The sequence below is a fragment of the Bombyx mori genome, chromosome 22 (genome assembly GCF_030269925.1).
Source record: "Bombyx mori chromosome 22, ASM3026992v2".
In the NCBI taxonomy this organism is placed as follows: domain Eukaryota; kingdom Metazoa; phylum Arthropoda; class Insecta; order Lepidoptera; family Bombycidae; genus Bombyx; species Bombyx mori.
The window spans coordinates 10,774,412-11,062,769 of NC_085128.1; the positions used below are offsets into that span (position 1 = coordinate 10,774,412).

A 288,358-nucleotide genomic window follows, 5' to 3' on the forward strand; every position below is an offset into this window, starting at 1 on the left:
AACAGGTATTACAACTGTGAAGCGTTGTGGTCGATCCGTGTCATAGCGAACATTACAACCAGCCCTGTGTCCGAATTAATTGCGTTATAATTCAAACTACTTTTACAGTGGTTACAAAAACTATAAAGTATTCGAATCCTCGAAAATAATATACGTTGGAGGGGTAGGGGTAGTCGTTTGGTGGGTAGGACCCTAAAAACATCCTTGGGCCCGAGGTCTGCTCCCAACATTTGCGGACCGTCAAGACCCACATTCCCCGTACGCTTCTTAGGTGTGGAAACCTCGTGAACGAAGTTCGGCCTCGTACACGAAAAAAAACAAAATAAAAAAAGAGTGCGTGTACTTATGTACGCGCCTAAGAAGTTATACTTTATTTTTATTAAATTTATTTCTTTCTTTTTTTAATATTAAATAATTAATAATAAATATTTAACGTTAATAATTTAATAATATTTAGTATGAATTATATTAAATAATAATTTTGTCATTTATATTACTAAAAAATGAATGCTAATAACACTTTTTTTTACGAGTGTACATGCGCGATAGTTCACCTGCGGCTATTTTTTTACGAGTGTACATGCGCGATAGTTCACCGGCGGCTATATTCAGACTCGCCAAGTTACGTCGGTCGTATTGTAATGAGCGATTTAGTGGGAAACTTCATATCTGTTAATTTTGTGTCACGGTGCGCGCATTGTAAAATCATCTCAAAATCACTCTCATCAATATTTCATAACGCGCCTAAAGAAGTATAACTTCAAAAACTGTTAAACTACACAACTGAGACTTCTTAGAACCTCAAAGTGGTCGCCGCCCACTTAGTTTCAAGGTTTTGACATCATGATGTCTACGATGTTTGATTGACATCATGAGGTTTTACGATAACCGCTATAGTACAGTAGGTGGACCGCGAATTTTTTCACCAGTTGCGGCAAAAAGAAGTCCTTAGTAGATTAGGGCGTACAAATAGTCTTCTTTACTTCATGCTGGGCGGGCGGTGCCGTATCCTTAGGGTATTAAGGTATAAGACCCGCTCTAGTAAAATAAATTACCAAGACTACATTTTTAGGTAAAAGCTGATGGCACCGTGATCGATTGTCTCACTACAATGAAGAAAGACAACACAGGATACCATTTAAAACATTTGTTTATCGGATCTGAGGGTACTCTAGGAATCGTCACTAAAGTTTCCATTAATTGCCCGGTTTTACCTAAAGCGGTCACGGTGGGATTCTTCGGTAAGTATGAGAGAACTTTTGAAAGAATAACCCAGTAAGCGGTTTCCAGCAAGCATTCTAAACCACAACGGTCACCCATACTAGCTCAATCAATATTAGTGAAACCATATTTGAAACAGAGTTTGCTTTGTACATTATATAAGTATCATCAGTGTAAAATAAATATTTGATTGCATATCTCGACCTACAAATCGTCGACTTTAGTTAAGATTCAATAACTGTTTTCAGGGGTTAAAGATTTTCAAAGCGTCCTCAAACTGTACAAAAGCGCAAAACTTTCTTTAGGCGAAATATTGTCAGCATTTGAGATGGCCGATTTCAATGCGATCAATTCATCAGTTACGAATCTCAATTTACCGTGAGTTGCACTGCAAAATATTTGAAACAAGCGAAATTGCGTAACGTTTAAAATGGATATCTTGAAAGCATTTTTTGATCAAATAACGTGAAATAAAATACAGGAACCCCATAGACGAATATCCCTTCTACGTGCTGGTCGAAACTCACGGTAGCGATGAAGGTCACGACGCCGAAAAATTAAATCGATTCCTTGATAAAGAAATGGAAAGTGGACTAATTATCGACGGTACTGTAACATCCGAACCCGCCAAAATGCAGGTTAGTATTTTTAATTACGAAATGTAGATTTATGTTATATATGCTTACAAGATAATTTGCATATCAAATGTACACAAACAAATACTAATAAGATTAGGAAGTAGGTACTAAAGAATTACTTCTCTATCAATTATATAAATTATCAGTTATAGACATTAATTCCTGCCTCAAGATCTAGCTTCGACATTATCATAAGATCATGAGTTTACCGACTTTCATAACTACATATTTCGACTTCTATGCCCGGCATCGGCTCCGGTAACCGGTACTTACTGACAAGTTCAATCGTCATCAATTGAGACCATCAGCGCAAAAGTGGCCTAACCCACATTTTTTTAAATTCAAGCATAGAAAATATGATGTATATCGGTATTCATTTAAAATATAATAAATTTTGATGCAAAACCGGCCTACCCATAGTTTCACCCACAGATAACAGATAGCATTATTTTTGCGCGTATTGTTCTTTTGCTTACTCAAATTAAAATTCATGAAAATTCAAAACGAATTGCCTCCATACTAACTATGTTAAGCTTAGGCCGCTTTCGCGCTGGCAGTCTCAATTAAAAAGAGGTTTCTAGCACGGATATCGGAAACACACTACACATTAGATAAGTAGGTAATAACGGGTGGGCTCCACAACAAAAAAAATTAGAAAAAAACATCAGGATTACATCGAGTCGTCTTGAAATAAAATCGTAGGATGCGCCAGGCTACAGGTATGATAAATACCGGATTGTCGGAGATTACAATTTGTCAAACTTTCGACAGACCATCTGGAACCTTCGAGAGAGTATAGCCGGCTCGAGTCTAACCCGAGGCTACGTTTTTAAATACGACGTGTCTATACCACTCGGAAATTATTATGATTTAGTTCCAATGCTACGAAAGAAACTGGGCAATAAGGCCCTCGATGTATACGGATATGGACATATAGGTTAGTTAAGCTGTTTCTTCATTTACTATAGATTTTATAGATCGTATTTCTGCTCATGTAACGGCAGCTTACACTGAATAAATTATTTTAGACAACATAGTGATACAATATGTACACAAAAGAACTTTGAACACGTGTTCGAAGATGAGTCCGTCACTCACTCGAAGATGAGTGGCGGGATTTATGTTATGATGTACGAGTGCCGGTAACTATGTAACAACGTAACCCAAGTGGGCCGAGAGCTAGTCGGCATACATGTTCTTCCTCTTCCTGCGTTTACCCCACAAAGTGGGATCCGTGCAGCATCTCCTCTTATTCTAACTGCTTAGGGATTTGGTATGAGTTTTACGACCGCCGATTACCCGACGTCAACCCTCCTTGGGCTATATCTCATCCATTGCAACGCGACATACGGTGTGGCTTTTTCTGTTCCTTATTTTAGCGATTCGTTTACTTCATCCGTTTTTGGTTTTATGATTTGTGTTTATCATTATGAATTAGTTCCAAATGGGTTAAAAAACCATTCAACAATAATTCATGCTTCCTAGACGTCCTATCCAAGGCGGATGGATGCATCCGTCTTTCCCGCCCGCTACGGAGTAATATCTGATTTTTTTTGGCCGCAGATTTATCGATGGGTATAGTCGCTTTATATGGATAACGTTGTGTAATGTAGCAAAAAACAACTCCGATATCCACATTGTACATTATCTTTATCGGTTCGTTCATTTGATGGGGTCGGTTGTTAGCACAACAGATTCAGAGGTCAGAGGTCTTTGTCAGATATCTTGTATTTGGATTTAATAACTTTCGCCTACTTCATCTCATGCTTAACCCTAATTATGCTGTTATATCTAAATGTACAAACAACGTTAAAAAACATAAATAAGGTTATTTGTGTACAAAATTTCTATTGATGTGGATTTAAAAACATCTATTGTCAAATTCCTATTATCCAATTCCAGAGATACCTTTTAATTAATACTTTGGGAATTACCTACACTTCACCGAGCAACTATTGTCTAAAAAGTATTCGAAAAGTCGGAAATAATACAATGACAATAAAAAACCCGAGATTAACCGTGAAAGTAATTTTAATTAAAGTGTACTCTGTTTCAGGGGATAGCAATATTCATATAAACATCGTAGTACCGGAATATACGAAAGAAATAGGCTCTCAAATAGAACCTTATGTGTTTGAAGAAGTGAGCAAATTGAACGGGTCGATTAGCGCAGAGCACGGCGTCGGTTTTCGCAAGCCACAGTACATTCATTACAGTAAAAATGAATCTGCCCTTGATCTCATGAGGGAACTGAAGACGCTTATGGACCCGAAGGGAATATTGAACCCATATAAAGTTCTACCTGAGAAATAACTGAATGCAATCCTTATTTATTTGTGTAAATATATACATACGTATTTGTTTTAAAAATATTTCAATTTTTTCTTTTCTTACCCAGCTGAGAGCCTTGAGAGGCTATTTCAGCGTAACGTTAACTAGTAGGTGAGCTCACGGGGCTCAAACCTGACGACGTTGCGAACACGAACCCTAGCAAAAGCCGTGCTTCGTAGAATCTACCACCGGATCGGAAACGCGACCCACTAAGAAGATCCGGCGAGAAACTCAGTGGGCTGTGTCTGAGGGTTAATTTACTCGTCGAGCCCATCGTGACAAGCGACGGGTTCGACGAGAACGATGACCGGTATTTGAGGTGCCTAAAAGCACCGTTAGTGGATCGGGAGGATCCGAAATGACGTGTTTGGGGCGACGTCGACCGCTTTCCATTCTGTAATTAGTTGCGTTAAATTATCCAACTAAAAAAATCAGCTTTATTATACTATCGCATCACTCGCCGCCGGAGACGAGTTCATCCAGATTTCGCACTATCCAACTCAGGAATGAGATCCCTCGACGTTGCTTCCAGAGGGCTTTGACAAGTTCTTCTCCGAATTAGTGACGTCTAAGATCATCATAACCACTCACCATCGGAAAGACCGTATGCGAACAACATCATTATCGCCATCGATCCCTCATGACTGGCGGTTGTGACTTATATGTTATTTATATCCATGTTTAAGAAAAATGAACAATATACCTCTCCCTTTTTCTATATAATTAATTGAATATACAATTTCGAAAAGGGCACATCTCTGAAAATGTAAAATGTTCAGGAAATGAAAAAAAACTGATTATTTTCTAAAGCAGTATAAAATTTTAAATATTAACTTTTGAGATATATTTGAGTATTAATTAGCAATTGAAAATTACTGGAATTATTATAAAATGGGTGTAGGTAAGCCTCAAAACTACATGTATATGAAAAAACGTATTTGACAAAATATGCGACATGTGCCTTGTTCGAAATTGCATATTCAATTAAGTTTGAACATTCGTGATTGAGATATGCTAGGTGTTAATGAATTTCTATACTATTTAAATTATATCTCCAAGCAATACATAATTTATTCTAATAAAACGTCTTAGAAACAATATGAATAAGAATATATTAATCTTAAATGCTTTTGAAAAAAAACATCCAAGGTTGAATAAAACAATTAGTTTGAAATGACTTTTATTAAAATATCCATTTAATCTTATAACATTCATAATATCACTGCAACAAAAATACAATGGAATATTACAAACATTTCTCCTAATTGCTTTTTTTAATAAATAAATTCATTAATTTACTATTATGCTTTCCCGTTTCACTGTAAAATTCACCTAACATCATAACAATTCATTGAATGTTTAGTTTAAAACTATATCATTTCAAATTAACTAGCAATTAGGTCATCCACAAAAATACATCTCACACAAGGCAACGATCATTCCGTTCGCTTAAGGCGAATACGTTTTATCGAATCCAATCCAACATATATTAGTCAGTTTCAAGTTTAATGAAACTAAAATAAGACACGAGAATAGATTTGTGCCGAGACAATTAAAATCGAGGGACAAATTGATAAAATATAAAACACAATAATTAGTATCCTGAAACGTTTTCAATAAAAGTCAATAATTAAATTCAATAAAACCATTAAAATTCATCAGCCTTTCAACTAATGGAAAATACAAAACTAAATATTACTCGGGTCTCTCTTAAGGAACGGACCATTGCATTGTAACCGCACCCATTCGACACGTCAACTACGATTATTTATTGTTGACAGTATTCGTGAAAATGCTTTTTTGTCATTAACATGCATAAAGAAGAAAACTTAGAGATCACTAAATTAACTCGAGAGACGAAATGTAAACAAGACATTTATAAAATATGGCCTTCACAAAGGTGGGAATTAAAAAAAAATAGGACTTATACGTATTACAAAAGTTATTGCATTTATTTTTTTCTCCTACCTACGCCAAAAGTTCGGTTTTCCTCCCGCTGTACAGGGAAGAAAGTCTAACTTTTCCTCCCGCTGTACAGGAAAGAAAGTCTTACTTTTCCTCCCGCTGTACAGGGAAGAAAGTGTAACTTTTCCTCCCTGGGTACTGACAAGTGCGCATGCGCGTTAGTGTCTACGTCTGCTCTCACGCACCTAAAATTCTCCGCCATTGTTGTGCTTGGGTAATTTTCAATATTGTGTTTAGTGTAAAAGTGAAATAAACAAAAGGCAATAAAATTTAATAGTGAAGTATTAAACAAAAATGACTTCATCAGACAGTTCTTATTCAATTTGTGGTAGTTTATTTAAAAAATTAAAAAAGATACATTGTTTACTTATGAGTATGGGGGGCTCCGCCCCCCCTACCCCCTGCCAGGGCTTCGCCCCTGTACCCCGGCTCGGTACTCCACGAACTTTCGGCCTGGTAGGAGAAAAAATAGTAGTAGAACATCTCATCCCGCGTGTTTGCATTTTACACGTGGGAGGAAATGTCCAACTTTTCTCCCTTGGTGCACAATGTACTATTGAAAGTATTTTTTTTATTAATTTCACATAACGAGGAAGTGATACAAGAGTTCGTTTTAACCAAAAGCACAGTTGAGTTTGAATTGTTGTAATAAGTATCTTTGTCCACTAGTAAGAGATTGAATCGACAATTTTACAATAGGTTTTTTTCGAGGTAATTTCGTAAACACTAAGCGCTTGTTTACATTTAGTCTTTACAATCGCATACGGACGTGTTTACGTATAAATCTCTTTTAAAAAAATATCTCTCTAACATTTCTCAGCTTACATTATTTTCGTCAAATGATCAAAATATAAAAATCTTGAACATTATACATTAGTTATACGTAAACACTTATGCGGGTTCGAAGACAGACCAAAACGCGTTTTCTAACAATCTAACACAAAAATAAGGACAATAAAATCTTTACTGACAAGTAACCTACGCTACACTATGTTGATCGTAATAAAAAAGCGTAATTAATATGAATAAGCTTTTATTAAACTATTTCTTAGTAACTATTGGAGCACCTAAATGTTTATGTTGTATTGTGAAAGCTACACGTGACGAGCGCAAAGCGTGAGTACATGTCTTTATTCGATCATAGATGGCGTTCGTTTCGTTTTTAATTTAAGTAGTAGTTTAATTTAAGAGACTGGGCAACGGGCATGCAATGCTATGACAACCTCAACTTCCTGACTCCTTTGACTTTTTAGGATTTTTAAAAGTTTTTATTAATTTTTTTTTTTTGATTTTATTATAATATTTCGACCATTGTCTAATCGTAAAGTAAGATTGGTCTGTCTCCCGCGTTGTGAGGGTTCCGTTGTCCGGGGCGGTTATCGCTTTATCTGATTCGATATCTTGAGAAACTCGAGGAAGCTCTCCTGCATTTCAGGATCCATTCCAGTCTCCCACGAGTCGTTCTCAAGCTCCTCCCTGTGAAATTAAATTTTTTAGGCGATTTGATACATGATACGAAAATAAAAATATTTCAAGATTCCTTTACATTGATGCTTATTTCTATACACAAAATTACACGTTATTGTTAAACAATTTAAACATAATAGTAATAATATAAATTCAGAATAGGTTATTTTGATTTTCGCTCAAAGCGATTTGTTAAAGACAACTGAACAAAACAAGATAATAATACGTTGTCCAATCTTAGTAGATTAATGTAATAAAAAACAATGGCCGACGAGTAACCAAAGACAAAGTATAGTGTTGGACATAGTATGACCAAATGAATGGCTATGATAGCTCGTGAATGTAATGAACTAGTTCCCATAAAATTATTATAAAAATAATGATATGAGCTTTTGGTTGTTTGTAATATTATTTAGTTTATGTTTAAAAAGTTGAATACATTCACACATAGTACATTTCAATATTTCATTTACTAAGCGTTTTTATGGTGTGGCATTGCCTATACTAACCTTTTTAATAGAAACGTTTTATAACACTTCCAAAAACACAGTAAAAAGGTTTTAATAAAGCATACACTAGTTAAAACTTGTCATGAAAAGATCATTTGTTTTATTTTCTAGAATGATTCATTCACTAAAGGTGCATCTCTATGTTTCATAAAGGCGATAGATTTACGAAATGTCAAATTGCCATGTCGTTGTTTAGTCTGTGGCCTCAATTTTTAGGAATTTATTTATATACCTATTGTGTTTAAATGATTAGTTTAAAACAATTTCAGCATTAATATGTACTTTAGATACAGGTTTATGAATTAAATGTTTAAATGTTTTAATAATTTTGCTAATTTTAATTTTAATTTTATATTTACCAACATAGTTATATGTATTACTCTACTTACAACATATGAACTTAAGATGGTCTGAATTAAATGATCTTTTATATATTTATTTTCTTAGGTGTTTCTTAAGTGGTTTAACACATGATTAAATAGTGTGTTTGAGTGCAAAAATCGTGATATTGTAAATAATGTTGTTTGTTTACTTTTTACCACATTGATCCACTAGCCTTGGATACAGCATAAAGGAGTGAGAGCAATGAGTATCATACGTACAGTATATCGTCGTCTATGGGCTGGTGCTTGTGCGGCGGCAGGTTGCTCTGCAGGAAGGCGCGCTCCTCGGCGGTCAGCGAGTGACCGTCCGCCAGGAAACCGCCCTCTACGTAATCCGACCCGCCGTTCATGCCGCCAACTGTTTCACTCATATTAATTACTAACTGTACCCGTCCGCTTTGCCGGGCATTAAAATTAACATAATTATTTCTCACCCGAACAAAGATTCTCATCATTAACGCCCCGCAACTGGTGTAGGGAGTCCAGCACTCATATAAATATTAGCCTACATGGATACCAAGTTTAAAGTCAATCGGATGCATGATTTAGTAGTTATAACAGAACATCCTTACAAACCACTGTAGATTTATATATTAGTATAGATAGGGCGTGTGCACGACCCACTTACCCGATAAAGGACTAACGTCACGTTATAAAAAGTAAGTAAGTAAGTAACGAAGAGATTATGCGTTCTGGTTTGAAGTGTTGGAAGGGACAGTGTACGTTATACAAAACAATTGAGTTCGACCTCATGTCTCGAGGTGGATGTCGTGTCGGCGTTACCGTGTTGGTGCGAGGTGTCGGCGAGCCCCCAGCGGGCCGCGCGCAGGTCGAGCACGGCGCGCACGAGCGGCAGCGACCCGCGCCGCCGGAGCCGCTCGAACGTCGCGTGCATCCCCGTCGGGCAGTCCGCGTCGAGGGCCAGACCCGACAACTGACACAAACAATTCATATAGTATACTAGTGATCCCCTTGGTAGTCGAAATTCGACTATAATTAATTGAAATTATAAATTTGTATACTATTATTATTCTATTGTCACAGATACTTCTATAAGATATTCAAGGTTCACCCATATAGTACTTAAACGGAGCACAGATGGCGCTACGCTCTTCGTTAGCCGACCACTTAGCGGCAACGAATTAGCAAAATAAAGTTTATTCTTTCTATCACGTTCACTCATTCGTCACTACCCGCTCGCTCTCACTTTTCACAGACCAAATGATATTTAGGTATAAATAGTCATTTACTAAAGTAAAAAGTGAAAAGAATATTTTATGCATATTTTAAGATTGTTTTATAATGGTATTTACAACGTTTAAATGTGTAAATAATTAAAAATTTTGGAAAGTGCAATTTGGTTGGTACGGTAGTGGGTTTGGAGTTAATGTTTTCTATTCACATTAGGTTAAGTCTTTTTTTATGATTGAATGATTCTGGTGGCCCGGAGGTCTTTCCAGTATCACCAGGGCAGGTGTGCGAGCACGGGCTCAGCCAGGAGGGGTGGCATTTGCTAACAGCTACCCGAGCACCTCCAAAAGGGACCTAACAACTCAAGAGTAGCTGCTTCGCGAATGAATCTACTACCGGATCGGAATCGCGACCCACTGAGAAGATCTGGCAAGAAGCTCAGCGAGCTAATGTTTAGTTTAGATTGCACGTCGTACTCTTTGCCGGGTTCGACGAGTATGATTACTGGGATCCCTAAGCCTGTTCCTAGTGTTAGAGCTGAAGGCGTTGACTTATTGTCTAACGACAGTGGGTCTCTTTACCCCGGAAGTATAAAATAGAGTCAAGGGCCATCGATCATTTGTGTCACAGTGACGTTATTCATTAACCGCTTAGTCACCAGCTGTTTCTTAGGTTATCGACCCCCATCTACGTAAATAAACATGTGGAAAAAAGAGCCAAACACACGAAATCTTTAAAATATTATATAAGATAACCGATTTAAGAAAAATGGGCATGTAAAATAAGCTATTATATGGCCTTATATGACCGGATTCGTCATTAGCAGCGTGTTTAGTTATACTGAACTTCTTTTGAGGTAAGAATGAAACTCCAATATTTTCTAGGGATAGTAATTAAAAATACTGTGAGAAGTAGACTGAAATTGGCCAAAATAAAGTCACATTTGACTGCCAAGGGCCCTTTTATTGCCACATGCTATTAAGTAGCTCGAGTTAATTTTGCATTCTATCACGAAAATTGGAATACGATAGTTTGATCGAAGTTATATGAGAGCGAAGTTATATGAGGTCACATATGAGACCATTTTATCTGAAGCCAGATGATAGAAAAGGTAGAGACGCCCAGGAAAGTTTAACATCTTTGAATAAGAATATAGTGTAAGGATATTTTTTTGGGTGCACGTAAAAGCAACACGATATGTAAAAAAATGAGAAAGCTAATGTAGTAATAAAATGCATACACTCATATATCGGCGTAATGTCGAATGTCTTCGAGACGTTAAAATTATTGGTTATGATTAGTTTTCTCGCATAACTTAAGGCTCTATAGACCTTGTATAGAAGGCTAATTAAGAAAATATATCTTGTCCCTACTAATTTTATATAATAAAAATATATTACAGGAAAAATGGAATGTACTCTCACAATATTATTGATAACTTATTTATGGGTATGCAAAATAGATTGGAAGAACGAAGAGCTAAAAAGGATGTTACTAAGTTCTTAATATATGCAACATTATGCAACCTTTAGTAAGTAAAATATTAAGATAAAATTGATAATTTTCTGTATTATTATTTTTTCATATTCTCTTAACTTGTTTAAAATTAATGATTCGCTTTTGCATTTAGCAAAAAATTGCGAAATCTATTTTAATGAACTTAATTGTCACAAAACAATGAAATTTTATTGATACTTTTTTTGCATTCCTCTATAATTGTAAATATATTTTACATCAAACTAAATAGTAACGAATTTTAGAGAATTATAGCTAAGTTCCCAAAAACATGCTTTTCATCAGAATTATAATTTATAATTTGATTTTGTCATTATTTTGTTTTGTTATTTTATTTGTGTTTTTGTTGGCACCTTTAATTGAGAGGACGTTTATCATGCATTTTAATGTTCTGAATTGGTGCTCTCATATTGTTGATACTATTAAGTAAATAAATAAATTTAAAATATTATTGACATAATCTGTGTATGAAATAAAGTAAGTAAATAAATAAATTTAAAATATTATTGACATAATCTGTGTATGAAATAAAGTCATCAGATAAACTACTTTTAGACACATCAAAAACAATAATGCTGTTTAAACTCAAATATAAAAAGCGATTTCGAAATGCAGGTTACCTTGAGCAGTTGACAAACAGCTTTGATGTTTGACTCCTTATCAGTGTCCAATAGATGCAGAAAAACTTTGCAGAGACTTTCACCGAGAGTCTTTATTCTTCCTCCCTGAAAGTAGCGCAGATCAAAGTGAATTACCACAAACTAATATGAGATAAGTTGAAAAAAAAAAAATTATATTTATGAAAAAATATAGAGAAGAAAGTAATATGTAAATATTGATGTTTACTTGACTATCCTCAAGCTGAGTATAAATCTCGGCAAGGAACATAGCAAATCCACGCATATTCTCCTCTGAAGTTTCCAAGCCGCTGATAATCTTGTTTTCCTCAACGGAACAGCGCTCGAGCAGGCACTCGCGGAATACAGACTCCTCAGGTTGCGCCACTGAATCGTACATTGAACACAAACGAGCTCCATTGTACCGGAAATTAGCTTCGCCGATTGACTGTCAATACACAATTGACTGTATTATTACAGTTTACAGCATGAAAGTTTTAAAATGAAAGAAAAAAAAAAGTATGGATAGTCATGTATAAGTTTGGTGTATATTTATGGTTACCTGATTAACAATGGCATCCACCAAGGGTCTGGTATAGCTTTCATCATTAAGTGTTGAAGCAAATGAATCCACCAAGGGACCACACAAGGTGTCAAACTTGCCCGGGTCAAAGGTTATCTCACACATAACAGTTATCAAGTTTGCTATGTTCTCCTGCAAAAAAAGAGCAAATTAAACATTTTCATTTAATTTTAATATTATTAAACAGAATTGTACCAGTGAATTCTAGCTTTCCTAATGGTAAGGTGTAGTGTGAAGTTGCATAGAAAGGCAACACTATCCTGGGTATTTTTGCTACAGTCCTGTGTTGTGCAGCCTTTTTTTTTATTGCTTAGATGGATGGACGAGCTCACAGCTCACCTGGTGTTAAGCGGTTACTGGAGCCCATAGACATGCACAACGTAAATGCGCCACCCGCCTTGAGATATAAGTTCTATGGGTCTCAAGTATAGTTACAACGGTTGCCCCACCTTTCAAACCGAAACGCATTACTGCTTCACGGCAGAAATAGGCAGGGTGGTGGTACCCACCCGCGCGGACTCACAAGAAGTCCTACCACCAGTAAGACTTCGTAGTGCCTCAATCGATAAATAAAAGACCTAAGCTTTTGTATAAAATAAACTTAAAACAAACAAAAGGAATCGGTCAAAGAAAAAATAAAAAAAATATTTTTATATAATTCCGCTACATTTTCATATTTATCTACCTTTTAAACCTTCTCTGGACTTCCAGAAATAATTCAAGACCAAAATTAGCCAAAACGGTCCAGCCATTCTAGAGTTTTAGTGAGATTAATGAACAGCAATTCATTTTTATATATATAGATTAGGTTTCTTTTTAATCTATAATATGAAATAAAATATAAATAATAAATTGTGTTTTATATAATTTATAATATTTTATAATATGTTTACTGATATAAATATACATAATCATTTTGTACTGTAGCATAGTTAATGTAATTTGTTTTTTTTTATAGCCATTGTAGGCACACAAGCAAACTGTCCACCTGATTCATGACCTAATCAATTCCAGGTGCACAGCCAGGCTACTTCCCACTACTAAAAGTAGTAGTTACATTTATTTATTTATTTAGCACAGACATAACTGCACTTAATAATTCCTTTTGTATACACAAAAAAAATACTGAACAGTTTTTTTCTTCTTAATGATTTAAGCATGTTTACAGGACTTGATGGACTCGAAAAGTAATGTTATAGCAATTTAAAGTGATTAGTCATAGTTATTAATTGGTTTTTGTAAATAACCAGTAATCTGAATGTGAAGCTGCAAGCGAATACTTAATTTCCAAAGCAGAAATTTTAGTAGTACTGGTGATAGTGAGCAATGCTTTATGAAAATAATTTTATTTAAGTTTAGACTGCTCAAAAATAGTGTTTCAGTTAGTTATATGATACATAGGGCCCATAGACAAACAGGTGTGACCCACCTCTATAGGAACAGCTACTGCTTGATATAGCAAATTAATTTAAAAACTTTTAATTTACAAAATTAGTCATTATAAAAATAATTCAGTAGGAACATATAATGAGAATACTATAATAGTCATTTGATATGAGCAGGAGATCAAGAGATCTATGAAGATATTGTGTGTTATGCCTTGGGGAAAAGTGAGGACTGTTATCATGTAAGATATAACAAGAACTTGTCTTTGAAATATGTATTTTAGTCATTGACATTAAGTAAGTATTGAACCGATATTCTTTGCAGTTTATATTTTAAGGAAAATATAAGATTAGTTTGTTTAATAAACTAACCCGTAGATCCATGTTTTCAGCTTCTTCAAGTGAATAAGACATGTCATCCAAATTGTATGGATTTTGATCTTGAGCTTGACGAAGTCTACCTTGTACAGAGGGGCGAGATGGTCTATATGGGGCAGGTTCAGTGTTGTAAGCGGGTAGCGCTTGAGAAGTGTAATTTGCAGGGTACCATTCTTTAGCATCTGCTGATAACTTCGATTTAGAAGTATCCACTGAAAAACAAAAGGTCAGTGAATTATTTATATGAAATTTAAAAAAAAAACCTGGATTAGCCATACCAATTTCGTAATTTACTATTACGAAAATTATAACCAGCACATAATAAATCGAACTAATGTACGATGGTTATGTCTCGATATAAAAATTCGTTTGCCTGGATTAAACGACGATTTAAAAATGAAAATCTAACTTTCACCTGAAGTAGGTATTGTAATTATGAAGAACGCAATACGTGCGGGCCAGTGTGCGACGTCACAAGTTGCCGGAATTGGATTATTGGATTGAGAAAGTCTACTGTATTCGTAATGTGAACAATGCATACCCTTTGGTTCGTCTGAAACTGCCTTAGGCCGCCGGAGCTCGCGTGCCTGGTTGTTCATTTGCCACCCCCGGCCTCGTCCTTTTGGAGCACTAATATCACCGTTATTCATTTTAACAATTAGTCCACGGCAGCAGTTTTACAATGCAGCTTTGATACAATTCCATAAACGACTTTGATAGATATATTTATTTTCGTAGGCATGTATTTCGTTCGCAAGGATCGACACGTAAACAAAGAAATCTATGCAATAGTAATTTAGTAGCAGGTAGGTACTATTTATTACAATTCTCAAATCTCAGTGGTAGATAGGTACGTAGATATATATAAACTCTATACTATAGTATAGTAAAGTGTTACTAGGTTCATGACAATTATTCAAACTTGTTCACGTCTCCATATACTCGTATACATACCTGTTGCTATACCCTATTTTTGTAATCTGTACATTATACTCTATGGCGACAGCACCGTGTGTAATCGAGAGGTGAATAAAGTTAGCCCCGCAAAAAATTTTTTTTTCATATTTTCTACTTATTTTCTATTAATTCGTTTGTTCATCATTTGTTCATGATTGTTCACTGTTAATAATTGTTTGTTCTGCATTTATTTATTTAAAAATATACATACAAGTTAGCCCCCTTCTTGCAATTTTTAATATTTTTTCATCTTTAATGACTCGTAAATATTCATTTTCGATTGTTCTTATATAAAACACGTTTGTTCTCTTTCGAAATTACTCATTTTTTGTTTAATTAACTATTTGTATTAGTTGAATAAATGTATTATGTATGCAAAATATGTGTACTGCGCATGCGTCAACTATAATGCCTAAACTTTCTACGCGGTTTTATTCGTGAAAAAAAAAACAAATATAAATCCTGAAGGAGCAATTAATTGGTATACAGTTTAATTAAAAAAATTAAAAAATAAATAAATGAAATAATGTGCATTAGCGTAAAGTTAGATCAAATACATTTTTTCCATCCTCCTACCTATCGTTATGAAGGTATAAAAAAGATAGGTTATGAATTCACATAGGTAATATAAACAAATAAGTAAATATGTTCATTATTTATCTTTCAAAATTTATTTATTTACTAAATTATTTAAGAATGATAGGCATATAAATTATCCTGTTTTTGTGTTGTCCAGCTGGAGCACTGGGTATGAATACTCCAGAGGGTCCCACAAACAAGTTCGAAAAGGAATGGTAGCGAGCGAGGTGCGGACGTATTCTCGTGTGTATGCTTCGGTGGTTGCGGGTGAACCAGGGGGGTGCAACTCCCATACAAAGGAAAAGAACATTCAACTAGCGTCATCTTTAGGAACCGGCGAGGTCATTTTTGAAACGTTTTGGCCTTAATGAACTAATAAACTCACTAGATGGCAGATACGAGTTCTGACTCAATAAAAAAGGTTAGCGTACTTTGAAGCAGTGCTTCCACTTTTAGGGAATTCTCTCTTTTTTAGGGAAAAATAGCTGATATTTTGGATGATAAAGACAATTTAAAAATTCCAGGATTTAGGATATTTCTGGGTAAAAAGCAAAGCCTATACTAGTAACTCTTGTGAATTTTAAAATAAACGATAATTAAAGTAAAACAATGAACATTTTATTTTATGGAGAGAATGACATTAAGTCGAGTTGACAAGTAAAAGAATAAAACAGAGTTGTGTATAAAAACTATAAAGAAGGTTTGATTCAACAGTAACCCCCTAGTAAAGTAAATCATAGATTAAGCCACTGCTTTTTTCTTATGGATTCCCCAGAATCCCAATAAGTATAATCCGCCAAATTTTTATTTACCTGTTTTCGTTGATGTCACCAGAACTTACTTGTATTATAATATACAGGTACTTCATGTACCATGAAAGATTATCATGGTAATTTCATTTACGAAAACCTTGTAATTGTCATTTCACTTTTGCTAGCAGTTCCTTCTTCAAAGACTGAGGTGGAAAGATTATTCAGTGTTCTCAAATGTAAAAACTGACAAAAGAAACAGGCTTTCTAATGAAACCCTGAACGGCTTGCTTCATAGAAAGTTCCCAACTTTGCCAGCAAACAATTGCTCAATTTTAGAACCGAACAGTGTTAGGTTGCGTGCAGCAAAAGAATATAAAAGCAATGCGTCGACTTTCTTGAAAATTCTAATCCTATAGATCTATGATCTTCTGGGGGCGTTTATATTATATATACCTACATTAAATAATATGCTGTGGTTTATTTTCTGTATTTTATTTATGCTTTCTATATAAAGGATTTATGAAAGTTGTTTAAGAAATTTTAGGGATAAATTCAAAAGAAACTAGGGTAAAATGTGGTAAAAAAAACGTAAGTGGAAACACTGCTTTGAAGTTTTCAAAATTCCAGGGCCGTAAAACAATCTCAAAAAAAAAAAAGTTTTCAAAATGTCGTAACGCTTTAATTTTTTAAATCGTTTTTTTTTTATCTTGGTGTGAGTTATTTTACGTTGTAGTATTAATTTAGAGCAACTTTTAGCTTTATGAGAATATTAGACGATTAGACATTGAGAAACTCTGTTTTGAATTCTCTTTAGACATAACTTGGCTCCAATACTTTTTTCTTCGTTAGCGTTTCGTAAGCCTGTGTAACTATTTTCATTTCTTACAGAAAGTTTATTATTAAAAATCAGCATGCCTCGAAGATCGAAAATGAAATGCTATTTCGGATGCCTTAATAACGGTGAGTTTACACTATTTTCCCGGTATATTATTTGCTAACAGAATTATTATTCATAATATAATTAAATGAATTAGCACCAACTAATGGTCCTTCCTATTTCTGCTGCCTAGCTATCACATATGTTAAGTTTTGATCAAAACAGTCGGTATTAAGTCTCGTACTATCACACACACACCTCAGATAATAAAATTGTCTCAAGTGGGTGGAAGTATTTATGTTTTGCAACTCGGCGTATTATATGCTTATTGTCAAGTGGGTCCGAACTAGTTTTTTGGAATGATCAATCAGTCATGCTTTCCTGTTTAAATAAAATACAGCACAATTGATCTCACATCCAAAGTTAGATGATGGCATTCACGTTTTGTTTCCTGGTGTTTGATAACCAAGTTACACCAAGTGGCCTGTGACCACGTTCATCCTTCTACCCAATATAAAATAATGATTTAATTTTTGTAGACAAAGGTTTGATAATGACAAAATTTTATGGAAAAATTATAAGGAGCACTAAAATGTCTGAAATATGAAAAGATTGATGCACTATATTTGAACCAGAACGTGTTATGTAATATATTAATTTGTAAGTATGATTACATTAACACTAAATTTTTCATGGTCGTATTTTTTCAATATTTGTTACATACTTAAGATACTTTGTTTCTCCGTTTCAGAAGAGAAACTGATTCAGCAAGGAACGTGAACTCTCAAGGATCTTAATTTTTTTTATATAATTTATAAATTAATAATTGAAATAGTTCATAAGAACTAAATTGATGCCAATTTTGTTTTAAAATAGGTTGCTTAGTTCTTATAGTTATAGTATTACGTTTGAATAGTTGTAATTAGTAAGTTAGTAATATATGAAAATACTGATATAAATTTTTGTAAATAACCTTTTGTAAATTCTACGTGAAGATGATTTTAATTAATGATCAAAAGTCAACGGTCTTCAAAAGCATTATTTGCAATTATTTAGATTAACTGTGGAATATATTTGCTAAGTTGTGTTTTCTGTATGAGCAGATATAAATGAAAATGCCAAACATGATTATGTTTCTTACATTTTCATTATGTGAAATCAATATGCTTGTGACTGAGTATATTAATAATTTATTAAAACTTAAGTGATAGACAGCAACCCCTATGGCACTGCTGAAGTTTATAAGCACTGGTGACCACTTATCATGAGCCGGGTTGCGTGCTCGTCTGCTGTTGAGTGCAATAAAAATTTTCGAAACCCTTTCTATTATTTAGATGTAATATTAATGTACATTTAATTTGGATTAAAAGATAAATTTACATTTTATGTTTGTATGTGTATGTTTATAATTCATTTGCATGTAACGAACATCAGTTTCTTTTGTAATAAAATGCAAACTAATGGTTTGTAATGAATGTAATTAACTTTAAGATGATTTTCTTTCAATCTGCTGTTTGTTTCATCTAGTATTACCAAAGCTAAAGCATCAGAAACGTCAGAATAGAAATAATTTAGATAGGGAATAAAAGTATAACTATTGTAATCATGTCTAAGATTACTATAAGCGTCATTAAGTACAAACTATCAATATTTAAGAGTACTTTAAATCATCATTACATTTTTTAAACATTTTTTGATTTTTTTTTGTTTTTCAAATTATGTAACAAAACGTTTGTGCAGAACAAAATGTCACATGATAACATGATTGTGGGTTAATCGTTTCTTAAATTTCTAAATGTTTATAAGAATGCTAAGAATAATTTAGTATTCACTTTAGTGTGTGTATTATCTCTACAATGCTAGTTTAAATGACAATTATTGTATGACGAAGCATAGGTAGTGTTTATAGATGTAATATTTTCATACAAGGTCATGATCTGTCACGATCAACTTTAAGCAAGAACTGCTATCGTTAAGAAACAAATTTATTAAATTTAATTCAAATTGTCTACTATGTTTGTAATGGAAAGCTGACATGTTTATATTTCGCACAAATGACTTAATTGACATTGAATGATTTGATTATCCAGACTTAATTAACTTTTAGATAACTATCGATTTAATGTTAATAAGTACGCTAGTAGGATTAATCTAGAGGAGTTATTGTTATTCGAAATTTTATACAATTGTACATTCATACAATCTTTTAACAGAAAATTGTTTGTAATATAGGGAAATTAAATAGCTTACAGAGAATTACAGCTTTTTATTTTAAAAAACTGTTTTCTCTCTGTATAAAAAGATCTTATCGATTAGAATGCTGAACACAATGAAACATTCCTTAATATCTCATAAGTACTACCGGGAATTTCAGCGATTCTAAACGATAAGATTTTTTCATAAAGAGAGTTATTAAAAATATTAAAATTACTAAAAAAGCCGCCTGGTGGGGGGTAGGGAGACTAATAATCGACCGTAGCGACGCCTGCTGGACCGGGCTTTAACTAAAGCAAAAATAAAAATGAGAGTTGCGCATCTATCTCGAATATATTAAGTGTATAATCTATGGGGTGAACTGTTGGCGCTCGAAAAGGGGCGCACGCGGCTTGCCAAAGGAAAAGCCGTTCGGTCGCTACTCTTTGAGTCGCGCCGGGAGCCGACAACTAGAGTCCCTGATTGTTCGCGGCGCGCGATCAGACGCGGCTGCCGACGCGGCAGGCGTTAGGGTTGCTATACTGTTTAATTATCCTAACCAAAAAATATGTTTATGCTTAAAGTCACGTGTTTATGTTATTCGAAAATATTAAAATCCAAGCAGCATTTAGCTCCAACTAAATTCATTAAGAACCAATTTTTCAATCGAAGATTAAAACAACATTAATACTGAGAATGAATATTTATTTATAAAATACACTTAGATGTTTTGACCACAAAATTCGCACGATAATTTAAATTAATATTCATTAATATTAATTTCAATAAATGAAGTGCACAAGTCTTTGATGGAGTGGAGATATAGAGAGATAACTCTCAACAGCTGATCCTTCTGCATTTGACTGATCACTGTCAAATTTGTCCTCAGGAACAACAGTTTTCTTTTTGCTGGTTCTGATTGTTTACTTGTACTTGCTTCAGATATATTAAGGGGTGATGTGGCAATACACACTTGCCTTGCCTTTGTGTTCCTGCGCTGGAGCTACTTGGATAGCTTTGTCGTTACTACACCTATTTTCAAGTGGCTGGACATCTGGAAATATGAAATAATGTTATCAATTTCTAGGTACCCAACAAACTTATAGTTTGTAAATATATAGGATTATATGTGTACTGTAGTAGTAGTAGTAGTAATATGTAGCTTCCTAGTCATCATCATCAGCCCATATAAATCTCCCCTTGCTGGACACTGGCCTCCACTATCATTGAGAGGGTTTTTAGGCCTTAGTCCACCACGCTGGCCTAGTGCTGGTTGGTGGATTACACACCTAAGAAAATCCTAATAACATTTAGGTGTCCAGGTTTCATCACAATGTTTTCCTTCACTGTTAAAGTAAGTAAGTGATATTACATTGTGATAAATTTTCACTATCGCAAACTTCCTAGGACCTTATGTAATAGGAACTGAGGTCCACTTGCCCATTCTGGCTACTTCCACTAACTAACAAACTATTCTCCTTTTTTCTGAATTGTTATTTGATTATAAGATCTGTGAGTGTAACTAATTATTGACAGTTACACCTTGACTACAAGATGGCAAAGGTATATGACACATCTCATTTTTAGTCCTCTCTTCAATCTTCTTGATAATAGTGAGTATTAGTGAGTCTTTGCCGTTTCACAAATGCAGGCCGAGGTTCGCTTTGAGTGAATTTTCGTTTTCTATCTGCCCGACAATCAAATGTGGATGGTAAACAGTTTGGTTTGCACATTATTTCATTTATTTATTTTTTAATTTTTTTAATTAAACTGTATACCAATTAATTGATCCTTCAGGATTTATAATTGTTTTTTTTTTGACGATTAAAAACGCGTAGAAAGTTTAGGCATTATAGTTGATGCATGCGCAGTACATATATTTTGCATACATTTATTCAACTAATACAAATAGTTCATTAAACAAAAAATGAGTAATTTCGAAAGAGAACAAACGTGTTTTATATAAGAACAATCGAAAATGAATATTTACGAGTCATTAAAGATGAAAAAATATTAAAAATTGCAAGAAGGGGGCTAACTTGTAGGTATATTTTTAAATATTATTTTTTAATAAATAAATGCAGAACAAACAATTATTAATAGTGAACAATCATGAACAAATGATGAACAAACGAATTAAGAGAAAATAAGTAGAAAATATGAAAAAAAAAATTTTTGAGGGGCTAACTTCAGTCACCTGTTTAACAGAGAGTGGGCTTACTGAATTTGGCCCCCTTTTTTTTCAGATTTTATTTATTTTTAATTATTTGTTCGTCGTTTGTTCGTTAATTTTCAAAAGTAAAAGTTGTTTGTTCGTCTTTTATTTATTTATAATTAATTAAACAAATAATCACAATTAAGTTAGCCCCTTTTACTTGATATATTTAATTTTATCGCTCAGATTAATTAATTTTGATCAATTATCGTTTGTTCGACGACTGTTAGTGATTGTTCGATCATAAAAACAATTAAATTCCCAATTTTTAATTATTTTATATCTATTATGCAAACCATCACCTCACGCCTACATTGCGCATGCGCTGGTTTTGTCAGTCAGCTGGCAATGGCCGTATTTACTAGCGTTTTGTTAACAAGTGCGTTTATAATGTCTATTTATTTCTTATGTAGATCAAAAAAATATTGTAAGCTTCAACAATACTTCAACAAAAAAATGTCAGTGAAGACGGCCAATTAGTCCTTAAAGTACGATTAGCGCGGTTTTAATAAATTCAGTTATTTTTAATGATATTGAATATTAACAAGCACATAGAAGTTTCAGTGATTTCTAATTATTTTAAGAATATTTTAGGAGTACAACTTTCGTGTTAAAATGATACTATTCATTACCATGCAATAGGAGATAGTTATGATCTTGTATTTTATAATAAAATTAATAATTACTAAATTCATTACGTAGTTCAAAAAATGTTAATGTAATGCACACAAAATCTGTTTTTGTTGAAATGATACTTATTTATAAGTTAAAGAAATATATTGCAGGGACATTTAGTAGAAATTCATTTAATATGAAAGAATAAACTTGGTATATATATATACTCTATAAACAAGATTTTATTTAAAAAATATATTTATTTATGTCTATATTAACTTAATTATTATTATCGAGAAGTATCTTGATTGATATACATTACAAGGCTTCGTTTTTTTTCATTTAATTGTTTTTAAGATCGATCAATCACCAATAGTCGTCAAACGATAATTGATCAAAATTAATTAATCTAAGCGATAAAAATAAAGATATCTAGTAAGGAGGGGCAACTTAAGGGTGATCATTTGTTTAATTAATTATAAATAAATAAAAGACGAACAAATGACGAACATTAACGAACAAATGACGAACAAATGATTAAAAATAAAAATAACCCGAAAATAAAAAAGGTGGCGTGATGTGATAGTTTGCTTATTAGATATAAAATAATTAATAATTGGGAATTTAATTGTTTTTATGATCGAACAATCACCAATAGTCGTCGAACAAACGATAATTGATAATTGATCATCAATTAATCTGAGCGATAAAAATAAAGATATCTATTGGTCATGACACTAATCATAAATACCTCTTATTAAAATGTATCATCAAAACATATTTAGACATTCTGCTTAGATATTTCGGGAAAAAGGTTACCGACAAAATCTCTCTTCGGAACTATTTAAATAAAATAGTTTTGTTTCGTAGCGAGTAAAAAACTATTGTAAATTCGTTAAATTTGTAATAATTAAGTGATTTTAGAGAGGAAGTCGCAAGGAATGACGTTTGTAATTAAATAAATGTTCTGAAGGTGTTTTTTTTTATCACGCGGTCCCTTGATAAGTCTAAAATTTGAATTACTCTCAACTGAGAGTGAGGTAGCAAGTAGTAGTAGTAGTAGAGATAGTAGGTACGCCATATGTAAAAAATCAGTGTAGCAACTTTAAAAAATCGTCATATCGCTTACTTGGCAAATTTGAAGCACGACCTGTCTTAGATTTCACACATCTAAATCACATCATCTTTGCACATAACAATATACTTACTTCCTATTAAAGTATAAATTCTACAAATAATTAATAATAATAATAATAATAAAGCCTGTTTATTTCCAATCCATAATGATAATATATTACATGCGATTTAATATCTAAATATACTAGGGTAGAATTTCTTTAATTTTCTTTTATTCGCTAACGTTGCTTTCTCCTGTATTAATGATCGGAACCCCTTCTCGGGTAAAGGCCTCCTCCAGCTTCTTCCAAATCACTTTGTCCATGGCTTTCCTTATCCAATCGCTTCCTGCTATCGCTTTTATATCTTCTATCCATCTTTTTCTAGGGCGCCCTCTTCTTCTTTTTCCTCTTGGTCCTTTCCACATAGTTGTCTGTAATGTCCATCTTTTGTCTGTGCGTCTTGCTATATGTCCTGCCCACTGCCATTTCTGTTTTAAAGCATATTGTAAGGCATCTATAACTTTAGTTTTTTGTCTAATTTTTTCGCTTTTTACTTTTTGTATTTTTCTTATTTTTAGAACGCTTCTTTCCATTGATTTTTGACATGTTATTAGTTTATTTTTTGTTTTGGTGCTGAATGTCCACGTTTGGCATCCGTATGTAAGAGTAGGTAGGACACAGGTATCCAACGCAATTTTCTTTAGGTAAAGGGGGGAATTTCCCTTTCAAGATTTCCTTCAGGGACCAAAACTTTTTCCAACTCATGTTGATACGCCGCTCCACCTCTAGTTCTTCATTTTTGTCATCGAATGATAGTTGTTTTCCCAGGTATATGTAATTGCTCACATATTCAAGTGGCTTTCCGTTCAAGTATATGGCGTTAATATAATCATTAGTAACTATTTTTGTTTAATTTTCGTTCATTTTGAGGCCCACCTTTTCGCTTTCTTCATTTAAACTTGTTATCATTCTTTCTAATCCTTTGCTTGTTTCAGAAAATAAGACAATATCGTCTGCGAATCTGAGGTGTGTAAGCCGATCTTTGTTAATTCTAATCCCTTCCGCCTGCCAGTTAAGATTATCAAAAACGTGTTGCAGTACCATTATGAACAGCTTAGGTGAGAGAGGGTCTCCTTGTCTTACGCCTCTACGGATCGGTATATCAGGACCTCGAAATAATTAATAGTCAAAAATATTTAAAATAAAATGAGCCAAGAACGTTTATCGATAAAACCTAATAACATTAAAATCTTCTGGGCAGCACTAGAACCGCCATGTTTAGCGGCCAGGTGTCGTCACAGTGGCACGCATTTTTTTGTTGACGTTTCACTTCCATAGGTTTCATACATAGAATTAGTGTTGTAGGTACCTACTTAATAAACTCCATGGTTTCTTAACTTCAATCAACGAGCCACGAAACCATGGCGAAGGAAGTGACACCAGTTTTTGACAGCCAGTGACAGCTATTCTCAATAAATTTGACACTATGTAAGTCTTATGCCTTTTAGCTTAAACAGCCAATTTATACTTATAATGGAATGAATAGAATAAATAATATTTCTATCACAGGTAACATAGGGGAACCGTTGGCTGTGTTCGTTAATCGACCGCCCAAGTGCGGCGCGTGTAACGCTTTGAAAGGTACCGTCTCCGGATACCACCGCCGATTGCATTGTGATGTTTGTATTTCGCCGTCAACCACCGCTAGTGATAAGCAGCTCGTTCCCTGTGGATGCGTCGGCATGGCCTTAAGCTGTTAGGCATCCTTCTAAATAGGTTGTTATTGCCATGGTCCGGCTCCTGACCGACTTACAGCTGCACGGCAAAAATTGGCAACGTGGTACCTATATGTGTGAGTTCACAACGCGCCGTGTGAATAGTAATTAAGCAAATTATAATTTATGCAGTTAGGATTTTTTTACGATGTTTTTCCTCCATTTTGGAAGTCATTTGTGAACCTGTATAAAGTATGTATTAGATCAGAAAAAATATATATTTACTTGCGGTATTTGAAAACCGGCCTCAACATCAACCTACACTGTACGTCAAGATTTGAAAAAAATACTCGTTTTGCATGTAAAAAAATAGGTAAAGTTTACTTTGCGATCAAAACATGTATTCTGCGTACCTACTTTTTATGTTACGATGGATGCTTTACCTGCAAACACAAAAGTACACGAAAATTAAATAGTTTTTATACAGAAATGTATTTAACTATACATGTAAATGTATATTCGTTATAGATCCAAATATTCTATTTTAAGACTTTTCTTCACATAAACCTTGCCCCTTGCCAAATTCCATTATTCTAGGTCAACAGGAAGTGATCTACAGGTGTTTCTGAGTGATGAAATATTGCTACATTTTTCACTTATTTGAGAATTTTATTAAGTCCTTCTGCCGTGGAGTATTTGGAACTAATTTTAAATTGATTGCTGGGTATTCTTCCCACAGAAACGTTCTTATATGTCAGACAGCTGTTTTAATTTTAAAAGGTAACAAATTTAACAGATATTGAAGTCAAAGGGTGATATTCTTGTGTAATTTGGATTTTTTTTACAAAATATACTGTCACTATGTCTTCAGTAGAACATTAAAAATGAATTGAAGCATCAATTTAGCAATAGCTTCCAATTTTTTAATTTTATAGTATTTGCTGTTACTTTTGAAATAATGTTCAAAATGAAAAATTTGATTCATCGATATCAGCTATGAATTTCTATTGGAAAGCTTCATTTTATTGGATATCTAAATACTGCTCAGTATACTTTGCAGAATACAAGTCTAGTTTATTTGCAATTACAGACAAAAGTTCATTTGAAGATTTTATTTAATTAACAAAACAATTTAAAGCACTAATACTATATCACTATGGAATATCTTTTCAAGATTGTTTATATAAAAATGTTATTAAGAATGTTGTTAAATACTCTCTCTATAAATGTTTAGAATCATGTTTAACAATTAAATCCCTAATTGAATGAACAAATCACTTCATCTGTTCCAATTGGTAATTTGTACAGAAATGTATTCTTCTAAATTATGGTGATTTGAAAATTTCCCATTAGTGATAGATGTTGTAACATGATTGATAAAATTGCACTGCATTCTGTTATTTATCTATCTATCATTTTACTGCCCCCTTGATGTTAAGTAATTAGATGCCAACATAAATGTCATGACTGCTACTTTCAGAAATGAAATTAAGGCCTCAATGGCATTGGAAGTCATGTTAATCTTATTCATGAATCTTAAAGCATAATTGTTCACAACTAAAACGGTGACATAATAATATGGTAAGGAAATTTTATTATCAGTGTAGTTCAGATCCATTTTTCCCAAATTTATTAGATTTGGTAATAAATTCCACTACTATGTAATCCTTCATAGATCTACATAATTTAAAATCATCACAAGACAAATTTGATTAATATATTTTATGATGTACAAATTACTGTGTGCTCTTTAAATAAATATTACCTTTATAAAATAATATAGTAATTTAAAAGTTCATTTTAATATATTACTCACTAAACATATCCACAAACTACACAATTTTGCTATGAAACTTTAAGCTTCAAAATATATACAAATAGTATTACTAAATAGATCCATGAGATTAATTATATACTAAATGATTCTCCACAGCCACAAGTGCCTTTGATATTGGGATTATTGAATACAAACTCTGCAGATAGCTTGTCTTCCACATAATCCATTTCTGTGCCTGAAATGAATTTATTTCATAATTTAATTCAATTTCATACGTAAATACAATATTGCGAAGTGTATCCAATTACATAGTATTATCACAGATGTTTTAAAGTTGTTTATTGATCATTTACATTACCATTTTAATGTATTATTAACATCTTACTGACCTAATAAAGTAAGCTGTGCCTTTTTGTCTATTATGATTGTAACACCGTCTTGTTTTACTTCTTCGTCTAATTTTTCTTTGGTCTTCGCGTAATCTAACGTATATGATAAACCATTGCAACCTCTTTGTCGTACTCCAACTTTTAAACCGACATAACCTTTTGCCTCTTCTTTCTGCATTATTTCTTTAACCTTTTTCACAGCTGACGGTGTTAGTACCAAAGCAGCTCTCGAAGGCAATATTCGTTTCTTTACAGCCCGTACCGTTGCACTAGCTATAATTTTTGTGGTCATCTGAAATTATTAAAATTATTTTCTTACTATTTGTACTATTGGCTTAATTATAATAATAAATTTTATTTTTAATTAAGTTAATTATAGAAGGAACCTTGTACTTACGCTTTAATAAGTATAGTTTGGATCTTGACTATTCTTGACTATATTATTTTCATTGAAATTATTTCATAACTGTTTGACATAACTTTGACTTTGACACATGTCATAACAATTATTATTATTTGTTTAATTTTTTCACTGGGTAGGCAAAGGGGAGTAGAGTCTACAAGATCAAATCTTTTGTGACAAAGACCACGTCAGTTGAATTAAATGTGAAACGCACTCACAACGAACAATTTGTGCTCTTTAGCAGAAATGAGAAGAACGAAGTTGTGTTAATTGTTTTATTTTGTTAATTTAGTGTTTCTTCGGCCTTAAGCACTTTAGAATTATGTTGGCTTATTAAGTGTTTAGCATATTGGAAAGTCCACCAATCTGGGAAAATTTTACTATTTTTGTTATTTCATCTTACCTGTTGGTCTTCATGATACTTGGGAACATCCATTAATTATCTATCTCATAAAAAAATTTAAATAAATTTTACTGGCTTGGAAACAAAGTCTTTTAAGCCATCTATCTCATAATTTAACTTTCAAAGTCCACAGATTAAACCTAATATTTGCGTGTGACTCTTTGTTCTCGTCTCTATTGACTGAAATATTAGAAGTGTATTATTATCTATGTTAAATATAGAACAGATAAGGCTGTATGAGCTTAGATCCCCTTGCCATTCCTAATAAGGAAAAATTGTACCAAAAAAAATATCTATGTTAAATGACACGTCTTCTGTCGGTCAACTTACTTGATATAAATTAATTTTGATAAGTTGTCGGGTTTTAAGTTTTACCCATTGGTGTATTTAATGTTACTTAAATCCGAATGATTTGATACTTACAATGGGCGGTCAAAAATTCGAATATGACGAAAGTGGATCTACATTCTTTTATTTTGTTTTATCATTTCTTGCATTAATATTAGTACCAGCTACATTTTATTATTGGCCTAAAAAACGAAAAGAAGGTATGGATACAAATGTTAAATTCTATTGTTGTATTAATAGATTGATTTGATGTATTAATTTGTTTCAATAATAACAACTTTTAACTAAAATGGGAATTGAAAATGTCTCATGAATTTGTCGAAGGTATCACATAATGCTTTACCGTTAGTATCGAATGCCTAATTGATGACTGTACATCACTGCTTTTTACTAATGCCGGAATTTTTTTAGTCTCACGCTTAACTGATTTAAAAATTACAACCTTTTTAGATCCTGCAAAATTAGCCGAAAGATGTCAGTGTCCAAATTGTGTTAGCAAACAACTAATCATAGAACAATCGCAGCCTTACAAAAGCGTGAAAAATTTCTTTGTGAAACTTGCTATAGTATCTGGATGGGTGCTACTTGGATTTCTGGCATACAAGGTCTCACAGTTTGATTATGAGATGTCAAACTTTGATCCGTATGAAATTTTGGGCCTACCTCCTGGTGCAACTCAGGCTGAAATAAAGAAATCATATCGTAAACAGTCTCTAGTTTTGCATCCTGACAAAGAAACTGGTGACGAGAAGGCTTTCATGAGGCTCACAAAGGCATACCAGGTAAACATAATTAATATTTCATGGATGTTTTTTCTAGGACCTAAATTGATTGTTAATATAAAAAAAAAACTTAACATATTTATTTGATACATAAAGTCAAAAAGCTCCAGTCCACAGTAAAATATAGCATATCTTAGTATCATCACCTTGAAGCAAAAGATCAAATACCCACTTGCAAAGGACTGATGTCTGATTATTCAAACTAATGCTTGTAAGCCTATTGGCAGAAATCTTTTTTTTTATGTTCCACATTGAACATTGTCTGAACAATTTTAGATTACGAACTGCAAATTCTTTAATTGAAAATTTGTAATCAATACCTTCAGCTCACTTTGAATAGGAACAGAATATGTGGTCAGTAGAGTTCATAGAAAAATACAGTAATAATGAACTGTATTCAGGATAGAGAGGCCTTTGCTCTGCAGTGGGGTACCACATATGGTATATAATAATGATAATTTATTTTATTTAGGCTCTTACAGATGATGAAGCGAGACGTAATTGGGAAAAATATGGTAACCCTGATGGACCTGGAGCAATGAGCTTTGGCATCGCTTTACCTAGTTGGATTGTCGAAAAGGAGAACAGTGTTTGGGTATTAGGCTTATATGCCTTAGTATTTATGGTTGCACTTCCAACAGCTGTTAGTATACTTTTAGTTTTACTTTTATTATTATAATCAAATCTTGTAAAGTTTTTACAGTAAACACACATACAAGAGCACAAATGCCCGATATACTATACTGTTATCGAGTGATACAAGTATGCAGATATATATATTCCAGAGATCGGTAGAAATTTTCTCAAGAAATATGCATGTACCTGTTGTACTATGTACATGTTTATGAAAACAAAGTGGTATAATAAAGTCGCAAACATTCAAAATTAATAAACCTGTGTAATTATTCATGGTTTGCTCAAGCTTTGATAACATATTCCAAAATCTATTGACCTCATGTCTCGAGATGGGTGGTTACATTTACTTTGTAATGCTTATGGACTCCAGTAATCACTTAATACCAGATGGAATAAGTCAGGCAATCTGTTCACTTATTGAGTGCAAAAAAATGTTATTTGATTTCCCAGCCCTACTGTTTGAAATTTTGAAGCCAGTCATGAGACTTATGACCTGATGCAACAAACTTTTTCATTTATGGCATTCAACAATTGCTTAAAAGAAACGAAGCATATGCTTGTGACATATTATCAAATGTTTAATATTTTGAAAAACAAATATTTTTTTTAGATTCTTGTATTGATCATGTTTTAAATTTCTTTTCAGGTTGGCACTTGGTGGTATCGTTCAATTAGATTCTCTGGGGAACAAGTATTGTTGGATACAACACAAATGTACTTTTATTTTTGTCATAAGACTCCTTCCATGCCCCTTAAGAGAGCACTTATGATATTAGCTGCTTCATGTGAATTTGATAAAAGACACAATTCTGAAATTATCGAGAGGATTACTGACAATGAAGAAGTCCCTAGTGTGAGTATCAAATGAATAAATTTACATTTATAACAATGACAAAGTTAAATTAAAATATATTTTGTAAATTTAGATTACTAAATTTAAGACCTGCTATAATTAAAGACGAAACAGAGCATATACCACATATCTAGCTGAATGTGGCCATTGACATCTCAAGCGATATAAACGTTAAGGTCTGAGCAAACTTACAGTTCAATCAATTGAATCACATAATTAGGTAGAATATGGTGAATTCATGCTTAGTCATTCATGATTTAAGTCAATGAAAGACTTAATTATGTTATGTATTTGTTAGTATAAAATGCCACAAGTCCATGTGATGCCTATAACATTTACAAAGACCGTAAAAATGACAACTTGAATACTGCTGGTACCCATCTAAATAAAAATAAGATTGGATTAGAAGTTATGCAAGAATATCAGTGCCATTTTTTTCTCTTTGTCTTCTAGTTTCTAGCAGCAGGGCACATGTTAAATTCTTCTAACCTAACAACAGTCATTTGACTAACTATTTGATGTAATGTGAATTGTACTACTTTCAAAAGCTTTTAATGTTACATAATTTATCGAATAGAAAAAATAAAAATGGCACGAGTAAAGAAAAAAATTACTAGCCTATGATAATTCTAAATCTTCATTCGCCAAAATTTAATGAGTACTTAGTCTTATGATTATAATTCAATAATTTTAAACGTATTCAAATAGCTTCTTCGGGAGTTACCGAATCTTGGCGAGAAAAACAAAGAGCAGCCTCTTTGTCGTCCTTACAGCATCAAGGCTCGTGCGATACTGCACGCTCACCTGTCCCGCATGCGCCTTCCACCTACTACCCTGGAAGTCGATCGTCGCTACATAGTATCCCGTTGCCCTGACCTCATCGTAGAATTGGTGAACTGCGTCAATCAACTTATTGCTCTCGCTTATGCACGAAGAAGTAAGTCCTTTTCATACGTCTTCACTAAAATTGTACTATATTCTAAAAAGCCGATTAGGGATTACGGTTGTTGAAACAAGGAAATCACTAGAGGACATAAAAATATATACATATGTATATTTACTGATTCACTAGTCGTAGTGCAAATATACATATCCTGTGGATATCGTTTTATTACACTGTATTTCTTTAACCCAAAAGTAGCTATAGGTAAATAATTATTTTTAAAAATTGACACACCCCGGATTCCCACAACATTGTGCCACCGCATGACTTTCCACCTCACCTGTTAGGCATATTGGTTTTTTTTCAATAGAGGTTCCTAGAGGAATAATGTTAACAATTTAATTTACTATAAACATAATACATATTGGCACAATTGTTATTTTTAATAACAGCTTTCTCAGCATTGTTTTTTTTTTTGTTGTTATTTTATGTGCAGCTGCACCAAAGTAAATATAATTGTGTTAGTGTTGAAATTATTTAAGTCAATCGTTTCATTATTAAAAAGCAAATAAGACGTGCATAGGCACGTCTTATTTGATGAAAATAATTAAGATTGATGATCATTTAAAAAAATCTTTCGCAGTACCTCGTCTACCAACTATCGAAACTATCGAAAACTGCATGAAGCTATCCCCGATGATAGTCCAGGGTCTGTGGGAGTATAAATCGCCTTTACTCCAACTACCTTACATAACCGAAGATCATCTCAAGTACTTTACGAATCGCAAGAAACACATCAAGTCCCTGTTACAATTGGCACAGCTCCCTGGAGAAGAAAGACGACAGTTACTCCGGTTCCTGAATGACAAACAATACGATGACCTCATCAAAGTATTGGGAAATACTCCTTATATACATTTCCAAGTAAATACAGAAGGTGATTAAAATTTCATTTACAGAACTTTCGTTGGAGTAGATTATTTTTTTTATCAACATTTGTACGTCATGTCTATTATACTATATAATTAACACTTCAATATCTCATGAATGATGTATATATGGAATATGATAACAATAGTTAATATTAGAATACGTTATTTTCACTGAACTGTACTCCAGTCCTGTTTTTTTTCTAATATTAGATTTGTATTTTTACAGTGATTGACGATGAAAATTCAACAGTTGTGACTGCTGGTGCTATAGTGACCGTCACAGTTTTCTTAAGGCGTACAAATATGAAGGAACTCTTTGGGGATACTACTATTAAAGAAAAAGAAAATATTAAGTAAGTAATGTCACGTCAGTATGTGACACGTGTGCGGTTTCTCCTCAATTCAGCTGAAACTTTGTACAGTTGTACTTACCTAAAATCTCATTCTCATCTCATTCTAATTTAATCTGTCTATTTATATATACAAAATATACAGATATACAAAAATAATATATTTATAAAACAGAATAAATTGTAACCTTTTGGAAGTCGTTTAAAAATAGGATTATTTATAACTATAATACGAGCGAAGCCACGGGAAAAAATACTAACACGTTTTTAAATATCAAATTGAATGAAGTTAATTTAATTATAAAAAATATATTAAATACATGAGTGAAATGTTGACCTTATATGTATGTAGGATGCGCAGACGGCCCCCACACTTTTGTCGAGAGCTCAAAACTCGTACCTATTACTATACACTTGTTTTTACACTTTCGAGAAAGTTTTTGTCAACAACGTACAAATGGGTTTATCAAATTGAGGTTTTCCGATAGTCACAGTTGAGCGTAGTCTGGTTTCAATAATAACTAATTAGTTTACGAGAACAATAAAGTCGTATCATGACGTACTTCTTATCATATTATGTTCAAAGTCAAAATTGTTTGCTATTTTAAATGTACATATATAGGTCAGGTCAGTTGTACTGGATTCTGAGTTAGAAAACTAAATGAAACTTGGCTTTACTTATATTTTATCTCACTTATATTCACCACTCACCATTAGGTGGGCTGTCGGCTCGTCTGCCTATAAGGACAATTAAAAAAAAACTTGGAAAATTCAGTGGCAGTATCGTCATTGAATCTATCATTCGTCAATAATTACCTTTAGCAGTTATAAATAAGGCCTAAAACTTTTAGTATAAAACAATAGATCTATAATTTTTAGCGTACAGCTTTAGTGTACAAGTAAGTCACGAACGAGCCATAAAATCGTATTTGCAAATAATAAACTAAATTTATAGGGAAGAAGAAGAAGGGGCAGGTGAAAACGCAGAAAAAGGGGAGAACGGTAAAACCGAGAAGAAGGAAACTTTCAAGAGGCCGGTGTGGATGAAACAGGCTAAGAAACAAGCACCGAAAAAGGCTAAGAAGGCGGTCGCGAGCAAACAGCAGGCTAAACAGCAGGCGCAACCCGCCGCCCCCGCCGCCGCCGCCACCCCCGCCGCACCCGCGCCCCCCGCCGACGAGAAGAGCCAGAAGAAAGTTAAGGAACCAAAGAAAAAGGATGATGACGGTCTGTTTCACTTGTCGTATTTGTTTTCTAATATTGTATGAAATATTATATCAAAATACAATGTTAAAAAACCATAAAACCCCTGTGATCTAATGTGTAAAATATCCAGTACATTCGGATTAATGAATTTCTCCAAAAAAAAAACGACCAGTCTCCGCGATGTATGAATGATGTCGTGTAATAAAATGAGGCCTACATCTAAGCAATAAAAAAAATTAAGGTCAGAACGGATCGTCGTTAAATTTGTTAAACACAACAAGCACCCTAAATTGTATTTCGGAATAAAGAAAAGAAATCTCGTTATATATTAAATCAACCAACAATTAGAAGCGAGCCAATAAATTAGTTATGTGTAAAGAAATGTATAAATATATTTGCCATTGCATTTGGTCAATCCAAATAAATAGGATTGTCATTGTGTGTAGAAGATTAAGGTTAAAGGTTAAACTACACATTAAGGTAGAACTATTTCAATATATTGACAAATCGAGCAAGCAAGTTACCATCTGGCAACCAAGAGACGGCAAACGAAGTAGGGGTCGTCAAGTCAGGAGATGGGAAGATGACTTGAAACAGACAGCGCGATCATTCTGGCTGAGAGTAGCAAGGGACAGGATCCATTGGAAGTAATCGGAGGAGGCCTATGCAAAAAGGCACACCTAACTTAGGAACCTCTTGTAACCCTATATTTAGGAATAAAAAGGCTATTATTATTATTATTATTATTTCAATGTATGAGTTCAAACATTGAGCGGTGGTCATGACCTGTGCTGCTATGTAGCCGTATAAGTAATATAGACTGGTGGTAGGACCTCTTGGGAGTCCGCACGGGTAGGTACCGCCACCCCGCCTATTTCCGCCGTGAAGCAGTGATGCGCTTCGGCTCGAAGGATGGGGTAGCCGTTGTAACACTACTGAGACCTTAGAACTTATGTCTCGAGGTGGGTGGCGCATTTGCGTTGTAGATGTCTATGGGCTCCAGTAACCACTTAACATCAGGTGGGCTGTGAGCTCGTCCATCCATATAAGCAATAAAAAAAAAAAAAAAAAAATTATATATATATATATATAAATATTAACAGGCGAGGACTCTGACGTGGGTAGTTCGGACGAGCTGGGGTCGCACAGCTCGTCAGAGGACGAGTCCCGCGACAAGTCGACGGGCGGCGATGAAGATGACGACGACCAGTGGGAGAAGTTCCAGAAGAGACTGCAGAAACGGGAACGACTCGAGGGACGATCGAAGAGCTCGCACCCGGTACACTGTCCGTACTTCCCGCAGGTGACTAATATATTTAATTTAATTTAATTTTAGCGGTAGGCAGCGGCTTGGCTCTGCCCCTGGCATTGCTGAAGTCCATGGGCGACGGTAATCACTCACCATCAGGTGGGCCGTAAGCTCGTCTGCCTACAAGGGCAATAAAAAAAAATTAAAATATTTAAATAAATAATAACAATAAAATTTATTTAAATAATTTAAATTTAATTATGGTCACAGGTACGACCAGATTCCATTTCGTACATACACTTTATACTACGTTTTACTTAGTACGAATAAATAGTACAGTACATTGGCCGAAGTGAAAATGCAAAATAAAATCAAAATCAATCAAGTTTCCCACATTAGTTAATCGCAGAAAAAAATGTTAGTTGCATTAAATAAATATTATATAAATATAGCAGTTCTTTACAGTTACTCAGATTTACTGTGTGCTTAGTGAGATTTTTTTAACGTTCTCGATATCGTAAAAGTTAACTCAAATTTGTATGCAGTTGGAACAGCGCCCCTAGCGGCAAACGTTCCAACTCCATACAAACTTTGAATTCACTTTTACGTTATCGAGAACATTAAAAAACTCACACTAAGCACAATGTAGTACAGTTCTATTAAAATTCGGCTTTTCCCTCTAACTCATCGGTGAGTCACGAATTATTTATCATGTTCGTAAATATGACGTAATGGAACTTAGCTGAAGTGATGACGTAGTGCCACGTGCTTCGACTAGAATTCTCTCACTAAAGGCACAAAAGAGAAAGTTGAAAGTGTTTTAAATTAATACTGTTCACTTGAGACACTTTATAGACTTTGGAAATGAAGGGTTCGCTTTAAGCTAATTTATTTAATACATACTTATTATAATTATAATACTTTAGACATCACGATTCTTCAGTTGTGTGATGAAAATAAATAATTTGATTGCTCTTATCGAAGGTTTAAACGACATTCTTACAACTTTACAGGAGAGCCATTTAAAGTAGGCATGATGACAGTAGTCAAGTATCGCTAAAATATTTAACCGACCTAATGAAACAGGATTCCAGGATTTTGAAAATTTATTTTCATATTAATGACGAGATTTATGATTTATTTGTCAAAATAAATCTACCTTTCCTTTAATGTCTCCCCCCAAAAGTTTAGGCCTTTTATTTATCGATTGAGGCACTACGAAGTCTGCCGGGTCAGTAAGCTAGTAAAAAATAAAAAAAGTTATACAGCTGTGTGTGTGTGCGTGTGTTCTACCAGGAGAAGCAGGAGTACTGGTGGTGCTACATCTGCGACCGCAAGTCGCACACGCTGCTGACGGCGCCCGCGCACGTGACTGCGCTGGTGGACACGCACGAGTTGCAGCTGCGCTTCACGGCGCCGCGCTGGCCCGGCCTCTACACGCTCGCCTGCTGTCTGCGCTCCGGTACGTACGCGACACGACACGACCAGAAGCATCGGTCACCGTCCTGCGAATTAACCCATAGACACAGCCCACTGAGTTTCTCGCCGGTTCTTCTCAGCGGGTCGCGTTTCCGATCCAGTGGTAGATTCTGCGAAGCACTGCTCTTACTAGGGTCAGTGTTAGCAACACTCCCGGTTTGAGCCCCGTGAGCTCACCTACACACGTTAGGGTGAAGCTGAAATAGCCTCTCAAGGCTATCAGCATAGGTAGGGAAAAAAAATCACGACACGCGATACGTCAACTGCGGGCTCTATACAGGGCCGCACCGCCTCTATGTGCGAAGCGTGCGGTACACACAGGCGCCAAGACATTAAGGAAGCTGCCGCCGAAATTATTTATGTTACACAAAAATAAATTCTTTGTAGTGGAATATCGATAACTAAGTTGGTAGGTACAATAAGCGCAACATATGTCTTGTAAATAAAACAAAACATTAAATGCATTTCTTCAAATACAGGTTTCCAAAGATTTCAAAACAATATAAATACAATACAGTCGAAACAATAAGTTAAAATTAACAAATAATAAAAAAAGGATTGTGTGATTTTATGAAACCACGGTAAAAGTGAAACTTTTTTCACATTGTATACATTTAACCCTGACAAACAACGTTTATTACCTGTCCTGGTGAAACTGGAAAGGCCTCCGGGCCACCAGTAATCCTTCAATCATAAAAAAAAAACAACGTTTATATTAAACACTGACAAAAATAAACAAAATAGCGTGGAGCACTGGCTCAAATGAGTAATAGTCTATACACTATACGGTCAGCTGCTGCGAACTATAGGCGCCGCCATATTGGCCTTGGCTGCTCTGACGAGCGCCTTTCACTATATCCCTACTCCGCGGCCGACCGTCACGCGACATGCAACACACAGACGAAAAAGTTTGAGTCTATGTAATAAAAGTTTCACTTTAAAATACATTAGCACATGAAGATTCGTAAAAATAGAGGGAACATCATGGGTTTCGCACACAGGCGTTGCCGAGGGTCGGTGCGGCCCTGGCTACATACACGCGAGCCTGAAATCTCGGCTGTATACGGCCCTTCGTCTTTTATCTGCGGTAACACATTATTTGAGTCTGCATAGTGCGAGTTTCACTTGGTTTGCCGCTAGGGGCGCTGTTCTTGCGATCGAGAAGTTAAAAAACTCGCATTAAGCACATAGTTACAAGTTATGACGTGTTGAGTTCATGGAAGTGCGACATTGTTCCTGATGTCGGGAATATTGAATATTAAAATTTTCGACCTTTTTTTATTATTACCGCGGCTGTCTGACATACAATTAAGACTGTAACTGCGGTAGGTAGCGGCTTGGCTCTGCTTCTGGTATTGCTGAAGTCAATCGGCGACGGTAACCACTCACCATCAGACGGGCCGTATTTCGTCTGCCTACAATAGCAATAAAAATGTCTCAAAATATGTGGTGGCAAGTTGTAAATGTCTATGGGTAACCATTTAAAAGACAGCGAGATCGTTCACCTGTCTATAATATTTAAAAAAATACTTAAAACAGATACAAATTCATTAAAGCATAATCTCAAAGAATCGTGGCTAGTACAGAGATGGTACTGCCTCTTATATGAAATGCTAAATGAGCCAAGTGAGCATAATGGGCCACTCCATGAGCACCTGAGGCAATAGAGACCTCAACATGAGGTTGAACGTTTAAAATTAAACACGACTAAACTCTATTCTCCTGAAGATAAAACTATTAAATTTTATACTAGATAAGTTATCAGTTATTTCTAACTTTAATTAACTTTTTGTCTTTATCTACAAATTTATTGCATACATTTCCTCATCCCATAATTTACGATAAAAACTAAAATAAATTTAATCTAAAATAGATCTTTTTAATTTGTCTTAATAAAGATACGAATAGAAGACATGCTAATATCAAATTGTTTTAAATCTTTCGCAGACACATTTCGAAAATGGTAAAAATTTAAATTAAAATTTAAAAATATCCTGTTCTGATGCGATTAATGTAGATTTAAGTAATATTCGTGGATTATATAAAGTAACACCGGTGAGTAATATGTTACATCACGTGCTTGTGTGATTAACGAAAAAAAAAACCGTAAGCGGAATTTAAATGTTTATTTTAACGAGTGATATAACTCAGGACTTGTTTTCGCGGGTCAATTTGTATGCGACACGGAGCACGCAGATGTTATTCTTTCTCCTGTTCAATTTTAAATAGGAATTTTTTTTAAGAGATTTTATGACCTGGTAACTAAGACCTTTAAGTCATGTCTTATTTTACTTTATATTCTTAATTTTATGAAAAATTATAATATGGAGTGAAATGAAATGAAGATGATTAATTTGAGACATTAATGAACTGGGATGAATTTAATGAAATGAGATGATATGGGATAAAATATAATCGCAGTAAAATGGTGGTCATTTACTGAGATTTTTTCAGTGGACTTTTTGGAGGATCGCGAGAAGTTACGTCCAGCAGCTTTGTTTTATTTTCCCACATTTGTGCACTTTCACAGATATTAAACAGTTAATAAACCACCATTATAACACATTTAAACCTGAAGAAACACTAAATAGACAAAATAAAACAAATCACACAACTTCACTCCTCGCGTTCCCGACAAAAAGTCCTTTAAATAGGGAACCAATTTTTTTTTACTACCGTCTAGTATTTGTACCTAGTAACTGTTGTATCTGTGGTATCTGGTGTGAGGCCCAGGGCCCTGAAACTGCGATACTTTAAGACAATTATTTTTGTATAGAAACTAGCGAAATCTTGCAGCGGATGCCCCCTAAACTTGTATGTTGTTAAAGTTAAGGCACTTCATTATTGTATAACTAAACACAGAAAGTAAAATAAAATAAAAATCATAAAACTATTTATTTGTTATAGACCAAATGATTTTTGTGGTTTCTGAAAATTACAAAATTTTTCATTAAAAATAAAATATAGGATAGTTAATTTGTTACTGCCATCTACAGGAGCAATGAGAAACTAATCGAAGCGAAGCCATCTAGTGGCCGACGCCCGTAAACATTTTTGTTGAGTGCTTGAGTTGCTTATCTATAACTAACTTATGTTTTTTTTTTTATTGCTTAGATGGGTGGACGAGCTCACAGCCCACCTGGTGGTTACTGGAGCCCATAGACATCTACAACGTAAATGCGCCACCCACCTTGAGATATAAGTTCTAAGGTCTCAAGTATAGTTATAACGGCTAGCCTCTTGCTAAGAAGAGCAGTACTTCGCGGAATCTACCATCGGAATCGTGACCTACTGAGAAGATCCGGCGAGAAACATATTAAGTTTACATGAGTCGCCGGAATATGCATAATAAAATATAAAACAACATAACGCGATTTGAAACTTGTAAACGCTAAAAACATATTTATTACTAAACGATCATAAATAGTAGCCACGGCTTTGGACAGAATTTTGTGATGTCTAAGTTTTATCCTGAAAGTCACTGCTTATTGCTAGCCTTAAATCACAACAAATGCATCTAAGGTCCGCTCTCACTAAGTCAACAGTGAGTTAATTATGAGAGTCATAAATGATTTGGACTTGATACCTTTGCCAGTTCCTTAGAAAACCGATTTTAAGTATCGGACAGACAGGCGACTAATAACAAAGTGATAACAATTGGCGAGTATCTTTCACACCTCCGATTTGCGGACGATATCGTTATAATGGCAGAGTCGCTGGAGGATCTCAGCTGTATGCTAGGTGAGCTCAATGCCGCGTCACGACGTGTTGGCCTGGGAATGAATCTGGACAAAACTAAGGTCATGTTCAACGACCATATCATTCCTGGACCGGTAATAGTCGAATCTGCGGTACTCGAAGTTGTGTCTGAATACACCTATCTAGGCCAAATTATTCAGCTGGGCAGGGCCAACTTTGAGAAGGAAGCTGATAGGCGCATACAGTTGGGCTGGGCTGCGTATGGAAAACTCCGTCACATCTTGAACTCAGCAATCCCGCAATGCTTAAAGACAAAAGTTTTCAACGCTTGTGTGCTGCCGGTCATGACATATGGCGCTGAAACGTGGACATTAACCGTAGGTTTGGTCCGTAAGCTCAAAGTCGCTCAGCGTGCTATGGAAAGGTGTATGCTCGGAGTTTCTTTGATGGATCGAGTCAGAAATGATGAAATTCGTCAAAGAACCAAAGTAACCGACATAGTCCTAAAGGTTAGCAAGCTGAAGTGGCAATGGGCCGGACATACGTGTCGCAGAACCGATGGCCGATGGAGCAGACGTGTTCTGGACTGGAGACCGCGTACCGGTAAACGCAGCGTTGGGCGTCCCCCTGCCCGTTGGACCGATGACTTGCGGCGATATGCTGGGAGAGATTGGATGCGGAAGGCGGAGGATCGTTCATTGTGGCGGACTATGGGAGAGGCCTACATCCAGCAGTGGAGAGACACAGGCTGATGATGAACAATTATTAACTAAAAAGTTTTTCTTTTTTAAATTGTGGGCCGGAACCCTAGAAAAAAAGCTATACTATACAATCTAGATACTATATTATCTATACTCTCAGCTCACGTCGTAAAATATTCACGTGATTTTGAAATAGTGTGATTTCATTATTTTATTCACGACAGATGTCATTGTACTCGGATACAATGAATAATTTATGTAAATACCATTATTTATGGACTAATCAAATTTGTTTATTCCGGTGATTATGCAAAAATTTTCATCAACTTTTTGTATTCGAAAGAAAACCACTTTCATCTTTTACTAAAATAAAATTTTATTAGTGATCGAAGTTATTAATTTAAATGAACTTCGAGACCAACTGGTTCAACATTTAAATGGAAATTCGATACGTTATTATGTAGCATCATTAAAATTTATTCTTAACGCGTTTTTTTTTCATTGTCCAATTTAATAAATTAAATAACCGAGCGGTTTGTTTTCGCTGCACCTGGTAGAAAAATACATAATATGCTCCTGTTTACATTATGTACATATATTGTGTATTGTATTGTAGCGTAGTATTATTTTATTAAGTATTTTATCCTCAACACAAAATATAAATTTATTTTTAATTAAGTTTAACAAAATGCATAATATATATAATGCAAAAGGCATATTATTTTAGAAAAGTTTTGATTTTTTTAAAGCAATTTTTATTTACTTTAAATCAGTACAAATATTTGAATAAATTATTCTAACTTCGGCTATAAATCTTAGTGAGATCCCGTCATTTAATAATACTGAACTAACCATACCGATACTACATAACTAATGTCGCCCAAAGAATACTATTTTTATTTATATTTTGTATATAATTTATTTTTAAGTAAATTAGTTTTTTGACCATACTTTTTTATTTAATTTATTCATACTTTAGTAAAAGCATTCGTACTATATCTCGCATTCTTCAAGAACTCTGCGTTAAGCAGTGTCTTTCGGCGCTCGCATGGGCGTATACTATATTTTTTTAACATATCTCCCAGCGAGGAAATGATTTCATAGAGCGCCTTGTCGTTCAGGGCAAAGTAGAGGGCACCAGACCGCGTCCAAAGTTGCCCATACGAAGGACCGACCAAGTCAAGTCGGCAGTTGACGTGTTTGCATGAGTGTACCAAACTCACCACAAACCGGGAGAAGTGGTGATTGCTCGCGAGGCGCATTACATCTGCCCACAGCAATGATACTGAATGACGACTACGACCGCTCTGACAAGAGTGATACGACAAAGAATAAAAAGCATTCCACTAATGTATCCAATGTTGGTTTGAATTGTAGAAACTGTTTATTTTAACAGCCGTTTCTGATTACATATTATGTTTTTATTGGAATTGCAGACTTATTGTATGCAATATTTTTGTTTTTTTCCCTGCCTACTCGCTGTTATCCTAAGGGACTATTACAGGCATGAACGGTTTGGTAGGTGAGCTCACGGGGCTCAACCTGGTATGCGGTGCGTATCAACATGAATACATAAATCGATGACTTTGCTGTGTGTCCTTGTATGTCTTAAACAGACTTCCTTTTTTTTTCTATATAAGCGTCATTCTAATTCCACCGAGCCTACCAAATTTTTAGTTGGGTTATTGACATTTAGAATGTGACAATCATCGTTCCAACGAACAGAAAAAAAGAGCCTCGAACTTGTGTAAACTTGTAAGTTTTGATATGCAGATTCGTACATCGGTATGGATCAACAGCAAGACATGAAGCTGGACGTTAAGGAGGCAGCCGCAGTGCCCGCCGAGCATCCGCAGTGGGACCTGAGCGATTCCGACACCGACAACAACGACCAGGTTTGTAGTTCCTCTCATCGCCTATGCGGCCTCTGGTCATCTGTAGACTCTGTCAGTGGGCGTAATAAGCATGCTGTGTATTCATTAAAAAAAGGCATAGATAAGTTAAGACGTGAATGCCGCCATCTTTCTTGAGTAAGTCGTAACTCATTTGACATTGACATGACTTGACAAATACACTCCATACAAAGCGGAACGCATGATTGATTCTCACTCAATCACTCACTGTTACTCAAAAAAATGCTATAACCGTATATATAAATGTCAATCGTCAGATTTTGCCTACAACCGGACATAAGATTGTGCAAATTTCTGCAAAACTATAAACTATGTATTTATTTTTGTTTATTTACTTATGTAGTTTATTATACATCGTTTATTAATATATATATTTAATTTATTTACCAAATTATATTTGAAATTTAATATTGTAAAATGTTTTATTATATAAGTAAGTCTTATTAAAACATGATATATCTTATTTTTCACAGGGAGGCAACGAAAGTGAATTTACAACAGATGACGAGGTCGAGGAAGATTAAACATTGAAAATTAAGTTATTTTTATAGAGTTTATTACTGTCGGGTAAATAATTAATTATTATCATCGTTTGTGGAAAATGTCTGTATCGTTAAAGAGCGAATGAAATAAAACATTTTAATATACAGTCGTTTTTCTTCTACTCGACTTGTTTTATTTCGTCCTTGTCATTTACAATATCTAAACGTGTACGTATCGGGGGAATATGAAATTGAAACAATTTTCTATATTATTTTATTTCGTTTTTTTTTAGCTTTTATCGCGGGCTTTGGCGCGACGACCGAATCAAGAAATTCCGTAACGAAAATAAAACCTAACACCCCGCTCCGCCTACCATATACCCCACTGCATGTGCATCATAAAAGTCTGCCCATCTCTCTCTCGCGCGGTCTAGCTTATGAGTGTGAAGGGGCCAGTTAATGTTTTGCTTTTTTTAATGTTTATAAATATAGCGCGGTCTTATTTTATTATTGTCTAATTGTAATTGCATAAGTTGATAAAAAATGCTATGCAATAGCTTAACCGCGGCAGTCCCCGAGTGCCACACGTGTTTTTTTTATTTTTTTATTTATTTATTGGGTACCAGCATGCTATACATCAGCACAGAATATTACAAGTAACATATACATACAACAATCTCATACTAAATGCTAACACAATTACATTTACAGTTGCCCACTGCATGTATCGGTAAAAACAATCGGTTCATTGTATGATAGTAGAAAAAAAAATATATCATCACATGAAAATTTAACATTATTACACACACTTACAGTCTTTGTAAATAAAAATGAATGTTTGTTAGTTATGTTATTCTTAGTCGTTACGCTTTTAACAGGGTGGTCATGATCACGTTTGCCCGTAATCTCCCTGTTCATGGCCATCCTACTGCACTAATATAAGAGCCCTCTAAACAGAATTGGGTTGGTTTGGCTGACACGAGAACCCTCTCATCATGGCCGCCGGTAACTACATTCCCGATCCTGCGGAAAGAATGGAAAGCAGTTGACGTCGCCCCAAACACGTCATTTCGGATCCTCCCGATCCTCTAACGGTGCTTTTAGGTAACTCAAGCACCGGTCACCGGTCACCGTAAATTAGCCCTCAGACACAGCCCACTGAGTTTCTCGCCGGATCTTCTCAATGGGTCGCGTTTCCGATCCGGTGGTAGATTCTGCGAAGCACGGCTCTTGCTAGGGTTCGTTTTAGCAACGTCGTCAGGTTTGAGCCCCGTGAGCTCACCTACTAGTTAAGGTTCCGCTGAAATAGCCTCACAAGGCTATCAGCTAAGATAGGAAAAACAAAAAAAAAGTTGGTTTGGTCATCACAGAGAACGTTCATGTTATACCTGAACGAGTTCCTAAATTATCTGATTGTAATGAATCTTGGTGCAGTTACTGTAGTTCCTTGAAGGTTTCTGTCATAGTACCATCAACGTGGGATGATTAGAGTGGGAGCAGCGTCGATTAATCGATGTTTTTAAATATCTATAAGTATATTTTATTGTAATAGTCTCGAAGTTCAAGACTTCGGCTTAACTTGACGATTTGCGAATTCATCAATGAACGATGACAATAAATTACTAGTTTAGTTTAATATCGTGACCAGAATAAATAAATTAATTCGGTTTAGTACGTCTTATTGTTATGTAACGATGTGTTTTGATATTTTAAAGTACATTTATATCATACTTGCAATTAACGATTCACCGGTTTATCTAGTCCGGTATAAAATAGAAAGAAATCGCAAAACCAACTTGATATTACTATAACCTTAAATTAAATTAAATTACATAATTCAATTATTTAAATATCCATTTCTCATCATGGTCAGTGTAGATTTTCATATACAATTGATTTAATTTACTATATTCTTGTAGACATATGTACGAATTGCATTTAATGGACAATCACGTTATTATTAAATTAAAATATTAATTTTACTGGCTGTTTACCCGCGGCTTCGTCCGCGTGCTCAAGAAAAAGTATCAGTGTTATTTCCGGTGGGAATAAGATATTTTTTTTGGAGATAAAACGTAGCCTATGTCACTCTCCTAACCCACGACTATCACTAAAAAAATCAATCCCTTACTTCGTTTCGAAGTGAAAGAGACATAAACAAACAAACGTACTTAAAATATTATATGGTTTAGATCGGATTTAAGTAAGGTTCAGACTACTCTCAATAAACACAGTAAAGAAAAAATATTTTGTAAATCATGTAATATTTCAGTTCCTTTTTTAAATATACTACATTTTTACTCCTATTGTTCGAAATCAGGCCTGGTTTGAAGAGTGTTACAGCGGTAATACTATATATTTGAGATTAGGTCTCGTGTCTTAAGGCGGTCTGGTCTCTACGAACCACTCAAAACCAGATGGGACTTTCACCTGTTTCCAATACAAAATTCATAGAGCAAGAGCCCGCGACAGCCAGACCTTCGTTATTTTATAAAAGCTGAAAGTTTCTCTGTGTATGTCTCCCAACACAGGTAAGAACGACCCGCCATTATAGAGTTCCGATTGTGGTTACTTGGGCAGGTAACAGGCAGTAAAGGTATATAAAATAGTACCTTAAATTCGTTAAAGTATAAAGGTTGTTTTTTTAATATTTAGTCCAGAATATCTTTAGAAATCATGATATCCGTTGCCGGACACTTTTTCCAGTTGTTACCCCCTGCCAGACACCCTTAAACTTTAATAAATTTTAATTATACTTTCGTTATACTATAAAAGCTAAATTTTATATATTATGTTACTTAGGGACTTATAAAAATATGTTACCCCAAGAGCCGGACAGTTTTAATGGTTCTTACATCTTGCCAGACACATTGAGAGCCCGCTGTAGGTGCGAGCGCGAGGTAGCAACTGTTCAAGCGGGTGTGAGCGAGATAGAGTGCTTAGTCTATTGTGATCTTTTACTGCACATCAGCTGACGTTTATAGGATTTATCCGTTCTAAGTAGTGATATCGAGGCGCCACTCGGCATGGGAAGCTCTGTCATTCTGGCGGGCGACCTAAATTGTAAACACATCAGGTGGAACTCACACACCACAACCCCTAATGGCAGGCGGCTCGACGCGTTAGTCGATGATCTCGCCTTCGATATCATCGCTCCGCTAACCCCGACTCACTACCCGCTAAATATCGCGCATCGCCCGGATATACTCGACATAGCGTTATTAAAAAACGTAACTCTGCGCTTACACTCGATCGAAGTAGTTTTAGAGTTAGATTCAGACCACCGCCCCGTCATTATGAAGCTCGGTCGCGCTCCCGATTCCGTTCCCGTCACGAGGACTGTGGTGGATTGGCACACGCTGGGCATTAGCCTGGCTGAATCTGATCCACCATCGCTCCCGTTTAGCCCGGACTCTACCCCGTCTCCTCAGGATACCGCTGAAGCCATAGACATCGTAACGTCACACATCACCTCGACATTAGATAGGTCATCGAAGCAAGTTGTGGCGGAGGACTTCCTTCACCGCTTCAAATTGCCCGACGATATTAGGGAACTCCTTAGAGCTAAGAACGCTTCGATCCGTGCCTACGATAGGTATCCTACAGTGGAAAATCGTACTCGAATGCGTGCCCTACAACGCGACGTAAAGTCTCGCATCGCCGAAGTCCGAGATGCCAGATGGTCTGATTTCTTAGGACTCGCGCCCTCTCAAAGGTCTTACTACCGCTTAGCTCGTACTCTCAAATCGGATACGGTAGTAGCTATGCCCCCCCTCGTGGCCCCTCAGGCCGACTCGATAGTTCAATATCGACAACAATGAGGAAAATTATAAGAACGATTAAATATTTTTCTTTGACATGTAATATTTTGTTTGTACTTTATAATATTAAAATAACCTTTTATTTTCTATAATATTGCTATGAACGTAATAAAATAATTTTTTTATTGGATATCTTAAAAGATCACAATAGACTAAGCACTCTATCTCGCTCACACCCGCTTGAACAGTTGCTACCTCGCGCTCGCACCTACAGCGGGCTCTCAATGTGTCTGGCAAGATGTAAGAACCATTAAAACTGTCCGGCTCTTGGGGTAACATATTTTTATAAGTCCCTAAGTAACATAATATATAAAATTTAGCTTTTATAGTATAACGAAAGTATAATTAAAATTTATTAAAGTTTAAGGGTGTCTGGCAGGGGGTAACAACTGGAAAAAGTGTCCGGCAACGGATATCATGATTTCTAAAGATATTCTGGACTAAATATAAAAAAAACAACCTTTATACTTTAACGAATTTAAGGTACTATTTTATATACCTTTACTGCCTGTTACCTGCCCAAGTAACCACAATCGGAACTCTATAATCGCGGGTCGTTCTTACCTGTGTTGGAGACATACACAGAGAAACTTTCAGCTTTTATAAAATAACGAAGGTCTGGCTGTCGCGGGCTCTTGGGATATCATATTGACATGACTTCATTTCATCGTGTTTTCTACATAATTCCGCTTTTTTCCAATCACGCAGCAGTCAGAATTAAAATTACTTTTATGGTTCTCGCGTCTAGGATCTGGATAATTTACATTTCAACTAGGTATAGTTACATTTTTGTTCTTCAGAAAGACATGTTGTTTTTACGACTTTACCACCCTTCCTTTCTGTGGAAATATCAGCTAACTTGTATTCAAATCGTTATTTTTAGTTTAATTGAATATAAAACGTAATTATTAAGGGGTGTTCAGTTTTGGTAACCACTTAACACCAGGTGGGCTGCGAGCTCGTTCACCCATCAACGCAATAAATAAAAAGTTTGCAAAATTCAAGAACGTGCGGATACATTATTCTAGATGAAAATATAGCTCATACTGTTTTCTGATTGCAAGGACCAGTTTAAAAAATGAAGTTGATTTCGAGTCGTGTTGACCTTCGTTGAGTTTGAGGTCGGTGCAGGCTGTGGCGCTGCACAAAGGGATGATGTTGCGATCGCGAGGGTATCGTCCTCGGGAGGCTGCGCGGGTCGGTGCGAGGCGGGGTGGGACGCACAGGGTGCGGGGTGCGGGGGTCAGGCGGGGAGGTCTGGCGGCTCGACTCTCAGCCGCACACTCGCGCGCCACAACTCGCTGCTTCCCCACGATCGAACGACCGACGCCCGCGCCCGGTGTCGTATTACAGCTCTAAATTTATCTCGTGAGCGCGATCGCCAATTTGGAAACGGTCGCGCGCCGTGTTTTGAACTGGTGATTGACAGTGCCGAGTGAGGAGTGATCCCCCGAGCGACGTATTATCGCCTGCCGACGTGAGTATCCTTGCATCCTTACCGGTGCCCGGGGCCGACTGACCGCGCGGGATGTTACCGCATCGCGGTTTTAAAATAAACAGCTGTTCTTGGAACCTATACCGTTGGTAACGTGCTAATTCGGGACGTGCTGCAATAGTGGGTGTCAAAGAAATTTGAGATGAATTGAACTAGTAACATTGTTGTATGCTGTAACATACAATTGTTATTAACTAGAGTAAATACTAAATTGAAAACCTTTAGAATTCGAGGTAATCTAGAGTATTTATGAAGTGAGGCATAGCGTACTTTTTCAAAGCTTAAAAACGTCGGGTGTACAGCACGCGAGCTTAAGATTCCAAGTAGGATTAAAATCGAGTAACTTATTTACTTTTTTATTGTATTGCTTCAATAATAACGTCATGTGTTGTTATAGAATTATCGATTATTATCTGTCTGATTTATAGATACACAGTGCTTAAATGATTTTATTTCAGAAAATCTAAATGCTTACAAAAAAAGCAATGTTACTGATTTTAATTAGTGGCCCCGTTGTTGGATCCTGGTCAAAGCTGTAATTGCATAAGCGATGAGGGCTGGCGAATGAATCAGTTTTGTTGTTTGCGACCATCTTTATGAACCAACAAACACTCGTTGGCAAAGCTCACAAAACTAATTGGCAGTGACACAACTTTGCCTGTTGAAATTTAGTGCTTTTCCTGTTAATTGTCTTCATCGAACCCCACCGAGAAGCGATTTTCCAATTTTATACAATTATTAATAAATGGGCAGCTAATATTATTAAAATTTCGTCATTAAGATATTGTTTTATACCTACGAACCTCATGAATATCCTAACAAAAAAGTTCCATAACTGAAATCGTTTTATGCTAACTTTTTATTTCACATCTGTTTTGTGTCTATGTTAACAATATCTTTAATAAAATTGTGGTCGGCCTTTTCAATCGTTTGAACAATTAGATACTGCAAAAATGGCCACCGAAGAGGAGGTCAACGGTGTGATTCGTGTTGCACGATTTAACCTTAGGAAAGATTTTCATTTAAACAAGCTTTGGAAATTATAGTTTTGCCTTAAGCACGTTCGCTTTATTATATCGGTCCAAAGATTTTTAAATTTCAACGATTATTATGATAGGCTAAAACAATTTCCCAGAGTTCTGCCCAGAAGCTAGAACATCTTTATCGAACGTCAATTTTTCAGGATGGTTTTTGTCTAAAGTGACATGACGAGATTTAAAAAAAAAAAATGCCTTAAATCAGGCTTGTCCTAAATTATTGGACGGGACTATTCATATTCATTTCGGGTACTTAAAATTATTATAAGGTTGTTCGATTCGAACCCAGCGACCTCGTGGCAGCCTAGGGCTACGGAAACCAGCACGAGGTGCGCGTCGAACATGTGCCGCGATTCGCGGCGCCGTGTGTACTATTTTAACAAAATATCATGCAATCACTCACCGGAACCGATGCCTTCGTCTTCTCACGCCGTATCACTTAGGGAGAAGGGTATGGGGCAGGAATGGATAAGGATTAGCGATGATACACAACTTTAGCGTAGACCGTCAATATACAGGTACCGTCCCGTTCGAGAAGCAAGAAAAAGTGACAGATGTCAAATCGCGACGGCACCGTCAAATCGCGACCCGTGTTGCCGTGGTAAAAATTCAAAAACTAACGGATTGGTTTCGAACAGTCACCCGCCCGGACAGGTCCCCTACCTGTCCCTAATCAACTGGCAGCCGGGACAACGTTGTGACCGCTCGTTTGAGAACCGAGTCCCCGACCAGAACCTCTGCAGACCGAGGGGTCCCATCCTTACCGGGAAACAGATTAACAATGCGCCCCCTACGCCAACGCAGTGGCGGCAGGTTAGCATCCTTAACCAACACAAGGTCACCGACGTGAGGGGGACAGGTTCTATCCGTCCACTTAAAGCGCTGCTGGAGCAGATGTAAATACTCAAGGGACCAACGTTTCCAAAAATCTTGGGACATCTGCTGCAACATCTGGTATCGCCTCAACCGTCCAGGCTTGATATCCGAGAGGGGATACTCCGGCAACGCATTGAGTGGCTGTCCTATCAAGAAATGGCCTGGAGTTAACGACTCCAAGTCATTCGGGTCTGAACTGAGCGGGCACAACGGCCGTGAATTAAGTACCGCTTCAATTTTACAAAATACCGTAGTTAACTCCTCAAAGGTGAGCGAGGTTTGCCCTATCACGCGCATTAAGTGAGTCTTAGCCGATTTTACTACTGCCTCGAAAATTCCACCCCAGTGGGGGCATCCTGGAGGACTGAAGGTCCACCGAATACCGCGACGAGAGAGGGCCGTTTCAATATCCACCTGGTTATTGTTCAAGAAATTTACTACATCCCGCAAGTAACGGTCCGCACCTACAAAATTCGTTCCGTTATCGGAGCGTATCAATTCGGGTAAACCTCGACGGGACACAAATCTATCCAAGCTCGCAATAAAGGCTTCAGTTGTAAGGTCGGCAACAACTTCAAGATGTACAGCTTTGGTTGAAAGACAGACAAAGACGCACAGATAAGCCTTAATTAACCTAACATTCCGCAAACGTGAAGCCTTGATCATGAAGGGCCCAGCGAAGTCCGTACCAACTCCAGAAAACGGCCTGATCTTCTTCACTCTGTCTGGGGGCAGATCTCCCATCTGAGGCTGCATCGTAGAAGCCTTAAGCCGATAACAGGGTAAACACCGGAACAGGACGCTCCGAACCGTACGACGCCCCGACAGAATCCAAAATTCCCTCTGGAGGGATGCCAACAGCGCATTGCAACCGGAATGCGAATTTGCGATGTGGCGATCCATCACCAACAGGTCAACTAACTGGCTCTTCTTGGGAAGTAAAAGAGGATGGCGCGCCGAATAAGGTAAATTTGAGTTACTTAATCTACCTCCCACTCGAATCAACCCCTGGCCGTCTACAAAGGGGCTAAGACGAGCGATAGCTCCACGAAGCTTAGGGCGCTCAGTCCTTAGCGCCTTCAATTCTGAATGAAAGCTGGTGGCTTGCACAACTTCAATTAATTTCAGCAGCGCCTTCTTCCGCTCGATGGGACACACAACAGGTGTCATATTGCGTAGAGACACCGACAAACGACAATTCCGAATAAACCTCAAAATCCAGGCGGTAACCTTAACCAGCTTGTCCAAGGAGCTATAACGGTTGATGAGCAGATCCAAATCCAACCCCTGAATCACTCCTCGATCCTCGAACTGCGCCGGTGCAGCCACGAGACCTGGAGGAACTTCTATGCGAGAGGGAGGCCACTGAGAAGCTTTCTTGGTGAGCCACTGGGGACCCCACCATAACTGCTGATCAACTATTTCCGATGCTAAGCATCCCCGAGAAGCGCAGTCCGCCGGATTGAGCTCACCAGGCACGTGTCTCCATGTTAGAGGGACCTCAGAACCTTGAATCTGGGAGACACGGTTAGCCACGAAAACTTCAAGTGTATGAACCGAAGCCTTCAACCAGCACAACACTATCTGGCTGTCTGTCCAAGCATAGACAGTGTTTTCTAAATCAATAACCGACCGTAAACTAGTAGCTGTATGGTTTAACAACCTAGTCAACAGAGCGGCACCAGACAACTCGAGCTTCGGAATCGTCATGCGACTCCGAAGCGGAGCGACCTTACTCTTAGCTAACACCAACCGTATATCAACCCTTCCAGTTGAAGAAACCGTTCGCAAGTATACCGCAGCTGCGAATCCGCGTTCCGAGGCATCCGAAAACCCGTGGAGAGACGCCTTGTATTTGCCCGCAGGAACCAGCTTCCGAGGTATTGACACGTGGTTAATATCAGGGAGAGACGAGAAAAAGTTCAACCAATCCTTCAATAGGTCACCAGCAATCCCCTCGTCCCATGACAGGTTAGCAGACCACAGTCGCTGCATGAAGCACTTTAAGAGAAAGGTGACAGGAGCGATCCAACCGTTTGGATCGAAGGTTCGAGCAATTGTGGAAAGCACCGTTCGCTTAGACCATACCTTTGGATTTTCCAACTCCACCCGATAGGTAAATTCGTCTTGAATCGGACGATATTGAATCCCTAGGACCGACAGCATGTTAGGGTTATCGACATTCTCGAAAAGATGGGGATCCTGTTGATACTCCGTTGGCAAATCAGTCAACAACTCAGGACAGTTAGACAGCCATTTTCTCAACTCGTACCCGCCCCTGCTCAAAAGGCGGATCAGTTCATCCTTGCGTGATAAGGCCTCTTCGACACTGTCGGCGCCCGTACATACGTCATCGACATATAGGTCCCGTTCCAAAATGTCCGCAGCACGAGGGTAGTGCAACCGTTCCCTCACTGCCAGCTCCCGCAAAGAACGAACCGCCAAATATGGACTCGACCGCAACCCGTAAGTGTTCGTGTTCAGTTCATAAATTTTTATGGGCTCATCTGAGCTTTCACGCCAGAGAATGAGTTGATACCGCCTATCCTCCGGATGAATCACCGTTTGCCTGAACATCATACGGATGTCTGCCACGAAAACGATCTGGTGCCGGCGGAAGCTCGTCAGTATGTCTGAAATGTCCCGGTTCAGCTTTGGACCCGAATGGAGACACTGATTTAACGATACGCCGGAGGAGGTCGTGACCGAACCGTCAAACACGACCCTAATTTTCCCGTTAGGAGTTTTCAAAACCGCATGATGAGGCAGGAAACAGTGCTCTGTAGCACTCCAATCTACCTTGGAAACCGACATGTGACCTAAGGATTCATACTCCCGCATAAACTCTACATATTTCTGCCGGAACACCGCGTCGCGCCTCATGCGTCTCTCCATTGACAAAAGTCTAGTCTCTGCTGCCTTCCTCGAACTGCCTAGCAGTGGGCGATTCGCCCGAAAAGGAAGTCTTAACAAGAACCGGCCCGAATAGAGACGACCCGTATTATTCTGGTAAAACAGCTCACATTCCTCCTCATCCGGGTTAACTCGATAAGCTGTAGGAGGTTCCTCTAGTTCCCAAAACCGTTGGACTACTTCCGAAAGCGTAGACCCGACCAGAAAATTGTCCGATTTCCTCGCAGCGACCGGCCGGAACGCAGGACCCAACAATACATGCCCTAATTTTGTGTCCATTGCAACCAAACCCTCCGCATGAAGAACGCGCTTCCCAGTCAGGAGCAGCTTCCCTAGTACATCCGCCCCAAGTAGTACGTCTACTGGCCCCGGGGTGTCAAACTTGGGGTCCGCTAGCCGTAAGTCTGAAGTCAATGACCGTATGTAACTGTTTACCTTCACCGGAGGGTGACGACCTATCACCTCAGGCATCACCAAAGCTGAGACTCTAAACTGTAAGCGAGGGTTGGGATTCGATGAGAAAATAAATGAAGTGTGACCGATCACGTCCGAAATTCTAACATTGCCCACTCCACGAATAGAATAAGAAGACTTGTAAATAGGATTGCCCAACCGTACTGCAATGTTGCTCGACATAATACTGCCCTGTGCGCCGGAATCCAACAGAGCTCGAGCAAACACAGTGTTGCCATCCGAATCCAACACCCGAACAGAAGCGGTAGGAAGTAAAACAGCTTCTGGGGCTGGGGCAACACTGCAGTGAGCGGCAATTTCCTAGCGGGGGCCCGGGTCCCCGCTATCCCGGTCGGCGCGCGACGGAAGGTCGTAGCGTGCCAGCGGATCCCACGCTCCCACATAAGGCCCTCGTTTCCCGTCCCGCCTCATATACCTCCGCGTACGATGGCCAAACGGGCCAAACACTGGAGGGAGTCGCTCCAGCGTCGGCCGCTCCCTCAGCGGAGGGGAAAACCGTACTTCTGAGGGAGGGGGAGACGAGTGAGCAGGGCTACTCGATCCAGCAGGCGAACACGGCCCCGCACGGGGGGACAACGTGGCCACCCCGGCGTAGCTAGTGGGCATCCGCTGGCACCCGCCCGCAGTACCTAACCCGGCGCCTCCCTGCGAAGCCTCTTCCCGAGGGTCCACGCCGCCGAATTGGCGAGGGCTACGACCGGTGCGCTCACCGGTCGGCGAGGCTGGATGACTGCGTCCGGATGACCTCGGAGTGGCGGCAGACTCCAGACACAGGAGGGCATGGTGCCGACCGTCGCAATTAGGGCACAATTGTGGCTGTGGACAGACGCTCGCCGTGTGCGGCCCAAAACAAAAAAAGCACCATCGCCGCTGGGCAACGATGTTGCGTCTACCCCTGATGCGCGTCGACCGGAACCTCGGACAGGCGGCTACGTCGTGCCCGCTCTCATGACAGAAGGCACACCGTGGGCCTCCCACCGCTGCCATGAGCGCAGTCAGTCGTTGAGACGGCCCCCTCTTATCCCCTCCCCCTCCCCTCTGAGCAACCGAAACGGCGTGGCCGGAAGCCGGCACACGCGACCCAGAGGAGGAGGGCGGTGGCATAATCTCGTGTCTGCGACTTTCGGCTTCTAAAAACGCAAGCAGACTGGCCAGGGTAGGCAGTTCGTCCCTACCTGCGTTGTCCTGCTGCTCGAATCGAGTGAGCACCTCAACCGGCAGCCTACCTGCAACAATATAAAAGAGCAGATATGACCATTGGTCTACTGCTAGACCCAAATTGCCCAAGGCCTTAGTGGCCACCGTAACTGGATTCAGTACCTCGGCTCTGATATCGGAAGCCCGAGAAAGTTTGGGTATCGCAAACAGCCTGGCCAGCTGAGCGTCCACCAACCGTCGTTGATTTTGATATCGGTCGAACAGGATCTGGCGTGCGACCGCATAATTGTCGTTGGTGATAGGCAAGTGTGCCACCAATTCACCAGGTTCACCTCGCAGAGCACCCCGAAGCTGAGCCATCTTATAAGAGGCAGTCAAGTCCGACCGACCATGGACCAGGCTGTCAAACAAATTTATAAAGCCGACCCACTCGTTCAGATCACCGTGGAAGATCGGCAGGTCAATGGAGGGGAGGCGTGATATGACGCCTGACGAAGTTCCCGAACCTCCATTACCACCGGAAGACGACTGCTTCTTAATATCGGCCACCCGTTGCAGAATGGCATCAGCGTACTCCTGACACTGGTCCACGTCAAGACCGATGGCATGGATCACCTCCTTCTCCACTTCGGACCCCAAAGCAACGAGGTCAGACAACCGATCGTACACTACCTCCAACCGTTCGTGCACCTGAGACGCCCTATCGAGCAATGCTGCATCCCTATCCGTTCTGTCAACCAAAGCATGAGCTGATGCGAACCATCGGAGCTCACTAGTCACCTTCCCGCGAATGTAGGACACCGACATGTTACTTGCAGTTTACAACCAGAACAAAAAAAAATCAAAAAAAATTTCAAAAAAAATTCAAAAAAATGTCAAAAAAATAAAAAAAAATAAAAAAAATTCAAAATCAAAATTTAAAAAAAATCAAAGGAATTATTTAAAGGAGTGTACGAGTGAGCCCACCAAAATATTCCTACTCCTAAGTATTTAGGTAACCTAGACCTCACCACTGTACCAAGGACACCCCAACAAATAAGAACAAACTTAAAATTAAAAGTTATAAGATAGAAAATTGCTGATACCAGGTTTTGAGTTGCAAACTAAACTCAAGCACACCTGGCCTCTAGACTATAACTAGAAGCTAGTCACCAAGCAGGACCCAATCAACAATTTACTATCACAAAGTATTCACACCGTTCAACGGGTAAGTCAAATAACAAAATTAAAATTAAAAATTAATTATATGATAGCAAATTGCTGATAAAAATTTGTGAATTAATTTTCAAACACTGATGGCCTCAGGACTATACCAAAGCCAGTCACCAAGCAGGGCCCACAGTCAGCAATCCACTACCACAAATTCAAACAAGTAATTTAAATTTAGAACAAATTAAAACAAATAACAAAAAATATATATAATAGCAAATTGCTGGTATAAGTTTTGAAATGACACTCATACACCGTTGGCCTCTGGACTATAACTAAGCTAGTCTCCAAACAGGGCCCAACCAGCAATCTACTACTACAAGTTCAACAAGTACTCCAGTTATATTCAATTACAAATGTGTTGCAGCTCAATTATACTAAAATATAAGTAGGAAGTGAGCTACAATCATACACAAATTAATAATAAATTATAAACCCAAACTGTAATAACATTCAGATTGTTACACACAACTATGCTTAAATAGATGTGGTAATCTACTGCTATGATGAGCAGAATTAACATAAATCTGTAGTAATAGTATGAAAATAGCTGACCACTGTAGCAGCTGTGTGCTAGGTCATAAACTCAGCCAGCACAGCTGTCCAACTCACGTACAATTAGTCAGCTATGCGCAGTGGAAGCTAATAAATCAGTCTTACTATTACTAACTATTACTACTCACTAATTTTCTTAACCAGGTGGATAGAAACACACTAAACGACCTGACCTAGGTCAGCAGAATGATAGTTTAAACAGACCCGAACCCTATGCCTACACTACTTCTGCTGACTAGTAACAAAATTAAGTGAGGTTAGACGTAAAAAATTTTACAATTCGTGGTAATTACTATAGATTTCACAAATCTAACCACGCTCTGCTACCAGAAATTGTTCGATTCGAACCCAGCGACCTCGTGGCAGCCTAGGGCTACGGAAACCAGCACGAGGTGCGCGTCGAACATGTGCCGCGATTCGCGGCGCCGTGTGTACTATTTTAACAAAATATCATGCAATCACTCACCGGAACCGATGCCTTCGTCTTCTCACGCCGTATCACTTAGGGAGAAGGGTATGGGGCAGGAATGGATAAGGATTAGCGATGATACACAACTTTAGCGTAGACCGTCAATATACAGGTACCGTCCCGTTCGAGAAGCAAGAAAAAGTGACAGATGTCAAATCGCGACGGCACCGTCAAATCGCGACCCGTGTTGCCGTGGTAAAAATTCAAAAACTAACGGATTGGTTTCGAACAAAGGTAATTATTATAAGACAGAGGTAGCAGGCAACAATCTCAGTTTCGGATTTTAAACATTGAGTAGGTATGTCAAAAACATACATAGGTACATTACACATTATACAAAATAAAAATCGAAATCGTGTTGTTCACAACAAGTATTCCTGAAATGAATTTCGATTTTCGCCCAAAAAATAAACAACGCAATAAAGATGCTAGATTATATGTTTGAATCAAATATACACAGACATTATACGTCAATACTTTGTATTTTTACTTTGTTTGCTTCAAAACAGCTCTATAGGAGGCGGAATCGCATGCGCAATGAACACTAAATTGCGGCTACTTGGCTTGATATTCTGTTACAATGTAAGTGCTATCGTATTACAAAGAACGTAAGCGATGGTCATTGGTCATGTTTAAAACCGCAAAACGTAGAGCTGTTATTGTAAATTTTTAATCCGCACAGTGGCTGCATAGTGATGGAACCGATAACCTTGAGTGTTAAATTAAACTACCACTAGTTTAATTCCCCCGGTAGTCGAAATTCGACTATAATTAATAGAAATTATAAGTTTGTACACTAGATTCTATTGTCAAAGACTATAATCACCAAAATGATTTCGTGAAATTACACTTTGGATAAAAATATTAATAAAGACAAACAATATTTAATCTATTCTCAATTTGATCACAGTCTTTAAGCAATAAGAAAAGTTTGACAATAAACAAACAGTATGCGTGTGTTGTCAAATACACGGTAATGTGTTTAATGTTTTTTTTAAATGATTTAATGTATTTTTTATGCTTAATTTAAAAAAAAATTTATCATTGTGCACTCCTTCTCTATATTTTTTATAAGTGTGGGAAATTTCATACTCCTCCGTCCGCGCAATTTTCGTAAAAAGGGGTACAAAGGTTTTTGCTTCACGTATTAATATAAAGATATTGCTTCAAATAAAGATTGGTCATATTCCGGAGGCACATTGGGCACGGGCGGACTTGCGATGAATCGAACCGCGGACTGATAGCGGTCCGGTTAGACGAGTCGTGCTGTAAGCGAGTGCAACGGCCCAAAAGGGAATTTTAAAACGCTGACTGGCGAGCCCTTTTATTTCCTACCACCATGCTCACAGATTATTGCATATGGCGCCGACGTAAAATTATCAAAGAACAATGTATTGTAAACTTCCGTCCTATCTTCTTATTTAAACAACCGCGCATTAGTTATGTAGATGTATGATATCAATATAAGGAAATTACAAACACATTAGGTATAGTATAGTTCCTTAAGTTGAAAGCAAACTGAAGATTTGTTACATAAGTAAACTTTAACAAAAAAAGATATGTAATGAGACTTTTATATTGTCGACAAATCGCTCATCTGAATAGTAACCGTAGCTCGTGACCATTGACAATTCTAGAGCCTAACCATAAATATGGTTGAGACTGCTCCCGTTTTGGGTGGTGCTATAGCAAAACAGATGGTGTATTATTGAAATAATCGAACACGCTTAAGCATAGGGCACAAAACACAGAACTACTGACGTGTAAGTGGGTCATAAAGCAATTAAACAAATAAACGGTAAAGGTAAAGTCGCTCGTCAAATTAATACAAAAAAAAACAAGGAAAATTGTACCTTTATGCAAATTTTAAGGTATCTTTGTAAATTCTCGACGTTAATGACGATACTTCATTGTTGGCGTCCTAGGTAGCTATCAGTTTTATTCCATCGAATGAAGGTTGCGCCAACTCAAGAGATAATTATTTAAAAAAATTGCATATGTCATTATTTTCATCTATACTTAACTTAAATATTTATTTGCCTATTAGAGTATGTTTCGTTTTCAGAAACTTTGTCGTGAACTTGAAGTCGTCGTGGCCTAAAGGATAAGACGTCTGGTGCATTCGTGTTGAGCGATGCACTGGTGTTCGAATCCCAGGCGGGTACCAATTTTTCTAATAAAATACGTAATCAAAAAATATTCACGATTGACTTCCACGGTGAAGGAATAACATCGTGTAATAAAAATCAAACCCGCAAAATTATAATTTGCGTAATTACTAGTGGTAGGACCTCTTGTGAGTCCGCGCGGGTAGGTATCACCTCCCTGCCTATATCTGCCGTGAAGTAGTAATGCGTTTCGGTTTGAAGGGTGAGGCAGCCGTTGTAACTACATATACTTGAGACCATAGAACTTATATCTCAAGGTGGGTGGCGCATACGCATTTACGTTGTAAATGTCTATGGGCTCCAGAACCCACTTAACACCAGATGAGCTGTGAGCTCTAATCTAAGCAATAAAAATATAAATAAAAAAACTTTACTTGATCAAAAGAAAATTTAAATCTGAAGTCTCGAAAATTTATACAATTAATTAATATTCATACAAAAGCGTGTTAATGTACATTTAATGCCCTAATTAGTGCCATGATCACTAACTGCGCATTTAAAACAAGCTGTTTATTTATAAAGGTTACAATAAATAGATGTTTTTCCTCGGTGGAAATACAGCAAGCTATGAAATCATCGCCTGAAACGGTTACATTACATGATAATACGCAGCTGGTTATTGAACAAATCTTTTGCAAATTTCCTGACTAATATATATTGTTTTATTATAATGAACATCGAGGTCTCTTCACAATACAACCTTCAGTCGCGATGGTTGTGTTTTTCTGTACTAGAAGGAAGTTAAAATTTCTGATATTTCATGGGAAAAAACAAATCATGAAGGCAATGCAAAGAATTGTTACAATTGCGTATTTGTATGTAATTATACGGTAGTCCTTTATCGGATTACACGATAGTATTTTTCAAAAAACTCCAGGCTAGAGAGCGCAGTTGTCTATAATCCGACAAATTTTTCAAAACCTTTCTCGGATGACCGTGGATCATCACTGTACATATACAGATAAGGCTAAATGAATAATTTTTTTATTCGGCAAAGCTGAACATGGGTTTTCTCTTTGTATTATCGACATCGGAAAAACATTCGAGGCTGGCTAGTTGTAAATATCAAAATTTCTCAAATATCGATACGAACTCTGACGGGCAATTGAATTTAGACAGTACATAAGTCAAGGTATCACTAGACCAAGTCGTCATCTTGTGTTCTCATTTCGAATAATTTTGCCTTTCTCACGTCGCAGGATCGTGTCATAGATAACCGTAATCGCCTCTACTTATACTGCCGCGTTTACTTTAATTAATAATAAAAAACCCTATAAAGTGCACGCAAAGTAACGTCCTCGCCAAGAAGTTTCATAATTTCCTTTGTCATGAGTCATCTTACCTTGTGCTCACTGTGTTCATCAATTTGCATTCGATTGGCATATTCATTGATCGACGAAGAAAAATCAACTTCCGGAAAATTCTTGGTTCTCACATGAACTTTAATTGAAATTGTAATTAAAGGTCCTTATAAATGGGATGTAATAAATCAGAAGAGAGGTGGTAGCAATTATTCAAATTAAATATAACACATGTTCAGGAATGACTTCCATGATGAGACAAGAACTGGGTAATTATTGGTGGTAGGACGTTTTTTATGTCCTGTGTATTTAGTGCGAGTTTTTTAACTTCTCGATCACGTAAAAGTTAACTTAAATTTGTATGAAGTTGGAACAGCGCCCCTATCGGCAAACACACAGGTCGTAGTAACTTCCCCTTTTTATGCTGGGAAACAGTCATGCGTTCTGGTTTGAATGGCGAGACAGCCGTTACACTATTTAAGACTTAGATTCCATGTTTCAAAGTGGGTGGCGACATTTGCGGTATCAACGGGCTCCATAACCATTTAACACTAGGTGGTCCGTGAGCTCGTTCATGCGTCCATGCAGTAAATAAAGTTCGTACATCCTCTTATGAAGCCCAATCGACGTATTAAACGCTGCTTTAAAAAAGGAAATTGTCTGAAACCAATAAAAGTAAAAAAAAAAACAATTTTATAATCTTTGTTTATAAATTAAGTTTATCAATCCTCACGTCACGTCTTTTAGATGCAATTATGCAAAATATTTTGTTTCCGTGTTTAGCGTTTCTTTTTTCCTTCTAAATTATGTTATGATGAGTCAGCAGTCCGCTGTCTGGCGAGGTTTGGTCACGGTTCATATTACTCACATGATTAAGCAATTTGACCCTACATTTTAGTATTAGGACGCGATTAACATTTTAAGATTTAACTCGTGACTCATTTTTCAATTTATGTTACCATATTATTATAAATAATACATTAATTAACTTCTAAGTATTTTCATAGTACTGTTGATCGAAGGTATTTTCAGTGAATTTGTTTGAAAACAATTAAATTAGATTCTTCGCACTATAATAAGCGTTACAATAGCAACTTTATAAAAAGCACACCTTGTATGTACGTTACAGTAATTAGAAGCACTATATACACTACAGGGTAGCAAAAAAATGATCTATATCTTCATTTGCCTACAGTTTTATGACCGACGATAGTATGGTGCACCTAGCATCGCTAGGACATGTGCTTTGGCTAGACATAAAATAACGGTTCGTCTACTTGAACCCCAACCAAAAGCAAAAGAATTTAGATATCCTGGTATATTGTTTTGTAGTGTGTAATTATTTAGACCGTAAAATAATGAAAAATAAATAAAAGACTTCTCGTTGTTTCAAAAGCGTCAACTTTTGCGCATTTTAGCAAACGACGCATCTAGCAATATAATATCTTTCATCTCTCTGTTCTCTCTATTGTCCACTATCCTTATTTAGATTGAATCTCTTATCTTTAGTATATTATTCCCAAGTCATGATTTACTTTTTTTGCCACGAAGTCGTTTTCATCATAACTATTTCAAACGTTTTGTTTTTTAAGATAAAATGAGTATTTTATCGTCTATTTAGTCGTCGTATTAATGAAAATTTGCAATTTTATGCTAGTTTTTCATTGATCCTCTTAGATTTCCTCCAAATTTCCAGCAATATTTCAGCGAATTTACCCAAAATGTAAACTAATTAAATGTTTGAAATAGCACGATACGAGACTACGAGTATTTTATAGTTGAGCACAGAACCAGAATACGATCAAATGTTTTTTTAAAACATTATCCAAAACCTAATTGATATATTTCATTTCCATTACATAAGTATCGAATGTATTCGAATACAATGTTTCTTAAACAAAACTGGCAGAAAAGGCATTCAAAGAGAATAATTCGCAACCGTCCTCGCCATTATGTTCATATAGGAATTTAATATTTCAAGTTTATTTTAAAGAAGGCTTGACTTAAATTAAAATTTGCATATTTAGTATACCTAATAATGTAAAGTAATTACTGGCATACTATAAAGGAACGTTGCCTTGCCACAGCAAGACATATTATAAAATTAAAACTAAATGTATAATGCTTTTAGTTTAACACTGTGCTTATATTTATAACTAGCGACCCGCCCTCGCTTCGCTTCGGAAACATTAAAACACACTTGAAACAAAAAAAAAAAAAAAAAAAAAAAAGTAGCCTATGTTCATCAGGGACAATGTCGTCTTCTAATGGAAAAAGAATTTTTCAAATCGGTCAAGTAGTTTCGGAGCCTATTCGAAACAAACAAACAAACAAATCTTTCCTCTTTATAATATTATTACTAGCGATACGCCCTCGCTTCGCTTCGGAAACATTAAAACACACAAGAAACAAAACAAAAAAAAAAAAATTAAAAAAAGTAGCCTATGTTCATCAGGGACAATGTCGGCTTCTAATGGAAAAAGAATTTTTCAAATCGGTCCAGTAGTTTCGGAGCCTATTCGAAACAAACAAACAAACAAATCTTTCCTCTTTATAATATTATTATATTATATATTATATTATATATTATATTATATATTAGTATAGATGTTTCAAAATGTATTGTTGTTTATATTGTACTTTATAGAAATCTAGTTTTGATAGAAAGGCATTCATGCGTTCACACTGTCCTACTAATTCTTAATTATCCATTCATTGTGCCTTATGTTAGTTTGTTAATTAAACTGTAAATTTATGCCTGTTTTAATTTTCCTATCCAAGACTTGGAATTTAAACCGTTGAGGATTGACGTTCTAAAATGAAACCGTTATAAGGGTTATAGTTTCGCTGACACCACTTAGTAGTCTTAAGAAAAAGAGAGAAAATGATGAGAGATACTAATAGATAATAATACAGAACCACTTTTACGATTGAATCTCGCGGTCATTTGCATTTTATTATAATAATAAGCTTTTACTTAAGAACTTGCCGTTTTACAATACAGGCCATTTAAAACGTAATTTATGTAATAGTTAATAAATTCTAAATTCAAATTATTATAATACATAAACATGGAATTATATTTTCGAAGTCAGTCAGTTGATTATTGATTATTGTTTTCAGTATATTTTTCACCAATATCGACACGTTAAAAATTGAGTTTTTTTTTATTGCTATTGTAGGCAGACGAGCATACGGCCCACCTGATGGTGAGTGGCTACCGTCGCCCATGGACTTCAGCAATGCCAAGCCGCTGCCTACCGAATTATTGAATACGAGTTCCGTCGTGGCAGCGCAGTAATAAACGGCTCAAAACATTAATGACTTGTATGGAGTGAACACTATAAACGAATGCACAGCTGGTTTTTTATTTGAACGTAAAAAAGACCGATACCGTTGCTGTATATTTTCATAAATAGGAAATAATATATTGAAAAAAAATTGCTGATTTTCTAAACTAAACGGCAATTTTGTAATACCTAATATTTTCGACGTCTCGAAGACTATAGTTTTCGTGGTCACGGATGACTAAGGTTAAGGAATTTTTAGATATTTTTATACTGTGCTAACTACCGTGTAATTTTAAATAATAAAGTTTCTTAGTAATTTCTATAAATATCTCTAAAATATATAATAATCACTATAAAAGTAGTTTAAATTATGTTTGCGATTCGCGGAAATCAATGAAAATACTATTGGGTAATAATAGTAATAAAAAAATACACAATTAATGGTTACTCAACGAATGACCTATTTACACTTTGGTGTTACTATCTACACTACATAATAAATACGCTAGCGTAACAGTGTTGAATCTATCTATAGCAGAGATATAAAATTAAACTTCGTTTTACATGTAAGAGTACTGATATGAAAAAAAAGTCTTGATTAATAATTTTATTTTTTCTTAATTTAATTTTATTTTAGGTCTCTGTTATATAATTTCTTGCGATTCACGGGGTTTCGTTTGATTTTTGCATTATGCTACGTTTAGCTGTCCGCCTTTTGTTTTCCGAGTACATTGAATTCCGGTTCACCTTGAATTATCTACGGAACATCTTTTTTCCAATTAGAATGAAAGCAAGAATATATTTACGAGAATTGACCTTTGTTTAATGAATAAATACTCATTACCACGTAAATTTTAAAACTTCATAATTTAAAAAAGTAATGTTATAAAAAATAAAATACCTTATTTTATTAACAGTACAGTACAATGTAAGAAGAATTTCAAAGACACGACAATGTAACACACTTTTCAACAATGGATGTGGGTATTTATTATCTTGAAGTATCTGGATTGATCAAGCCCAACTGCTCTGCCTACACTGGCGTGTCATGTCATGTCAATCTGAATCGAACAATGTACCTAGATATTCAGCAAGGATACTGAATGACTCGCTGAGTTAAGAGCTTCAACAATCATGACGTCATGTGGAATACGAATACATAAATATGCAATGTCTGGAAACGACCAAATGACAATGAGCGTTGGTAGTTAAGCTTCATCGCATATCCGGTAACATTATCTACTGTTTATTTAAACGAAAGAAATGGGTTATAGATTCCTCGTATATTCCGTTTTATGTGTCGTTCCAATGAAGAATATATTCTTCTTTTATACTCGTGCACGGATGCAAACAGGGATGTTTACATCAGTAATGAGGTTAAAACGACTTTAAATTAAATTTGTATATAGACCTATGCATAACATGATATAAGTATGTTTATGTTTTCTTTCGACTAAGAAAAGTCGTAACTGTTTTTGTTGATTTGAATCAAGTCTTCTAGATAATAATTTAGCAATTTGAAAAAATGAACGATTTATCATATTCTGCATAATCTACAATTGCGCCCATCAGCGGAGCATCGTCCATCCTCATATTATAGTACTTCTAGCCATTGCAAACGATGCGCTTTCAAAGGTCATTTTGTCCACTTACAATCAGACTCTGTAAGCTCCCCTTGCCGGTGCTTCATATTTATGTTTAAAAAGGGCAACTGCTTTGTTGTGCCCCGATGTGTAGAAATCTATGCTTACTTGCCTTTGATGACAACAAAGTTATATGTCATTTGAAGGGTTCGACAACGGTTTACTCAAGGGTATTTTTTTAATTAGTGTAGATAAATAGATTCGTTGGAAGAATCCACAGATTTGACTAGTATTTCAGCTAAAATGCTACCATTGATTTTGATCTAATCAAATACTTGATTGTATGCTAATAAACATCTGTCCTACCTTTCAAAACAAATATATGACTTCTTCACGGCAAAAGTAAACAGAATGTGCAGTCTTACAGTAAGCATAACCATAAATGGTTTTCGAAAATATCTAGTGTTGAATTTTTGATAGGAGAATCATGATAAATCACGTATTTATCTACATAATACTTGGATAAAGAATACACACGCACACGCGCAATAACATGTACTATATAATATTTTTATTTAAACTTATGTATATAATAAATATTAAGTTTTTAACTAACAATTTGCCGTTTAGTATACAGATTAAAGTAATTTTTTATAAATATTTTTATATTTCTATCAGTCAAAATTTATGCACCCTTAGTATCGATGCATGTTTGCCAGCGCATTCGTATTTAGAAGTTTGATTACGGTCGTGTGCCCCTACGTCGTTATCAGTTACCTATGAGTTATTAACTTGTATGACCTTATCTACCTGATAAGCAAATAAAAATATCAGCGCGATACATCACGCATCGGTGGATTTTTGAGCGGTACGTTATCAGCGCGCAAACGACGCCGTGGCTGGTCGCCAAATCTTTCGCAACCGATCTATATTTAGCAGCCAAGGTTCCTACATTACGGCTCGGGAGGGTTATTGACATTAATTCGAAATTATACAATTTGTTATCTAATATTTCGCTGAAGAAACGCAAGACCCTGGATAAGTGTTCTACACGATTTCTCCAAGGAGTGCCAAGTTTACGCACTGCCGCAGCACGCGACGCGTTCATCTCTACTAACAGAAATAATACAAGGTCGAATATTATTCACTACAAATGAAAACCCTGACGAAAACTTGTTTTAAGGAAAATATCATATATTTAATATCTTTGTCGTTACTCAGAAATTTCGATTGCGGACGTCAAAACCACCAAACTCGAATTATGTGAATTCTGTTTACAAGTAGTACTTACTATTTTAAGAACAGAAAATACAAAATACGTGAAGTTTCTTCTTCGTTTTTGAGGTCGATAAAACACACAGTATATACGCATTCCCTAAAATGTTACATTTCTTTCTAGAACCTTCACACAATGTGCATAATATTATTACCTTCGATTGCCGTAGCATTTTACCGTAACATATTATTATAATGTACATATCGTAATCTAAATAGTCTGTATCAGAGCGTATAGCTATAGTGCAGCATTGTATATTGTCGGATGGCGCCATATCGCCGTCAGCTGCTTTGAATGCTTTAATGCAGTAGACGGCGTTGCTTGCGACACACAGTTCATGAGTTGCCCGCCGGACCCGACTGTCCGGACCGGCCATGCAATACACATTATCTCACACGTAACGACCGTTCGATATCAACAACTCTGTTAGTAAGCACATTCGACTTTTGTGGTATCGTCATCGGTTCGACCTTAGAAGGCCGCAGCTGTGTAAACTTACCTGCATGTCGGCAATCATGTCGGTATGTATTTTGTAATTATATATTTGCATGACGTCATTAAATATTTTACTTGTCAATTTTAAAGAATTTTACTTAAAAACACTGGGTACAAACGCTTTATTCCTCCTACAAACTATATAAACCTTTACAAATTTTATTCAAGTTTGATTATGAAGTGCGAATCCTATATTGTTAAATTAAAGACAAAAACTTCTTACTAAACTAAAAGCAGAACACTATAAATGAAATTAAACATACATATATGTACTTCCTACAAATATCGTTCTCGCAACTGGCTTCTTTGTTTCATACAAATATCATCTCTAAGTTATATCAATATGTTATATCGTACATAACGGTATACTTTTGTAGTTATACTCCTATACATTTATATTGTGAACTGACTCCCACGCACTCCACATTAGCTCCAGTAATGTGTATTCCTGTACAAAGGTGTATATTATTTGATTTTCCATCTGTGCACACGTACACGCTACTGGCAACCATTGAACTTATTACAATGCATTAAATACAAAAGTTCTCCTTTTATTGTCTGTTTTTCATTTACTTTCCTTTATTTTTCAGTTACTGTTTGTACAATAACTCGATAAGTAACTGCAGCGTTTATTTAAAATGAATAGGTATAATTTAATGAATGTTTGAGCGTAATAGATTATTACAATAAATGTACTACAACATTATTGCTTTCGTTGGATGAGTTGTAAGTAAATATCTCCCAAAACATGATTTATGCGATTTCTGGTTTATGTACGTTTGCCTGGCACAAACGTAGGCAGTAATTGTTAAACCGGTCCAGTGGAATGGTCAAATAATTAATAACATGATAACAATTCGGCCACTAGGTACCCCACTTTCTTCGATTGAAGATACAGCTTTTAGATATAATTAAAATTTATTGATAGCCTATAAAATGTCCATAAAAATCCGATGGACGGCAATTTATTGTTTTAAAAACAAAGACAAAATGATATTCGTGACAGCGATTGGATTTTTTTTCCAGCGAAATAACGACGAGATAATAAGGAAACCTTGTTTCGGCCAGATACCAATTTATGTGCATACGCGTATGTACCGAACCGGATCGCTTTTGTGACGGATGCTCCGGACGCGGTGCGGTCTCGGGGTGTTACTCATATAGTGACGTCACCGATTAACGCATGACTAACAATGCAATAAAAAAATCGAATTGGACTTACGAGAATGCGATATGTAAACAACGCATACGATTTTCTCGGTACTGTGAAAAGTGTGAAGATTCTCGTTTCCAGCGAAACCGATTCGTTGTGTTTTTTATTGACTATTCGCGATTCGACATCGCGATAAGCATGTGCGGACGTAGGGCATGTCGGGACGTCGTTTTGCGCCGACTTCTTTTATTGTTTTCGTCTAGACACTCGAATGTTTTAAAAGGTGGGGCTCACCAACCGTAACAACACTAACAACACTGTATGCACTCAAGCATTTCATTACATTGTAAACAAAGGATAGTTCAATATTGTTTATCGAACGTAGTTAGAGAATGCACATTCGTTTGCACACATATGTGTATTATAAAGGCATACTAGAATGTTTAAACATAGATGAAAAACATATTAGTAGTTTGGTGGCGAGACGCTACAAATATTATCGCACACAACATTCCAGAGATAACATGGTTGATGTAAAACTATTCATGTGATGGCGTTCAATCACGAACAAAGACTCCGAGGAGACACTACGGACAGTATCGCAACCCAGACGTTTTAAATCAATAGAATTAGTGCTCCACAAAATCTCTGCGAAATGTGTTACATTGAAGATAAAAATTTTGGGTCTTATTTAAACATTTATGATTTAAAATTAATATTGAACTGAGATAATGTAAACGAAGAATGTAAGTATATAACTAAGTTTATAAGTTTAGAGACACGACCAAATAAACACAAAGCAAAAAACAAAATAATAATCTAATATGTAGCTAATCGATTTGCACCGAGCTGAAGAGAACACGTGTTTAATGTACGATCGGCAGAATATTTTCTGTTATTGAAGAGCCCCAAGGGCACTTAAAAATAAGTCTGTTTTCTACTGATGTTTCATTTAAATTCATTTGTTTTTAGAAATGTAATGAGATATGACCATTTATTTATTTTCTAAATGTAATTCGCAAAACAGCTGGCCCGTGTGACTTGTTAGTCGATAATAACGAAAGACGTCTTGTTTAGTTCGTTACGGGATTTATTTTTGTATTGAATTGAATTGACGAAGATGTGAAGTGTCAGCTGAAGAACGCGGCGACCTTCTTGATTGCCGATCACGATGTCGCTTTGTTACAAATCTAATATTTTGCACTAGATGTGTAGTTTTATTTCAAAATGAGGTTTTTCAGAATCTAATGTAAATATTTGTTTTTTTAATGTTCTAAATGGGCAGACAAAGTTACTTTGAGACATGAGGTCGAAGTCTCAAAGTGTATTGTATAACGGCTGTGTCACCCTTGAAACCGGAATGCATAACTGTTCCACGTCAGAAATAGGCAAGAACATTTGGACACTAAAATATATTCAGTACGTATACAAATATACTTGGAGCTATGAAGATTTTTCTGGTCATTAGGTTTAGTACTTGTGAATCATCAATATAGCGGTCCATGGAGAAACTATCAAGAAAGTAACAGTAAATTGTAATCTAATTGAAACGTACAAGTGTATCTCGGAGTCAAATCGGAGACCTTTAAAAACGGTAAATGATTTGATTATTGTTAGTTCCCTGTATAAATAAACGAGTTGCTCTGAGCCTCCTTTCACTGATGCCTTTCGGGTCTCGTGCTGATCTTAATCAGAGATAAAATAGATCGCAAGATGTCTGTACTTCTGAACTGATGAGAGCGGTCAATCGTACGAGAGAAAATAAATCTCCAATTAGGTCAATCAAATGCCAAGCCTCTAAAACGTTTGTGAAAATTAAATGAAAGTAGCGATTTGTAATATTTGGTTGCCATAAATGACCACTAAGCATAGTTTTTAATTTTTAAACTTCATAAACTGATTTTCCTTTGTGTTTGTTCTCAGATGGCACAGTTAATAACTGTGCGGCTTAACAAATCAGATCATCAACCCTTGGGCTTCAGGCTGCAAGGAGGCAAGGACTTCGGCACCCCACTAGTCGTTCAAAAGGTTTGTGTCTTTTCTTATTATTTGCTTGCATTAAAGTACGTAGGCTCAAACCCGAGTTTCGATAAATTTTGAGGTTCAAGGCCATAAAGATCTGCTTTCGCCACGTCCCACGTTTCTCTAACTACCAACCTAAGAAAGCGGGATTGTAAAATTTGGTGGGAGTTCCTGTTAACCACACTCGAATCTGTCCATAAGATGTCTGCAAGTTTTATAAAGTGTCACCTTAGTACAGGGAGATAATTTAATCCGTACGAAGACCATGGGGTAAAGCCAAACACGAAAGTGCTCCAAAATGTCTCCCAGATACTTAACCCTCCCGACTCTGGGCTACTATCTGGCCCGAGAGGGCATTGATAGGAGTTTTCATGGGAGTGTCACTGTGTCAACCATAAGTAAAACGATTTGTCAAGTAATGATTGTTTTAAATCCATCCAATTATAAATAAAACGGACCACGGTCAATAAACAGAAACTGTGTTGAATAACGTAGAGTTCAACAGCTCGTTCAAGTCCTAAATCAATATTTACTTGTAATTCACTTTTGTGGTATGTATTGACATATTCAAACGATAAATTTTCTTGGAAGCTTTTACCAAGTCATTAACTGTTAGTCAACCTCATTAGTCTGTTCTATCACTAATGTTTTTCAACGTTATTTAAACAAGGAGATTTATTTTCATCGACACCTTGTCGCACCCATATACGATCTGTTTCATTTTAGACATGTCAAGGCGTTTAAAAAAAAATCAATTTTAAACAGAGATAATTCTAATTTATTCTATTAATCCTGCTTGTAAGATTAAAATGAATAAATACTTAATTTTTTGGATTCGTTTTGTGCGTTTTCTATGCGTTCGCGCCTTTTTTTATTCTCTCGAGTAAAGTAAGTAGTCTTTGGCACGGCTTGGAAGATTTTTAGGATACTATACGACATTCAAATCATTACTTGTGATGCGCATAGTTTCAACATACATAAAGTTTCTTAAAGTAATAATTCGAAATACTCAGACACATAGAAGTTAGAGTTTCGATAATAATAAAAAAAAAACTGAAAAAATTCGATCATATATTTAGTCTGTGCCTGTGTACACAACCGAATTTAGAATAATGGTCAGCAAAATAAAACCTACAACAGCGACTAGATAAGAGACAAAGATAAAAATTAGCCTAACCCAGTTGCAAATATAGAAGTTAATGAACCCGCACATGCTCTCGTGCCATACAAATATGATCGTGTAGGCGGGGTTGTGCTTTAACTGCCCTGAATTACAATACTAAACAAAGTAATGTAATGCACGAAATAAAATTTGACCCGAAATTAAAGCCGTGTAATGGCACTTCACATAATTACTTAGAATATTTTTTTCACTCATCAGTTGCCGAATCGTGTATTTGAATATCGTATATGATGTTTAACAATGTCAATAGCAAATGGCAGAACATAATGATAATGACCTCCTCAATAAGCAACGGTACTCTTGAAATTATTATTAATGGCTTACTAGTTGGAGGATTCGTGATCTTACTATTTAGGTTCAGATAAGTTAAATGTTGCGTTCATTGAACCGATAAACATAGAGCTTCGCGTTAGTAAAATTTGCAAACAATTGTACGATTGCAAATTCATTGAGTATTTTTGCGTGTGTTGAAGAAGTACACATTAAAATTATTATACACGACTTTTGACGGTTCGAAGCAAGTATACAAATAAATACAGCACAATTTACTGTCAAATTGGCTTCCAGAAAATGAATAAAACATAGCCAGAAACGAAATATAAACACTGCCTACTCTCGAAACAGGTCGAATCCGACTGCATTCCCGACAGCGCACGTCACGATGACCCTTTTACGTTTTATATTTTTTGCGAATATTATATCTAAATATGTAATTAATGATTTCTATTCACATCAGTTTCTGAGATAGAAAGTGTCTTAACTATTTTGCGTGTCGAATTGTTGAGCACGTAGTGCCTATGATCACTTATTTATCGTTTGCGGCCAACGACGCGGCTAGAAGAAGCGCATGCAAGGGATATTTTCGATTACGCGGCTAACCGCGCGCTTTTCATGCGCGTTTAAGAGCCGCAATCGCGTCAATGGATATTGAAAAAATGATTAACGTGAATAGGTAGAGGCGCGCGCGACTAGCCGCTTAGTGGAAAATGGCCCTACCCATTTAACAAAAATAGATCGCTGCCGGTTTCCATTTCACACGTACGCCACGGATTGCGTTTTGCAGTTGTTTACACGAGGTCTATTCCGGGATTTTTTGCTTGGATCGAACACGATAGGTTGGTACGTACGTACGGTCTGAGCGGTCGCTACCAGTTTCACTCTTGTTAACCGGATCTTCGGCAAGCTCGCCCGGCAATGGATAAATTACGCAACCTCCTATTCGGGTTTTGTCTTTTATGTGGAACATAATCTGAGTCACGTACAACTGCAGGGATTTGTTTTGAAATTCGACCGTTAAAAGCAACAGCAAAGCCTTCTGGGAATTATCTCGATTTGTTTACTTTAACAGAAAACCTATTATCGCAATACGCAGTAGGTACCAACTTTACAATAGGTTTTTGAAGCTGTTCTTAGATAACCTAGTGTTTCTCAATATTATAAACGAAAACATTTTACGAATTCAAAGCGCTACTTTAATCTGAATAAAAACGACGTAGAAATCCTTAATCCAATACCATGTTGTGCATTCGAAATGTCTTCTACAAGTTCGGAAGAAGAATAGTGAAATAATAAAGAAAACACGATATGGCTGGCCTTGGCAACACGGCCGGGACTGCATTTAATTCTTGCTCTTGTGGTTCTCTTACCTTATATGGTATACACGTGCGATCTGACTCGGTTATTTCATAGTAAATTTACAATGTAAGGAACCTTATGTGTAGACTGCATTTAAATTTTAAACACATACATTATAATCGACAGATTCTCTAGCTTAGGTACTAGAGTGATTTGTAAATTAGCACGTAGTTTTATATGTTCATTAAAATCCGTTATGGCATCGCAACGATACGGCATTAGCTGCATATGCGCCAGAACCTAACCATCGACAATTGAGGCCTATAAAATCAAAGGCAGCTAAACGCCTTAATGTCGTAAAATGGATTAACAATGGCTCTATCTTGTTTAGTTAGTTGGACACGCTTTAGTGTTTTCACGTTATAACAAATGCAGCTAAATCTCTAACAAATTGAGATCAAAAAATTTATTTTGTACTCTGTACTAAGTACTAATAAACGAAGTTTTATCATTTAAAATTCAGATTTTTAGTAATATTCTCATTCTTTATAAATCTGCTTTAAAATAAAGAATATCGTAGCTATCGGAACAGTTATTTCAGCTTCTCAAACCGGGAGTGTTGCTAACACTCGCTCTAGCAAGAGCAGTACTTCGATGGATCGGGAGGATCCGTAATGACGTGTTTAGGGCCGATTTTCGTAGTTTACCTGAATATTTGACAGACTTGGATTTAGCTGGCTTGGATTTTATAGGCCTCAATTGCGAAAATCACTTTTTATTACTAAAATATATATTTTTAATTTTTAGGATAATTTTAAAAACAAAAGTATAAGTTTTAATTTCATCATACTCGCATATGCGTACTAATATAATTTCATTCGGTGTTAATATTTAATTATAAAATGCCATGTAGTAGTACATATATGTATATAGGTGGTTTTACAATAAATCGAGGTCGGGCATCCATTACGGAAAAACGCTACGCCAAACATCTGTCGACGTTTCCGTATAAAACAAGAAAGGAATCTTGCATTAAAACATTTATAAAAAACACTGACAGTTTATATATACTTGTTAAATTTCGATAAACCTTCGATCGAACGATCAAATAAAGAAATTAAACAAGATATTAATGGTATTAGTGTTTATGCGATGAGATCGCAGGCTACTACGAGTATACTTAAATGTAATCACTAAAAATTGGAACATTTTTTTAATAAGACGGACGATAGATAATAGCATTGTATGGTCGCAAGGGTGGGCCAAGCCACTGCCTACCATTGAAGACTTTATTCAAACCTCGTTTGAAGTAGAATATGAACACCATGGTAGTGAATTCGTTTCAAAGCAGGATATGGTATATGGCAAAAGTGATGACTAAAAATGCACTGCCGATGAAAGTGGCGGTTCTAGGTGTTGTATTGTACGTACCTTGCTACGCGGCTGGTAGTGCCATGATAAAATGAAGATAGTAGGATTATTTCAAACATTTCCTCCGAACACTTCCCGTGGAAAATACAAAGACTAAAGTCTCTTCGTGAACCCAGAGTTCCAAAACGGTCCTTGAAAGCGGGGTTATCGACAACAGATTGCTTTATTATTATTTTTACATTATTTTATTGTATTTATTATTACCTATCAGAAGGGGTAAATGCAGTGGCCTAAAATAGGCACCCGGTATACCAATCTATGTTTTAAAGCAATAGGTTTTGTTTACTATAAATACATTTTTGGTGACATAATGCACAGCTTAACAACCCTATCAAAGTTTCAATAACTTTAACAGATTTTGACTTCATACGCATGTACGTGTAGTGTGAATTGTGTCTTTAGTTGTATTTGCAATTGTAATTATTGTGTTAAGCCTACTACAGAGCAAATTGCAAATGCATTTTTCAAAATTTTAAAAGAACAATAAATATTTAAAAACGAACACCTTCCAAACATTCGAATACATTACGTGGCATAAAGTTATTCGGTCAGACACACGATTTAAATTTCGGAATACGTATTTATCTTCATTAATTGACAATCTTGTTCTTGGTGCATTGAAAATACCTACACGACACTTATGCAAGAGAAGCGGTCGAGGTAACGTCGTGTGCCAAGTTCATTAGAAAAGCGTTGTTTTGCAAATTGCAGACATAAAGATATTTTTAAATGCGTTAATTTTAGTAGCTTTTGAATGTACACTTTGAGTGACTGATGACAGGTAAATACGGGAAGCTATGAAACTAGTCTCCAGACTCGTAAGACTCTCGCCAACGATAATAATAATAAGATTTAGTTTGAATACAATAATCACCTTTATCGTTTATTGTTGACATATTTTTTATCGGAGATGTCCGATTTCCACTCCGCTGTACTCGTTAAGACACAAAGGTGAAGATTCAATTTATCAATTTATTTAGAGTGACGTCTGTCGTATCCTTCAAATCGGAACATAAATAAGCCGAATGGTTGGAGCTTCCCGTGCGCCCTACTTATATCACGACCAAAGTCTGGACTTTATAATTCTGCTTCGTCTGCCTTTATTAGGGAATTATATTTCCACTTTGAATAACTTGTATAGTGTATATTTTTTAGAAATCCCGCAAATCCCGCCACCCAACTTGAGACATAATTTATAAGTATCAGTGTAATAGTACAACAGCTACACCCCACTATTGAAACTGAAACGTATTACTGTTTCACGGTAGAAATAGGTGGTGCCTATCCGTGCAGGATCACAATACTTCCTACCATCAGTAATTTAAATTGTTGTTATTAAATGAATATCGGTGTCAACTTTCATAGAATTATTATTAGCCTTAAACAGCAAGGATATATATCGTTTTGAAACTACTTCATTTTATATACATTCATATTTTGTACACAAATTGCTCATCTGTATAAACCACTGGTTTGAAATAGTAATAGACATTGACGTAGTTATTCCCTTGACCTAATGTCTGAATTGAAATCTCGAAAAACTGGTTAGATTTGTAAATAAATTTACTCAGTTCTAAAATTAAATTTTATTTTTAAAGGTGAATGGCGGCAGTGCGGCAGAGCGGGCTGGCTTGCAGGCCGGCGACGCTCTGATTCGCGTCAACAACACAGACGTGTTCACCCTGCGTCACCAAGACGCGCAGGACACCATCCGCGCTGCTGGTGCTAATTTAGAACTAACCGTTCAACGGTAATACCCTCTAATATTACTCTAACAACACATTTGCGCTTTCCATTTCAAAATACGTTCCCCTTTCTTTAAAAAAAAATAAAAACGAGGTTCCATGCGAACTATCATCGCGTCAGTGTGCTTAGTGAGAGCTTTTTAACGTTCTCGATAGCGTGAAAGTTAACTCGAATTTGTATGGAGTTGGAATGTCTGCCTACGTTTGCCGCTAGGGGTGCTGTTCCCTGATTCGCGTCAACAACACAGAAGTGTTCACCCTGCTTGAGCAAGACGCGCAAGACACCATCCGCGCGGCTGGTGCTAATTTAGAACTAACCGTTCAACGGTAATACCCTCTAATATTACTCTAACAACACATTTGCGCTTTCCATTTCAATAATTCGTTTCCCCTTTTTTTTTTAATAAATTTTAATAAATTTGAATTAAAAATAGTGTAAGAAAAAATATTTTATTGTAAAAAAAGCGTGGAGTGCATGGTATTAGTAGTTATAAATATTTTATGAACAGATATGAGGGTTATTTTGATAATATCCACCCCACGCTTTTTTACAATAAAATAATTTTTTCTTACACTATTTTTAATTCAAATTTATTAAAATTTATTGTCTATTTTTTAGTTGGGTTTTCTATAAAAGCGTATTTTGTTAGTTTTTTTAAACTATTATTTATTTTTTAGTTGAATTTAAATTTTGTTCAATATTTTTTTTAATATTGAATTGTCATCGGTCCTTAATAAGTATACTAAATTTCGAGCTAATCCGACGTTTTGAAGGGGGTCAAAATCATGTTCAAAGATTCCGTTACAAACATACATAACTACATACATACGTCTGAAGCTAATAAAATTGTATTAAAATAAAAAATCGCGTCAGTGTGCTTAATGCGAGTTTTTTTAAATGTTCTCGATAGCGTGAAAGTTAACTCGAATTTGTATGGAGTTGGAATATCTGCCTATGTTTGCCGCTAGGGGTGTTCCAACTGAATACAAATTTTAGTTAACTATTACACGATCGAGAACGTTAACAAACTCGCACTAAGCACACAGGAACAGCAGCACCGTCTTGCCCATTTCTGTCATAAAGCAATCACGTCTTACATATTATACCATTGAATAGCTGTTATTCCAATGAAATTGTTACCTCGATCTCGTATCTGAAGGTGGACGCGTCGTGGCGTCCATTGGTTCTGATGCACAAACAGATGCAATTTATTTTAAAACAGTTGATAAGTTAAAAATCAAATGTGTAGATAATATTATGTCTAAATAAAGAACCATTTAAAGAATTCATTATAATGTTTATTTTTGTATCGCATATAGTCAGATTTATTTTAAAAAGAATGGTTGAGATAGCAAATACCCGCATTTTTAATTTATTGTGTGTGGTGTGCATTGTTAAAAAGAAATTTGTTTTAGCGAGGTTATTAAATATGACCCCTTATAATATTTCTAAAGAAATTGGTATAAAACCATATCCTACTTCTAAATTTATTAAGATTCTTGATCTGAAAACGTTCTCAGAATACATTGTAATTACAACCAATAAATCAGATATCAAATGCGGTACAAAGCGTTTGAACAACAGTTTGAGCACTAAGCAACATTACAGTTAATTTTTTTTTTAAATGAAAATGATAAATCTTGAAGCCGTTTTTCTTTTAACAAAATTAGTTTCGTGACTCTACATTTTGCTAGTACAATGCGTTGATGTGAAATTTATTTTTATCGTTGTCAGCGGGGGAGGTACATGGCGTCCATCAGTGACCCCGACCGGCAGCTTGCCGAGACCCGGCTCTCGTCCTCTGGGAGGTACTCCGACTCCGGTGACGAACACATCCTTGAAGGCGAACCCACAACCGTCGCGCAATTTCGGCTCCGGGCACAACAATGTCGCTAAGCCTTTCGGTTATGTAAGTTCTCGTAATACTTATTACCGCATATGGGATTTATCGAAACTAATAGACAACAAAGTTACTCATTGAAAATAAGGTAATCGTTTCTATGAAATTCAATAAATTTGCTTTGGGACAGATTTATTGTTTTACATCAAATGAACGAAAATCTAATTTTATGGTCCAGAAGTGAAATATTGTTAAAAAAATAACAGCTACCTCAAAGGCGATCTTAAGTAACAATCTTTAACCAGATCTTATGCTCTAAGTACGACTTTATAACAATTAAAGTAAAACTCAAGGAACCAATCATACAGTAAAATGGAACGGACTTATAATTCACACCGAGCCAAACCGATAGAGCTTCCGTACACTATCGCGTCACAAAATGTAATCGAGTCGAACTTTTTTTTTCCTTACTTATGCTTATAGCCTTGAGAGGCTATTTCAGCTTCTCCTTGACGTTTAGGTGAGCTTACGGAGCTCAAATCAGAAGTGTTGCTAACACTGGCCTTAGCGAGAGCAGTGCTTCGCAGAATCTACCACCGGATCGGAAACGCGACCCACTGAGAAGATCCGGCGAGAAACTCAGTGGGCTTGACCGCCCCGAACCTTTTCCGTACTACCTTTTATAGGCAGCGGCAACCTACCCTCAAATAAGTATGTCAAAAAAAAGTTAAAAGTCTAATACCTTAATAATCTATCTTTTCTGTATTGTCAGATGAACGGTAACGACACCGTCAAGAGTGTCGTGAACAAACAATACAACACTCCTGTCAATATATACAGCGACAAGACAATTGCGGAGACCCTGTCGGCCCAAACCGAAGTACTGGCTGGTGGAGTACTCGGGTAAGTTGCGAACAGGTCACAAATTTATGCAACAAACCGATACTTTTATTTTATTTGTATATGTTTCCTTCTTTCTTTCTTCTTTTTCACGACATCATTACTTCATATATGTATGTACTAACTAATACACTGTACATAAAAATAAACAAAACCAGAGTTTTTAAATCACATAAACTATAATTTTATTATCTTACTAAAACCAAAATAACCCTTAAATAAGTTTTATCTGTACCCATGTTTATTCGTTTGTCTGAAATAATTCGACACCTGTCAAAGACTATTACCCTGGCCCAATAGGTCATATTATATTTTTATGTAAGTGTAAAATAAAATAAGTCAGCAATCTACATGGAACTGAAATTAGTATAGGATGGACTTGACAAGTAGACGACTTGTTTAGGCGACGCTTTATTCCGAAATAATGGAAGATTTCTACGTCCTCGTTAATTAGGAAGTAATTCTTTGTCTTTTTGAATACAACAGACATTTCATTTATTAATAAAATGGTCATAATTGTAAAAAAGATTCGTACGCTAACCACGTAGTTTTATAAATTAACAACATTAAGACCGTAATGATACCTAAGATTATTTCATGATTGTATTATTTTTAACATGTGCAGGCATGAATGAATCTCTTCATAGTTATGATATGATTTGAATAGATTAACGTGATTGTATTGTTTAATTTATAAATTATTTTTGATAAATACGAAATAATTAAGATTTTAATGGCGTAACTAATTCAACTAACATGTTTAGTATGTATATGACATGCTTTATGTTTCTTAATTTATTACTACACTAGCCTAGAAGGATGCCTAATGATTTTGTAGTGCATAATGTGATGTATTACATTATATCTATAGTATGTATTACTTTAGCAAGTTCTGTATCCCCAACGGAAAGAAGAAATGATTTATTTAGAAAGATGATGATTACTTAATAAGACCGTTGAGACAACTTCATTCAGAGGTTTTTATAGCATCCATACATTAATACAAAAAAACATAACTAGAGTAGAAAATTACAAATAAATTTGATCTTTGACAAGAGTTCTTGCTCCCTTTCAAATTGTTCATTTTGTTAAAGAAAATGTTACCATTGATGTTCAAATATATTCATTTAGCAATTTTGACATTTTCTGTTTAAATGTATTGTAGTATGTAGTAGTCATATCAAAATACTATAGTAGGTTCATTATCCCAGTTTCAGATTTAGAGACGATTCCCTAGCACTGTAATGTACTATAGCGTATGGCAGGACCTCTTATGAGTCCGCACGGGTAGGTACCATCGCCCCATTTATTTCTACCGTGAAGCAGCAATGCGTTTGGTTTGAAGAGTGGGGTAACCGTTGTAACTATACTTAGACCTTAGAACTATATCTCAAGGTGGGTGGCGCATTTACGTTGTAACCACTTAACACCAGGTGGGCTGTGAGCTCGTCCACCCATCTAAGCCATAAAAAGAAATCAGGTTAACACGAATTAAAAACTACGGTTGACACACGCAACTAGATTTGCTTGTGTTTAATGATAGACATTGATTTTCGCAGAGTTAATTTCAAGAAGAATGAGAAGACGTACGATGCTGAAAAAAGCGCTGTTTTCAAAGTACTTCAGGAGGAGCAAAACGACCCTGAACCAGGTATAATTTCTTTTCGTGTCGTATCAATAACGGAGCGAACGCTTCCCAAACTATTGATTACATCATTTCATATTTATCCTGCCCTTTACATTTCACATATCAACATAATTATGAATATTTGATGGTTTACGTCAATAATAATATTTTTACTAAGTATCTTAGTATCGATAACAATAATTGTGACTGTCACGCCACGACGTGAAGTTGTCGTGCAACGTAGTAACAACTGTAATAAATCGGTAGTTTTAAAACACAGATTTTTTTGGTGCCATAATAATATCAGAAATTATTACAGAACATACAATTAGGAACCTCAATTTAAAATCTTATATACTTATTTAATTATTGATTGGTTGATAAACTTTTATCTGATAACAATTCCATAACGTGTAGTACGGTTTCGTACAATAACTATTTAATAAATTGAATAACGGTGGACAGCGGCTTGGTTCTGCCCTTGTCATTGCTGACGTCCATGAGCGACGATAACCACTCATTATAAGGTGGGCTGTATGCTCGTCTGCCTACAAGGGCAATAAAAAAATAATGATGTATGGAATGTTCATATCGTTCTTTTATCTGTAATTGGCATATAAATACATAGAAGTGTCGACTCCGACCACCGGCTCAGTGCCCCCGGTGAGCGGACTCCGGCACGTGCAGGCGCCCGTCACGCGACCCGACGCGCCCGTCAACAACACGGGCGGCCTGCCTCCCGGACAGAACATTTGCGAGGAGTGCGAACGATTAATTACGTAAGTCGGACGACGAGCGCGGACCGACACGGTGGCAACGTCGCGACCGAGGCACTCCGGCGCGTTCGAGCAAAAACCCGCGTTTCCTCACCCCCCCCCCCTCACGCATTTTTCATCAAATTCATATTGACCGCGACGTTTCTTAGTAAGGCGCGATCGACGACGGCGAGTACATTTGAAATAACAGTATGTTGCGGGCCGGCAGAGCCTTCTCACTTTTATTCGCGGGCGAGCGTGGCGCGCGCTGGGTCGCCCGGCAGCCTGGCGCGCTCGCACCGCTCCCGGTCCCGGACGCCGCGTGTCATGGTGACTCCGGCGCCGGACCGCGCCAGCACGGGCACGCAGACGGCGACGGAGCAACATGCGCCCCCCAAGGTGGTACTGCCGGAAGGTGTGCTGGAAGCGCTGCCGGACGGGCGAGTGGCGTTGGCTCCTCCGCCTGCCCCGCGCCCCGCCACCGGCTCGCTGCCCATCCTCAACGACACGCCATATTGCTCCGATTGTAATCGATACATTGTGTAAGCGGCGTCTCCCGAAATGCCTGCCGTGTTTGCTACCGTGTCGACCTGTTGCACTAGTTGTAATAATTGAGAAGTAGATTAATCAAAGTAATGAGATATTTCCTCACGTTGCGGATCCCCTCTCTGAGTTTTCATTTCTGCTCGGAGAGGACCCTCAATCTATTCAATTCGGTACGAGTATGGCGATGTGAGCTCGGCCTAGCGAGCGTAATTTAATTATTTTTACACATTGATTAAATTCGCGATATTGGTGCTGAATTTTCATTACTCTTCATAATCATCTTCCACTATTTACTTTCACTATTAGTTAATGTGTAGAATACTATAAGAATATCATTTATTTTATCGAACAAAACACTCATTGAGCATGTCACGATTCACCATTTATTATATTTAAAAAGCACATCTGTTACGTTGCTTGATCCATTTTAGCACGATCAGTAAGATAAGCATGTTTGTTGACAGTATCAATAGTGCATCAAATAGATATTCGAATGTTATAAATAGTAGTTTGAATTCCTTACTTACATTGTACAGGGTTGCCAACAATGATATAGTTTATAAGGATATAAACGACGTTTCCTTTTAAGTTTTATTTATTTATTAAAACTTGTTTTGGTTATTATTATTATAGAATTAAAACGTGTGCAATAATTATTCAGCTATCAATATATTTTTCCTTTTAAAATGTATGTGCAACTTAAATTCGTTTATTTTCAAATCAAATCGTTAAATAATATTCAAGCTTGACAGTGAAGACGTGTGTCAAAGTATTCTGATTGGATGATTACTTAGATTAATAACGATGATGATGACAATTAAATAAATGCGCGGGAAAACCGAAATGACGGATTCGGCTCGTAACTTTGTGAGCGTTCTTTCATCGAAGGCTTCAAATGTATAAAGATAGAATCATCAACATCACAGCGCTGCTAGGAATATATTCAATACATGTTATTTATAGAAACCAGACGTCTATGTCTTATTTGGTCACGTCTTCCACGGCCTTCAACTATGCAGTTAGTCCAGTACTACTTATAGTGTAAATAAAATTTAATAATACGTTGTATATATGTTATTGAAACTAGTATATTTTTCTTTAATGCGTTAGAAATAAACAGTTGGCAATCCTTAATGTAAATACAACTGATAATATTATCAAAATGTATACTTATACTATGTACTTAGTCAGGTTTATATTTATATAATATTATAAAAATATATTTTCATCAATCTTCGTCATGCGAAAATGGATTTTTACATTCACAAAAATTATTCGTATACATGGTCGCCATTTACTCGCACTAGTTTTGTATGAATTCAACAGTTATCTTTGAAGTGGGACTTATTGAATGGTTTTACGCAGGGGAGTGTTTGTGCGCATCAAGGACAAGAATCTTCACGTGGAATGCTTCAAGTGTTCGACTTGCGGGAGCTCTTTGAAGAATCAGGGCTATTACAACATAAACGGTAAACTGTACTGCGACATCCACGCCAAGCTGGTCGCACGTCAGAATCCACCAGCGCCGAACTTGGACCCTGTAACCGTGCCACCGTAAGCACTACCCTTATTTTAAATTGTCTAGCTAATCAAAAAGGCTTTAAGATTCAATTTTGAATCTATTTCTAAATACATATTCATCTATCTATGTATCTTTTAAATTAATTACCTACGTGAATATCTAATAACTAATAACTGTATATATAACTGTTAGAGCCCACTGAGTTTCTCGCCGGATCTTCTCAGTGGGTCGCGTTTCCGATCCGGTGGTAGATTCTGCGAAGCACGGCTCTTGCTAGGGTTCGTGTTAGCAACATTGTCAGGTTTGAGCCCCGTGAGCTCACCTACTAGCTCGGTGAAGCTAATATGGTCTCTCTAGACCATCAGCTTGGGTAGGAAAAAAACCACTTTTAATTCTATGTATAATATAATTTTTGGGTGAAAATCTTTGTGATATTAATTTATCAAAAATTCGCTGTAATTTATTAAATTTTGCGTGTTTGGCAACTGTTTAGTTGTCAAGTTGTCAATCAATAGATTTCAAGAATTACCATTAGAAATCAAACCCATGGTAGCTTCATGGGGATATTCGGTATTTTAATTAAGTCACGTTTTCCTCAGACTTGTTCTGTTTGATCTATATATTAATATTATTACACAGCGGTGGCCGAGTTCCTACCAACACATACTCTACGCCTTTGCCGCCACTGTCTACCAATAACTACAGCAATGGATCGTCTTCGCTGTTCAGCGTGAGTATCAGCTTTGAAACAGCTTGAAAATATTCAAAAACGTGTCATAAATTTTATATCATAATAATTAACCGCTCAAATTACGGGAGATGCGGTCTAATTAATATTTATCACACCGTAAATTTTGAATGAAAACTATACAAAAGTAACGCAGTAGTTTTTATGAGTCATATTGTACTATTGTAATTGGCAATTTTAATTGAATGCCTAGAGTGGCCCTATGGTGTGACAAAAAAATTCGTACCTATTGCCTTATGCGTTGAATGCCTCCGTTTTGTCCTTTTTTTTATTATTATTGCTTAGATGGACGAGCAGTCCACCTGGTGTTAAGTGGTTACTGGAGCCCATAGATATCTACAACGTAAATGCGCCACCTACTTTGAGATATAAGCTCTAAGATCTCAATATAGTTAGGTTGTCCTGTTTAGGTTATGTAAAATTATGAAAGGGTTGTATGTTGGACAGCCTTCAAGCAACCTGTCTGGCCCGAAGCCGTTCGGGTCGTCGGTGGGGTCCGCGTACTCTCCGTCGCTGTCCCCCCGCTCGGCGCCGCTGTCCCCCGCGCGGCCCCTCACCGCGCCCGCCCCGCCCCCCGCCGCACCCTTCGCCCCCAGTAAGAGAGTCACGTTTGCCGTATAGATCTAAGATATAAATCCCATTTCGGAAAATTATTAATTTTTCACATTTTCATTTTTGTCTAACAACTAGTCTCAATTTCTCATTAATTTCCCGAAATATAACGTACTTTTAAAGCCCAGTGTCTCAATTTATTGAAGAAAACTAATAATTTCCCGAAATAAAAAGTAATTGTAAAGTCTAGTGTACTATCTGAAACTGTTGATTTTTGTAATAATCAAGTTTCCTCATGACAACAGTTTTAGATGGCATTCTGTCATTGGTTCTTAAACTAGCTAATTAGAATTATAGAATATGTTCAGTGAATTTGGTGCAATTTATGAAATGTCTATTAATACTTCATGTCGGTAAACATTTAATAATCAATATAACAATAGGTAGAGTATGTTGGAAAGCAATGAATCGCAACAGGATATATGAATTGTAAACTATAAGTTACTAATTTATTTTCAACAGAACGGCCAGTTTCCGTTTTTAAAGGTAATTTAATTTAAAAAAAATATCCACAGCTCTGCTTCGAATGGCTACATTTAATTGTAATTATTTGATATTTGTAAATATTATACAGAATTAGTGTGAATGCGCTACGCGGGCAGTCAATGTCACTCGCAATTCTAAAATAACTATCTCCTGGCACCAAATATCTTTTAAATCATACGTAACTCATAACTGCCAAGAAAACCTGAGGCTGTCAGTCAGATTCTTAACATTCTTGCTTCATTAAAATAGTTTGCAGTCAGTACTATAGCTCACGTATTTATGTTCAAAAAGCTTTCAGTTTCATTAATATTGTTTTCATCTATTTTTCCTTTCCCGTATCTATCACCTACCTTATAATGCTAACAGCACAAAATGTTAAAAGTATTGTGTGGCCACCTCCTCCAAATGCTCCAGAAGATGAACCACCCAAATATGAAGCGCTCAATAGGAGTCCTATGCAAAGAGAATTGAAAACACGCCAAGTTATAACACCCGATATGTCTAATGAAGACGACAAGGTTCAAAAAACCTCAAACATTCAAAGAGAAATATTATCTGCCGAACAAAAACGGGAAATTTCATCGAGTGTCTCCTACACTGCTGCGGTTTCTTCTGCATCTTCGTCTTCTCACACTAAATCCGAATCTATTTTGAATAATTCGCAGGCCCAGATTGTTCAAGAAACAACTAGTTGTGCTATACAATCCTTTTCACAGGAATCCTCTTGTGTGAGCCAAAACCTTGTGTATCAAACATCTACAGGTTCTCAACAACCTCCTAAGATTTATGAAAGCAACGAAAATATTCAAAAAGCTGAAATGTCTGTCAGTAAAGAAACCAGTGCAATGGCAATAAAATCGTCAAATGATCAAAATATAAATCTTTGTCAAGTGAAAGATGCACTTTTCAAGCCGAACGCAGAAAACTCTGTAAATCAAACTTCTAATACTCAAGAAGACCAGAAAATGTTTCTTAATGAAGATAATTTGTTAAAAACCGTGTCAAACCAATTTATCCATGAAAAACAAATCGCTGAAAAATATAATAGTAATACTGAAGTTATGAATTCAACAAGAAATGAAACTGGTTCGTTTGTTGAGACACAGAATCCTATGCAGATCTCGTCAAGTGATAAAAACAGACAATTACAAGAAACTGTTAAGGAAACTATGACAGAAGCATTGACCATCGCACCGAACAGGCCTTACTCGCCATTGCCTGTACCTCAGCCACTAAACGTAAAAACAGAACTTTATCATCAGGAAAAAAATGAACATCTATCAAATAAAACAATTCAGTACACATCGGTTCAACAAAATCAGAATCTTCCGAATCAACCATCTCCTATATTTACTCAACAACCCAAACGTGCTATTACACCCATTCCACCTATTAAAACATATAATCCACCTGAGAAGGTTGAAACACCAATTGCGATGCCTCCCGAAACCACCCCATATATTCCTGAAGATTTCAAAATAACCGTGGAACCGAGAGTAGAGCGTGAGGCAACATCTTCTCCATTTGTGGAAGCCTTAACTACTGCTCCTGAACGTCCGTACACACCTGTTAATATAAATGCTGCATCTATTGAAAGAGGTTCTCTAAGAGATGCCCTTACAATCGCTCCAGATCGACCCTATAGTCCTCTTCCCGTAAATATAGCAAATCAATTTAATCACACATCCACATCAAGTCTACACGTACAAACTGCAGCTTCTGAAATTGTCAAACCCGTTGCAACACAATCTTTCAATAATCAAGTAGTATCAGATCAAATGAACACTGAACTTTCGAATATGCAAAATACATATAATTTACAATCTTCGTCGGAGATGTCGGCATTTAAGCCTGTCAGCAAGCAAATTTTGATGCCTCCCCAAACACAAGACACTTCTCACTATTCTAATGTAATATCAGAAAGAAACATACACGAAACAACAATGTCTGAATCAACAATAATGCAACAATCAGCTTTTAAAACTAGCAGTGGGTTTTCTTCTGTAAAATCTGCACAAAATTACTTTGAACATCTAGATAAAAAAGAAACACTGTCATCGTCGGCAGTGAGGTCTATATCTGGTTTACATAAACCAGATAACATACCGTTATATCAAAAGAATTTTGAAAAACTTCCATCTCAAAGAGGTATATCACCAGATATGTACAAAGAAAAGCCAGTTTTGCAAAGGCCAGTAACACCATCAACTGATCCACCAAATAAGCAAAGAGATAAATCTAAGGAGCCTAAAGATTCATCTCAGAAGTATCCAGAAGTTTCCACTGCTAAGATTCCACAAAACCAAACACCTATATATCAAATACAACCACAGACCCCACTGCAGTTCCACAAAGATACTCCTATTACTATGACATTTCAACCTGTTACTGATGATAATTTCATGAGAAATTCACCTATTCGCAGTCGGCCTTCAACACCAAGTTTGATTAATAAACCGGCACCAATTATTCCTCACTATCAAATGAATTTGGTTACTGTAGAACATTTGGCACCAGAAAGTCATTTATATGATCCTTCTAGTCCTGAAGCAAGCCGCTCACCTACTCCTAAACCTAGGTCTCGATCTCCAGCACCAGGCCCTCCTCCAAATCCTTTAAAAGCTCAAGCACCTCGTATCAGAGAACCTGCACACTCGCATTCATTACTGACTCAAGCGACGGCAAATTTGCGAAAAGAACACGAATCTCAACAAAAACAAAGTCTTAATGTTGAATTCCAAGATAGATCTTGCGAAAAGAAGTTTGTGTCTGATCCATCGAGTATGATAAAAGAACAAACTCAATCAAATTTCGGGTACAAAAGTGAAAATTACGCAAAAGGAGACATTTCTATTAAAGAAGATTCAATGATGGCTCAAAATTTTGGACAACGGCAGATGCAGTCACAAAATGTTTCTGAATTCGGGCACACTACTGTTCAGACAACAAGAAAAACTTTTGAAGAATTCGAACGGACACAGTCAGCTAAGACGATTGAAATTCGTAAAGGGGGTTCATCTTTTGGCGATCAACAATTTTTAAACTCTAATATCCACCCCTCAGCAATAAACGCTAAACCTGTGTTTCCACCTCCCTCTATGACTTTACCTACCCAAGAAATGTTATCTGTCAATTCATCTAATTATCTTAATAACGAAAATAATGCAACTGCTAGTAGAAACACAGGCATTTATAAGCCAAAACCTTTGAATTCTGGTGCTAACCAAGGTCCAGTGTGTGATCCTACCCCGTCAACAGGTTCCAGTGTAGGAGCTGCCACACGTGGTAAAACTTTTGGGGTATCATCGGCACCAAAACGAGGAAGGGGAATATTGAATAAGCCTGCCCTGCCCGGCTCTCGTGTGCCACTTTGCGCATCTTGTAATGGAAACATTAGGTGATTCAGTGTGGAAAATTGACGCAATTGATTGTTGTGTGATGCATGAATATTATCGAGACAAGATAACTTTAGCGAGTATATAATGTCATGCATAAAATATTTCTCTAACCATAACCATAGCAACTTTTCCTACGTTATTTGCGTTAGTCTTACTTATTAAATATCGCACGTATTAAAACTAAAATGCTTATGTGTTTTTGATTGTTTTCCTAACAGCTAACGATGTGCAGACCACAAGCAGTTCTCAGAAACCAGAGTTTAAAAGTCAAGCTGAAGAACGTCTCATACGAAAAATGGCTAAAATGGCATTAAATGGATATGAAATTGGCATTCAACGTAAAATAAAGCCAGCCGACCACATCCAATCTATGGCTGATAAAATACAAGACACTGTCGTTACTAAGCATCCTCTGAATACAGATGGTTCGTCGGAGGAAAACATTCGTGAGAATAGTACTCTAAGAAAAATCTCCACTAACGACAACGTGTACAAAAATACAGAATTCGGTAGTATGAATGACAGAGTTAAAGAGAGCAATTTCTTAAATTCAATCATTTTCAATGGAAGTACTCCAGTACCTCCGCCATTACCTACATCTCCTATACCCACTTTCAATATTCATAGTACACCTCTTGGAGAACCAATAGTTACGGGTAATATGAAAAAACAATCTGATTTACCTAAAAATTTCAATATCGATTACGGCCTAGATTTCCAGAATGAAACTTTGAACGGATCCTTAAATGACAATGATTTTAAAATAATTGATGACCATAAAAACACAACTAACACTCTCAAAAAGACGAATGGTTTTCAAAATTCTTTCCTGAATGGAATGAATTCAACCAAATCCGAAAAGAAACCAGATCAAAAGTTTGAAAATAACATTTACTCTAATACATTGAATAAACGAAAATTATTTGAAAACAAAGATGATACTAACAATTTCAAACACTCGCCATGTGACTTAAAGAATGAAAAGAAAATCATTGACGTATATTCAAAAGCAAATAATTCCAATCAATCTTTCAAGTTAGACGGTCACGACTTATCTAACACAACGGAAGAGACAAAGCCGGCAGTTCTGCCGAGTTCCGTTAAAGACAATTCATTAGTATATGACGCACATGATTCAACAACTGTCACCGATGACCCTCCATCTAAAGTTTATGATACCGATAATGACACATTCACCGAATCAAATACTTTAGAAAAAATAGTTAATAATACTGAGGAGGTTGTTAGACGACGACAGAAAAAGAACATTAGGAATGATGACGGTAGAAGGGATTCTCATATCATCGCCAGACCGCTTAGTACTATGACTTCTGTAGATGTTGAAGAGGGAATGTATCCTGTATGTCACATATGCGACAAGGCTATTACAAGGTAAGGTTTTTCAAATTAATACGCGTCGGGAATACATCAAGTAAGTTTCAAAATTGCATGAGTGTTGAATTGATAGTGTTGGTTTTTCATTGTAACGGTAACACAATTAATGATCGATATTATAATGTATGAAATTAGTTCTTTTTATCATCAATCAACGTTTATTTACCATTTTATTTCAATGTTCAGAGGTCCATTCATCACGGCTCTTGGACGCATATGGTGCCCCGAGCACTTCATCTGCGTGAATGCAACATGCAGACGTCCTCTGCAGGATATCGGATTCGTCGAAGAGAACGGACAGCTCTACTGTGAATTCTGTTTTGAGCAATACATAGCACCCGCCTGTGACAAATGTCATGCTAAAATTAAAGGCGTAAGTATAATAAACTGAATTATCACCACCGTGACAGTAAAAATAATTAAAATAAATTTAAATAGGCTTCATTTAAAATTCAAAATAAAAACAGATTAAGAAGATACAGTGCTACCGACCAGGGCCTGCTTTTATAGTACGCCTTTTACCACAAAAATCACGAATTATTAAATATTTATATAAATATAAAATATAAAGATAAATATTTAGGAAATTTAATATAATTTTCACTGCGTCAGTGCTTCATCTGTCAAGGTTAGCCACAGGATTCACATATGAACATCTCTGATAGAGAACTATTATGTTTTTGGGATAGGAAAAAAAATAGACATTCCCAAAAGAAGCCATCAACATCATCTCTGTCCTCTATTTGTTGAATGTGCATTTATAAGGTTCACTTTTAGGAGTCACGCTATATTCTGAACTCAAATTTGTATGGAGTTGGAACGTTCGCCGCTAGGGGCGTTGTTCCAACTGCATACAAATTTGAGTTAACTTTTGCGCGATCGAGAACGTTAAAAAATTCGCACTGAGCACACAGAACGGCAGTCGTGCGCAAATTTAGTGTGACGGAGAAGTCACAATTCACTAACGGTGCTTTTAGGTACCCCAAGCACCGGTTATCGTTCTCGTCGAACCTGTCGCTTGCGACGAAGGGCTAGTAAATTAACCCACAGACACAGCCTACTGAGCTTTTTGCCGGATCTTCTCAGTGGGTCGTGTTTCCGATCCGATGGTAGATTCTGCGAAGCACGGCTCTTGCTAGGATTCGTTTGAGCCCCGTTAGCTCACCTACTCGCCCAGTGATGCTGAAATGGTCTCTCAAGATCTTCAGCTGAGGTAGGAAAAAAAACGGAGAAAAACGATTCAGGTATTGTGTCGTCCATAGACAACATTCGATTCAGCAGAATATACTTTATGTATTCTTATTATATATATTTTATTGATATTATTTTATTAGTTATTATATTATTTATCTATTTTTTTTATATTAGATATTATATTGATTCATTATGATTCTCCTCGTCCTTGCGTCGGTTTCCTCATTACTGAGGGTCGTGGTCATGGCCTTGAAACAGTTAGTTTTTTATAATGCACCGCCATCTGTTCCTATCTGCAGCTGAGTGCAGAGCATCGTGCACTGTGGTATCAAGGGCTGCACGAATCTGGTCCGTCCAACGGGTCGGGTTCCTGCCTTTTGGTCGCTTGCCCTCGACCTATGATTATTATGTATTTAATCATGATTATTTCGCTTATAGGACTGTTTAAACGCCATCGGTAAACACTTCCATCCAGAGTGCTTCAACTGCGTCTATTGCGGAAAGTTGTTCGGAAACAACCCGTTCTTCTTAGAAGACGGACTGCCATACTGCGAAGCAGGTAATTTATTGAATTTCATCATTTTAGTGCACAATGATACCATTGAGCAAATAGTGCAAATATTCCTTGTATTAAGTACGGGTTTGAATACCGGCGAGTCGCATCATTTGATACGAGTACACCGGGCGTCCTATCCTTTAGGATACGGCGACTTTAAATACATATTTATGTAGGATTAGTAAGAATGGAACGTATGAAAAGTGTGAAACGGAGCGTTAGGATGTGAGTGAGAGAAAACGGTAAGAAAGGGAAAAGAGAATGACAGAGAAAAGGAAGATGGTGAAGACGGGTAAGGCGTAAAAAAGGTGTTAGATATTTTTTTATTACATTATAATATAATAACAAAAGATTTTGGATAATGGAAGTTTTATTTTATACTATTCTACATTTATATCGTTTTAGTTCTCCATTTGAAGTACAATGACGTTCCAACACAAATATACTTACATATAATGAAAATACATTTTTTTATATGAATTATTATGTTTTTTATGTTATTTATATACTATGGCTTTAAAATATGCTGGAAAAATTCATTTATGATGGTGCCACATCATGATCCGGCTACGCCTACGACCGGTACAACGTTGCTCTGTGGCACCGGAGATTCTGACTATTGATACGCGTCATTTTTCAGATTGGAATGAGCTCTTTACAACAAAATGTTTCGCTTGCGGATTCCCCGTGGAGGCGGGCGACAGGTGGGTCGAGGCGCTCAACAATAACTACCACAGTCAGTGCTTCAACTGCACGGTGCGTATGATGAGTTCCCTACTAAATACACAACACACCCACACACAAGACACCCACATACAACACACTCACACACGCGTACTACCCGTGCGCGATAAATTGAGATTCGCCTGAAATACAACCCTCCGCCCGCTACCCCTGTAACTTCTCAAGCTCCCGTGTTGTACTGTAGGCAACGCCATTTTTTTTAACATCTTAGTTTCGTACTTACTGGCTTACGTCACGCAACGACGATTTTATAATCTTTTTTGATACTATTTTGTTAATAGTTATTAGAGTTACTGCTATATTTTATTGTTATAAGTTTATTGTTATAATGAAGGGTAAAACTTTTGAGGTCTGATAAAAAATATTTATGACTCAGTTTGCCGCTCAAGTATCTATACTAATATTATAAAGAGGAAAGATTTGTTTGTTTGTTTGTTTCGAATAGGCTCCGAAACTACTGCACCGATTTGAAAAATTCTTTTTCCATTATAAGCCGACATTGTCCCTAATGAACATAGGCTACTTTTTAAACAAAAAAAAAAAAATATTTTTTTGGTTTCATGTGTGTTTTAATGTTTCCGAAGCGAAGCGAGGGCGGGTCGCTAGTAATAAATATAAGGCAGCGTTGATCCGAGTACAATACTCTTTACATTAAAAAAAATATCAGAGACGAAGTCGCGGATGGAAACTTGTTGTGATATTTTTTTGTGCACAGTATAACCATGCGTCTGTTGCGTCACCGCCCCAGGTCTCAACTTATTGCACACGGGTAGTATACATAAACACACACATATACAATAATGGTAGTAGAAACGTGCCTGTCTGCCCGCGCACTTTGGTAACACAGTCCTTCTGCCGTGAAAAAACTCCTCTTTGAGGGGAGAATTGAGATTTCAACCTCATATATAATCAAGTAGACTCAATTGTCACTTATGAACGCATAACAACAGGTAAACAGTGAGCACATCTGCCTCTCTACCGCTGTATAAAAGAAGTGCTAATTTTCCTAGCGTAATAAAATAGTCAAAACTATCTAAGCCTTTATGAATTTCACATTCGATTTTATAACCAATTAATGAACGCCTGACCCTCAAATTCAGACCTACCCAAGAAATTAACTCTCTATATATATACATATCTATAGATTTCTACATAACTTTCTGTATATCTCTTACACTTTCTCGAATGTACAGCATACATTAAAATTTAATTAATTCAATTATTATTTTAGTCACACACTTTTATGTTACCGCACTCATCCAATGTTAGTTACAGATACACAAACCTCCGTAACTGGGTTTTGAAAACAAGCTCGTCATACGCTCCCATAGTATTTGTTCATTATCCTTAAATTAACAAACCATAGCGTGTGCGTCCCACAGAGTGTTACAGTTGTAATCATTAAACTTGTATTTGACAGATAGATTATACTCTAATATGACATATTATATTGTATATATTAGACTTCCTAAAGTTCAGGAAGTTGTGTGGTAGATGATTTTTCTTTTTGTTAAATGCTTTTAAAAAAAAAAACGCTTTGTTGAATTAAAGTGTTTATGTAGTTTTGGCTATGTCATGTTAAAAATGCGCATTATCAGTTGAATATATAAAATTGGTGTTTATTTTTTTTTCTCCCTACCTAATCGTTGATAGATAGGAACCCAATGAAGGTTCTAAAACTGTATTCAGATGTGTGGATTCAGTTTTTCGTTACATTTACAAATTTTCAATTCCAAATTTTCGTTAGTCATTGTCGATGTCATAATGACGGTAATTATAAAAAAAAACACGATTTTCCAGTCGTCTGTTTAAAAAAGAAGGATATACTGAGGTAGACTAGCTTTCACTAGTATATGAACTTTTGAAATGTGAATAACAAACTATGTATACTCAATGAATGAAGTTGTTCAGAATCTATTTACAGCAAAAACGCCCTTATATATAACTTTTCAGTCCTACAAAAACGTAATTACTCCGTCTTTTCGACCAAGACCAAAGGCGTTTTGTAAATCTTCAATTATGTGTGCATGTACCAGCTTGTAAATTGTAATAAAATAATTACTTCAAAAACGACTTCTTCTCGAAGGAACTAAACGACGTTAATGTTTTATTTACAGGTGTGTAAAAAGAACCTTGAAGGACAGAGCTTCTTCGCCAAGGGAGGTCGGCCTTTCTGTAAAACACACGCCCGTTAAAAGTCCAATAAAAATAATCTACAACTCGGACACTGTTTACTCGACTACTACTTTTCGTCCGGTTTCGCCGTTGCCAATCACGCCGCCGGCGGTCGGTACGCCGTCGCCACAGAGAACTAGGAAGTTGGAAACACCCCTCCACTTCGATGGAGGACTGTTTTCCGACATAAGAAGTACAGATGGAAAGTTACTTAGCAAAGTAACGGTCGATAGGGTGCAGCGTTCCACACACCATGACGTCATCGACTCCCCGAGTACTGTTGAGGTGCACGACAAAAATTACGTCGACGATATAATAAAATCCGAAACTATAATAAATCAAGACATAATAACGGTCAAATTCACTCCGGTCCCACCGGAATTCGATTCCCAAATGATAAGTCCGCAACTGGCCAAACGGTCCAAAACACCAATTCAATATCTCAAGGATGACTTTGTTGATTTGCAAAGTTACAAAATTGTGAATTCTTTATGTAAAGAAAAACTATTAGAAGCTAATGCTTTACGGACACAATCTGCACAAGATTTGATCACATTAGAACCAACTGAAGTCGAAAGTAGTACTCTAGCCAAGTTTGTAAGATCTGTGAGTCAACAAAAGCAAATTAGCTGCAGTGACAGTGATCCAATGGGCCAAGAAATTAATTCGATACCAATTAAAATGGAGTCGGATTCTTTAACAAGTTTAGTTGAGAAATCGATCAAAACTGCAACTGTGAGTGAAAATCGAGAGCTCGATCACTTTTTGAATACGGACTTGTCAAAAATCGAGAGGAGCCTTAGTCCTTTGCCAAATTTCTTGATCACCGAACATTTGACAAAAATTAACAGTTACTTGCAGGAGAGCCTTGACGTCTGCAGTGGTAACGATAGCAATAATCGGTGCACTCCGTCCATTATACACGATAATGTGGAAACGAAACATGAATACTTTAGTGAGGCATTTGATTGCGTAAATGTGCAGCAGAATATTCCTGCAAATAGTGTTTTGGACAGTTCTCAAACGGAAGAGAATTCTGTTGATTCTCAGAACAATCGATCACTTACCGCACGCGAGAATTCTGAATATACAGACCCTAAGAAAAGTAAGTCCACATTAAACAGTGTCCGCCGGGGACGCCCTTCGATTTTGAACGCTATATCAAACATGCCGATACATTATCTCGCAACGATTTTGTGTATTTTCTTAATTGTATATAACCTTATATACCAATATATTAAATTAAATTGTCCAGGTAATAAAATATAATATAGATTTTAAGATTGTTCAACGGAATTGTATGCGTTAAACTAGTCATTGCAAAACTATTCATACGTGTTATATCTATTAGCAAATGTATTAATTTTAGATCAGGATGTAAATAGTCACATAACACAGCTCCCGCGTTATAATTTAACTAAATTTATCTAAAATTAACATTATGGCGCTTTTCTCACAATTGTGACGATTGACAATCCCTTCATATAAGCTTTGTAAACAGCTTCGGAATGTTTAAAAAAAATATACTAACTTTAACATCTGTAAGTTTATTACATTTTTTTATAATTCATAATTTATTTATTGGTGCACCAATCTCATTTTGAAATTCATATTATCTTCAATGGAATTGTTCTATCGAAATTTATGGCTAAGATGCCTACTTGTAACGAATTTTAAGAATTAAATTAAATTTATCAAACAACTGTTGTCCGACAGTTACTGTCCTAGAGTACCTAATCCTAAGTACATTATATACTTTTTATATGAATTTAGATATACAAACTTTACAGCATTATCTATCACATTTTATGATTATGTGAGCTTAATAAAGTATTTAATTTTATAATTAATCTTTTATTTAATGGTCACATTCATAGGAACAAATTCAAAAAAACTGCCATCACGTAATCGTGCGAAAACAAAGGAAATAAATAAATAAGGAAACTAATTCTAAACGAAGACTAGAGCTCAAATGATTTTTTTTATGCGACATAAAATTTTCTCTGTTGATACTATCTCTCCGAGATACCTCAGTCCTTCATTTGCGTACTACGCAATGCGTAGGCTTTGTAAAAGGAAGTTAAGCCCGTCGCCCCCAAGTGAGTGATGACAGCAATACATAAAATGACACCGATACCGCGACGTCAAATAAGCCCAACTCGATTAACTGTCAAGTGTCAACTAGATTTCAAATAAATCAATGGTACAATTTAACACGTTGACTGCAGGATTATTTTTGAGGGACTTTCAGCCAGTGCGTATGAGTTCTTTTCGTGGCAAGATTGGACTTCTTCACAGTGCGTATGAGATGTGATAGGCCTCACAAAGGATCGTTATTGAATATGCACATACTGTTAGAAATGTGGATATAGTCGCCTTTCGCACCGAGCGAAAGGATGAGCTTTTGACTGCAGCACTAGTAGACAGTCGCGCATGGGGCTTTTTAAGCAGCATAACGCAGTCAACGTGTTAAAACAGTCGTGTTGTTATGGGTTCGGGTAACTAGCATTGGTGTTCAGGGATCCGCATTTAAAAAAAAAACAGGCTTCCTGCGATGAAGGAACCTTTAAATGAAATGCGAACAACGCGAAATTTAAATTAAACGAAAAACTAAACCTTTATCATAATAAGGTTTATTCATCTCAATTCAAAGACAACTCTTATGATGAGCCAGTAAAAAAAAACCATGTTCTACACATTGTAGTACGCCAGTACCAAACATTTTATTGAAAAACTAAAATCTCTGGAACGAATTTTTTCGCTATTGTGACTAGAGTTTTGAATTGTTTGGAGCAGGCGTGCTCTTTAAGAGGTTGCCCTCCCATTACCACTGCCAGTATTTCGTCTCCAATTAGGTGCGGCAGCTCCATTCCCGCCATCAAAATCTTTGACTAGGCCATAACGTGGGTCTCGAAGGCCACGTACCTAGGCGTCAGAGGGATGACATTCAGTTCCAGCATTAAGACAGTACGGGACAGAGCAGCGTTCTTATTCAGTCGGCTCTACTCCATGATCTGTAAGCGAAGTAAATTGTCCCTTAATAATAAAGATGATACATCCCTCAAACACCGGTGACTGTTCTCGTTGAACTCGTCGATAAGGACGAAGAGTTTGACGAATGAACTAACCCATAGACACAGTCCACTGAGCCCACGGATATTCTCAGTGGGTCACGATTCAGATCGGGTGGTAGATTCTACGAAGCACTGCTCTGGCTAGGGCTAGTAAGTTAGTGTTTGCAAATTCACTCAGGTTTAGCTGTGCTCGTGAGCTCACCTACCCGTCCGAACGTAGTTGGAATAGTCCCATAAGCTACCACCAAATAGGCAGGAATAAAAGCAGGACGGGACAGCTATTATGTCGTGCAATGAAGTTTCACCGTCATAAAATAGGTATGGAATCGAATAAAAATAATACACTTAAATTTCTAAGGTTCAAACAATATTCGAAGTTATGCAATTTCAGAATATAAAAAATAACACAACTCTACAAAAAAAAATTCGTTCTTTGTCCTAACGTCTATACTAGGTTTTTCCGGTTAATTATTCACAAAAACGAAAATAAAATACCTTTTTTTGGTATAAAGTTTGCTTTTGTGTTAGTTATAGTAATAATACTCATTTTTCTAAGTTTTTATAAATTTTAATTAATTTTAATACTTTCAAAAAAACTGCGCTATGAGAGTGGAGTGTTTACGTTTACACAGCGGGACAGGATGGCACTCGAGTCATAAACAACGATCAGGTGTTTTGTACAAGCCCAGAAAAACTTAAAATGTCACGAAAGAGTAAATACGCTAATTGAGACCTTAGAACTTATATCTCAAGGTGGGTGGCGCATTTACGTCGTGGATGTCTATGGGCTCCAGTAACCACTTAACACCAGGTGGGCTGTGAGCTCGTCCACCCAACTAAGCAATAAAAAATAAAAAAAAATACGATGCTGATGCATTTTGTTTCATAAGTGTCAATTTATTAAAGTTCAAAAGCAAACTGTTTCATGCCATGTTTTTTTTTTTCCTCTAATTACGATCTATAATATCGAAATTTTATGCTTTGCAATCAGTCAAATTTGGTGTTGATCCGTGTAATCTTAAGAACCCACTCTTACAAAACTATCCAACCACTAAAACAAGCTACGAAACTAGAAAAACAAAAGTTTATTTACATAAATATTTAATAAACATTCTATCCACAAAATTTTCTAAGATACAATTTTTTTACATTAGACAACTAAATCTGGCAAGTATTATTGTATATTCAGGTACCGGAATCGTCATGTTCCTTCTTGTTAAATATAAATGATCCAATTCTGAAAACAATGATGTTACGTAAGTTCTTCGTAATAATTTATGGCTTTATCATTTTTAAAACACGACAAAATTTATATTGTTAATAATGAATCTACATAATTTTCTCAATAAACACTATTGTTGACTGACCAACATAGCCGTTGTGTTCTGTGTGTTTAGTGCGAATTTTTTAACGTTCTCGATAGCGTAAAAAATAACTCAAGTTTGTATGGAGTTGGAACGTTCGCCTACGTTTGTCGCTAGGGGCGCTGTTCCAACTGCATACAAATTTGAGTTAACTTTTACGCTATCGAGAACGTTAAAAAACTCGCACTAAGCACGCTGGTCGTAGAGGTCGAAACACCGACTTGTCGCTTCCCCGAGTTCAAGACAGCGGCGCCAGAGAAAGCAAATTTTGGCCCGCCTATACGTCATGGTACACGGTAACGGCACAGCTGCGGCACGGCTCTATATTGAATTTTGATTACCGCTAGCTGCCGCTGTTGCCTTTTTATACTAACGTTATGAAACATATTATGCGACATACGATTTAAGGGTCAAATTCTAATGACAAGCTAATGGCTGGTTTGGAACGGTGCAGTTGCCGTGCTTGCATAGTGTGCCGTGACCCTTAATGTTTCGTTCCGTGTGCCGTAACCAACCAGGGCCTTAACAAGACTACATGAAAACTGCTTTACACATATGTTGCTATAGAAGGTCACATTCATATATTCGTTTGCTCTGTCATCTCTAAACCGAGGTCAAAAGGGCCCCTTTAAGGGGTCAAGAGCCCGACTGGACTGAGCAAATAGTCTCCTCCTCATCTCGGCTTAGAATCAGCGGCATATGGTCCTTCCCATAAAAGTTAAAAAAAGTTAACATATATCGTATCGTGTTCAGAAGCTCATTCAATCCACTGAAGTGCAAGTATCTACTGAGTAAGTTGCGCTCGGTTTATTTCTACCTCAGTAGGAAAGTGTGGCGTCTTGGGTTACCTTAACGCCAGAATTTACGAGGATAGTTTCAATTGTCTTAGTAGTCTGAAGGCTAGAACTACTACTAGGATAAACCAAAATTTCAGTACAGCTTATTCAGTCTGAACTGGGCTTTCAAAGTCTTAACAATGTTAAGAACGTAAAGTTATGAATATTATTTATTTATTACTTAATTAGGACTTAATGCCTAAGGTATTCTCTACCGCTCAACTGAGGGTGGTGTATAGTTCTGTTCCAGATGTATTCCTTTTTCATAAAAAAACATAAGTAATAATATTATAGTAAGATTATGTCAAAATTAAAAGAGTATACTTTAGCTATTTAAAATCAGTAAATATTTAAAGACATTTAAATAATTTCATTTAAACAGAAAATAAATACCTTTTCCAATCGAGACACAATCCCATGAATGTGAAGGTGAGGAATCCATGCCACAAAAAAGTAACTGTAGGGATTGGCTCTTTCTTATGACCAAAATTTTTAAAAGTCCTAATGTTGTTTAGTTGTAGTATTCTTGACTGGTGCCACAGTTTCATGATCAGCTAACTTAACTTGATTGATTGTTTGTAACAATTAATTGCAAATTATAGTCTTTATGCAAAGTATTTCCCTGCAAATTAGTCATATTATTATACTTTGGTGACTGAGTTGAACTGTTATTCGACAAGTAAATGGGAGAGTGGTATTAAAAACAGAAGAAACTATGCAGATATAGGGGACCCAAATTCAAAGGGTTTAGGGTCAACATACTTTTTCAGAGCACCATTGGGATAAATTTGAACCAACTGGTTTTTTTTGCCAGACAATTGATATAAAGGTCTACTAAATCATCTAGATTGTACATTCAAATGTTACTTTAATATTACTTTTAGAAAAAGATAACACCTAATATTTTACTATAACTTAGGTAAAAAAGGGCATATCTATCTCTCTATTAATTTAAACATAAGCAGTCTTATTAAGAATTTTCGTAACGGTACGGTTACACATTTCATGCAATGATAAATTGTAACAAACATTTGACATGAAAGTAGCGTAGTATTATTTAGTAGCTTTAAATTAACAAGATTAAGCTATTTATATTGGCAAGAATTGTATCGATATACCTACAGTATTTCGTAAGACGATATTTTAAATTATTTTCTTTGTTTATATAGGCAAATTAAGTTCAGGTCTAGGTAAGTACTACGCGTTGTACCAAATATTTAGTGTATTATGAATTATGATATTATCTATGCGTTGTAAAATAGCACAGGTTAATATATTAGTTACTACATAACAATACTAATAATACTATTATACTATTATAACAATAGTATCATAAATAATACACTTAATATTTGAAAAATATTATTATTAAGTACCGTACCTATCTATCTATCTCTTAGGTTTATGGCGTTTCCTTTTAGATTTCGCCAATGTCAAGTGTATATAATACTCTGCTTTCTATAATTCTAATTATAATTTCTACCTACTATAATTGTTTTTTTACACCTGTCACCTGTTTTAAGTCTGTCACTTTTTTGGCACTGCTAGTTTGTCAGATTTTTCTTGAAGATTGTACTGCAAAGGCAAAGATGTTACCCCATACGGCCTAATCTTTTATATGTAACATAATATGAAGTGAAATGAAATGAAACTGATTAATATGAAACATGACATGAAATGAAATATAATCTCAGTAAAATAGTGCTCATTTACTGTGATTTTGTCAGTGGACTTTTTGGAGGATCCCGAGAAGCCACGTCTAGCGGCCTTGTTTTTTTTCCCCACATTTGTGCACTTTCACAGATACTAAGCAGTAAATAAACTACCATTATTACGCATCTAAACATGAAGAAACACTAAATAGACAAAATAAAACAAATCATACAATACCACTCCTCGCATTCCCGCCAAAATGTCCCCGAAGATTTTATGGCCTGAGAATTAAGAAGTTGACAGAAGGACAATGACGCATAATTCTCTCTAATCGATTCAGAACGATTTTTCTTTTTTGTGAAATAAATAATATTTGCGCATAGAACTAGTCGTATGAGGCTCTCGAGCCGCAGGTTGCCAACCGCGGTAGTGAGATAAATTCTGGTACATTTTTTTTATTTAGTCTGAGGCTTTATTATTTCACAATATAACATGCGTTTACGAACGGTGTATGTTTATTTCTTTACCATCAATTCAAGATCTATATTTTTTTGTCTTACTCTGTTTGTTTTCTAATTAAAAGAGATAGCCTTTCACCCGTCGATGTGATATTTGTGGGCTCCGGTAAGGGGCCGTGACTGGTGGTATTGTAATAAGTATCTGAATGTTATTTTTACTTAACAAGCAACGGGCACGGAGTCGTCTTTGGAGCTTTTTAAAACGGTTTCCGGCACCTACCTCAAACTTAATTCGACGCGGCGAACGAGTTCAACTTAGTTTTTTTTTCAGCTTTCAATGTAGAATTTGTTAATGTTTAACTCGTAATGCAGTTGTAGTAGTTACTTCTAGAATATACACGATCAAATTTTAGATTAAGAGGATAGCAGTTAACGTTATTTAGCATTTAATTACATACGTAATTAAACAACCAAATAGTATCTCAACATTATATTCAAAGGCGGGACTTTAACAGTAATGCAAAATTACATTTATTTCTTAAACCTATAATTATAAATCATTTGTACATTAATTAGTACTACAATACGTGACACTTAAAACGAGAACACTATTTACAAATACTTAACAACTAGCACTCAAAATAATAATCTTTTTTCAAATGTCAAGTAAAGTTTTAGAACATCCGAATTTAACTAGGTACCTAAAAATAGAACTGAAAATGCTTATTAAATAGTAGTCCGTGGCTGAAGCGAATATAGCAAGTATAACTTAAACAATAAAAATATTCTTTAACTTCAAACTTCCCTCACACTAATAACAATAGTCGATAAAAAAATAAGCATACACTGAATTTGAAAACTAGATAGAACACGCATTTGATCTATACAAGAAAAATATATAATTTACCATCAAGATTTTATTAAAACACGAACGCTCAGTAGCCACGCGAGCTGAACGTAGTCAGTGCTCAAAAAAGGTCGCCCCGTAAACTACATTAAATTCTAAATATGCGTTATCATCTGCAAGTTTATTTACAAAGAATTTTGATAGTCATTGGTCAAGGACGGAAAATTTAATTTTTTTTATGTGTGTTGCTGTGGTTACGAATGGAACGACGTTTGAATAAATTAAAGTAATTGGTTTTTTTATTATTTTGTTATGCCAACTACAGCACTGACGCATTCCCCTCGCCCGTCTATATTAATATTAAAAGATAACGTTGTATACACAATGAAGTGTCAGAACTAAAACAATGTTATCATGAATGAAATCTTCTAGCTTTTAAATTAGTTACAATACCATCAAAGGTAGTTCAAGTGTAATTATAAACTTAATCTTCAAATTTGATAGAGTGGACGCCTGTATCGATTGCACCACCACGATAAGAACCACGCTTTTTCTTTGTCTTCTCATGTTTGAATGACTTCCCTCGTGTATGTTTCAAATCTTGATTTGCTCGTTCACCCCAAGAGCCACGAGCTCCACCCTTTCAAATACAAATATTATAATTAAGTGAAAAATAAAAATACGAAATAATACTTTCATTTTTTTAAGACTTTTGTGGTAATTAATATTGTTTTTAAATAAGTCTCACCTATTATTAATCAAACACAATTTTTTTATTTTGAGAATTGTTATCTCCTCCTTCAAAACTTTTCCTGTCGTTATAGCCCCCTTTATTGAAACCTCCACGGTCCCCACCCCAGGAATGTCTGTTGCCTCCTCTGTCCCCACCGCCCCGGCCACCGCGGTCTCCTCCTCGTCCTCCTCTATTAAAGCCTCCGCGTCCACCCCTGTCACCGAAACCACCACGCCCACCCCTATCTCCGAATCCACCACGGCCCCCTCTGCCGCCGCGACCTCCTCTATCCCCGAATCCTCCGCGACCTCCTCTATCCCCAAATCCTCCGCGACCTCTGTTTCCCCCTCTTCCCCGGTCATTAAAGCCTCTTCCGCGATTAAATCCACCTCGCCCCCCTCTGTCATTCCAATTGCCTGATTTATTGCCCTCTGATGCGTCACCATCTTCTTCGTCTTCTTGACTCTCGCCCTCCTGATGGGAAGTACTTATATTTTAATACCAAGACAACCCTATGTGATTACCATTTATGACGAAAGTAAATGCCCGAAATTTTGAGCCATAGGACTTTTAGCCTTAGCCCTAAATAGGTAAGTTCCATATTTTGGTGACACATGGAGTTGCCTCGGCTTTTCAATCTTTAGGGCATTTACCTTTGCTTCAAAAGAGTTATCCTTAAGTCTAGGGTCCACTTCCACAACCTCGCTAACGATGCGTCGAAACGGAACCGGTTTATTGTTTGCCCCTTCTTTTTCTTTAGGTGTTGAAACATGATTAGTACCCTAAAAGTTAGCAGTAGTTCATTAGCAATAATATTTTACATTATGTTAGAGAATCTTTTTTATTTTTATTGTACACAGATAGATTTAATGATTGATGGACTATCTTGTATATAGTATATACAAAAGGTTGTACAGTGGTACCTCGATATAGGAGTGCCCTAACATACGATTGTTTTGAGATACAAGGCGCTGAGAGAGCGATATTTTGCTTTGAGATGAGAGCAAGATTTGAGATACGAGTAATCGCACACTACACCCCCGACCCCAACACGCGCCTCGGACGTTGGGATCGTGTGCAGCGTCTACCAATTTCTCCCACCTCAGACTAGACCTTGCTTGTTTCCCTAGTTTTCGAAGCATTTTTGAAAAGCTGGCTGGCGTTTTTGGCCTTTTGTACAAAACATTATCTTATTTTTTTTTTTAACCATGATTTTGAAGAAGATGATTTCTATGGAATTAAAGCCTGAAATCATAGAAAAGCTTGAGCAAAGTGTGCGAGTAGTTGGCTTGGTCAATGACAGGTACTGATAAATACATTTTTCTTATTCAAAAATCCTTAACACAAACAACTGAGGTGATTTTTTTTAAGAGCTGGAACAGATTAATGGCATTTCAATCCATTCCGAAAGGAGCCCTCTTCTTCGATATAGCGAAGGCGTTCGACAAAGTCTGGCACAACGGTTTGATATACAAACTGTATAACATGTGAGTGCCAGACAGACTCGTGCTCATCATACGAGACTACTTGTCGAACCGTTCGTTCCGATATCGAGTCGAGGGAACGCATTCCCGGCCCCGTCACGTCACAGCCGGAGTCCCGCAAGGCTCCGCCCTCTCCCCGTTACTATTTAGTTTGTATATCAATGATATACCCCGGTCTCCGGAGACCCATCTGGCGCTCTTCGCCGATGACACCGCCATCTACTACTCGTGTAGGAAGAAGGCGTTGCTTCATCGACGACTTCAGACCGCAGCTACCACCATGGGACAGTGGTTCCGGAAGTGGCGCATCGACATCAACCCCACGGAAAGCACAGCGGTGATCTTCAAAAGGGGTCGCCCTCCGAACACCACGCTGAGCATCCCTCTCCCGACTAGGCGCGTCAACACCTCCGCCTCCGCCATTCGCCCAATCACGATGTTCGACCAGCCCATACCGTGGGCCCCGAAGGTCAAATATTTAGGCGTCACTCTCGACAGTAGGATGACATTCCGCCCTCACATCAAGACGGTACGCGACCGTGCCGCCTTCATTCTAGGACGTCTCTACCCGATGATATGTAGGCGAAGTAAAATGTCCCTTAGAAATAAGGTGACACTCTACAAAACTTGCATACGCCCCGTCATGACCTATGCAAGTGTAGTGTTCGCTCACGCGGCCCGCACTCACTTAAAATCCTTCCAAATTATTCAATCCCGTTTTTGCAGGATAGCTGTCGGAGCCCCGTGGTTCGTCAGGAACGTCGACCTCCATGACGACCTGGACTTAGAGTCCATCAGTAAGTATCTACAGTCGGCGTCGATGCGCCACTTCGATAAAGCGGCACGACACGAGAACCCTCTCATTGTGGCCGCCGGTAACTACATTCCCAATCCTGCGGACAGAATGGAAAGCAGTCGACGTCGCCAAAAACACGTCATCTCGGATCCTCCCGATCCACTAACGGTGCTTCTAGGTACTTCAAGCACCGGTCACCGTTCTCGTCGAACCCGTCGCTTGCGACGAAGGGCTCGATGAGTAAATTAACTCTCAGACACAGCCCACTGAGTTTCTCGCCGGATCTTCTCAGTGGGTCGCGTTTCCGATCCGGTGGTAGATTCTGCGAAGCACGGTTCTTGCTAGGGTTCGTGTTAGCAACGTCATCAGGTTTGAGCCCCGTGAGCTCACCTACAAACGTTAGGGTTACGCTGAAATAGCAGCCTCTCAAGGCTCTCAGCTTAGGTAGGAAAAAAAAAAAAAAAGGCATATCAATTAATTTCAATGGGGAAAATTGCTTTCGGATACGAGCAAGGTTACAGAATGAATTAAACTGGTATGTTGAGGTACCACTGTATAATGTTTTTATTTCTCCAGCAGAATAGAGTTATGCTGGAAAAATGCCAAGAAATTATGGAAAAAGATAAAAACAGATTAATTATTATTATAAAAAATGTAGCAATGATTGGTTAAGTACTCAAATCTTGTTAAGCACAATAGACTAGTCTGATAGTAAATTAATTATTATTATAAAAAATGTAGCAATGATTGGTTAAGTACTCAAATCTTGTTAAGCACAATAGACTAGTCTGATAGTAAATCGTGCAATTTTATTTGAGTTCTTTACAAAAACCTAAAAACAATATTTTTGCTTTATGTTAATTTGCTATCAGTTCTAAGAGGATGAGCAGATTCATTACGTGTGTCAGGTGGATATTTGGAGAGCTTTCTAGTGAAAGCATTTTCCTATTGTGTTAATTTCCCATGAAAACACATAATTTTCTTAAGTTTTTTTTTTATTACAGGCTGCTAATTTTATTTCCAGAAATAAATGTGATTTCCCTGATAAAAATGGAACCCTTTCTATAAACAGAGCATCAGTGCTTATGTCACATACAACAATTAGACTATCTTAAAAAATCCTGAAATAATTTAATTTTATTATTGAACCCCAAAAATTTTATTTTATTTCTGGTTTTTGATCTATGAAGTATTTTCAGTTGAACGCTTAAGCGAGTGACCTAATTTAAATTTAGTCTATAAAGTTCCCTAGTCATACAACCTTTCATTATGTCAGATTCAGATATGTCCTTGTCTGGTCTTCCTAAATTAGTATATCATGCTTATTTCATTGATTATACTGTTACCTTCACAAAGTTATTGTATGGTTTTTTTGCAGGTGCAGTTTCACCTCCGGAGGCTTTCCGTTTTTTCCCAGTTTGAATAGTGTTTTCTGTTTCCTGTTAAAAATAATGCAATAATAATGAATTTGAATACTTAGTATGTGCATTTAACGATTAAGATAAGATAATTTATTACTTGTTCAGGTTTTGCTTTCTTTTTGCTTGGTGGGCCATCATCATCACTGTCATCACTATCATCTGATGCTTCTCCTTTTTTAGAAAGCTTCGCCTTAGATTTTTGCTGTGGTTTTTGTTCTTCATCACTAGATTCATCATCTTCTGACGATTCCTTCTTTGGAGTTAGTTTTGATTTTACTTGAGGAGTCTTTTGAACAGGTTTGGTCTTTTCATCATCACTAGTGTCGCTGTCATCAGATGATTCCTGTTTAGCTTTGGCTTTTACAGGTATAGGTGTAGGTTTGGCTTGAAGTTTAGTAGGAGCTTTTTGACTCTTTTCATTTTCATCTTCACTACTATCATCACTATCTTCAGATGAAGATTCTTTCTTGTTAGATGGTTTTGCAACTGGTTTGACAGGTGTTGCTTGAGGTTTCTGTACTAGTTTTTGAGGTTTTTTCTTTTCATCATCACTACTATCATCACTGTCTTCTGATGACTCTTGTTTTTTTACAGGTTTTGCAGGAGTACTTTTAACCACAGCTTTTGGTTTAGGTTTTTCATCTTCACTGCTATCATCGCTATCTTCTGAAGATTCCTTCTTCTTTGTTACAATGGCAGCTTTAACAGGGGTTGGTTTAGGGGCTGGTTTTGTTTTAGCCTTTTCATCTTCACTGCTATCATCACTGTCTTCTGAGGTTTCTTGTTTCTTTGTAGGAGGAACTTTGGCAACTACAGGTTTAGCTGGAGTTGCTTTTGGAGCCGGTTTCTTTTTTGATTTGTTATCATCACTGCTATCATCACTGTCATCTGAGGACTCCTGTTTTTTTGTCTGTGCCTTTAATGTAGGTTTTGACACAGGGGGTTTCTTTTTATCATCTTCACTATCATCACTGTCATCATCAGAAGATTCTTCTTTCTGTTTAATAGGTGTTTTAGAATTAGTTTGTTTGACTGGAAGTTTGGCAGGTGTAACAACTGATTTTTGTGGAACCTTTTTCTCAGATTCATCATCACTACTATCGTCATCTGATGATTCCTCTTTTTTTTGTGGTGGACGTACTGGATTTGTTTTTATTGGTTTAACAGGCTGCTTTTTAGGTTTTGACGTAACATCATCATCACTGTCGCTGTCATCTGATGATTCTTGTTTCTTAGCTGGTGTAATGTTAAGTTTTTTAACTGCTTGGTTGGGCTTAGATGCCTAAAAGTGCAATAAAAATCACATATAGTTGATATCTTTATCAAGGTAAATAAATAAATAAATATTGTATTCTCAGAGGTAGTGACGAATATTGTTATAAAATCACATTTGTTCATTGAAACTTGTTTACATCATTGAAGTTTATCTAAGAAGAAGTACTAGCAGTGTACATTATTTATGATTTTCCACGCTGAAAATTTACTAAATTGTTACCTGTTTTGGTGGCTCATCATCGGAGCTACCAGAATCTGAACTTTCAGCTTTTTTCTTAGTTGCTGGAACTTTCCCATTTGTTTGAATTGTTGGTTTCTTAGGGGCATCTTCTTCGCTCGAGTCACTGGAACTATATTAGCCACAGATTTTGTATATCGAATCTGAATTCTGAGTTTTCTTTATTTTAAAAGGAAACTCATATGCTGATCAGTGCTTTAAAACTTATAATATATTGAATTTTTTGTTGGATACCCAAGATATTGGTAAAAAAAAAGATATTTAAAAATCATTAATCTTCGAGTCAAAAATTAAATAATTTTCAGTTTACCTTAAAAATACTTGTACTAACTTATAAATTGAAGGATAAAATATTTACTTAACTTTTGAGAATTGAAGCCAAAAATACAATACTACTATCTAGAATATTCCAAAACTCATAGATTCTTAGCAAGCACTACTTTATCAATACATTCTAACAAGACTAAAACAAAATACTAAAATAATATGAATCATGTCCAATATTTTTATTGCTTAGATCGTTGGATAATCTTACAGTCCATCTGGTATGAAACAGTTACTGGAACCTATAGAAATCAACAATTTAAATTCCACCACCCACCTTGACAGTTCTAAGGTCTCAGTTTTTACAATACAATGGCTGCTGCATCCTTTATTCCGAAACACATTATTGCTTCATCATGGGAGTAATTCATGAGCATATGTTAAATACATATTTCATTAGAAAATATAGTACCTGTTTATGGAATCAAACACCGGCACACTTGCATTGCTTGATACAAATGCACCAGGCGTCTTATCCTTTAGACCATGATGAATTCTAAATTTAAACAAGATTATTATTCAATTTACACAAGATTAAATGACAGTCTAATAACTGCAATATGATAAAGTAACAATGGAAATAGGCTTACCTTTCAGCTTTTGCTTTATTTCCTTGATTAAACTTGGCAATGATGTCTAAGAGGGTCTGTTGGTTTTTGGCACGTGGTTTCTAAAAAAAAAATTTTACAAGCTACTTAGTAAATTGTAGTTATTTATACCTTTTAATACTCTGAAATAATTAGATATTTTATTGTAGCGTCCCACCTTAACATTAGACATTGTATTCTCAAATACAACACAGCAGTACCTAGTCCACATTAATTAAATGGCTGCTTTAATACAGAAATGGGCAGATCAGTGCTCACTATCAGCAACCATGAAAGTTTAGAATTGTGTGACTATATATGTTGGATCCTGGTAATGTTGTTAACAATGAATTAAAAAAGGGTCAACATCTGTTATTATAAAAACCAGTACCAGACCCACCACGAAATCTTCTGAGGCAAACAGGTGTCTACCAATGTCGTCGGCATGTTTAAAAATGAATTGCTCTATAGTTTTATTCGGTGGCATTTTATACATGTTAGTATAATAATTTAGGATCCAACAGAGGACCGATGTCTGCGGAATAAATGACGTTCAGCAAGAGACCAATTAAGCCGGCTGCCGCATGTGGGGCGCTGATACAATGTAGCGTGCAACCAAGAAAAACTGCGATGCTTAGCGCGAAGTTAATGTTTTATTAGGGTATCTTCTAAACAGAATCGCAAACGATCAATACAGCATGTTAACTCCCGAATTACACACAAAATTTAAAAAAAACACGTGTGGAGGCCCCACGTGGTTTATATACTAACCGCTTTAGTTTTCTTCATGAAGGTCTGGGCCAGCGATTTGTCAATTTTTTCTAAATACTGGTGAACTAAGGAATTCACATCCGCTTGAATTTCTGTAGTTAAATTCATTTTGAAGTTTTTGTCTAATATTTAGTGAATCTCCTTATTTCCGGCTTCAACAGTGTAAACCACGCCGCCACCGTCAACTATCTTGAAATGTCATATGCACTCGCGTCAGTCAGAGTTACTATTGGTCAGAGTACCTACCGTATCCATAGACCTACTTCAGTGACCGTACCGTAGTCGTCACATGTCAGAGAGTTTCCATTTTTCCAACAGGAAAGGCGAAGGTATCACGCTTTTACATATATGCTTGTTTTTTTAAAAATTTAAATAAGGGGCTATGTTATGAATAAAATTAAGCGATCTGGGTGAAATCTGAGACTGTAATGAATTGGGATAAAATAAAGATTCAGTAAAATGATGATTAGTTACACATTTATACGCTTTGATAGAAGTTAAACACTTAACAAGCCACCGCTATTCCACGTTTAAATATTAAGAAACACTAAATTAACAAAATAAAACATTTCATACAACTGGTCGCATACCCACCAAACATTTTGTCAGCGATGTTAAACCAAACTGTTTCTTTTGCTAATCCAATAGTGCGAGAAAAATGTATGAGAATTTAGTTTTCTTAATCTAATCTTTCTGTTTATAGGAGAAGTGAAAAGAATGATCTTAAATGAAATCCTGAGATGAAAAACTCACTTAAACTCAAATTACATGTTTTGGAATTGACCAATATTTTTAATTAGTGCATCATTCTTAAGGTAATTTAAACATTATGATCATCGCGCCGTTATCATACAACTACTGCCATGACTTATTATCATTTTGGTATTGTTTAATACTATATAACTTTCATTATTTATTACATAGTATTCGATAATAGATTGTTATTGAAAAGCCGATACTGTAGCTTAAGTAAGGAAAATAAGGAAAACTATTTACGCTTTAGGGTTTTTAATAAGATCCAGAAGACCAGGTTTTAATAAGAATTAGGTGTTGAGGTATAGCACTAGCTGCGTGTCGCCGTACTACTAATGTTAACTCGTTACCATGGTTACATTTTCTTCTTATGAGATGTGTCGTGTGAATAAAATATAATTTGTAATAAAAAAAACAGAGTCTGCTTAATCTTCCACATAAAATCTTAACACTAAGTATTGTCAATTTAGCGTTTCTTCTCGTTTAAATATGTAATATGTATTTGGTTGACAGACGTTTGGTTTCTAGGATTATACAAGTGGGAGAAAATGAAAAGAAATCGCTGAAAATTGTTTCAAAGGCTCTCTCAAAAAATCTATTAATCTCTGAATAACTTTTACGATTTTACTATATCAAGATAATATTTCATTTCATCTTATCTAACACCTAAGGTGTCCTGTGATCTACCTTATTTAATTTAATTTCGTAATTATTAATGATACGGCATCGGTCTTTTGCTCTATGGGTCTCGTTCATTTTACCTTCCATTAGGAACAATAGGATCATAGCGACCGTCTCAAAGCTGTAGACGTTGTAGCATTGTATACATAGGTACTTAAGTTGTAGTGTTGGATTGTTTTTGGCCAATAGGTCTGTTACCAATGCCAGTAAAAAAAATAAGGCTGTTTTATGTCAATAAAAAATTTCTACATTTGTATATTGTGTAGATGGTGTAGATACATAACTACGTTTTGTGCTGGCAGTGTTATTTTTGGAATTAATTTTAGAATTGTAATTGTTTTCGCGTGTCGTGCGCTTAGTAAATAACAAATGAGAAAATGTTGCTCGTGAAGGATGGTTTCGTGAAATCTAGGCTGCTATGTTCATATTCAGCACGAATGCCACTTTAGTTTTCAAGTAAATAGAAAATGTATTTTAACTTATTGTAACTTTTGTGTGAATACTTTTTTCAATAATGCCCGTTCAACAAATAAGTGTGAAGAATTCATCGGAAATTGAAAGTTGGGAATGGGGCGGTGGTTGTGGTAGAGAAACTGTACGGACTGGGTCTGGGAGCAGTCAAACATCATGCAGCAACTGCAGCGGAGATATTTGTCGTATATGCCATTGTGAGAGTGAACCACAGAACCCATTGTTGGCCCCATGTTATTGTTCAGGTAATACTATGTGACATACTGATTTTCTTATGTTCAGATATTAATAATGAAATATTTTGGAAATTTAAATTAATAAATTAAATTCATTCAATATAAAATATTTGTAGTAAGCTGTAGTAAGAAATTGTGGTGTCCAGATACTTAGATTTGCGAGTTTTCAAAACCATCAGTAAATATTCTAAGTATAGTTATTTATTGTCAAGAACTTTGATAAAATTATATTGTTGAATTACATGATAAATTGGTAATTTAATATTTTGTCATTCCAAATAAGCTATTTGCTACTTACAAATCTATTGAAACTTCATTTTTGTACAATTTTTTTTCTTTGATGTGGTGTTCAGATACAAATTATATAAAATAAAATATAAAAAAAAGATAACTATGGCAGTAATAATTAATATATTTCAATAAATAATAATTAAAAATAATTTAAATTTTACTTGTTTTAAAAAAAAAATGTAACAAAGTTATTAATGTTCAGATTTAAACTAATAATGTATGGTTGATAATTTATGCACAAATAAAACTATCATTAAAATATATCATAAATAACCAATGCAATGTTTTTAAACTCTCAAAAATATTTAGTTCCAAACCACATACACATTGACATCTCGGTTCCTTCTGATAAGCTTTATTGAACTACAGCTTTGCCTTGTAAAAGCAAAATTCCTATGTGAACTATAAAAATTCCTGAAATATTTTGTAATTTAACAAATTAAATATTGTCTTAAAAATAATGAAGATTGTTGTTATTTTTGTTTGATCGAAAGTGAGTATCATCACTCTTATGCTTCAATAATTCTGTATTAGACATTGAAAATTAAATTAATTGACATTATAAAATGATCCCATATCATGCCCCAGTGATATGGTAAGTAATGTAATGTAATGTACATATGATAATTAGCCTGCCAATTAGTAAATAAGCACTAGACACCAGCCATGAGTCATTGATGACACAATTGTTGCAGTTATTATTTTATCCTTTTATCAATACTGAAAGTTTAGTGGCCTGCAATTAATAATATTTTTGATTGCAGGTCAATGCAATGGCTGTTGTGATGGAATTTTTTCTGTCTGGTAACATTGCCATCTATTTGTTTACAAAATTCCTTTTTTAATTACTTAAATTAGTGATTTATCATCTTTTGGCTCATTATGTGGTCTCACATTATCCTAAAATGTATGATGTTATATTTCTGATGATGATAAAAAAATCATATAAGTAGATGGGGATCCAATGTTTTTATTTAAGGTTGTGTCACATAAATTGAGTAATTGAACACTTAAAGTGTGTGAAATTTTACATAAACTGTGATATTTTGAAACCTATTGTTTACTATTGATTGTTTAATGTTTGTCATTCCATCATAATCTCGGATGCCCCTAGATTGAGATTAAATTTTTGTATTAAAATTTTTCTGTTGTACTGTTATTGACGATTTGAAATCAAAACTTATCAATCAATAGCTAGTGGTATCAAAAAATATTCGATTGGAGTCCATGCTTGTCCATTTTCTACCGTAATCGAAATAGTCATAAAACCTTTTTAATCATATAAAGTCATTATTATTTATGTAACTCAGCCGTGTACATTAATTACATTCAAAATGTAGGAGAAACTTTTGGGTACATAAGTATCCTGTAACAAAAATGAAGTCTGATAAATTGTGTAAGGCTGTGTTCAGGTATCTTGCTCTTATTTGTCAACATTTCAAAAATCGCAAAAATATCCAAAGAGCCTTAAAACAATGCAAGGGGAATTACTAGTAACAAATGAATGCTGGAACTTATGTACTAGTATAAAATACGTATTTGATATGTTTAACTTGATGTGCTATTTTTTTACAGGAAGCCTTAAATACGTACACCAGAGTTGCTTGCAGCAGTGGTTGACGGCATCCGAGACAAGATCTTGTGAGCTATGCAAATTTAACTTCATCATGCACACTAAAATCAAACCGTTCAATGAGGTACGCAACTTATAACACATTCCTATTATATTTTATGATCTTTTGATAATTGCTTTTGGTCATTCACATTGCGAAAAATTTATTCAAATTTAGGGTATAGTAAAGTAGGGTATCGTCGCCGTCAAACCAAAATCTGCTATGTGCAAAATTCTATTTTGAATTTAAAGTGTGAAACATTTTCGTATAAAATTTTATATGAAAGTGAACTTTTAAAAACTATGTCAAATGAAAGCTATAGATAAATATGAAAGCTATAGACACAACAGTTTTTTTATACGGTAGATAGGGCTGTTAACTATACGAAAAGGTCAAAAAGTAAAAATCTCAAAAAGTGCACATAGCAGATTTTCGTTTGACAACGACGGTATGCTGTATTGTATACCAAAATGAATACAATGCAAAAAATTAAATAGAAAAGTACAATGGGCGGTTTTATTCCTAAGACCAATCTCTTCCATATAACCTATCAGGTGGACAAAGATCAGTTCAGTAAATTCACCGCGGTATTAAACTTATTTATGAAAAAACAATTACTGCTTTACACATAAACATTAATAAACAATTTACATATAAATATCACTTTTTACAATACTTATTCAACGTAAATGCATCGATTTGTATCTATATATTAATTAGACATTTAACTCTAACACAAACAAAACAAATTTACAACTAATTGTTTAATTAATGCTTCTTAATTAATTAATCAGTCATTTAAAGCAACTTAATGTTTCAGCATTTCGTATAGGTACATATCAGGTGTGCATTCCACAAACGAAGCCATTTCTAGATAATTATATATTAATTAATTATTTTGTCACTTACGAAGATCTCAAAACGGATCACAGTTCCGTTCGTATATAGTACTTATTCTTCAGTTCATCAGTTATAATTTGTATATAATTAATGTACAGTATAATTGCAAAAACATATGAGGAAAAAATATCACTTGTTGATAAAATATCCGTCAAATTTTTTGCGCCATCTACTTAAGTAGACTTGTTTTCTATTAGCAAAATATATTTTAACAGAGGCATGAGAACCTGTCTTTTAGATAATTCATTGAGGTTCGACTTTCGGCATTGGATAACCTTAGCTTTTATAAACTTATGACAAAGTCTATAAAAAGCGTAGGGTTAAATAGCCCAGATCTTGCTGCAGAATGAAATGGTTGGTGCAACAATACAATGCATAGTGCGGTTTATTAGATAGATGGTGATTAAATTTCGTTTATTGCCTGATTTCCACAAAATACCGGTTACCATACCGTCGTCGTAATAAAAATGTCGTTAAACATAATGAATTACTGTCGATATTTTCTAAAAATAAAATAAAAGAGGTTTAGGTTGCACTACTACTGATAAATAATTAAGGATATTCTCAATTGTTCGACGAACGTGACGAAAATGTCGATTGTTATCCTTGGTCGAATAGTTGTGGTTCCATTTTGTTTTTCCGATCAAACATTATACGCATGATTTTCCCTATACTTAATTACAGTGAATTTTAACAATAATTCCATCTTTTTTTTTATTGCCTTTGTAGGTAGACGAGCATGCGGCCCACCTGATGGTGTGTGGTACCGTCGCCCATGGACGTCAGCAATGCCAGGGGCAGAGCCAGGCAGCTGCCTAAATGCCCGCATCTTATATTCGTTCTTTTAATAATACGTAGTAATAACTTAAAATAAAGTTTAATTGCTACAAATACAGTGGTATTTTAATGCCATAACTATGGGGTACATTAATGTTCAGATCGTTACAATTATTACAGATAAGTAGAATTGAAAAAAAAAATGAATTCATAATCCTAAGTGCAACATGATGTAACACGATCTGTTGATGTGTGTGTTTTATAAGCACTAAAATAACCGTAAACTATGTATCTATCATGAGTCATTACAAATGATTTGATGGCTATGTACATACCGCGTTGATTGCAACGCGCGTCGAGGCCTGCCGTCTTGAAAACAAAAAAAAACATAACCTTCAGATAAGTTAAAACGAAAAACGAAAACGTTGGAAGGAGAAGTGTTATCTAAAATACCGTGTTATTTCTTTTGTATTTCACAATTGGTTATTTTCAAATACAATTTTGAATAATATTCAAGGTCACACATTGTAATTTACTAATTGCAAAATACTTAATAATTTTATTACATATGTCATGAATTTATTTCACTTTAGTGGATAGCTAGCTGGCTGCTTAATAAAATTAAATGAATTGGTAGTCGCCTATTTATTTATATCATAGCATTCCAAGCTTTAAGGTACCACTTATTTTTTTATGTTCGTGTGTGCATTAAATTCTGGATTGTTGCCATTTTGTCCAGATAGCTTTGATGCTTATTAGAGAAGTTTGTGAGGTCATGAGAATAATAATAACCATACGTATTATTTACTATTGCTTATACTACTGTTACTCACTCCAACATAAATGTTTGTTCTCACTCTGCGAAACATCGTGCCACATGGCGTCGCATCGCGAGAGCATCGGTATCGCAGGATCCGACTGATGCATGACCACGACCACTCTGTCAAGAGTGTACGAATAGGAAGAATTATTTACTATTACTGATATACCTAATTATCCTGCATATTTACCTACAAGTTTTCTGTTTTCAAGCTACAATAGGCCAGTAAATGCCAGTTGGCAATCGCAGTACTCCAGTGTATAATACTCAGATAACTGTACTGTCTATTCTCCAGTGAATCCCTTGAATCGTTTTTTTTTACGACACAATCACATCTGCCTACAGCTGTTTAGCCAAATTACAAATGAAGCCTCACTCGTTAATTTTAGTATAGAATTGATCGTTTAAAATTTAGAAATCAGTACAATTAAGGATAAATTATTTAATTAAACTATGTACGTAATAATATTAATATTTACTGTTAAACATAATTGACATGTATTGCTGGTAGGTACATGTATCTAATATAAGTGATTCAGTTTTGGAAATTACATGCTCATTTGTAAACGAAAACCGCCATTATTATTTAAATTAGAAGAATTTAAAACACATTACCTAGGTATTGTATTTTAAACGTTACGTTTTCTTATGTCTTACTTTTATAATGAGCTTTTTCGTGAACGGTCGAGAGTGTCGAATCGGATCAAAGTATTGCATGAATGTTTTTTTTTTTTTTACCTAAGCTGATAACCTTCATAGGCTATTTCAGCGTAACCTTAACTAGTAGGTGAGCTCACGGGGCTAAAACCGGAGTGATGCTAACACTGACACTAGCAAGAGCAGTGCTTCGCAGAATCTACCACCGGATCGGAAACGCGACCCACTGAGAAGAACCGTCGAGAAACTCAGTGGGCTGTGTCTATGGGTTTGTTCGCTCGTCGAGCACTTCGTCGCAAGCGACGGGTTCAACGAGAACGGTGACAGGTGCTTGTGGTACCTAAAAGCACCGTTAATGGATCGGGAGGATCCGTAATGACGTGTTTTGAGCGACGTCGACTGTTTACCATTCGGTCTACAGGATCGGGTATGCATGCATGCGGTATGCGGGTTTTACTGGTGGTAGGACCTCTTGTGAGTCCGCACGGGTAGGTACCACCGCCCCGCCTCTTTCTGTCGTGAAGCAGTAATACGTTTCGGTCTGAAGGGCGGGGCAGCCGTTGTAACTATACTGAGACCTTAGAACTTATATCTCAAGGTGAGTGGCGGCATTTACGTTGTAGATGTCTATGGGCTCCAGTATCCATTTAACACCAGGTGGGCTGTGAGCTCGTCCACACATCTATGCAATAAAAATAAAAAAATGAATGTGTTATGTATGTGCATTGCAGTGGCGTTTGCTGGAGATGTCCGGTGTTGAGCGGAGACGTCTGTGCTGCGCGGTTCTTTTCCACTGTGTGGCGGCCCTCTGCGTCATGTGGTCTCTGTTCGTACTTATCGAACGGGCCGTTGAGGAAGTCAATCGCGGTCTTATCGGTGAGACTACATTCGTTTATTTACAAAACAACGTTATCTTTAAGCAACAACAGTACACATACATACATACACACATACACACATACATATGCCTAACAGAAATGTAACGTGTGTAGCAATGGTACAAACAATATGAAATTAGTATATAATTAATTAAGGATTTGATTTCGTGTTTTGTTTTCAATTTTTTTTTTAACTTTAGAATTTAATTTTCGAACTAAGCGCAAAAAATATAAATTGTTGAATTATAAAGTTATGTTCGTTTTATATTTTATGTAAGAAGACACTCGTTATATTCTGTTGTACCTACACATATGAATTTTGAAAGTGTTTGTGGCTTAGGGACAACGATGGTGGTATACGCCCGCGCATTGTCTCAAGTTCAAGATCGGGCGTGTAGCGTAATAAGGTTTTCAGTTTTCTTGTGATGGTCAGTCGTTGATAAGGTGAAGCCGAATATTGATATTAATAAATATGAATTAATAAGTTGAGATTAATTTCGAGTTAGGTTTTAAAATGTTTGCTCTACGGTGAACGTATGTTAAAAGACAAAACTTTAAAGCGACGCCATTATCGAACAGCTGGGTAAGTAATAACACGAGTGAAAACACATTTTCGTGTGTGTTTGTAACGTCAAGGTAAGTCACGATTTTTGTTTAAACCATTCAAACGTATATGCAAGAAACATTCCACACAGTATAATGTTTTTAAACAGGTATTAAAAAAAAAAAGTTAAATCACGTCCGTAATTGGTACAATTGAAGAATAATTTTGAACGGAAGCACGTTCATGATAGTGTCTTTATTTTTAGGATTGTTTAACTCTTTGACTGCTATGTAGGTTACCGATGTCCTACGTGGCGCTCTGTAGTACTAAGGTCGATTTCTGTTACTAAGGCGCTTGCATTGCCTAACTTTGCCTTCTTTTGTTTTTAATGTATGCTTTCAGTCTTTTCAGGCCTCTTAGGAATAGATTGATTCTCAGTATTTTCGGATTCGTCTTTCCCAGAGTCTACTAGATATTCCTTAGTAATAAAAGCGATACAATTAATTCAGTGCACCACGTAGGGCACAAGTCCGGACTCGCGTGGAGTACTGCTCTCATCTCTGGGCCGGGGCTCCCAAATACCAGCTTCTTCCATTTGACTCCATACAGAGGAGGGCCGTTCGGATTGTCGATAATCCCATTCTCACGGATCGTTTGAAACCTCTGGGTCTGCGGAGGGACTTCGGTTCCCTCTGTATTTTGTACCGTATGTTCCATGGGGAGTGCTCTGAGGAATTGTTCGAGTTGATACCGGCATCTCTTTTTTACCATCGCATCGCCCGCCTCCGGAGTAGAGTTCATCCATATTACCTGGAGCCACTGCGGTCATCCACAGTGCGTTTCCAGAGGTATTTTTTGCCACGTACCATCCGGCTATGGAATGAGCTCCCCTCCACGGTGTTTCCCGAGCGCTATGACATGTCCTTCTTCAAACGAGGCTTGTGGAGAGTATTAAACGATAGGCAGCGGCTTGGCTCTGCCCCTGGCATTACTGAAGTCCATGGGCGACGGTAACCACTCACCATCAGGTGGACCGTATGCTCGTCTGCCTACAAGGGCAATAAAAAAAAAAGGGCACCGGTGACCTTCATGGCAGTCAATAAGTTAAAAAAGATGTGTGGTGTCGTGGGACACCGGATAGGAACGAAGTTCCTTATTATAAAAATATTAATTTAAAGTTCTATTCGAGGTATAAAGAAAATAAAACTGGAGGTTTCGCAACAACCCACGGTTATTCGGTAACGTGCGAACTTATTGTGGTACACTTCACTCACGGTTGTTTGCATAAGAGTTAGTGTATTGCGCAAACGAACGCTCTGAGATCGTGGTCAATGAATGATAAAAAAGATTGTTATTTTTTGTACATTATTACAAAGATAAGTAGTACACTGTGTGCATTACTTATAAAAATCTTACGTTACGGACGTTTTTTTCCGGTTAGGGTACCCCTCCGCATCGTCCCATAAGGAACTTTGTTCCAAAAAACTCGTAGTATTTTGTTGTTACGAATGATTTTACGCTACGTATTATGCGAGTTGTTGTATAAGTTATCGACTTGAAGATTACTGATAAGGATTACGTAAAAATAGCAATTTAGTAATGTAGGTAATATGCATTGCACGCTTGTGTGATTATTGAAATTCAGCTGACGCGTAGAATGTAGAGTGTCGTGTGACGCGAAGAATGTCCGTCACCTAAACCACTATAGTTATCAAACTATAGATAATTTGAAGATAAATACCTATTGTGTTTCGGCTTCTAGAATGTCCGTCGTACTACAAAAGAAACCCGAAAGTTTTATTGTTCAAAATCGATGGTAATATTAGAGTTTTGGCGTGTCGAAATTGTGTTAAAAAAATGTCCTAAAACACGCATATTTATTATTCAAACTGGCCACATTAATAGTGCTTCAAAATCATTAACAGCCCGATTGTATATTAAGACTAGCGACCCGCCCTCGCTTCGCTTCGGAAACTGTAATTTATTATTGATTTCTCCACTATTTAATGGATGGTATTATACATATAAACCTTCCTCTTCAATAACTCTATTTATTAAAAAAAAACGCATCAAAATCCGTTGCGTTTTAAAGATTGAAGCATACATAGGGATATAGGGACAGAGAAAGCGACTTTGTTTTATACTATGTAGTGATAGTGAAGTAAAATACGCACCGGACAGTCCAAAGTATTCAAGTGTGAGTTACGTTATCGCCACAATAATTTAAATGTTCAATAATGCGAGGGAAACTATATATTATGAATCTTGTTCATCACGGAGTTTTCCTTGTATGAGCTATTTCAGTTCATAAATATTTGTAAATGTGTGTTGTTTAATGGAGACTAAGTATCTTTAAAAAAAAAAACACAGTCAAATAAAAATTTCTCGGAACGCTTTGTTTAAAATTATTTAAAAAATTCTGGAAACTTATTACGTCATAATTAAGGAACGTGTGCATTTGTTTACATATTTGATTTGCACGAACGTGATGTTATTTATCGCGATACTGATCGTCTTCGTGACGAAATCAATCACGTAATTTAAAAGGAAACGCATTTTTTTTTCTACACGTAATGTTTATCGATCGATCGATTTAAAAGAACACTATGCAATTCTTGTAATTGTAATCGCGCACAGTTTTAAAATTTGTATCAGTTGAATACAGATAAGGATTTTATACAATTGTTTTATGTAATGGCCTTAAATAAAGTGCGCTTTGACCGTTTGAATCGCTTCTCTGGAGTTCGGTACAACGATAACAAACACTTGAAAGCCTTACCTCAAAATTAGTTTACTATCTATATATATAAAAATGAAACCCGTTTTCCGTTGTCACGACATAACATGAAAACGGCTTGACCGATTTGGCTAATTTTGGTCTTGAATTATTTGTTGAAGTCCAGAGAAGGTTTAAAAGGTTAGATAAATATAAAAATATTCGGAATTAAATAAAAATAACAATATTGTTTTTCCTTTGATGTGTCCCCCGTCGGACGGATTCCTTTTGTTTGTTTTAAGTTTATCTTAAACAAAAGTTTAGGTCTTTTATTTATCGATTGAGGCACTACGAAGTCTGCCGGGTCAGCTAGTATATTATAATTTAGTATATATTTTACTACATAAATACACGGTGATAATGAATCTGTGAGAAGTATTTAAAATGTAATAATAAGGACATCGTAAAATTACATTTTCTATAGCTGAAACAGAAGAACAAAATAGTTATATAAATGTTAGTAAATTGAATGTCGCGTTTACCGATATCGGTGATATAATCAATGTTGTTTTAGCTGTTCAAAACAACCTTCATTGTCATTGGTACTAATTTTTTTTTTCTTATATATTTTTCCGTTATTTTTCGTTGCACTGTCACACATAAATCCAAGAATGGTGCTTAGTCCACAGTTTTTAACCTATTTAGATATAATTTTCATATCTATAAATAAATTCTATTATATCTATCATTTTCATTATTTTGAGCTACTGTAAACACATCAAGTTAGTGCTTACATTTTATAAAACACATGCACTCTAAACAAAATAATGACGTCATTGTTCACGTACGTTTTAATTTCATGAAAGGCTTACGCGTCATAATTATGCCGGAATTTTGAGCTTTGCGTCATTGTTTCGCTTACAATATCAAAAATAATTTAACGACACAAGGAATATCGCTTCTATCTTCTATCGCTTGATATCATTAAACTATTATCCGATTAACATCACCCGACTCTCTAAAACCTATAAGTATGATTATAAGAGTCTACATTGTATAATACTACCGTCCCATTTATTTAGACCATAAACCAATCGAGCTTCTCAGTTTGAAAGGGCCGATAAAATCATTAGTGAACTTAAGTAATTGGACATTCGTTCTGAAGTCCCGCAGGACGTAGGCGGTATGTACGGTCTAGCTTACCTATCCTTCTAACGTATCGACTTCATTTAAGAGTATAAACGGGTGTTTTAATGTCGTGGACGTCACAATAAAGTAGGTATTCAATAAATCTAAACAAGGTGTTGGTTTAAAAGAAACTATAAAAAAAGGTAGTTTAAAAAAAAAAAATTAAATCAAGGCTGCAATTATATGTTTTTCTATAAAAATATTTTATGCGTATTAAAAGATTGATCCGATATGGAACTTAAATTTGTTATGTAACTGCATTAATGAAACAAACGTTTAATGTGTTATAAATTTATTTAAATATAACCACATTCATAAATATTTTTTTAAAAATACTATTTTTATTATTGCTGTGTGTGAAGAGCCCTCCTGATTTTAAATGGAAGCCCCATACACCATTAGACCATTACACCACACTTAACGATTTCAATTTAATCTTTTATTTCTGTTATAAAAGACATGTATCCTAAAGCGTATGTGTAATATTGCTTAAAATTATTATTGTATTCCATTTTTTGCTGCAGCATTTATAATATAAACGCGAAAGTGGCATTTATTTAGGGGGGCAATTTAATCATTTCGTTTGATCTTGAATGCGATCGTTACTCTATAGAAACAATAACCTTGTATTAAAGCGGTTAGTGTACCTTTATTAAAATACAAAACAAGTTTTTATTTATTTAAAGAAGTGTCACTAAGTGGTTTTTGTTTGCCCATCTATGTATATTGCTTTTGAATTACGACGTGCAAGGAAGACGTGAGAAGTAAACAAAGCTTATATTAATAATTTGTAAGGACCACAAGTGCTCCTATAGTATCTATTATTATGTATGTGTTAGCGATAATTATATTGCAGTGATGCTACTTTAGTCTCGGGAATGTCGAGCTGTCGATAGCATGTTAGGTTGTAATATAATTTATATATTTTATTTATTTATTGCTTAGATGGTTGGACGAGCTCACAGCCCACCTGGTGTTAAGTTAGTGGAGCCCATAGACATCTACAACGTAAATGCGCCACCCACCTTGAGATATAAGTTCTAAGATCTCAGTATAGTTACAACGGCTGCCCCACCCTTCAAACCGAAACGCATTACTGCTTCACGGCAGAAATAGGCGGGTTGGTGGTAGTTACCCGCGCGGACTCACAAGAGGTCCTACCACCAATAAAATTATATATATTCTTTATATACTTTAATTTTAATATACTTTAATCACTATATATCTTTACAATACTTTAATCACTTAACTGAACACGTGTCTTATTAATCCTTGCCCGATATAGAGACTCAACAAAGTTTGTAAAAAAAGTGAGTAACATAGGCATTTTTTTATTATAAAAGATTACAATCATAATATTAAAGCACATAAATTTGTGCACGTCTAATCGCTTAACGAAAGCCACACGTAATCCCTTCCTCGGTTATTCCCAGATTAAGCGAACTAAAACATTATCTTTTATCGAACGATATTGGAAAGATAATTTGATGCTCGGCAAAACTCTTATCAATCATATGTTTCCATTACAGGAAATGTAAATACGTTATAAAATAAATCTGTTGTCCAAAAATTATGCTATAGTTCCTTTTCTGACATCGATACTGTCGTGGACTATTTCGTTAAGACCTTCCTTGAGTTTGAGATATGAGACATGAGTTAAGGCGAATTTACATTACGAAATTAGTGGCATGAAATGAATTTCGTGACATTAGTTTTACCAACAGTTTCACGTGCAATTTAATACTTTCGTAATGCATGCATTAATTTCATGCATTTAAATTAGTTTCTGCTAATTCAGAGACTAACTTCATTGCACCTAAATGCCTTTTTGTTGACCATCCTCGAATCAACCAACTTTTTTCTTTTTCTTGATAGTCTTTTTTTAAGTTTATAGGTATATAAGCATTTCTTTAGCTATATTGAATATAGCAAATTATAGCTTTGATGCTGAAGGCGCCATGGTTACTGCGATACTGTGGATTTCACGACACAAATTTTTTAACGAAATTACTTTCGCATATTTCGTGAAACTGAGCTCAACATGCATGACACTAATTTCGTAATGTAAATCCCGCATTAGAGAATAGAAATGTTAAATTACTGCAGTTATCACTGAAAATTAGAAGTACGTTGACATCACAGCTCTTCCAAACGTTTTATTTTACATATTCTTCAACACCAATAAAATAATAGTATTTTCTTCGGTTTTCACGAAACGTAGACATAATTAACTCGTTTATAGATTGTAGGTTTTGTTATATAGATAGTTGTGTAAAGTATTCAAAAGCGTCGGAAATAATTGGATGAAATTAAAAAAAAACGCGAGATTAAACCGTAAAAACAGTTTGTTATAACACAATATTACTTTTCGTCATTCTATTTATAATAGATGATGATTTATACTAGATGCGACGATAGACTTAAAGCGGTTAGTTGTCCTCAATTAAGAAAAATAGTATTATTATTTGCCAATAAATGTCGGAATGAGTTGATTATTGAAAACACGAATAAAACAACATTTTCTGAAAAGAAATCGTAGCTAGATCGATTTATCGTCCCCGAAATTCCCTGTATACTAAATTTTATGCAAATCGTTGGAGCCGTTTCCGAGATTCAGATTATATATATAGATATACAATAATTGCTCGTTTAAAGGTATAAGATATTTTTTTTACTTATGCAATTTCCGTAGAACTATGGTTGAACCTTTGGTTCGTTTTGTCATCTCACAGCGCCTTAACCTTGAAGCTGGAGACCGTGATCGCTTCACGAAAACAATAGGCAGAACAATGGAACCTATTCGTGTGAATACACGTAGCGCACATCCCTCGCCGATTAGTTTAATGTATAAATAAATTGGCTACCTTAAAAACGATTTAAATCGTTTTAATTCACGTTACACAACATTGCGGCACATGTTATTTCGTAGAATATATAATTATCAGTTAAGGCGTGTCGAATTGTGATTGTAGGTAATTAACTATTGATTAATTCAACGCTACATTTTAAAATATCTTCGAGTCCTAGGAAACGGAAAATTGTAAATTAAAGGACGTGAAACTACACACATAAGTCTCCGGGTATTAGTGTGGTTTTCCTTCTGAAGAACCATTTTCTGAAATTCCGTATATGCATCGGAGTATTATGACGTAAACGCAATTCTCAATAATTATGGTGTAACGTATAAAACTACCGTTCTGATTACATATATATAGATTCTTAAAAATAAAATAGATGTTGTACCTATGTTTTTTTTCATGGTTATGTACATAATAATATGTATTACGAGTAATATAATTTTTATATTTCTTGTAATATTATTATTTATTGCCTTCGGCCAGTATACGGCATACCTATAGTGAGTTATCAATGCTAGGGACATAACCAAGCCGCTACCTAAATATCTTCGTTTTATTTTAACAGCGAAATTTTTACATTTCGTGGTCGCTTTTGTGAATAAATTTGAAATCGGTTCAAAGAACTATTTGAAGAATACGGTCTCAATGTCGCAATGTCGAACGAACAATTCAATTAGCTTCAGTTTCCGTGTGAATATGTTTATCACGGTTTTCATGCTTAAAACTTATACTTTAATAATGTATATTACCTATGTCCTTGATTCGACCATAAACGTTACGGAGAATCAAATAGACAATTGGCTTTTTTGTGTTTTACAGCGTGGCCGTTCTGGACTAAACTGGTCGTGGTGGCGGTCGGGTTCACGGGGGGGGCGGTCTTTATGTACATACAGTGCCGGCAGTATTTGCACCTATGTAATCGTTGGAGAGCTCACAATAGGTAAACATTTCTTTATTCTTAGTCATTGTTATGTCATATTTTTATTTTTGTATTGCTTAGATGGGTGGACAAGCTCACAGTCCACCTGGTGTTAAGTGGTTACTGGAGCCCATAGACGTCTACAACGTAAATGCGCCACCCACCTTGAGATATTAGTTCTAAGGTCTCAGTATAGTTACAACGGCTGGCCCACCCTTCAAACCGAAACGCATTACTGCTTCCCGTGCGGACTCACAATAGGTCCTACCACTAGTCAGTTGTCATTGTGTAGAAGATTTATTTATTTATTTCCTAGGTGTTTCAATTTAGCTCACTGCACGTGCCTGGTGTTAATTGGATACCGGCACCAACTTTGAAACATAAGATAATTTTCTTGTATAACAGTTATCTGAACCGGAATGCGCTACTGCTTCGCGGCAGAAATGGGCCGAATGATGGTACTTAGCAACCATTTAATTTAAATATTTTTGAATTGAATGGTAATAAAAGTCTGTCAACATTGAAAACAGTATTAGGGTATTTGTTTTACAGAAAGAAAAATAAATGCCGTTTTCCTTCTTTTGTTTTAAGAGATAACATAAGCGGTAATGACCCTCATACTAACGGTATCATTGAAATATGAATGTACCAAAGTGATAAGTATTTATAACTTAATAAATGAAAAGTTTTCCCGTTGTCCAACACTATGCTAGTACATGTGTTTAAAATAATATAGATTTGTCATTTCAATTTCGAAATTCGTTTTGTTTACAGGATGTATGACTGATTTTTGAGTTAATGTTCATGAGTTGATAAAATGGCTTCTCAGTAAGCAGTATTACTACTGTTTTTCATTATTTTCCAGGATACTATTAATACAAAATGCACCGGAGAAGATGGCGGTATGTGGTGGGTCGCCTCCGGTGGTGGCGATGCGGGGGCCGCGGGGCGTGCGGGGTCAGGTGGTTGCCAACATTGAGCCCTCGCCGCCCCCCGCCGCCTTCCACGAGGAGGACGAGAGCGGAGGCTTCGAGACCTACCGCCCCCCGCCGCCCCGCCGCCTTGCGCCCCCCGACGAGCGCATCCCGCCGCGCCGAGCCTCAGACCCGCGCCTCGCCGCGCCCCCAGCCGCGCCACCAGCCCTGCCATCCGTCGCACCACTCGCCATACACGTGAGCTAAACGTTCATATCCTTAATACTACTTCTGAATATCTTCGGACAGCCCCATAAGTAAGCCATTCGGAACCATCACATTTATGGCTCGGTGTTCGTCGAGTTTATTTGAATTTACTATTTAGATGTCATTCTCGACCAATGCAATTGCTTACTAGAGAGAAAGTCAATTCTTATTATATTAATTTTTATATAAGACTAGCCGACGCGGCAGACTTGGTAGTGCCTCAATCGATAAATAAAAGACCTAAATTTTTGTATAAAATAAACTTAAAACAAACAAAAGGAATCCGTCCGACTGGGGACACAATTGTTATTTTTATTTAATTCCGAGCATTTTCATATTTATCTACCTTTTAAACCTTCTCTGGACTTCCACAAATAATTCAAGACCAAAATTAGCCAAATCGTTCCAGCCGTTCTCTAGTTTTAGCGAGACGAACGAACAGCAATTCATTTATAAAATATATACTATATATATAGATAATTCTCGTATGTTACGCCAGGAATGTGATTTTGTTATGGGTTACACAAGAGTAAGTGAGAGGTTCTGTGGCAGGGCGTGTACCATATCGCGGTGGATCCGCTGGAGGCCGACATCAGGTCGCTGCTGGCGCTAGAGGCGCAGCGCCAGACTGCCCGCTCGCTGCCGAACCTGCGCGCCTCTCGAGAGAGTCTCCTGCCGCCTGCCTCCTGAGGGCCCGCCCTGCTGCTCTACCCTGACGACACCGTCTACTAGCGCGACCGGGCGCGGCCCTGACGTTACGTGACGGTGCGTCCCTGACGTCACGTGACGGTGCGTCCCTGACGTCACGTAACGGTGCGGGCCCTCGGGAATACTTTGCTAGACAAAGACTTTGACGCCCGGCGGGCATCTCAGTGAGTCCAATGGAAGTGTTTCGGTGCATAGACTGTCCGGCGGACCGGATGCGCCGCGAATTGTCCGATCGTTTGTAAATATCAAGTAGTGTTTACGTACCGTGGTGTAAATATATTATAAACGTTAATGTCCGACGATGTATTTTAATTCCGACGCTGCAGATTTTAAACGTAAAAACGCACTCACTTATTGAGCTGATGAAACGATTAGGATATTGATATCGATGTGCCATTATTAAAATTAATACACCAATCTATGAATTCATATTAATAATGTAATTAGGTAGAAATGCGATTTTGTAATTTAAAGTGTCGAAAAGTAAACATAATAATAATAAAATAACAATAAAAAAATCAACACCAACTTCGTTACAATTTTTTTTAAATAATTTAATTGAGATTTATTGTTCTGTTAATACACAAAACTCTTGACTCGAAAACTAGTATACAAATGAAATTCGATTATTCTAATTTCATGTTTATCGTTTCTCGTTACAATATACATGTGTGTATATAATTTTATTTAACATTCAGTACATAGTTCAGGCACTCTGTCATCTGATACACTCGATACGGCAACCATTATGACATTCATTGCTTTAGAATCTCAAAAGATTTCGTGACAATCATTTCTATTAGGATAAAAATAAAAATAAAAACTTGGAAACATCAACGACTTCACAATTAAAAAAATTTTTTTATTTTAAATAATATTTATTACTTTAAACTAGAAAGTATATAATTATGGTCATAATGTTATAACTTGTACAATTGTATGTATGATCTATGGCGTCAAAACAGAGTTTGTCTAATGGCGCGTTCGGACTGGAGTTAAAAATGTTCAAATGTATTCGACGCGTTGCACCATTCGGGAAGCTTCGGGTCTTGTCGGCTCTTTCCGACTCCGCGCCCCCGACGGCAATGGCAATAATAAACTTTGTTATTAAAATTTAAAACGACTATAAAGGCTTGCTGTCGTCCGTGACCACGAAAACTGCGGAGCATCCGAAACGTCAGCAATAATATCGCACCTTTAGAATTGAAGTGGCTTAACTAAAATTTTCAAGAAAATGAGTTTTTGTACTTCAAACTCATGAACGTGTATTTTATGAGTTTCTTAAAATTAAACAGTCTGTTTTAGTCTAGAAAAGGACATACGTAATCTTTCCGTCTCTTTTAAATTAAGCTTTTACAATAGTATATTGTGCACTAAGGGAGAAATGTCCAAATTTTCTCCCGCGGTGCACATACTATTTTTTCTCCTACCAGGCTGAAAGTTCGTAGAGTACCGAGGCGGGGTCCAGGGGCGAAGCCCTAGCGGGGTAGGGGGCGCGGAGCCCCTCCATACTCGTAAACAAAACAATTTAACTGTTTTTTTAATTGTTAAATAAGCTACTAGTAATACTAAAAAACTACTACTAAAATAAGAACTGTCTGATGAACTCATCTTTGTTTAATACTTCACTATTAAATTTTATTGCCTTTTGTTTATTTCACTTTTACACTAAACACAATATTGCAAATTACTCGAGCACAACAATGGCGGAGAATTTTAGGTGCGTGAGAGCAGACGTAGACACTAACGCGCATGCGCACTTGTACCCAGGGAGAAAAACTTACACTTTCTTCCCTGTACAGCGGGATGAAAACCGAACTTTCGGCGTCGGTAGGAGAAAAAAGTAAATATTATAATCGAAAAAAAAAATGACAATTTTTCAATTAGGTACATGTCAACGTTTAACAAATATAAGAATTTTGGAATAAGCCACTTCAATTCTAAAGGTGCGTTATCGTGACATTTATACATATATGCGAGATTAAATCGTAAAAGTAGTTTTGATCGCTCGTAGTGAGACTCGCGAAAACGAAACTATAAGACACACTTTTGCTAATACATGAAGCGCAATGGTTTATATGAACAGCTCTCTGGATATATATTTATTTCTTTTTGTCCTCTTCATACGACGCTCTCATATAATAATATTTCAATAAATTTTATCAATGTGTTTAGTTGTTCATGTGACGGTCTTTATTGTTACAAGTTTTCAGCGAGCAATAATGATACAGGAAAGAAGTAAATGAGTTCATGTTAAATTTTCGATAAAAAGATTGCGATACCAAATCAATTAATTCTAAGAGTCATGATGATTTTCACGTAGAATTTCTAATAAAGTGAAAAAAAATGTGAATACTTTTTAGAACGAATCATTTAAATACTTTAAAACGTATGCGAAAATTTCCATGTTTGAATCAATTTACATCACAAACTTCTTTTTTTGTCATTAAAAAAAAATCATTATAATTTCCAAATACATCTGAATTTTCATAGCTATTCTGATTGGTGACCATTGGCGGCCTTAATTTCATGACTTACCATAGAGTAGCTAACAAATAATGCCACAGGATAAAAAAACTAAGCACAAAACTGTTAGTCAATGATAGTTTACGTATTACGTACGTTACATTATTACATACTGTATAGAACATGAAATTAAAAAAGTAAAAAGAGAAAATAAATTAAAGGATATAATGTATGTGTAAGAAAGAGACTAACTTTATATTTTAGTTTGACGTTCTCTCTGTCACCCCAAAACGCAGTTACATTCGTAGTGCAACAGCAATGTAATACAAAACTAATTAAGTTAATTGGTTAAAATATTTTTACAGTATTTACGTATTTAATAGAACGTGTTTTATGTTCCTTGCAGTTCCAGTAAAAATTATACGTCCATAAAACATTGTTTTTGCGAAAAATCACCATGAAATTGTTATCAGTACACAATAAGTTATATTTCTAAACATATAATATAAAAACCGAAATTCAAATTCAAATTAATTTTAATATAGATTTTCTATATTACTTTAGTGCGATTGTCCCCCTTAATTATCAAATTGCCCCCTTGTGGGGCGTGAGCTCCGCGTTGGGAAACACCGTACTAGAGGAACCGATTTGCGCGGGATCCAATATTATAGGATTTATTTAAGTATTTCAAAACCAAAATGTTTAAAACTTTTTATTTCTCCAACACTAATCATGACCACACAGTTACTGAGAAATTTCAAGAATTGTCATTTTTTGTGTTGTCTCTTTAATAATAAGCTGAAAGAAAACCATGACCGAATGAAATGACAATTTTTTATATATTATTGTTCTTTTTATTGCTTTTAACTTAAACGAAATCAACAAGCTTCGTTTCTTTTTTTACTTTAATTTTCACTCTTATAATATTTTCGGTGCTTTGTAAGTTTGTTGATTTCTTTCATTCATTATATATTGAACGTCGATTTATAATAAGTGTCACTTATGATCTCTTCAAAAATTGTAATATTTTACTATGCACGCCAAAGAATTAACCACTTGAGGTATCAATTTATCGATGGCATTTAGAATCTATTTATTTGGATGAAAAAGAAAATTATTTATAACTTATAATCAGACAAATTATAAACTGTACTTCACAAAGACCGCTACGGCTAGCTTGGATCCGGTTACATTCACTTCAAGATGCCCTCTTTAATATAATTTCGAACTATTTCGATATACTATGAATTTTTTTTCATTGCTTAGATGGCTGGCCGACCTCACAGCTCACCTGATGTTAAGTGGTTACTGGAGCCTATAGACATCTACAACATAAATGTGCCACCCATCTTGAGATATAAGTTCTAAGGTCTCAGTATAGTTACAACGGCTGCCCCGCCCTTCAAACCGAAACGCATTACTGCTTCACGGCAAAAATAGGCAGGGTGGTGGTACCTACCCGGGCGGACTCACAAGACGTTCTACCACCAGTAATAAATGAAGTAACCTTACGTCATAATTTGCGGCCCGGTGAAGTAGATCTCTAAAGAAGACAAATTTAAATTTTGAACTATTGAGGAATTTAAAAACGAACTGAATTCATTTTATGAATACAAACTTTAAAAAAAAAAATGAAGTCGCTTTTTTTTCTTCACTCTTTCTACACACACCTTTATTCATCCTACAACTTACATTAAGTATTTTGTTTGAAATAAATTTATACTATGTAAATTATTTTACTGTGTAGTTTCGGATTGAATGACGTAAAATGAAAAGAAAAGATAATGAATAAAGTTTATTTATGTAATTATTTTTACATATCACAATAGTTTTATTGAATTTTAAATAACGCTGCTTGTAAATAACGCCTTTGATGTTAACATGCCTCAGTGAGTATCATGAGTGATGTTTTTTTTAAAGAATATTATGATTTTTTTAATGTGGTGCCTTGAAAGTGTAAAATGCGCGTTTTAATTTGAGATTGCAAAACTATAGCGTATGGTTACGTTAATAATGAGCGTAGTTCAAGTCAAAGACTAATGTATCATTTTGAATAAATATTAACATTAGAAAATAAAAGGAATTTACGCGATTAATTTCTACCCACGCACTGCAATATTTTTTAAATATAAAGTATTTTATTTGGTTGTAATCGATACTATTCCCGTTTAGGTTTACCATTCACTTAAAACTATATAGAAATAAGTACGGTAATAGAAACTATCTATACCGAACTAAACCCTAACGCAGAAGACTTTTCGTTACACCCTGTATAATTACGTAAAATGAATATTCATATTAAAAAATATCAAGACTAATGTTGCTCTTTTTGACTAATTTACCACTTGCATTAGATACTTTCAAGGACACGACATTCAATTACTCGTATATATTTCTTTCAACATTGATGCTGCACAATTGAGGTTTTATTGTATGTCCAGTAATATGTATTTTGTGTCTGCTGTACTTAAATTAAAGCACTAATCTGTTCACCGCAAATGTTTTGAACGTACAGTTTTCTTTTGTTTCTGTTGCGCGTGTTACTATAGTTTCTAAAAGATAAGGTGTTATTGATGTAAAGACGTGTATAAATTAAAAAAAAAAAAACAGGACTTAACTGTAAGATGTTTGACATAATATTATTATTATCTCCGTTTTGTTCGTTGAAGTATGTTGTATGCTAATGAGTAGATATTGAGGTGTTATGTGTGATTAAATTAAATACTACTTCCATTTTGTTGTACTATTTCATAGCGAGCACATACCTGATCGAGTAGAAATGAAGGGTGAAAGTTTTTTTTTTTAAATACTAACTCAAAGGAGTCTTGCAAGTGGTTCAGTATCGATCGTCACAATCAACCAAGACTTCTTTACGTTTTTGTTATTGAAAAATTATATATTTTTTGACCAGGACAAATAGAATATTTTTACTGGTAATTTTAACGTAATTTGTTTAATCCGTTTAACTGATTGGACGATGAATATCTCTATAAACCTCTCTATAAAATTGGTTAAACTAAGGCGTGCAAAATCTTTGCATCTTGCAATAGAACTTTTCTTGAATATCGGTATACGCGCGGACAGTGATGTTGTCATAATTTCCGTCTATATCTAGATAGCCAGTTAAAAAAATATCACTTGTATTCTCATTGAAAAACATTTTTGACATATTTGATTTGTCAATTCAGTAAAAGAAAAACGTTTATTTTTTCAAACTTTGAATTGTTAATATTTGATCACGTGAAATTTATACTTGTTTCAATACATAGTGATCGGGCATGTTTGTATTTTGAACATCGTAATGAATGGATTTACTGAATACGTTTGCCTTGAAGATTTATTGGTTGAAAAAAAATTGTTATTCTTATTGATTATTATTACAAGTGGTCGCATTCCCGCCCTCGGCGAGTTATGTACCAAATTTATTTCTTAATTCCTGGACATTTCTACTCTATTAGAAATCATGTATTCGATGACTATTATGAATATCCTTTTCAGTTTCAGCGCATGAGATCTCATTAACCATTCCATTGTATGTCGTGATAATAATGATACGTTTTAGGATCTCTCATATTCTTTTTGAGTTTGCTCAAAATTTTCTTTTTTTATTTTCTTGTAAAACTTGTGTACTTATTGTTAATGAAATTTGTAAGACTGTATTTTATTTCGTTTTGTAGCAATGTTAGTTATTACTTCAGGTTAATAATAATAATACAGTTATTTTGAAATTAAACTTTTTTATTTTTTTTTATTTCCCGTATACGACAGAAATAAATAACACAGTAACTAAATAAAAATAATTTATTTAAGAATGATCGTTATATATTTTCGTGAGATACGACCGGAGCTCTGGTCGCCGTGACTAGACTGTACACTCAACATTTCTTAAATTATACATAAATAATGGTAATTTTCCTGTACAAAACAGAAAACTCAACACTTAGTTTTAAACGTCATACTTCTACTTAATGTAAATAATAAATTATATCACTAATACTCGAGTATTAGAAACGATTAAAACCACCGAAAATAATAAATATTTCACACTGCCAAGACAATTAAAATAGCTTTATCTAAAATTAAAAATGTTAGTCTTATTTATTTATTTTAATTAAAATTCCAGTAACCGTCCTATCCCCGGTTATTTAAATTTTAAGATGATGGCAAGACCGGTTTTTTTTTGTCAACTAGCAACACATGAGTTCCATGAGTTGTGTGACAAGGCTACTACAACTGCACTATGGTGGTTAATGGTATTATTGCCGCATAATTAGGAACATCGAGCAGTCGTTAGTGCGCTGAAGGAGGTCACGCGTCGCATCTTTAGAATTCGGTGTCCCCAAGTACGTTGAACATGAGGCGTTTGAATGAATTCGACTGTTGAATGTGTTCTTCGTGTAGTGAATTTACCTAAAACAAGACATCATAATTTAAGAATTAAATTATATAATAATTATATTTATTTAGAGTATTAAGCGGTAGGCAGCGGCTTGGCTCGGTCCCTGGCATTGCTGAAGTCCATGGGCGACGGTAACCACTCACCATCAGGTGGGCCGTATTCTCGTCTGCCTACAGGGGCAATAAAAAAAAAATAGTGCGAATTATCGTAGCGTGGTATGATAAATGTATGAAACAAGATTTTGATGGTAAGTCACGTATTTATTTATGTTTCATAGAGGTAATATAACAGTTAAAAAAAAAGAAGGTAAATGACACAGATAAACGAAAACAATTGAGATCATTAGTAAAACTGGTGATCAAACTGTCTTGTTAAAATTTCATATTATTGATATTTTTGAGTTTGTTACAAGTATGATACTTCTACAGGTTTGTTCAAATATGTCAATTCACTATGAGTTAGAATTTTAAAACAATCTTTCCAAAGAAAGCTTACATATCAAGAAATGTTTAGGTTAGAAACGACAGAATTAAATTTGTAATATTAAAATCGTCGGTGTCTTAAATAGTATACCTTTACATAGAGATTTAAAAAAAAAGAAATTCTCTTACGAAGGTCGTTTGTTTTCCTTTCGGTTTCGCGTCGGACTGCTTCGTCGGTTTCGGTGTAGGCGCTGGCCTCTGAAATAAACAGTAATTAAAAATCATATACGTACCTCTGAAATTTTATAGGTGTTCTAGAGAAGAGCTTATTACAGCTACTCGTGAACTGGAAGTTAAGCTCAAGGGCTCAACCTTAGAGAATTTGCTAACACTAGCCCTAGCAAGAGAAATAGCTTATTACAGCTACTTGTGAACTGGAAGTTAAGCTCAAGGGCTCAACCTTAGAGAATTTGCTAACACTAGCCCTAGCAAGAGAAATAGCTTATTACAGCTACTCGTGAACTGGAAGTTAAGCTCAAGGGCTCAACCTTAGAGAATTTGCTAACACTAGCCCTAGCAAGAGAAATAGCTTATTACAGCTACTCGTGAACTGGAAGTTAAGCTCAAGGGCTCAACCTTAGAGAATTTGCTAACACTAGCCCTAGCAAGAGAAATAGCTTATTACAGCTACTCGTGAACTGGAAGTTAAGCTCAAGGGCTCAACCTTAGAGAATTTGCTAACACTAGCCCTAGCAAGAGAAATAGCTTATTACAGCTACTCGTGAACTGGAAGTTAAGCTCAAGGGCTCAACCTTAGAGAATTTGCTAACACTAGCCCTAGCAAGAGAAATAGCTTATTACAGCTACTCGTGAACTGGAAGTTAAGCTCAAGGGCTCAACCTTAGAGAATTTGCTAACACTAGCCCTAGCAAGAGAAATAGCTTATTACAGCTACTCGTGAACTGGAAGTTAAGCTCAAGGGCTCAACCTTAGAGAATTTGCTAACACTAGCCCTAGCAAGAGAAATAGCTTATTACAGCTACTCGTAAACTGGAAGTTAAGCTCAAGGGCTCAACCTTAGAGAATTTGCTAACACTAGCCCTAGCAAGAGAAATAGCTTATTACAGCTACTCGTGAACTGGAAGTTAAGCTCAAGGGCTCAACCTTAGAGAATTTGCTAACACTAGCCCTAGCAAGAGAAATAGCTTATTACAGCTACTCGTGAACTGGAAGTTAAGCTCAAGGGCTCAACCTTAGAGAATTTGCTAACACTAGCCCTAGCAAGAGAAATAGCTTATTACAGCTACTCGTGAACTGGAAGTTAAGCTCAAGGGCTCAACCTTAGAGAATTTGCTAACACTAGCCCTAGCAAGAGAAATAGCTTATTACAGCTACTCGTGAACTGGAAGTTAAGCTCAAGGGCTCAACCTTAGAGAATTTGCTAACACTAGCCCTAGCAAGAGAAATAGCTTATTACAGCTACTCGTGAACTGGAAGTTAAGCTCAAGGGCTCAACCTTAGAGAATTTGCTAACACTAGCCCTAGCAAGAGAAATAGCTTATTACAGCTACTCGTGAACTGGAAGTTAAGCTCAAGGGCTCAACCTTAGAGAATTTGCTAACACTAGCCCTAGCAAGAGAAATAGCTTATTACAGCTACTCGTGAACTGGAAGTTAAGCTCAAGGGCTCAACCTTAGAGAATTTGCTAACACTAGCCCTAACAAGAAAAATGCTTCGCTGAATCTACTACAGCATCGAATAGCGACCCACTGATGACTGGAACCGGCCAGAGTTGAACCCACGAACTCGTGTGTTAGTATTGTTATCCGGCAGGCCTGACCTTAAAGTCGTGACGTCATATGATCACAATTTGGGCACTTTTTGTTACTAGATAACCACCTCGACGGATCGTTCTGAAAAGTTTCTGAGTTATATCAGAAGGTCGAATGGATTAATAAATTTATTTGTATTGTTAGTTTTTCGAAATCAAAAATCATATTTAATCTGTTTCTTTTTTGTTGGCGGATCTTTCTCTATGTAATCGAATCTTTTAATATAATTTTGCACAAACATCACAACGACAAAAAATGATCTATTTACTTTTTAGTTACTGACCAAGTATATTGTTTTAAGTTTAAAAATGTTACTGTTGGTAGGACCTCTTATGAGTCCGCACGGGCAGGTACCACCACCCTGCCTATTTCTGCCGTTGAAGGGTGCGGCAGCCGTCGTAACTATACTGAGACCTTGGAACTTATATCTCAAGGTGGGTAGCGCGTTTACGTTGTGGATGTCTATGGGCTCCAGTAACCGCTTAACACCAGGTGGGCTGTGAGCTCGTCCACTCATCTAAGCCTGGAACCTGGAACGCCCTTGAGATTAGAGTAGATTACCTTGCTGGTCGGCGCTGTGAAGACCTTGGTGGCGACGGGCGCGGAGAGTTCGGTGGCGGCGTCGGGCAGGCCGTCCTCCTGCAGCGCGCGGTACGTCTCGGACTTGGCGGGGTCGTACTGCGCGGCCGGCCTGGGGCTGCGGTGCGGTGGCGGGCGCGGACGCGGACGAGGGCAGGTTAGTATTTAGTCGGTTAGCGGGCGCGACGCAATCATAACGACAGAAAACATTAGACTCGACACCGCAGGACGTTTAGTTAGCGGGGGGCGCGGAAGCGGTTAATGCACGCGTTTACACGTTTAGTCGTGTTTGTGTTTGAGGAAGGACAGGTCGATAAAAATACTAACATTAATCATGTAGAATAAGTCTTAAACTTAATTAATTTTTTGATAAATAAATCGATTACTTTATTAATTTAAACTTATGAACTATTAATTTTTTTGTGAAATAAACACCGGTCCGCAGCGCATTCGTTGTTTTAGCGCGTCTGCGGAGCGGGTTCTAGATCTTCTGCTAACAGATCGACGACGTGTTCATGCTCGTAAAAAGACACAGATAGCTTGGCGTGAAACAGATAAATAGTTTGCAAGAATCGAAAGATAGCGTAATAAATTGATAAAAGCATTAATGCGTCAATAAGGATGTGCGTCGACTGTTGCATTGTGGCGTTTCTAGTAAAAGACTTGCCTCTTGACAACGTGCGGCCGTCCGTAATGGCCGTTAGTTCTAAATGACCAAACAAACACTTTATTATTGGCTGAACGTTTACTCCATGATTCGAACAATGTACGGTGTGCTTAGTGCGAGTTTCTTAACGTTCTCGGTAGCGTAAAAGTTAAGCCAATTTTGTATGCAGTTGGAACAGCGCCCCTAGCGGCAAACGTACACAAACGATCCCATTCCATACAAATATCAGCTAACTTTTACGCTATCGAGAACGTTAAAAAACTCGCACTAAGCACACAGTTAATATAATCTGTGTGACGACGAATCCAACGTTTTGCAGCGTATTGCGATAAAGCTTAGGATTTTTCTTTTTGGAATTTCGTATTTACAGTAAATATTGTCCATACAGAATCGTGTCCAATTGGAATATTTTCATGGATCCGATCGCTTAGTCTGGCATACGTCCATGTTGTTAAAATCCAGTGCCAAGAAATGTGCGACCTTACAGACTGACTGACACGCTGAGACTATAATATACTTGACATTGGAGTTTGTGGGAAAACATGTACAGCTTCAGTTTTCGGATACCATTATGTGTATCAAGAGTTCGTTTTTTTTTATTGTCCTTGTAGGCAGACGAGCATACAACCCACCTGATGGTGAGTGGTTACCGTCGCCCATGGACTTCAGCAATGCCAGGGGCAGAGCCAAGCCTCTGCCTACCGAAACCGTTTGCTCGGAACGTAAGCTCATAAATAAATATTTGTGATACTCACGGCAGAGGCGAAGTTTGCTGCCTGATAGAGTTTGCAATGTTCTGTTCCGAGTATAGATTGATTGGAGAGTTGAATTGCTTGTGCAACACCTGGAAACAATGTTATTATGAGACGATTTACTAATGATTAGCTCCTTGGAAGATAGTTTAGAAACAATGAGAAATTCATTAAAAACTGCTTACATGTATGGAGCAATTAGATTTCGGCGGCTAAATTAAGTGTTAGCTGAATGAAACATTGAGTTCAAACATTCAAACATTCTCGAAATTCAAGGCGGTGAAGATCCGAAATAAATATGTGCCGTCATTTAGAAGCGCAATCAGATATGAAAATGTATGTAACGACATGCTCTCGACACCATCTCGCGGAGTATTTAAAGTGGTTTAAACATCGAATACAACTTAAGGACCAGATCAATACAAATATAGATGAAAAACAAAATAAAATAATAGCCGAATGAAGTGACGACCGGCTTCGTAAAAGAAGTTTGTAACGGTACATGCTCGAAGCTGATTTTATCAAACATTTTGATGAAACAACCTTAGGTGCCTCTTCGCCAACCACTCGCTGCAGCACCGACTCTGCCACCTGAGTTTTTTTCAAAAATATCACATGTATACTGCCCTTAAATCAAGTTTACAAAACAAATAATGAACCCAATAAATCTTAGTTATTAATACGCTTTTTATTAGCTTCAGACGTATGTATGTTTGTAACGGAATCTTTGAACATGATTTTGACCCCCTTCAAAACGTCGGATTAACTCGAAATTTGGTATACTTATTAAGAAACGATAACAATATTAAAAAAATTCTTGAAAAAATTGAAATTCAATTAAAAAATGAAAAATAAATAATAGTTTAAAGTTGGATTTTCTATAAAAGCGTATTTTGTTACTTTTTTTTTAAATATTCATAGCTCTAAGACTGGACAGTGGAACTAGTTAGCAACATCAATGTGAGGGTAAATGATTTTGACGTTAAAAAAGTAACTGCCTACAGCTGTTTGGCACGGTTTCAAACGAATTAGTATTCGTTAATGTATATGTATGTTCTTGAAGGAAAAAAAAACTTTTTGTTTTGTGAAGTCCTCTATAGATTATGATCATTGCATATATCACATGATTTTACTTTGGTGAAACTTCGCGATTTTCGGTTCTGCACATGATGAGAACGAAAAAAAACCCCACATTTCGATAGAGATGTTGCATTTAAAACTAACTCGTAAATAGTGGATTGTGTGCCGTCATATTAAAATGTTGTATTGTTAGTGATGTATCTGTGCAAAAGAACTACTAGTGTATGGATTATAATATGTGCTTGTGAGCTCAATCAAAATGAATCCTTTATAAGCGAAAAGAAAGCTGCTAGGATGCCTGTACATTATATCACCACAGCATTTATCAATATATTATGGCAATATAAATTATTTTACATTTCAAAATATCGATTTAATCTATTCGAAAGTAATTTTTATTCATTAATATTATAACTGATTGTTCTGAAAGTTAAAGTGGGTGGTAAACAGTATTGTAATCCCGCATGACTAGGATCGCGTGCTTCGCCCATTTGTCCTGGTGAAACTAGCAAGGTCTCCGGGTCATCAGTGATACTTCCTTCCAAAAAAAGGTTTGAATCATGTCTCCCATCTAAAGGCTAAAGGTCGTTCACATTGGTACATTAGTATCCTCAACCACTTAATATAGGTGGGCCATCAGCTCGTTTACACGTCTATGCAGTAAATAACATAAAAAGTTAACGATTATATTGAAATAATATAAATTTTACTTAGTCTTTGAACGTACCTTTTGTTTCATAAGGGTATCACGGTAGTCGTGGTTAGGAGGTGCCCTCATTGCTGGGTTGGGGTGATGACGCAGGTAACTCTCTGTGGGGCCAGGCTCCCTTCGGACCTTAGCTCCCGGGAGCACGAGAGGAGTGGTGCGGTACGGCTGTTGACAAACACAGAAGTAAACTAAGCTTTTTCATTTAAAGCAAAAAAAAATTACATTCTTGTTTTTCATGCATCGGCTATATTTGCGAAGCACCTGCATTTAAACAATTTTATGCTTTTGATTAAAAAGATTTTTTGATTGAAAAATCCTTATTGTCCACGACAACTATAGAGTGCGATTCGTTTTCCGTTGCAATATGATTAAAGTAAATGTGTGATTAATCTCCAGTTTTCATCTGTTTAACTTTATCATTCATTGCATTGGAATACCGAGAGGCATTATCTTGAATTTTCTTTTACTACACTCGTAAATTAGAAGGTTGCCCGCTATAAACTATGGTTAGGCTTCGCTTAACACCGCATGGGAATTGGAGCTTTTCAGCCTTTGTGAATAATAATGACAATAATAGAATAAATAATAATAAGCAGATAATGCCCCTAAATTAAAAAAATCGAATAATAATTGACGTGACCAATGATGGAACGTTTTTAAGGAGATCGCCAGTACTTTATTAACATATGGCTGCAAAGTAAAGGTTTCAAATAAAGTATTATAATAAACTGACTTAAATTATTGTAACCGTGGTCTGTTATTTGCTTGATCTACTAATAGAATATATCTAAATAAGTTTAATCTTTTAAACCATTTTCTTAAAATATTCAGAACATAACCTTTGGAAATCTTGAATGTATATTTACTCACTCAATTACACTTGAATGTATTCGCTTAAGCGAAATCATCGCATTATCAAACAGATTACAGAGACTTTCCGATTGTTCGCTGGTATTTTAATAACAATTGTTGTTTTCGTTTTTATTCAATTATATGTATTTTATAACTTTGAATTTTAACTTCGATTTGTCCACCGATTTGTACAAAGATAAAATTAGATATCTGAGCTTAGCTGTCCGGATAAAAATGTCGATAAACTTTTATTTCGGAATATTGTAGCGAAATATATACGTTGGTTGGATAGAGCAGACGTTAGGTGTTCGAAAGAAATAATATTAAGGGTCGCAGTTTGTCGCCAAACTATTAGTCAAACCACTCAAGCAATTAAGACACTCGAATTTCCTCAGCAAAATTTCGAGTCAAGGCGATTTTCCAAAGTCTGAACTGACAGAATTAATATTCAAAACTTGGACATTAACATCTAAATTGAACTAAGCTAAATTGAACTAAGCTTTATCTTATTTTGTCGAGTAAAGTTGTTGATTAAGCATTGCATTCGAGGAGGAGGAGGACTGTTTGTTAATCGTGAGGATCAAGATTTTAATTTCACTTATTTCGAATAATTATGAAGGCACTGATTTTGTAGAACGTAGATAATTTCAACACCGAATTTGTACAGACATTTGTTTCAAGATTAGCTTTTAAACAACGGGAATGAAAAGGGAGATCGAGCTTGAAGTTTGAAAATAAAGTTTTTCTTGGTGTTGGGTCAAGAGCGCTATTTGATCATGAAAATCAGCCAAATGTTTCTCGCGGAACATGCTATGTACATTGCGTCGTAAAACAACAGTAAATTTAAAACAACGATTTTATTGCTATTGTTAACAACTGACTACGTGCGTTTGTGTTGCTGAGAATTGCCATGACTAATCTGTTCAATAATAAGTTTGCAAAATCTTTTCTATAAAAAATTTTCTGTGCGTATGTGGTAAGCCTAAAATTATATCTATCAATATATTTAGAGTACAAAGTGTAACTTTTTTAATTATTTCGTGAAAACATCTTTACTTGAATATCCTTTTTGGGCTTTTGATGGACAAACTAGCTCTAGGCCTATCTGGAGTTAAATAGTTACGGACTCCTTCAGTGGCATCAAAGTCTGAACGCCGCCACTCAGCGACTCCCATTTGTATTGTAGTCGGCGAAGTCCCATTTGTATTTTACTGGTATGCATCTTTCAAATCGGAACGTATATCGGCTTCTCAGCAGAAATAGGCAGGATACGGTATGGTATGGTAAGATACCTGTCTGTGCCTTCGTTTTCTTCGCGATACTTTTGCCCATTTCCAATGCACGATGCATTTCCGTCATGGAAGTTGTTCATGAAAACTTATTGGCTATGTATGTATGTATGTATTTAAATACAATAATCTCTATTCGCTCGCAAGATCCAGTCTAATTCATTTGGTCATAGTCATTTCATATTTCCATTCGGAGTTTGAGTTGTTTAGTATATTGACAACTCGTGTGATTGCAAATCAAAAAAGGAATTAAAAACAGAAGCATAAGGGATGAAAAGGGCAAATTATTGAATGCATTTTAAGTTAACCTTACGCATCAAGGTGTTTAACGGTATTCAAGTATTGTTGTCTATGAGCATCTGCTGCCACCATGTAAGATTTTTTTATTTATCAATGTAGTTAAATAAATTATGAAATGAACGAATCATATTCATTTTTTTAATGTAGCACGCAAAGAAAAGACGTAACGCAACTGAGATATTTTTAAATATCCAATGTTGCAATTGGGTTATCATTTGTGCGCTGCTTTATTCCGTTCTTCGAATTTAGGCCACAGAATGGAAACTTTTTTCGTTTCTAAACATTTACGATAGACACTGTTGTAAAAAAAAGTCATATTTTGTCAATTATAAACAGTATTCACTGATGGCTTGTGATAAGGTCTCTCTGAGGAATTGTTCTAGATGATACCGGCATCTCGTTTTTACCATCGCACCGCCCGCCACCGGAGTAGAGTTCACCCATACTACCTGGAGCCACTGCGGTCATCCACAGTGCGTTTCCAGAGATCTTTTTTGCCATGTACCATCCGGCTATGGAATGAACTCCCCTCCACAGTGTTTCCCGAGCGCTATGACATGTCCTTCTTCAAACGAGGCTTGTGGAGAGTATTAAGCGGTAGGCAGCGGCTTGGCTCTGCCCCTGGTATTGCTGAAGTCCATGGGCGACGGTCAGGGGGCCGTATGCTCGTCTGCCTACAAGGGCAATAAAAAAAAATTCGAAAAAAAAAAAAGCATTTTATTTGCGTCTGTTTACAATACGTCAACTAAGTATTCGGACGGTGACGCAACGTTCATCCGCTTCCAATAATAATTTGCAAATAAGAATTTCTCGTGTTCTTCACACGTTAATGGCTAACTCATTAATTTGCAAATAGTTTAGTTTAAAACGTTTTGATTTGATTTTATTGAGAAAATGCGAGAGTTACGACCAATTTAAGGTTTTGATTGGGAAATTAGAGCATATGTTTTAGAAATCAATCATTTTTTATTAAGAGATAATTGATTTTACAGATTGGGTATTTAAAGGTACATCCACAGCGCAAGAAATCTTATCTTATACCTTTAAATGAGCAATTCTTGTATAATCTGAATCTCGGAAACGGCTCCAACGATTTTCATAAAATTTAGTATACAGGGGATTTCGGGGGCGATAAATCGATCTAGCTACGATTTATTTTCAGAAAATGTCGTTTTATTCCTGTTTTCAATAATAAACTCTTCCTGACACCGATTGGCGAATAATAATACTATTTTTCTTAATTGAGGGCAACTAACTGCTTTAAAGACACAACAAGATGGCGATATCAAAAAAAAAACCGAGCGCGGCTCGGTCATCATCTAGTTGCTGATAAATAAAGAAAAAACAAGAGAACGCATTTATAAATTGACCAAAGCTACGCAAAATAGTAATTCTATTTATTAAACATCTTAATCATTATTCAATGATGATGCATCATACAATTAGTTTAGTTATTTATTCCGGTGGAATTAATCACATCGACGTCCAATGACAGTGGCCATATCGATGACGCTTTTGTTCGCATTACAATGTGCACGTACAATGAGATCAATATAATTTGATGCATGATTAATCTGCTATTACGGCCGAATATCTTGGCAAGTTTGCATTACATCCATACACGTTATCCACGCCGAAAAATCATGTGGGTGTAAAAATTTTAGCGGCGTGACATTGATGCGAAAATAGCTGTCGGGCTGGCGATTGTATATCTTGAAGATGTGGTATGATCAATAAGAGCAATAATAATTCTAGTATTTTATTATTGGAGCATTGGTTGAGTTCTCTTTCAAGGAATTGAGAACCGAAACGATTAGTTTTATAATTTTCGTTTAATGTTGAAAGGAAGATAATAATCATATTAATGACGTCTTATGCAATTAAATAACCAATTGTTGAAAACCAATTTTCAAATAATAAAACGTTTGGCGGTTTGGCTAAGTAATGTTCCTAGAATATTCTTACTTAAAATCAAATCCAATATTACTAACCCTCGAAACAGACCAACCAAAAACATTTTAAAATATAATCAACAATAATTTAATCTTGAGTATAATTACGTAATCTGTTTGCTGTAATATAACTACTGAAGCGAGGGATCATAAGTCCATGGATGAACCATAGATAACATATTGCAATGTGTGCTTTTTAAAGAAGCGAGGCATATAAATTTAGCAAGTAATGAATACAAAAACCAGTGGATTGGACATTATGACCCAGAAAGCACAGAGGAAATGATTTACAGTGGTTTTCGTAAGAGAGATGTGAGATGAAAATAGATTAGAGTATTCGAGAGTTTCCAGACCAAATAATTATAATGTAATATGGTAACGGTTAAATCACAAAATATATTTATGCTCAATAATTGAGGGATTGTTTCGCGCCATAATTAAAATAACTCAAAATACTGAATAATAGGTAATATTTTTTTAATTTTATAAATTGAAAGGCCACAGTATAACACTAAGTAAGATATTATGTATGTGTTCTTCCGGAAGTTATATTATTTTATTACTTACAAAACATTTTCAGGAAAATTACATCGTTAATATGACGAGTTATTACATCACATATTTTGTAACACTACGCGCAGCTCGAGTGTTCCAAAATTAGAAAACTTTTCAATAACGAATTTCTTCAACTCATTCTCACAATTAACACTTAGTGTAATGTTAATAATTAGTATTTATGGCTTTTTAGTAAAAGTAATATGTATTTATATATGGTAATCGTGGACGTTATAAAGATGCAATGATTCCACAATGAGTGACACGCACCCAGTTGCTGACAACTTCTTCTTCAGGATGTTTAGGATCCTGGTATCCGTTCGGGAAGAAGTTGGGGTTGAGCGACATTGTTACACTTGTAGGTATGGACGTGTATCGAACAGAGAGCGATCGCGTACTGCGGCTCCAGTCGTTCCCTCGTCAGTAAACAACGCGATTTCAATGCATTCTATTTTGGAATTATGGCGGGAAAATAGGCGTCGTCGGCGTGGGCGAGAACCTTCTGAATAGTTACAGAGCCTTGCGCCACATAAGACATTTGTAATTTACTGCATCGAAACTAAAAATTTAAAATAAAATGTGCGGAATAACAAAATGAAGCATCTAAATATATAATATTCAGTAGAAACTGTACGTACTTTATTGAAATATGCGGGTTTAATTTAATAATGTTTCACCGGTTCCATTCGATTTTATTTCCGCGTTTCATTCCAAAAATGATAATGGCAATGGAAGTAGTAGTTGCCACGGAGTGGAGGGAATGGAATGGAATGGAAAGTACTCAGGACATTCATGAGATGGATGACATAGGTACAATTTTCGAATGACTCTTTGGAATTGCGACCAATTCTCTATAAAAGGCCCTTAGTAGTAGTAATAGTAGTAAACATATTTTTTCTCTATTGCCCTCCATATTCCTAATTGAGTAGGTACTGGCGATACCAAAGTAGTGTGTTGGGCTCGTACTGGCATCATGTAGTCCGGTTTGAAGCAGAGGAAAACCGTTTTAAAAGTGCTTTAGAGGTTTCAACCTCTCGCCGGATCTTCTCAGTGGGTCGCGTTTCCGATCCGGTGGTAGATTCTGCGAAGCTAGGCTCTTGCTAGGGTTCGTGTTAGCAACGACATCAGGTTTGAGCCCCGTGAGCTCACCTACTAGCCACGGTTACGCTGAAATAGCCTCTCAAGGCTATCAGCTTAGGTAGGAAAAAAAAAAAGGTTTCGACCTCATTTTTCAAGGATGGTGCCATCATATACACGTTGTTAATTAGCTCTGATAATAGTTTAAGATCACTAGCCCATTTAGACCGAGAGAAAGTTCTTTGATAATGGTGATTGGATGCAACAACGTAATATTCTTTTTAAAATATCCAGCACCTCTGGGTCTAGTTTTTCTCTGTTTATATCGTACTTTATGCTCATGGTCTATGTGATGTGTGCAGAGGATTTTTAGAGATGATGGCGTCCTCTATTTTTAAAATTGTATTTATCACATGCCACTGAAGCAAAGTTCATGTCTTCCATTTAATTGAACTGTTACAGAGCCCGTTTCAAGTAATGCTTTCAGTAATTTGTTATCTGGCTCTTGAATGAACTATCCTTCTCTGTGTATTGAGGATTGCTATGACATATCTTCACGCACACAGAAAATCACCAATACTTTTATACCGTTAATGTCATAGAAGCTTCCCAACTGTTGGAACCGCCGCCTTATTCTTACTGAATATTATGAGCAGTTAATTTACTTAAAATTTGAAATCGTATCCATTGCATTGCAGTCAACAATATATTTGTTCCCAGTAGTTAGTTTCATTTTACATAATATTTAAGGAAACTTTTCTTGTTGCTGAGGACTAAAGACTAATAAATAAATTACAATAACGATTAACAAATAATAAGTCTCTTGCAGATTCTGTTTGTTTGCTTCGTATTTGCGTTGTAGCTTGCAATATTTTGTCGTGTGACTTTGAGTTTGATCAGTTGTAGTATATTTGCAACGATATCATCTGATAGTAATTTTAAGCATATTCTGTTTTTAAATTTCTAATACATTCCAATACAAATTTGTGATAATTGAAAACTATAGCCACATTGAGATTATTAAAGTGACCTTATTCTGTTTTCGTAATATTATCTGCGTTTCTACGTTTGTTTTTCTGTAATTTTTGCTATTTTTGGTTAAAATAACACGTTTTGTGGTTTAAATATATAAGTTTTTAAAACGTATTAACATATTCTACACAGATCGGCAGGCGTATATTTCAAATAATATCGTTTTGAATTTGAATTTGTTCTATCCGTAGACAACGTATGCAGAGTTAGAAATAAAGCCACCGCAATCGTCTATTAATGCGATTCGTGATTCAGAATTCGCGCAAATTTAGACTCAGTCGAGAATGTTCTAAAACTTCGATGAATTATTACTGCATACCAACCGGTATACCCTATATAACGGAGCCTAATGTTGATAGTGTCGTCGGCCGTTCTAATTAATAATTGAATATCGTAAAGTTGGCATGGCTCCAAAATACGTCACGTTTCGATTTAGCTAGGTTCAGTTAACCTATTTCGCTGAAAACATCAAGGATTAGGCCGATAATACTGTACGAATGTACCGAGACCCCAAGGTTACCGCTAGAAATACTGACCTGTATACAGTATGGCCTATCAGAAAGTCTATTAAATCTAGAATAGACGTAATACTTATTCGATTTGCTTAGATTCAACGATATTTCAAACTACGAAAAGTTCTATCGGCTTCGACCAAATAATAGTTTTAGTCCTCTCCCACGACTTCTGCTTCTTCTACTGATTGTTGCCAGATCATGTAGTTTTTAGAAGTTTTAGAAGCTTTTAGATTGAGAAGGTTACTACTGAGAATCACTTATATATTACATCAAGAATCCTCAGTCTCAAAACTCGTTTAAATGATGCCATATACTAGTTATTTTTTCACGATTTACATTTTTATACAAAGTCCGTACCTTCAGTAACGTATGCTACAGCAAATTGTCATTATTATTAAACATATCGTTAAGAACGTTAATGTCCCTTTTCTAATTTTTATAACGTAAATATGTCGTTGGAAAGAGGTCGGAAAAGAATCGTGACGAAACATAGGCCGGTTACGCTGGTAGCCGTCATTTGGCCTCTTACCAAATTAAATATGACGGCATATTAGTAGTTTGGGTTGCAGTTAGCCTGACGAATTGTTACATTGAACTAATTTGATGCGATATGCGTGTTCAATACATACACATGAACAAAAAGTACTATTGCAATCTATACAATATTCATTAGGTATAAGTTGTCTACAAAATGTGGCCAAGAATAACAGTTATAGTACATATTATTAAAGTATAGGTACTAGTCGTACTCGTCCGCTTCGCTGGGCATTTAAAATTAACATTATTATTTATTGTCATTATTATTAGGGTGTTCATCACTTGTATAAATATTAGCCTATCCATTAAGTAAATGTATTTTCTACATAACATGGATACCAAGTTTCAAGTCAATCGGATGCATGGTTCAGTAGTTATAACGGAACATCCGTAAAAACCACTGTAGATTTATATATTACTATAGAGTATAGATAGTAATTGAAGTTAAATAGTAGATTTAGACTTGACTCTGGATGTGGTGGCTACGTAAATGTAGATTGCTACAGTCAAAAGAGCACTCGAATTCAATTGTTTTTTAATCGTAGTACCTACCTGAAAAAGTTCATGAAAAAAACCCATATGAAATAGGTACCTCGGGTGTACAGAACCGAACTTTCCTTAGTTTAATAAGCGGGTATTTTTAACCAAATTGTGATGGGTGATGAAAAGATGATACTCACTAAGTACTACTCATGATAATCACTAAGTCACAGAAAAGTTATCTGTTTCATAGTCACTTCAATGATTTTTTTTTTTACTTTTTCAGGTTTTGCACATCAAGAACAGAAAGATAACTCTTGCGAATAATGATGGAGAAGTTCTCAGAGAAACAATTTCGATTTGTCAATGGATCTTTAGCCAGAATTGGCTTTTTACTGGTGGTAGGACCTCTTGTGAGTTCGCGCGGGTGGGTACCACAACCCTGCCTCTTTCTGCCGTGAAGCAGTAATGCGTTTCGGTTTGAAGGATGGGGCAGCCGTTGTAACTATACGTGAGACCTTAGAACTTATATCTCAAGGTGGGTGGCGCATTTACGTTGTGGATGTCTATGGGCTCCAGTAACTACTTAACACCAGGTGGGCTGTGAGCTCGTACACCCATGAAAGCAATAAAAAAAATTTGGTACCTAATGAAAAAAACGTTGCGTGTAATAATAAAATACCTTGCTTAGACTTTGGCGAATCCTGTATCTAAGAGTAAAAATTATTATTAAAAAAGCAAAAATTATATTCCACGATATATTTGATTTGATTTGTTGGTCTGACTGCTCTGATTGCATACTGTCAAATTCCTATAGTAGTAGTAGTTTTATTTTTCCAACTGGAAAGGCAAAGGTGTCATACCATACAGCCTAATCTTATATATATGTATATAAACAAATCACACAACTTCACTCCTCGCGTTCCCGCCAAAAAGTTTCAAATCTATATCTATACTAATATATAAATCTACAGTGGTTTTTACGGATGTTCCGTTGTGACTACTGAACCATGCATCCGATTGACTTGAAACTGGGTATCCATGTAGAAAATACATGTACTTAATGGATAGGCTAATATTTATATGAGTGTTGGACTCCCTACAACAGTTACGGGGGCGTTAATGATGAGAATCATGGTGGGGGTGAGAAATTATAATGTTAATTTTAAATGCCCAGTGAAGCGGACGGGTACAGCTAGTTTCTATATAAATTACTTCTTGACAATAACGTTTCTTTTCACATAGAAATAACTTATAATATTGAGTAGTGAGGTCTGGCAGCTTAGACCGATTTTTATGTGTGTAGGAGTACCTAGTGCGAGCTAGATATAAAGTGATAGTTTTTCTGCGAAATTAAGTCGTAAAAGTAGTTTTAATTACGTCTACGCCTCGCAAAATACTATATAAGCCATTTCATGCTTTAAGCCCCTAATAGTAACAGGAAAATCAAGTGTTGTTGTATTTATTGAAAAATATAGACTAAGTGAAGAGGGCAATTAAAAACATTAAGGATATAGACGAAACGTTTTAAAGCGACTAATGCAGCTCCGAGATGTAAGACTTAGAACTTTTGCTGGGAATCAAAAGGGGATATTAATGCTTCTTCACTATTGGAGATTGACAGTCTGTTGAAAGTTCTATGCTATTGGTTTTTTTATTATTCCCATTGTAGGGAGACGAGCATACGGCCCACCTGATGGTGAGTGGTTACCGTCGCCCATGGACTTCGGCAATACCAGGGGCAGAGCCAAGCCGCTGCCTACCGTGAATGTCTTTCGACACTAATTTTTTTCTCTACTTAATCGTTGGCAGCCTAAAGGCCATTTCAATTACGCGCGGTTTGGTAGACAAGCACACGGGGTTGAAGCTGGGAGGGCTTACTAACACTAACCCTAGCAAGAGCAATGCTTCGCAGAATCTACCATCCGATCGGAATCACGACCCACTGAGAGACTTCGTGGGTACCTTTATATAATGCATATTACGACTGACCTGACTCTGAATAGACTCATCGATGGTCTCATCGGTGCGCGTGGAAGAAGGCGACAGCAGATAGGTTCTGTATTCGCCGTCCAGTTGTGGCTGGAATTGCGAAGGTGGCACCGGTGTGCTGCGAGGCAGAGATTCCGGACCACGCCATGACGGAGGCAACGGGCTTGGAGTCCTGCCGCAAAAACAGACATTAAAGAAAGTCATTCATTTATTTATTTCCACATTGTAAATCAACAGCGTTACCGTAGATGCTTATTCTAGAAGTTGTTATAAACAATACAGATTACAACGGCAAATTGAAGGCAGTGCATAATAATATGCTGTGCTATGCCAGCAAGAGTTAACCTAACTTACAAATTATTTTATTTAATCATAAACATTTAATTCCTGTTTTCTCATTTGACATTACTAATAAACAAAATAACCTTATTCATTAACAACCTTATTAATAACATTATATCAACAGAGTAAGTTCATTGTGAATCGATGCATTTGTGTGTATTAGAGTGTGCATGTGTAATAATAATTCGTTTAGATGTAAATTGTTTAAATGAATGGTAAATAAACTTTTACCCTCATTCTGCGGCAGTTGTATAAACATTAATGACATTTATGCAGGTGTCTCTAACATTGTGTTTTAGAAGAAAAAAACAAGAGATTATTTAAACAAGTATCTTATATCAATTGTAACGTATAAAACATGTACATATTATGTACAGAAACATGACAATGTATGGTAGTGATTTGGGGTGCAAAAGCGCAAATGATTTTGATGCTAATATTTTCTATTTACTTTGTTCATTATTGGTAAATGGCACATCAATCTCAATATTCGCGTCTCGGGTCTTTGTCTAACACTTCATACCTCGTCGTGAATAAGGAGGTAGTTATCAATGTTTACTTTTTTTTTCCTACCTAAGCTGATAGCCTTGAGAGGCTATTTCAGCGTAAACTTTACTAGTAGGTGAGCTCACGGGGTCCAAACCTGACGACGCTGCTAACACGAACCCTAGTAAGAGCCGTGCTTCGCAGAATCTACCACCGGATCGGAAACGCGACCCACTGAGAAGATGCGGCGAGAAACTCAGTGAGCTAAAATGTTTACCTGAATGGTGTGGCGCTTGCGTTGGGTATGGGCGAACGTGGCGCTAGTGGCGTGCCTGAACCTCTCAGTCCTTCGCGTTCCACGTCCCTAAGACATCACAACATGCTTGAACATGATCCAGACACACTACCGAATCAATTTAACGACAATACGGTACATATCACATCGAATCACACGAAAATGCCAGTCAAACTGCAAATGGCATCGAATTAGTTCAACATTGACGTAGCAATAAATATTAAAAACATTATTTTTTTTACCTATTCGCTAGTAGCCTAAGTGGCTATTCCACGCCTGAACGGGTAGGTGAGCTCACGGGCTCAACGTAAGATAATTGCTTCTTCAAACGAGGCTTGTGGAGAGTATTAAACGGTAGGCAGGGGCTTGGCTCTGCCCCTGGCATTGCTGAAGTCCATGGGCGACGGTAAGCACTCACCATCAGGTGGGCCGTATGCTCGTCTGCCTACAAGGGCAATAAAAAAATAAAAAATAAAATAAACTAGCCCTAGCAAGCTTCGCAGAATCTACTACACGCATCGGAATCGCAATCCACAGAAGATCCGCCGAGAAACTCAGTGGGCTGTGTATATGGGATTTTAAAAAGCTAAAGCAAAAACAAAATGGTGCGTCGTTGGAACATATTGCCATCTCGTTCGAGCTGCAACACCTTAATAGCGATGACATCATAGATGGCATGATATTGATATGATATTGAAACCTTCATAACCGATCGGAAAGGCGTCCAATTTACTAATTTCTTGCTTAAAACGAATACAAAGAAACAATTTCCAACATCCTTGATATTAATTTCGGTATTGTTGAAATAATTTGTTTTAACAAGTGTTTCTGCACCTAAAGTTTATATTATACATATTATAGGCGAATTATAATTATTGCTGCATTATATTATCGTATTGTCGTTAAATTTCGAAATAACATACAGTATATTGAAAATAAGTGGATGTGCTATTCGAAAGGCAGGTTTAGAATACATTCAGACAACAAATAATTACATACGAACATTTAAATTTAATGCTTCGGAACCATGCAATGTTTTTTATGTCAAAGTTTACAGCCATAGAATCATTTACCAAATACTAGTGTACCCATCTCATGTTTGAGTATAAACTTCATTTGTAATCCAATAATTCCGTGCTTACAACACCAAAGGTACATTATTTTGCGTGCATTCTTCATGCAATTCTGTCATTGAATTTGGCTTTATCAATTCCTACTCAATCATAATATCGATTATTTAAACGGAAAGTCGATAAAATCGTCTCTCGATGAGATATAATTTTTGCGATACAAAATATATTTTAACGAACTTTAAAAAAAAGGATAGTTTTACATCGAGATTTTTTTTTAATAATCATAGACAAGGGATAGATACAGGGTGGGATATTTTGTCACAATATACTTCAGTTTTTAATTATTATTATTATTACTAGATAAATAACATTTAGGCACGACATTGAAGAGACCTCTATGTATACAGTCATGTCTTACTCGGCGAGCTCGTGATAAAATGTGGGTGTCGGCACACGGCCTACATAGCTGCCCGTCGTGCGTGGTACAGAGTATAGATGAGGACTCGAACCGCCCCTGTGATCACACTTACCGGCTAATAAATACGAGCTATAACAGTACTTTACAAAAAACTACAAATACGCATAAAATAGTTTTAAAAGTTACTCTAAACTAAGTTTTGATGAATAAACATTGTAGTAAACTATGTTTAAATGAAACGAAATGATAAACATCGTAATGAGATGATAGTGGTCATACTGTATTTATACTGTTTTGATGTTTAACACATTGAACGCTATGCGGCTCACCGCGGCACCGGTGGACCTAGCGTACTATAACTATTCGGGCCAAGCCTAAGTCGAGGAATCAGTAATTTTTATTAACTTGATATTTTTATTCAAAATTTATAAAATGCGATATTTTGCACAGAAAATAAAAATTAGCGACCTTTATACGGTCTAGTTTTTAAGATATTTTAGATATTTGATAAAAACTACAATTTTCTATTGGATTTGAAAACCAAGGCGTTTGGTTCGGCTAAAGGGCACGCAGCTCACTTCAATACGCGTTTTGTTTTATAGCTGCAATCTGTGGCTTGTAAAAACATTTACATTAAAACCCTTGCACAACTAACGGACGACCCTCATGACCCGATCGGTTCAGCAAGATAAGACTCACGAGTGAGCACCGTGGCCTGAATGAAAATACTCGAGATTTCATGTGGCGTTCAACGTGTTAATACATTTTCTGAACATATTTTTGCAAAATTCTATCTTAAATTCTTCGCGGAGAATTAAAAGGTGTTTATTACCTTTGTATGACTAATTTAATCTGATTTGGAGCATTCTTGAATAGATTCTGTGCGTCCTCGTGTCGAAGGTCACGTGCGTCATAATCGTCGATCTTCGCGATGATATCCCCACGGACTAAGTCCCTGCCGGCCGGAGTACCTGGCGTCACCTGGAAACAGAAAATAGATATTTGTTTCAGCTTTTTTGTTCGCCAATTAAAACCTTGTGTGCTTAGTATTATAATTTTTTCGGCTTTTAGGAGTCGGAGACATAATTAAAACTACTTTTATACTTTAATCTCGAGTTATTTACTGTCATCATAGTATTAGTGCCGATGTTTCGAACACCTTACGGTTTTCGTAGGCACGAACGACCAAACTGTTATTCTTATGCTAACTAAAGTCTACGTTTCTATAAAAAGATTTAGAGACTTTGCCGTTTTTGACTTCGGTTTTAATCTTCACGATATGAAGTTACCATACATTAAATAAGTGCCAACTATTTTCTTTAATACAGTTAAGATGTTTTTATTTATTTCCATAACCTCACGTACCGTATATGGAATTAGTTTGTTTTCTTTAGCGAGTATTTGGATTTTGTCAAATCTTATAAAACTGTTGGCACTACTGTTCAGACTACGTTTATAAACTGCAGACTTGGGTGGTCGGTTATTTTTGACATCTGCAACGTACTTGTGTGGTTATCAGAGACTATACAACAATGAGGATTGCATCAGTGTGCATAGTGCGAGTTTATTAAATTCTCGATCGCGTTAAAGTTAACTGAAATTAATCTGTATAGAGTTGGAATAGCTTCCCTTTGTTTGTGCTAGGGGCGCAGTAGGGGCTATCCTGATAGCCTTGAGAGGCTATTTCAGCTTCATTCTAACGTGATTAACTAACGGGGCTCAAGCCGGACTGTTGCTAACACTAGCCCTAGCAAGAGCAGTGCTTCGCAGAATCTACCACCGGATCGGAAACGTGTCCCACTAAGAAAATCCGGCGAGAAACTCAGTGGGCTGTGTCTATGGGTTAATTCGCTTGTCGAGCCCTTCGTCGCAAGCGACGGGTTCGACGAGAACAGTGACCGGTGCTTGTTACCTAAAAGCACCGTTAATGGATCGGGAGGATCCGTAATGACGTACAAATTTGAGTTAACTTTTACGCGATCGAGAAGTTAAAAAACTCGTATTAAGCACGCTGTACTTGACGTTAGAAGTAACGTCACCATAACGACGCCGAAATTTACTTGTTTACAAAATGCCTTATCACCAGTAAATTTAAATTAATCATTTAGATGCGTATGAAATTTTTCATTATTCTAGGACTAGAAGATTTTTGGTGGTTGAAATCACAGGGATTTTCAATTACCGTTATGGAAGTATGTATCGCAAAAAATAGCGGAGAGAAATTTATAAAAAAATGTTTTTTTGTTGCATGCGAAACGTGTTATTGTTTCACAAACAAATGTGTAGCAGATAATCCCGTTGAAGAAGTAAATTCTAAGAGTCGTGATTTTTTATTGACTGTTTCTATTTAATTAGTTTGCTACAAATTAATCAACATGTCACTGAATTTATACCTGGCAAATTCTAAAATATAAACGCAAGGGAGTGGCCTATTTGAAAATTATGTGTTATTTAATAGCAAGACGTTACGCCAGCAGTCCGAGGTTGAGCAGACCGTGACATTCTGATGTTTGGACGTGGAGTCTAGTTCTGAGTGTCACCTGCAAGGGTAACAAACTATATTTTTAAATGATAGTATTAAGTTTTTATTTATTTTCATAATTTTCATAAATGTTTTATTCATAGCTGCAGGGTGTTGAAAGCCTATCTGCCAATAAGTTGCTCATGTGCGCCTCAGTCTGAATGCTTTTTTTACCCACTTTGTCATTTAAGGTCAAACTCAATCTTTTAGTACACCGGGTCTCTTACGCTTTAATGTTGACTTCATCACAGCTGAAACTGGTCATATGCGGTATACCGTACATATTTAGGTATATAATACCTATTAGGTATCACAACACGTTCTACCATCGCTAATAACTACGTTACGTATTGATATTTAATTTACGTTATTAATTACTAAGTATTTTACTATATCGAATATGTATAGCTTATCTTTTGTAGTAAGTAAAGTTTTTATTTTGTATTTTATTATGCCAGAACACACTGTTCTCACGATTGAAAAAAACTAGGATTAATTAATAGTAATCAAGAAAACAGTAAAAGGCGAAACTCTATGCGCATGTCGAAGTTCTTACTGATCATAATATTATATTGTTTCTTGGTATTCTCAACTGCTCAATTTCAAGAAATTCTGCTTGTATAAATCAGACCTAAGTCATTCTAAGCTATATTCCAATAAGTATATCTATTATATGAATTTTAATTATTGTATTACTCAGATATATCATAGGTGTCTCAACGAGTTTAGCAAAAGCTCACCATTAAGGCGGTTTTAAATAAAGATTCAATTTGGTAGACAATGCATCCAGCCATCGGGACGACCTTGTAAGAGGGATTGAGAGGTGCGCGGGACGAAGATGCACCGTTTGGCCGGGGGCCAGGCTATATGCGTAACGCCGCGACGCCGCGCCAACCTGACATTTTTTTTTATTAAAAACAACCGATGATCGGATGGAGGCCGACACATCGGTTCGACCCGTGCAAATCCATCACACTTTACGAGTCAATGGCGAGGACGTCTGACTATATTTAATCGTATCCATCGTCATGTTTCAAAGAGAAAAACACAAAGCGACGTCAATTCGACGTGCGATACGGTTTTTTGAAAAAAATTTGAGATGCTACATTTTGGCACACGTTCATCCGCATTACATTCATACGCAGGTGACGCTTTAGTCATTGCGTCAGTTTGTGTCCAGTTTGACGCAACAAGAATTATTATTCGTAATTTATCGTTGTTATTTCTAACCTCGCCGCTTCCACGAAACATGTAAGTATTATGGATACAGCAAGTTAAACTAACTTCCATTTATGATAAGTTCTTTAATACCAATATAATATGATGACGTTAAATCGACTGACAAGAGCAGTGTTTGAGACAGTAAGGTTAACTACGATGAAGTAATATATTATTATGTTTTAGTATGCGAGTATCTCAATAATAGAAACACTGAAAATGTACAATATTATTAAATAGCAGATACATTTGAGAAATTACTTTAGAAAGGAATTATTACTTTTATAAACATAAAATAAATGTGCATATATTTTCAGACGTATTCCTTCAGAGGTACTCCTTACAAACACTGGGGGTTTTGTGTAGAGGTTATAATATTATGTATTATTTATGACATTTGCATAATCTATGCTTGGTTTGTGCTTGGGGAATAGGTCAGATAAAAGGCACAATAGTAATAGGGATTTTTTTTTATTTTTTTTTATTGTTTAGAATCTGTCCATAATTATCTGGCTCCGAAATGCTTCTGATTTAAATTTTGATTGTAGAGATTAGCATACCGCAGGTACGACTACTAGCTGCAAATATTAATGCATTTCAGACTCCCCGTGTACTACTACTACTTTGTACTACCCCGTGTGCTACTCATTACTACTGAACCTTGCACCCGAAATCTGAAGATCTCAATCGTGTGAATGTCTCGATCAACCATACGAGCAGCGGTAACTTAACAGCATTTAGCCCTTGACCTCGTCTGCCTATTTACGAAAAAAAAAATTAATTGGCTTTCTAACATAAATTTAATGACTTTCAATAAATAAATAAAAATGGACTTTTTGGCGGGAACGCGAGGAGTGAAGTTGTGTGATTTGTTTTATTTTGTCTATTTAATGTTTCTTCAGTTTTAAATGTGTAATAACGGTGGTTTATTAACTGTTTAATATCTGTGAAAGTGCACAAATGTGGGAAAATGAAACAAAGCCGCTGAACGTAGCTTCTCGGGATCCTCCAAAAAGTCCACTGAAAAAATCTCAGTAAATGACCACCATTTTACTGAGATTATATTTCATTTCATATCATCTCATCTCATTTTATTTAATTTCATCCCAGTTGATCTCAAATTAATCATCTTCATTTTATTTCACTACATACTATAAATTTTCATTAAAATAAGAATATAAATTAAAATAAGATATGACTTAAAGGACTTAGTTACCAGGTCATAAAACCCCTTAAAAAAAATCAATAAAAAAAGTTAAAAAATAATAATTGATAACATTCGTCAATAATTAACTAACAACTTTTCCCTACCTTTTCCACACTAGTAGTGGCAAATGCACAAACCGTGCGAGTCATAATATAAAAAAAAAAAAAAACTAACAACTTACTTAATTTTTATGTCTTTTATTAAACTATTTTCATTTTTAAGACGGTTTTATTAGTTCTGTATGCACTTATGTATGTTTGTTTATATATAAAGGAATCTTTGAACGTAATTTTCACCGAACTTTCATCAACTTGAAAACGCGTCAAGTACACAATGTCATCTCAGTACAATAATTTTATAGCTTTGAAAGTATTTTTACAACCTGACCCAGAATCTTGATGGTAAAATGCTGCCGTAATTATCGCTTAATGAAAATCTGTCATTTGTTAAAACCATGTTAAAACGGCCACTACTTCCTCACTACCTGTCTTATATTGTTGGCTCTATGACAAAAACTACAAAGTTTCAAGTGAATCGGGTAGCGCGAGCAGTTAAACGACAAGCAATGAACCATACAAACATTCTTTACAGATGAGCTCGATGAGATGAGCTTACAATGTTAATGATATTATCTTCGAAGTCTTAGCGGATGAAACCGAAATCTGCACCGGCCTTTGAGAAGTTGCCAAAAATGTTGGTTACGAAATTTACTAATTACGCAAAAAAATTGTCGACGAGTCATAAATATGTTTCACACAAATAATACACGCATATCTTATTTTCATGATTTCGATAATTTACTTTTTTATTTAACTGATTGATCGGTTGACTCATCGCCACCGACGGAGAGGAAGCAATGAAATAATTTTAATGGGAATATAAAAGAAAATGGACTCAAGGCTGCAGACTAGATTGACTGATTTATGGCAGCCAAGGTTAGTCGAAAGATATCTGCTAAGTGCAAATCTTAAAAGAAAACAGATGTTATACGTCACAGAACATCTAAAGAATATTTATTTTCGTAAATAGATACATACATTTACCACAAAACTAATCATAAATTTTATTTGGGTTGGTATTTATGACGTAATCAGAGTTAAGATTCTCTTTTTTTACATACTTTGTTCTCAATTACCTAAGTAAAGGTCTTGTCGAGAAAAATATATCTACTAATTTACAATACTTTCCAGATAGCTGTCCAAATCACACTTTTAAATGGGCAGAGTCGCTTTTAACAAAAGTCTTCGACTTTTCCAGTTTTGTTGGTGAAATTTATTTATCGCTGAAGGATTGGAAGCCGGTTCAATTGATTAAAGTTGCTATAAACTTAAAAGTTGTTCGACTAAACCCGACACATGTAAATTTATTAGATATTCGATATCATCGTTAGAAAAGTGTATCATTTTCTTTTCAAATGTGTAGGTCCAAATTTTCGCAATCATATTGAGATGGTTTTGAGTCATCAGAAACCGTTTCTGCTGGCAAATACCAGAGATTACCACAGACAATAATAATAATTACATAATAATTTAAGACGGTCGGGATTTGTTATAAATAAAATTATCGCCTACGCTGCTAGTCGATACTTTGTAAGTGAGTCACGTTAACTCATGAAAATTTCTTTCACTACATGTTATTTGCACATCTCGTTACATATTGTAAAATGTCACGAGAAATGTAAACTCATTTATCATTTCATTTATACGAGAAAATCAGTTGTACTCTTCCGGCCTTATTTGTTAGATAAGCTTTATATTTTACACTAGCGACCCGCCCTCGCTTCGCTTCGGAAACATTAAAACACACATGAAACCAAAAAATAAAAAATAAAATAAAAATTAAAAAAAGTAGCCTATGTTCATCAGGGACAATGTCGGCTTCTAATGGAAAAAGAATTTTTCAAATCGGTCCAGTAGTTTCGGAGCCTATTCGAAACAAACAAACAAACAAATCTTTCCTCTTTATTATAATATTAGTATAGATTCTTTTTTTTTTGTTACCCTTGTAGGCAGACGAGCACACGGCCCACCTGATGCTGAGTGGTTACCGTCGCCCATGGACTTCAGCAATGCCAGGGGCAGAGTAAAGCCGCTGCCTACCGTTGAGTACTCTCCACAAGCCTCGTTTGAGGAAGGACAAGTCATAGCGCTCGGGAAACACCGTGGACGGGAGCTCATTCCAAAGCCGGATGGTATGTGGCAAAAAGATCTGTGGAAACGCAATGTGGATGAACGCACAGGCTCCAGGTAGTATGGATGAACTGTACTCCGGTGCGATAGTAAAAACGAGATGATGGAATTATCTCAAACAATACCTCAGAGCACTCACCATGGAACATACGGTACAAAATACAGAGAGAAGCGAAGTCCCTCCGCAGACCCAGAGGTTCCAAACGATCCGTGAGAACGGGATTATCGACAATCCGAACGACCCTCTTCTGTATGGAGTCAAATCTTTAAAAGGCCTTTAAAAGACGATTGTCGAAGTCTTATGAATATAAAATTTAAATAATTTTCATTAGGAATAGTACTCGTTCAGTCTAGGTTTAGTATCACTTACGCTACATTGCAAGTAAATCATCGGGTGCATGTTACTGCAATTAAATCATTTATACTTCAGCGATGAAATTTTAAAGTTAGATCTATCATCGTGGTAACTGATCGTAGTTCTATGTTTTATACCTATGGCATACTTAGTCCTATGGCATACATACATCCTTACTTATGGCATACTTAGTCCTATACATTTTATTTGTACCTACACTCCAAATTACATTTAGTTATTTCATCTGTTTAATAATGTAAGTATTCCTCTGGTTTCTGTCTCAGCGTTTATCCATTTTGAACGGAGTATTTTTTAAATTTGGTCATAATGGGTACAGAGTTCAAAATGAGAATAAAATTCTATAGTTATTTCTTTCTAATTAGTAAAAGTAAAGTTCGTTTATTATCAGTTCATCTGCTCGTTTGCAGCTTTTGTTTGTCTGGCCAGTATCTGCTTGTACACACTGATTTGGTTCATTTTAATTATTTACTATTTGCCATATAAAATATCAAATAAAAATATAGTAAATTGTTACATATTGAGTGATTTAGGGATACAGTATTCATTAACCAAGGAATTCAATATATTTTATCAGTTACATACGATATGATGCTGTAATTTTACAAGATCATTTAGTAAAAAAATCACTAATTGAATCCGTTACGGCTTCATTTGAATAAGGATGGCCGGAAGTTGAATAATTAATAGTTTTAAAAGAAAACAGCTCCAGAACTTCGTAGGATTACGACAATGAGGCCAAGCGACGACTTCACCGGCAGCTGTCGAACTAGAGCGACCGATACATATCCCAGAATACATCGGTTATAAAGAGACAACGTCAACGTTCTAGATTATTTGATGTTCTACATAATCATTTGAGAATCGTGCTGTGGCTCGGATTTTTAACAGCAGCGAAAATTAAAAAAAAACGAAAATAACCGAAACTTTATGAGGAGATAAAAATTCTTAAATTCTTTAAGAACAGATGTCATGTCATGTCACGACGGAATTATAATTATATTCGTTTGTAGTGAAATCGGCACCGTCGGTCCCTAAACATCAAATCGAAATACATATTCTATAGATAGATATCCACAAATTCACAGGAACGAAGCGTTGGGTTAATAGTAAATATTGACTCCAGCGCCGGTTTGTTTACACCGGCGTTCATTTGTTGACGTAGCGAGCGCCTTAGCTAACCGAGCTGATAAACGGGAGGTTTACCCTTGTGACAATGAGTGGAGTGGCGAGGTCTGCGCCGCCCACAAGCCGTAGTCCCCAGTTGATCTCGCGAGAATCCCTCCGCAGGGTCACTACGAACGTATGCAATCGGCCCATTGCGTTCGGATGCACTTGCGCGAACGCACTGTTGCGCGGATAGTACGACCGCGGCGGCAAGACACGACGTTCTGCGAGCTAAATTAGCCCACGCCGCAAACACGCATCCTCCCCGCCCGCCTTAGCTTCATGTAACCCTGCCTTCGCAATCGACCCAGTTCGATTTACGGAAACGATTCGATATTGATGACCGCCCATCAGGCTGCCTCCGAGATATGCCTCGCTGTTTATTTACTCCAATTTATAAACCACATTACTTTGACCTACATAAAAATTACACTTCAAAATATAAATGGGATAAGGTCGAAGAATTGATGGCGTAAATAAACATGTTAAAATTATTGTGATTACATTAACTACGCTTGATAAATGGGTTAGCAGAAACTTTATAGTTTATAATATATGTATATTAAAAATTCAAAAATGTTGTTAAGCTTATTGGGTTTCATGGTCTTTGATCAACTATACGAATTATTATTTAGTGGGAATAACAAGCTGTGTGAAGGCAACCGATCGTGTGAAAGTTTAAGAAAACAATATTGCTCATTTATATACTCGCGTGCACTACGCTACCATTGGCGTAGTCCAGCGTTTAATTGTTAAATTTAGACTGAAATCATGTTGATGTTTGCCAACTTCCCCATTTGCATTTTGTTCGTTATCGATAATTTGAAATGGAGCTCTCTTTTGGTGAGAATTTTCCAATTGGCACCCGCAAAATTATAATTTGTGTAATTACTGGTGGTAGGACCTCTTGTGAGTCCACGCGGGGGGGGACCACCACCCTGCCTATTTTCTGCCGTGAAGCAGTAATGCGTTTCGGTTTGAAGGGTGGAGAACTTATATCTCAAGGTGGGTGGCGCATTTACGTTGTGAATGTCTATGGGCTCCAGTAACCACTTAACACCAGGTGGGCTGTGAGCTCGTCCACCCATCTAAGCAATAAATAAATAAAAAGACGAGTTTCATTATTTATGAGGCTTAATGGCTGAAAGTAGTTTAAAAGCGTGTAGCTTGTTCTCATTATTTTATGTATCCAAATGAACACAGGTCTAAAATGATACATTTGAAATCACCGAAATCGTGAAACGGTAAAGATACATGGGAAATAAATATTTTGGGAGAGATTGCGACTGATTAAGACTCTTATGAAATATTTTGATATAAGTCGCAGTTTTCATGTCTACTTGTACTTAGATGTCCGAAAGGAAAAGACTTTAAGTACTGGGTGAACGTACTACGTTTTTATTTCTTATGCAATTCTTATTGATTTAGACTGAAGTTACCTTTTAGTGGTAGCTTGATTTAAATTATATAATTTCAATAAAATTCTTATTAACTATACATAACTTTCCTAGAAGTTCCATGTTTCATCGAAGTCCGAGTTCGAATAAACAAAAGACCTAACAAAAGAAGCACACCAATTAATTTCAATTTTCTGTCAACACCCCATCAGTATTCAACCACGAAAAAAATTTCATTACGCAAGATTAATAAAACAAAAACATGTTTAGTAAAACTTCGGTTCGTATTTTCATTTATCACTATCACTACATAGTATAAAACAAAGTCGCTTTCTCTGTCCCTATATCCCTATATAAATAATCTGAATCTTTAAAACTACACAACGGATTTTGATGCGTTTTTTTACTAGATAGAGTGATTGAAGAGGAAGGTTTATATGTATAATAACATCCATTAAATAGTGGAGAAATCAATAATAAATTACAGTTTCCGAAGCGAAGTGAGGGCGGGTCGCTAGTTCTTTATATGTTTTAGTCTCTTTATTTAATTTTCACATTTTTTGGTAAATGCTTACCTTTCGTTGACCAAAGTTCCTGGGCTCGTCTTCAGGGTCCACGCGTTGGTGTGGCACCCGCCAGAACGGTGGTCTCTGATACATTGGCATAGTTTTCTTTTAACTCTAAAACAAGAAATCACTTTACTGTTTTAATCATGCCAAAAGCTCGTTACAACTGCATGCTTTCAATTTCAATGACTAGAATCCGTAGGAGCATTAATTTTGAGCCTTCATAAAATTTATTTTTTGGCAACGCATATACGTAATAAATCTCCAGTCCCATGAAAGATATACGTAGACGACAGGAAGTAGGTGGGGGGCCAGTGAAGTCTCGTACTCACCAGAGGGCGTAGAGCGTCGTGGCTGCCGGACCGCCGCTCGACAAACTATGGCGCAGTTTCCGATTATCTCGAATTATTCTCAGCTACATGAAATTATCTATTTTTCGCGTGAGATCGCAGCGGGCGTCGGTGCGACGGGTCGTCTTCAAGTGATTTACAAGGCGGTGGCTGCCGAGCTGTTTCTGGGCTAATGTGAGAATCACCAGTGCTTCGTACTGAAGCCCAGAGTACTGTGGGGTTCATTGCTCCCTGTATTTTTTCCGCATTGTGTGCATGGAATGATGGTTCGCTATTCCAGAACGTTATGCTTCGGGGTAACGAACCACTGAAGGTTATTCAAAGATCTGTACGATTGGATAAACATCAGTTTCAAAATAAACTGAATGGATTCGTAAATTCGTTGATACTTAGAACTTAAATAAAAACTATGAAATTATTTTATTAGTATCGAGAATATAACCATGACATTCAATAAACTATTAACCACCAACCTTGTTGTGGAAAAACCAAAAATTATAAATGACTTTCTAAAACAATTGAAGATCAATTAAAACCCCTGACTATACGACATTTTTTTCCTACCTATTCTAGTAGCCCCGAAAGCTTATATTAGATTCGCAGAATCTACCACCGGATCAGAAACGCGACCAGCTGAGAAGATCCGGCGAGAGACTCAGCGGGTTGTGTGTGTGAGTTAATTTGCTCGCCGAGCCCTTCGTCGCAAGCGACGGGTTCGACGAGAACGATGACCGGTGCTTGAGGTACCTAAAAGCACCGTTAGTGGATCGGGAGGATCCGAAATGACATGTTCAGGGCGACTTTGACTGTTTACCATTCGGTCCGCAGGATCGGGTATGTAGATACTGGTAGCTACGACAAGAGGGCTTTCGTGTCGTGCCGCTTTCTCGAAATGGAATACGACCTGTTAACGGATCAACGAACTCGGAAACGAACTACTGCTCATATTTAACGGGGAAAAAATGGAAGATAAAGAAAACTTTAGATGCGATTATAGATTTTTTTTTTGCTTAGATGGGTGGACGAGCTCGCTGTCCACCTGGTGTAAAGTGGTTACTGGAGCCCATAGACATCTACAACGTAAATGCGCCACCCACCTTGAGATATAAGTTCTAAGATCTCAGTATAGTTACAACGGCTGACCCACCCTTCAAACCGAAACGCATTACTGCTTCACGGCAGAAATAGGCAAGGTGGTGGTACCTACCCGCGCGGACTTACAAGAGGTCCTACCACCAGTAATAAAATTGTGATAAAAGCATGTAATTTTAGTAAATGCACATAAATACTTTGTGAATACGCAATGTAGCGAGAAGGTAGGCAGACGTGCCCCATGTATCGTATAGAACGTTGACCCCGCGCGTCAATTGATTTTTCATTGCTTCATTACGTGATATTATGTAAAATCATTTACGAATTTAGATTTTTTTTTCTATGTCATCGTGTCATCTCCATTCACCATGTATTCGTCATCAGGAACTCTTTCAATATACCCAGTATCTGTGTAGAGAAAATAATAACGCAACCAATCATGATTAAAAAATATTTAATAATTTGAAATTTACATTAAAGACCAGAATAGTTAGATCACATTCAAAATGCTTAATGCATATTGATATTCTTAAACATTTACAAATTAATACTATATAAAAACAATTATGACATAAATTTATTACAAAAAGAAATTTGTCTTTGAAATGAAGCTTTATGGTTATTTTTCTATAAAAAAATACTAATCAAAATTTAAATGATTGTTTATAAAAGTTTAAATTTACGCAGTTTAGGATGAAAAATGTTTAATGTGTTTTCATATTTTTTTGCCAAAACAAATACAACATCACAAAAAACAATTAAATATATGATTTTATGAGTTTTACAGGGCAATGAGCATATTCAAGATAATATGGACCGTTTATTTTGAGAGTGGTGTAAGTCCATTTTTAAGAAAAATGAGCTATCACGTAATTCATGCTTAATTTAATGTAATTTTTTTTATATATAACTAGTCCGTGTTTAATTTCTCAAAAATCCCATGTTTTGTACAACTTAAAATCGGTCAGTAAATGAAATTGCATAATCATCGATTATGAAAGTGGTGTAAGTCCAATTGACAGAGGTAGGTGGCATAGCAGATGGATGCCGATCAGTGTTTTGTTATTTATTTTTGTTATAAAAATACTAATGGGGAACAGGTCAATTGGTTGCAAATATGTTGGTTGAGGTTCCTCAAAATTGCACCATATACCATTTTTTGTAAAACAACGATGACGGACCCAGAATTTAAATTTATCAATTTATTACCTCTACGTCCTGGAAGACCGTTAAAATTTGAAAAAATCGCCTTGGAGCCTTTGTACCAGAATGCCAGACCTATTACGTATGAAAAATATAAAGACATGAAGCAGCTACTACCCTATATACCTCCAGTGCATCATGCATATTTTGAAACACTACCACATGCAGAGAATAAGTAAATTCTTGTAATCAGTATCTTGTAATGACAATGTAATTGCCGTCTAAAATAAAATTTTATGTGTTGTTATGCGTATTTGTAAACAAAATTATATTAAAATGAAGTATATTATATTTGTTTTTTCAAAATTGAAATTAACCGATTTTTACACTTGTCTAATTTTGAAAGTGGTGTAAATTCATTTACAGCACGTAAGTATGTGTTATCGTAGTCTAATTAGCCAAAAATAAATTTATATAAACAAATGAAATGTTGATAAAACAATAGAAACAATGCCAGACCTCATATGATTTGCCTGTATTTTTAAATCAATAAATATAGTAACCTTTAATTTTCTCGAAACAAAAGAAAATGGACTTACACCACTTTCAAAATAAGCGGTCCATACTATGAATGCGTACAAATAACACAATTTTTTTGGACTGACCTTTGTCAGCAGCGAATCGACAATATTATGGTAAAGGCTGTTCACGAGAATAATACGTTTTTCGTTATTTTAAAACAATATATGAGTAAAACCGTGTGACATATTTAGTAATATAAACCTTAATAAAATTAACGACATCATTAGCAATTGGATCTGGATACATATTCAAGATAATTAATCTATAGCTTAAAGATGTCATTTTCTTAACGATTATTATTTTACAATTTCAATTATATCACGGGCAGCGATCGACAGTAACTGTCTTTTATTTGCATTGCATTTAACTTAGAGAGCATCTCAGTTAGGCGGTAAGGTATTGCCAGCATGATGTCTGAGGGCCTGAGAAACTAATCTACATCGATTTTGGGAAATTCATTTGAGCAATTTAAAAATTGGAAGGAAACATGCCAAGAGGGCGTCGTCCCATGCGCCGCTTCGATCAAATTAAGAAGACATTGGACTCTAATAGCAGGGTCGCTATCCACTGCGCAGACAATAGTAATGAATGTAGGTACATAGTTCAAACAAAAGTACTCTGTAAAGGTTAGGACCCTCAGCACTGAACACTATGCAAGAAGGAGGAGAAAAACTATTTAGTTTTTATGGAAACATTAACTACCTACTATCCGCGGAAACATTTACCAAATCACAAAACAAATCTGAGATAGAGTATTATTATTTCAGTATAAGAATAGTCGTAGTGTGAATAGTTAGACCTAGAGCATTTTTGAGCTAATAAATACAATAAACTCATTATTAAAGCCTATGAAAATTTGTGTTAAATATTTCACGCATTGTATTGAAAATTACATAGCCTCTGATGTAAAAGCGGTGTTGTTCGAATTGCATTGCTGCTTTGCTTCGAGTTTGCCGTCATCGCACTCATGGTCCAAGCAGAATCATGCATGAGAAGTAAGACGGAGCCAACGTACTAATGTTCATGAAGCATATGGCAATGCATTGACATTACTGAATTACGGGTCAATGACTCTGACAACGACATATTTTCTGACGAGAAATAATGTTAATAATGTTCATTTTGAAGTTTTCGAGGTTTAACCCCGTATGTTATTAACCATTTAATATCTGTGATAGTGCAGCGTCGGAAAATGAAAAAAAAAACGTAGATTTTCAGGATCTTCTAAAGTACATCGAGTTCTTGGTGAATTTCCGCCGCTTTATTGTTATTCAATTTTATTCCGTATTTTATTATGCATATCATTTTAGTTTAACCTAATTGTTTTTTTTTTGTGTAACTAATAATAATTACTATGCTCTTTTATAAAAAAAAAAACTTGGCAGTATGTGCCATGTTCCCTTTGACGGTCGAATTTGACAAATCAAATGAAGCCATTTTATATTAACTAGCGACTTAGTCCGGTTTCACGTTGAACTTCTTAGACAATTTTACTGTTTCTAGATACCTTTATACACTTTTAAATATTGAAACACCTTCGAATAGTGTTGTTGGGAGAGGTCGTATTATATAAGTTCAGTAGTTTAAAAGTTGTAAAAAAATACATAAACGCGAATACGGAAGTCGACATTATTTCCTTAAAGTCAACATAAGAACAATTCAGTATTAGTAAATGTATACAACAGTAAGAGTTATTATACATGATATTGCATTCAGAAATGCAGTCTTTTTTATTTAACGGATTTCCGGATAAAAACAAAAAAAAATTGTACGTAATATAACATGATGTAACTGCAAATACGCGTGAGTGTGAGAAGCATGGCTGGATGCTCTCTACTGTCTTTAAGGAATTCTGCATTTATCTTACTGTCACTGTCAATAGCTCTTTACTTACCTACCGTTACTTTCTTAATAAAACTTTCTGAAAAAACAGCATTTTCTTTTACGTCACTTGCGACAGTATTGTGTCTCTATAGTCTGTGACACTATAGTCAGCAAACTCGAAGCAAAATAGAAAGAAAAAAAAAATGTTATATAAAAAAAGAACATTTTTGGATCGACCATCTTTGGATTAATTTAAGAAGATTACAAACATTTGAAGACATGGGTGGATTTTTGAGTTTTTACATTGAATGAAGGTGTTATGTGCCTATAAACCATATTAGACCTTCAGACGACGAGTTTAAAGGCTATTTTTAGAAATTGTATGTGATGAAGGAGTTATGTACGAAGAAAAAATACAAGTAACAAAAGTTTGTTGCCCGTTTTCTCAAAATTAACAAATTGTATCATAATCCCTTTTCATCCTTCATTTATAATGTAAAATTAACGGTTTTTGTTTCTTTACGTAATTTCGTTTCGTCGGTTTAAAAATCTAAGATTGCCGGTTTCGTATCTCTGGCGCATTTTATAAGCGAGTACATTAGTTTTACGAAACCTGTGTCCTTCGGTTTCTCCAGACCTCGGAGCAGCCTGTTCTTCATCACTGCCACAAATTCTCGGTTGCTCAGTTGTCCGTCCACTGGGATGGTAGTATTCATTAGTTTGGTATTAAAGTCGGTATGGAAGCCGTCGTGGCCTAAGCGATAAGACGTCCGGTGCATTCGTGTTGAGCGATGCACCGGTGTTCGAATCCCAGGCGGGTACCAATTTTTATAATGAAATATGTACTCAGCAAATGTTCACGACTGACTTCCACGGTAAAGGAATAACATCGTGTAATAAAAATCAAACCCGCAAAATTATAATTTGCATAATTACTGGTGGTAGAACCTCTTGTGAGTCCGCGCGAGTGGGTACCACCCCCTGCCTATTTCTGCCGTGAAGCAGTAATGCGTTTCGGTTTGAAGGGTGGGGCAGCCGTTGTACTGTACTGAGACCTCAGAACTTATATCTCAAGGTGGGTGGTGCATTTACGTTTTAGATGTCTATGGGCTACAGTAATCACTTAACACCAGGTGGGCTGTGAGCTCGTCCACTCATCTAAGCAATAAAAAAAATATATCGAGGCGTGAAAGGCTATTTAGTTTAAGTGACATTTCGCTTAACACGCGACATTTATCTTTGTAATTAAAGGATCCTCCCGATCCATTAACGGTAGTTTTAGGTACCACAAGCACCGATCACCACCCTCGACAAACCCGTCGCTTGCAACGAAGGGTTTGGCGAGTAAATTAACCCACAGACACAGCCCACTGAGTTTCTCGCCGGATCTTCTCAGTGGGTCGCGTTTCCGATCCGGTAGTAGATTCGGCGAAGCACTGCTCTGGCTAGGGCCAGTGTTAGCAACACCTCTGGTTTGAGCCCTGAGATCTCACCTACATGCTAGGGTAAGGCTGATATAGCCTCTCAAGACTATCAGCAAATGTACGAAAAATATATAGAAGAAACAAATAAACGAACGATACCTACGAAAAATAGAACAACACCAAAGCCCGGGGGTTGCCAGAACACAAAACAAAAAAAAAACTTACTATTCTCATCGAAAATAGTGAAGACGACATTGATGACGTGCGGGTCGAGGTCGACGTGCGCGACCGTCCGCGCCACGTGCCGCAGCGTGGGCTGGTCGATGGACGCGCCCGCGATGTGGTAGAACGTCAGTGCCGTGTCTACGTCGTTAATGTTGTTCAGGAAGTGGAAGAACTTGAGGTAGTCGTCTTTCGTGATGCCCACGCCGTGGTCGCGGAAGCTGAAATAGTCAATGTGATAAGTCGCCGTTTATTACCTCAAAATATTTTTAGGATAAGACGCCCGGTGCTTTTGCATCAAGTGATGGGACTGTGTCGGTAGAATTCCGCAGTCAGGTATAAATTTTTCGTTGAGAGAATAAAAGTTATAATTTACGTACCGTAGATGGGGGGGGGGTTATCGGAACCCTTTCCAAATCCAAGACAAATTTTCAATGGTTTTTCTTATGGGTAATACTAATAAAATTGAGATTAAAATGGTTTTGTAGGTTTAAATTTTTATATACGATAAATAGTTCATTATGAAATATACCCAAAAACTGAGAAAACTAGCTTGACCCGATTCACCTTGGCTTTGGGGTGAATCAGGTGACGTATGGGGATAATAGAGTATTTCGATAGGGCTGGCACGATTTAGTTGTTAGGTAGGTACCTAACTTTAGGTAATTAACTTTTTTATATCTTTAATGAGTTACAAACCTTTGATGACTAAATTAAACAATTTAATATTCTTTAACACTAAATAAAAGTCATTTTCAGTTCAACCAAGTTAAATCTAACAACTCAACAAAAGTATTGTGACATACCAGATTTGTTACTATTCTAACTCTAGTCTCTATTCCCCCCAATCTACTGTAATTACTGGTGGTAGGACCTCTCGTGAGTTCGCACGGATAGGTACCACCACCCTACCTATTTCTGCCGTGAAGCAGTAATGTGTTTCGGTTTGAAGGGTGGGTGGCAGCCGTTGTACTGTACTGAGACCTTAGAACTCATATCTCAAGGTGGGTGGCGGCATTTACGTTGTAGATGTCTTTAGGCTCCGACAACCACTAAACACCATAGAGCCCGTCAACTCGTCAACACATCTAAGCAATAACAAAAAAACCTTCGTTCAAGTAGGAAACAACATGTTAACAAAGTTGAATGAATTAGGCGAAAATAATTCTTATCATTTATTATCATAATAATTCTAGATTGGCAAAGTCTTGAATTGTATTTTCACTTACGTTTTTTTAACGCGTTTCAACATTCTAGCCTTCTTCTTAGCAGGGTACCCGGCATACGCCAGTAGCAGCTCTGCGAAATCCGCTTCGGTGATGTGACCAACTTCATCTGAAATCATTGGAACTAACTTGATGCCATTTTAAAATTGAATAATAATATATATTTTTGGTGTTTTTAAAATATTTTATAACTAGCGGACCGCTCCGGCTCCGCTCGGATCTTTAACAAAAATTTCAACGATATTTAACGTTGTTTTATTTTTTAACATAAAAGAATACTTATTGCGGCAGAACTGTGTTCTACAAAGTCGTAGTACATTTTTTTTATTCGATCATCAATAGTTTTCGCAGCGCACGCGATGTAATGAATATTTTAGGTATTTTTTTACAACTTGGGTTACATTATTAAAGTTCAAGGATCTCAATTTTTTTTTCAAAAAAGATTATACCCTATATCACTCAAGGACAAATGTAGCTTCCAAAGAGTGAAAGAATTTTTCAAATCGGTTCAGTAGTTCCGGAGCCTATTCAATACAAACAAACAAACAAATCTTTCCTCTTTATAATATTAGTATAGAAGTATAGATAAAAGTATAGAATAATAAATATAGTATAATAAAATAAAAACAAAAAATGGACGGTAGTTAGCACAATATTCTAATGTCGAAGAACGACACCTTAGTCGACTGTCATCACGAAAACTAAAGTTTTAAAACATTTTTTGCTTAGTTGTGTGGACGAGCTCACAGCCCACCCGGTGTTAAGTGGTTACTGGAGCCCATAGACATGTACAACGTAAATGCGCCACACACCTTGAGATATAGTTCTAAGGTCTCAGTATTGTCACAACGGTTGCCCCACCCTTCAAACCGAAACGCTTCACGCTTCACGCTTCACAATTACTGCTTCACGGCAGACATAGGCGGGGCGGTGGTACCTACCCGTGCGGACTCACAAGAGGTTCTACCACCAGTAATTACGCAAATTATAATTTTGCGGGTTTGATTTTTATTACACGATGTTATTCCTTCACCGTGGAAATCAATCGTGAACATTTGTTAAGTACATATTTCATTAGAAAAATTGGTACCCGCCTGCAGGATTCGAACACCGGTGCATCGCTCAACACGAATGTGCCGGACGTCTTATCCTTCAGGTCACGACGACTTCAAACCCTTCGTCCTTCCAACGAGTTTCAAAAAGCATTTCAAACAAACAAATAATATACACATATTATATAGACATAGTGCGCGTACCGGGTTGTTTCCTCTGGAATTCAAGAGACAATATCTCTTTTTGCAGTTGATGCTGGAAGTCCAGGAACTTTTCTATAGTCAATTTTTCGTCGAGTTTAGAACCGAAGAAATAAGTTGTCAGAGCCGAGTTTATGCCCTGGAATGAAATCATTTATATATTGTGAACTTGTGATACATATGTTTTTAATATTTAATTAAGCCAGACTGAGGTGGAGGAATATTTTAGGGCAAATATAATCGTAGTTTAAATTGTCAACGGCATAAATTGAGTATAATGTGGTGATACGTCTAAAGTGAGTTTTGAGTGTGCGGCCTTTTGCAAATGAGTTCGGCATGTCAACATAGGAAACACTGGGAAAAAGAAACAAAGCCGCCGGACGCAGTTTTTCAGGTTCTCTCAAAAAGTAACTGAAAAGGTTTCAGTAAAAACCAACATTTAACTGAGATTATAGTTTATCTCATTTCGCTTCTTTCCATTTTTCATACTACAAAAGAATTTAAGAAGAAAACATAAGACTTGGTTAAGTTTTCAGTAAAAACCAACATTATACTGAGATTATATTTCATTACATTTCTTTCCATTTTTCATATTACAACAGAATTCAAGAAGAAATATATAAGACTTGGCTTAAAGATCTTGTTAACAGGTCATTAAATAAAAAAAAAAAGGTTACCTTAAACATAATAAATTGTAGTAATACACATCAGCAACGGTAGAGACTGTGCATAGCAGAAATACTAACCTTAAAAGTGTTTCCGGTATTAGCGTGGTCTCTGTGCCTGGAACCGATGCTACTCTGCTGTCGGATCAGTGCGGCCACCTTCTCGAACTCCTCGCAGTCCACATCTCCGTCCCCATTCAGGTCGAACATTCGAAAGGCGATCTCGAAATGGCGACGTGATGCTTGAAAATTATATTTTTATTGGCGTTGGGCATAAACGAATGTGGGAATTGTTTTTTTTTTGTTGCTTAGATGGGTGGACGAGCTCACAGGCCACCTGGTGTGAAGTGGTTACTGGAGCCCATAGACATCTACAACGTAAATGCGCCACCCACTTTGAGATATAAGTTCTAAGGTCTCAAGTATAGTTACAACGGCTGCCCCACCCTTCAAACCGAAACGCATTAGCGCTTCACGGCAGAAATAGGCCGGGCGGTGGTACCTACTCGCGCGGACTCACAAGAGGTCCTACCACCGGTAGCAGTTTTAATACTGAGTATTGCAATTTTATTTGCTGTCAAAATACATTTAAGATGTACATATATAATAATATTAATAATAACTGGGAACAAATCACACACTGTCATCCGGCACCTATTTATGATTCCCAAATATACTTAAATATGTTTAAATATATACATAGATAGAGAATAAATACCTAGATAGAGAGCAAATAAATTTGTGGGAATCGAACCAACGACTCTCGGTGCAACAGTCAGAAGCGCTAATTATTGCATCATCGAGTCCGACATCGTCATCCAAACATATTTAATTAAAATTACTTTTACAGTGTGATATTTCGTTTTATTCTCGCGATTAATATTTATATTATTTTCGACGTTTTGAAAACTTTACAGCTCTCGAGATTTATAACTTATAGAACTAGAACGTTAAAGAACATTCGAGATCAAACCGTAAATGTAGTAGTTTGAACTACGTCCACGACTTGCGAGAACTGAATTTTAGTACATTTCAATTATTATTAATTTTATGAATTGAGGACATGAGTGGTGAAAGCGTTAAGTACGATTTTTAAGATTTTTGAGTTTTTACATTGAATGAAGGTGTTATGTGCCTATAAACCTACCAAATTACAGCTTAAAACTCCGGGTTTAAAGGCTATTTACCTTAAAAACATTATCACAATATTACAATGTCACGTGAACATGCAACGTGCAGTTTATGTATTCTAGAAAAAAATACTCTTTTCAAATTAGTAAAATAATACAAATAGATTTAATGTCTGATTTTGTGAGTTTATTTGGTTTGTCTAGTTTCATTCGCTTCGCCTACAAGCTACCTATTTTTAGACCAACGATAATAACTGAGTATCTCACCAATAGTGGTGAGACGAATCTCAAGCGAGGAGGGTGGAAAATCATTAGATCCGCTCATGCTCGGTAGCGAACTCGCCCCCACCCCCTTTGGAAGCTGCGTAGACATCTCCCATGTATTTGCGTAGGAATAGCCGAATACCAAATAACATGTACGAACAATAACTAGTCTAAAACTCTCCAGAATTCAAAATAAACAAGCGATATTTTTTCTTTTTCCCGGATTATGACGCGCCAAAATGTTGATCTCAGTGAAACGGTTGCGGGCGAGGATAAAAACGAAAGCCTATCATTGTTTACGTTGTGGCGCGAAAACAGCTACCTTCATATTTTGGGCCACATTGTACATGATAGTCATGAAAATGACAATTTTCAAGAGCAACACCACAACTGCACCGGTGAAGGATTGGGCGATACCACCTGATAATTACACCAAATGGATGGTAACAATTTCATCTTCGGCTTATAGCCTTGATTTAAAAAAAAAAAATTTTGATTCGTGGAATTAAATTTTAGAGATGTAATGAACTTTTAAATGCAGTTTCAGGGTCCAGTTATAGGCGATGACGAGCCTGAGACGGATTCGAATCAGAACCAATGGTTGGAGCCAGACAACATAACGGTCCAAGAACTAGAGCAACGCGTAATTAGAGTACAGAATGTTTGTCGTAAGCGACACCTGCCTTCAGATACAATAAATAACAAGGAATTCTTTGTAGATCACCTGCATAATCTCGTGTGGTGTAATGTTTTTAAAGCTGCCAGTTCCTCTTGGTTATACAAATTCAACATTCTAGGTAGTACTTTGATTACATATTTATAGAATATTTATAGTTAAAATTTTGCTACCTGAATTTACATTATTTTTGTTCGTTGCAGGCGGTTACGATAGGAAATTTTTGGGAAGAACAAGGCAAACGCCTCTGATGCTGGCAAGAAAAAAGTTTCCACGTCCAAATGCCGAAGAATTGAAGGACTCTATAAACACGCCCGGCGTAATTTCTTTAATGATAGTTCGCGAGCCATTCGTTCGTCTCCTGTCAGCGTATCGGGATAAATTAGAGAACATAACTCCGCCATATTACAGAAAACTAGCGAGGGCCATCGTGGCCAGGCACAGGGAAGATGCAACAAAAATCCTTGGACCAATAAAAAGTTTCGGACCTACGTTTTACGAATTCGTAGCTTATTTGATACATAAACATAAGGAAAAAGATGAAAAATTTACTTTTGATGAGCACTGGGCGCCGTATTATCAGTTTTGCTCTCCGTGCGCAGTTAATTTTACAGTAATCGGTAAAGTGGAAACTCTTAAAAGGGACTCTGCGTATGTGATACAACAACTAGGTCTCGGACATTTGTTAGGTCGAACCACAGGGGATAAGCGGACGAGACTTCGTACAGTAATGAACAAATCAAGAGACGGAAAGAACACGACATCTATATTGAAATATTACTTTAGTCAACTAAATGAAAATTTGCTTAAAGATCTCTTGAATATTTACGGTATAGATTTCGAAATGTTTGGATATGATCCAAATGTGTATCAAAGTTTCGTTAGAAAATAAATATTGATGTTTAAAACTAAATATAGGTATTATGTTATTTATATTAATTTATTACACGATTATTTAGTAAGTTTCATACTTACTTGATAGCACGGTAAGCAAAAAGATGTAGTCACTGAAAGTAATGAGGCCCGATGATCCAAGTTTGTAGAATATTGAATCTTCATCCAAGTCGAGATTCAAACGTTGAGTGATGCTCTGTCAAGAGAAATTTTTAAATTAAAAAAATAATATCTGGTTTTTATGAATCAAAGCGGTATTTCGAAACTAATTACAGCAAGATATTTGACTAAGTTATAATAAGTATATGATGATAATGGTCTAATGTTTTGTGTCACCTAAAGAAATCAGAATAACAATTTGGTGTTAATAATACTACTGTTTAAAAGTGGTCAAGCTTTCGCTAATTGCAAATTTCACAAGATATTCCTATGAAAAGCGTTTTGTACTACATTTTGTTTATTGTGAGCCAGCACAGCAGTATATATTAAAAGAAACTACTAAAGACATAGATAATACACTTATGACTAAAGATATTATTGAAGTGGATGGTTTTGAAAACTATAGCATTGTGAACTAAACTAGGTATTTATGGAAAAACTATGGCCAACTGGTAGATAACTCATCAACATAATATGATGCACTAATAGAAAATTTACAGTTTGAAGAGCAGTACAGAAACAAGGAAAGGAGATAGACAGTACCTCATCGACATTCTGAAAAGACAAGAAAGGGTTGTGAGTGGCGAAAAAGATGGTGCTCACAGTGCAAGTGTTAATTTAACAAAATTATTAAGTCATGTTGTGTAAAGAGAGTAAATGCAATTCATCAAATAAGGATAGTATTATGTGCCTTACATTCATTAAGTGTAATACATATTTTAATGACCGAGCTGCGATTTTCTCTTGTCTTGTAGGTACTGGTAACACACATATGACACAGCAACAAGTAAACTCAACCACGAGTACAAAACATCTTTAAAAAAAATACTGTTACAGAACCCAGTGGTACAGTGCTAAGGCCCATGCCAATGTGATGATCGCTTACCACTTTTATTATCAGAAACCAACTACACACTACATAATGACATTACATATTATTGTTTTTACCTAAAAGAGTTAAGTATATTTGATGTATGAGATCTTCACTTTTCATTATCGTAAAGATTTTATGCCTGAGCTGAAGTGGTTACCAGATTTAAAGAACTCAATTTTGTGAATATCCCTGCCCACTTTAATATAATCTCAAAGTTTCAACTGCATTGTTACAACAGCTTTCTACCATTCAATATGAAACATTTGATTGTTTATCACAGACAGGATCCTGGTACCCTAGTTGTGTGAGCTTGCGACATATTGTATAAGGACTTGATATAGCAATTACTGGTTTTGAATTCTTCTTTTTAGAGTAACCGAACTCTCTAAGTTATTATAAAAATAACTTATACGAATGTATGATAAGGTAGATGTGGTATTAATTTGCGGATGGCATTATTGCATACTTGTATTACTAAGATCCTCTCTCTGAACTTATTTCCTGTAACTTGTTTAGTTGCAAATGTTAAAATATGTTAGTTTAAAGAAAGCTGAAAGTGAATATAAAATTGCTCACCTTTGGGTCATATCTACGGTACTGATCTAAGCCCAAACCTGTTTAATAAAATTTTCAGATTAATGTACTTTTTACTATCATAGATGTGGAGTTAGGCTGACAGCCTTCTTGTTGTTAAGTTGTTAAGCCTACAGAGACCACAGTGTGAATATTACAATGTTGAGACACAAGGTCATATTTTCAATTGCATTAATTGTACGAGGTTACCACAGTGTATAAATTTTATGTGACAGAAATAGGCAGGATGATGGTACCTATCTGTGGGTGCTCAGAATACTTACAGGAGTTATGCCAATATTTCAAATTTCAATTTTTATTTTATAAAGAATATGTGTTCAAATTAATATGCAATTCAAAGCAAGTGATTTTACTATTCTTAAAAATGAAAATAGTAAGATCTTAATTTCAAAAGCTCTTTCTTCATTCTTACTCCTATCACTTTCGTTTAAAAACAAAAGCCATTTATAGGATATTTTTAAAGCTTCAGTTTACCATCAGGTTGTTTAACACCAGGAGTCATGGAACGTAGGAAATCATCTGGGGTCATGAAAACTTCATGCTGATCATGGTGTTGTGCTTGTAGGGTAGCAAAATAACGAAATACCTTGTCTGGTGTTGAATACTGACGCATTCGATTCTCATATTCAATGATCTATCCAGCAGCGTCCACAGAGAAGTTTTTTTAATTAATGTCATCACTTTTTTATTTTTAGCAAATCAATAAAATAAAAAATAAAAATCTAAAAAAAATATATAATACCATCTGGTTGCTTCATGCCAGGAGTAATAGCTCGTAAAAAATCATCAGGTGTCATGAGAATTTCTGTATGATCCCCATGAGTCAATTTTACAGTAGCAAAGTATCTAAATATTTTATCAGGAGTTGAATAAGACCTCATTCGATTTTCATACTCTATGATCTGAGAAATGTTAAAATAAAGAAAAACAATAAAATAAATAAAAGCAACAAAAAGCAAGACAAAAATTATAATTCATTTTATCATTTCAAAATTCAAACAAGAATCACAGAATCACTGATTAACATAGCATGGTCTTACAGGAATACAATTTTAGCATGATTAAAGGTACTATTTTATCTTTGGTAATAGTTTAATATTTTTACCTTACGATCTCTAAAGCCAATTTTCTCCTTTCTGTATCTTTTTTTCTTTGTTTCAACATCACTATCAGAATTGGATTGTTGTGATATTTCTTCAGCAGCAACTATTGACGGAATTACGTTGTAATTTATCCTAAAATATATTTCTCATTTTTTTTTTTTTTTCATAAAACAGTAGTAGTAGTGTTTTAGGGAAAATATTTACCAGAATTTGTAAGTAACATAAGCGGTTGCTCCAGTTAACAGCGAATAGAGCCAAAAGGGATTCTTCCTCGTTTTGTAGTCAACATTATTTTGATAGTTAAAGTTGCGTTTAGTGGAATTATTAAAAGCTTTAGGAATAATTTTATTACTTCCTAATACTGTAATTTTCCTTAATGTTGTCAATTGTCCTGATATCTTAACAACACTTGTGCTTAAAGTTAACATCTCGGTTCTATTTTTAAACCATCGAACATTTAGGAAGGAGATCAAAAATAATTTTTAAGGTGGGTAGGGTATTTAGAAAAAACAACAAGGTTGACAGGTGTTGGGTATTGGTAGTAGTAGTCGTTTTATTTTCCAAATGGAAAGGCAAAGATATCATAAACATACAGCTTAATCTTTATTTTTTTATATTTTTTATGAAATATGATATTATGAAATATGATATTATGAAATAAAATGAAGTTGATTAATATGAAACATGCCATGAAATGAAATGAGATGAGATGATATGATATGGGATGAAATATAATCTCAGTAAAATAGTGGTCATTTACTGATATTTTTTCAGTGGACTTTTTGGAGGATCCCGAGAAGTTACGTCCAGCGGGTTTATTTCATTTTCCCACATTTGTGCACTTTCACAGATATTAAACAGTTAATAAAGCACCGTTATTACCTATACATTTAAACCTGAAGAAACATTAAATAGACAAAATAAAACAAATCACACAACTTCACTCTTCGCGTTCCCGCCAAAAAAGTCGGGGGATTGGTAAATTTATAAATTTTATTTTCCGTATTTATATATGTATTGGAGAAGCAAAAGAAACCAAGCTCATACGCTGTTTTTGAGATGTGATGGCGTTTCATCTTTCAATTAAAGTCAACTGCCAAAAAGACTAACTGTGAAGAGTGAGGTCAACTAGAGTTTTCCCAGGTCTCTTCTAGAATATCCTTGATAGTGGAACGTGAAACTTTGGATGAACGGCGCATCAAAGTAGTCTTTGACGGTTGCTCCCATTTATGCAGACATTCCACAAGGTTTATGTTTGCGCTTACATTTTTCATAAATCAATGAAAGTCCTTTGATGGCATGCATGACGATGCAAATTATATTATAGCACAGGTAATGTGTGATTTACTGGCTATTATTTTCTCAGAGCACGGTTGAAGGAAGACGATTGAAACTTGTGCCTGAAGTAGTAAACTATCTGTTTTCAAATTGGTTGAATTGAGTTTATTTTCAATTTTTTATTTACGTTGTAGCCAAACAAGTATAAAGCTCTTCTGATAGTAAGTAATCACCGTTGCTTATGGACGTCAGCAAAAATACGAGCATAGCTAAACCGTGGCCCAACCCTAGTATTGTCCTCATACCTCGAATGAATAAGATTATGTCATAGAACTTGGAAACAGAAGGGAGGGGAAGTTCATTTCAAAACAGAAGAACCTTTAGAAACGCAATGCGAATAAATGCCATGATTCTAGCTACTTTGAATGAATTCTGTTCTTGTATTATTTTCTAAATATTTTGTTTAATTATATTTCATTTACTGCACGACATAGTACGTCACGTCACATCTCGTCTTATCTGGTCGAATTCGTAGAACAAATAAAAAGAGAAAAGTGTATTTTTTTTAAACTTGTGCTTTCGTGGAAAAAGAAAATTACTTTGTGTTTGACAATGACATATCAATAACTTCATTCAGACATAGGACTTGACATTGACAATCTGCGACCTTCGAGAATTACCAACGAATCCCGACGAATCAGCAGAGAGCTAAAAGCATGAAATACCTTTAAAAATATCAATCAAAAATTAAAATTAACTGAACCTGGACTGGACTGCTAGACCTTCATTTTGTTCGAACAGTGTCAAAGGTAAATATAGTGTGAGGTAAAATTGAAATGTTCAATTTCAAAAAGCAGTGACATTTGAGAATATAGCAATTTGCATTGAAATAGTTTAGTGAGGTAACGCAATACAGTTTCGTACCTCCGTATAGAAGAGTGTGTTATATAACCTTGAATCACGGGATTATAGTAATGATCATTTCTTTTTGTATATTTTCTTCTTAAATGACGTTATCACGTATGTGAATGTGTAGTGCTAATGTGAAGTTTATTCGGGTCGAATTGTAATACAAACGTGTAGGTTAGGTGTGGGTAAGTCCCAATCAATACTTATGTAGTCTAAATTACTCCGCTATAAAACATATTGATTGACTTTTTTATTCTTAATTTTATCAGTAAAGCTATATGATATAAAAATCATTTGTAATAGAAAGTCTATTCCATGAAAACTTATTGACAAGGTTTCCTTTCTAATTTTAAATTTACACACATTTACCCGTGATAAAATTACGTAGAGTATTGAAAATTGTAGCATATTGAGTTTTGTATCATTTATACCTTCATTATACTAAGTAATAGTAAAGTAAAAACTTCAGTGATATTTAGCTTTAAGAAAATATGATTTATGTTAGTGTTTACTTAAACAAGGAAACCTGAAATATATTTGCTACAGAACAAATGTTTAAATAAAAAAATAAAAAATAGCAAAATACATTTTGGTGCATTTGCTTTTAAAATAAATTATATTCAATGTCTACAATTGATTCATGAGTTTTTCATAATATCATTTTATGGTCATAGATATAGAGTATAAATTTTGGATCAATTTTGAATAGACAAAAAATAATAAAGCATAATAATTATTACTATTATTAATTAAGGGGCACCTAAAAAAACTAATATGATGTGTTTACAAAGGTACAATCATTTGATAGCTATATTACATAAACATTGCAGGTGCCAGTCTTTGACATTGAGATCAATATCATGTCCTAAATAATAAAATTTGTAATGCAATATCAAAAGACTTATCAATAATAGAAAATAATAGATAGATTTAATTTATTTTTTATGTCGTGGAGGTCATTGTCTAGTTGACTAGGCTTTTTTTTTAGGTTATTAAAGTTAAGTAAATGATGTTCATTTCTTTTGTAGTAGTTTCTATGGATACATTTTCCATTTCATAAAGGACTTTAGTTCTTGTGTATATAACTTGTAGCTGAATACCTCATAACTTTGAATGATATTTGATTTTATAGGCAAAAAATATTAAACTTATTGAAAGTTTTTTGTTGAATGAATTCTTCCAAAATTTCATTACAGTATTATGTTATATGTTATTTTGATTCTCACTTAAGTTTTTTGCTTGAATCAGTACAATATTATTTAATGTTTGAAATATTATATATCTAGTTTTACATTGTTGTCACTTTGTTGTGTGTAGAGATTTATCATAATTGACAACATTTACTATTTTTAGTAAGCAGGTAAATTAACAATTAAATTAGCATTTAAATACACAAATGGCTGTTATATGAAGGGAATGAAAAATTAAAAGTTTTTTGCTCGTAAGTTCTGTAAATAAATATCAAAGAAAAGAATTGCTTTAATACTGTGTACCCTAAAAGTATTTAAGTTCATTGTTAAATCTAGAATCTCTTATTGAGCTTATTCAAATCAAAAGTCATGACAAGTAAAGTACTACTAACATATAAGAATATATATTTTATGAAGAATATATTTAATAGCTATTCTGAAAAAGATGCAAATTACAATTTTATTGTACACAGGTCTGACACACCAGGGGGTCACAACAAACAACAATCATGCATCGAGCAAGGATAGTGTTTAACATCTCTAAATCTGGCCAAAGTGAGAGATTTGCATCATGGCTCCTAAACAAACCACAGGTATGAATATTAAATGTAATTTAATGTAAATATTTTTGTATTATTATATTTCTTTATACATAACAGATAGACTAGAGATTTCTAAGTAATAATGATTACTTTTATAAAGAACTAATAATATTTGACTTGTCATTTTAAGGTACAGTTTTGTGATGTGTATGTTATTAATCAAACAATACAGAAATGTCTTAATTTAAACTATCTTACTGAATATAAGTTATTAAAATTTAAAATTATCTTACTAAATATATGAGAACAAAATTCGGCAAGCGCAGAAACAATTATAGGAGCTAAATGTATGAAGTTTAAGTTGTCATTCAAGTAATTCTTATGAACTAGAACTATGTGAAGTCGTTGTGGCCTAAAGGATAAGACTTCCGGTGCATTCATGTTAGCGATGCACTGGTGTTCGAATCCCAGGCGGGTAACAATTTTTCTAATGAAATACATACTCAAATGTCCCCGATTGACTTCCACAGTGCAGGAATAACATCATGTAATAAAAATCAAACCTGCATATTATAATTTGCGTAATTACTGGTGGTAGAACCTCTTGTAGGCCGCGTGGTTAGGTACCACCACCCTGCCTATTTCTGCCGTGAAGCTGTAATGCGTTTCTGTTTGAAGGGTGGGGCAGCCGTTGTAACTATACTTGTGACCTTAGAACTTATATTTCAAGGTGGGTGGCGCATTTAAGTTATAGATGTCCATGGGCTCCAGTAACCATTTAAAACCAGGTGGGCTGTGAGCTTGTCCACCCATCTAAGCAATAAAAAAAATAAAAAACTAAGGATGTTTAAAAAAAAATCATGTAATGTTGAGTACCTATAATTACAGATTTAAAATGTGTAAAACGATTTGAATAACAAATACCTTTAATAATAGTTCCAGTGTGTAAGCAGTAGGTTCAAAGGAACTTTGACCTGTGTAGTTAACCTTGTTAAATTTATTGTCTCTGATTTTGTAACCATTATTATAGTTTTGTGGATCATAAGTCATATTTTGTCATGGAATTAACGCATAAAATCAGACTCTAAATATAATAATATTGAACTGCACATGCATTGGTATTAAGACTCAAGACCCTTTTTTATTGTTGCGGAATTCATTTACGGATGCCCAGTCGAGGGGGGTAACGGACCGGGTTATGTCGGACTCCGGCGCCTCGAGATAGGAAGAGGGCCAATGCCCTCCACCTCCCTATGGGTTATAATGTTATTAACACCCTGTGTATTTCCATTGTCTTACATGTGAGATATCAGCCTAAACATTGTGATGTTTATACACTCTGGTAATTGTTGTAATACCATTTGGGCTGTGAGATTATGTGTCCAACTAGAGCCATAAAAGAAAAGAAACCACAATAATTTATTGATTTGATTGATTGTCCAATAATTGTGATTTCAACGTCATGAAGTCGTTTTTGAGGAACTCACTTGGTCCAGACAATTGAGTAACTCATTTGACTATTGATTAGTTCAGTGTTAGATCTCCACACTATTGGTATTGGGTCCTTGGATGTACTTGTTCTAGTTAATTGTGTCTTTCCGATCCCATAACACTAGAATATTTTTTTACGAGGTTATGTAATAAGACTATAATTTTTTTAGGTTTTTTTTTGTCTTTTATTAATGACACATATATTCTGATGTTACATCGCAACCGGTATTTACTAGTGAGTGCTGAACTCTGTATCTGTATGCATACTAAAATCACGTGAGTCATTCGATACGTCATCGCCGTTTCAAGATTGTTCCTAATCGTGACATTCATTTCAGCAGAATATGTGAGAAATGTGACGATTTGAAGATTTACATTTATTTTATACCGGTGAATGTTGGGCACACGATTTTAATTCGATTTCAAAGCTGCACTAACTAGAGCTAACCTAAATTTCGCCATACACCTAGATAAGCCATGTCGAAACCTTGTAGAATTATTGGCTTAATATCCGACTCTAGAAACATGATTTCTGTGTAGCAGCAAATGTGGGACAGCAATACTAATCTGTGCGGGCTTACAATAGGTTTGATTATTATTAAAAGTAGGTACCTACTCAAAGTGACAAGAGAGATAATTTGCGTTATGAAAGTTACGACAACTACCACAGACGGATGATTGAGAAATGTAAAGAATAGAGTAGTAATTGAAGAGGCTGGGGTATACTTGTAATCGATATGTACAATGGGAACGTCCTAAGCAAAATAAGACTTGACCCTAAATGTCTTAGTTACCAAGTCATAAAATCCCTAAATAACATTAAGCTCATATCACGGTTAAGAAAAAAAATTTAGACCCGTGGCTTTAAATAAACAAAGTGATAATTATGTATCTTTATTCTAATACACAATAATACACATGTATGTTGTCTGTTCGTTGTGTATACGTATACATATATGTATGTTTTATCACGCCGTTGTCTCCCGGTAGTATAATATGTTTATAAAACAGTAGAGATAAAGTCTGACTAATATTGTTATTTTCCACATTTTCTAATAGACCTTTTATGAAGTCTCAGACGGATATAAACAATTTAAATGTCTTATTTACATTATAAATATAACATCATTAATTATTATTATGTGTGAAGGTTTTATTGATTTTAAATGGTGTTAGATTTTTATTTATTCATTTTATATTTTCGTGGAAGCCGGTAATGTTTCGTTAAAACCTACAGTTTTACGGTAGACTAAAGAAAATCTATTTGAACATTATTCGTATCAGACTGCTCCAGGTTTTCAAGTGTATGTAAATATGTGTATTTCATTTTAATGTTCTATTCGTCTTTATTGTGGGTGTATCATAGGTTATAAAGGTGTTTGTAAAGGCTATCAGATAAAAATTAGTAAACAGCAAATTCCGCCATATTATCTATCTATACATTCAAATAAATATAATCAATTATTACATGTATGACGGAGTATTACTTGCGCACATGATTTGGCAATTTTTTTGTGATTATTGTTAATTGGTTTGAACAGGATTTGTATAGCACATTTTTTGGGTAAAACCGCGGGAAAATATAAACATAATTGGTGATATTCACAGCGAAGCGTCACCAGGTTTCGTCGTAGAAGGATGACCTTTGATAATTTGGCTCTCCTATATTTATCAAAACGAAAGTGATCGGTGCAGTAATATAACGGAGATTCGGATCATCTTACATAATTTCCTGAATGTTTTGTTTTCGTCCCTGTATTGTGTAAGATAATAATATTTTAACTGTTATCTTAATACCACCATTCAACATAATATGTAAGTATCTGATTGATAGCATTGATATGCTCTGTTTGATATTGTTGTAATCTGTCTGTATTTTTCAAGGGCAGGCCTTGTAGTTTAAAACCGTGATTCCTTTTATTTACTAATCACTAGTTAGTTGATCGAAACGGATTGAAACGCAAACATTCCACAAGCTAGCATCACTAACTGGCTCTTATATAAGAGCACTTCTGTGATTTCATTACTCGATACTTATGTGTAACTCTGTACGAAAAGATACTCGTACGCGTTTATAATCGAACCTAGCACTAGAAGTTGAATACTTTTGTTCCTTCCTAAGCTGATGGTCTTGCGAGACTATTTCAGCGTAACCTTAACTAGTAGGTGAGCTCACAGGTCTCAAACCGGGAGTGTTGCTAACACTGGCCCTAACAAGAGCAGTGCTTCGCAGAATCTACCACCGGATCGGACGCGACCCACTGAGAAGATCCGGCGAGAAACTCAGTGGGCTGTGTCTGTGGGTTAATTTACTCGTCGAGCTTTTCGTCGCAAGCGACGGGTTCGGCGAGGACGGTGACCGGTGCTTGAGGTACCTAAAAGCACCGTCAGTGGATCGGGAGGATCCGTAATGACGTGCTTAACGCGACGTCGACTCTTTACCATTCGGTCCACAGGATCGGGTATGAGTTGTATACGCTACACTTTGCATGTTATAGGGTGTAGATGAGCAAACGAAGCTTGCGACGAGCGTTTACTGGCGCCTATAGAAATAATATCGTGATTGATGTCGTACGGTTGAAGTTTCTTAACTAGATATTAAACACCCAAACAAAGAGCAAACAAATCTGTTTATGACACGAATGATTGCTCGATATGGGAATTGAACCCATGTCCCTCGTACCAGCAATCAGGGGCGCTAACTACTTGAGAAAATGACCCACTAGTCGCCGACAAGTTTTTAGGAAACTTTACGTTACTATTGTTAGGGCTCGAACAGAAGTGCGGTAGTTTTCTCTTAGTCAAAAAAAAGGTGCGCGTGGAACTTTGTGCACGTGAAAGAAGATAAACTTCTTTTGCGGTGTGTAATATTGCGGTTTTCTTCATTTTTCATTCTTAAATCAAATTTCTCATGTAATCGCTGTGTAAAGAGAAACAACCGAGCTCGCTTTCTCCCTCTCTCTAGGGTCCAGTGGTTCACAAGATGCTCTGTCTATTTTCTCACTCTCGCCCTTCCTAAATTGAATCTTTTCTCTCGGCTAGAGATAGCCGTAACGTTTCTGTCGCGAATTAAATTTTACTCTCAACGCGCCTAAAGAAGTTTCACTTAAAAAAAAGAAATCTATCCTTTTTTCGACTGGAACCTCATTTCTGTGAGCTTAGAGATACGGATTCATTGTTCCGATCGATCAATTAGTACGCGTAGTGCGTAGTGCGTACGTAAATATCGTATAATTACGTAGAAATCAGTTACTAATTGCGCCATACGACCTCGCTATCAACGCCGTGACGAGACAGGACGAGCCCCCGTACTAAAAGATAAACCGTGCTCCGTTTTTCTTTATCAAACACTCGTGTTTATTAGGCACATTATTTCTTTGCTTTTATTTCACAGCTTGCTGCTGTATTTCTACTCTTGTAAATATGGAAACGTTTACGCGTCGTGATGTTATAGCAAATGCTTTTTATCGGTGCATTAACAACGCCTTTACAATAATTTTGTGGTATTTGTGAAACATCTGTGGCGGTAGCCATCACAGATCACAAGATATTTGACAGATTCTTGAATCTCTTACGACATTTTGAAGATAAGCTTGCATATATATATAAGTTCCGAATAAAAACATTCCGATCGTTGGTCTGCTGAGCAAATATCACCCGCTCGGTGGAAGATCTTCCCTTTGTCGTATACCTACACATCCAAAATTGGCATTTAATAATATACAGGGAAAATAGTTTTTGGAAATGAAATCCTCTGTTTATGCGTTTCGTTTTGGCTGACAAGTTGAAACTGCATTGTTTGAATTGGATAAAAAGATGAGCGTTATACGCCCACACGACATAAGGAAGCTCGCCCAAACCAAATGAATCTTGTTCGCGTACACAAGGAGATGCCGACAAAACGAGAATTTGTCGGTCCAATCCCCAATCATTTTGACGGCAGCTTAGAACGAAGCGGATTCGGTAGTAGATTCATTCGCAAAGCAGTTACTCTTGAGTTGTTAGGTCTCCTTCGGAGGCGCTCGGGCAGCTGTTAGCAAATCCCACCCCTTCAGGCTGAGCCTTTGCTCGCCCACCTGTCCTGGTGAAACGGGAAAGACCTCCGGGCCACCAGTGATCTTTCAATCATAAAAAAAAAGAACGAAGCGGTCAAAGGGTACACCGAAAAAGAAATTTTCATTATAAATTAAATTTGTTTGTACTAATTATAGGGCGCAAGGCGTGAGTAAGTTGATGTTTCCCAAATATAGAGAGCTAAACTCTCATCTTAGTTTGGGCTGATAACTTTTTTTATGAAATTATACCAATATCTTTGTTATCATCACATAATCGTAGAATGTTTGTGATTTTGTTTAATAAAATTCACATACATTACGAATAATAATCGGTAAGTCGGAATAAAAAAAAGAACAAACAATGCGAATTTAAAACGTAAAATGTAGTTTTAATTATAACACCTGTCAACTTGTCCATAATTATTAAATTAGTAACGGATTAAATTTTCGTGCTAGGTTACATAATTTGAAAGAACCCGATATTTGTATTAAAATCGGTTGTGTTCACAGTAAGACAGTCATATTGGCAAGTAATAATATGTTACGTTAAGTAAGTTTTTATTTATTGCTTTGATGGGGCAATGAGCTCATGGCCCACTTATTGTGAAGTACCTAGTCAGGTCATAAATTCTGTCACATGTTTAATGTAAAATAATTAAAACAAGTTTATTCATTATGTAGCCATTCATATACCAAAATGAACTTAACAAAACATAGGTTCTTATGACACTAAAGTTTATTCAAAATGACCTCCGTGATTTTGAATACAGGCCTTCAATCTGCGCGGCCAGTCGTCTATGGCAGCACGAACGAGGTCCATGTCAATATCGGCGGCTGCCTTAATCAAGGATGTCTTGAGTGACTCCAAATTGGGATGAGGCTTTGAGCACGCCTTTTCCTCCAAGTGCTGCCATATCTTGTAATCTAACGGATTCAAATCTGGACTGGAGGAGGGCCAGTCTTCGTGCCGGATGAAGTCAATTTCACGCGCCGCTAGCCAGTCTTGTGGGCTCTTCGCTCTATGAGCTGGCGCCGAATCTTGTTGGAATACCCAGTGCCTGTTATTGAACATGGTATGAGAAACAGGTTCCACAAGGTTCGTCAGGACTGTATTTTGATACACAACTGCATTAGTTTTTACACCTTTCTCACAAAAATGTACCTCTGTTAAGCCCCAATAAGAAACTCCCAATCATACCATGAGCGAGGATGGAAAATGACCTCGTTGGACACGCGGAATACGGTTGCTCGCTTCTTCACTACTATGTGCGTACACCTTATCATTTTGTTTATTGTAGCTCTCTTCTACGGTAAAAATTTTTTCATCCGAAAAAAGAATTTCCCGATATTTTTTTCCCGTGTACCGCTTCAACAAAGCGCGGCATCTCTTCAGTCTCAGGTCCATTAGACGAGCATTCAAACGATGTCCTATTTTTCTTCGATATGCCCGAAGCCCTAAGTCTTCATTTAACACCTTTTTCACCGTGGTTCTGCTTAACCCCATCTGGAGGGCCAACAGTTTCTGCTTACGTTTGGGATTTCTTTGAATTCGCGCCTTCACAGCTTTTATCACTGCTGGAGACCTAACAGACCGAAGGCGACCACTTCTTGACCTGTCATCTACACTAGAGTCTTCATTGTATCGTTTGATGGTACGATAAACGAATCTTTTGGTTATATTCAAATTTTTCAGTATGTTAAAAATTTGAATTGGCGCGTAACCGCAACGATGCAACGCAATAACTGCAACACGGTCTTCTTTAAGCGTCCACCCCATATTTAAAAATGAGTAAAATTCTAAAAGTATACATTTTTATTTTCATGAACAATTCGAAATTCGAATTCAATAAACTTTTTTGTGGCCAGCATTCTAAAAGAAAAGTTTTTACTGTGTGACAATACTTATGACCTGACTAGTGTGTGCTTAGTGCGAGTTTTTTAACGTTCTTGGTAACTTAAAAGTTAACTCAAATTTGTATGCAATTGGAACAGCGGCAAACTTAGGCAAACGTTCCAACTCCATACAAATTTGAGTTAACCTTTACGCTATCGAGAAAGTTAAAAAACTCGCACTAAGCACACTGGACGTGAATGTCGTTACGTATCAAAATTAATAAAAATATATAATGCCCGTTCAAATCTACAAATCGGAACGCATGGGTGCTTCGCGGCAGAAATAGGTGTACCTACCTACAAGAGTGGGCGCAATTTTTTTAATTGTGCTGGTATAATTTTTATAACACTATGTTATTCCTTCAGCGTGGAAATCATACATGATCATGTAATTAATATATACGTATTTCCTTAGAAGTACAATTTGCTTGATTAACGCCAGGCGTCTTATCCTTTATGTAAACGCTGCCCTTCATTGTTGCAGACTGCCGCGGTTTCAGTAAATGCCAACAGGCTGAAGAGCTCCACCGCGGCGGAACCCTTCCTTAATGGCTCCAGTTCAGCTTACGTCGAGACCATGTACAATGCATGGCTCGCCGACCCAAACTCCGTACACGCGGTAAGTACTTTGAATCGATTGAACTTTTGTACATTGTGATTTCTTCTGCCACAAAGAGACCTGTGTGCTCAGTGTGAGTTTTTTAACGTTCTCGATAGCGTAAAAGCTAACTCAATTTTGTATGGAGTTGGAAAGTTTTCCAAGGTTTACCGCTAGGGGCGCTGCTCTAACTGCCTACAAATTTGAGTTAACTTTTACGCTATCGAGAACGTAAAATACTCGCACTAAGCACATTGGTTCGAATATTATTCATTTAAGTAATGTTTGAGGTTAAAATACCATTTGCAGTATTTTAACCTCAATATCAAAACCGTATATCACTGTTATGCGTCATCTTTTCAAACCTACCTTACCTATTCAAACCTAAACGTTAGGAACCATAAAATTTATAAAAGTTAAAAGATTTTGCTTCGTTATCTATTAAATAGATATAGTAACGACACATCCGTTTATCCTCATCTACAATGGTGTACATGGATTATTTTAAAAATTCTACACTTTTTTCCATCGTAAACAGACCGATGAACTAATCACTCTGAATTTAAACAATTGCTAGTGTTGAGTCCATTAGTACTTGCATGAACGCTGTCATTTGCTACATTTTAATAATATGTGGTACCTAACCCTTCAGACCGAAAATAATACTATAATTGCGGTAAAAATGCACAGGTAAATCGTATAGGTATATGACACAATGTATATAACTAAATAATCTTATAAAAACAACCATAACTAATAAAATGAACGACCATTACTAATAATGAACAAATTATTGCTTTGAAATTTATCAGTTTTGGTAAATAGAAAACGAAAGCAATGAGATAATTATCTTGCTAATAATAACCACTCGAACACAATGAAAAAGGTATTGAAATAGTTTGTAGGATAAGGCTTGTGGTCGACAAATACCGATGTCGATCGATGTCTTGACGTATCAAAGGAATTTTAATTCGATAAAACGAAAATACTACTCATCTGCGCTGTTAGATTTCAATTAAGGTTAATAACTTTTGTAGTGTATTGGATTAATGCATTCGGGCAGGACATCTTATTGGACAAATACTTTACTCAAGCCATGAACATGTACTTGTATGCTATTGTTAATAATTATGGGTGCTATGACCAACCGATGACCCGTGAATCCAAGTAATCACAGAAAACGCATATCAATTTTTTTAAAGCGTTTGTTTCGCGAATACAATTAGTTGTAACGAGAAATACCAGTAGTTTTAGGTAATTTGAATACGTATCGAGTAGTCATGTGATTCCGTTGCTAAAGCAGTGTGTTGTGACGTAAAAATAAAAAATAAAAATCCTTCGAACTTCTACGTTGTCATCATGAGTATCACGTTTTGAATATGAATTTCGTGGTCTAGCAATTTACAATCAGTTACTAATTCGCAGACATTAAGGTAATCGATTTGTACTTTAATCCTCGGTTGAAATGTTATTTTTAAATGTAACCAACTAGACGTCTTTGTTGTGCAAGTTTTTTTTATTGCTTATATTGGTGGACGAGCTCACAGCCCACCTGGTGTTAAGTGGTTACTGGAGCCCATGGACATCTACAACGTAAATGCGCCACCCACTTTGAGATATAAGTTCTAAGATCTCAGTATAGTTACAACGGCTGCCCCACCCTTCAAACCGAAACGCATTACTGCTTCACGGCAGAAATAGGCAGGGCGGTGGTACCTACCCGCGCGGACTCACAAGAGGTCCTACCACCACCACTACTACCACCACCAGTAATTACGCAAATTATAATTTTGCGGGTTTCACTTTTATTACACGATGTTATTCCTTCACCGTGGAAGTCAATCGTGAACATTTGTTGAGTACGTATTTCTTTAGAAAAATTGGTACCCGCCTGGGATTTGAACACCGGTGCATCGCTCGACACGAATGCACCGGACGTCTTATCCATTAGGCCACGACGACTTCAAAAGTTCTCTTAATAACGGTGTAAGCGATCAGACATCTTAAACGAATACAAAATACGTCTGGCAGTCATGCGATTGCGTGATACAACAGCGATTTTATGAAGTACTAGCTGACCCGGCAAACGTTGTTTTGCCATATATAAGATTTCTAGGGAATTTCTAGTGTAGAAAAAAAAACCTCAGCCTGTGTCCGTGCCTAGGATCCTATCTTTATATTAACCGTATATTAACCGTAAGGCGTGAATGAGGTAAACTTTTAAACCAAACTATTAAAAATCACTAACTTAATTAGTTTTCTGCCTACTGCCTACGCCTTAAGTACGATATCATGAATATTAATAGCCCATATCCTTTTCTAGGTTACTATCTATCACCTAACTAAATTTCATCAAAATCCGTTCAGCCGTTTAGGCATGATAGAGCAAAACTCCCACCAAAAACCATAAAAAAATCACTAACTCAATTCAGTTTTCTGCCTACTTCCTACCCCCTAAGTACTATGACGTGATCATTTTGATCTTATATCCGTTTTTAGGTAACCATCTATTACCTTACTAAATTTCATCAAGATCTGTTCAGCCTTTTATACGTGAAAGAGCAAAAGTCCCAACAAAAACGACTAAAAATCACTAACTCAATTTAGTTATCTGCCTACTGCCTACCCCCTAAGAACGATGGCGTGATTATTTATAGCCTATGACCATTTCTAGGTTATCATCTATCACCATACCAAATTTCATCAAAATCCGTTCAGCCGTTTAGGCGTGAAAGAGGAACAGACAGACAGACAGACAGACAGACAGAGTTACTTTCGCATTTATAATATTAGTATGGATTATGTAAGATATTTTATTGTTGATCGCAGTCTACGATGAAAGTACATTTATAAATGGACGGTTTTATTCATGATTTATCCATTGTTTTTTTTTTATATATTTATTATATAATCAGCTCACCTTGACATGATTTTGAAGTAGCATTATCTTACCCACCTTTTTAATTGAAATGAAAAGAACGTTCTTTCTGTGTCTCGACAGGTGAGGGGGCCGAATTAGGGTAAGCCAATGCCACCCTCAGCTCATTGCCTGTCACGAAACGTTGCAAAATCGACAGAGCGGTTACTAATGCCCGTTTTCACCGACAAGTTCCCAAAGTGGTCCTACGTAGGAAACACTTTAGACAGGAGATTACCTAAATCAACCACCTACCTAAATTCATTTTCACCATGCTTTGTGTTAAGTTTTAAGGAGTTTCTTAGTTAGGTGACGTTTTAATGTTTTGATTTGAGTGCTGCGTTATCGATAAAAATATGTGATCCGCGATTACCTTTAAAATATCTACCAAATAAAAGAATAATATATATTAATGACAATAAATCATAATTATACGTCTCTGGTATATAATTTATTTAAAAAAACCCAATCTGTTATATAAATATGAAATTGAATAACGCACTTTAGTCCTGAATGTCAATAATTCAATTTTCAGTTTAAATTAAAAAGTTAATATCAAACACAAAAATTTTTTTACTTAACTAAAGATTACAGGTACATGAGTAATAAAAAAAAAACCTGACTGCAAATATTAACTGTCTTTTCTTTCAGTTGGTATTAAAATAGTAGCAAGAGCTATAATGAACATTAATTTGGAATTGGCTATTTATTAGTTTTTATTTTACACCCATAGAGCTATAATTAAAATTTACTCAAACACTCGTTTACTCCAAAAACCTTACTTTTCATCTATAGGGTAAAAAAATTTTTTTTTCTAATAAAAATAGCACAGTTTCTTTTGATAGCTTATACCTAAAGACAAAGTCTTTGTCATCGTATTTTCCGAAATCTTCAGTTCTCTGACGATACAAGCGTGGCCTTTTAAGTACAGAATGACTAGAAACTAACTGTAAAGACTCAACTGCTTCCAAACTTTCTAAAAATAGAGTTAAATCATCATCCATTGGAAAAATGGTTTTCAAACCTTTTGAATGTTATGTATTGAAATAGATGACAGCAGACATAAAACTGTCTTCTAGTGTTAGGAGACAGTTAAGGAACGAAAAATCGGGTTCCTATATTTAGGGAGCCTTTTAAGAACTTAGGAGATACCTAAAGGTTGGTGAAAACGAATTTTTAATTAGGGGCTCCTTAAATGCAGTTAAGGGATCCCTAAATGTCGGTGAAAATGGCCATTAGCGTATTAAACTCTTCAAGATATCACCCCACAGTCGCGGCCACACAGCCTAATCGTGGGCGATTGTGGACATTTGTCGGTTAAAATTCCCGCCACAAAACGCCACGCGGATAATATTATACAGAACGAACACATGCGGGATCACTGCATTCCACACAACCCGTAGTAAGCCCTTTTCGATTGTTGCCGTTAAGTAAACATTTGGGCTTGTAGGTTGGAATAGTCTTACTGATGTTTTCGATAAATTTACTTTACATAAGGTGGACGGTGATTGTGACATTATAAGCTGACGTTGGATCGATTGTTACAAGGAGCTTATTATTATATTATGGTTCTCACAATCCAGTTGTGCTGTGAAAATAATGCATCGATAGATCAGAGTCAAACTGTTTTGAAACAAAATTCAGTGCCAGTTTCAAACTGTAATATCATAATTTGAATTCGTTTGGAAATTATGAATTTATGATTTGAAATTATGAATTTTGAATTTGGAAGACTCGATTCCAAAATAGAAAAAATATTGTCAAACATGTTGTTGTTAAATGGGAATGATAGTATGCAGTTTTCTGAGAGGAAAAAAAGTGTATATTACAAACTTTATTACACCTTTTATGTGATGTATCATGCCACTGATTATATAACTCTTCTCTGTCTATCAATATAAAAAATAAAAGAACAAATCACGCGAATATTGTCTTTAAAACCACGCTCTATAATCTCATTGTTAGTACGTACATATATCTACCGCGTACAATATACTTCGAGGACGTAGTCTTTTGTTTTAGAAGTTTTCATGTGTTGCTACAAAGATTTTTCGTTTTAATTATATAGGCGACTATGTAATTATCTAGTACTGACGTCACCAGCATTCGGCGTCAGCTATGCTAACTCTATTACGTGTTTGCACACCGGTATGTCAACAAAATATTTAAAAGATCTGATGAGATGTAGAACAACATTGATTATTTTAATATTCTGTAACAAGCGAGGTTAAGGGAACAGTAGATATTAAGATCGTACGGTTTAAAAATATTTGCTCTCTAGTATCTGATTCAACAAAGTAAAGGGCAATTTTTTGGTATGGATTTAAATTGGTCGTTATATGAATATTCAAATTGTAGGTATGAAAAGTTCGCTAGTATGTAGTATCACTTATTATATTATGCTATAATTATGAAAATAAAATTAAGAGTAATCGAGAAACAAACATTAAAATTAATAGCAGTGAACAAGAATTTTACTCTGGGTCTATCGTTAAAGCGATAGTTTTAAAATTATTAATCCACAAACAATAAAAGACAAATTATAATAGTTATTATAGATAAACTTGGCTATTTGACCGGTCAAAGCAATAAACAAATTAAACACATTTGTATCGTAATATCGATCGTTAATTGAATCCACGCATTGCAGTCTTGGGATGCATTTTTCCGCAATGCGACAAACGGAGCTCAGCCAGGCGCCGCATACACGCCGCCGCCCAATCTCGCGCCATACAACAAGAATGAGGTCCCGCTCACATCGCTCGTGCCATCTAGCGGCGGAATGCCTTCGATTTCAGCAGGTAAACGAAATATTGGTTAATTATATATGTGTAAATAAATATGTAACTATACTTGAGACCTTTTAGAACTTATGTCTCAAGGTGGGAGGCGCATTTACGCCGTCGATGTCTATGGGCTCCAGTAACCACTTAACACCAGGTGGGCTGTGAGCTCGTCCACACATCTAAGCAATAAAAAAAATGGTTTTTACTTTTGTGTTATTGGATAACACATTCGTGCTCAGCTGGTCAACCGCTGTTCTCTCATTCCGATCAACCCATTCAGATTTCTTGACGATACAATTGCTTGCTTTCGTTATAATAATATTCTTTTTGATGCATTTTAATATAATTTGTAGTCAAAAAAATTGGAAACCAACTTCAATAGTGGAACGCAGCAAACTACTGAACCTATTTACATTAAATGTTCTTTAAAATAATAATGATTCAAACCAGTTTATAATTGATAGACATCTGTAGTAATAACCAAAAATACAACCGAATTGAGATTCTCATCCATTTCCTGGAAGCGGTCAAGTGAGTCACCAAAAAAAGTTGTCACGGTATTCAGAATTTGTATACCTTTAAACGGTTTTTAATAAAAGCTACGCAACAACGTCATTCCTATTCAAAGTCGTAGATCATTTTTTGGAATAATCTACCCGTGTTCTCTGGAAGGTGACGTGTCTAAGTAGGTTTTATTAATGTCCTAGGTTCCCCTATAAACGAGAAGATAATCGACGATCACCTCGCCGTGCAGGCTATCATCAGGAGTTACCAGGTGAAATATGTTTTATCTTACATACACATGTTTCTACGTTAATTTATTGTTTGCACTTTATACGCAACACGTATCCACACGCACACCGCAGCTGTTGTGTTGCTATATGTTTTATTGTTTTAAATGTTAAAAGTATATCATCGGTAATAAGTGTTGTAAAAGATTAGCTTTTTCGCTTCACAGGAAAATTAAGATTGTTGTTTTATCCATCTGTTTCGTTAGTCACAATAACGTGATGTCAATTTGCATTTATATTGAGTAAGTTTATTTGGGCCTTGTAAATCATAATATTGTTTTAGATAACGCTTTGAATTAGAACGAATTTCGAAATTTACATAAGCGGATAACTTGTCAGTGAAAAATTTAATGATAATAGTAATTCGATTGAACGTGCACAGCGAATCTGGACATACAAAGCCTCAATGCGGCTACAACGTTTATCCCAGTCATTTTAAACGATCTAGCGATGTTGTTTCGCATAAAAAAAGTAAAAAAGTTGGGCGGAAAAGTAATTACTGACAGTTTTATTTTGCCGTTGTCGGGTGGAACGGGGATAGCGAACCGGTCGAATTTTTTAATGCGTCGAAATGAGGGTATTTCAATAATATTTTCAACTTTGAGAAACTTTTGTTAATGTTGCGTATGTGTTCTATAAAAGTAGTATGCCAACAATTTAAAATTGTTTGTTGGCACAACGCCGCCGCTCTTTATGATTCGATGAAAAGAAAAATACAGAGTCAATAATAAAAAGGTTCGCCATCCCTGTGATAGAATGTTGGGCGATCATACTGAAGTCGCTAGGTCGTATGATAAATTATATAAGATGACTTGGTGGCGGGTGCGTGACAGGCTCGCGGTCACCTGGCGGCCGATGTGGACCCGCTCGGCATCACGACGGCCACGCTTCCGGAACTGGGCATGCGTGCACCAAGTTCCGAGCTCATCATGAGGAAATATTTCAATTTCGGTACGCAAGGGATACATACACGTGAACATGTACCCGGTCACGGATTAAATCATATGCGTATAATATTAACCGTGTATTTAATTAATCGCATTATACATTCATTGCGTATCACTGGTTGTTTTCAATAATGGCGATGTTATAACACACATGCGTAATAAATATATAAAACAGTATTGCCTTAATAGTGCACTTTGTTGGAGTTCTGCAGCGTTGGAATCATTTGAAATGAACTGAAATTTTCTTTATTCGTATGTTGGGATTCGTCAAATAACAATTATTCGACAAAGACACGAAGCTTGGAGGTCATGTGTGGGATAACGTTGGCTGAGAATGGATTAATTTTTTTTGCAAGTTTTCATTTTAGCGAGATGCGTACCAAATAATTATCGTATTAACAAAAACATTAATCACATTATTATCTGAGACTTGGTGATGAGCTCATGACAATTTTTATTAAAACAAGGAACATAATTACTAAGTAGACCGATTACAAAAATTGCTAGTCTCAAAAATGTATTTAAATATTTTTTTTTTTTTATGTTTTCTATGTTGTACGTTTAATATACTAGCTTTAAACACGCCTCGAATATTGGAGTTATAGTTGTATTTTCTCTTTATTTTCAGTAGTACCTACCTATTTTAATCTATCTAAAACTACGTTTCTGCAATCCTTCGAATGTTAATTTAACATAAGTGTCTGGTTTAATTAATTAAAACATTTTACTAAATGTATGCTTAGATATGACTAAAATAATTCTCTCAAGATGGATGGATGAAATTGTTTGAAACGAATTCATAATGTAGTAGTTTTTCGATGTAGTCGAGGGGTCATCTTGTGGCGCAACTTGACCCGTTGGGAATATCGACCGGAGATCCGGTGTCGAGCGCTGATTGGCACGGCGGCATGCGAGCCTTCGCTAACGAAGCTGTCATTAGACAACACGTGAGATTTGGTATGGACCGTTCAAGATCTCGTACACTCGCAATTGACGATTAGCTGAATGTCAACTGGCTACCAGTAAACGTGATACCGCCGGTATTACATTAATCGGATTAATCGTCATTAATGCAAAAGTTATTGCTTTTTTATCGTGACGTTATTGCTGCAGTGGGGATTAGTTTTATCCAATGACTTTTGTGTGGTTATTGTATTTTTTTTGTTTTGAAAACTCGATTCGATTCAATCCAGTTTACGTTTACGTTGAACGATCAATATGCGATATTTTCTTCTAAATCGTCGGCTGGAATAGGGTTCTTAGCTTCGGCTTCACAGGGTATTCCGAAAAGCACTAATTCTATCTATTGGCTGTGAACGGAGATGCATATGCCGATTTTATTTACTCCATATATTAGTAATGCTTATATTTTTTGGTGCTTGATAGAAAACAAATTGGTAGATTTAAAATGTTATATTTTTTGTTTAAACGAGGTGCTTGGGTAGTATTTGTTTTAGTTTATAGTACCTACAGTCAAATGTTTCGTATACTTTTTTTACCTTTTTATTTTATTTTAATTTCAACGTTGTTCTTTTAAAGTATATCAAATTTAAATTTACCAAATAAGTGTTCCTTTGAAATTGAAATTTCTAATAATTGAGACTAGCTGTTTAAAATATGCGGTCCTTAACCTCCATTTTTTTAATGTCATTAACGTAGGTACATATGTATATAGAAAATTTTATGTATCTGTAATATTAACAATTTTAATTGTAACATACTACATAGGTTGTAGAGCATTAAATTAAATAAAAATCATATTCCTTTACTAGAAATAGTGATGTGTACAAAATGTTACTGATGGTAAGTTTCGCCATTGGAACGATTTAGGCAAGAGTCGATTGAAAATACACTGTAAGGTAAATAGTTTTATATGTGTAAGGTTGCAAGTTGCAGTTGGTGTTAAACGTGTTTTTCGAGTTATATGTAAATTAACGTTCGAGGAAAAATATGGTTTTTTTTTGCACAGCGATCGAGATAATGGATATATGTGTGTGATGCTTCATGGTTTTCCTTAATCGCTTTTGTGTATTGTGTAACTCACATCCTAAATTTTCTGGTATTTAATATACGCACAGAAAGGCCTAGTACTTTTTGATCGTAAACTCACACTTTGTCACGAAGTGTTCGTAACAACGCCTCGCTTCGTCCTCAATACGTTACTAAGCAACATGTGTACGAGTAGCCTTTTGTTAATAACAATTCCCGCGTAATCTCTTGTTCACTTGGTCCCTTTTTGTTTTGTGCAAATTAAAGTTACGATTAATCGAATAGTCCTGTAGTAACATCAAATTATATTAAAATGAATAAACTAAAAAAACAGATCCGGGGACATCATGTAGCGAAACTCGATCCGTTGGAGATTGCGAACTACGATTTGGGCGGTAAAAGTCCCACTGAAGTGATACACAACAGCTACAGATTTGGTAAGGAGGCGGTAGTATGGCGGAGTATGGACGCTCGATGTACCTCATGAATTGATGTGGTTATGGCGGGACAGTATAGTTATTATTATATTCTCTGGGCGTTTTCGTTCCGCGAGGTTTTAGGCATGATTTAAAACACTTTATCTATTCGTTTGTATTGCTCGCGATTTTCAATGTCGCAACGACTTTGAGAACGATATAAACGCGATATTAGACCGTAAAAGTGTTTTTAATCAAAACTTATTTATCGAGTCTATCATGTAATTTTCAAGAATTAATTTAAGAGTACGAAGAAATGTTTTGAAGGTTCAAATTGAAACGCATGTTGGTAAACATGTTGTTCGAGAATTTACGAACGAGTTGCAACGTGACTAGCGCTCTACTCGATTCTGAATTTTTCTTTCCTGTTAAATCTAGTTTTGACGAAACCTTGTGTTTCCGAATATTTGGGAGTTAATGCCGAAAGGAAAAGTAAATTGTATTGTACCGCTATTCAGAATCAAAGTTACATAATGGACTCCATAGTGGTTGAGTAAAAGCGATAAATGTTATCTTTTCTGACTGTGCGATACTGGGTGTAATTATAGAATGACTTTTCAAAATTAGCGTTTAGCATTTATGTTGCGTTCGACAACAACAAAAATAAAATGCCATTCTGAATCCGATTTAATCACTAAACCAGCGATTGTTTGAATGTTAATAACACTGCGAGCCATAACTACAGAAGATCTATCTCATTTGATGCTGGTAGTGCACGCGGTTTCGCTAGCACGCTCATTTTAATCTATCAAAGCCCTCAAATAATAGTTTCCCCTACTTTTCTGGTTATTACCTAATTTCTCTTTTCCAATGTATGTGCCATACCTTATTTTGGTAAAAACGTTATCAGATTTTGAGACGTGCAACTGTTGTTTATCGAACGCAGGGCTTTAATCGATTAATATACTGTTGGTTTGACATTGCACGAATTTTGCATGTACACGTGTGTTTCGACATAAACACCAATTGCATGGTTTTAGAAGAAAAAAAAAACAAATTGTCTTGTCTATCGAAACAATCGAAAATAAAATCGTTTTATTCCGACATTGACTTATGAAACGCAGTATGGTAACGTCTGTATATGAATAGCACACCTACATTCTGTAAGCATTGGATCAGCGCCAGGGGTCATCTCGACGAGGATAACATTGGAACATCGAATTACGTCAGAGTGTTTTTTTCATCACAGGCTCGATTGCGCTTCGAAATCGATTAAGTTTTAATATCGAAGCTATGGTGTTGAAAATCGATTATATTTTATTTAATGTTGTTAATTTTGTGATGATTTCAAGGGCTTCGTATGGTATTACATAAGGTTGCGGGGGTAGTATGTCAGAGATGTTCGAATGTCTATTTGGGTTGTATCTTTATCAAAAATAGGCTGAATCGTTATGAGCACATGTATTGGTTGTTCTATTTTCCTTCAACCGAACTAGTAAAGGGATATGATATCATTTCAATATGCTTTTCATGTGCTTCCTTATGAACTATACGCTTTTTTTCAATATCATGCATTTTGGTTTATACTTTTAGAGATTATTTGAGAGATGGTGAGGGAATTTTTAGTCATGATAATTAATTCGCTTCTGTTCTATGAAATAGCGATATTTTCTTTTGTTTGTTGAGACTTTTGTCTTTAGGTGCGTTATTCGTTTAACACCAATTGGGCCATGATATATTTTATGCTCGGCCACCTTATCTCTTTTTTAGCAATTACATACTTATCTAGAATGCGTTCTAATTATTCTAATTCCCTCACCATCTGAACCTACAAGTTCTAAGACACATCCTACGAATGTATCCACTCTTATTGCTCACTTGTAAATTCTAGATGAAGCCGACATGGACAGGGTATTCAAACTACCCTCAACTACGTTTATCGGCGAAAAAGAAAAAGCGCTCCCGTTGAGGTGAGTCTTACTGATTGTAGAATAAGACACACTTTCGGGATTGAAATGTTTTTTAATAAGTTATTGTTTTGTATCGAATTTGGCCCGACTGGGTCAAGGCCCACATGATTTTAAAGACACGGCCAGATGGTCGTATTGTGGAAATTCACATTCGAATATTGTAGTCGGGCCTTAATCAGTTATATTGTTTTAATATTATCATTTGATCACAGTTTACGGACTTACAGAGGATGGTTGCATCTCAGTCAAATATACCATTATAATATGTAATCATGTAAAATGTTGAAGATTTTGATCATGCAATGATCGTGGCCAGAAGTCGTCTTTAAATTATTAATCATGTAAAATGTTGAACATTTTGACCATGCAATAATCGTGGCCAGAAGCCGTCTTTAAATCACTCCAAAAATGCACCGTTATAAAAGTTAAATGCATACAAAAAGAAATTTCGTGGTCAAATACAGTTTTCGGTCTTATCAGGGACTTATCATTATCTCGAAATGTTTTAACACGTCTCGTATCACGTATTATAGATGTTTAAAGCCTGTCGTAAATGTTGGCCTTAACCTTTCGATCGTTTATCGGTTGTGGACTTAGTTGCAAATTATTTATTTACGCATCAGATAAGATCAATGTCGCATAATAGGAAATGCACATCTCCAGTACTGAAGTTACGGCCGAATACTTTTAAAAGTAACGAAACATATATGTTGTAGTTTTAATAAAATGGTAATTATTACTAATTAATTAAGGCATTCAATGGTAATTTCACTTATGACCACGGACGGAAGTCTTTCAGACTATCGTTACGTTTCATATATTAGATGTATGTAATGTCTTGTGTGTTTCCGAGTTCCGTTAGTGGAATGAAAATTTCGTAATTTTTTAACGTTCGGGTTTCTTATTTGAAGTTTCTATACAGTAGGTATGTGAAAATATAAAAAAACAGAATTTTTGCTTTTTTTCCTCATTTAAATAATTTGTTTGTATTATGTAGAGAAATTCTGAATCGTTTGGAGCAAGCGTACTGCAACAACATCGGTATTGAGTTCATGTTCATAAATTCCCTGGAACAATGCAACTGGATCCGACAGCGCATGGAGCCACCGAACGTAACAAAGATGAACGCTGACCAGAAGAGGCTCATCCTGGCTCGTCTAACCAGATCAACTGGGTAAGCAGAAATACTCTTTTATATTCATATACAAATATATAGGTAAGATAACTAGAAGAGTACTGCTTGTGCTTAAGTAGATTTTTTTTTATTGCTTAGATGGGTGGCCGAGCTCACAGCCCTGCTTGGTGTTACCACCTGGCCACCTGGTGTTAATTGGTTACTGGAGCCATAGACATCTATAACGTAAATGCGTCACCCACCTTGAGATATAAGTTCTAAGGTCTCAAGTATAGTTACAACGGCTGCCCCACCCTTCAAACCGAAACGCATTACTACTTCACGGCAGAAATAGGCAGGGTGGTGATACCTACCCGCGCGGACTCATAAGAGGTCCTACCAGATTAGCCAATAAATGTAGTAATTTTATGGCTTTTAAGGAAACATAAAAAATGAATTGTACTATAATTCAGCACCGCAATGTAACATAAACAAATTTGATAACGCGCAAGCCAATTGCCTTTAAGAATAAGAATATAGTTTTGACAAAAAACAAGATTTATGCTTATCCAACAGCGGTATATCGTTTTCACTTACGTAATAGCAGTGGAAGTTACGGGAAAGGTTACCTTAGTAGAGGTAGAAATAGATGGCTATATTCACGTCTGCTAGAATGACCAATATTTCTGTACAATTAAAATATATTGCAGGCTGCCAACCGTTAGCACCCAATACAGATGAAACGTGGAAAAAAAAAGGAACCGTGTCGTAAATGACGAGTCTAATCTGCGACTTCTCAAATAGGCTCCTGATGATTGAGATAGATTATTATAGTGTTAACAACATTTAACAATAACAATAACACGCACTTCCACGAAATGAAATGTCAGGAATGACGTATCATACGTGTCAGAACATATTATGATGCATATCAAATTTATAAGCTGGCAACTTTTACTAAGGTTATAAAGCTTTTAGGTACAAATAAAAAAGGTTATCATTATTACTCACTAAAATGCACAAATACATACTCAATGTGGGTGTGCCTAAATACGTACATAATATTTTTTATCTGTGAATAATATTATTGATACTGAATTCACACATTACCCAATGATAAATTTTATCAAAGAACATTCACGCCTAACAAAAACAGCATAATAATTGTTCTAATTGTTCAGCCTAGTAATAATTTTTCCGGTATTCCTGATAAGACTTTAGTAAATGTAACTTACATATATGATGCCTATTGTAAGGCTTGAAATGTCTGGACTATATTTTTGTTTATATAAATAAAATCGAGTTCTAGAATGCGCCAGCAAATAGCCTTTGAGAATACGAGGTATAGGCCAAGCCCTGTGAGAAAGAGTGATACCTTAATCTTGAACATTACTTGTACTAGAAATATTTGTTAATGGTATGACAATTGGAATAAGCTAAAAAAAAATTATTTATTTTTTATTGCTTAGATGGTTGGACGAGCTCATAGCCCACCTGGTGTTAAGTGGTTACTGGAGCCCATAGACATCTATGACGTAAATGCGCCACCCACCTTGCTCTTCTGTTATTATTATTATTGGTTCCATAAATAATCTAATATGATAGGTCCCATCTATATTAATATCTGATCCATGGTACATGGTAATTGAAATTTTCTCGACTGCAACCCTCGGTTTTGTCTTGTTTTTCTCCTGCTTTGCGAGGAGGGTAGCGGAATCTATTATAACTATATATTACTACTCATAATACCGCCTGATTAAATTCCGGCTTTTCGTGTGGTCCCCGCTATGAATGTTAGCTACACGTACAGAAGGCTAAAGTGGTGTGAGTGGAGGGAAAATATCCGATTTGCATTTCTGGGAACATCAAAATTATACTAATAGTTTATTCTATACGCTTTTAAAGTATAATTCTAATATAAACTATAACATTGACTAACAAAGATTGGAGACACGGTAGATGTGTAAATATTTCTCGACATGTCTGGAATGAGGTCTGTATTTCTTACATACGAGAGATAAAGTTTCTTGTTACGATTTCGTTTGTGATAATGGAGGCCTCGCAATCTAATCGCGACCGTGTAGGTACAACACCGGGGGGGTGATAAATCATCTGTGATTTGGATTTTATATTCTATGTCCATTTACGTGATTGATACTTTGGTTTAAAAATATAACTTCCTGGTTCTGATAGGTATTGGGATTTTTATCCGCGTTTATTATTCTGTAACTACATATAATTATATTTAACTCCATGAGCGACGTTAACCACTCACCATCAGGTGGGTCGTATGCTCGTCTACATATACGGCAATAAAAACAAAAAAACTCAAGTTCAAACATCACACATATACGCGTTTAATATAAATTACTGACGGAGACGACAAAACGCTAATTACATTTTAATTAATTTTATATTAGGGTAATGATCTCATTTTCTTAATAAAGTCAAAATGTAGCTAAGAAGAGAAAATTAAGAAATTGGTTGCAGAGTTCTGTTTGAAATTCAAAATACTTCGGACACAGATGCACTTTATGTTAGAGTTCTATTTACTAAATTAAAAATAACATTAAATATTAATTAATGATAGATTTCACTAAAACAAAAAAAAAGTGATAAAAAATTTCAACATTATTTTGATACCGAACTATTTACTAGAAATCTCAGTATGGTAATTTATATAATTTAATACCCCTATAATTATATTTATTCTACCTTCTAGATTATTTAGAACGCAAGCGAATTATATTAATCTCGTTAATGTGATAGTTTTCAATGATAAATCCTTGGTGATTGTAGACACGGCCTAAGTGTTGTTTATTTTCCTTGTAACGTATATACGGTATGATTTCCCAAATCACTTCAACACGAAACACAAATAAAATCTTCCTTCATTCCGTTTCAGAGTTAAGGTCTTAAAGATAACAAAAAAAAAAACATATTTTGAACATTATTATTCAGTCTAATTTACTATTTAGTATTTTATAACTATATCGCTGTTTTCTAAATATTTACTTGTTTATTTCGGACCGTTCAAAAATTGTCGTCCCTTGTGGACTGTCAATAATAATTATAATAACTGGGAATAAATCACGCACGGTCATCGGGACCCAATTTAGAAAAATAACACCCAAACAAAGAGCAAAAAACCTTTTCATCACACGAATTTTTGCCCAATGTGGGAATAGAACCAATGACACTGAGGAATTATTCGAGATGATACCGGCATCTCGTTTTTACCACCGCACCGCCCGCCACCGGAGTAGAGTTCATCCATACTACCTGGAGCCACTGCGGTCATCCACAGTGCGCTTCCAGAGATCTTTTTTGCCACGCACCATCCGGCTATGGAATGAGCTCCCCTCCACGGTGTTTCCCGAGCGCTATGACATGTCCTTCTTCAAACGAGGCTTATGGAGAGTATTAAGCGGTAGGCAGCGGCTTGGCTCTGCCCCTGGCATTGCTGAAGTCCATGAGCGACGGTAACCACTCACCATCAGGTGGGCCGTATGCTCGTCTGCCTACAACAGCAATAAAAAAAAAAAACCCTTGGCTCAATAGTCAGGATCGCCAATTATTGCACCACCGAGTTACTCAAATACAAATCAATACATTTTTTTTTTCTTCCTACCTTAGCTGATAGCCTTGAGAGGCATTTCAGCGTAACCTTAACTAGTAGGTGAGCTCACGGGGTTCAAACCTGACGACGTTGCTAACACGAACCCTAGCAAGAGCCGTGCTTCGCAGAATCTACCACCGGATTGGAAACGCGACCCACTGAAAAGATCCGACGAAAAACTCAGTGGGCTGTGTCTATGGCTTAATTCGCTCGTCGAGCCCTTCGTCGCAAGCGACGTGTTCGACGAGGACGGTGACCAGTGCTTGTGGTGCCTTAAAGCACCGTTAATGGATCAGGAGGATCCGTAATGACGTGCTTCGGGCGACTTCCCGACGAGAAACTCGAGTGGTCTAGTCAATACAAATACAATGTCAATACATCCTATACTAATATAATTCTGAAACGTAATGTAATTTTCATTTGCAGGTTCGAGAATTTCCTCGCTAAGAAATGGTCCTCCGAGAAGCGTTTCGGTTTGGAAGGGTGCGAAATTTTGATTCCGGCGATGAAGCAAGTCATCGACGTTTCCACGAAACTCGGAGTCGAATCCATCATTATGGGCATGCCCCATAGAGGTGAGTATCATTTTTAGTAATATCCTTTTGAATCGCGTAGTGGCTGAGCCTTTGTTCGCCCCCCTGTCCTGGTGAAACTGGAAAGGCCTCCGGGCCACCAGTAACCCTTCAATCATAAAAAAAGAAGGTTTTGTCGTTGTATGACCCGCACATGGCTATCTCACATTCGATTCTTCAGCTTGGACCTTCGAATGTAGAACATTAACATAATGATTACTACATTAATATCTACTATGACGTAAATGTAACGTATTACTGGTGGTAGGACCTCTTGTGAGTCCGCACGGGTAGGTACCACTGCCCTGCCTATTTCTGCCGTGAAGCAGTAATGCATTTCGGCTTGAAGGGTGGAGCAGCCGTTGTAACTATACTGAGACCATAGAACTTATATCGGTGGCGGTTATAAGGTGGGTGGCGCATTTACGTTGTGGATGTCCATGGGTAACCACTTACCACCAGGTGGGCTGTGAGCTCGTCCACCTGACTAAAAAAAAAAAAATTACATCATTACGCATGCATACCTGTTATAAGTGACATTTAATAAAATTAGTTTTATCATGTGACAGTTGTAAACTTTGTATTTTTAGTTTTTGTTAACACAGATCTTTGTTTCAGAATTGTTTTGTAATTTTGTTTGATTTGAAATAAACAAATGTAATTTAATGGGTTTAATGTTCCACAAACTTTAATTGTTATTCAAATAGTAAAGAGTTTTTGAGTGATAGTGAACGTGTATATTAGGTTATTTAAATTCTTTGTTTAAATGTATTTAGATTATGATCCACCCGAAAATAATTGCATAGAGTCGGTGAATTATGATGTATCTTGAAAGTAATTTTTAATTGACGAATTCAAGATTAGCTAGCTTCCCATTCGAAGATCAACATAGAATTTTAACATTATGGATATGTCTTAATTATCTTTGCTTATTTTAGACTTTTTATGATCGTATCATTTTAAAAATAAAACATGGTGTATAGAATCTTGTTGGTGATCAGGAGAAAAAATTATAAATATGTATACAAATAAATTGAGTAAAAATATTATTTAGGATCTCTATATCAATGTGGTTAAGATTGCAAATCATAAAGCTTGTTAGATGTTCTAATATCCCTCTCGAAGCCGTGATTTCTTATGAATCAATTAAGTTACCATATGTAATCGCTTCCATTCTTTGAAAGTCTCGTGGTGATTATTATTGAGTTGCATCTTGGATGTAATAAGTTTCATAAGATTCAAACAAATTTATAATTGCGACCTTTGAAGTTAAAACATAAAGTTTACAAAAAAAGATAACTAAATAAGTTTTTTTCCTGAAATTTATGATAAAATTCTTGTCATTTTCCTGTAATTTTACCAATTCAATTATTTTTAGAATTATCCTCTAGTCGTATCTTTACAAAATCTATTACAATCAAAACAACATCTATTTTAATAAATTATACATTAAGATTGCTATTGCTGCCTTTTCAAAATTAGCCAGTTTATATAAAGGTTGACATTTTATGTTTGTCGCTAATCGTATATCAATTTGAGTGAAGAAACACATGGGTCAGTTCTTTCACACAGTACTAGTAGACAGTACTTCTAATGTCTGCGACTAGAGTGACTACAAATAAGAGCGGGGGCACACGATTTTTACTGGTGGTAGGACCTCTTGTAGCCCGCGCGGGTAGGTACCACCACCCTGCCTATTTCTGCCGTGAAGCAGTAATGCGTTTCGGTTTGAAGGGTGGGGCGGCCGTTGTAACTGTACTGAGACCTTACAACGTATATCTCAGGTGGGTGGCGCATTTACGTTGTAGATGTCTATGGGCTCTAGTAACCACTTAACAAATATGTGGGCTGTGAGCTCGTCCAACCATCTAAGCAATAAAAAAAATTTCAACGAATCAGCGGGCATATGACCAGGTTGAAATCTTTGCGGTGCGGCGCCGCAACGCACCGTGTGCCCCCGCTCTTACCCATCTCGTGGCACATGAGCGGTGCGGCGCCGCAACGTTGTTATGTCGCAGGGGTGACGCCGGCGCCCCAGCAGCTCTGGACAGTCTGTTCATAAAAGACATGCCATAGATATATCTATGTAAGAAGACGCAGCGACACTGCTCCGGCGCCGCACCGGACTTGCAACCATCGAAACTAGGTGGGGAGGGGTTAATCCGTTGCGACGTCGGAGTGACACCGCGACAGACTTTTATGAACAGACTGTCCAGAGCTGCTGGGGCGCCGGCGTCACCCCTGCGACATAACAACGTTGCGGCGCCGCACCGCTCATGTGCCCGCCAATACGGTGAAATAATTGCGGTGCGGCGCCACAACGCATCGTGTGCCTTCGCTCTTACCCACCTCGTCTCTGTGGTTGCAAGTCCGGTGCGCCGCCGCAGCGCATTGTGTGACATGCCATATATATATCTATGTAAGAAGACGCAGCGACACCGCTCCGGCGTCGCACCGCCGCCCCCGCAACGCATCGTGTGCCCCCGCCCTTAATGTGTCTGTACTTCGTTTAGTTAATGTCGTCCGTTGATGTTTGCAGGGCGCCTCAACGTACTCGCGAACGTGTGCCGTAAGCCTCTGCACCAGCTGTTCACACAGTTCGCCGGTCTCGAAGCTGAGGATGATGTATGTATTTTTATGCAATATAATATGTATATATATATACCGAGTGGTAGAAGGCTATTTGGTTTAAGTGACATTTCGCCCAATACCTTTACCTTTGTTATTAATGGTGCGTTTTATTTGGTATTAGCATCAATAATTTAATGTATTTAATTGAAGTTCAATTAAGTTCACTCCATTCAAGTATTCAGTCGATTTTCTCACTCCAAGAGCGTAAGAAATTTCAAATCTAATATTCTTTATTGTAATATTTTTGAATCTCGAAGAGATTTCTCAATAATTCATTGTAATAGTTCGTGCCTCGTGTATCCGTTTTATTATGTGTAATTATTGTTAGCCCATTAGATTTTATTTTCACAGTAACATAAACGTCCGTTAGGTAACTGGGGATTAGTTTCAATAAATAGGTGTATATGCGACCTCACGTCTCAAAGTGCCTCGCAAAACACAGTTAGTAAAATAATGTATAATTTTTGTTTAGGGTTCCGGCGACGTGAAATATCACTTGGGCACGTACATCGAGCGTTTGAATCGCGTTACCAACAAGAACATTAGATTGGCTGTTTGCGCGAACCCCTCGCACTTGGAGGCCGTCGACCCCGTGGTGCAGGGCAAGACCAGAGCCGAGCAGTTCTACAGGGGAGACAACGAGGGCAAGAAGGTCGGATATTATGTTTCATTTTATTTATTAACGACTGGTGACCATTTAAATTGGAACAGAAGTAGACAGGGCCGCGGTGCCTTACCCATTTATTATTTTCAGTTTCGTTTTAATATTTAATTTAAAGTCCTCGTGGTTTAAAGGATAAGTAAGACGTCTGGTGCATTTGTATCAAGCAATGCATCGATGTTCGAATTCCTCAGGCGGGTACCAATTTTTCTAATGAAATACGTACTTCATAAATGTTCACGATTGACTTCCACGGTGATGGAATAACATCGTGTAATAAAAAAGGGTGCGTGTACTTATGTACGCGCGTAAGAAGTTATACTTTATTTTTATTAAATTTATTTCTTTTTATTTATTTAAATTTTAATCAATTTGAAAAAAAAATTGATTAAACAACATCCTCAAACACGCATATTGGACATCCCTTTTCTTGACATCGTATAAATTCGGTAATTCTCGGTACGGTTCGGAAAGTTCACCTGCGGCTATATCCAGACTCGCCAAGTTACGTCGGTCGTATTGTAATGAGCGATTTAGTGGGTAACTTCATTCTGTTAATTTTGTGTCACGGTGCGCGCACTGTAAAATTTCACTCTCATCAATTTTTCATAACGCGCCTAAAGAAGTATAACTTCAATAAAAGCCGCCATCCACAGATATGAGTTCTAAGGTCTCAGTATAGTACAAGGGCTACCCCACCCTTCAATCTGCAACGCATTACTGCTTCACGGCAAAAATAGGCAGGGTGGTGGTACTTACCCGTGCAGACTCACAAGGGGTCCTACCACCAGTAATTACGCAAATTATAATTTTGCGGCTTTTATTTTTATGACACGATGTTATTCTTACACCGTGGAAGTAAATCGTGAACATTTGTTGAGTACGTATTTCATTAGAAAAATTGGTACCCTCCACCGGTGCATCGCTAAACACGAATGCACCGAACGTCTTATCCGTTAGGCCACGACGACTTCAAACAACTCTATGTCAACAACTCTTGAACATTAGGCATGAGGCAACAGATGTTTCGAAAACAATTCTAGTCTACTAGAGAATAACGTGTCCTTATTCGGCACTTACGTCGATCGACACTCGCAATAACATAACGTCATTGTCCAGGTGATGTCGATCCTGCTGCACGGCGACGCGGCGTTCGCTGGTCAGGGCGTCGTGTTCGAGACGATGCACCTGTCGGACCTGCCCGCCTACACCACGCACGGGACCATACACATCGTCGCCAACAACCAGATCGGGTTCACGACCGACCCCAGGCACTCCAGATCTTCCGCCTACTGTACAGGTTCGTGCCGACCAGACACGCCTAGACAATAACGCCTTAAGCTGCTTTCAGACTACGCTATACTATAGTGCTTTTTTTCCCCTGCCTAAGCTGATAGCCTTGAGAGGCTATTTTAGCGTAACCTTAATGAGTAGGTGAGCTCAGGAGGCTCAAACCTGACGACGTTGCTAACACGAACCCTAGCAAGAGCCGTGCCTCGCAGAATCTACCACCGGATCGGAAACGCGACCCACTGAGAAGATCCGGCGAGAAACTCAGTGGGCTGTGTCTGAGGGTTAATTTACTCGTCGAGCCCTTCGTCGCAATCACCGGTCATCGTTCTCTTCGAACGATGACCGGTGGTTGAGGTACCTAAAAGCACCGTTAGCGGATCGGGAGGATCCGATATGACGTGTTTGGGGCGACGTCGACTGCTTTCCATTCTATCTGCAGGATCGGGAATGTAGTTACCGGCGGCCACGATGAGAGGGTTCTCGTGTCATGCCGCTTTATCGAAGTGGCTATAGTGCCATATTATAGCAGCCTATACTTAGCCAATAATATATAGTACAGTACAATGTGAACGTGTCCATAACAATGTATGGTGTGCGATATTGTTGTGCTATGAGCTATGTAGCTATGTACTATATGCTATTATATTATAGCGTAGTCGAAAGCGGCTTTAGCGAATTGACGGTTGAAGACCTTGTGAATTACGTCACGCCATTTTCCCTCTCTGCAGTAACTTCTAGTTTTTTTTTTGATAATCAGCAAACAAATGTGCTAAGCTTAAAGCTACCCCAATATAAACTATATCGTTGATTGTTTTAAACTTTCGCTGCTATCAACGTTAAATACACGATCACTTGTTGGGTTCTTACTATGGTTATGCGAGTATATTGTCGAAATGAGTCATCGAGTTCCAGTGGTAACGTCCAAAACAAAACGGATTAGGTAGAGGGTAGATTTTTTTTTCTTAACATCGTACCCGCCGTCTTTAGTCTGGCCATAGTCAAGTAGCATAAAACGCGGAAATCGTGATAAGAACCCAATAAATATAATATATCACTGATTAAGTATTTACCGCTTTGTTTTGCCTACGGTACTCCGCATTGATGCTCGTTCATACCTGGAACATTTACGGCGTGGACGAGCGTTCGTCAGATAAGTTTACTGCATTTCAAGCTTTGAAACGATTTCCATTTTATGTTGTTGCACAGGACGCTAGGCTAAATTTGATATATTATAAACGTTACCACTGTGTGATGTATGTCCTTGGAAATTTCGATGTTCGTGAACTAATCGGCGGCGATTGAAGTCTAAGACGTCTTCCAGGATAAACTAAATGAACACTGTGCTATATGTTACAGACGTGGCCCGCGTTGTTAACGCTCCGATATTCCACGTGAACGGTGACAATCCTGAGGCTGTAATGCACGTTTGTAACGTGGCTGCCGAATGGAGAGCCACGTTCCACAAGGACGTTGTCATTGACATCGTCAGCTACAGGAGAAACGGACACAACGAAGTTGACGAGCCGATGTTCACTCAGCCCCTCATGTACCAGAAGATTCGTAAGACCAAACCAGGCGAGTAATGTTCAAATAAGCTTTTTCTTTTTTTTTTGTTGAAATAATACTCCGAAATAAAATAACAGCTTAATGCAAAGAGGAAAAGCAAAAGAAATTATTTGCAAAAAAAAAACACTTATATAAAGCAGAGACAGTGGCGTCACGCGTGGTCATATTGCGAACCATTTTGACATTATAGATAAGATGAAATTCTTTATAGTCCTCCAAAATTTTTGATGGGTATTTTCGATCTTAGGCTATTTGATGATTTTGTGATAATTATTGTAATAGATATTGTCTTGACTTGAAGGGAAAGGTCAATAATGAATAGACATACTATTTTCGGTATAATTCCGCGTTTATACATACATTTTACAACATCAAACTGGATTGACGAATTGAATATCGATGCGTAGTGACTTTAGAAGCTACTATAAAATAAATAAAAACGTGTGGCACTCGGGAAATGCCGCGGTGTAGCTATTGCATAGCATTTTTTATCAACTTATGCAATTATAATTAGACAATGATAATTTAATATTAAAACAATAATAAAACAAGTCCACGCTATATTAAACATTAATAAAAGCAAAACTTTAACTGTCCTCTTCACATTCAAAAACTAGAACGCGCGAGATGGGCAGACTTTTCATGATGCGCATGCAGTGTGACGTCACGCCACGCGCTTATTCACAAACACTACACAAGCGCAACGTGTGAATGTGTTGAACGCGAGCTACATGGTAGGCGGAGTGAGGGGTGTAAGGTTTTTTCCGTTACGGAATTTCATGATTCGGTCGCCCCGCTCAAGGCCCGCGATAAAAGCTATGCAATAGCTTAATAATAAAATCATAAATTTGTAGTATTGGAGAAATACGCGGACCAGTTGATCGCGGAAGGAGTCGTCACAGCTGAGGAGGTTAAAGACGTGAAGGACAAATACGAAAAGATCTGCGAGGACGCGTACAACCAAGCCAAACAGGAGACCCACATCAAATACAAGGACTGGCTCGACTCGCCCTGGTCGGGCTTCTTCGAGGGGAAGGACCCCCTAAAGGTTAGTTTCGACTATAAATCTTTAGTATTTCTGTGAGCGGGAAATTACTGTTTTATTTTTTATTGCATAGACGGGTGGACGAGTTCACAGCCCATTTGGTGTGAGCCCACCGAAGTGGTTACCGGAGCCCATAAACGTCGCCACCACCCTGGAGATATGAGTTCTAAGGTCACAGTATAGTTACAACGGCTGCCCCACCCTTTAAACCGAAACGCATTACTGCTTCACGGCTGAAATAGGCAGGGTGGTGGTACCTACCCTTGCGGACTTACAAGACGTCCTACCACTAGTAAAAAATCGGCGTATATCGACGGGAGAAAGCAGAAATATCGTAACTTGCATTTTGGGCTAAATCATTTTTTACCATATTGTGTTATATAAATCGTTCTAGTGTAAAGTTTGGCTGTTCAAGTTACGACATTTCTGCTTTCTTCCGCAGATATACTTTTTGTTATTTAATTGATCAGATAGTGTTTTTTTTTTGAATGAAGTTCTTCAGTGCGATTTGGGGTAGGAGTTTTTTTTTATTTTATTATTTCTTAGATGGGTAGATGAGCTCACAGCCCTCCTGATGTTAAGTGGTTACTGGAGCCCATAGACATCTATAACGTAAATGAGTCACCTACCCTGAGACAAGTTCTAAGAACTCAGTATAGTTAACTAGTAATAGTATGGTAAGAATGAATTTCCATTTGTTTTTGTCAGATGTCGGCCACCGGTGTAGTGGAGGAGACCCTCGTGCACATCGGGCGTCGGTTCTCATCCCCCCCTCCCAACGCCGCGGAGTTCGAGATCCACAAGGGGCTGCTTCGTATCCTGAAGTCGCGCATGGAGATGGTCGACAACCGTACAGTGGACTGGGCGCTCGCGGAGGCGATGGCCTACGGATCTCTGCTCAAGGAGGGCATCCACGTGCGTCTCTCTGGTGAAGATGTTGAGCGAGGCACATTCTCTCACAGGTACCTTTTTGATACGAAACCGGTACTTATATGCATACACGTCCTTACGGATCCATCAGATCCAATAACCCGGCATTAGACACCTTTAGCTCTAACACTGGGAGTAGGGACCCCGGGGCAACCTAACTTAAAGATCAGCCCGCTGAGTTTCTCGCCGGATCTTTTTTTTTTATAGTTTAGGTGGATGGACGAGCTCAAAGCCCACCTGGTGTTAAAGGGTTACTGGAGCCCATAGACATCTATAACATAAATGCGCCACCCACCTTGAGATATAAGTTCTTCTCAACGGGTCGCGATTCCGATCCGGTAGTAGATTCATTCGCAAAGCAGCTCTCTTGAGTTTTTAGGTCTCTTTTGGAGGCGCTCGGGCTGTGCCTTTGCTCGCCCACCTGTACTGGTAAAATTGTAAAGGCCTCTGGGCCACCAGTAATCTCTCAAACATAAAAAAAATATATTATAATATGAATTAATGTATGAGTAAATATACAATATAGATGATAATGTTTCCTGAAACGCCAATAGGCTATACTGCCCCAATCAGAACATTATATTTATTTTCCAAGTCAAATATGATTTTTTATATTCTGGTTAATATTTCGTCAAGCCGAAATAACATATTGCAATGTAAAAATAAACGTGAGTTATAAAACTCGAAATGTGTAATTAAAAGCATCGATACGATTATTGGGTAGCGAGTATTTCTTACATAGCTTATTTGTTATATCAGTGAATCTATTTGATGTACACATTACTTTGAATTTATTTGTGTGCAAAAGTTCTTTGGATCGTACAAGAGAGCTATCATTTAAATAAAACTAGTAATTACTATATACATATAAACTGTACATAAACTCAAATGACATTTTAAATTTCGGACTTTTTGGCGGGAACGTGAGGTTGAAGTTGTGTGATTTGTTTTAATTTGTCTATCTAATGTTTCTTCAGGTTTAAATGTGTAATAACGGTGGTTTATTAACTGTTTAGTATCTGTGAAAGTGCACAAATGTGGGAAAATCAAACACAGCCGCTGAACGTAACTTCTCGGGATCCTCCAAACAGTCCACTAAAAGGTCTCAGTAAATGACCACCATTTTACTGAGATTATATTTCATACCATATCATCTCATCTCATTTCATTTCAATTCACTTCATGTTATCATTTTTTATAAAAGTAAGAATATAAATTATAATAAGACTTGACCTAAATGTCTTATTTACCAGGACATAAAATCCCTTTAAAAAATATTTTAAATTTCGTCTCAGCTTATGTAAATTTTTTAATTTCAAAATTGAGAAAAATACCATGTTTGGATTAGAATCTTAACGAATGATATATTTTGACAGACATCACGTGCTCCACCACCAGAAGGTCGACAAGGCCACTTACTGCGCCTTGGCACATCTGTACCCCGACCAGGCTCCCTACACTGTGTGCAACAGCTCACTGTCTGAGTATGGTAAGGAAATTCTGAACTATGATACAATACGAAGCAATATGATACAATATCTTTGTACTATCAATATATTATATACATCTTTTATATATAAAAACCTAATTGTAGGTTTAAGTCTAAAAAATATCTCTGTTCTAAATTATATCATCTTTTGGTTAGTGTATCCTTTGATTGCCTTTTTTGGGTCTCAGTTTGTAAGTCTCAGATTTAGATCTTTCAAACTTGTCCGGATCATGTGTTCTATCGAGTGACATTTTTGTTTATCAATCTTTAAAAGAGTGGTTTCTTCTATTATAATAGTTTCGCTATTACCTTTATTTATTTATTTAACATGTATGCATAGTATTCATATGATTGTATATTGTCAAATTTTTTATTCAGGTGTCCTGGGTTTCGAGGTCGGCTACTCCGTAACGAACCCGAACGCCCTGGTGCTGTGGGAGGCCCAGTTCGGAGACTTCAACAACGTGGCCCAGTGCATCATCGACCAGTTCATCTCCAGCGGACAGGCCAAGTGGGTGCGCCAGTCCGGGATTGTACTGCTGCAGCCTCACGGCATGGAGGGGATGGTATGTATTTCATTTCAGTTTTGCTCTAAGCCAGGGGTGCAACTTTGTTAATCAATGGGTCAATTTAATTTTTAAATTTTTTTTGACTGGCCGCACATTGTTAACTCTTATTAATAATTTACGAAACTTTATCTATATATATAAAAATAAATTGCTGTTTGTTAGTCTCGCTAAAACTCGAGAACGGCTGGACCGATTTGGTTAATTTTGGTCTTAAATTATTTGTGGAAGTCCAGAGAAGGTTTAAAAGGTAGATAAATATGAAAATGTTCGGAAATAAATAAAAATAACAATTTTGTTTTTCCTTTGATGTGTCCCCCGTCGGGCGGATTCCTTTTGTTTGTATTAAGTTTATTTTATACAAAAGTTTAGGCCTTTTATTTATCGATTGAGGCACTACGATGTCTGCCGGGTCAGCTAGTTTATAATAAATATTAGAATAAAAAAATGTACAAAAAGTTATTTCATATACTAATGTAAGATAAAAACAAACAAGAAAAGAACAGAAAAACGAACAGAAACGAGAAAGTCGATAAAATAAATTCAATTTGAGTAATGCTTGGCGGGCCGCGTGGTGCTCATCCTTGCTTTAAGCAGTTACTTTTCTTTAACTATTCGTTGGCTAGAAATGTGGTTAAGAATTAGCGATAGACGTGGTTTTTCAATTTGGCTTTTGTTGTCTTCACCAGGGCCCCGAGCACTCCTCGGCTCGTTTGGAGAGGTTCTTGCAGATGTGCTCCGACGACCCGGACTACATGCCCCCGGAAAGCCCCGACTATGAAGGTACAGCGGAGAGGCATTTCCAATATATATATATATATGTACTCTTTTAGTAACGTTTTTGACAGTCCATTCAGCATTAATACGATCTTTTATTTCACTAAATTAATATTGAGAGAGAAAAGCAATTTGGTATAAGCGACATTTTTGCAATAATACAGGAGAGCCATTTTAAATGGAAAAACTTGGAAACGATATCATAAGAAAAAAAAAACTTCCTCACAACTTACAAAGACAAATGTCGCGTATTAAGCGAAATTTTGCTTTAACCAAATAGCGTTTTACACTTCGATATATCTAAACGACAATATCGAAGGATCGCCTATACAGGAAGAGGAGCAGGAGGCGGGCTTTTACCCACACGTAGCTAATTGTTCCGAGATTGTAGTTTATAGGTCCATGAATATATTTTAATTTAATAATTTTTATTAATTTATTAAGTTAATAAGCGATAGTTTCGATTATAGATAAAACGAATAGCTTAAAAATTGTCTTAATAGCTAACCAAATTATTGTTTCTCAACAACAGTGCGTCAGCTTCACGACTGCAACTGGATCGTAGCGAACTGTTCGACTCCGGCGTCGTATTTCCACATTCTGCGTCGCCAGATCGCTCTGCCCTTCCGGAAGCCGCTCATCTTGATGACGCCCAAGTCTCTGCTGCGTCATCCCGAATGTAAATCCTCCTTTGACGACATGAAGGAGGGAACCAATTTCAAGAGGTAATAAATTCATAAATTTTCGGTTGCTTTATAAAGAACTAGCGACCCGCCCTCGCTTCGCTTCGGAAACTGTAATTTATTCCACTATTTAATGGATGGTTATTATACATATAAACCTTCCTCTTCAATCACTCTATCTATTAAAAAAAACCACATCAAAATCCGTTGCGTAGTTTTAAAGATTTAAGCATACATAGGGATATAGGGACAGAGAAAGCGACTTTGTTTTATACTATGTAGTGATGATGATAGAAGCCAAGTGCACATAAAAGTTTTGATTTTGTAGGCCCTTAAAATGACACAGTTTTTATTAACTTGTTTTTTATTGCCTAAATAGGTGGACGAGCTGATAGCCCGTTTGGTGTTAAGTGGCAATCGGAACCTATAGACAGACACCTACAACGTAAATACCACGAAAAATCTTGAGACATGAATTCTCAGTCTTACTTTGTACAGAACAATAGCTGCTTCACCCTTCAAACAGAAACGCATTACTTTGCTTTGCGGCAAAAACAGGCAACTCACAGAATGCCTTACCACCAGTAGTTACCACACCACTACATACAATGCCAAATACTGTACTGTGGGTACAAACTGTGCAATAATGTGTTAAAAAACCTTGTAGTACTACTACTAAGAAAATTTCTGGTGCTCCAAATTGAATATCACGAGTTTTTTATGTGTGCAAAAATCAGAAAAACCTAAATAAAGAACGTTTAGGACTCAGCGTATGTAACAGAAGTTTAACTTCCCTGACGATAGAAAAATGAGCAAATTACTTCGCGTCAGAAAATAGAAAATTTGAAATGTTAATTTTAAATTAACGATAACTTTAAATCCTTCGTAGAATTATGTGCTACTAATGCTTCTTACAATGTATCTTAAAATTATTAACCTTATGCAAACTCATACAGAGTGATCCCCGAAGAAGGTCCAGCCTCCGAGAACCCTCAGAATGTACGCAAACTCGCATTCTGTTCCGGACGCGTCTACTACGATCTACTCAAACAGAGACGCGACAAGGGACTCGAAAAGGACATTGCTATTGCTAGGTACGCAACATTAGCAAAAATCTTTATATTTATATAATTATACTGTACGTGTGTACACTGAACTCCTCCTAAACGGTTGGACCGATTTGAATGAACTTCTTTGTGAGCGTTTGGGTGGCACCCTGGATGCTTAAATTCACAAATCAGCCCGGCAGATGGCGCCGCAGTCGGTGTTTAGGTTATTTATCTATACTGCAACTAAACGGCTGGATCGACTTGAATGAAATTTTCGTGTATGCATTCATTCATTCTTTACGTTCCTTTTGTGTATGCAGGACAACGTCTGTCGAGTCCGCTATTTAGTGGTTAATTGTAAATTATTGTGTGAAGTAATTACAATTTAAAAGTTAAAGTCACAGATCACTTGACAGATAATGAGTATAGTTGATGGTTGACAGATAATGAGTATAGTTGATAGTTAACAGATAATGAGTATAGTTGATCGTTGACAGATAATGAGTATAGTTGATGGTTGACAGATAATGAGTATAGTTGATGGTTGATAGATAATTAGTATGGTTGATAGTTGACAGATAATGAGTATAGTTGATGGTTGACAGATAATGAGTATAGTTGATCGTTGACAGATAATGAGTATGGTTGATGGTGATAATTGTGTGATGCAAGGTCCGCAATCGCATTCAACTTGATCTGTTTGTAGACTCGAGCAGATCTCTCCGTTCCCGTACGACCAGGTGAAGGCCGAGATCGCGAAGTACCCGAACGCTCAGCTCGTGTGGAGCCAGGAGGAGCACAAGAACATGGGCTCGTGGAGCTACATCGAGCCGCGCTTCCGCACCCTCCTGCAGAACCAGAAGCAGATTAGGTGAGACCTACGTTTTTGCGCGTGCGGAACTGCTTTATTTCCTTGATACTCACTTCGATAAAGCGGCACGACACGAGAATCCTCTCATCGTGGCCGCCGGTAACTACATTCCCGATCCTGCGGACATAATGGAAAGCAGTCGACGTCGCCCAAAACACGTCATCTCGGATCCTCCCGATCCACTAACGGTGCTTTTAGGTACTTCAAGCACCGGTCACCGTTCTCGTCGAACCCGTCGCTTGCGACGAAGGGCTCGGCGAGTAAATGAACCCACAGACATAGCCTACTGAGTTTCTCGCCGGATCTTCTCAGTGGTCGCGTTTCCGATCCGGTGGTAGATTCTGCGAAGCACGGCTCTTGGTAGGGTTCGTGTTAGCAACGTCGTCAGGTTTGAGCCCCGTGAGCTCACCTACTAGTTAAGATTACGCTGATATAGCCTCTCAAGGATCTCAGCTAGGTTGGAAAAAACAAGCCTTGATTCCGTGTTGAAGATTTATCTTTTGTTAATATTACATGAAGAAATATTGTACAAATTTTCAATTCAAAAATCATATTAATTTCTTAAAATAGAGATTTTTAATATTTTATTTGTATTGAAAGAATTTTTTAAAGACGAATGATTGTTACTCGTTTGGTCGATAAATTCCCCCATTCAAAACATTGAACAGCACGATTTGACGACTAGTTTGAAAAAGCATGTTTGATATCGTTGTCATTGTGATAACAAATCGTTTTCATCGCACAAGAAACTCACCGGTGCTCTCATCGCGTAACATGTGGACGATTGGTTGCAGGGCAAAGTCCCAATCGAAGGGGGGTAGCTGGTTAAGCCAACTATTCGGCCGAGACGAGAGTCCGCAAACTAACGCTCAGGAAACTGAGACAGTACCGCGCACCATTAGGTGAGATTGGATCTATGTGCTGCGACCATTACCCCCCTTACCCTTTACACGCACGGTCTCATTCAAGACGGGCTTTTGCTTGGGTTTATAGTATTATAGAGGACGGTGGTAGTATACAGGGTGGTTTATTTTATTTTAAATTATGTTTAGTTTATGCTTTTTTGAAGTGAAACTTCTAATGCGACTTCCAACAAGGTTGCGTTAAAGGCTTAACGCTACCATACTAGAAGAGATAGGGCGAGAGCGTAAGCAACAAGTAGCGTCCAATATTTTAATGAAGTATTTAAAAAAATATATATTTATTCTTCAATCTATAATTTAAAAAATAAATAAAATTGGAGATGTCGCATCTCTTATACACAGCATTCCCTATTACAAGAGCAATCTGATATAAGAATGAAAAATGATACACATCTAAAAAGAAGTTTCACTTCATTCATGTGCACGCGCACCCTTTTTTTTTTGCATTGGACGCGGTTTTGGCTTTTTATTTCCGATTTAACGGTCGTGCCTGCCGCGCGTTTCAATGTTTGTAACGCTTATCAATAGTCAATTCTAAACGGAAGATTGACTGACGTTGTGTTATACGATCCCCAAAGTATTCCTACTAAAACTGAAAACTTTAAGGCTGAGAGGAAACCATTGGATTATTCGCATTTTGTGTTGCGACAATTGGACGTAACTTTTTTTTTTGCCTACCCGCTGCTAGTGATGGAGCTATACTAGATTCACCGAATAAGTAGGAGAGCTCACGGGGCTCAGCCTGAGAGACTTGTCCAACATAATTCCATATTACAACGCCAGTTACTTTACCGTTTAGACCAGGGGTTCCCTAACTTATTTTGTCTACTGTCCACTTTGAGAATAATTTTTTTTTAGTGGCCTCAATTTTTTATCTACTTAAAAACCACTATAGCGAGAGCTCAGTCGGTGTCAAAGAGTCATCCTAGATGAAATTACAAATCGCCTCCCAAGCCTCTACTCAACGCCCCCATTTTTTTCTGGGTTTCTTACCGCCCCCTTTAGACCTGCGCGCCCACAAGGGGCCCACGTTATCATCCACTTTGGGAAACGCTGGTTTAGACGCTGAATAGTTCTTTATTGAAGTTGTCACACTTTATTTTTGTATATGAATACGTTCATTCGCGGGTGCACTGATCGCAAACGATTAACTTAATAAAATCGCATCTCACACGGTTAGGTATAACCAACTTGCCTATTTCTGCCGCGAAGAGATAGCGCGTTCCCGTATGACGCGAGGGATGGATTTTATACTATACAGATGACATTTATAGCTCACCTCTCAAGGAAAATTATCTTTGTGTCGATCGGTCCTTAATTTACTGTTACACAAACGTAATTCTCAAATAAGGGATTGAGTAACAATCATTCATAAAAAAGATGTGTGGTGTCGTGGGACGCCGGATAAGAACGAAGTTCCTTATTATAAAAATATTAATTTTAAGTTCTATTCGAGGTATAAAAAAAATAAAACTGGAGGTTTCGCAACAACCGATGGTCATTCGGTAACTTGCGAACTTATTGTGGTACACTTCATTCACGGTTGTTTGCATAAGAGTTAGTGTATTGCGTAAACGAACGCTCTGAGATCGTGGTCAATGAATGATAAAAAAATATGCCATTTTTTGTACGTTATTACAAAGTTAAGTCGTACACTGTGTGTATTACTAATAAAAATCTTACGTTACGGACGTTTTTTCCCGGTTAGGGTACCCCTCCGCATCGTCACATAAGGAACTTCGTTCTAAAAATGTTTTTGTATAATAATTAATTCGTTTAGGTGTGATGTCAGATTCGTTTATATCGTAATTAAAATTTGCAGCTATAACGGTCGCGCCACAGCCGCCTCTCCAGCGACCGGCTCGAAGGCCGCCCACAACAAGGAACTGAGGAACCTTCTCGAAGAGTTCTGCGTGTTATAAGCCTTCGCGTATCCCATCAAGAAATAGCCCGGACCCCTAACACTGACGACGAACTCGCTAGTAACTCGCGGTACAACTTAGACGTAAATTATATTTATTAGGGAGCTTGCCGTTATTTGCGAGATCAAATCGAAATAGTCAACAATAGTAGCGTTATAGTTGAGCATATCTGCCATAAACACTTAAACAAAAGTGTTATAATTATATCGAAACGAAAAAGAAAAAAAAAAAACTATTGATCGTAATTTCGATTATCGAAAATTGTTTGATTTTCAATTATTTTTTTAATCCTTTTATTTCGTTACTGTCAGTATTTTGTTGTAATTCTCTTCAAATTTAATTATCTAGGCTAGTTAGATAAAATTTCTTATTTATTTATTTAACAGTAGAAATTAGTACGTGACTCTTACGTAGTATTTAAAAACGTTACCTATTTAATATTAATTGTTAATAAAAAGCAATATGTTTTAGTCTCACGTAGTCACTCCACTATGTTACGGCGTCGTTTCATGTTGTAAGAAATTATTGATTTATAATAAATTATCGTACATACTTTTATTATTTAGTTATTTGTAAAAATAAAATGCGTTTCGCTTTTGCGCTATACATAATAATATACATATTGTATTATTCGCGTTAACGGGTTTAAATTTTTTAAATGTTTTAACGTTTATAGTTGCTAGTCCGAACGTGAAAAATACGTCACCACTTAAAATAAATATAAAGTTATTAATTTTGTCTCATAAAAAAAAAATAAGTTGCTTTATAATCGTAGTTAATAAACCCCTAAAAATTATCTTTGAGATGTTATAGTAACAATATAATTGGGCACTAGTTGTGATTCGGATCGCACCTTCTAGTTCATTAGTACTTCACACGTATGTAGTTTCGTAGCGTATGTGCACCACTAAAATTTAATTAAAAAAGAATCGATTTTAATTACCAAAAATAAGCTTAGGCATTTTTGGAGAGGCAAAAAAATATAGTGTAAACGTGCTGTATTTAGAATTTCAGAAATTTCTGCTTAAAATTATCGATACTACTAGTTTTCCGTATTGTTAATGTATAAAATGGGATATTAATCTAAATATCCAATACCATCCGTATTTGGGGGGAAATTGGATATTTTATCGCCTTTTTTTTTTAAACAGCATTGCTACCGTCGCACATTCAAAACGAAATATAATTATTTTTGGTAATTGAAAAATAGTATGTATGTGTGGTGTATAGAGGTCGTTTTGTTTTGCAACCATCCGGCTTCTTAGCGGTTTGGTTCGCTTAAAGTTACCGTCGTTATGAACGACTCTTGTAAGGATTAACACCAACGTCCCGCTTTGTATAAATAAAATACGCATAATTTAATCCTCTTGAATGTCTTAAAGTTATATTTAAAGAAAAAGTGTATGAAGCATTCTTTCTGGTTCACGCGAGCGATTAAAAACATTTTTATGGTATTATTTTTGTTTTTAACACGTTTTCTACGGGAACACGTCGATCATTCAATGTCCCTTGTAAATTAAATAGGATATAAAAACCATAAAACGGTTTTTAATTAAATTCAATAATATTTCATTAAAATCGAGACTATTCGACGTGTAAATGACGATTTATAGTCCAGTTTTAGTCTCGGTCATATGAAAAATTATCGATGCCGTTGGCTTTGTTGTAAAACTTGGCGCACGTATTGAAGAGCCCTGTTTTACTGATAATTTAAATGTTTTCTATGTTCCCGTATTATTGTTGCTCAGGTTGTGTGGTGATATGAATGATAAGAGTGTTTTGTTTGTGCATGAGGACTTGGGCCAATTTATTGCTATATAGTTCGTACTAGTTACTTTACAATAAACATAATATACAGCAATGTGTTTTTGTTTTATTTGTCACTGTTCGACTCCCGTGCCCTCCTCTACTGTATGTCGATATGGGAAACCTTACACACGTACCAATATAAATAGATTAATCTCGTGATTGTTCGATAGTGAAGAAAACTAAACGAGAAAAAGAAACATTCAGAGTTTTTAAGTCATGCTTAAAACCCGTTAGAGACTATAAAATGGAGAGGTTAATGGTCGTTAACCTTGTGCTGTTTTAAAATACAAAAAAAAACAGAAACGTCACGTAAAAGTGCGTGATTTAAGGCGACGAATTTACACAGCTGGTTGCCTACGTCTGCTAGATAAGGCTTGAACAAAGACACGAGACAGGAAAACGTACAAGAGATAACGGGCCCGTCTTTTCTAATGAAAAGCGCAATAGATCAGGGCGGCCTTGACGGCGACGCGGTTGACGGCTCGCCGCACACTCTGAGCACTTTCAAGATTCTTATCTCTCGCTAGTCTCATTTCGGCTCACAAAGCGCTCTCGGCTCCCTATTTATAAACCGCTTGGCTAGCGATGAACGCGCACACGAAAAGGTGCGAAGATTAAAGATCGTATCGGCTACGAGTGCGTTTTGCACGTCACGCGAACGACACTTCAAAGGCGGTTGTTTGAATAAACGCTGCGTATTGTAAGGCTATTCTTTTTTTTAACGATGTGCGCTGTATCTCGATGCGGGTTTCCCAGCTTGAAACTTAAGCTAAGCTAAGGGTTCTGTATATTGGAAATTTAATTAGAATTGATGTTTGAAAACTTATACTGAAACAGAAATTATGAAATTTGTGTTCGACCATAGTGTATTTTACTGTACTACTGCAATGCTTGAAAAGAAAACTATACAATAGTGATGGGGCCGCGATCTTATCACATTGGCTTGTCTATATCAAGAAATTGAATATTAAATTGGTTTAGACAAAAAACTTAAGTAGGATTTCTGACCTATTTACCTATTTTGAAACGTTTTTCGAGAATTTTCTTTAGAAGCCACTGACTAGCTTATCAATCAAGGCTATTAGAAACTATAATGCAGTCTGGTAAGCTTAACGAAACTTCCTTACAATACTTTTCTTTTAGGAAAAACTTGTGTGTTACGCGGTTTTCTGCGTGACCAGTTCAATGAATGTATTTCTGAATTACACATTTTATGCATGAAACTTCTTGGAATATATTATAATACAATTCAGAGTTCGACCTTTTTTTTTTCAAAGTGGGAGGAGTCAATTCTCTTTTAAACGTCTAAGTAATCATGTTCCTCTGATTACTCAATGTTAGGTTGATTATGAACTGGTCTATCTTATTTACATTTGAAGGAATAACATCGTGTAATAAAAATCAACCCGCAAAATTATTATTTGCGTAATTACTGATATTAGGATCTCTTGTTAGTCCGCGCGGGTAGGTACCGCCACCCTGCCTATTTCTGCCGTGAAGCAGTAATGCGTTTTGGTTTGAAGGGTGGGGCAGCCGTTGTAACTATACTTGAGACCTTAGAACTTATATCTCAAGGTGGGTGGCGTAACTATTTAACACCAGGTGGGCTGTGAGCTCGTCCACCCACCTAAGCATTAAAAAAATAAAAAATAAAATAAAAAAAGTGTGTGTGTCCGCTCCGACGCACGACTGGAGTTTACTGGATATAAATATAAATTTGTGTCAGTTGAATACAGTAAAATATGGAAGTTACGTATTCTAGTGAGAATGATCCGGGAGTTGCGGAACACGTGGATGCGGTAATTAAGTAAGTCTATATAATTCACTTTTACAATTAATATATAAGTTGTCCATTCACTGATAGAAGGAATTGTTTATATTTAATAAGCTTTATTAATAAATGATTTGTAGCGGGTTATATTCGGGTATCAACCCACTAACAGTTGATACGTTCAGGAATCGAACCCGAACGGCGTCCGGCCACAAGCAAAACGATGTCGGTAAATTAAACGAAACAATACGAGAAATAGTTCTATATTACGACAACACGATACACTACAGATTATTAACAAATTAACGAGACACAAAACAAACGACTAACAAATATATGAAAATACAATAATGAGAGAAACGCGCGATCAGTACGAGGCTTTGTGGCGGACTGCCGGCGCAGCAGCCCGGCGTCACCTGCGATAACGCGGCCGCGCGTTGGCTCCTGATTGGCGCGCGCACGCATCACCTGGCCAATCAGGCGCATAACGCATTTCGTGTGACATGCTATACTCTCTAGTACGATTTTGGTCCCCATAATTTTCATACCCCGGGCCTATATATGTAAATCGATTCTTAAGGAGTAAACTCCAAAAACCATTTACTCCAGACACGTATTAACGTAATACGTACAACACTAAACGCAAGGAATCTCCTTCTTAAACTAAAAATTCATTCGTAAGAGACGACAATCCACAGAAGTATCACGGCACTTTGTTGTTCGTCCCGGGGCTTAGTCCTTTGTTTTCTAAAACCATCTCGAGCTCCTTTAATACTTTGTAATGGCGGGACAAATTCAGTGTTCCCCGTCTACGTTGGCTGAGACGAATATTCGTACGAGTTTTGAGTACTTAAACAAACTTAGCAGTAACTAAGAGACGTCTTAAACAAATTTACGGTTAAAATTAAGCGCACGTGTAAATATTATATTGATCGTACTGGACTTTAGATTTAATAGATTTTGAGTGAGACTAGCATCAAGAATTCAATCGAAATGAAAAAAAAAAACCATAACAGCTAGATGCAGTTCGCTTTCAAACTATCAATTTGAAATATATATTAGTATTTTACACGAAATGCGCTTAAAAGGAAACTCTCAATATTTTTCTACCGCGAACCATTCCCTATAATTGGTTCTTGATTTTGTAATGGCTGTCTGTGGGAAGATTGTAGAAATTACCATTCAATTACGTCTACGACTTCATGCCTCAAGGTGGGCGAGGTTCGGTAATCGCTTTTACAGATTAGCCTATTTTCGCCGACAAGAAAAGTTATGTTCAATACAAAGTACCTATTGCGTTGGTTTTGAAACACCAGTAATCAGGGCAAGTATCGGTTGGCAGACAACTTGGCAGTATAACTAGCCAATTAACGTGTTTGATTAGTCAGTTCCTATGAACTTAACCTTCGATTATTTACTTTGATACAGGATGATGAAAGACTAGAATAAAGTCAAATAATTTAATTATTAGCAAATGGCTTCCTTCAATTTAATTATCAAATATGGAAATTGTTTCACTTTGATTGAATGTATAACACTATTGATTAATCGTTTAGTATCTGCATAGTTTTATTCCTATCATAATCATGTTTTTACAATTTAAATATATTTTTTTCGTTATTTGCTACGTATTAAAGACCAAGATGCCGTGAGGGTAGGACTACATCTTAAAACTGCAATGAATTTCAAAAAGCTTATGATATCCGCTTATCGTGATAATAAAGCGCTGTTTATCTAAAGTACACAATCGTGGTAGCTCATTGCACAACGTAAATTTTATTTTTATGCCATGATAAAGTCTCGCTTGAAATAACAATGGCTTTTTCATTTTCACATCAGCTTATAAAAAGTTTAGCATCATGCATGCCTTTGTGAGCGCAGTGGGGCATATAATATGTTGATCCATTTTATGGTGGTTAGCACAATGCGAAATGCACTCGTTAATGCAAACACTAGTTAGGTGTGGAAAATGTAAAATAAAATGTTATAGAAAGTACGCAAGCGTCCTGATATGGCACCGACATCTTAATGCTTCAGCGCTTCAAAACATGATCGTTATTTATGTAAAAATGAATAATATTTATTCATTTATATTACCTAAAAATGCGATGACTAAGCGAAAGACGTTCACTGGCTCCATATGCCTCTCTAGAAAGTTCTCTACAAATAACAATTCTTGTGCTTGTTGGGGCCATGCCCACACTGCTTTTTCGAGTATGCAGTCACCGACCAAAAACTCTTCATTGCCATTTTAGTTGTCAAAAAATTTCGGCCACTGTCAGTCATATCGATTCGATCGCTTTGGGCTTGGGGGAATTCAGACATAGCTTGCTTCGTTGTTCAAAATAACAAAAAATATACATATAATCAATTTCTAATGCTGTGAATTCCCACTTGTACCAAAGCTATCGTTGGTCTAACGTTGTGGGGTAATGACTAAAGCTACAAACAATCGCTACATCTTTATACTTCTGGGATCCACGATCGCTCGTAAGATTTGACTGTGTACTTTGCTGATATGGCCCCTAAAGCACGTAAGTCTATCTAGCAACTGATCTTAAAAATAGTAAGCGAGGTATAATACAACTTCTGATTTTTTTAGTGAACAAATATAATTAGTATTTTTAGTTGAAATATATTTCGGCCCACCTTAAAATAGTTATTGGAAACATCACGAATGCCACCACCTAACATCCTTTCAAAGTGAAATAAGCATTATGAAGGGTGGAACATCAATTAGCACGTTGACTGCGAGACTATTTGAGGGATTTTTAGCCAGTGCGTATGAGGTCTTTCCAAGGCAAAATTGGACTGGTTTACGCTATGAGACCTTATAGCCCTCAAAAATGTTTTCGAACATACTCACACTTATAGTAATGTGGACTTGTCGCCTTACGCACAAAGCGAAAAGTTTTGACTGCGGCATCAGGGAATAGTCGCGTGTGGGGCGTTTAAATCGCCTAACGTAGTCAATGTTTTAAACATTATAATTGAGACTTCATTCTCATGCGATATAGCTACGAAACCAGATAGTCTTCGTCAATAGGTCTAAAGCAAAAAAGTATGATATATGTACCTGTGCAGTATTTATTGTCAATGTAACGTGTATTAGCAAAAATTACAGCTTTTGGTGTTTTATGGATTCGTGAAAGAAAGATTGGCCGGGGGCGAGGGTGTGCCGTTGACATTTATCCCTATAGTTTAACAACAAAGGATACGTATTTGTTACTTTATAATGTCGCATGTCGCTGTATCACAAAGAGACACCTTTGTTTCACTGTTTGTTGTGACGTGACACATATGAGGGTAAATGCTTTGAGCCTGTTTATTACCGAATCAATGTTAGAGCGTTAAGGGATGCATGTCACCTGTTTATAAGACAATTTTCGTTGGTGCGTAATATGTGAGAGCTTAATGAATTATTAAATGATATAAATAACAGTTTAAAAAAACTGACAAAATACGCTTTTACAGAAAATCCAACTAAAAAATAGAATAATAATAAATATATTAAAATAATTAATAAATAAATTATAATAAATTCGAATTAAAAATAGTGTAAGAAAAAATAATATTATTTTATCAAAGCGTGGGGTGTTTTGCAGGATATTATCAAAATAACCTTCTACTCATATCTGTTCATAAAATATTTATAACTACTGATACCATGCAACCCACGCTTTTTTACTATAAAATCAGTTTTTCTTACACTATTTTTAATTTAAATTTATTAAAAATTATTTTTTTTTAGTTGTATTTTCTATCAAAGTGAATTTTGTTAGTTTTTTTAAACTATTATTTGTTATTCAATTCTTAGTTCAATTTTTTTTTTTAAATATTGAATTGTCATCGGTCCTTAATAAGTATACCAAATTTCGAGTTAATCCGACATTTTGAAGGGGGTCAAAGTCATATTCAAAAATTCCGTTACATATAACATAATGATACTAACGTCTTTAATGATACTAACATACATACGTCTGAAGCTAATAGAAGCGTATTAAAAACTACACAAATATTACGCTCTGTGGATTTATGTAATCTTATTATTAGTAAAATATTACATATTTCGTAGTATTCAAAGCTTATTCAAAGTCTTTTTAACCTTTCATAATGAAATGTTATTAAAAGTAACCCAAACCTCTAAATGAATGATTCCCAAGCATTTTTAATAAAGAATCAAGTGAAGACTGTGGACGCAAAACGAACAATTTTAATAATACACGACCAAGTTTTCCCTCTTTACCGTTATAAATGGCTTTAATAAGATGTTAAAGGAGCACCGAGATAAAAACTTGCGGTATTCAATACTTTTATCAAAACGTTTCGCAGAAGGAACTTGCCTTCTGGCGAGGGGCTCAGATTTGGGAATTTTTCAAATTCGCATGATTTACGACCCCCGAACAAATTCCACAATCTTTTCGACTTTATGTCATTCACGTAATAAAATTTTGTGCGCGTAATAAAATATGTAACTTTTCATTAATATTTAACAAGTGGGTTAATGACGAAGTAAGTTATATATTAACTTTTACGTAAGGCCTAATACAATTCCTTGTTGATTTCTATTATGTTGTTAATTATATGCTTAGAGTTATAATACTATATTAACGTAAATTTCATTGTAACAGAGATATTTATTGTGCTTATGCAAAGCAGATCCTCCTCGATTATTCAAGGTTTGAATAATTCAAGAATCGTTTAGGGATTATTCCCAAATTGAAGGTTTCCAGTTACGAGCCGTCTTTAATGAACTAAAGTTTTTCCTTTGGGTTTCAGACTCACTGAACAAGTGTGTATAAACCTTAAAAGTTACGTAATTGCCTGAAATGAACTTGATAGTTGATAAGTAGTTTTAAATTTATTTAAGACTAGCGACCCGCCCTCGGTTCGCTTCGGAAAATTTTAAAACACACATGACCCCAAAAAAAATAATTAAAAAAAAATTAAAAAAAGTAGCCTATGTTCATCAGGGACAATGTCGGCTTCTAATGAAAAATAATTTTTCAAATCGGTCCAGTAGTTTCGGAGCCTATTCGAAACAAACAAACAAACAAATCTTTCCTCTTTATAATATTAGTATAGAGTATAGATTACGGTTCTTTATGTTTGTTGGCCGAGGCTGTTAATCAAAATAGACATCGCTGTGTGAAATTAGCCTCCTTGAGTTAGTCTTCCTAATACATAGCTCATAGCCATGCTAGTAGTGCAATTAAAAAAAACCCGTGTGGCACTCGGGGACTGCCGCGGTAAAGCTATTGCATAGCATTTTTTATGCAATTATAATTAGACAGTAATAATTTCATATTAAAACAATAATAAAATAAGACCACGCTATATTTATAAACATTAAGAAAAGCAAAACATTAACTGTCCTCTTCACACTTATAATCTGGACTGCGCGAGAGAGAGATGGGCAGATTTTTCATGTTGCGCAGGCAGTGCGACGTCACGCCGCGCGTTTATTCACAAACACTACACAACGGCAACGTGTGAATGTGGTGAAAGCGAGCTACATGGTAGGCGGAGTGGGGGTGTTAGGTTTTATTTTCGTTACGGAATTCTTGATTCGGTCGCCGCGCTCAAAGCCCGTGATAAAAGCTATGCAAAAGCTTAAAATATTTTACAGTATTTCGTACTATTACAAGTTGAGTTTACAAAAAAAATGAATAAATTAAATAATTGACACGTAATTTGAAAGTTGTTAGAATACACACATAAGTCACAAAATATATTATTAGAGGCGACTTCCTCTTAAGTCAAAGTCGATGAGCGGAGCCATTGATGACGAGCACTCACGTGGACTCGTGACGTCATCTGGAGGGGCAACCGACCGACCAGCGGGGACATCACGCCACCTCGGGTCACTTTTGCTAGCAGCACGTGCAGCGTTCACTTGTCTTAGATTTAATATTCTGTGTCGATCGTTCCTACCCACTTTTGTATTTTTTTAATTTATTTAAATTATTAAGCCGTTGCTAAAAATATAATAATTTCTCCCACGCATTGATAATGTATCTATCCCACTATTTACAGTATCGTAATACTCATTAGAGACTATTATTTTTTTGAACTTGAATTCGCCTCGAATCGGTGGCAGTACTTCGAGTTATTTCCTTGCTGCCTTCATATTTTTATGCCTCAGCCATCCTATCTGAAACACGATAGAACCTTCCCGAACTTTCTTTACGACATAACTCACACGACCTGCTCCGAAACGCCTTGATGCTTCGATTTTATTCATTTAATCTTACTTGATGACGCTTAATGTAGTTTCGGTGTTCGACGCACGAGGACTATCTTAACAACCAATTCTGTAACACGAAGATGGCGCTTATTTACCCTGTTTCTAGGAGTTCCGATAATTGTTTTATATCAGAAAGACCGTGAGTTTGTTTGCCCGTCTAAGATAAATAAGTACTTTTACGTATTAGTACGGCTAAACTCTATTTTAAGCTTCTTTAACCGAATTCGAATCAGCGAAGAGGAGGCGTTGCACTGCGTGTCTATGGTATTTAAGTATGGTATCGTTAATTCTTTTGATGATTGATCTTCTTTAATATGAGAATGTTATGTAAATAACACATAAAAATGATAAGAATCGACTGCTGATAAGAAAGAAAGCACTGAAGAACGTAAACATGTAAGTAATATTTTTTCTTCTTCCAAAATTGCACAAAATGTCTTGCCTAAAAATTATCGTTATTACCTTTTAGATAGTGTTTCCTGGTTTTGCTCAAGAAAGGTGGCAATTACAACGGCATTATTCACAACAAGAAGTCCAATTAAAATCTACAAGTATTGTGTTCTTTAAGAAAAGAAAGAAGCCCTACAAAAGGTTGATATAAAGAACGATTTGATAAAAGTATTAAATTTCAGTTACTTTTTATCTTTCCTTTTCGATCTTGATTTAACGTCCTTTGAGGTCATTACTGAGGCTCACCGGAATGGCTTCGCTTAATGAAGTCGTGAAAGAAAATTGAGTTTAGTTAAAGGGGCGAATTTAATTCGATTTCAAACTTTTTGAATGAATGTCGCAGTTTAAGAACGTCGGCATCATGGACTCGAAGCCAAAATAAGATTTCTGGAAGCGAAAAATGGAACTTTCGCCTTTCGTGGTTAATTAAAATAAATTATTCACTGGCCTTTTAAATAGATTGCTTGGCGTCTCCATTACAAATCGTTCCAAGTTAATTTGAGATTTTCAAGATGACACTAATGACAAAGATTAAGCGCCTTAATTGCGTTGTGGTTTTAATATTCTAATAGCTACCATTATTTTGTGTTTTAAAATAAACGAACAACTATTTGCACTACGTTCTGAGCTCTGAACCAAAATTAGCACATAAATTCTCATCTAAAAGTTTTACATTGAATTTTGTATACAAGATATAATAACTCTATACTGAAATCGGACGGTACATGGCGTATGGTATGCATGTACTCGTTTTCACGAGATTGCTATCGGCACTATGTTAACTTCGTTATAACTAGCCCCATTCCTAGACTTCATTGATTTTATAACCGGCGAGACCGCGCTGCAGCCTTCAACTTAACTCGGTGGTTCACCTTTAGAGTGGGTCAGACTTGGAGTCGAGGGATTTATACATACTTACTTACACGAATACTAAAAAATTTATAAATAAAAAAGGAAACTGATTTTCACGCCATGAAAAGCTTTAGAAATGCTGATCAATATATTTTTTTTGTTACTTACAACACATCTAGAGATATAAGGACGATTTTTAATTTGGTACAGCTGTGCCAAGCAACCCGACAAAATGGCACACATGACTGCTTCACGGAAGACGTAATCAAGGTGGTCATGATACTTACCGGGCGGGTTCACATCACGCCCTTTCATCAGCAATTATAATTTTCAACATCATGGTATTTCTTCGCCCGGAACACGTGGTATGTACATATTATTTCCTTGGTAGCTGAGATACGACAAATACATTTATTAATTACTAGCTGACCCGGCAGACTTCGTAGTGCTTCAATCGATAAATAAAAGATCTAAGCTTAGATAAAATAGACTTAAAATAAACCACCTTAATTAAACTTGTATAAAATAGACTTAAAATAAACCACCTTTTAAACCTTCTCTGGACTTCCACAAATAATTCAAGATCAAAATTAGCCAAATCGGCTTAGCCGTTCTCGAGTTTTAACGAGACTAACGAACAGCAATTACTTTTATATATAGAGATTAGAAGTGGTTACTCACCTTTGGAATTGTTGCTGTCTTCACATTGGATGACTTTAACGCTTTAGTTACTAGCCTAAGCCCCATATACATATAATGAACAACCCCATGATCTGCAAGCGAAGTAAATTGTCCCTTCATAATAAGGTGACACTCTGCAAAACTTGCATACGTTCTGTCATGACCTATGCAAGTGTAGTAATCACTCACGCGGCCCGTACACACATCGACTCTCCAGGTCATTCGTCAGTATAGCCGTCGGAATACCGTGCTATATGAGGAAAGTACATCTTCACGACCACTTAAACTTAGTACCGATATGTAAGTGTCTTAAGGAAGCGTCAGAATGCTTGTCGGATCCCCTGGATTCACTCTCGGTGCTTTTAGGCCTCTCAAGCACCGGTCAGCGTCCTCGTTGAGCTCATCGACTAACCCATAGACACTACCCGCTGAGCTACTCGTCAGATCTTCTCAGTGGGTCGCAATTCCGATCCGGTGGTAGATTCTGCAAAACACTGTTCTTACTAGGACTACTGTTAGCGAATTCTCTCAGGTTTTTTTTTAATTTATTGCTTAGATGGGTGGACGAGCTCACAGCCCACCTGGTGTTAAGTGGTTACTGGAGCCCATAGACATCTGTAACGTAAATACGCCATCCAACTTGAGATATAAGTTCTAAGGTCTCAAGTATAGCTACAACGGCTGCCCCACCCTTCAAAACGCGATACTGCTTCACGGCAGAAATAGGCAGGGTGGTGGTACCTACCCGTGCGGACTCACAAGAGGTCCCGTGAGCTCACCTACACGTAGCGTCCGGGCGTAGCTGGAATAGTATATATATATATTGAATTAATTGAGTTATAGCAACAGTACACAATGCGTTTGAAACACTCTAAGATTTCATGGAAGGCAGATTATGTTTTATGAGAAAATACTTTAGTCAAAATATTCGCTTTCAACTAAACAGCTTTTAAGAAGATTTTCCACGAAGCAATTAAGTCAAGAGGGAGAAAATCTTTGCTCACTCGGATCTCTTGCTACATTACTGGAAAGCCTTCAAAAGTTATATAGCCTGACAAAAGTAGTTTGTAACAAGCGAGGTTCAATAGAACCGAGCTATTCTTTGTGCATTAAAACTTCTTTAACAATTCTTCTGATTGTGGTTGGTAGGTATGGGAGGCAAACGTTTCAATCATTAAGACGACCCTGATTTAACGTAATACCCAACTAGGAGATCTTAGTTAGATTTAGCTTTGTCTTTTCAACTCAAGTCTAGTTTATTCACAAGTTACTTGCATAAATATAATTATATTTTTAACCTAATTATCTCTTAATTGTAAACAGTAGCTCGACTAAATAAATAAATTTATTATTAAAAAAAAGAACCATATTCCTAACCTAAAAGTACATGTTATTATCCGCAACACGCTTCGTCTAGTTTATTGTGTCATAAATTGAAAAATTATTTTATCATTATTAATATTAAATTTATAATTTGTAATATGAAATTAAATGCATTAGAACACCAGAACTAACCACATCCAGCATTGGATAAAGATGTGATCAGTTAAAATCGATCATAGTTTTTTTTTATTGCTTAGGTGTGTGGATGGGCTCACAGCCCACCTGGTGTTAAGTGGTTACTGGAGCCCATAGACATCTACAACGCAAATGCGCCACACATCTTAATTAAAATTTGCTAAACATGGCTGTCATAAATATGGACTACAGCAAAACATACAGGAAATTTCAGTTTAACATGGAACGCAATTGTGTAGTCTTAAATCATGGTAGGTGGTACACGACAACAAGGCACAGAAGCATGTACCGCACTGGCAGTGTGTCCGCGACATAAACTGTCCACGAGCTTGCATTGGACACATTTTACTCTCTTTATCGTAGTCTAAAGTAGGACATTCCTTTGTTCTAGTGGATAGTCTTGAAAATTTAATAGCGGTCCTTGCAGTAAATATGTGTTCGACGGGGCCTCCGTTCTCGGATACAAATGAATAAATTATTTTCTAACACAAAAGAACCGTGTTAGCGTATAGTTAGAACTTTAGTGACTAAGATTTTACAAGAAAAATATTCACGATTGATGACTATGATGCGTCGTGACTATGATGATCGATATGAGTACACATGGCTGTTAGTAAAATATTCACGATTGATTTTGAATTAACTGCACGGGTTTTCTCTGTGATTTTTTGTCGTAAAGTGAGTACAAGCGTATGATCGATATGAGAATGATATGTACCATCATGCAGAAACATGCGTTAGAGTACAGCACTTCTGTCTTCGCTTCAACCTAGAGCCGTGTAACAGGGGTCAGAATAAGTGATTAATGCCTAACTTTCAGGCCCTTTTAAGTGTTTCCGGTCCCCTCAAGTCTTGGTTTGGGGCTTGGCAAGAGATGTCGAACAGGACCATGTCTAAATACTGTGCAGCCGTTTTGGAACAGATCGACCGAGTGATAGAGTGTCGTGCTCTCGATTTTCCGCGAATTGGACCGAATGGGGGGTATCCAGGGGCAAGTCTTAGTGGCGCCGACTAAGTGGGGTTCAAAAAGCCTGCCAGACCTACATTCGGGAGTAAGGAGATGGGAAGAAATTGACAGCACGCTAAGCGGTTTACCGATTTTTACCGCTGCTGAGGTTCGAACGAGGGTTATTTAGGTAGTATGTAGATGGTTCGATTCGAACATACACTACTCGTCGATCAGAACACGCAAGTGTAATTGAGACGTATTCTTTTTCTTTTTTTATTGCTTAGATGGTTGGACGAGCTCACAGCCCACCTGGTGTTAAGTGGTTACTGGAGCCCATAGACATCTACAACGTAAATGCGCCACCCACCTTGAGATATAAGTTCTAAGGTCTCAGTATAGTTTCAACGGCTGCAACACCCTTCAAACCGAAACGCATTACTGCTTCACGGCAGAAATAGGCAGGGTGGTGGTACCTAACCGTGCGGACTCACTAGAGGTCCTACCACCAGTAATTCCTACTAATAAAATCCTATTAGATAAAAGTGTTCAGATTACGACTCTTTGTCTCAAGGTTTGTGTAATTCGTGATATCCAGGGGCTTCGGTAACAACTTTACACTGTGTGAACCACGAATTCGTTCACCTAAATACGCAACAAAATAAATCAATAAAATAAAATCCATTTATAGCGTCTCTACAGAAGCTTACACAAACAGTATCTGAGAGACTGAGTAATTCAACCTTTTGATAAGTTAATTGTACGTCCTACGCAACGGTGCTTAACTTCGTTCGTGTATAAAGTAAAACGGAAAAAAAAACACGAGTGTAACACATAATTTACGATTCTCATTGCGGACTTATTCAAATATAAGATACATTAAAGAAAACATTATTATGTCGTCGTTTCATAAAAAGAAAACAGCCTAAAATTTCATAACCTTATAACGACGAGCACAAATGCGAGCCTCAGTCGAATAAAATATAAATTTGTCGAACTCGTTAGATTCTTCACGTTATTTCTGTGAAATAAAAAAAAAAACTATGATAGCAAAGTTCTAGCAAATTTTTTTATTAATTCTTTTAATTAATTAATTCTAAAATTTTAATTTAATTCTGGTCCTCTTTGAGGGCTTGGGTTTACTGGTGGTAGGACTTCTTGTGAGTCCGCGCGGGTAGGTACCACCACCCTGCCTGTTTCTGCCGTGAAGCAGTAAAGCGTTTGAAGGGTGGGGCAGCCGTTGTAACTATACTTGAGACCTTAGAACTTGTATCTCAAGGTGGGTGGCGCATTTACGTTGTAGATGTCTATGGGCTCCAGTAACCATCTAACAACAGGTGGGCTGTGAGCTCGTCCACCCAACTAAGCAATAAAAAAAATAAAAAAAAAGAATCACACGTCGTGTATGTACTGAACACAATTAAGTCGAAATATTACAAACCTTAGGTGATCGTACCAATTCACAAAACACGCCTGCCAATTTAATTCAATTCTAAATAGTGGTTCTCAAACTTATTTACGAGTCAGAGCGTCGTTTTGTGTAGGTGGGAAGTATCTGTGGGGGCCTATCCAGCGGACCGCGGAACGTTTCTAGATTTTTCACGGTCGGAATGCTTTCAATGAGACGACGATGTCCAATTTCGTATTCGTTCTAAGCTGATGTTGGTACAAATGTACTTATTTTATGTTTAGTGTTTTTTTTGTATTTTTAAGCAATGTAATAATATTATATTTGGGGAATAAGGGGAGAACGAACCCAAGCATCTATCCGACCCAAGACAATCATCCTGCACGCGCAACTGGTTCGGCAGAATAGATAGTGGCGGTGGTTAAGGCCACTGTGGTAACTATCATTGAGACTTTAGAACTTATATCTCAAGGTTGGTAGCGCATTTACGTTGTAAATGTCTATGGGCTCCAGTGACCACTTAACACTGTGAGCTGTGAGCTCGTCCATTCATATAAGCAATTAAAAAAAATAGGTATCAATAACCATGGAGTCTAATAGCCTCAAAAGGATCTAGTGCAGAAGGCAAGAAAACCATATGTAGAAATATTTTCAATAATATAGAAATATTTCCAGTAGTTTCCAATTGATTGCAAGATTTGACATGAGAGACGACTGACCCAGCCCTCGGCGCTATGTCAATAATGCCAGGTGTTATTTTTGGATCGGCAAATATGTTTTATGATTGTACTGGATGGGTTGACCAGCTCATGGTCCGCCTCATTTCTACAGTGTTCGATCCTTCAAATCAGTACGTTTGACTGCTCTACGGTACAATTGGGCAAGATGACGATACGTAGCCGTGAAGGCTCATTCTATGCGCCACTACCAGGAAATATCAGTGGGTGATCGCAGTAGGTATATCTTCTATATCGGTCCCTCACTGCTGAGGATCGCGACCACATGTGACGCTTCTCCACAGTGTTCGGTCATGGGTGGCATGGACGGCATGGTACAAACTACCACCAAGTGCATCTCTTACTAGATCTGACCATGTGACTGGTGTTCTGCCCACGGCGCGCTTGCCCTCTATGGGACCCGCAAATTACGAGCTTCTCTAATTCATGTATGGGAGACCGCATGATGTCTCCCGGCAGATGGCAGAGAGCCTTTTTTGGATGTTTCTTCTGAGTCGGTCTTTTCATTGCTGAAGGTCGTGTCTAATTTGAAATGTGGACCACTCGATGCACAATGCTTCCCCACGTTTTCCTGTCCTCGGCGGTCTTTATAGCCTCGGTTATGGGCAAGCCGGTGAGCGTCTTTAACAGATCAGACCAGCGGGTAGGTGAGCGTCCGCGTGATCTTCTCCCGTCAACCTGATCTTTGGATGCTTAGCTTCTTTAGAATGAACTCGTTAGTTCTCATTGTAAGTATGCTGTTTCTAAATTCAAGAACTCTGCTACCGATTCTCCGAGAATATCTTCATCGTATTACTATTAAAATTACTCTTACGATTTAATCTCGTTTTTCTTATTGTCATTAAATCATTTACGACATTTCCAATGCTTTTTATTATGAATATAATTTCTAATATCAAGTGTTATAATGAAAAAAACGCGAGTTTATACTTCAAAGTAGTTTTCACTCTACGATTCATTAAAACCGAATTCATTATAGTACATAAATATACAGAGTTAGTTTTTGTCTATTAACAAAAGGATTTACGGAAAAAGAGCGGAACCTTGTTATTGTTAGTTGAGGAGATGTTACGTTAAATTCTAAATTTCCATTGTTGTTCAAAAGCTATAATCTATTTTATGATTTAGATAATATAGAAGTTTAATGTAAGTCGTTAATCTCAATGGTTTCTATAGGACGTACGCACCATTATCCCGATGTTCATCGATAGGAATAAATAATGCGGACTTCTCGAAGCTCCTGACCTTAGGTCCATTAAGTTTAATGGAGATCGAAACCTCGACCACGATGTAGTAATGTTGACCTGTATTAGTGCACAGTTTATCGTGTCTGCTCCTGTCGAGTTTGAGAGTGAAATAATACATTTTGTTACGAGCGCAGCGAGTATTACGATAATTGATATATTTTTTTTATAATAAAACCTTTTTATAAAGAAATCTCTAAAATTTGTATCATAGAGATACCATAGAACCGATTAGAAACCATAAACAAAAAAAAACGAAAATAGTTGTGATAGTAGACAAAAAAATATTATTTAAGACGCACGGATTGTATAGTCTAGTATTGGAAAAAATCTATTAATAGTTGGTCATTCTGTGTCGTTAGTTTTTTTTTTTTCATTATTTCGGTTATTCAAACCGTCCTGTGATGTTTATGTAATGTTAAGCGTTTAGTGAAACTGATAAATTAAACACAGTCAGTCAATACATTCACACGATTAATTCATACTTGAATCGTTACTATCTCGCTCTTCGAGAATCATTCCGGTGCCTTTAATCGATAATTTTACTGGTGGTAGGACCTCTTGTGAGTCCGCGCGGGTAGATACCACCACCCTGCCTATTTCTACCGTGAAGCAGTGATGTGTTTCGGTTTAAAGGGTGGGGCACCCGTTGTAACTATACTTGAGATCTTAGAACTTATATCTCAAGGTGGAGCATTTACGTTGTAGATGTCCATGGGCTTCAGTAACCACACCAGGTGGGCTGTAAGCTCGTCCACCTATCTAAGCAATAAAAAAAAAAAAAGAATTACAATCAAATATTGTGTTTTTTAATCCGCAACATGTTTAAAGTCATCGCGTATTAAGCTGTGCATGAAAGCGGAAGTAGACTGCAATGCAGTCGGTGCCTTAGCAGGATTTATGGTCTGGCCCGGTGACCGGGGACACAGAGTGATCGCGTCGACTGCCTCGATCGCTAATAAATAACTGCAGCCGACTTTCGCGATGCAAGCGGCGTGCACCAGGTTTTTGTGTACCTGACATTCAATCGAGCTGCCAACTAACAGAATTCAATGTAAGTCGATTGAAGCTCGAGAGCTTAACGTTGGAATGCTATAGCTGTATTTTCACTGAAACGCTACAGTCAACTTTTGTGAGCGCTGTAAAATTTTTAATGCCGTTTTGATTAAATTTTTAATCAACAGCGTAACAATAAATACGAGTCAGTTTATAACCAACTATCGACTTTAATACGATTACAATGTAGAGACACGTCAACAGTAACCAATTACGAACACTTCGTCCGCAAGTTTGAAGCGTGCATGTTAATTTCGTAATGAATTGCGGTCGCCAGAACGAAGTTATGCGAGTTTACGAGAGTTCCAGTTGCTCATGTGTAACACAAATCTGTTAAGGACAGGTGATCTACAAAGATAACAAGATAATAGCGTCCTAAGTTTCTCATTGTAAGTTAAAGTGGACTAAAAGACAGGGCGCGGGTGAGACAGCTTAATCTTCCCGGCTGCATGCTCTGAGATCCGGGATAGTTTTAAAACGTTCAGAGTTTCCTCTTAGTCATCTATCTAGAACGGCGCTAATTTGCTTTAAGAACTTTTAACTGTATTGCGAACGGTCAATTAAAATACAGTTTACAGCGTTGCCCGAAGCATTCCTGTTTCATAATTGAAATTTAAGACCCTGTTTAGTTTTAACAGAGCACCTAATCAAGTCTCGTTTTATTACTGTCGTATTTCGTATAAACAGCTTTTTAGCGTTTATTACATCGAATCTTTATACACAAATATATATTAGAAAAAAATGGTAGTGTTATTCATTCGCACGTCATTTATCTGATTAAGTTGGATCTCTGGGGCTCCCGGCATATAACGGTAATATTACTTACTATAATAAGATAACGTAATTCAACCATGAGCGTTATGATCACTACATTAAAAGTACCTCAGTAGCCAAATCCTATTTTTAAGCGGTTATTTGAATCACGAATTCGCGTGAATTAAAACTGTGCGTCATATAACGGTAGTGTTTCGATGCAGAGTTCTAGTTTTGTATCGATTTTAAACAATTTTGAGTGTTTGATTTAGAAAAATGTTTAATGTACAAGTTTTATATTAGGTTAGGGTCCAGCTTATTTCTACCGCGAAGTACTTATGAGCTCCGAACTTGTAGGATGACAAAGCCGTTATAATTCAGCTTTCGACTTCATAGCTTGCTTGGAGTGGGTGGCGGTATTCACATTGTGATGTCTATGGATTTTGGTAGCCCGATGGGTTGCGGTGGGCAACTGTGGCAATGGCCAGGTCACAACTGTCGAGCCACGGATGGGTACCAGGAGCGTGGGGCGTCCTCTTTCCAGGAGGACCGACGACTTAGTGCGCAAGGCGGGAAGTCGTTGGATGCGGAAGGCGGTGGACCGCATTCTGTGGAAGGCATTGGGGAAGGCCTATGCCCAGCAGTGGGCAGATAAAGGCTGATGATGATGATGATGATGGGTTGCGGCCTTCTAGACCTCAAACATCTAGGTATTCTTAAAATCCACTTTTCTTGATAATTTAGTCTCACTTTGAAATTAGCTGTCACAGACTTTCAATGGCTGTCACTTCAACTTAATAACAAATTAGGCAAGTCACAAAAGAAGTCTTTAGTTTGTCGAATCGAATTTCGGGGCGTTGCTAATCATTAATTTTAATAAAAAGTAACAAATTTTAAAATTATTTAAGAAAACTTTATAAGGTTGATAAATGTTAAATGACTTAAACAGTTATGTCATTAAACATTTATTTGCCGTTAATAATAATACTATTTGTATTCTACGGTGTTTATAAAAGTCGATGTTTTAAATGATTAACCTTCTTCTTTGTCTCCACCTCATCTCCCTAGGTGGGGAGTATCTACAGTCGGCATCATTGCGCCATTTCGAGAAGGCGGCACGACATGAGAACCCTCTTGTCGTGGCCGCTGGAAACTACATACCCGATCCTGTAGACCGAATGGTAAACAGTCGACGTCGCCCAAAGCACGTAATTACGGATCCTCCCGATCCATTAACGGTGCTTTTAGGCACCACAAGCACCGGTCACCGTCCTCGTCGAACCCGTCGCTTGCGACGAAGGGCTCGACGAGCGAATTAACCCATAGACACAGCCCACTGAGTTTCTCGCCGGATCTTCTCAGTAAGTCGCGTTTCCGATCCGGTGGTAGATTCTGCGAAGCACTACTCTTGTCAGTGTTAGCATCACTCCGGTTTGAGCCCCGTGAGCTCACCTACACACGTTAGGGTGAAGCTGAAATAGCCTCTCAAGGCTATCAGCACAGGTAGGGGGAAAAAACAACACCTAGGTGGGGTCGCCACAACAAGTTTTTCTTTTCCATTGTCCTCTATCAGCAGTCATCTTAACACTTACTCCTCTTTCTCTCATATCGCCGCTCACACATTCCATCCTTGTCTGTTAATTTACGTCTGTTTGAAATGATTAATCGAAATCAATAAATAAAATCTATACAATTGTTGCAGACATGTAATTTTATTCAGTTTGCTTCTAGGGTAGATCGTGTCTACATAAGGGAAATAATTAGTCTTGATACCGTTAACAAAGATTCTTAAGGAATTGGAATAACACTTGTATGTAGGTATATTCACTATATAAATCACTTTTCGCAGTGACTCCTGCCAAATTTATGAACTAACTGTTGGACATATAACAACAATATGTTACAACGCATACATTGTTAGAAAAGGCATGATGTCTTTATTCCCACAAATAACCCGAATATGCAATATTAGTAGTAGTATTAGTATGAGGGCCGTTCTCTCGCTTTTTTAACCAAAGATGTTCCAACTTTTGTGGAGAAACTTCGAGTGTGGGAGGCCGACGTGAAGTTGGTTCTGTTTGCCGACGACGGCGCTTACTTCGCGCCATCTCCTCGGCTGACATATCGAGGATGTAGAGGCTGTTAGACATTCTGTCCCGTGGCTGGATCGGCGGAGGGTCACGGTCAACGAGGGGAAGACCGCGACAGTCCTGTACCGTCCAACCCGTACTAGATTCATTCTAGGCAAGCTCAATCTTCGCGAAGCAGATATCGAGTTTAGGTCCAGCGCCCGGTATCTGGAGTGCGAGATCGATTTGTCGTTGAAAATGGTCGCCCACATCACGGAGATATTGGCACCCACTGCGAGACTTCTCCTCCGGCCAGATTTGAACTCCAGATCGCCAGGTGTTCACCACTAAGGTCGCCATCTACAAAACGTATCCATCTACAAGATGTCCGTTCACGTATCACTAACGCAGCTTTTGAAGTCATCGTGGCCTAAAGGTTAGGCCCAGTGCATTCGTATCGAACGATGCGACTGAGCCGGTGTTCGAATCCCACAGGCAGGTACAAATTTTTGTAAAGAAATCGTAAGGAATAACATCGTGTAATAAAAATCAAACCTGCAAATATTATAATATAGGTAGCTATCACTACCCTGTCTATTTCTGCCGTGAAGCAGTAATGCGTTTCGGTTTGAAGGGTGGGGCGGCCGTTGCTAAAACTGAGATATAGAGCTTATGTTTCAAGGTGGGGGGACGGAATTTACGCTGTAGATGTCTGTGGTTTCCGGTAGCCACTTAACACAGGTACGGCGTGATTTTGTGGACTGTGTAATAAAAAAGGAGTTGGTCATTTAAACGTGGATACCGCCATTCGGTTTGGGACATTAAGGATATTGCGACACAACGATCGAATTAAGGACGCAAATAGTTTGTAGGTACTCTTTGCTTTTCGTATGTACTAAGAATTCTTATAATCATGTACTTAATCATTAACAAGAATTCATTTTTATTGGAACACAAAAGACATAATTCGCAGTATCCTCCTATCGGTAACAATTAGATAGCTATCTGGTACTATTAGAAGAGGAGCGGCACTCGAATGTAGCGGAAAAGAATCCAACAGGAAACTCTATTAAGGATGGCACGGGCTCCTTAATCCGGAATTAAATTTAGATTGAAACTATCCGTTAAAGTCCTCTGTGTTTCAAAGGCCGCAGATTTTTTACCGCTCATACAGACGCAGAGGAAATTGTACGTTGAAACTTTTATTCGGTTTCCGTTTTTATTAAGTTTATTTAAATTGTATTTGCAATTATCAAACGGTAGTTATCTAAAACTGTTGGCATTAAAAAGAGATGAAATTACGCTCAAATTATGTCTTGCTTTTGTGTGTCATGTTCTGTTGTTACTCGAAATAGGTTGCAGAATGGGTCGATATCTTCATTATTTCTTGACGTAGTAGGCGTATGGTGGGTAATCGTGCAAAGAGATTGCGCAGCACGAAACTATGACAGTTTGGTGACGTCTTCACTCTTCTTAAGTCAGACAACGAATGTGCTTCGATTCAACCTGAGCGGTTACACCTCGACTCTGCCGAATCACACCACCCGAAGTGAGCCGATGTTTGATGAGTAATTGCGGCTCACATTCATTAGATGGCGCGCTTTCACTTCGTTTGTCGTATCCAAATGCGCTAACACTAGCTTTTGCCCGCGACTTCGTCCGCGTGGAATAGTTCACAAATAATGCTTTATTTTACAACAAATTTGGTTAGCATGAAAAACGTTATAGTGAGCCAACTTTAACATATACACATATGTTGTCGCGGACTATTTTTAGATCTTTCAAAGGGGACCAATTCGGTCATGCATTATTTTAGCGTAACATTAATCGTTTCTGCAGCGCACGCAGCGGAAGCTCTCTAAAGGGAAAAAAAACCCCGATTTTGAAACATTCTTTATTGGCGCGCCGCTTGTATTGATCTTAGCATGATTTTATATAACCTATAGCCTTCCTCAATAAATGGGCTATATAACACTGAAAGAATTTTTCAAATCGGACCAGTAGTTCCTGAGATTAGCGCGCTCAAACAAACAAACTGTTCAGCTTTATAATATTAGTATAGATAAATCAAATTCGTTGTAACGAAGGAAGCATTTGCACAGCAATAAAAAAGGTCTTGTTTAATTAAATACCAAACAAAACTAAATTGTAGCTAAGTTTCTTAAAAATAACCAATTAGCCACCGAAATTATATACATGTAACATAATATTATGTTACCAAAACCGATACTGTGCCTCGCAATTTACACACTCGTAAATTATTCAGGAACGCTGAACAAATAATAATTATGGAGGTAAACATGAAGGTACAAATTATAATAGTGAGCCGCCTCAGGTGCAGTGAGGTGCCTTCCTGGGTTAGCCTTGAGGGAATCTGATTAATTAGACCCTACACCCGAGCCCTTTGAATTATTTGGGGGCGGCAACATTGGGCCAAAGCTTCTTAAGTTTCTGCAAGCAAAGATTCCCGTCCGTATGTTTTGCTTTATTGCGCTATTAATTATCTAAAAGCAGTAATCGATTGAACGTTTTGAATGTTATAATAACATCGATAGCTGTAGACTTCTGCTAAATGATCGAGTGTAAGGTATAAAGTTTGTTTGACATCGTGTACATTGTGTATATTGCGAGCTCAAACCATTCTAAGAATGTATCACGGGAGAATTAAGCAAATTTGTTCAAAGTTTAAAGTAAATTTCCATTTTTATGATTCGTAGACAAAATTAAAACTACTTTACTGTTTAATTAGTAGTCGTCGATGATGACATAAACTGTAAAATATTGGAAACGTCATCTATCTATCTATATATATTAATACGTGAGCAAAAACTTTGTATCCCTTTTTACGAAAATTGCGCGGACGGAGGAGTATGAAATTTTCCACACTTATAGAGAATATAGAGAAGAAGTGCAGAATGATATTTTTTAAATATTGCATAAAGGATACATTAAATAAATAAAGAAAACATTACACACACTACCATGTATTTGACACACACACGCATGCATACTATTTATTTATTGTCAAACTTTTGTTCTTGACGTCTGTGGTCAAATTGAGAATAGATTAAATATTGTTTGTCTTTATTAATATTTATCTATAGTATAGTCTTGGCGTTGAAAATACAATCATAATAGTCTACAATCTTACAATTCCAATCAATTATAGTCGAATTTCGACTACTGCGGGACCTCTAGTATATATAAAAATGAATTGCTGTTCGTTAGTCTCGCTAAAACTCGAGAACGGCTGGACCGATTTGGCTAATTTTGGCCTTGAATTATTTGTGGAAGTTCAGAGAAGGTTTAAAAGGTAGATAAATATGAAAATGCTCGGAAATAAATAAAAATAGCAATTTTGTTTTTCCTTTGATGTGTCCCCTGTCGGACGGATTCGTTTTGTTTGTTTTAAGTTTATTTTATACAAAAGTTTAGGTCTTTTATTTATTGATTGAGGCACTACGAAGTCTGCCGGGTCAGCTAGTCAATAATATAATGACAATAAAAAAGCGATATTAAACAAAAAAAAGTAGTTTTAATCATCATTGTCTAAGCTGCATAAAGTTTTTGAAGTCAGCTCCGCTTATGTTTAACTATTTTAGAGTCTTCTAACCTCATCGCTTCGACAAGCTTTCAAAGGGCCGTGGTTACTTTGAGCTCACGTGCACGATGCAATGCTGTGAAGTGCTACACCAACGCTCGTGTGGAGTCATTACCAAGAACCACCCACTTCGATTGTCGGTTTTCGTAAGCGTTTGCCTTTGAAGTTTGTTTTGTTGTATTTTGTTTAATTTATTATCAGAAATACAATTTATAATTTGATACAACACACTGAAACATCATACAAATAAAAACAGTTAACTTAAGACAAATGGAAATGACATTTATATTGTACTGGCCGTACTCGCCCGCTTCGCTGGGGATTTTAATTTAACATTATTATTTATTGTTATTACTATTAAAGAGTCCAACACTCATATAAATATTAGCCTATCCATTAAGTATATGCATTTTCTACATGGATACCAAGTTTCAAGTCGATGGGATGCATGTTTCAGTAGTTATAACGGAACATCCGTAAAAACCACTGTTGATTTATGTATTAGTATAGATGTGGCTGCCCTAAATACCAAACCAGACTGAAAGGATCGTCAGAAATAGGCGGGGATTCCCATTTGTGTGAATTCACAATACACCGCACTAAGAGCTATTGTGTTAGTACAATTAGGAGTTTTATTACCTTTATTAATTTCAATCCCTCAATTCCTTCATAACTTTGAAAGACTAATATCAAAGGAAAATATCTTAAGTTAAAAACCTTGTAACTGTACAGCTCTCGTTGGCGTAATAAAGATCCCGTCAGTTGATTTGCCTAATTTAAAAACGAGGAATTGGTATCCGTTGAGCAAAAAAAAAAAAAAAGCGTTAGTTCATTATCGTCAGTAGGTTTCGCTCTCAATCCTACTCGTTACTGAGACACCGGTCTCATGAATAATGTACCACGAATAATGGAAGTCCCGCGAAATATCCACCTGCATGTTTTAATGTCGGCAGTAACTTTCAATATCTGATTTTCGTGCGTACACTTCGATTTGTGATGCTACATTTGATTTTTATTATTTGTTCTGTTTTGATTTAGACATTTATACAAGGAAAACATTTTAAGCTCGTCGATTACGATGAAAAGGTGTACAGCTTTTGGAATTACTATTGGAATCTTCATGCATTTAATGACTTTCTCGTTAGAAGTGGTCACAGTTGAATTTTTATTTTATTCTCTTTGGTTTTTGCAATTTGCAGACTTGATTAGAAAAATTGTTACTAGATTATTTTACATATTGAAAGTTGAAAAATTTCGTGACCACAGAATGAACAGATTTTTTAAAAATATAAATAGCGCGCTACCTATTTTATTTTATATAAAAATAAATAAACTGATGTTGCCTCGATGATGTACTCTGGAGTGTACTTTAATCTCAAATAAATAGTACATAATGTAAAAGGTAGGCAGCGGCTTGGCTCTGCCCTTGGCATTGCTGACGTCTATGAGCGACGGTGATCACTTACCATCAGGTGGGCCGTATGCTCGTCTGCCTACAAAGGCAAAAAAATATATACCAAAAACATAATTCATTCAATTAATACACAATTCACAAACATTAAATTATAATTGTTTTTTATGTTATATGGTTTTACATTTTTATGGGATAGATAAAAATACGTTAATGAATAATATTTTTCTCCGCGTAAACTTGAAAGACGTAAAGTTTTGCGCAAGCTACATTTTTTCAAACAAATACAACTAGTGATGAAGAAAAAAGACCGAAAAATTTCAAACAATAGAAATATAACGACACCTAAATTGGAACACGGACATAAAACAGCAAACAAATCCACTAGTATTAGAGCATAAATAGTGCAGGTATACTCAGGAAAATTGACTTTAAATATATATATTATATAAGATGAGTTATATGGACAGAAAGGGCAATATTGTTGCTTATTTGCACTACAGAGAGAAACATGAAGACGGGACAGAGTAACAACTCACGGGACAGTTAGGGTTGTCGTGCAAAATTATATTTACAATGTAAATATTTTATGGTCTGTTGACCTTAGTGTGTTATTCTTAGTGAATACATTTAGTTTCATTTATATGAGTACGGCTAGTATTTGCTTAAGATATGTAGGAGCTTGTCATAGCGCTAAGCAAACATTCGTGAGATGAGTTTATTCACGAATCTCTTATTCTTCGCAGTGAAACAGGAGTTTCCAGTTAAAAAGACGATTGACGAAACGTGAAAAGACATGAATATTAACACAATAAGGACAAGAAGCAGTTGGTATTCTTACAAGAATCTTGTTAGTGTTTCAACCCTAGCGGCAGTCACAAGTCGTTTATTTCAATAAGACAGGCTTACCTGTCGCCCGCTCGACCCTTTTCCTTTACCTAACAAAGTAAATTATGAGCTTTATTTATATTAATTAACGACTCAAAATTGATTAGTGCTTTTGTGAATTCTAATTACTTCAGATTTTAATGGACTGCTCCATAATGTTTTGATTTAAAAAAAAACGATGCCTCTTTCTTATATTCAAATTTTACTTTGTAAGATTACGGTTACATACATACCGCATGTACGTACATATCCTTTGATATGAAAATAAGTATTTTTGATTGAAATCTATTTTTAGTGCGAAGGAAAATATGTACACACATATTTTTTTGGTTATTATTTTTAGAAGAAAACTTTAACAAAAAGGTGTAATGTAGAATCAATCAAAATGTACTAAGATGTTATAGACTTGTAATGTAACGATACACACAATACAGCGATTCAAATTGGTGCAGTTGTTGCGAGATCTTTCTAATTTCTAGACAAACAAAATTAACCACCCATTAGTTACTGTCCGGGAAAGCTATACGTATAATGTACGTTATCAATTTGTTTTTAAAGTGCAAATTTCAGCGTCAGTCAGCCAAAACAGACCAAAAACGCATTAGTGGACAAAAGGGGTCAAAAATGTTGTTTTAAACCAATTTCCCGATCAAAGCCCTCGTATAAAAGACTGTAAACATTCGAGCAGTAATCGATTTAATGAAAGGGGAATCGAAGGGACCCGTAGGTTTGCGTTTCAAAATTTACGACTACCTCTAGCGTTTAATTGGAAATTCGTGCTGCAATAAAAACGCTTTGATGACCTAGATATAAATAGGAATTCGAATGATGGAACGTCTTAATTTTTTTTTATCAACTGTGTTGTATTTGTTTGTAAATGTATATGTGTGAGTGTATTTTTAACCAGTGTGTGAGCTTGCGGGAGTGTGGAGCGGCAGCTATCGTAGAATGGAGAAAAACTTTTCTTCACATAATAATTCTTTTACATAATAATTTTAAATACAAACTCCGAACGTCAACATTTGAACTGTGTCTGTCTACGTAGAACATCAACCGTTCGTCGGAAGATTCCTTAAAATTATGTGTGTGTGGGCGAGATGTATACATAGATGAGTTTTTGAAATTATATAATTAAAAATATGTATATTGATTGAAGAACAGTAATCAGCTGCCGATTGTAATGTTCTAAAAATGTGGCCACAGCCCACTGAGCTTCTCGCCGGATCTTCTCAGTGAGTCACGATTCCGTTTCAGTGGTAGAATAGGCGAAGCGCTGCTCTTGCTAGGGCTAGCAAGTTCTCTCAGGTTGAGCCCCTAAGCTCACCTACCCGTCCGGGCGTATCTGAAATAGACCCCTAGGCTACCAGCAAATCAGTAGGGAGAAAAAAGGTGTATCCATCTACACCTGCTACCTATATATTAATTGTTGGGGCGTGAATCGAAACACAGTGGAACGTGTATTTAAGACTTTTATTGGGTTTAATAACATATAGTTAAAGAAAACAGATTTCTACGTATATAGCACAGGATTGATACGAGCCGGTGACGGCGTGCGACTTACTTATGCAGTAATCATCAATCTCAACCAAACAACACTATACCATCACGGCTCATGATCTTCGCCTATTTTAACATTAATCAATATACGTACTAGGAAACCTATATTAAATCTATTAGTAGTTCTTTCTGTGTGAAATGAAACGCATAAATCATGATTTTTTTTTACAGAATAATAAGCCGTAGTTAGAACAATATTCAAATATAGACGGATAATACGTCATCGTCATTCGTCTGTGACGAATTTATGTGTATTATCTTTGGTCTGTGACGTAATGTACGTAACGGAAAGCGTCAAGTATTCCATAGATTATGCACTTAATATATATTCGAAGTATTCGAAGCATTGGACATAATTTGAAGACAATAGAAAACGCGGGATTAAGCCGTAAAAATAGTTTTATTAAGGTATATCGTTGACATCATTTCTCCGAGGAGAACGGATACTATAATTTTCTTACCCCGAGTTAGTATAACAAGAAAATATAAGAAATTGCAATTTATATGTAAAAGTTCTTAATCCAGCAATAAAATGAGTATTCACCACAAAGAACCGGATAATAAAATAAAGGTTTTTCCTTGACTCGTAAATCTTTCTAACTGGCTAGAATTGGGAACGAAAATGTTACAATCTTTAACTTTCTGACAGTTTAATAAGATAATAAAAATAGGCTCATGATGGATTCCCTTGACTTTTGCCGTTAATAAACTTGTGACTTTGTTAAAAATATAATTTGGTTAACGATTTACTTGGATATTTTTAAATTTAATTTGAGTTTGATTTGTCACGACTATGTAAGAAAATGCGATTTCAAGAATAATCTATATACATACATAACATATAAATTTATGTTCTATTGTTTTATGTATATGTCATCTATTAAATTAAATGATGTGTATTCGTCAAAGGTGCAGTTAATTAAAAACAATTTTTACTGGTGATTTGTGAGCACGGGTAGGTACCCCCATCCTAACTATTTCTGCCGTGAATCAGTAATTCTTTCGGTTGAAGAGTGGAGCGGCCGTGGTACTATAAAAAAGAAATAAAAAATAATTAACTCATATCTCAAGGTTTTATCACCATGTGAACTTTGAGCTCATGTATTCATGAGTTAATAAAAACAAAACTCATCGATTTCATAGGCTGATGAAGCCCATATAAGCCACCGTATAAAGATAATGCATTTTTATTCGCACAAATATAATATGGGTGGTTTCGATCACAAAATATTCACTATTATATTTGGCATCAGAATAGAACGGCACTGAAACAAAGAATATGGATAAAGCTCATGCAATCGTGTTATTCTATCATGTTTAGATCTCAAACAATACGTCGAGATGTTGCAGGCTAGCAATAAAATGTTAATCTAGGTTATGATTGGCACTAGTAAAATTTTCAGAGCGAGTTCTCGCAGCGCCCCTGGCTGGACGAGCGCGATAGGTCTGCTTAATCGGATTCTTTATTCATGAGACCGCTGCAACACAGTTCCACTCCAAATTACTACATACATTCCATTTATTCAGTTGAAACTCAATAGAAGTAGTCCAATAGAACAATCCAAGTAGTTTATCATGTGCTTATTACCTGCTATTAATATAATATACCGTGGAACAGTGTGCTTAGTGTGAGTTTTTTAACGTTCTCGATAGCGTAAAAGTTAACCCAATTTTGTATGCAGTTGGAACAGCGCCCCTAGCGGCAAACGTAGGCAAACGATCCCGTTCCATACAAATATGAGCTAACTTTTACACGTTAAAAAACTCGCACTAAGCGCACAGAATTCATTTAGGTATTATACTCGACTAAGTATGTTTTATTTATTTATTGCTTAGATGGGTGGACGAGCTCACGGCCCACCTAATGTTAAGTGGTTACCGGAGCCCATAGACATCTACAACGTAAATGCCGCCACCTACCTTGAGATACGAGTTCTAAGATCTCAACTAAGCTCTCAATTAGTCATAGTTACAACGGCTGCCTCACCCTTCAAACCGAAACGCAATACTGCTTCACGGCAGGAATAGGCAGGGTGGTGGCCTACCCGTGCGGACTCACAAGAGGTCCTACCACCAGTGATTACTTATTCTGTTGCTTTATGCTATCGGGAACAAAGACATAAGTTATAATACTTCCAAAATAGTTATTAACGTTTTTATTATTAGTAAAAACGGACACAGAATATATTTTTGTAGCATCAGAAGATTTAACTGGACATGCCAGGATTTCTGAAAGAATTTCGGCCTGATGAATCGATAGTTAAAATGATACCAATCTATGAGGTTAGTTATTCGATTTTGGTGTTTGTAACCAACGTATTCACAGAGGGGCTGGTAGTTGCGGCCCGATTTACTTCAATTTGGATCCGTGTTGAGCCGATGCGGCGGTTTCTGAAAATTTAATGCCCTGGGCCTCTCGTTATTCTGTGTCAACGCTCGCCTGCCCTGGATGTATAAATAGAATCTGCTGGATGTGGCACTCGTAAATTAAACACCTAGATTTCTCGTAAATATACATGAACACATTAGTATCGGCCTGTTATCGTGAAGTTGTTCGTGATTTCGTATTCATGTAGTTCTCTGTAAATTTAGTAGTAGATTAAATTGTTTATTTATGTTATTAAAGTTGTCAGAATTCACTAAAACTCTTAATGTATACTAATGTATACTTCAAGCGGTGTAAATATTATTTTAAGTTTCATTTTGTAGATGCCGAGTATAGTTTATGACAGCTACATAAGTATAAAACACGTGTTCGTTTTCTCGTATTTTTAAATACATTTTTATTTGGAACGAATTCCTTACGGGACGATGCGGAGGGGTACCTAACCGGGAAAAAACGTCCGTAACGAAAGATTTTTATTAGTAATGCACACAGTGTACGACTTAACTTTGTAATAACGTACAAAAAATAACATTTTTTTTATCATTCATTGACCACGATCTCGGAGCGTTCGTTTGCAAACAATCGTGAATGAAGTGTACCACAATAAGTTCGCACGTTACCGAATGACCGTAGGTTGTTGCGAAACCTCCAGTTTTATTTTCTTTATACCTCGAATAGAACTTAAAATTAATATTATTATAATAAGGAACTTCGTTCCTATCCGGTGTCCCACGACACCACACATCTTTTTTTTAAATACATTCTTACAAGCCAACAAAATCGATTCACTTTTCCCTTGGTCCTAGTTTCTGAATCTGAGCCGCCTCTATTATTTATAGAGACCGGATGAATTTTTGAAAAGCAGACTAAATTACACATTTTATCTTCGGTTAATATTCGACTAGAAGTTTTATTCGGTGTCCACGGCGAGCCAGTACAGGGAGCGCTTCTCATTTATTCTAAAATTATGTTCGACGACTGCCGCTCATTTCTCAAACGTCGCCGTATCGCTCGGGCGAATTCAAATTCTAGTGATGCAACTACGTTATATTGTTATGGAGATTTTGTTATTGATAATAATGGTATTTGGAATGGTTTAATATTAGGAAAGAGTAAAGATATCGGAGAACAGCATTACATGTTTTTTTTATTGCTTAGATGGGTGGACGAACTCGCCTGCTGCTAAGTGGTTACTGGAGCCCATAGACATTTACAACTTAAATACGCCACCCAACTTGAGATATAAGTTCTAAGGTCTCAAGTATAGTTACAACGGCTGCCCCACCCTTCAAACCGAAACGCATTATTGCTTCACGGTAGAAATAGGCGGGGTGGTGGTACCTACCCGCGTAGACTCACAAGAGGACCTACCGCCATTGTAGGTAAATTGTTTTCGTGTTCTTCCTACATTCTAAAGGTTAGGTTCAGTGTTAATTCATTTTGTATATTGTTAACCTTAGTTATTTCGTAGACAGTGGAATATTAGTTTGACTTAAGCAAAGGTACATGCGTAATGTAAGGATGCGTGCGGATAGGCCTCACGATCCTGGATTTTTTTACCACGAAGCAGTATTTCCTTACGGTTTGAAGTGCTGTCTAACAGCTGTCTAACAGCTGCTTACAATATAAATGAGGCCTCAAGGTGGGTGACGAAATTTTATGTTGTGATGTCTATGAACTCCGGAAACCAATTAACATCGCTTATTGTGTGAGTTCCTTTATTTATCTATAGCATATATCTTTTGCTGGTGGTAGAGTGTCCTGTTTTTCCGCGTGGGTAGATGCATAGTTCTGCCCGGGAGCAGTAATCCGTTCCGGTTTGAAGGGCAGTTTTCTAAGGCTCATGTCTCAAGATGGCTGGTGGTATTTACGTTGTTGATGTCTATGGGCCCCAGTGACCATTTAATACCAAGTGGGCCGTGACCTCGTTTATCCATTGATGAAATAAAAATAAGAACTCGGAGTACTCAACCGGGCCAAACAGTACTTCAAGCCGGCTCACCGCCTTAAACTGTATAAGGCGCAGGTGGGGCCTCACATGGAGTATTGTTGCCACCTTTGGGCCGGGGCTCCGGGTTATCAGCTATCTCCATTTGACCGAATCCAACGTAGGGCATCTCGGATTGTCGACGATCCTGAACTTGCCGATCGGCTAGATCCTTTGGCACTGCGTAGGGAACTATCTTCCCTATGCATACTTTACAGAATTTACAATGGGGAGTGTTCCGAGGAGTTGTTCAATTTAATAGAAGCCGCTGATTTTCGCAACCGATCGTCTCGCCGGAACTATCATCCGCACCATCTGGATGGTTGGCGTTCCACTACAATGCGTTTTAAAAACAGTTTTCTGCCACGCACAGTAAATCTCTGGAATTCGTTGCTATCAGCGGTCTTCCCCAACAACTGCGACATTGGGTTATTCAAGAAAAGAGCATATTCTTATCTGAAGGGTAGGCAACGCACTGGCGTAAACGCTGGTGACCGTGGGCGGCGGTGAATCACTGACCATCAGGTGACCCGTCTTGCTCGTTTGCCTCTTAGTTGTTATAAAAAAAAACAAAAAATTAATAGGTGGTTACCTTCAAATTAGTAATATCTTCCTATTCTTTAAAGAACAATCTAGAATATCAATCATGAACAACGTATAATAATTTTAAGGCAGAAATTACATGTTCTTTCCGCTAATAACCATAGTTACTTTAATAACTAAACAAAAAAAAGTTGCAGTTCGTTTCTTAATGAAGCTTATTTAAATAAATCAAACAAATACAAATATATAAGTTAAATAAATGTGTAGAATATTACGTAAAGCTACGAAAGTTACCTGCAAAAGGCATATATCACCGGCAAAGTCCACATATTCATATTCTCAATGGGGGCCGAGGACTAGGAGGCTCCATGAAACATATCGTTTCCTTAACTAAATTAATTTCATTTAAGATCCAACCATATATTTATGAAGGCCACAAAATCCTTTTGGGATCCTACCTTTATGTTAACATGCGGGATTTTCAACTAGAACACGTCAAATAATATGAAAACAATTTATTATATATCAATTAGTACCGTATATTAGATTAAAATTATCGAACACACAAAAATAAACACAAATTCATCCTGGTAATAATTAGTCATGAAGAACACGAAGATTCTTTTTTCCGTAGATAATTAAGCGAGTGCCCACTCGTTTAATTATCTTATCTTATCTGATTTGTAAATGAAAATACATCCTATCGATACTCTAGATTGTATTTAGGAGAGAATTAGCTAATCTAGATGAGATTTGGTAACGAAATACGAAGAGCTCACGAGTCTCTTCAATGAACTCGTTAGTCACTAACCTAGAAAAATAATACAAACTAGAGGTCCCACAGTAGTCGAAATTTGACTATAATTAATTGGAATTGTAAGTTTGTACACTATTATGATTGTATTTTATACGTCTTTAATCACAAATTTCGCCAAGACTACACTATAAAAAATATTTACAAAGTCAAACAATATTTAATCTATTCTCAATTTGACAAAAGACGTCAAGAAAAAAGTTTGACAATAAATAGTATAGATTTCTGCATAGTGAGGAGAGCTTTGCCTCACTCGTCCCGCCGCCTCCTTCCGCGAGATGGTGCACTCGCAGAAGTGTGAGAACGGCTAGCATATTTTTGTTTTATGTTAATTTATTAATGTTAATGGAATGGAAAATTATTAATGTTAATGTTAATGGAATATTTTTCTTTTATGTTAATTTGTTTTATGTTAACCTCTTCTTGAATAAAATATTGTAAGAATAACTGTATGCAATAAATTCTATACATACACAGAAGTAGTAATCAAGTTTAGTAAAAGTTCATCTCCAACTTCACAAGGCTATGTACATAATGGAGTATGTTTGAGTTGAGCCCTATTTAGTTCGTTCACGCAGACTATTTGGATATTTACTCACTGTCTGAAACGTGTTCGATGTGTTAACAATACTTATAATGTGTTCTGATGCTTACATACAGTCAATAATATTTTATTTCAGTTATAAAATAATTGTATCTGGCGGAGTATTTATTTACCCTATTTTTTCCCGACAAAGAAGAACAAGTATGGGACCTGTGTTTTTTTCTTGTTTGTTGTTACTTTTTGTATACGTTGTATTGGCAGTGGGCGGGCCCTTTGCTCCCGTGGACCTCGAACAACGTAGACCGACGACCTGTTGAAGGTCGCGGGAATCCGTTGGGTTCAGACACGGCAGAACCTATTTTGGAGACGTGATTTTCTGGAGGACTATGTCTAGCAGTAGACATCTATCGGCTGACAGATAAATATATATAGTTTACGATGAAAACAGCTGTTACAGAAAGAGTAACTACGCTTTTTTTCTTGAAAATACAGTGTAATTATTATAGTATTGCGACATTCTCGATCTACCTAGGTATCGCTATTTTGTGGCTTAATCTCATATTTGTTTACATTACATTTCCAATACAGCTTACAGTTTTTGTCGTCACGGAAAAAACAAAAAAATAATACACTGGTATTATGTCTACACGTCTTAGCTATCAGGGTACAGAGACTAATTCTCATTTCGTTTAGAATAACTTAATCTATATATAAATAGGCAAAGACAAACACCATTAAAGCTGACCACCATTTTCTCCTTTCAATTGTTAACCGATTTTTTTTTCAATAGCAGTTTTGGACGATTGTCTGTAATTTTTTTCAGAAAATACACATTTATGTGTATTTCCAATATGTATATGAATTAAAAACAATGTGGTGGTTTTTGTTGTATTGTTAGCTCACACGAATATGTGCCGCCATACTGCTTTTTTTGGCGCGAAGCAGTCACGCGTGTCGGTTTGAAGGATTATGGCAGCTTGTTATATTAGACAATTGAGATTTGGACCTCATCTCTCAAGATGGGTGGCATTCACATTGTAAAGCCCACGGGTTTCAGCAACTACTCAACACCAGATGAGCTGCGAGCTCATTCATCCATCTATACAATAAAGAAAAATACATAAAATGAATCTAAATCTTAAGGTGTCAGTGATTATGGTCGAATTTCGATAATTCGGCGGACACTAGTGAAAATAATTGTTCTTATGTTTATCTTTAGTAAGGAAATTGAATGTCTGGTTCGGTGCGTAGCTGGTAATTGGTAGCGGTAAGATTAATTAATTCGGTGTACAAGAGTATAGTTTACTTTGTGTTCGCAAGGGTTTGTCACGTGAGCCCCAGGTGGTCTCTCATAAATCTCGCCAACGAACAGCTTCGGCTTTCGTTAATTACGTTAATAATTAACGCTAATAGCCGACCGGTTTTGTGTCTCGATAGGCTATAATAATAATCTCATAAAATTAAAGAATGTTTTTTTTTCATTGTTTTCTTACAAGGCGAATTTGTAGCCACGATTTCATACGCGCTTTTAAATTGATGATATGTGTCATGTCATGATATGTGCCTGTACAGATATGTGTCTGCATCCTGGTTAATTCTCCCGCTAAGCAATCGTGCATTCCAGTTTGAGCTGCAAGATCGTTATTGACAACGATTTGGATTTAGGTCTTATATCTATGGATAGCCGAATAACATCACACATTCCACGAGTTTGAGCCTTTCAAATAAAATCTCAATGGAATAATACAGGACCAAAGAAACATTGATCCTGTTGTTTTGATTAAAAAACTCTTTAGATTTTGTAATTTTTCTAATTCTTGGTATTTTGATAAGCTATCAAAAATAGCCGAAATCGGCAGTAAAAAAAAAATCATTTATTTTAGACAATGTTTCTTACTTATAAATTTTAACGCAATTTGTTTACCAAGTTTGCGTCTTGTTTTTAAGACTTGTTATCCGCTTGGAAATTTTTTCATTGCTCAATTTTATTGTTGGCTTTAGATAATTAATGTTTATAAAAAGGTAAATACAATTCACAAAACATGACTGAGGTTGACAGTCCACAGCCGAAATATCCTGTATGTACCTATTTGAAATAACTTCAAAGAGATTTACAACTTTTTTTACAAATAGCAGCACAAACTCGTGTATCCACATGTAGACACAGAAAAAACGAATAAATTGGGTCTGTTATCGAACTCATATGGACTCACCGAATCCTCACGGACTTTTCGAGAGTCTGTTTACTTTTCGATACTGATAGAGTTTTCCTGGTAACGACTGCTCATACAAATCAGCTTGCTAGATACGTTTGTTTTTGTTTTTAACTACTCTATCTCATGTTTTTCTGTTTTAATTACTCGTTCAGTTAATTGAAGACCTCTATAGTTTATTATTTTTAATTTATTTTTATTACATAGATCATTTAACCTGGTGTCCAACCATCACCTAGTGTGTTATGCAGCGGTGCAGTCATGTCGACCTCATGTCTCAACGTAGGCTTGAGACATTAACGTAATGAAGTTTATGGCCCTCTTTAAACGCTTGTTATTATTATTATTAATGGCTTAGATGCGTCAACGAGCTAATGACCCACTTAATGTTAGGTAGTTACCAGGGCCCATAGACATCACGGCGTGAATGCCGTCACCTACCTTGAAACATGAGACTGAGGTTTCCATTGGATTACTTCGCGACAGGAAAATATTTATATGAGAGCTTACTTACGGGAAGTACCTATATGTACGCGTGAAGGTAGTTTCTCGTATGTACTACACTACACGCGCTTACGACACATCCAATTCACGGTGTTATTCCTTCATCGATAAAGTAATTTCAGTGTACGAGTTAAGTTCGTTTTTTTAAGAAAAATTGGTATCAAACTGTGAGATTATAACTCCAGTATTGACGCTTCGCTTGGCACGAATACGTCGGACGTTTCATCATTGAGACTATAACGACTTCATAACAACGTTTCACATTCGTTTTTGAGTTTAATTTTTACTTAAAATGAAAACTATGTTAAATGATTTAAAACAAAAATCGATGCCTCCAATGAACACTACTCTAAATCAAAATTTTGAAATTATCATTTTTCACGCAAATCGCTTCACTATTTTAAAAGTATTAAAAATTCATTATTGATGGGGCTCAAAGCAAGAGTAAATCCGCTAGTTACACAAGAAAAAACCATAAATATATCTGCAATAATAAAGATTTTATCAGCTTTTTTCGTTTAAACGCTCCTCCTGTAAACCTACGAATTTGGAGTTAGAGAAGTGTTCATTGGAGGCATCAAAATATGTGCGGATCTGGTGTCCTCTAGTAGCTTAGGTACAATCTCTTAACTCATTCGTTCATAGTAATGTCCTTAATTGTCTGTCCAATTCTGTCACCGACATTTTTTTATTATTTTTTATTATTGCTTATATGGTTGGACGAGCTTATAGGCCACCTGATGTTAAGTGGTTACTGGGGCCCATAGACATCACAAGCGGCTACAGCGGCTGCCCCACCCTTCAAACCGAAACGCATTACTGCTTCACGGCAGAAATAGGCAGGGTGGTGGTACCTACCCGTGCGGACTCACAGAGGTCCTACCGCCAGTATATAATAAACCACCAGACATCAAATATATCTCGCGTTTCTGTTTATAGGTTACTTCAATCGAGATTTATGCTCCAAGTATCTATGTGCATTGAGGTATTCATCTTGTGGCATTTTTGGGCATTGTTAAATACGTAATAACAGAGGGACTACGAACTCCTGTATTCTTTTATCAAAATAAAACAACCATGCAAATATTTAAACATTAATCTTATAGGACTATTTTGTATATGTTTTCACGCGCGAACCACTGTGCTGATGTGGACAAAATTCGGAATGGGTTTGTACCCTGGGAAAGAAAATCTGCCTTTTACCCTCCATTCCAGTGCTGAGTATGGGTCCTTCGCCCACGCGATACGTGTAGTCCGCGTTCCCGTTACTGCGAGCTATGATTTAATAATTTAGAATGTCTCAGTAATTTAAGAACATAATCGCAATATACAGTTATTGGGTTTCGTTGAATTGGACAGTTAAAAGGAGTGTGTATCCCGCTGCGCGCTGCCATTGTCTCCAACACTCACTTTGCCAGCTAATTGCTTCTCTTTCATACTGAACAAGAAAACGCCGTTAAGACTTCTCTGCATTGTTCCTTAATTGAACTTGTACTGGTGCAGTCTGCACGCCGAGGTTTGCGAGAGTTCTCCGTATCTCGCAGGCTAATTGAAACATACTTTGCCTTTCGGTTCATCTGTACAGGGATTCATTTGTATTCGTTCGTTAGTATCGCGTAGATTATTTTATTGCTCTGTTGAATTTGAGCTCCATTGAGCTCCATTTTTAAGCTATTGCTTAGCTTTTATCGCCGGCATTGAGCGCGGCGACCGAATCAAGAAATTCCGTAACGAAAATAAAACCTAACACCCCCACTCCGCCTACCATGTAGCTCGCGTTCGACACATTCACCACATGTTGCGCCCGGCCCGTGTAGTGTTCTCCCGCCCATCTCTCTCGCGCGCGGTCTAGCTTATGAGTGTGAAGAGGACAGTTAATGTTTTGCTTTTGTTAATGTTTATAAATATAGCGTGGTCTTATTTTATTATTGTTTTAATATTAAATTATTATTATCTAATTATAATTGCATAAGTTGATAAAAAACGCTATTCATCGAGTGCCACACGTTTTTTTTTCTTTAAATCACTTTAATACCTGACGTATAATGAATTTTTTAATACTATTTGTGTACTTAAATACTTTGCATCTTTATGTACGAGATTGTAAATGTATTCAAAGCTCTGCATCTGTCTTAAACTAAAACACGATTAATTTAACTTAGAAGGTAAATCATGAAAGCCAAATGCAAACAAAAGGTAAGGTCACAGAGATAACAAGGGTGAAAGGTGGCCCACATTAGTCTTAGCGTGTTTGTAACGTTTGTTCGTCTGACAGTATTCATTAGGGCACAAAAGCGTTGTCTATCAGACAGTAAGTCGGTGTTTCTTAACAAATTACTCGAGTAATGTTGTAAGCGGTCGGAAAACGCCTTCCAGCGAACGAAACTAGGCAGAGGCACCTTACCAGTCAATTCACTATAGCCACACAATAGCCGGAACGGAAGCACCATAATAATGCGCGCGTAATTTGTCTACGACGTACATTCTATGCATTGTTTCCTTTACATTTTATATTATTTTGTACTTTTCATTCTTTACAGAAGTCGCTCGTCAAATCTATGCGTGTTCGTTGTATCTTTAGATATACCTGGAAGTGCTGCTTCACTTTTATCACAAACTTACTGGTGGTAGGAGCTCTTGTAAGTACCACCACTTGTAAGTTACCGCACGGGTAAGTACCACCACCCTGCCTATTTCTGCCGTGAAGCACTAATTAGTTTCGGTTTGAAGCGTAAGGTAGCCGTTATAACTACACTGAGACCTTAGAACTTATATCTCAATATAGGTGGCGCATTTACGTTGTAGACGTCTATGGGCTCGAGTAACCACTTAACACCAGGTGGGCTGCGAGCTCGTGCTCCCATTTAAGCAACAAAAAAACAACGAAAAAAAATTAACTGACATTTTATACGATTACTATATTTTGTTTTTATCTTTTTATATTTTGTTACTGGTGGTTGGTCGTCTTGTGAGCCCTCACGGATGTCTATCGGTCTCACTTGTGCTGGGCTCACATTCCAGCTGGATATCATAGCTCACACCAGTGTAGCAGGAGAGCAGAGCTGTTAGCTGAATTTTTTTAGTAATCTCTGTTACACCACTGTACTAAATGTACAACGCGGGCGGTGACCGTTCATCATTAGGCGAACCTCGTTCTGCCTTCGAGTGTAATAAGAAAGGTGTGGTATCAGACCACGTGTCTGTGGGCGTAGCTGGAATAGTCCCCTAGGTTGCCAGTGGATAGGTAGGGAAAAAATACCACGGATGTCAACATAGCAGCAGCATCGTATTTTCCAAGTTTTTCGCGAATTGTAGGTACAATTAAAACTAATTTTACGATTTAATCACGATTGACAGTCATGGCTACGAAAACTAAAGTGTTTGTAGCGGCAAAAATAAAATAAAAAATTATAAAATGAGAGATAGTTACAATCGTAATAGTAGTTTTAATTACGGTTACCAGTTTATACCTGCCTACCCCACATTGTGAGCTAAGTTTTGCGTGAAATAAAACAAGAAAATAATAATAAGAATCTATTTATTGAATCAAATACTTGTATTGGGTCTTCTATAAAAACCTTGTGATCCGCTGTATTATTGTTGTTGAAATAATTAATATCTAAAAAAATTAAAGAAGAATTAAATTTTGCATTTACACATCTAATTATGAAGCGGGGGAATGTTTAAAAATTCATCAAAAGGGAGAAAATTTTTTTTAACCAAAATATAATTTAATTGAGATAATTAACTGATCAAAGAATAATACTAGTTCACATATTTAAAATAAAAAAACTTTACTTTAAAACATTTTCAAATTTCGACAAACAAAAGAAAAGTTAGAACCGTGTACACCGGGATGTTCAAATATTGTTAGTACCAAAAAGCGAAGCGGACCGTTAAATATGAAATGTTTTAATGTGAATTGTTAGTATTTACAATGATGTTTCAGGTAAATACTACAACCGCATAATGATATTATGAACAAAGTTTACAATACATTTTAAATAATAATTTCTAAGTTCTTTTCAAGATTAGAATTGTGTATTAGATCATCCACCACCGGTAAACGTAGATGCAGTTCACATGAAAGTTCTTCTGTTAGATATATGCTTCGAATAAAATTTTAATTTTTTTAGGCTATCTATGCTATGCACGTTATTATCTAAGGTCGTCTTACCACGATTTTTACATCTAATAAGTTCTAGATATTTCTGTGCTATCGAAAGTGCCAAGGCGGACTGGGTCTAGTTATTCCAACCGTGAATGGCGCTTGCAACATACAACAATGTTCGTAACTCAAAAATATGAAAATCCTGGTGAGATCCCGTTTAAATAAGAGTTAAAAAAATTATAACCGGTTAGATAAGTTTCATTCTTCGGAATTATTGTGTAATTCATGAATACGCAATACAGTGCAAATCGTATTTATAAGGTATTGCTTATATCAAACAGTTATTACCTTTTTTAATCGCCTATTATCGTCATTAATGAATTAGAAGAAGTTTCATCAACCGCCGGCATCGTTAGGAGCCTAGCCTCAACCCGAGTGGTGCATTCAACATACAAATGGATACGTTACACTTCACAACATTAACGAGTTTAATTACGTCGGCTTGAATATCCCTTCGTATATAATGACTTTTCTACATATCATTGCAAAGAAAAATGGGCGATCGGCGTAGAACACTTCACCCGAGTCAAATCCGGCCCTGAGTCCGAAGCGTATTTCTGAAATATTTATTATTTGAGTCACACACAAGCCGGTAACCGTTTATCGAAGGATTTTATTGATTAACGGGATACGAGCTGGCCATTAACACTCCTGTCGATAACAAGTACAATACGCCGAACTGGTAAATCAACACTAGCAAACTCACTTCGTTTTACATAATCTATGCTTGTTAGAAGACAGAAAGCTTGATCCCTGACCAGTTTAGAAGCCACTATTCTGTTAATATGGAAAACGACGGAAAATAACTATACTTAATAACAAATTATTATCTAAATTAGCCGCTTATAGAAAGAATATTTTATGCCATGACGAATTAGTTTAGTAAAGTTCTGTTATAATGGTTAATCTAACACTTAGCATATTATGTATTTTAATGCACGCATGATATTGTATGGTTATTGAATGTACCTAAGAAAAGAAAATTCCGTTAAATAAATTGACACCTTCTCCCGTTAGGAAGAATACGAAGGGATGGTTCGCGTCGAATACAGTTGGCTCACTTATAACGGCACTCAATGATTCTACGTTGAATACTGGAAAACAATATAACTGGTTATTTACAATTACGGTTTAGTTATTAATGTAATGCTCTAATAAAATCTTAGAGTGTTAAAAATTGATATTGAGGGGTTCAGTTTGAGGGAGGGGGGGGGGGGCAGTTTTAGAGAACTGAGAGGATCCGAAATGACATGTTAAGGACGACGGCGACTGTTTGCCGATCCGCGGTCTGCAGGATAAGAGATTTGCGTTTCGACACACGTAACTCTGTCCAGATTTTCATAAAAATAGATCTCTTTAATCTTATTTGATCAATATAAAAATAATAAAAAATAAATAAATCACACAATTCAAGGAAATGGACGTGACTAATGGCTCTGGCAATTTCAGTTGTGAAAAAAAAGAAAAACCACTTGAAGAATAAAGTTGATCTGCCATGACGTTGATCTATATTTCTATTACAGTTTTATGAAATGTGGAATTCGAATTATGATATACCATAAATACAGTGTACGTGTTCAATACTCGTTAGCAATATGCAATGCATAAGGGATGGCAAAAGTCTTGAGAAACCAGTGGATTATCCAACATAAACGAATTAAGAGTGAACGTACACATATTAAACTACTTTTATTTATTAGTTGGCAAACACACAATGTTTATTATGTCCGATTAGTTTATTTTGTGGTCATCAAACTTGTGGCAGTGTCTACACACAAATTAAATCCTGCTAATGGTCATTTAATATACCTAAGAATGAAAGACTCCGGTAAATAAAGTGAAGCCTTCTCCCTTTAAAAAGAAAACGAAATTATGGTTGGCGTCGAATATAGAGGGTTCAACTGCGATCAAATATTTGATGTCAAAAGCAAAACAATATGACTGGTTAATTAAAATTACAATTAAGATATAAATTTTTTACTTTAAATAATTCCAAAGTACTATTGGAAGTAAATAAACATAGTTTCGTAGTAAGGTTTCGAAAATATTGAGTTTTTAAGGAAATGTATTTTTTTCATTTTTCGGCTGTATACTTTTGAGGGTTTGTTTTAATTGAGTATTTTTAAAAGGGCATTCATTTCATTGCGATGTTCAGGTTATTGGTCAAATTCGATTTTTGTTCAGATGCAACTGATATTTTTGATTAATACGAATGAATAAAAAAATAATAGTGACGATTTAGCTCTTTAAGCTGCCTTTACTAGTTTGCATCGACCCGACCTCGGAAATTGCGATAGCATTATGATTTTGGTAAAAACTGTACAATAGTTAGGTGAATTAGTAAAAGAAATGGTAATAAAGGGCTCCAGGCGTGATCTGACACGAGTAACAAAAAAAATATTCTTATCTCGCAAAAAGTTTTTATGTCGGGCCGTTTTAAATAAACAATTAAAAGTGAAAAAAAATATTCTTGCATTAGTTTTAAGTGATTATACAAAAAATTTAGAGTTTTGTTCTAATTAAATTTACATCAGTAGCCACGCGAGAGCCTAAGAGCTGAAGTCTCCGTTAACTAAATTGATATTTTCTTCCTTTACGAAGTAAACGACAGGATGATTGGTGTCGAATTAAGGCGGCCGATTTGTATTGAAACTGAAATGTTGTATCTCTTGTACAGTACAGTGAAAACGTACAGTTTACATGGAAGCAGTTTTCATGCACTTGCAGTTTAGTTGGTTAATATATAACATATGATGTAAGCTTCGCATATATATGTTGTAATGTTTATGAATTGTACCTAAGGGTGGAAAACTCCGTTAAAAAGAGTGACACCGTCTCCTTTTAGGAAGAATACGAAGGGATGGTTCGCTTTGAATACAAGCGGCTGACTTACAGCTGCACTCATAAATACTACGGCGAAGGCTGGAAAATAATGTGAATGCGTGATTATTTAATTTTTAAGTTGTTAGTGAAGTTTTAATTACCTTTCATTAGGATCGACTTATTCTCATAATTACGTAGAAACCTTAACAAAAATGTCGGAACAAAATTTCAAATAACAAAAATTTCGGTAGGTCCTAGTGAAATATTATGTTCTAAAATGAAAAGTAAGGAAAGTCGACGTTATAGTTGATAAAAAGCAGATACTATTAGGAACAAAGTGTAGTTAATGATAATTTGTAAATATTTAACTATGAAGTCTGATTTAAGTTTTATTTAAATATATAAAGCAAAGAGTTCTGTTGCTTATAATAAATTCAAGTTCCTCAAATTCATATTCATTAATTCATGTTCTATTATTTTATATTCTCGGATCCTATAGACTGTCCAGTATTCTGAGCTATCTTCCGCTATATTGTAATTTTTGTTGTGAATGCGTAGATCGCGGGTACAGAAACAAACGAAAAAAAACCAATAGTATTCATTTTTATTTAATAAATAAAAAAGTAAATACAAAAGTAAATCGTAGTTAGTAAATACTACTTCAATACAAAATTAAAAAAACTCCATTGTTCAGTATTACTAAAATGAATGAATTTTATGTAAGACTGTTTGTATGGAGTGAACAATAATAATTAATTCAGTTTGACACCGTTATATGTAAATCCAGGCAGTTTAGTTCTTAATGAGAATTTGGTTCTATAAGTTTGACATCATACCAAAATTGCGCGTTTAGTATTTTAATATGTTGCATGCATATTAATGTTTATAAACTATATTTTGTACCTAATTTATAAAGATTCCGTTAAACATAATAACACCATCAACTTGAAGGGCATAGTAAAACGGTTTGTTTGCATTGAAAACGATTGGCGGTCGTACATAAACCTTTGATGATCTCGTCATTGTAAAAGCTGTAATATTGAAAATTATTTACTCTAACATAGTTCATATGATTTTTTTGCGAAAATTGAGTTTTATTTAATACATCTTTCGCTGTATGAAACATAGCTCTTTTGTCGTTTGCGATTGCAAGAAAAGAGTGTTAATCGGAGGGTAGCATAAAATCATCTTGATCTTTGTCGGGAGTTTTCAACGTATGAATATCGACTAGGTATATTATTTAATTAAATCGCTAATAGGAATGCTTGCCAGCCGTTTAATTGGCAAAGCAAGAAATCATGGTGAGAATTGTAGAAAATAAATATGCATCGAATAGAACGTGCACTGCTAAGGCTAAAGTTTTTAAACACCTAAATTTGAACATTGAATACAGGATAAATAAACTTTTGTAATAAATTCAAGTTCGAAAAACTAGATTTTTTCACCATGTAGACAGAAGATAAAATGATAGGTAAGATGATAAGATAAGATGCAAAATAGATACAGCTCAAGTCTTCTTTAAATCCTTTTCCACTTTCGTTAGAATCTTACTGAATTAGGACTGACCAATAAGAACAATAACAAAGCAGATGAAAACTCTCCAAATCAAAACTGTTAATGGAGTTTTTATTCTAATTGAGACATTGGATCGAAGTTCCGCGTTTGTACAACCAAAAAAACCATATTTCATCATCATCATCATCAGTCATAGTCATCCACTGCTATACATAGGCCTCTTCCAATCAACATCACTGAACTCGGTAAAGTACATTTGTTTGGCTCTTTTATTAGTTATTTTATTTGAGAAACTGGAAAAAGAGCTATATGGAGCTGTGTTTGCTAGTTTAATTATAAACATCGTGTTGATACATGAGGTCGAAGCCTCAATAAAATTTTGCCAAAATTGCTGCAAAATGATAATCGTGCTGTTTATTGAGAATCTGATCTTGTCCGTAACGTGTCTTGGCGCAAAGGTTGTACATTTTTAGAAATTAGCTCATGGTTTCATTTGCATAACGTAGTGTTGCGTTGTGGTAGAATAGGTATGTATATGAGTTTAGTTTTTTATTTAATGGGTGGCTTACCGTTAGCTGCAGCAGCTTCAGCGCCTTCCTCGTTGATTTCAATGAACGCTTTTTGAATAGCCTCACTTACAGAAAGGCTTTCTCCTTTTAGAAGGCGCGTAATTTGAGCATCGTTATTGAATATTTTATTAACGTTCATCTACGAAAAGATGCATGAAGAATTCAGTTCAAATAACATTTATTATAGATAATAAGGAAATAGGTATTTTTTGGCAATTTTGTTTTTCTAATGATCTCACGGCTAGCCTTATGATAAATGTTTACTAAAATCCAGGTAGATTTAAATTTAAATAAATGCTCCCAATCTATCCTAATCCCAATCTATCAGATAAAGTCTTAATTGTACTATAAGCGATTCTATGTAAGCGATTCTTTTAGAGTTTTTGTGTTGGGTATCCATTATATTACCAAATATCCTTTTAATAGTGATTTCAATACAACCTATACACAGTGCAATCTACTTTCAGACTCATTTTGCACGTTATGCATTTTTACTTTCTGTTATTTTTCATACATTACTTATTATTATTTATATATGAAACTTACATTGCTTAAAACATCTTTGAGATTCGTCTCCGTTTCAATTTTGAATTTGGGAAGATACAAATCGACTTCGGTGCTATACATGCTTTGCTGAGCCGTTTCCAACGTCTTAGGGTCTTTTAGTGCTTCTTGAAGTTGTGTAATGCCATCCTTGTCTTTTGGTAACACTACGATCAGCGACGATTGATCGCCCTTGTAAGGTATTTCAATTAGCTGAAAGAAATTGTGAACTTATTCTTAAAAATTCGTTAAGAAATACGCATCACTATTATATTTTGCTGTAATTAACTTTTATAAATCGGTTGCATGGTTTCCGGGAACTGAGTCTGTTATATTATGTCTGTGATTTAGCAACAAAGCCACGACTATAGGGGAAACGGGGCTGTAGCAATAAGAATCTAAGTGTAGTTGGAAGTTTAGCATGGATTAACTTCTTATTACTAAAATTTCAATTTAATATATTTACTTGGGCATTAAGTGCTGCGCTCTCTCCATATTTATAATCGCCGCGTTTATACATCATGGGTACTTTGATTGTTTTGTCTTTGCTCACGTAGAAGTCACGGTCACTGGTCAGTCGCTCGTCAAATTTAGAACTCCATGCTCCCTGGATGTAACAAAAAAATTATTAAAAAATAAATAATGCATTGGGGTTCAAAAATTTCTTTCTCGAGTGCGAGGTAGTCCGAATAGTACGAAATATATAAGCACCACTACTTTTAAATGCTTTTATTAGCTTGAATTATATCTATCTAGGTAATTAAACTTTTCAACGTAATTTTTACCAGCATTAAAATGTCCGAATAAGTTAAAACTTTGTGTATGGATGACAATACAATAATTTTACTATTCGGCCTAATATCCTGACTACGATCACTGAAACAACATCGAGCTCTCCGTCAGCGAAAATATTTGTAATCTGAAATTTCCTTTGTTCGAAAATGGTCCATTAAAATGTAATCCCATACGTTGATTAACAGAATTATTTTCACTTTTCAGTATCATGTGAAATGAAGTTATTTAAAATTAAAATACACGCAGATTAAAGCAAAAAAAAAGTATAATATTAATAGCTACCATTATTACCAATTATTTGCAAGTAAAACTATTGTATTGAGGTACAAACCTTGAAATAGATGGCGTTGACGAGAACAGCCGCTGTGGCTGAGCTGAGCGAGTCCGGATTAACTAAATCCTTAATGCGGTTATTGGTATTTTCTTCTACCTAGAAAATGCATTGAGATTTAGCGGTACCTAGTTGCAGTTCCAAGAATGCATGTCTGTCTGACATTACTTTGGTCTTCCGGAAACCCCAAAATTGTAAAGATTTTTAGCGATTATACAAGACAAAGCAATAAAAAAATGAAAACAAAAGACGAAGTCGACATGACGATATTGTTTAAAAGTTGATTATTTATTTGGCATACGATATACTACACAATATACAGTATATGAAACGGAGTACTTTATTGTTACGAGTGAGCGTTGGGGAAGTAGTGAACAAGAATGGGTTTCATCACTACGTATAAAACAAAGTCACTTTCTCTGTCCCTATATCTGTCCCTATGTATACTTAAATCTTTAAAACTACGCAACGGGTTTTGATGCGGTTTTTTAATAGATAGAGTGATTGAAGAGGAAGGTTTATATGTATAATAACAACCATTAAATAGTGGAGAAATCAATAATAAATTACAGTTTCCGAAGCGAAGCGAGGGCGGGTCGCTAGTACCCGTATATATTTATTAATGACAGAACATTCTCTGAGGACAAGATAAGTATTTTAAATAAATGTATATGAATCTCTCAACTTACCCAATCGTTAATAGACTTAGCTGCGACTGTATTCTTCGAGAAATCAATGTTTTGGACGTCCGAATTGAAGACGTCCCTGGAAACGACTGCAAAATTCTCGTCTAGTTTTCCACCATCATGAACGTATACTTTATTCGCCATTTTAAGCTCAACGCCTTTAATTGATCGAAGATCACGGCTTTTACTCGCGAATTCTGTTCGTATCTATATGCAAGCAACAAAATTAATTGTGATTGTTACTACAAGGCAATATAAAATCTTGGAACGAAACAGTGAGGGGTATTTTTTAAACGTTATGGAAAACTATACTTATACATATAATTCAGTAGTTCGTTTTTTCTGTGTACTTGCTTTAGCCGTTGGTTTACCTGATTTATGAAGATTTTTTTGCTGTCTAAATAAAATAACAGGACATAAAAATATTATTTAACTCACAATAGTTCTTCGTCATTATTACGGAACTCTTTATTGTGCAATTTTAGAATAGAGGGTACTGGGAATCTCCTTTGAAAAAAAGGTAGATTGTATATTTTATTTATTTATTTTTTAATGTCTAGATGGGTCGACAAGCTCACAGCCCACCTGGTGTTAAGTGGTTACTGGAGCCCATAGACATCTACAACGTAAATGCGCCGCCCACCTTGAGATATAAGTTCTAAGGTCTCAAGTATAGTTACAACGGCTGCCCCACCCTTCAAACCGAAACGCATTACTGTTTCACGGCAGAAATAGGCAGGGTGGTGTGGTACCTACCCATGCAGACTCACAAGAGGTCCTACCATCAGTCATTTTTTATTAACGGCCAATTACCGACGACTATCTTCTACAATTTAGACTTCAACTTGTTATAAGGTGAGTGGCGGAATTCATTTTGTTGATGTACTGATCGTTTATCGATCTAAGCAATTAATAAAACAAAAAACTATTTTTCATTCGGTAAGTATATCATCAACTATTTAAAAAAAAAAAAAAACTGTAGACGTGCATGATCGGTGATGTCACAAAGTTTCAAATGCACGAAAAGTTAAAATATTTAATATAAAATATAAAATTTTAGATTAATCTTTTTAAATTAAATTATTTTAGATTAATCTAAAATATTTAAAATTTTAGATTAATCTAAAATATTTAAAATTTTAGATTAATCTAAAATAATTTAATATCGTTTTAATTAATTTTTACTTTCGTTATTTATTGACTTTTGACCTTCAGTTGACTTTGTATTAAATAAGATGTAGTCTGTGCAGTATACAATGGAAATATTTCCAATGATATCTTGGAATCAAACCCAAGCATGGATTGAACTTTTTTCCGGAGACCTTGAAATTTTAATTAAGCGCCACGGTATAATAAGCGTAATGCGTAATAAAACAATGTCATAATGAATATGGATGCTTATATCATTGAAATACAGCTGCCCTTTTGATCTGTTATAGACATTAATGTGTATTTATTAATGAATACACTAGATACAGATTTAAAATAGTTTTATATTGTGTGAAATAAAAACCATATTGCCCTAATTACACACTACATTAATTACAGTTACAGGATAAAAAAGAACTTTAGACCAAATGAGAACGTTGAATAAGTTATTTTAAGTATTAATAATAATTTTAAGTATTATAAACTTTTCAACCTTTCAGTTTTTTTAAACATGCTATTCAAACACACACGCACGAGATAAGATTGCGAGATTAGGTTATTTATATCTTCAACGCTATTATATTTTTCAAAGCTTTTTTCACTGGTGGTAGGACCTCTGGTGAGTCCGCACGGGTAGGTACCACCACCCCACCTATTTCTGCCGTGAAGCAGTAATGCGTTTCGGTTTGAAGGGCGGGGCAGCCGTTGTAACTATACTGAGACCTTAGAACTTATATCTCAAGGTGGGTGGCGCATTTACGTTGTAGATGTCTATGGGCTCCAGTAACCACTTAACATCAGGTGGGCTGTGAGCTCGTCCACCCATCTAAGCAATAAAAAAAAAATCATAAGTCTGATGATTTTTTTTGTTCACACTAAAATTTTTAGTAAACATGCTCTGAGCACTAGAACCTAGTATCCTTAGAGTAAATTCAACATTGATTACGTAGCATTTTTTATGAATTTTTGATTCTAATGAGTAGACGAGATCACGAACTTCTATTAAGTGATAATTATTAAGTGAAGTGACCGGGAAAGTGCGTGTCGAAAATTGCACAATAAAGAGTTTCGTAATAATGAGGACGAACTATTGTGAGTTAAATAATATTTTTATGTCCTGTTATTTAGAGACTGTAGCAAAAAATCGACATAAGTCACCTAAAACAACGACTAAAGCAACACACAAAAAACTAACTAATGAATTTCGGGATTTCACTATTAAAATGAAAAAAAAATTAAAAAAGAATATTTAACAAATATAAAATGAATTAACAGTTAATAATGCATATATGTATACAATACACTCATTGTGGGCGTCATAACAGTATCTGAGTGTTTGTTTGTGCTACACAAAAGTAGAATGGGGTGAAGGTGTTTCTCTGTTATCGAATATATCATAAGTTTGTGTAATAATTCAGTAAATCTGTAGTGTCTGCTAGCCGAATAGCCACTGTTTAGGGGCTTGTTGAGTGGTATAATGACTTGTACGTGATACTTACAGCATCGTCGTCAGGGAAGCCGATAGCTTTCAAAAGCTCTTCATGGGTTTCACCATCAGAAGCTAAAGCTAACTGAGCGAGAGGAGGCAGCACCGAAAATGCCGAGAGGACAACGCTTTTCCCTGGATTATTTTTCACTACTTCCTGAAAGAACCGAAAAGTGATTTTCATTAAAATGTATATAAGTATAAATGTATATAAGTTATTTCAGTACATTTAGTCTTATTTATCATCATCAGCCCACATATTATGTCCACTACGGAACGTGGGCCTTTTCTAAGATTCGCCACAAAGATTGATCTGCGCAACCTGCATCTAAGTTAATGTAATACATATTTGACTTCCAACTGTAAACAAATCCTGATCCACTCTCGGACATGCGGCTTTTAGTTGTGAAATACAACAGCACATAATAGCGGATCACAATATTGAAGGCGGTTTACAAATCTGACTTTAAGCTAAATTGAACAGTAAACTTTTTTAAGATCGACTTGATTTCCACGATGTTATATCATTATCTCAATTGTGTACGCCCTTGTTTGTATACACATAAAATTATTTTTAAAGTAAAAACTTTGAATTGCTAAATTAAAATGTTAAAAAAAAAACAGTTTTTATACTATCTACGTTAAAATCGAAGACAATAGTAAATTCGTTCTCTGTAATGCTCAATATACTTACGGTAAACATTCTGGCTGTGAAGTTATCGTTTCCATTTTTGAGCACATTAGAGAGATTTGTGACGGCTGCCATTGCCGCGATGGCGATAGTAAACACTGCAATAAAATAAAGTTTCACTTCATTATTATGTGTATTGTATGGAGTCTAGTGAACTATTTTCATAGAAAAAGGGTCTTTGACGGCCTCTTAAGGTGTAGTGGATAAGTGCGATTTACGAGTATGCAAATTGTTCTATTTATTTGAGAATAAGTAATATAGATTGTACTAAGTCGGGGCTGTAAAGACGCGTCCAAGTTTCACTGGGCCTGATCAGAAAACAAGTTCCTAATTGTAATCGTTAAGTGAGCGTGTAGCAGAAACCCACAAATGCCATCGTTTACTTAGAGCATTAAAACTGGTTAATGTTTGGTAATAAACTATTCGATGTTGATACTGTTTTGATATTGTTAAGGTACAAACATTAAATAGTCCATCAAAATAAATAAAAAAGTTTTAATATCAATGTGTTCCTTGCACTTCTTGCCTGCTTCATTTTCGTTGACTTTTTATTGTTATGAAACAACAAATCAATCGATTAACGATTTTGTGTCAGATGGATATATCCAAATTTTCCAAGATCCAGTCACGAGATGCGTCTAATCTGAGCTTCTCAGAGAATGCGGTCTTCTGTTAAGCCGCTTACTTTGGGCAGAGTGATTGTGCTTGCATCGATGGACATAGCGGATCTTCTCTTACTCCACAATTTTCACCACCGTTGTCATCTCTAGCATTTTGAAGCATTGCAAAAGTTTCGGACCTGGGGCTAATCAGTCGACAAGGTCTCTTCCTTTCTATTTGGCCTCTGACGATGGCAAGCTTTTACACAGAATAAGTATGTTTCTCATCACTCATTTCGAGATTTGTGCTATTGCGGTACCAAATACAAAAGTATTCTTCACGTGATCATAATATGTTGCGGTTCATGGACCTTTTTTAAAATGTTTTTATGTCCATACATATCTACTGATATAATTGACGCTATAATTGATGATAATGACGATAGCTTGACGGTATAATTAATTACATTTGTATCAATATCTCTCTTCTCTCTCAAATCTCCTCATAGGTAGTTCTGCTATTTTCTTGACTTATTTATTACTGCCAGCACGTTTTTGCTCTGTTATGTATTCGTCAGAAGACGGCTACTAAAGGTCTTAAACGTGCTAAATTAAGCTAAAAATCTATCGTATTATTTTTAGTTTGCATTGAACGAATGAAATTCTTGATAGAAAACCTTTGCATTTCAGGCAGATACATTATTTATATGTAGTTTATTTATGTAAATATGAGGGGAATTTAAATAGGAGATGTCTATGTTTTAAAACGAAATAAAATTCTTAAGATTTGTCTAGTAAGGTTAGTGTCTCGGTGTTTTATCCCAGAATATCTACTTAATATGGTTTCAAGTAAGATGTAATAAATTCGCAGGCGATCACACAGTCAAGGATACCTTAACCTATTTATAATGCTGCGCATTTCTTTAATTACAGAGCAATACTATTCTTATTGAATATATAATAAATTTACAAAACTGTTGATGATAATGTGATTTATTAACGTTAATGATAAGTGCATTTAATAAACAATTTTTCATCGAATAGGTATAGGTACATTGCTCTGCCACTGACCTTAAATGATTGATGATATTCAACGGTAATAATTACGCCTTATTTTTTATTAGCGGTTATTTCAGTTTTTTAGGGAGCTTTAATTACTTGCTTACCGTCCCCTACAGTATTTGATTACATCAAATAAAACATAGTTTACGTTTATGTACTATCGCACGAGTTTATGACTCACTCCCATTATTTGTAATATAAAGTGAATCAGCGTTTCCGTTTGAAGTGGTATTAGCCCTTATTGCCTTTAATCTATAGTTCCGATAGACTACGATAATCAATTTCTAAGTCGTATTTATGACCTAAGCTTTCCTACAAAATTTAAAGGCTAAACAACAGTTTATCGGTAGACATATGCGGGTATTTAGTTGCTCTTGTGCCTGCATGCTCACAAATAACATTAAATATATTAAACATAAAGTTATATTACAAAACAGGTTTTTCTTGTGGCATTCGTCCGCTTATGGGTGAACAATTTTACGGAGTAAACTTGTTTTTTGCTGACTTCGGCATACGAGAATTTAATAAATTAGCTGTCTGTCTGTACAGAGCGCCTCTTTTCTATATAAGAATTTTTTTATAGGTTCTCAGGGTTTTTTTTTTTCAAAGATTTTTACAAGGTTTTAAATACAACTTTCTGATCCTTAATATCTGTGAACCCGTCTTAGGTACGTATTTATTTAAAAAAAAAAAGTAGTGTTATATCACCAGATGCGATTTTATCGAGTAATGTACGTATTAGGTCATGAACGATATTTCTGGGTAAAACGTTTTTATAAACAAATTAGCTGTACCCGCCCGCTTCGCTGGACATTTAAAATAAACATTATTATTTCTCACCCCTACAAAGATTCTCATCATTCACGCCCCCGCAACTAGTGTAAGGAGTCCAACACTCATATAAGTATTAGCCTATCCATTAAGTACATGTATTTTCTACATGGATACCAAGTTTCAATTCAATCGAATTCATGGTTCAGTAGTTATGAAGGAACATCCGTAAAAACCACTGTAGATTTATATATTATTATATAAACAAATACGAGAATATTATAGACTGACACCGAAGACCTATGTAAGCGGAAAACCGGTCCATTAACATTGAATGCAAAAGGAAAACCCACTTTACTCATTGTTTTATTGTTTGTTATTTGTATCGTCACGTACTAAGATCACCAATGTGTAAGAAGGTAAACTGTATTAACATAGAGTCGATAACGATTCACTTCAATTAATACCGAAGTTTGATTTATATTTAGCCGAGAGATAAGGATGGTAGGTAGGTCATATGTATTTGATAATGCTTTATATCTATATTGTTTACGTTTAAGTGTTTTTATGAGAAAAGAATAATGAAATGAAAAAATTTCCAACGAGCGTTTGTTTCTCGTAGATATTTCTGGGAGCCTGTAAACTATTTAATCAACTATGTATTAACATATTTTACAATGTAATTACCAGAAGTGAATTAAATGTAAATAGCTATCGATGAACTCAACACATACATGAAAACATAAGTTGGCAAGCCGAAGTTGAAAAAATTACCTACAAAAAGCTAATGAATGGTCATCGTCTATTTGTATTCTTTTTTAATAACTTTACATTCAATTATACGCTTACTGTAAACACTTCATTCGCAAATGAAAAGGCATACTCGCGTGCCTACACTTCTTTGCAGGAATTCTGGAAGTTTTTATAATTTTGTTATTTTAAGTGGTTCTTAAATTTTGCCGTCATATTCACAAACAGTCACTACAATTATAAGTACTCGAATTTTCTTTTAATAACCTATTCCATTTAAATTGCTATGTCATGTGTTCATAATATGATTATTTGAAGTGATACTGTTGAAGGTTTTAAATATTTATTTTTGGCCCTAAATATACTTAATTGTCGCTTAGCTGAAAATTTATAGAATGTGATGATTTCATGGTAATTTAAAATTGAAAATTGTTATTTCTTTTTTTTTTCGTTAAATTTAGCATAAACATAAGTTTTTCTAAGTGCTCATAGCTGAACTTCGGGATAATAGTATTTTAGTTCAAGTCAGAAACTTCAGAAATTTTTGCGAGATGCCTGAAATTTAATTTGATGGAAGTGTAATTGATGTTAAATATAAGTAATGTTATAGCAAATATAAAGTAATTAGACCCGTATAATATATATAGAATCTAAAAAAGAACACTTTTTTCACTACTGCATGCTGTTAGTATCTGTAATTGTATTAGTATTTATTTTTGAATAGGATATGTGCTATTTGCTAAATATTTTGCTGCTGTGTAACGTTGTGGTTCTCTATAAATGAATAAATAAAATAATCAACATCACTACGGATATGACGCGGTCTACCTTGAAATATGAATACAAGATTTCAATTGCATTTAGAATAAAGAATATGCTATACCTCAAACTCAAGAAATGATTGCTCAGAGACGCAATGGAAATACCTAGATAGGTAAGCCAGTGGTACATAGCCCTAAAGATTCACCAAATACTAACTTCCACTCCTAATGTGGAAACCCGATTTGTTTATGTTTACTTTTTAATATTTTCAATTTAAACCAAAACAATTGCATTGACGGATTATTTTATCGATAAGCTTTAGATACAATACGATAATTGCAGGTGTAAATAATTCTGTTATCGTATCGTTATTTTAATATAAATGTGAATATGTATTTTTAAAGTTTAAGATATATTTTTGTAGAGTTTCATATTATTGACATATAGATATTGCTTTTTTCATAATTAAATTGTCATATTAATTAATAAAACTTGACCAGTGGTTTCACGTTAAATTTAATTTTTTTAAAGAATGAAAGAGACTGTATTTTCCGGGATAAAGGACCGGTTTTGTTATTCTATGCTCCATATACTACTAACCGATTGTTTTAGCGTACAATAGTAAGAAAACATCCATCAATTCTCACCATCTTTCAAATTTATAATATAAACATTATTCAGTACGAATTAGTTGATTTTCCTCATTGATGTGTCACTTGCATTTCGAAAAGTAGAACAGAATATTCTAGAACCGAAGTCAAAAAAATAATAATTTAATAATGACTTTTTAATGATTTCCGAGTATTCTTAATATTGCCCAATTAGTGACAAAGGAGTTTTAATAGACAAAATTTTATATTTACACTAAAATTAAACGGACTTTCTCAATATTACAATACCCAATTTCTTTTTTTAATTTATTTATTTAGTCTGTTGTTATTGTCAAAAGTGCAGATCAAGATAACAACAAGACATCATTCAGTAAGTCACGTGATACGAACCGGTCTTCAATGTTTTCTAAAGGGTCATGGTCATATTGATAATCTTACAATACAAAGTCATACGTAGCTCTTCGTAATAAAATAAATAAAAACACACACGAATTTCATGAACAATTTAACGCGTTAAGATCACCGACCATAATTTTAATTTCACTAACATTTGAGAATTCGATTAAACAGGTCATTCGTGTCGCTGTAATGATTAATGTATTTATATTTTTTAATAAATTTTTAAAACAACTCACAACAAATGATTGTCTTCATGTTTGTGGCCTGCGTCTCTCGAATGTCAGACTCACACTGACCGGTTTTGGCGTCACGGAGTATTTATATAAGCATCATTTATTGACTACATAAAGTACAGTAGGCAAAGATCCAAGTTGAGTGTTATTGCAAAAAAAAAAACAACTATTAGGGTTGTTCGTATTAGTTATTCGGGAAACACAGACGGTTATATCTGGTTAATTTGTAGCCGCAATTACCATGTTTTATTATCAGTCTTAACGTGGTAAATTTCGTATTTTTTTTGCGATGATTTTAAACGTCTTCGTTGTCTTTAGGTTATCCAAACACCAAGACGCATGAGTCGAAGCTACATTCTCGTTCAAATAACGGCTATCCCATTCTTTTACGTAGAAATGAATGATGTAATATATTATTTTTAACAATGAAAGTTAACTGATCACAGGTGCACTGGTATGTGCGAAGGGTCTTAGTAATATGTTAAAGTTTAAAACTGACCTAGTTTTGTTAGACTTCTCGGTTAAAGCATCATAACTACATTTTTAAGTTAAATTCTAAGTTACAGCCGCAAAAGAATCGATTGATAATTCGATTATTACTCGTTTCTTGATTAATATTCTGAGAATTGTTCTATACTCTTGGCATTTCCACTCTCTTAATCAATAAGTCTTTGGGGTTTTATATTAACTCTTATGTTCTTGTCGTTTTGCAGGAAAAAATGGAAATATTATATTAATATTTTTTAAATTGCATTATTTTTCTAGTACTATACGATAAGTCGACGACCTCACATCTGAACTAAGCATATGGTCTATCTGATGGTGAGTTATTGTAAATAAGAGGCCCTTATTACTGAGAATAATTTATAAGTTAACCAATTATTGTAGTCGAAGTAGGGATTATAGTAAGCTATTTCCAGAGTTATTTTATGCCCCGCGCTCTATGACCCTGGGATAATTTTTTCTCCATGGCATTTCCTCAGTTCTAGCACAGGACCGGAGTTATCGAAGAATTAAAAGAGTTCCCAGTGGCAGACAGCGTTTCAGATTTGGAATTATTGACATTCATTAGCAGCCGTCATCATCGGCCTTCAGAGGTAACAAATATATAAGTAAATTTTAAATTAAGAACTTCCAATAGATATTTTCTTTAATTATATCATCATCATCTATGTATTGAGTGCTAATGCTTTCCTTGAATTCATACCATGGACTCTTGATCCATGTATTTTTAACTATGGCTACTTTTAATTTATATCGGAGTCTCAATAATAAAATTCTAGTATTTCTGATAGCGAGACGAGTAATTGTTATCGATTTGCCATTAACAAATTAATATAAAATAAAAAAAAATGTTTTTGAAAACGTCCATACTTAGCTTGTATTGTCATACAATATATGCATTACGTTTTAAGAGGCCACGTAACGTAAAGAAATAATAGTTTTGATTTATTATTTAGAATAAGGAAAATCCTAACAACTAGTCTGATCGTACCTTATTCTAACTAACATATTCGTTACGCAAATGTTACCTATTAATTTGACCTTGTGGTCGACGCATTCATAAAGTAATATAAAATGTTTTGATAATTCTACTTTATTTAATATAGTTTTTAGTATTCCAGGAATTACGTTGTAATGACGTACGTCATAGATGTCTATATATTAATCTTCTTCTTCTTCTTTGTCGTTTCCTCATTACGTGAAGCAAAAACGTTGTATCCCATTTTACGAAAATGCGCGGACGGAGGAGTTTGAAATATCCCACATTTATAGACAATATAGAGAAGGAGTGCAGAATGCTAATATTTTTTTAAATTATTCCTAATAAATATATTAAATGAGTAAAAGTAACATGACACACACTGCCATATATTTGGCACACACACACACACGCGCATACATACTCTAGTAGTAGTAGTTTTATTTTTCCAAATGGAAAGGCAAAGGTATCATACCATACAGCCTAATCTTTTATATAACATACATAATGACAGTGATTCGTTTGTTGTCAAACTTTACTTATTGTTTAAAGTCTGTAGTTAAATTGAGAATAGATTAATATTGTTCGTCTTTAATATTATTTATCTATGATGTAGTCTTGGCGAAATCTGTGATTATATATAAGTGTGAAGTAAAATAATAGTCTTTGGCAATAGAAGCTTAATAATGTTCAAATTTATAATTTCATTTAATTATAGTTGAATTTCGACTACCGCGGGACCAATAGTATAGAAACAAATAGTCGGGACACGTCAAAGATTGTCTGTCATATGGCCATAAATTACGATAGCTTGTACCATAAGAACCAGAGACCTATGTGCAGCTGTTTATCTATTTGGATTTTACGAGTCAGGCAAACAATTACCTGACCATTCGACACATGGAATCTTTTATATCTTTCCTTTGTCTTCTCTTCCTCATCTCCAAACAACGTCTACATTAATCCTATAATCCAGAAGGATTTGTTATCACCTATTTATTCTTTGTTAATTGGTATTTGTGTTTAAATGATAACACTTTTATTAGTTTACTTTGCAGATAGGTTATCGGATTTTGATCTTCGTTCATACGCACTAATAATGTTAACGCATCACCAACAGGTTGTTCACCGTGACCACCGCTGAGCACATACAAAGTTCCTTGTCGTACAAGGAAAATGTTCATATCATCATCCCCATTCGTTAGTTTTTAGTTATTCTTTTATAAAAAAAAAAAACTGCCAGCCTGTTTTTAATTTTCCTTATTAATATTTTAAATGCACAAAGTGAGTTTTTTAAACTTTCGCTTTATAACATCCGATTTGTGTGATCAAGTAACCGCTCTAACTGGGTTGCCAGTCGCAACCGCCATTCCAGCAGCTGAGGACCGGACGAGATGGAAACAGCTCACGAGACAGGCAACGGTCAAGTTTCAGGGACACGACCTTCAGCAATGAAGAAAGCGACGAAGAAGAAGAACCGATCGGCATGGAATTTTGCATACTTGTTGTTAGGGATACGGAAAATGAACATAGGAAAATGAGCATAAGAATAGGCAGGTACCTCAAACCGATCATCCAGAAATGAAATGTAATTCTCGAAGTATATATTTATTTTTCAAACATTAAAAAAAGAAATTTTTATGTGTAAAATAGTAATATTATGATTATTTTATTGATATCTTTTCATAAATTATTTCCATAGATGATTCTCGTCCTGTCTGATAGTTGTCTGAAAGAGATGGCTATAGTGATAAGACCGCTAATTGTACATTTT

The 288,358-nt window shown here is 36.1% G+C and overlaps 13 protein-coding genes and 2 long non-coding RNA genes across 65 annotated transcripts in view; 8 read left to right on the forward strand and 7 right to left on the reverse strand.

Annotated features, from left to right (window-relative positions):
• LOC101739171 (D-2-hydroxyglutarate dehydrogenase, mitochondrial) overlaps positions 1-4,231 on the forward strand; it is an 8,468-nt gene extending 4,237 nt beyond the window's left edge. For all 4 annotated transcript variants that reach the window (XM_062674978.1, XM_062674977.1, XM_021348182.3 and 1 more), the window contains 5 exons: positions 1,073-1,241; positions 1,470-1,599; positions 1,703-1,859; positions 2,631-2,796; positions 3,916-4,231. In XM_062674978.1, coding sequence (XP_062530962.1) covers positions 1,073-1,241; positions 1,470-1,599; positions 1,703-1,859; positions 2,631-2,796; positions 3,916-4,172 — 879 coding nt within the window. In that variant the 3' untranslated portion in view covers positions 4,173-4,231. The remainder of the gene's footprint in view (positions 1-1,072; positions 1,242-1,469; positions 1,600-1,702; positions 1,860-2,630; positions 2,797-3,915) is intronic.
• Positions 4,232-5,357: 1,126 nt separating this feature from the next.
• On the reverse strand, positions 5,358-15,140 carry LOC101739024 (polyadenylate-binding protein-interacting protein 1). Its single transcript, XM_004926384.5, has 8 exons — positions 14,725-15,140; positions 14,178-14,395; positions 12,400-12,552; positions 12,067-12,285; positions 11,841-11,945; positions 9,298-9,448; positions 8,734-8,872; positions 5,358-7,631 (listed from the first exon to the last, which is right to left on the reverse strand). The coding sequence occupies exons 1-8, from the start codon at positions 14,831-14,833 to the stop codon at positions 7,532-7,534; spliced, it is 1,194 nt and encodes a 397-aa protein (XP_004926441.1). The 5' UTR covers positions 14,834-15,140; the 3' UTR covers positions 5,358-7,531.
• A 686-nt stretch (positions 15,141-15,826) lies between these two features.
• LOC134200920 (uncharacterized) lies at positions 15,827-19,604 on the forward strand. The gene is made up of 3 exons (XR_009976032.1): positions 15,827-17,431; positions 17,888-18,008; positions 18,100-19,604. It is a non-coding gene; the product is annotated as an uncharacterized LOC134200920 (long non-coding RNA).
• Positions 19,605-20,267: 663 nt separating this feature from the next.
• Positions 20,268-57,914, reverse strand: LOC134200994 (uncharacterized). 3 transcript variants are annotated; one of them, XR_009976134.1, is made up of 3 exons: positions 57,694-57,914; positions 50,446-55,531; positions 20,268-20,595 (listed from the first exon to the last, which is right to left on the reverse strand). XR_009976134.1 is itself a non-coding variant. In XM_062674980.1 (2 exons), exon 2 carries the CDS (start codon positions 54,465-54,467, stop codon positions 50,712-50,714), a length of 3,756 nt encoding a protein of 1,251 aa, XP_062530964.1. In that variant the 5' UTR covers positions 54,468-55,531; positions 57,694-57,914; the 3' UTR covers positions 50,298-50,711. The 3 variants fall into 3 exon arrangements, 1 of the variants encoding a protein (XP_062530964.1); XR_009976135.1 differs by lacking the exon at positions 20,268-20,595 and adding an exon at positions 25,059-25,647; XM_062674980.1 differs by lacking the exon at positions 20,268-20,595 and having other exon boundaries at positions 50,298-55,531.
• Positions 26,302-27,913, reverse strand: LOC101738886 (iron-sulfur cluster assembly 1 homolog, mitochondrial). The gene is made up of 3 exons (XM_004926383.5): positions 27,768-27,913; positions 27,371-27,662; positions 26,302-27,216 (listed from the first exon to the last, which is right to left on the reverse strand). The coding sequence occupies exons 2-3, from the start codon at positions 27,660-27,662 to the stop codon at positions 27,113-27,115; spliced, it is 396 nt and encodes a 131-aa protein (XP_004926440.1). The 5' UTR covers positions 27,768-27,913; the 3' UTR covers positions 26,302-27,112.
• Positions 28,488-43,786, forward strand: DnaJ-19 (translocation protein SEC63 homolog). Its single transcript, NM_001281897.1, has 12 exons — positions 28,488-28,724; positions 28,975-29,306; positions 29,779-29,949; positions 30,589-30,795; positions 31,504-31,732; positions 32,322-32,615; positions 32,837-32,963; positions 33,916-34,187; positions 35,270-35,469; positions 36,712-36,877; positions 43,068-43,189; positions 43,681-43,786. The coding sequence occupies exons 1-12, from the start codon at positions 28,601-28,603 to the stop codon at positions 43,729-43,731; spliced, it is 2,295 nt and encodes a 764-aa protein (NP_001268826.1). The 5' UTR covers positions 28,488-28,600; the 3' UTR covers positions 43,732-43,786.
• LOC101742099 (PDZ and LIM domain protein Zasp) lies at positions 48,766-97,263 on the forward strand. 6 transcript variants are annotated; one of them, XM_062674985.1, is made up of 16 exons: positions 48,766-48,987; positions 70,886-70,990; positions 76,772-76,923; positions 78,654-78,828; positions 79,532-79,662; positions 81,219-81,310; positions 81,915-82,065; positions 83,953-84,141; positions 84,749-84,839; positions 85,305-85,452; positions 85,932-85,955; positions 89,214-89,352; positions 90,935-91,121; positions 92,381-92,501; positions 93,139-93,254; positions 95,360-97,263. In XM_062674985.1, the coding sequence occupies exons 2-16, from the start codon at positions 70,886-70,888 to the stop codon at positions 95,435-95,437; spliced, it is 1,899 nt and encodes a 632-aa protein (XP_062530969.1). In that variant the 5' UTR covers positions 48,766-48,987; the 3' UTR covers positions 95,438-97,263. The 6 variants fall into 6 exon arrangements, with proteins under 6 accessions (XP_062530969.1, XP_062530966.1, XP_062530968.1 ...); XM_062674984.1 differs by lacking the exon at positions 48,766-48,987 and adding an exon at positions 66,903-67,835; XM_062674982.1 differs by lacking the exons at positions 85,932-85,955; positions 89,214-89,352 and adding an exon at positions 89,572-90,745.
• Positions 97,264-103,277: 6,014 nt separating this feature from the next.
• LOC101741956 (nucleolar protein dao-5) lies at positions 103,278-111,701 on the reverse strand. 2 transcript variants are annotated; one of them, XM_038018876.2, is made up of 7 exons: positions 111,279-111,701; positions 110,511-110,590; positions 109,579-109,708; positions 108,181-109,365; positions 108,009-108,101; positions 105,036-105,164; positions 103,278-104,289 (listed from the first exon to the last, which is right to left on the reverse strand). In XM_038018876.2, exons 1-7 carry the CDS (start codon positions 111,384-111,386, stop codon positions 104,134-104,136), a joined length of 1,881 nt encoding a protein of 626 aa, XP_037874804.1. In that variant the 5' UTR covers positions 111,387-111,701; the 3' UTR covers positions 103,278-104,133. The 2 variants fall into 2 exon arrangements, with proteins under 2 accessions (XP_037874804.1, XP_062530971.1); XM_062674987.1 differs by lacking the exon at positions 105,036-105,164 and having other exon boundaries at positions 103,278-104,856.
• Positions 111,702-112,858: 1,157 nt separating this feature from the next.
• On the forward strand, positions 112,859-135,668 carry LOC101741807 (E3 ubiquitin-protein ligase MARCHF8). Its single transcript, XM_038018901.2, has 6 exons — positions 112,859-113,428; positions 115,286-115,407; positions 119,209-119,353; positions 127,481-127,601; positions 128,446-128,752; positions 129,314-135,668. The coding sequence occupies exons 1-6, from the start codon at positions 113,227-113,229 to the stop codon at positions 129,449-129,451; spliced, it is 1,035 nt and encodes a 344-aa protein (XP_037874829.1). The 5' UTR covers positions 112,859-113,226; the 3' UTR covers positions 129,452-135,668.
• Positions 135,669-135,722: 54 nt separating this feature from the next.
• Positions 135,723-168,085, reverse strand: LOC101737298 (PDZ and LIM domain protein 3). 17 transcript variants are annotated; one of them, XM_012690604.4, is made up of 12 exons: positions 166,541-168,085; positions 166,218-166,322; positions 156,403-156,551; positions 155,571-155,666; positions 154,062-154,148; positions 152,957-153,128; positions 142,394-142,540; positions 141,130-141,177; positions 140,590-140,678; positions 139,150-139,285; positions 136,946-137,014; positions 135,723-136,345 (listed from the first exon to the last, which is right to left on the reverse strand). In XM_012690604.4, exons 2-12 carry the CDS (start codon positions 166,305-166,307, stop codon positions 136,259-136,261), a joined length of 1,170 nt encoding a protein of 389 aa, XP_012546058.1. In that variant the 5' UTR covers positions 166,308-166,322; positions 166,541-168,085; the 3' UTR covers positions 135,723-136,258. The 17 variants fall into 17 exon arrangements, with proteins under 17 accessions (XP_012546058.1, XP_004926433.1, XP_062530984.1 ...); XM_004926376.5 differs by lacking the exon at positions 155,571-155,666; XM_062675000.1 differs by lacking the exon at positions 154,062-154,148.
• LOC134200995 (uncharacterized) lies at positions 146,283-151,723 on the forward strand. The gene is made up of 2 exons (XR_009976136.1): positions 146,283-146,540; positions 151,251-151,723. It is a non-coding gene; the product is annotated as an uncharacterized LOC134200995 (long non-coding RNA).
• LOC101737058 (carbohydrate sulfotransferase 11) lies at positions 158,962-178,972 on the forward strand. Of its 2 annotated transcripts, XM_021348188.3 has the most exons (5): positions 158,962-159,342; positions 159,911-160,031; positions 177,636-177,826; positions 177,925-178,180; positions 178,263-178,972. In XM_021348188.3, exons 3-5 carry the CDS (start codon positions 177,731-177,733, stop codon positions 178,949-178,951), a joined length of 1,041 nt encoding a protein of 346 aa, XP_021203863.1. In that variant the 5' UTR covers positions 158,962-159,342; positions 159,911-160,031; positions 177,636-177,730; the 3' UTR covers positions 178,952-178,972. The 2 variants fall into 2 exon arrangements, with proteins under 2 accessions (XP_021203863.1, XP_004926431.1); XM_004926374.5 differs by lacking the exons at positions 158,962-159,342; positions 159,911-160,031 and having other exon boundaries at positions 177,191-177,826.
• On the reverse strand, positions 168,088-182,245 carry LOC101741664 (calcium uptake protein 1 homolog, mitochondrial). 4 transcript variants are annotated; one of them, XM_038018795.2, is made up of 10 exons: positions 181,888-182,245; positions 181,686-181,815; positions 181,323-181,482; positions 180,563-180,600; positions 179,035-179,149; positions 176,071-176,231; positions 175,328-175,463; positions 174,075-174,180; positions 172,849-173,066; positions 168,088-171,896 (listed from the first exon to the last, which is right to left on the reverse strand). In XM_038018795.2, the coding sequence occupies exons 1-10, from the start codon at positions 182,109-182,111 to the stop codon at positions 171,742-171,744; spliced, it is 1,443 nt and encodes a 480-aa protein (XP_037874723.1). In that variant the 5' UTR covers positions 182,112-182,245; the 3' UTR covers positions 168,088-171,741. The 4 variants fall into 4 exon arrangements, with proteins under 4 accessions (XP_037874723.1, XP_037874724.1, XP_062530981.1 ...); XM_038018796.2 differs by lacking the exon at positions 181,323-181,482 and adding an exon at positions 181,055-181,214 and having other exon boundaries at positions 181,888-182,230; XM_062674997.1 differs by lacking the exon at positions 181,323-181,482 and adding an exon at positions 181,055-181,214 and having other exon boundaries at positions 181,686-181,786; positions 181,888-182,200.
• On the forward strand, positions 181,627-229,027 carry LOC101736848 (2-oxoglutarate dehydrogenase complex component E1). 13 transcript variants are annotated; one of them, XM_062674988.1, is made up of 23 exons: positions 181,627-181,647; positions 185,534-185,653; positions 193,526-193,660; positions 199,207-199,357; positions 200,050-200,117; positions 201,905-202,037; positions 205,377-205,455; positions 206,453-206,629; positions 210,615-210,763; positions 213,300-213,385; positions 213,864-214,043; positions 215,172-215,352; positions 216,702-216,920; positions 217,766-217,959; positions 218,665-218,918; positions 220,263-220,375; positions 220,754-220,941; positions 221,631-221,724; positions 222,251-222,443; positions 223,358-223,495; positions 224,157-224,321; positions 225,116-225,223; positions 227,067-229,027. In XM_062674988.1, the coding sequence occupies exons 2-23, from the start codon at positions 185,570-185,572 to the stop codon at positions 227,164-227,166; spliced, it is 3,189 nt and encodes a 1,062-aa protein (XP_062530972.1). In that variant the 5' UTR covers positions 181,627-181,647; positions 185,534-185,569; the 3' UTR covers positions 227,167-229,027. The 13 variants fall into 13 exon arrangements, with proteins under 13 accessions (XP_062530972.1, XP_037874728.1, XP_062530976.1 ...); XM_038018800.2 differs by lacking the exons at positions 181,627-181,647; positions 201,905-202,037 and adding exons at positions 183,495-183,770; positions 200,967-201,084; XM_038018798.2 differs by lacking the exon at positions 181,627-181,647 and adding an exon at positions 183,589-183,770.
• Positions 229,028-268,676: 39,649 nt separating this feature from the next.
• serpin-1 (antitrypsin) lies at positions 268,677-285,571 on the reverse strand. 8 transcript variants are annotated; one of them, XM_012691478.4, is made up of 10 exons: positions 285,105-285,571; positions 279,918-280,012; positions 279,237-279,380; positions 276,592-276,795; positions 275,903-276,001; positions 275,243-275,383; positions 274,780-274,989; positions 274,234-274,372; positions 269,735-269,883; positions 268,677-268,774 (listed from the first exon to the last, which is right to left on the reverse strand). In XM_012691478.4, exons 1-9 carry the CDS (start codon positions 285,121-285,123, stop codon positions 269,759-269,761), a joined length of 1,176 nt encoding a protein of 391 aa, XP_012546932.2. In that variant the 5' UTR covers positions 285,124-285,571; the 3' UTR covers positions 268,677-268,774; positions 269,735-269,758.
• Positions 285,572-288,358: the final 2,787 nt, after the last annotated feature.

What these genes read in the sequence shown, in the direction of transcription:
- LOC101739024 (XM_004926384.5), bottom strand. Translation starts at nt 14,833, where the DNA reads ATGAATAACGGTGATATTAGTGCTCCAAAAGGACGAGGCCGGGGGTGG. An exon ending in TGGATGCCATTGTTAATCAG is followed by an intron (nt 12,286 to 12,399) that starts GTAACCATAAAT and finishes GTGTATTGACAG; the next exon opens with TCAATCGGCGAAGCTAATTT. An exon ending in CTCAGCTTGAGGATAGTCAA is followed by an intron (nt 11,946 to 12,066) that starts GTAAACATCAAT and finishes CGCTACTTTCAG; the next exon opens with GGAGGAAGAATAAAGACTCT.
- LOC101738886 (XM_004926383.5), bottom strand. Translation starts at nt 27,662, where the DNA reads ATGACCACAAAAATTATAGCTAGTGCAACGGTACGGGCTGTAAAGAAA. An exon ending in GGCACAGCTTACTTTATTAG is followed by an intron (nt 27,217 to 27,370) that starts GTCAGTAAGATG and finishes AATTCATTTCAG; the next exon opens with GCACAGAAATGGATTATGTG.
- DnaJ-19 (NM_001281897.1), top strand. Translation starts at nt 28,601, where the DNA reads ATGGGCGGTCAAAAATTCGAATATGACGAAAGTGGATCTACATTCTTT. An exon ending in ACAATGAAGAAGTCCCTAGT is followed by an intron (nt 30,796 to 31,503) that starts GTGAGTATCAAA and finishes GTATTCAAATAG; the next exon opens with CTTCTTCGGGAGTTACCGAA. An exon ending in AAAGAAAAAGGATGATGACG is followed by an intron (nt 34,188 to 35,269) that starts GTCTGTTTCACT and finishes AAATATTAACAG; the next exon opens with GCGAGGACTCTGACGTGGGT.
- LOC134200994 (XM_062674980.1), bottom strand. Translation starts at nt 54,467, where the DNA reads ATGTCGAGCAACATTGCAGTACGGTTGGGCAATCCTATTTACAAGTCT.
- LOC101742099 (XM_062674981.1), top strand. An exon ending in GCAAAACGACCCTGAACCAG is followed by an intron (nt 81,311 to 81,914) that starts GTATAATTTCTT and finishes ATAAATACATAG; the next exon opens with AAGTGTCGACTCCGACCACC. An exon ending in GAGTGCGAACGATTAATTAC is followed by an intron (nt 82,066 to 83,952) that starts GTAAGTCGGACG and finishes GGTTTTACGCAG; the next exon opens with GGGAGTGTTTGTGCGCATCA.
- LOC101741956 (XM_062674987.1), bottom strand. Translation starts at nt 111,386, where the DNA reads ATGAATTTAACTACAGAAATTCAAGCGGATGTGAATTCCTTAGTTCAC. An exon ending in TCATGAAGAAAACTAAAGCG is followed by an intron (nt 110,591 to 111,278) that starts GTTAGTATATAA and finishes TTTTTTTTTTAG; the next exon opens with AAACCACGTGCCAAAAACCA. An exon ending in AGAAAGCAAAACCTGAACAA is followed by an intron (nt 108,102 to 108,180) that starts GTAATAAATTAT and finishes TATTTTTAACAG; the next exon opens with GAAACAGAAAACACTATTCA.
- LOC101741807 (XM_038018901.2), top strand. Translation starts at nt 113,227, where the DNA reads ATGCCCGTTCAACAAATAAGTGTGAAGAATTCATCGGAAATTGAAAGT. An exon ending in AGTCAATCGCGGTCTTATCG is followed by an intron (nt 119,354 to 127,480) that starts GTGAGACTACAT and finishes TGTGTTTTACAG; the next exon opens with CGTGGCCGTTCTGGACTAAA. An exon ending in CGTTGGAGAGCTCACAATAG is followed by an intron (nt 127,602 to 128,445) that starts GTAAACATTTCT and finishes ATTATTTTCCAG; the next exon opens with GATACTATTAATACAAAATG.
- LOC101737298 (XM_012690603.3), bottom strand. Translation starts at nt 164,398, where the DNA reads ATGGGCCGATTGCATACGTTCGTAGTGACCCTGCGGAGGGATTCTCGC. An exon ending in ATTAAATTAGTCATACAAAG is followed by an intron (nt 155,667 to 156,402) that starts GTAATAAACACC and finishes GTGTGATCACAG; the next exon opens with GGGCGGTTCGAGTCCTCATC. An exon ending in TTTTATCACGAGCTCGCCGA is followed by an intron (nt 154,149 to 155,570) that starts GTAAGACATGAC and finishes GTGATGTCTTAG; the next exon opens with GGACGTGGAACGCGAAGGAC.
- LOC101737058 (XM_004926374.5), top strand. Translation starts at nt 177,623, where the DNA reads ATGTTGATCTCAGTGAAACGGTTGCGGGCGAGGATAAAAACGAAAGCC. An exon ending in ATAATTACACCAAATGGATG is followed by an intron (nt 177,827 to 177,924) that starts GTAACAATTTCA and finishes TTTTAAATGCAG; the next exon opens with TTTCAGGGTCCAGTTATAGG. An exon ending in ATACAAATTCAACATTCTAG is followed by an intron (nt 178,181 to 178,262) that starts GTAGTACTTTGA and finishes TGTTCGTTGCAG; the next exon opens with GCGGTTACGATAGGAAATTT.
- LOC101741664 (XM_038018795.2), bottom strand. Translation starts at nt 182,111, where the DNA reads ATGTTAACTTTAAGCACAAGTGTTGTTAAGATATCAGGACAATTGACA. An exon ending in TTTGCTTACCGTGCTATCAA is followed by an intron (nt 176,232 to 179,034) that starts GTAAGTATGAAA and finishes ATAATTTTCAAG; the next exon opens with CATCACGTCGCCATTTCGAG. An exon ending in ATTCCAGAGGAAACAACCCG is followed by an intron (nt 174,181 to 175,327) that starts GTACGCGCACTA and finishes CAATGATTTCAG; the next exon opens with ATGAAGTTGGTCACATCACC.
- LOC101736848 (XM_062674988.1), top strand. Translation starts at nt 185,570, where the DNA reads ATGCATCGAGCAAGGATAGTGTTTAACATCTCTAAATCTGGCCAAAGT. An exon ending in TAGACAACACGTGAGATTTG is followed by an intron (nt 202,038 to 205,376) that starts GTATGGACCGTT and finishes TGTAAATTCTAG; the next exon opens with ATGAAGCCGACATGGACAGG. An exon ending in CAGCTCACTGTCTGAGTATG is followed by an intron (nt 220,376 to 220,753) that starts GTAAGGAAATTC and finishes TTTTTTATTCAG; the next exon opens with GTGTCCTGGGTTTCGAGGTC.
- serpin-1 (XM_062674831.1), bottom strand. An exon ending in TCAAAGATGTTTTAAGCAAT is followed by an intron (nt 274,373 to 274,779) that starts GTAAGTTTCATA and finishes ATCTTTTCGTAG; the next exon opens with ATGAACGTTAATAAAATATT. An exon ending in TGAAGCTGCTGCAGCTAACG is followed by an intron (nt 273,181 to 274,233) that starts GTAAGCCACCCA and finishes TCAATATTACAG; the next exon opens with CTTTTACAATGACGAGATCA.